This window comes from Heptranchias perlo, chromosome 18, assembly GCF_035084215.1.
Source record: "Heptranchias perlo isolate sHepPer1 chromosome 18, sHepPer1.hap1, whole genome shotgun sequence".
NCBI lineage: Eukaryota > Metazoa > Chordata > Chondrichthyes > Hexanchiformes > Hexanchidae > Heptranchias > Heptranchias perlo.
Window position 1 is genome coordinate 21,316,696 of NC_090342.1, and position 288,358 is coordinate 21,605,053.

General features: G+C 41.7%; 3 protein-coding genes and 2 long non-coding RNA genes across 9 annotated transcripts; 4 read left to right on the forward strand and 1 right to left on the reverse strand.

Annotated features, from left to right (window-relative positions):
* The first annotated feature begins 18,654 nt into the window (after positions 1-18,654).
* Positions 18,655-48,835, forward strand: cand1 (cullin-associated and neddylation-dissociated 1). The gene is made up of 15 exons (XM_067999491.1): positions 18,655-18,994; positions 28,653-28,796; positions 31,193-31,347; positions 37,064-37,187; positions 38,548-38,804; positions 38,914-39,019; positions 39,319-39,464; positions 39,973-40,265; positions 41,043-41,184; positions 42,436-43,929; positions 44,570-44,665; positions 45,422-45,591; positions 45,694-45,858; positions 46,397-46,504; positions 48,058-48,835. The coding sequence occupies exons 1-15, from the start codon at positions 18,927-18,929 to the stop codon at positions 48,280-48,282; spliced, it is 3,693 nt and encodes a 1,230-aa protein (XP_067855592.1). The 5' UTR covers positions 18,655-18,926; the 3' UTR covers positions 48,283-48,835.
* Positions 48,836-53,760: 4,925 nt separating this feature from the next.
* LOC137334653 (uncharacterized) lies at positions 53,761-82,145 on the forward strand. 4 transcript variants are annotated; one of them, XM_067999493.1, is made up of 9 exons: positions 53,761-54,131; positions 57,005-57,095; positions 57,841-57,901; positions 67,046-67,298; positions 69,241-69,342; positions 69,526-69,646; positions 72,686-72,903; positions 75,329-75,457; positions 77,329-82,145. In XM_067999493.1, exons 2-9 carry the CDS (start codon positions 57,030-57,032, stop codon positions 78,575-78,577), a joined length of 2,199 nt encoding a protein of 732 aa, XP_067855594.1. In that variant the 5' UTR covers positions 53,761-54,131; positions 57,005-57,029; the 3' UTR covers positions 78,578-82,145. The 4 variants fall into 4 exon arrangements, with proteins under 4 accessions (XP_067855594.1, XP_067855595.1, XP_067855593.1 ...); XM_067999494.1 differs by having other exon boundaries at positions 57,010-57,095; XM_067999492.1 differs by lacking the exon at positions 53,761-54,131 and adding an exon at positions 54,139-54,247.
* Positions 55,159-114,016, reverse strand: LOC137334656 (uncharacterized). Its single transcript, XR_010966198.1, has 3 exons — positions 113,854-114,016; positions 78,611-78,835; positions 55,159-58,128 (listed from the first exon to the last, which is right to left on the reverse strand). It is a non-coding gene; the product is annotated as an uncharacterized lncRNA (long non-coding RNA).
* On the forward strand, positions 112,941-114,653 carry LOC137334655 (uncharacterized). Its single transcript, XR_010966197.1, has 2 exons — positions 112,941-113,052; positions 113,705-114,653. It is a non-coding gene; the product is annotated as an uncharacterized lncRNA (long non-coding RNA).
* Positions 114,654-155,590: 40,937 nt separating this feature from the next.
* Positions 155,591-168,254, forward strand: dyrk2 (dual-specificity tyrosine-(Y)-phosphorylation regulated kinase 2). Of its 2 annotated transcripts, none has more exons than XM_067999497.1 (3): positions 155,591-156,031; positions 156,633-156,772; positions 161,800-168,254. In XM_067999497.1, the coding sequence occupies exons 1-3, from the start codon at positions 155,989-155,991 to the stop codon at positions 163,399-163,401; spliced, it is 1,785 nt and encodes a 594-aa protein (XP_067855598.1). In that variant the 5' UTR covers positions 155,591-155,988; the 3' UTR covers positions 163,402-168,254. The 2 variants fall into 2 exon arrangements, with proteins under 2 accessions (XP_067855598.1, XP_067855599.1); XM_067999498.1 differs by lacking the exon at positions 155,591-156,031 and adding an exon at positions 156,367-156,435.
* Positions 168,255-288,358: the final 120,104 nt, after the last annotated feature.

A 288,358-nucleotide genomic window follows, 5' to 3' on the forward strand; every position in this document is an offset into this window, starting at 1 on the left:
AGAATTACAAATCTACCCTTTCTTTTAAACATGATACCATGAGAACAAAAATAAGTACAACACTATTATTTTGCATTAGCCACACTGGGCAAATTCTCAAGCCAATTCTTTGATAAATAAGCGGTATTTAAGTTATGCAGCATTATTAGAGGTATATATACAGGGGTACAGTCAAATATAGAATAGTTATGGGGTCAAGAAGGAGAGAGTTGTGAAGTAGTGGAATTCACTTCCAGGGTTAATGGTTGAGGCAGACACTATCAACATTCAAGATTAGACTGGATAGGTGGATGAAGGAAAAGGGGTTGAAAGGATATGGGAACAGGGTGGGTAAATGTGATTAGAACTGTTTGCTCACATGAAGAGTAAACACAGACACAGATTGGTTGGGCCGAATGACCTGTTTCCATGTTGTAACCTCTATGTATAGTACATGGTGCAAGTAGAATAGTTACATAACTTTTATTCCCAATTGCACAGCAACTACTAAGCTTAAATTTATCGCTCATAAACAATAGTCCTTCTTACTGATGGCATAAAGAATACTGCATATGATGTTACGGAATATGATACCCAAGGAGGGTACATAAATTATGTGTGGCAAAGTTGTGAGTGAGATGTATGGGGCTGCTGCATATTAAGTTATTGCCATACTAAGTTTATTCCATAAGTGAAGGAGATCTGGATAATGCATTAATTAGTGTTTTTAACTTCCTATGTGGGGTCCTGCAGTGTTTCTTCTCCAAGCTGCCCATCTCTCTTGAAGGTGATATTTGTGCAGGTACAATTCCACAGGCATTGATAACCTTCATGTGTGAGCTTGGGCAGTGTATTTCAGCAGGCTAATTATATATTGCAATCATCATAGCTGAGCCCATTATGTCTCATCCACATGCACACATTTCCAGCAACGATCAAGAGCAGGCGGCCTATCTAAATTTTCCCCTCTCTAGTCTAGGTTGCTGGCATTCTGATTGAGATCAGCTAACTTAGCACAGGTTAGGGATTGACAGATATCTTCCTGGTTTGAATGGTTCAGTACCACACCAAACAATGACTAGTTCCACTGTGTGGATAACGCATACGTTGTATCAATTAAATGCTGCTTTCTCTCCCTTGATGGGGAATGGAGGAGGGGGGGATGCAATATTTCATTCATACAACATATTTATTGAAATCTTGTTATGTTTCTAAAGATCTGAAATAAACTTAGTAGGGACGATTTTAACCCTACCTGCTCAGCAGAAATCAGGTGGGCAGGAAGTTAAAATCAGTCAGGTGGCTTACCCACCAACGTCCTGCTGTCAAGAATTTGAACCTGCTGTCCTAAGCAGGCAGTCAGGACACCCACCTGAAGTCAGTGCGGTCCTTCTTTAAATATACAGATCAGGGTCCAATGATGTCACATGAAAAGTTTAGGCCTCCCCTGCCCCAGCTCCCCTCACTTCCCTAAGACAAAACCCTCCTGAAACCCCTTCCCTGTGATTTACCGAGTATTGGGGACTGATCCTTCAGTGCCAGATGGGGCCTCCTGCCACCCATAATTCCACTCCTGCCTATCAGGCAGCTGACCGGTGGCATGCAGATGAGGCCCAGGAGTTAAAATTGCCCAAGCCTCATGCTGCCGAGGTCAGGGGAGGTTTGGTGCCCTCCTCGACCCCTGCCTGCCATATTCCTACTCCAGAATAAAATCGGGGCTACTGTTTTATACTGCAATTTTGGTGTGTTTGCTCACAGCAGAGAATTGCAATGCCAACACAATTGTTAGGCACAAGGTACTATGGTTAAAGCTGTCACCTGATATTGGAAACAAGTCAATAGCTATTGGAATATTTTTCAGCATCTGATGGTGTTCAGTAAGGTGGTTATGGTCAATATGTTATCCTATGTATTTGAGATAGGTTCTATATTCCAGAGGGCCGATTTTAACTCTCCCTGATCAGCAGGAAAGTAGTGGGGGAACAGGTTAAAAAAAGAGTGGCTTGATTTCCTGCTCTGTTCCTGCCACTCTGCAATTTTAATGCCGCTGGTTTTGGTGGTGACGTACATGGAGCAGTGATGGAATTTTAAACCACTCCTGAGCGGGGCCCTGCCAGATGAACCTGTCAGGAAGCCGACGAGGCTCACTATGGTAAGTTAAAAATCTTTCCTTAGTGAGGTCCCAGAGGAGCAACAGTGCTTCTCCAGGCCGCACAAAGAAAGTCTGGGCCTCCGCTGCTCTGGGATCCTCCACGCCCCAGCCACACGACCCTTCACTGCACCCCTCACCCTTCTCTCGGCTCCGGCAGGGGGCCTCTAGGCTGCTCAATCTGCATCATCCCCCTGTCAGCCAGCAGCTTTCCACCCAACTTCGAGCATTGCCAGACTAACAGATTATCCACCATTTATCTTTGCTTATAAATAAAAATTCTTTGAATGGCTAAGGATATAATCTACATTCCTAGCTCAAAGTAGGAATTTATTGAAAAGTGCTATTTTTTCCAGCTCTTGATGTAAGTGAAACTTTATTTGTTTCTTACATTCCACTTCCAGCACTCCTGCTCATTCAGTTAGTAAAAGTCCATGCTGAATTAGCTGATCTCAGTTGAGGTTGCAGTAGGTACTATAATTGGCCTCAGTACCCATAAGAATCCATTCCTAATTGCTATGAATTACTACTGCAGAAAAATAAGGACAGCTGGTGAGGATGGGATCAAGTCAGCCCACTTGCACTCATGGACAATGGCCACTATCAAAATATGTAAAAAAAGAATTTGCATTTATATAGCACCTTTCATGAGCTCAGGAAGTCCCATATCGCTTTACAGCTAATGAAGTGTTTTTTTTAAGTCACTGTTGTAACATAGAAATGTAATCACTGTTGTAATGGAAGGAGGGCAACTGCTCCCTTGCAGCCATACTCTGCAAGAGTTAATGCCTTCTGGCGAGAAAGAGGGGAGAAAATTGGCAAAAAAAAAGACTTTCTTTGTTGAATCTATGCAGCTTTTACTGGATAATATATTACCGTCAAATGCTAAATGTTTCCCATAGCATACCAGAGAGTCTACTGAGCTCTTGACGGTGGAAAAGTATACTCTGAATTTATCTAACAGGATTGTAAATTCCTAGCTCACTCTCAAGGTTGGTGTTAGGCCTCCACCTTCTGGTATGAGACATTAGTATTAATAGCTCCAGCAGGATCCAAACTGGGACATTGTCCATCTGTCAATGTGTGCACTTCTCCTGTCATAGCATAACGGTGTTCATTTCCAAAAGACTGAAGAAGGTGTAATCATCAGAAAGGAAACCAAAGTTTTGCATCAGAATGGAACCACATGCCACATGGAGTTACTGTTACAGTAATTGGAAACTGTCTGCACCCAATACACACATATTACTGAGCCCAGAAAATATCTCAGTGACAACGGGTCAGAATTTGCTGTCAAAATAACGGTGAGGCTAATGGTGCTCACCATTATTTATGCGTAAATTCTATAGCAATTTTAGGTGAGGAGGGGCAGATGAGCGGATATCCAGAAGTTGCTGTCCAAGATGCACCATTCCTGCTTCACCATTGAAATACATTGAACGGCGTGAAGTCATTGTATTTGTGTGGTAGATACAAACTAAATTTGCCACAGAAAGTTATGTCTTGTCATTTCACATGTAAGTACCCTTTTAACGACATGATAAGTGTTAACTAATGCCAATCAACCTCTCTGGCCTGAAAATTAACTATGCCAAGTATGGAGTCTCATTCCTTCAGGTTTTAATTGTTGGAGATTTTAAAAATGTAAAATTTAAAAAAAAATTTTGCTTTTACTTTGTCTCTTTTTTCTCTCTCTCTTAATCCAATCTTTCTTTCCCTTTCTTTATTTCTCTTTCTGTACCTGATTTGACATTGAATTCATCCAGTCTAATCCACCCTCATTCTCAGTCCTTTTGTTCTTAATTTCACAATCCTTCAATCTGATTGGTTAAAGAGATACACAGTTGCTTGCCCTGCTCACTCAGGTTCCAGATGCATCGGTTTCCCTCGTTGCGACGTTATCAGCTCACACTTTCAGCAACTTGTCATGTAAAAACCTAAATGTGCAAGGGCAAGTCTAACTAACGGCAGAGTCGTTAATGCCCTGCCACAGCAATGATATCATCCACTGTTCCTCTAAAGCTTTGTGATACCCATAATGAAGCATATTTCTTTCCTATGTTCATTTAATTTGGATAACTACATTTAACTTTGTGTTCCTCTTAGGTTCCATACAAAATCATACTTAGTTTTAAACTGTACATTAAGTGGGCATGGAATTTTGCAACTATAACCAAGACAAATGTCTGGTGAATTTACAGCTACTAATTGCTGGGGAATACAGAACTTGTGGGGATTGTACTTAGTCTAATGCATGTTCTGATCACATTCTCTTAAATCCACAATATTTTCAACAGAGTGTAAATATTCTTTTCATTTTATACAACTGGGTACATCAGCAGGTCAAATCGAAGCCATTCCTCTCTCCTTTGATAGAGTCTAAAGTATTAGGTAATTAGTTTCAGTTCCAGCATCTGGTTTGAACATTCTTATTCCAGGTCTGTTCATTATAAATTTTTGTAATTTGCATACACTGTACAGTTATGGAATGCACACTAATTCACACATTTGGACTTTACTCTCTGCAAATATCTTTATGGTCACCGGATACTGAAGTGTGCAGTCCACTACTTTCTGTGTACCCAGTGATGTTCTGAACAATTTCTACTTTGAGGTCATTTGTGTTTGTTCATTCCATTGAAAAATATGGACATTGGGTGAGGACAGAATTGAGTCAACTATGGTGCTTGTGACTTTTTCATGACTGTTTTAGTTAGAAATAAATTTACTGCTATTGGTTCGGTAATTAATCCAAAAATGTATGCACATGAGCACACATGTGCACGCGTACACACACACACCCTCATACCAACTTCCCGTATTAATTTGTTGAACATAAGAAGGTGCAAAAAAGATAATAAAAATTTAGTAGTTCAAGCATTAAATGGTTTCATACTATATGCTTGTTGACTCCCAATGTTGAAAAATACCACTTAATTTGTCATATAGTCAAGCTTCATTCACTGTGAAGATCGTTAAAAACAACTGTTCAATCACTACATTAACAACAACTCGCATTTTTATAGCATGTTTAACGTAGTAAAACATCTCAAGGCACTTCACAGGAGTGTTTTCAAACAAAATTTGACACCAAGCTACATAAGGAGATACTAGGACACGTGACCAAAAGCTTGGTCAAAGAGGTAGGTTTTAAGGAACGTCTTAAAGGAGGAGAGAGAGGCAGAGAGGTTTGGGGGGTGGGTGGAAATTCCAGAGCTTAGGGCCTAGGCAGCTGAAGGCATCGCCACCAACGATGGAGCGAGTAAAATCGGGGATGTGCAAGAGACCAGAATTGGAGGAGTGCAGAGATTTTGGAGGTTTGTGGGGTTGGAGGAGCCAACTAGGAAGCATATCTTAGTTTTTGAATTGACATTAAAGTGATAAAATGATTATTACACATAAATAGTTTTTGATTATGCAGCAATGGTCAGTAAAACACTTATGTCCCTAAGATTTTTGCTGGCTTTTAGCAAGGAAATGGAGTCACCATTAAGAATATGGACAGTTTTCTTGATATCATAACATGCCATAATTTTACTTTTTATATTCTCCATTTCTGGTAATATCAAAGGAAAATTAGATCTTTCTGAACCTTGCAGGCAGTGTGTAATTGTCCATAATAGGTCACAATGAGCTTATTTTTAAAAAAAATTAAACTGAAGTGTCTGTTGGAAAACACCTCAAATATATTACATTGTGAACAGCCATCTTATTAGCAAAATATGTAAATTCTTATTTTGAAGAAATTAACACGGAAGACATTACAGTGTGTCAGTATTGTTAAAAAGTGGCTCATTTAAATAAAACAATGGACCCCAATACCAAAGTTGTGCTGCAGGTAAAAAAAAAAATCTAATGTAGTTTAAAATTCCTTTTCAAATGTGTATTTGACTTAATTTTATTACATATTCATTACCAGAAGTTTTACACCTGATTATGTAAGTCAGTTTATAAGAAAAGTTGTTCCTGATACAAATGTTCTTTTACAGCACTATTTTGGATACAATGCCATTGTTACTTGCACTTAGATTTATTGTGCATTTTCCACCTGGACCAGCAAGAGGGAGGTCACGGCAACGTTGAGAGTGGACGACCACAGCAATATCCTCCACCCTCCCTCCAGCTTCGCCATCGGAGGAAGTCGAGGGTACATCATGTACGTGGGGCAACCCAGAGTCTGTCGCACCTGCGGCAAATCCGGCCACGTGGCGGCCTCCTGCACTGCAACCGTCTGCAAGAACTGCAAGCAGGAAGGACACCAGACTAAGGACTGCAAGGAGAGCAAGCGCTGCAACCTGTGCGGGGAGGAAGGCCATCTCTACAGGGTCTGCCCCAAACACAGCTTCAGCTACGCCCAGGCGGCCAAGAGCAACACAGCGGAGGAGGAGGGGGCAACAAGCAAGGCTGCCCCATAGAAGGCCAAGAGTCATCGCCCGGCCGCGACCTCCTCCAAGAAGTCCCTGGCCCAGGAAGACAAGGAGCGAGGAAAGGGTCAAGCCGAAAACTGCCAGACCCCGACACCCAGCTCCGAGCCTCCCCACCAGAAGACAGAGTCCATGGACGAGGAGGCAGCAGAGGGAGAACGGCAGCTGGTGAGCAAGAAAAACAGAAAGAGGAAGCCAGAGGAAAGGAAACGAGCCCCTGCCGACACTACACCAGGGGTTAAAAGAGCACTCAAGTCGCAGTCGGACTGCAGCGACTACCCCGTGTCTGACGAGGAGGGACGACAGGAGCGAAGTGGTCAGACGTCCCATCGAAAGCGGCAAAATGTCCAAGGTGACACCGACGCGATCGGCAGCCCCCATCTCCAGAACACTGGGAGCGACAATGCCTCCAGTACCCTCCAGCTCCGGGAAGCCGGCAGCATCGTAGTGCCCAGCGTACACCAGCTCCGGGACACCGGGAGCAGCACCGCAGAGAGCGAAGAACGACTCCGGGAAACCGGGAGAAGCAACAACGAGGAGCCCCAACCGATCGAGGATTGCACGGACTCTTCACCCGACACCACGCTGCCGTTGTCACCCCGGCGGAACGACGACCCCCTCTCTGAGGCAGAACAGAACTCGTACCTCAGCTCAGGGAGCGTGGAACACTTTGCACAGATCACCGGGATGCAGGGACACGGCCAAGAGCTGGAAACAGCAAACGGACTGTCGGGTGAGACTTTAAACTGTTGTTAAAATGGGTCTGAAAGTCGCATCTATTAACGTGCGTAGCGTTAAATGCACTACGCGATGTGTGTCGACCTTGGACTACCTGGCCAAGGTCAAGAGCGACCTGCTGTTCTTACAGGAGTGCGGCCTGCCGCATCTCAGCAATTACCGGCAATGGTCGCAGCGGTGGGCCCACGGGCCGTCGATCTGGTCGGGAGGCAACGATAACCGTGCCTCCGGCCTGGGGATTCTGCTGCGGGGATGCAACTTCACCATCACCGAAGTAAAGGAGGTGGTGGGGGGTCGTCTCCTCGTAGCAGACGTAATGTACAAAAACACTCCGCTCCGGCTGATCAATGTGTGCGCCCCGGCTCTGAAGAGCGAGCGGCTGGCCGTCTTCCAGCAGCTCCGACTGCTGCTGGCGACGTCCAAGCCGGTCATTCTCGGCGGTGACTTCAACTGCATGATCGATGCGGCTGGACGATCCGGCAGAGCCGACAGCAAACTGAACTCCACGTCCAAACTCCTGATGGAAGCGGTGAAAGACGCCAAGCTGTGCGACGTCTTCAGCAACCCTGCAGACGGAGCGGCGCGTCAATACAACTGGTCCAGACCAGACGGGTCCGTCCGTTCCAGGATAGACTTCCTGTTTGTGTCCCCGAAGCTCAAGGTCAGATCCACCAAGGTCACACTGGTGTTCTTCTCTGACCACTGCCTCCTCCTGGCCGACTGTCACCTACAGGACGATCAGAGAGTGGGCAGGGGGACATGGAAGCTGAACGTGAAACTGTTGACCCCGGGAAACATTGAGGAACTGACGAGGGATTACAAAGGTTGGAGAACCGCAAAGCCCCTCTTTGATTCCCCAGTGCACTGGTGGGAAGCCATCAAGGCGAACACCAAGAGGTTATTCATCCTCAAAGGTGTTCAGAAGGCGAGAGAGAGGCAGAGGGAAACGTCCCGACTCCAGAAAAGCATGCAGAATCTTCTCCTGCTGCAGTCGATGGGGATCGATGTCGGGGAGGAACTCAGAGAGGTGAAGGACCAGCAAGCCTCGCTCTTTGCCTCCGAGGCCTCCAAGATCATCTTCCAGTCCAGAGTCCGCTCTGTGGAGCAGGACGAGACTTGCTCACGCTTCTTCTTCCAAAAGGTGCACAGAGAGAGCTCTGTGATCAGCAGCCTGAAGGAAGAGGACGGCTCGGTCACGTCCTCGCAGCCCGACATACTGAGGATCTGCAAATCCTTTTATGCCGGACTGTACGACGCGAAGCCCACAGACAGCGCGGCCTCCCAGTCCTTCTTGTCGTCTATCACGGAGGTTCTAGACGACAGCAAGCGGGAGAGTCTGGATCACCCGCTAACTCTGGACGAACTGACAAAGGCCGTCCGTTCCTTCGAGAAGAATAAGACTCCCGGAAGCGACGGCTTACCGGTGGAGTTGTACTCAGCTCTGTGGGACTGGATCGGCCCAAACCTGCTGGAAGTGTACGGGGGTATACTCCTGGCAGGCAGCATGTCAGACTCCATGAGAAAAGGCATCATCACCCTCATCTACAAGCGGAAGGGGGAGAGGGAAGAAATCAAAAATTGGCGACCCATCTCACTACTTAACATGGACTACAAAATTCTGTCCAAGGTCATCGCCAATCAGGTCAAGTCAGCCCTGGAGGTGGTGATCCACCCCGATCAGACCTGCGCCGTACCCGGCAGGAAGATCTCTGATAGCCTGGCGCTACTCAGGGATACGACTGCCTACGTACAGGACAGGGGGGTGAACACCTGCCTGATCAGCCTGGACCAGGAGAAGGCCTTTGACAGAATATCCCACACGTACATGATGGACGTGCTCTCCAAAATGGGGTTTGGGGAGGGAATCCGCAATTGGATCCAACTGCTCTACACAAACATCAGTAGCGCAGTTTCAATCAACGGGTGGGAATCAGAAAGCTTTCCGATCAAATCTGGAGTCAGGCAGGGCTGTCCTCTCTCCTCCGTCTTGTTCGTGTGTTGCATCGAACCCTTTGCCGAGTCCATCAGGAGGGATGCGGGCATAAGAGGGGTGATGATCCCAGGCAGCGGAGGTACTCAGGTCAAGGCCTCCCTGTACATGGATGATGTCGCTGTCTTTTGCTCGGATCAGCTCTCGGTCCGCAGATTGATGAGCATCTGCGACCAGTTCGAACTGGCCTCAGGGGCCAGGGTAAATCGTAGCAAGAGCGAGGCCATGTTCTTTGGGAACTGGACCGACCGATCCTTTGTCCCCTTCACCGTCAGGTCGGATTACCTGAAGGTGCTGGGGATCTGGTTCGGGGGAGCCGGGGCGTGCACCAAAAACTGGGAGGAGCGTATCTCCAAGGTTAAGCAGAAACTGGGACTGTGGGATCGACGATCCCTCTCGATCGTGGGCAAGAGCCTGGTCATCAGTTGCGAGGTGCTCTCGGTGTTGCTGTACGTGGCGCAGGTCTGGCCCATACCTCGCTCCTGCGCCGCGACAGTCACCCGAGCCATCTTCCGCTTTGTCTGGAGATCAAAAATGGACCGTGTCCGCAGGGTCACGATGTACAAATCTCCAGAGAAAGGGGGGAAAGGCGTGCCCAACGTGGCCCTCATCCTGATGGCCACCTTTGTGTGCAGCTGCATCAAGCTGTGCATAGACCCTCAGTACACAAACACAAAGTGTCACTACGTGCTGAGGTTCTACCTGTCCCCGGTGTTGAGAAGGGTGGGCCTGGCCACGCTGCCACGGAATGCTCCGTTCAGTTGGACTGTTCCGCCCCACCTGTCCTTCGTGGAAAAGTTTGTGCTGAAAAACACCTTTGACCACAAGGCGATCAGCAAGTGGTCCGCACGTAACGTCCTCGAGACCCTGCGGGAAAAGGAGATGGTGGATCCTGTCGGTTGGTTCCCCGAGCAGACTGTCAATGTCATTTGGCAGAACGCCTCATCGCCAGAGCTTTCAAACAAGCACCAAGACCTAGCTTGGCTGGTGGTGAGAAGGGCCCTTCCCGTCAGATCCTTCATGTACTCCCGGACTCTCAGCGCCACTGCGCGCTGTCCCAGAGGAGGCTGCGGTGGAGACGAGACCGTCACCCATCTCCTTCTGGAATGTGCCTTTGCAAAGGAGGTCTGGAGAGAGATGCAGTGGTATCTGTCCAGGTTTGTCCCGAGCAGTTCCGTAACACAGGATTCTGTGCTCTACGGGCTGTTCCCGGGGACGCAAACTGAGACGGATATCAACTGCTGCTGGAAGACCATCAACTCGGTGAAAGACGCCCTTTGGTCGGCCCGAAACTTGCTGGTCTTCCAGTACAAGGAGCTGTCCTCGACCGAGTGTTGCAGACTGGCACATTCCAAGGTCCAGGACTACGTGCTGAGGGACGCACTGAGGATGGGTGCGGTCGCCGCAAAGGCTCTGTGGGGAAAGGCAACCGTTTAGAGCCTTCCCGCCACTGTATACCGAGGGGCTGCAATCAGGGAAAAGCCCCCTCGGGCAGAATGTAAAATTCAAAATTGATGTAATGTACCCGCAATAAATCTGCAATGAATCTGTAATGAATCACCTGTATTGATTGTGATGCAATGAGGCACCCTAGAGTGTCATGAACTGTAATGATGTCCAATGTGTTTCATTGAACTGTACTTGATGTAACCTGCAAATTGCATAATTGATATTGTGTATGTTTGGAATGTGATATGAGAACTGTATTGTATGAACTGCTGCAAATTTTATGAATAAAGTATATTTTTTGAAAAAAAACATTTTCCACTGTTTTTCAATTTTAAAATAGTCTCCATTTTTTTTGTAGTTGATCAGTTAAAGAGATTACATCCAGCATTTCACATTCCTGAATCTGGTATTCAGTGAAGGGTTTGTTATCGATCAATTTCAATGAATGAAAAAGATCTACAAATGATAATGATTTAATAGCATCACATTAAACAGGACATTTTATTCACTGACATCAGTTGGGGTAGTGGTTGCGACACTGCAATTAACTTCAATGCCACTGGGTTACAGGGGGAAATTGGCCAGATTCCTATGCTTAACTTCTAGTTGCATCCAACTGCACCATTCCATGCCCTTTTAATGTACAGTTTAAAACTAAGTATCATTTTGTATGTGACCTAAAAGGAACTTAGTAAAGTTAAATGTAGTTATCCAAATTAAATGAACATAGGAAAGAAATATGCTTCGTTTGGGATATCACGAAGTGTTAGACGAGGTCAATATTGGGCTGGGCTGTGATGCGATGCTACTTGCAGATGAGTAGCCTTTTTTCGATGGTAACTGTCAAGGCTCACACGATTATGGCCACTTGAGCGAGTTATTGAAGTGTGACCGGCAGCCATGGTACCATATCCCAGGAAGGTGTCAATGCCTACAGGAGAGGAGACTGGGGGAGAATTTTAGAAAACAAAAATTGGGATGAAGAGAAATGAAAAAAAAATTGCAACTTTTACAGTTTAAGCATTTTATTCAATCTGTTGATCAATACCAATACAGTTAAAACTTTACAATTTGAAGATACAGTTGAACTTCCTGAGGATAAACAGAGCATTTCACACCTAGTTAAATTTGCTATTCTGTGGTGGCTCTGACTAACACAGCTGATTTACGATGTATATTTGTAGCACTAGGACAAGTTTGGTTCAGTGGTACTATTCTAATCTGTGAGTTAGAAGGTTGTGAATTCAAGACCCCCATCCCCCAGGACTTGAATGACTAATCTAGGCTAGCACATCAGTTCAGTGTAGTATTGAGTGAGAAATTGAACCAAGTCTGCCTGTTCAGATTGATGTAAAAGATCCCATGACACTATTCATTGAGTCCACAGCACAGAAACAGGCCATTTGGCCGAACTGGTCTATTCCAGTGTTTATGCTCCACATGAGCCTTCTCCCTCCCTACTTCATCTACTCCTATCAACATACCCTTCTATGCCTTTCTCCTTTGTGTGCATCCCCTTAAATGCATCTATGTTATTGGGCTCAACTACTCTTTGTTGTAGCAAATTCCACATTCTTACCATTCTTTGGGTAAAGAAGTTTCTCCTGAATTCCCTATTAGATTTATTAGTGACCATCTTATATTGACGACCTCTAGTTTTGGACTCTCCCACAAGTGACAACATTTTCTCTACGTCTACCCTATCATTATTTTAAAGACCTCGATCAGGTCATTGCTCAGCCATGTCTTTTCCAGAGAAGAGAGCCCCAGCCTGTTTGGTCTTTCCTGATAAATATATCCTCTCAGTTCTGGCATCATCCTTGTGAATCCTTTTTGCACCTTCTTTAATGCCTCTATATCATTTCTATAATATAGAAACCAGCACTGTGCACAGTACTCCAAGTATGGTCTAACCAAGGTTCTATACAAATTTAACATAACTTCCCTGTTTTTCAATTCTATCCCTCTAGAAATGAATCCCAGTGCTTGGTTTGCCTTTTTTTAAAAAATGGCCTTATTAACTTTAGCAAAGCCTTTGACAAGGTACCGCATGGTAGGTTGTAACATAAGGTTAGATCTCACGGGATCCAAGGTGAGGTAGCCAATTGGATACAAAATTGGATTGACGGCAGAAGACAGAGGGTGGTTGTAGAGGGTTGTTTTTCAAACTGGAGGCCTGTGACCAGCGGTGTGCCTCAGGGATCGGTGCTGGGTCCGCTGTTATTTGTTATTTATATTAATGATTTGGATGAGAATTTAGGAGGCATGGTTAGTAAGTTTGCAGATGACACCAAGATTGGTGGCATTGTGGACAGTGAAGAAGGTTATCTAGGATTGCAACGGGATCTTGATAAATTGGGCCAGTGGGCCGATGAATGGCAGATGGAGTTTAATTTAGATAAATGTGAGGTGATGCATTTTGGTAGATCGAATCGGGCCAGGACCTACTCCGTTAATGGTAGGGCGTTGGGGAGAGTTATAGAACAAAGAGATCTAGGAGTACAGGTTCATAGCTCCTTGAAAGTGGAGTCACAGGTGGATAGGGTGGTGAAGAAGGCATTCAGCATGCTTGGTTTCATTGGTCAGAACATTGAATACAGGAGTTGGGATGTCTTGTTGAAGTTGTACAAGACATTAGTTAGGCCACACTTGGAATACTGTGTACAGTTCTGGTCACCCTATTATAGAAAGGATATTATTAAACTAGAAAGAGTGCAGAAAAGATTTACTAGGATGCTACCGGGACTTGATGGTTTGACTTATAGGGAGAGGTTGGATAGACTGAGACTTTTTTCCCTGGAGAGTAGGAGGTTTAGGGGTGATCTTATAGAAGTCTATAAAATAATGAGGGGCATAGATAAGGTCGATAGTCAAAATCTTTTCCCAAAGGTAGGGGAGTCTATAACGAGGAGGCATAGATTTAAGGTGAGAGGGGAGAGATACAAAAGGGTCCAGAGGGGCAATTTTTTCACTCAAAGGGTGGTGAGTGTCTGGAATGAGCTGCCAGAGGCAGTAGTAGAGGCGGGTACAATTTTGTCTTTTAAAAAGAATTTGGACAGTTACATGGGTAAGATGGGTATAGAGGGATATGGGCCAAGTGCAGGCAACTGGGACTAGCTTAGTGGTATAAAATGGGCGACATGGACATGTTGGGCCGAAGGGCCTGTTTCCATGTTGTAAACTTCTATGATTCTAACCTGCGTCACTACTTTGTGATTTTTGTATCTGTACCTCTAGATCCCTTTGCTCCTCTACCCCATTTAAACTTTTATTATCCAAGCAATATGTGGCCCCTTATTCTTCTGACCAAAATGCACCACACTGATCTATATTGAAATTCATTTGCCAATTACTAACCCATTCTGCAAGTTTATTAATGTCTTCTTGCATTTTAACGCACTCTTCCCACCTTTCGCCAATCAGAGTATCTACCATTAACCCCTACTCTGTTTTCTGTTTTGCAGCCAGCTTGCTATTCAAAAAGAACAAAGTTTTCGTGGTGTCCTGTCCAACATTCATCCCTCAACCAAAGCGAGCAAACAAGCAGATCAACTGGACATTTGTCTCATTAGCTGTTTGTAGGACCTTGCTGTGCACAAATTAACTGCCATGTTTGTCTACAAAACAATGACTACACTTCAAATGTAATTCGTTGGTTGTGAAGCATGTTGGGGCATCCAGAGGATGTGAAAGTTGCTGTATAAACACAAACTCTTAACTGTTTTATATTAGCTTTCCTTAATGCAACACTTCCCTCCACACAATGCTATTTCTGCTTGGCTCTTGAGTATCACAATAGATGTGGAGAGAGCTGTAATATATATGGCTTAAAACACATTATAGAGATCTTTGTTGTGCTATAATTTAGCAATGCTGCAGTGCACTGTGCTAAGAACAGGAGTGCCAAACATTCTGTCTTTGTGGGCCACTTAGGTGTGTATTCTGGAGGCCAAATATTAGGTATAAATGGATGTTTCCATTAATTTGTGGCTTTGAGTTCTTGTTGGACACCCAGTCATAAAATAGTAAGACATGGGTTTATGGCCTTGATTCTCAACATTCTGTGTTCTGAATCTTGATCTTGATATCTTAGAGAAATCAGAGACTGGGCACTCTTCTGCAGGAGGAGAAACAAAATCAGTTAGTGAGTCACCTGTGACCACTTTAGTTCACCTCCAAGTGGTCTGCTCAAGAACAGCTGGACAGATTCTTGGGAGCAGATCAAATTTTTGCCCATTGAAAGTGCATCGTAAATACATGTAATGAATGAAATTGAGAGACTTAATAAGAGATCTGGGAATGACTGTTGGCTGATCACGATCAAGGTCTGGACAATGTGACAAAACAATTAAAAAGCAAATAGAATGATGGGATATGTAGCCCTAACAATATAGCACAGATCTCTGCTGACGCTCTACAATGCATTGATCAGATTACACTTGGAGTATCAAGTTCAGTTCTCGTTACCATGCCACAATATATGCACAGAATCTTACAACACCAGGTTATAGTCCAACAATTTTATTTGAAAATCACAAGCTTTCGGAGGCTTTCTCCTTCGTCATGTGGAAATCCTTGAACGTTTCGCATTTATATTCAGAGAACAATACCTGCTGATTACAGATCATCTTTCCAACTGCCCGTTGTCAAGGCAATCAAAGTGTTCAGACAGAGAGGTGTTACCTACAGGACCACCGAATATACAAACGGCCAGAACACAAAAGAGAGAGAGGGAGAAACATCCGAAAGGAAGAGAAAGACAGAAAATGACCCGTTGTATTAAAAACAGATAACTTTTATTCGCTGGTGGGGTTACGTGTAGCGTGACATGAACCCAAGATCCCGGTTGAGGCCGTCCTCATGGGTGCGGAACTTGGCTATCAATTTCTGCTCGACGATTTTGCGTTGTCGTGTGTCTCGAAGGCCGCCTTGGAGAACGCTTACCCGAAGATCGGTGGCTGAATGTCCTTGACTGCTGAAGTGTTCCCCGACTGGGAGGGAACCCTCCTGTCTGGCGATTGTTGCGCAGTGTCCGTTCATCTGTTGTCGCAGTGTCTGCATGGTCTCGCCAATGTACCATGCTCCGGGGCATCCTTTCCTGCAACGTATGAGGTAGACAACGTTGGCCGAGTCACAGGAGTATGAACCATGTACCTGGTGGGTGGTGTCCTCTCGTGTGATGGTGGTATCTGTGTCGATGATCTGGCATGTCTTGCAGAGGTTGCCGTGGCAGGGTTGTGTGGTGTCGTGGACGCTGTTCTCCTGAAAGCTGGGTAATTTGCTGCGAACGATGGTCTGTTTGAGGTTGGGTGGCTGTTTAAAGGCGAGTAGTGGAGGCGTGGGGATGGCCTTAGCGAGGTGTTCGTCGTCATCGATGACATGTTGAAGGCTGCGGAGAACATGGCGTAGTTTCTCCGCTCCGGGGAAGTACTGGACGACGAAGGGTACTCTGTTGGTTGCGTCCCGTGTTAGTCTTCTGAGGAGGTCTATGCGATTTTTCGCTGTGGCCTTCGAGACACACGACAACGCAAAATCGGCGAGCAGAAATTGATAGCCAAGTTCCGCACCCATGAGGACGGCCTCAACCGGGATCTTGGGTTCAAGTCACGCTACACGTAACCCCACCAGCGAATAAAAGTTATCTGTTTTTAATACAACGGGTCATTTTCTGTCTTTCTCTTCCTTTCGGATGTTTCTCCCTCTCTCTCTGTGTGTGTTTTGTGTTCTGGCCGTTTGTATATTCGGTGGTCCTGTCGGTAACACCTCTCTGTCTGAACACTTTGATTGCCTTGACAACGGGCAGTTGGAAAGATGATCTGTAATCACCAGGTATTGTTCTCTGAATATAAATGCGAAACGTTCAAGGATTTCCACATTCACCTGATGAAGGAGAAAGCCTCCGAAAGCTTGTGATTTTCAAATAAAATTGTTGGACTATAACCTGGTGTTGTAAGATTCTGTACACTTGTCAACCCCAGTCCATCACCGGCATCTCCACATCATGGCTACAATATATGCAAACATTGGAGAAGTGTAAAGCAGATCAAGAAGATTTATCCCAAGTGTAAAGAGGGTGAGTTGTGAGGAAAGATTATAGAAATTCAAGCATTAAAGTCTAAAAAGATGGCAGTTAGGAGGGACATCATTGAGGCATACAAAATATGACATGGGAAACCTAGAATATTACTTCAAATTAAGCCAGGTAATTAGGGTGAAATGAAGTTAATTTAAATTAGTGAGTAATAGTTTTGAAACAGATATTAGGAAGAAGTTCTTTGCTCAGAATGATAAAATATTTGAAACATTCTTCCAGGAGAGTGGAACAGAAAAAACATTAGGGGCATTCAGATTGAGACTAGATGCTGTAATAGGTGAGTTAGGGCTTCCCTTGACTTTTCTTCTGTTCTTATAACACAATATGAGGAGATGTGTAAAAACAATGTGAAAATGGGAAGAAGGGAGAATGAGAGACAGGATATAAATAAGTTAAAGCAACAAATTTTTACAGTTTGTTATTAGCAATGCAATTTGCTGGTTTTCATTATAAAAGGATATGAATGTTATTTCCAGTGTCAACTAAAAACCTGTTTTTTTTAAAAACAATATATACTATTTTAATTAACATTTTCAGCTTCCCGTTTCAAAATACGTGTTGTTAAATTAGCACCCTGAATTGAAAAACTTTACAGTAGATTAAACCCTAAAATAATTGCCAGTAGGTATTGAAGTGGACAATAACTATAGCCATACAGACTCCTAAAACATAAAATGTTCAATAAATAACTGCGCAAATGTAATATATTGACAGTGTAAAACATTACTAGTCTCATTGTACAAACATTATATAGAATGTTTGGCCCGAAATTCATGGCAAGGACTATATTGACGAAAGCCATAAGTTAGACTACTGTGCCGGTGGTGAATTTACACCACAATTTGCTGGAAGAATAGTTACAATGCGCCGCAGCGAGCCTGGCGGCAAATCAGGAGCGGCACAGCCAATGGCCAAAATCAAAACCCATTGTGATATGATGCTACTCAGGCCCAGAAGTGTTTATAATAGATGTTTGAAGGTTGAATTGATGGGCAGAAATAAGCACAAATTCAAATTAAATGGGGAAAAAAGCCTTAAGGACTTTAACATCTGTCTGTTTAGTTCATTGGATGGAACAGCCCCCCATGTGTTGTACAAACAACATGGAAACCAGAGGTTTTTCGTCTTCAGTCGCTCAAGCAGTCTGTAACTCCAGAACTATTTCTGATTTACTGCTTGGGGTTTAATAAGGTGTAAATGGGCAGACTGATCACCAAAGACCACACTCGTAATGAACAGGATTAACGAGCCACATTCGGATGGTAGTTGAAGGATCGGAACCGACAACCCGCTACCACCAGATATATATAATTTCTGTTGCTATGCACTTTGCACCAGTGACCCGACACTGTCAGAACTGCACCACTGAATTTTTTTTTAAAAGCACCTAATGAGAGCAACACAATTATTTCTTAAACAGTAAACTTCAATTGGTGATTGTACCAAAATATAAAAGACGCAGCTAACAATTTTGTTCTTTTTCTTACAGTAAATATATTTTAGCGCAAATTAATAATAGTCACTACTTCTGAGATACACTGCGGACAGCAAAATGCAAATAAGATAGGGATGGGCAAAAGAACAAAAAGACCCAGAGTTAATATAAAAAGAGTAAAAATAAGAATGTTGGAAATCAAAAATTAACATTAAATGTTGGAAATACACATGAAAGATAGGTTAACAATTGGGATATGATATTTCTTCCTACATTCTCCTTATCTTTTTAACTAAGCATTTGTAATCAGGAGCTTGCCACAGGGACCAATGGGCATGGATTGAGCAGACTGCCCATGTGCGGTGAACTCTGACCCGCCGTGGGATTGCCCGCAGCTCCTGAGACGCGCACGGTGGCGGCGGAGGCGGCCTCGCTCCTCTGGTTCGTACAGAGCCCGAGCCACAACTTCTTCTAGCCGGGGGAAGCAGTCCGCCGACTGTAGCGCGGGTACACGGCGTCCTTCCTCCCCCCACCCAAACCCCTGCCGCGCGCCCCGCCCCTCTTCCTCCTCCTTTCCCCCCCCCGGTTAGACAGTGAGGCGGAGCTGGGCCCGGAGCCGAGACACAGCAGCAGCAGCGGTGAGGAGGAGCGGGAGTGAAGGCCGCAACATGGCGAGCGCCTCCTACCACATCTCCAACCTGCTGGAGAAGATGACGTCCAGCGACAAGGACTTCAGGTAACGGCCCTCTTTGTCTCGGGCTACACGCCGAGTCCGTCCGATTTTTCTCGCTCCCGTTGAAGTTTGCGCGGGCCCCGCTAGGCCTGGTAGCTGGGTCCTTTTATAGTGACGCTGCTCTCGGCCCGCACTCTCGCGGCAGTCACCCTTTCCCCCGATTCGTGCCGCAATGAGAAGCTCCCCGTGTAGCCTCTGCGGTGGCACCGTGCTGCTCCCCAGGCCGCTGCACCGGTTCCCAGCCTGAGTTACTGACCTGCTGCGGTCTGCGAGCCGTGGAGTCCGTGTAACTGGGTTGTTGGAAATCATCAACCTGAGCTTTGGAAAATTGGCTTCAAGTGCGGAAAATGAAGCTTTAAAGCCGCACTGTGAGACTGAAGCTTTCAGTGTTAAATGCTTCATTTTACTTTGTCACTGATATTTAAAAATTCAGTCACATAGCTACAGCAAAGCTTTTGGTAACGTAGCAGTGACTGGTTCACCTGTGCAAAGCATTGTTCATTTTTCCCACCAGTTTTGCCCCTCGCCCTCCTTGCGAGGTATGGTTCCACAGAGATCAGTCACCTTGCAGTATCTCACCCAAAAATCTATTCTTCATGTGTAAGCTTAGCAGTGAGTGTTGCCAGGCTATTTCATTGGAGGGGTTTACATTTTAGCTCAATCTTGTCCTTAACCATGTACACACAGACTTTTTAGGAGGGGTTACTGGAAATTGCAAAGGAGTGGGAACGATATCCTAGTTGCACATTCCTAACTTGAAGATGCTGAGGTCAATTTTAGCACCCCTACTGCTGTGCTGATTGAAGCATAGGAATGTGATTAGGTTATTCAACCCCTTGAGCCTTTTTAAAAAAAAAGTAATTTGTGGGATATAGGTGTCCCTGGCAGGGGCAGTTACCCATGAGAAGGTGATTGAGGGCCTTCTTGAACTGCTGCAGTCCAAGCGGTGAAGGTTCTGGCACGATGATGTTAAGCAGCGAGTTCCAGGATTTTGACCCAGCAACGAAGGAACGGCGATATATGCCCAAGTGATGCTATTTCTCATCTACATACTGCCCCTTGGCGGCAACATCAGAAAACACAATGTCAGGTTCCACAAGTATGCTGGTGACACCCAGCTCTACCTCACCACCGCCTCTCTCGACCCTTCCATTGCCCCTGATTTGTCGTGCTGCTTGTCCAAAATCCAGGACTGGATGTGCAGAAATTTCATCCTGCTAAATATTGGGAAGACCAAAGCCATTTTCTTCGCTCCCCGCCACAAACTGCGTTCCCTAGCCATTGATTCAATTCTTCTCCCTGGCCACCATTTGAGGCTGAACCAGATTGTTTCCAACCGTAGCATCCTATTTGATCCTTAGATGAGTTTCCAACCCCATATCCGATCCATCACCAAGACCGCCTGCTTCCACCTCTAACATTGCCTGTCTCCACCCCTCCCTCAGCTTATCTGCTGCTGAAACCCTCATCCATGCCTTTGTTACCTCTAGACTTGACCATTCCAATGCTCTCCTGGCCGGCCTCCAATCTTCCACCCTCCATAAACTTGAGCTCATCCAACACTCTGCTGCTCGTATCCTAACTCGCACTAAGTCCCGTCCACCCATCACCTCTGTGCTCGCTGACCTACATTGGCTCCTGGTATGGCAACACTCCAATTTTAAAATTCTCATCCTTGTTTTCAAATCCCTGTATGGCCTCGCCCTTCCCTATCTCTGTAACTTCCTCCAGCCCTACAACTCTCCGAGATCTCTGCGCTCCTCCAATTCTGGCCTCTTGCGCGTCCTCGATTTTAATCGCTCCACCATTGGCGGCCCTGCTTCAGCTGCCTAGGCCCTAAGCTCTGGAATTCCCTCCCTAAACCTCTCCACCTCTCCATCCTTTAAGACTCTCCTTAAAATCTACCTCTTAGACCAAGCTTTTGGTCACCTGTCTTAATATCTTCTTATGTGGCTTGGATCCAAATTTTGTTTAATAATGCTCCTGTGAAGCGCCCTGGGACGTTTTACGATGTTAAAGGTGCTATATAAATACAAGTTGATGCAGTTTGGAAGGAACAATGAGGAGGTAATATAAACTAAATGGTATAATTTTAAATGGTGTGCAGGAACAGAGTGACCTGGGAGTTCGTACACACAAATCTTTGAAGGTGGCAAGACAAGTTGATAAGGTTGTTTTAAAAAAAAGCATATGGGATCTTTGACTTTATAAATACAGTATAGAAGCACGGAAGTTATGCTAAACCTTTATAAATCACTGGTTAGAACTCAGAGAACTTCTGGGCACCACACTAAGGAAGGATGTCAAGGCCTTGGGGAGGCTATACAGAGGAGATTTAGTAGAATGGTACCTGGGATGAGGGACTACAGTTATGTGGAGAGACCAGAGAAGCTGGGATTGTTCTCATTGGAGCCGAGAAGGTGATGGGGAGATTTAATAGAGATATTCAAAATTATCAGGGGTTTTGATAGAATAGATAGGGAGAAACTTTCCACTGGCAGGAAGGTCGGTAGCCAGAGGACACAGGTTTAAGATAATTGGCAAATGAACCGAGGGGTGATTAGGAGAAATGTTTTTAATCAGCAAGTTATGATCTGGACTGCACTGCCTGAAAGGACAATGGAAGCAGATACATTAGTAACTTTCAAAAGGGAATTGGATAGATAATTGAAAAGGAAAAATTTGCAGGGCTCTGGGGAAAGAGCAGCGGATTGGGACTAATTGGATAGCTCAAAGAGCCAGCACAGAATCATAGAGCACAGATGGACCGAATGGCCTCTGTCTGAGCTCTGTGATTCTACAATTGACGTCTGGGTGGTATGTGACTTGGAGGGGAACTTGGATGTGATAGTGTTCCATGCACCTGCTTCCCTTGACCTTCTATGTGTCGGACGTTGTGGGTTTGGAAGGTGCTACCGAAGAAGCCTTGGCAACTTGCTGTAGATAGTACACACTGCAGCCATGCTTTGCTGGTGGCGGATGGGCTGCTGATCAAACGGACTGCTTTGTCCTGGATGGTGTCGAGCTTCTTGAGTGTTATTGCAGCTACACCCATCCAGGCAAGTGGAGAGTACGCCTTGCACTCCTGACTTGTCTTGTAGGTGGTTAAAAGGCTTTGGGGAGCCAGGAGGTGAGCCACTCGTCACAGAATACCCAGCCTCTGACCTGCTCTAGTATCCACGGTATTTATGTGACTGGTTTAGTTGAGCTTCTGGTCAATGGTGACCCCCAGGATGTTGATGGTGGGGGATTTGGTGATGGTAATGCCATTGAATGTCAAGAGGAGGTGGTTAGGTTCTCTTGTTGGAGATGATCATTGTCTGGCACTTGTGTGGTGCGAATGTTACTTGCCACATATCAACCCAAACTTGGATATTGTCCAGATCTTGCTGCATGTGGACTGCTTCATTATCTGAGGAATTGCGAATGGATCTGAAGGCTGTTCAATCGCCACCGCACATCGCCACTTCTGACCTTATGATGGAGGGGAGGTGATTGATGAAGCAGCTGAAGATAGAAGGGCCAAGGATGCTGCCTTGAGGAACTCTTGCAGCGATGTCGTGGGGCTAAGATGATTGGCCTCCAACAACCATAACCATAACCATCTTCCTTTGTGCCACTGGATTGTTTCCTCCTGATCCTTGTTAATTTCAGTTTTATTCAGGCTCCTTGGTCAAATGTTGCCTTGATGTCACTTGATCTCTGGAATTCAGCTCTTGGGTCCATATTTGGTCAAAGGCTGTAGTGCGGTAAGGAATCATAGAATCGTTACAGCACAGAAGGAGGCCATTCGTCCCATCGAGCCTGTGCCGGCTTTTTATAAGAGCAGTTGAATTAGTTCCATTCCCCTGCTCTTTCCCTGTAGCCCTGCAAATTTTTTCGCTTCAAATATTTATCCAATTCCTTTTTGAAAGCCACGATTGAATCTGCATCCACCACCCTATCAGGCAACGCATTCCAGAAAGGGTACGGTAGCATAGTAGTTATGTTACTGGACTAGTAATCCAGAGGCCTGGACTAATAATCCGGAGTAATGAGTTCAAATCCCGCCACGGCAGCTGGGGAATTTAAATTCAATTAATGAAATTTAATTAAATAAAAATCTGGAATTAAAAACACTAGTATCAGTAATGGTGACCATGAAACTACCGGATTGTTGTAAAAACCCATCTGGTTCACTAATGTCCTTTAGGGAAGGAAACCTGCCGTCCTTACCTGGTCTAGCCTCTGCGACTCCAGACCCACACCAATGTGGTTGATTCTTAATTGCCCTCTGAAATGGCCTAGCAAGCCACTCAGTTGTAAAATCTCGCTTAAAAAAAGTCACAATAAGAATAAAACCGGACGGACCACCCGGCATCAGACCATTAGGCACCGGACACGACAAAGGCAAACCAAGCCCAGTGGACCCTGCGAAGTTCTCCTCACCAACATCTGGGGACTTGTGCCAAAATTGGGAGAGCTGTCCCACAGACTAGTCAAGCAACAGCCTGACATAGCCTTACTCTCAATCATACCTTTCAGCCAATATCACAGACTCTTCCATCACCATCCCTGGGTACGTCCTGTCCCACCGGCAGGACAGACCCACCAGAGGTGGCGGTACAGTGGTATACAGTCAGGAGGGAGTGGCCCTGGGAGTCCTCAACATTGACTCTGGACCCCATGAAATCTCATGGCATCAGGTCAAACATGGGCAAGGAAACCTCCTGCTGATTACCACCTACCGCCCTCCCTCAGCTGATGAATCAGTCCTCCTCCGTGTTGAACACCACTTGGAGGAAGCACTGAGGGTAGCAAGGGCATAGAATGTACTAAGGGTGGGGGACTTCAATGTCCATCACCAAGAGTGGCTCGTTAGCTCCACTACTGACCGAGCTGGCTGAGTCCTAAAGGACATAGCTGCCAGACTGGGCCTACGGCAGGTGGTGAGCGAACCGACACGAGGGAAAAACTTACTTGACCTCGTCCTCACCAATCTACCTGTCGCAAATGCATCTGTACATGATAGTATTGGTAGGAGTGACCACCACACAGTCCTCATGGAGACGAAGTCCCGTCTTCACACTGAGGACATCATCCAACGTGTTGTGTGGCACTACCACCGTGCTAAATGGGATAGATTCAGAACCGATCTAGCAGCTCAAAACTGGGCATCCATGAGGCGCTGTGGGCCATCAGCAGCAGCACAATTGTATTCCAGCACAATCTGTAACCTCATGGCCCAGCATATTCCTCACTCTACCATTACCAACAAGCCAGGGGATCAACCCTGGTTCAATGAGGAGTGTAGAAGAGCATGCCAGGAGCAGCACCAGGCGTACCTAAAAATGAGGTGCCAACCTGGTGAAGCTACAACTCAGGACTACATGCATGCTAAACAGCGGAAGCAACGTGCCATAGACAGAGCTAAGCGATTCCACAACCAACGGATCAGATCAAAGCTCTGCAGTCCTGCCACATCCGGTCGTGAATGGTGGTGGACAATTAAACAACTAACGGGAGGAGGAGGCTCTGTAAACATCCCCATCCTCAATGATGGCGGAGTCCAGCACGTGAGTGCAAAAGATAAGGCTGAAGCGTTTGCAGCCATCTTCAGCCAGAAGTGTGGAATGGACGATCCATCTCTGCCTCCTCCCGATATCCCCACCGTCACAGAAGCCAGTCTTCAGCCAATTTGATTCACTCGACGTGATATCAAGAAACGGCTGAGTGCACTCGATACAGGAAAGGCTATGGGCCCCGACAACATCCCGCTGTAGTGCTGAAGACTTGTGCTCCAGAACTAGCTGCACCTCTAACCAAGCTGTTCCAGTACAGCTACAACACTGGCATTTACCCGACAATGTGGAAAATTGCCCAGGTATGTCCTGTCCATAAAAAGCAGGACAAATCCAATCTGGCCAATTACCGCCCCATCAGTCCACTCTCAATCATCAGCAAAGTGATGGAAGGTGTCGTCAACAGTGCTATCAAGCGGCACTTACCAATGACCTGCTCACCGATGCTCAGTTTGGGTTCCGCCAGGACCACTCAGCGCCAGACCTCATTACAGCCTTGGTCCAAACATGGACAAAAGAGCTGAATTCCAGAGGTGAGGTGAGAGTGACTGCCCTTGACATCAAGGCAGCATTTGACCGAGTGTGGCACCAAGGAGCCCTAGTAAAATTGAAGTCAATGGGAATCAGGGAGAAAACTCTCCAGTGGCTGGAGTCATACCTAGCACAAAGGAAGATGGTAGTGGTAGTTGGAGGCCAATCATCTCAGCCCCAGGGCATTGCTGCAGGAGTTCCTCAGGGCAGTGTCCTAGGCCCAACCATCTTCAGCTGCTTCATCAATGACCTTCCCTCCATCATAAGGTCAGAAATGGGGATGTTCGCTGATGATTGGTGGCATTGTAAGCAGTGTAGATGAAAACATAAAATTACAAAGGGATATTGATAGATTAGGTGAATGGCAAATGGAATTCAATGTGGACAAATGTGAGGTCATCCACTTTGGATCAAAAAAGGATAGAACAGGGTACTTTCTAAATGGTAAAAGTTAAAAACTGTGGATGTCCAAAGGGACTTAGGGATTCAGGTACATAGATCATTGAAGTGTCATGAACAGGTGCAGAAAATAATCAAGGCGGCTAATGGAATGTTGGCCTTTATATCTCGAGGACTAGAGTACAAGGGGGCAGAAGTTATGCTGCAGCTATACAAAACCCTGGTTAGACCGCACCTGGAGTACTGTGAGCAGTTCTGGGCACCGCACCTTCGGAAGGACATATTGGCCTTGGAGGGAGTGCAGCGTAGGTTTACTAGAATGATACCCGGACTTCAAGGGTTAAGTTACGAGGAGAGATTACACAAATTGGGGTTGTATTCTCTAGAGTTTAGAAGGTTAAGGGTTGATCTGATCGAAGTGTATAAGATATTAAGGGGAACGGATAGGGTGGATAGAGAGAAACTATTTCCGCTGGTTGGGGATTCTAGGAGTAGGAGGCACAGTCTAAAAATTAGAGCCTGACCTTTCAGGAGCGAGATTAGAAAACATTTCCACACACAAAGGGTGGTAGAAGTTTGGAACTCTCTTCCGCAAATGGCAATTGATACTAGCTCAATTGCTAAATTTAAATGTGAGATAGATAGCTTTTTGGCAACCAAAGGTATTAAGGGATATGGGTCAAAGGCAGGTATATGGAGTTGAATCACAGATCAGCCATGATCTTATCAAATAGCGGAGCAGGCACGAGGGGCTGAATGGCCTACTCCTGTTCCTATTGCAGTGTTCAGTTGCATTTGCAACCCCTCAAATAATGAAGCAGTCCGAGCCCGCATGCAGCAAGACCTGGACAACATCCAGGCTTGGGCTGATAAGTGGCAAGTAACATTCGTGCCAGGCAATGACCATCTCCAACAAGAGAGAGTCTAACCACCTCCCCTTGACATTCAACGGCATTACCATCGCCGAATCCCCCACCAACATCCCGGGGGTGACCATTGACCAGAAACTTAACTGGACCAGCCATATAAATACTGTGGCTACGAGAGCAGGTCAGAAGCTGGGTATTCTGCGGCGAGTGACTCACCTCCTGACTCCCCAAAGCCTTTCCACCATCTACAAGGCACAAGTCAGGAGTGTGATGGAATACTCTCCACTTGCCTGGATGAGTGCAGCTCCAACAACACTCAAGAAGCTCGACACCATCCAGGACAAAGCAGCCCGCTTGATTGGCACCCCTTCCACCACCTTAAACGTTCACTCCCATCACCACCGGCGCACAGTGGCAGCAGTGTGTACCATCCACAGGATGCACTACAGCAACTCGCCAAGGCTGCTTCGACAGCACCTCCCAAACCCGTGACCTCTACCACCTAGAAGGACAAGAGCAGCAGGCACATGGAAACAACACCACCTGCACGTTCCCCTCCAAGTCACACACCATCCCGACTTGGAAATATATTGCCGTTCCTTCATCGTCGCTGGGTCAAAATCCTAGAACTCCCTAACAGCGCTGTGGGAGAACCTTCACCACACTGACTGCAGCGGTTCAAGAAGGTGGCTTACCACCACCTTCTCAAGGGCAATTAGGGATGGGCAATAAATGCCGGTCTCGCCAGCGACGCCCACATCCCATGAACGAATTTTAAAAAATCATAACTACTTGCTGCATAAAAAAGTTTTTCCTTATGTCGTCTTTGGTTCTTTCGCCAGTCATCTTGAATCTGTGATCTCTGGTTCTTGACCCTTCTGCCAATGGGAACCGTTTCTCTTCATTTACTTTATCTCAGCCCATCGTGATTTTAAACACTTCCGTCAAATCTCCTCTCAACTTTCTCTGCTGTAAGGAGAACAACCCCAGCTTCTCCAATCTATCCACGTAACTGAAGTCCCTCATCCCTAGCACCATTCCAGTAAATCTTTTCTGCACCCTCTCTAAGGCCTTTACGTTCTTCCTAAAGTGCGGTGCCCAGAATTGGACACAATACTCTGGTTGTGGCTGAACCAGTGTTTTATAAAGGTTCAACACAACTTCCTTGCTTTTGTACTCTATGCCTCTTTTATAAAGCCCAGGATCCCGAATGCTTTTTTTGACCACTTTCTCAACTTGTCCTGCCACCTTCAAAGATTTGTGCACATGTATCCCCAGGTCTCTCTGTTCCTGCATCCCCTATAGAACTGTACCATTTAGTTTATATTGCCTCTCCTCATTCTTCCTGCCAAAATGTATCACTTTGCACTTTTCTGCCTTAAATTTCACCTGCCATGTGTCCACCCATTCCACAAGCCTGTCTTTGTCCTCTTGAAATCTGTTACTATCCTCCTCACTGTTTAGTAAACTTCCAAGTTTTGTGTCTTTTGCAAATTTTGAAATTGTGCCCTGTGCACCCAAATCCGTGTTATTAATATATTAAAAAAAAGCAGTGGTCCTAGTACAGACCCCTGGGGAACACCACTGTATACCTTCCTCTAGTCGGAAAAACAACTGTTCACCACTACTCTCTGTTTCCTGTCACTTAGCCAATATTGTATCCATGTTCCATTGCCCCTTTTATTCCATGGGCTTCAATTTTGCTGACAAGCCTATTATGCGGCACTTTATCAAATGACTTTTGAAAGTCCATATACACAACATCAACTACATTGCCCTCATCAACCCTCTCTGTTATCTCATCAAAAAACTCAATCAAGTTAGTTAAACATGGCTTTCCTTTATTAATCTACACTTGTCCAAGTGACTATTAATTTTGTCCTGGATTATCGTTTCTAAAAGGGAGAAAACTAGAAGGGTTACATTAGTGGAAAGGGATTCTAGTTGGATTGATAGGTTAAATATATTGCTTTAATAATGTCGAGCAGTCTTGCATTTTGTTTGAGCTGTGTTAGAATTGTTCTGGTACTTTGTGTGATGTGTTTTGGGATGTCCTGAGATCGTAAAAGGTGCTATAGAAATGCAAGTTCACTCTTTTCGGCACTGAAGTAGCAGAATCATTTTGAATAAGTATTTGCTGTTGCTGTGGAGTGGAAAATGGACAATTTTCAACTATTTTCTGTGGCCTCTGTTGCCATTCACTCATTGCAAAAACAAGCATACACTATTGAGTAATAACACTATTGTTAATAAGAAACTCCTTTTTGTAACAAAACTCCATTTCATTTCTATAATTTTCAGATTCATGGCTACTAATGACTTGATGACAGAATTGCAGAAAGACTCTATTAAGTTGGATGATGACAGTGAACGAAAGGTGGTTAAGATGATCTTGAAGTTACTGGAAGACAAGAATGGTGAAGTGCAGAACCTTGCTGTTAAATGGTAAAAGTATATTTTCAATTTGCAGAATAAATTTGCTGGTTGAAGTATGGCAACACTGTCCAGAATTAATAATATTTTGTTTTCAACCACATTTGGGTGCTTAAAAGAAGCTATAGTACTACATTTTTTTTCTTTCTCTCTCTGCTGTTTTTCTCTGCCTCTCTTGAAGACATTGGCTCTTTGGGGTATGATTCCGGCAGTCAATGTCCTGGTTAAGTGGCCATATTTCCTGTGTGAGACCCAACAGAAGAGGCCTAAGCTTTCTAATTGGGTGGTATCTGCTGCTGGGTGGGATTATGGCTTGTACGGAACGGTTCCAGCACCATTATTTTTATATGCTTGCCCACATATAGCTGGGAATGTTATTCCTTGATAGAACTGGCCCTGGAAAACGGCATGGGTGCAGCAGAGTAATCTCCAAATAGTTTTCTGAGAGTTATAAAATAAAGCTCCCTAACATTAGGGAAAATGTTAAAAAATTAAATCATTCACCATATGATTTAGCTTACTTATAGAATTAATTTTTTGTGTCTAAAATGTCCATTTTTTTATTTGCATCATGTTAGAAGACTGATGTTTTATTATTTTCTCTCCTGTATTTACCTTTGTTTTCTGGGTATTTGTAGGCTGTTTTCTTTCCTTTATATCCTAACCTGTAGCTTACGTGCACTTGTCAACTGTGATCCACATAATCACTAACGGGACACTTGTACCAAACCACTACCATTCTTCAATTACATAGTAATTACAAAGAAGTGTTGAGAACACAGTCACGATGGGAGTGGCACCGTAACGACATAAAGCCCCTTTCAGGTAAATGATGGAACTACACTTGCACAACTAATGCCTTGTCTACTGGAGTGTCTGAGCAATATCTAGGCTGAGGCCCATGGATTGTCCAGAGGACACAGTGCAAGCGTAGACTTAAACCAGAAGCAGGAGCTTGCAGCAAGCTTAGACTGCAAAGCCCAGTCACTAAGTAATGGAACCCACCAACTTCAACAGAGCGAGTAACAATGCTTTTTGACACCAAGTCCCTTCTACTGTTCACTTTTTTTTCATTTCACAAATATGTTGTAAGTGAGCAGTAGGTGACCATTAACGTGCACAAAGATAAATAATATCTATGTCAGTGCCTAGTGAGTGACTGGTGTAATATACACATACAGATAGGTAATATACACCTGTGGTATTAATTTACTAATAATATGTCATTCTGCCCTGAGTAAGGGTGCACCACATTTTAGTATAAATAGATTTTAAAAGAAGTGAGCTTAATCTATTGCATCGTTATGTATATCGATGTGCTCTGACTCAGCACAACACAATGTTAATCTATAATCGTAAATATAATGCTCCATGTTTATAAGCAAGCATTTCAAGGTCATTAATTTGTAAATGTATGTTTAATATATATCACTCGGAACATAGGAACAGGAGAATGCCATTCAGTCCCTCGAGCCCGCTCCGCCATTTGATAAGATCATGGCTGATCTGTGATCTAACTCCATATACCTGCCTTTGGCCCATATCCCTTAATACCTTTGGTTGGCAAAAAGCTATCTATCTCAGATTTAAAATTAGCAATTGAGCTAGCATCAATTGCCGTTGATAAATAAAATAAATAAAACATCAGTATAACCTATTTTGATCTATTCTGCCTAACCAGAGCACGAGCATTGTGTTTACTTTCTAACAATTGCACTGTATGATCTCAAAAGGCACACTGTAGCACCTGAATAAGACATTTTGCATTGCATGTTATAATGTTCTTGGCCTTATATAAAAAAAAGTTTGAGCCAACTTACCATCAGCACCTTGCTGTGTATGAGTATATACATTTGTAATCTTTATGCAACCTATGAATTTTAGTCATAGTATTTTATAACACAGAAGGAGGCCACTTTGCCCGTCATGCCTACATTGTAAACCACACGACTAGTGTTAGCTTTACAGTGATGGCTTCCTCTGCGTGCTGAGCAACTGACCTCTGGGCATGTCGTAGGGAGGAACTTCTGGGGGGAAGGGGGACTCGATTGATTTACTGTTATGTGACCTACTGCCACCCATTTGTTTTGACAAACTTTTATAGTCATTTTCATAAATATAATTATTTTATAGGAGAAAAATAAAATTATCTGTACCATTAAAGTTCAGTAATAGCAGTAGTTATCACTGGAATCCTCACAAGGAAATGTAAGTAGTAAACCAGGTTGTGGAAGCAGCAGTCTCAGTTCATTTTTTTTTAAAAGAAAAGTTTTCACATCTAATAGATACAAAATTAAAATGTGTGTGCTCCAGATTTAAATATGCATGGAACTTGTATTAGGAACTTGCTTTTTGTGTGTGACAGTTTATGCTCATTTTAAGTTTGTAATTAAATATTTCTCCTTTAGTCTTGGCCCATTGGTCAGTAAAGTGAAAGAATATCAGGTGGAGACAATTGTGGACACCTTGTGTACCAATATGTTGTCAGACAAGGAACAATTACGAGACATTTCCAGCATTGGACTGAAAACGGTAATTGGAGAGTTACCTCCAGCTTCTAGTGGTAAGTTTATATTTGCAGTGCAGTGACAATTTTTTTTTAAGAACCCTGACAAAAATATTTATCAAGGGCACCAGACAAATCCTTAACCCTTCACCGTAACTCCTCGTCAAGGAACCTTCTGGGTTTATCATCCTGCCAAGGAGTGAATGATGCTCAAATTGGCTTTATCAACCAGTTTGGATTAAATTAGTATTTACATCACCAAACTCCCATCAGGATCCGCTTAAGCTACTGAGTGAATTCATTAATTCTTTTTGTCAATTATCAAAGAAGTCCGACAACAAAGTAATGAACTAATAATTGTTTATTAACCGTAGAATCCTGTTTAGCAGCACTTAAACTGAAGCATTGAGTATGAAAATAATTAGTAAATAGGATTAATTGACAAAATAAATAAGTTAAAGGTAATTCAGTTATGTCACAATAATTTAGCAGTAATTGCTTGCTGATTTTAAATTCATAGTTAAGATCAGGGTCTGAGATTGCTGTAAATTGGTACGTTTAATTTAGGATGAGACTCCTTAGATTGTTGACAAATTAGCAGCATTAGATCGTCTATTGAATAGATTGAAGTCTATATGCTTGTAGTTAGCAATGTTTCCAGAGTTTATATGATCTCGTCCTTATGAGCTGGGGTGGATCAGCTGGTTGCTTTGTCTTCCTCTGGGAGAATAGTAAGGAATCTTACAACACCAGGTTATAGACCAACAGTTTTATTTGAAAATCACAAGCTTTCGGAGATTATCTCCTTCGTCAGGTGAGTGAGTGAGTGAATGAGAGGTTCCAAAATCGCATATCTTATATTAGGCTGGGAATCAAAGGTGTCATTGGTGTTCAGACACGTTAGCCATGGAAAACAGTACGTCCCAGTATACTGAATACACAATGGGTCAAATTAGACAGACAAAGAGAGAAAGAGATCCAAAAGGCAGAGAGAGAGAGAGAATGTCCAGTTGTATTAAAAACAGATAACTTTTTTTTCCCCTGCTGGTGGGGTTACGTGTAGCGTGACATGAACCCAAGATCCTGGTTGAGGCCATCCTCATGGGTGCGGAACTTGGCGATCAATTTCTGCTCGACGATTTTGCGTTGTCGTGTGTCTCGAAGGCCGCCTTGGAGAATGCTTACCTGAAGATCGGTGGCTGAATGTCCTTGACTGCTAAAGTGTTCCCCGACTGGGAGGGAACCCTCCTGTCTGGCAATTGTTGGGCGGTGTCCGTTCATCCGTTGTCGCAGTGTCTGCATGGTCTCGCCAATGTACCATGCTCCGGGGCATCCTTTCCTGCAACGTATGAGGTCGACAACGTTGGCTGAGTCACAGGAGTATGAACCATGCACCTGGTGGGTGGTGTCCTCCCATGTGATGGTGGTATCTGTGTCGATGATCTGGCATGTCTTGCAGAGGTTGCCGTGGCAGGGTTGTGTGGTGTCGTGGACGCTGTTCTCCTGAAAGCTGGGTAATTTGCTGCGAACAATGGTCTGTTTGAGGTTGGGTGGCTGTTTGAAGGCGAGTAGTGGAGGCGTGGGGATGGCCTTAGCGAGGTGTTCGTCGTCATCGATGACATGTTGAAGGCTGCGGAGAACATGGCGTAGTTTCTCCGCTCCGGGGAAGTACTGGACGACGAAGGGTACTTTGTTGGTTGCGTCCCGTGTTTGTCTTCTGAGGAGGTCTATGCGATTCTTCGCTGTGGCCCGTCGGAACTGTCGATCGACAAGTCGAGCGTCATATCCCGTTCTTACGAGGGCGTCTTTCAGCGTCTGTAGATGTCCATCGCGTTCCTCCTCGTCTGAGCAGATCCTGTGTATTCGCAGGGCCTGTCCATGGGGGATGGCCTCTTTGACGTGGTTAGGGTGGAAGCTGGAAAAGTGGAGCATGGTGTGGTTGTCGGTGGGCTTGCGGTAGAGTGAGGTGCTGAGGTGCCCGTCTTTGATGGAGATTCGTGTGTCCAAGAAAGAAACCGATTCTGAGGAGTAGTCCATGGTGAGTTTGATGGTGGGATGGAACTTGTTGATGTTATCGTGTAGTCTCTTCAGTGATTCTTCGCCGTGGGTCCATAGGAAGAAAATGTCGTCGATGTATCTGGTGTATAGCGTTGGTTGGAGGTCCTGTGCAGTGAAGAAGTCGTGCTCGAACTTGTGCATGAAAATGTTGGCGTATTGGGGTGCGAATTTGGTCCCCATGGCTGTTCCGTGTGTTTGGGTAAAGAACTGGTTATCGAAGGTGAAGACATTGTGATCCAGGATGAAGCGGATGAGTTGTAGGATGGCGTCGAGAGATTGGCTGTTGTTGGTGTTGAGTACTGAGGCTGTTGCAGCGATGCCGTCATCGTGGGGATACTGGTATAGAGTGCCGAGACGTCCATCGTGGTGAGAAGTGTTCCTGGTTCAACTGGTCCGTGGGTGCTGAGTTTTTGTAGGAAGTCTGTAGTGTCGCGACAGGAGCTGGGGGTTCCCTGTACGATGGGTTTCAGGATGCCCTCGAAGTATCCAGAGAGGTTCTCACACAGGGTTCCGTTGCCTGATACGATAGGACGTCCGGGTGTGTTGGCTTTGTGTATCTTTGGGAGGCAGTAGAAGTCTCCCACGCGGGGATTACGTGGGATGAGAGCACGTAGGATGCTTTGAAGGTCTGGATCGAAGGTCTTGATCAGTTTGTTGAGCTGGTGGGTGTGTTCTTTGGTCGGATCTGCGGGTAACCGTCTGTAGTGTTCCTGGTTGTCCAGTTGTCGGTATGCTTCTTTGCAATAGTCCGTTCTGTTCTGTATGACGATGGCTCCTCCTTTGTCCACTGGTTTGATGACGATGTTGCGGTTGGTCTCGAGAGCGTCGATGGCGTTGCGTTGTGCTCGGGTGACATTCTGGACTGTCTTGTGAGTGCGGCTGATGAATCTGGCGTTGATGCATCTCCTGACAGCTTGAGCATACATGTCAAGCTTAGGGCAGCGACCCTCCGGAGGAGTCCAGTTTGACTTTTTTTTCTTCGGTTGCTGTACCGCGGATCCCTCTGACTGCTATTCCGGATCGTTGATTGTCTCATTGGGTTCGCTGCTGAAATCTTGGGATTTGTGGAAGAATTCCCGGAGTCTCATTCTCCTGATGAATTCCTCTGTTGCAAAGAAGCATACCGACAACCGGACAACCAGGAACACTACAGACGGTTACCCGCAGATCCGACCAAAGAACACACCCACCAGCTCAACAAACTGATCAAGACCTTCGATCCAGACCTTCAAAGCCATCCTACGTGCTCTCATTCTACGTACTCCCCGCGTGGGAGACTTCTACTGCCTCCCAAAGATACACAAAGCCAACACACCCGGACGTCCTATCGTATCGGGCAACGGAACCCTGTGTGAGAACCTCTCTGGATACTTCAAGGGCATCCTGAAACCCATCGTACAGGGAACCCCCAGCTTCTGTCATGACACTACAGACTTCCTACAAAAACTCAGCACCCACGGACCAGTTGAACCAGGAACACTTCTCACCACGATGGACGTCTTGGCACTCTACACCAGTATCCCCCACGATGACGGCATCGCTGCAACAGCCTCAGTACTCAACACCAACAACAGCCAATCTCCAGACACCATCCTACAACTCATCCGCTTCATCCTGGATCACAATGTCTTCACCTTCGATAACCAGTTCTTTACCCAAACAGAGGGAACAGCCATGGGGACCAAATTCGCACCCCAATATGCCAACATTTTCATGCACAAGTTCGAGCACGACTTCTTCACAGCACAGGACCTCCCACCAACGCTATACACCAGATACGTTGACAACATTTTCTTCCTATGGACCCACGGCGAAGAATCACTGAAGAGACTACACGATAACATCAACAAGCTCCATCCCACCATCAAGCTCACCATGGACTACTCCTCAGAATCGGTTTCTTTCTTGGACACACGAATCTCCATCAAAGACGGGCACCTCAGCACCTCACTCTACCGCAAGCCCACCGACAACCACACCATGCTCCACTTTTCCAGCATTCACCCTAACCACGTCAAAGAGGCCATCCCCCATGGACAGGCCCTGCAAATACACAGGATCTGCTCAGACGAGGAGGAACGCGATGGACACCTACAGACGCTGAAAGACGCCCTCGTAAGAACGGGATATGACGCTCGACTTGTCGATCGACAGTTCCGACGGGCCACAGCGAAGAATCGCATCGACCTCCTCAGAAGACAAACACGGGACGCGACAAACACGGGACGCAACCAACAGAGTACCCTTCGTCGTCCAGTACTTCCCTGGAGCGGAGAAACTACGCCATGTTCTCCGCAGCCTTCAACATGTCATCGATGACGACGAACACCTCGCTAAGGCCATCCCCACGCCTCCACTACTCGCCTTCAAACAGCCACCCAACCTCAAACAGACCATCGTTCGCAGCAAATTACCCAGCTTTCAGGAGAACAGCGTCCACGACACCACACAACCCTGCCACGGCAACCTCTGCAAGACATGCCAGATCATCGACACAGATACCACCATCACACGAGAGGACACCACCCACCAGGTACATGGTTCATACTCCTGTGACTCAGCCAACGTTGTCTACCTCATACGTTGCAGGAAAGGATGCCCCGGAGCATGGTACATTGGCGAGACCATGCAGACACTGCGACAACGGATGAACGGACACCGCGCAACAATCGCCAGACAGGAGGGTTCCCTCCCAGTCGGGGAACACTTCAGCAGTCAAGGACATTCAGCCACCGATCTTCGGGTAAGCGTTCTCCAAGGCAGCCTTCGAGACACACGACAACGCAAAATCGTCGAGCAGAAGTTGATAGCCAAGTTCCGCACCCATGAGGACGGCCTCAACCGGGATCTTGGGTTCATGTCACGCTACACGTAACCCCACCAGCAGGGGAAAAAAAAGTTATCTGTTTTTAATACAAATGGACATTCTCTCTGTCTCTGGTCTCGGGTCTCTGTCTCGGGTCTCTCTCTGACTCTGTCTCCGTCACCTTGTCTGTGTAATTTGACCCATTGTGTATTCAGTATACTGGGACGTACTGTTTTCCATGGCTAACGAGTCTGAACACCAATGACACCTTTGATTCCCAGCCTAATATAAGAGATGCGATTTGAGAACCTCTGATTCTCTCACTCACTCACTCACCTGACGAAGGAGATAATCTCCGAAAGCTTGTGATTTTCAAATAAAATTGTTGGACTATAACCTGGTGTTGTAAGATTCCTTACATTTGTCCACCCCAGTCCATCACTGGCATCTCCACATCATGGGAGAATAGTGTTAGCCTTCTGAGATCTTAAAGTGATGAACCTCAATCTGTGGAGGTGTTCCTGGGTAAATTCTCCCTCTGTATTTGGACCAGCTGGCTTTAATCCCACCTCTAATCTCAGGGAAACTTGTACATCTAAGTGACACACTTATATCTGTATCTGGCTGGTATCGTTGTACAATGTTAATGTCTATAACCTCGCTGTCGGAGAAGAAGGTTCCAATTGTACAGAAACACCTACATAGGAACAGGAGTAGGTCATTCAGCCCCTCAAGCCTATTCTGCAATTCAATTAGATTATGGCTGATCTGTATCTCAACTCCATTTATTTGGCTTTGCTCCATATCCATTGATACCCTGACCTAACAAAAATTCATCGGTCTCAATCTTAAATAATCCTTGTTATTTATTTGAGATCTATTTGGGAGTAATGTGTTTTTCTTTTCTAGGATCTGCTTTGGCAGCTAATGTTTGTAAAAAGATCACGGGACGTCTCACAAGTGCCATTGCCAAACAGGAAGATGTCTCTGTTCAGTTGGAAGCACTGGATATCATGGCGGACATGCTAAGCAGGTAATTATGCATTTGATGTTGGTCAAGAGTCCATATCTTGTCCAGCACACATTCCATAGTAACAAGCAGAAAAAATAAACTATAAGCATGACCTTATTGATGTCTGAGTTTAAAGCAGTAACATAATTTCAGAGTTCTACTCGAGTTCATGAACTGTGCTTGAGAGGGCCTTGTCTGAATTGCAGATTGCATTTACTGCCGTGAAATTCTGTGCCACACATCAATTCTAATTACAGTAGTGCATGATGATTTGTGATATTACCAGGGTAGGGGGGACAGCGTGGAGAGAAGAAATTGTGATTTTGCTACAGATAACTGTTATAAGATTCTGCACTAAGGGAGCTTGGCTTAAACTGCAAAGATCAATAAGTGCTGCAGAAAAGTAGCCATTTGGAAGTGTAGATCAGTGAACTTAAAAGTGACTATTATATACAAGACTGATGAATAGTGATCAGAAAATAGTGAAGTGGAGGGTTTATTTGATGAAAGGGAGAAAAAATAAAGAGATGTGAAAAGATTAAAATGGGAAGTTACAGCTCAAATGCAATAATTCAGCTGAGAGAAACTGGTAATATTTTTGCTGTTTTCTTTCTGGATTTCTCCCAACACTTTTTTAACTTGTGTTCACAACAGAAAGGCAGTTTCTGTAAGCAATCCTGTGTAACCTAAAACTGGCTTTATGCATATCAAGTACTGTGGGACCAATAATTACTCCTTAGCCATGATAACTTGCACAGTCTGATAATCTACACAACTTTTAAATGAAACATACTTTTGTAGACTACTTGATTTTAACTTTCTGTTTCTGTTAACTTCACCAGTAAACTGAACTGATAATATGGAGAAGTCTTCTATGTATGTTCCAGACCAAAGGCCTCTAAAGAGCTATTGATCAACTACGTTTTTAAAAAAAACAGTGGAACGCAATGTGCATAGAATGACTAGCACATGTATATACCTTGTCCTAAGTGTCTGTTAATGCTTTGACCTTGTATAATTTGATTAGTCTCATATCTTGACTAATTGATTTAATTTACAGATCAAACACTCTAGCTTGGTCCTGGGTGAATTTGTCTTCCAGCTTCCATTTCAAAACTGGACAAAAAATGCCAGCTTCCATTTTAACTTTGTTATTTCAAAACTGTTAGGGGAAAAAAATTCTATTTTTATATGTGGTGCAGGACAAAAAAATCTGCCTTTGTTCCTATTACAATATTTTGACCAATGTTAAAAAAGAAACTTTGTTTCTGACAGAGCCTGCTGGGTCCTGTAATTTTTTTTAAAAATACTATAGATGGGTTGAACCAAAAATGGCCATTTTGAGTTGGAATTATAACTGGAAATGTGTTATTTTTTCTAGGCAAGGAGGTCTGCTGGTTAATTTCCATCCATCAATTTTGAACTGCCTTCTTCCTCAGCTTACCAGTCCCCGGCTTGCTGTTCGGAAGAGAACTATCATTGCTCTTGGTCATCTTGTTATGAGCTGTGGAAACCTGGTCTTTGTTGACCTGATTGAGCATCTGTTGACTGAGCTTGCCAAAAATGAATCTATGTCTACAACTAGGACCTACATTCAGTGTATTGCTGCTATTAGCAGACAGGCAGGGCACCGAATAGGTAACAGAAATCTGCATTTAATGCCCTTTTTGAAATGTTTTCACCAATTCATGAAGTATTTTTAAGCCATGTGAGAGAATTTCTGAATCTTTGATTATTTTCTCTTCAGGGGAATATCTGGAGAAAATCATTCCGTTAGTCGTTAAGTTCTGCAGTGTTGAGGATGATGAACTGAGAGAATACTGCATTCAAGCCTTTGAGTCGTTTGTGAGAAGGTGAGATACAATGTTAATTTGTAATTCTAAATTGAAAAGAGATTGCAGCCAAAAAGTCAGTGGTGGAAATAAACTTTTGCCTAAAAGTGTTAGCAACTTGATCCATAATTGTGATTAAAGATTGCACCTGATCTGATTCACCTTGCATACTTATGGATAGGAGATACAGGACATAATTTATACCCATGACTGGTTGACCTGATAATTTATGTGCGATTTAAGTGTTGGATCTAAATTTAATTAATTTACTAACGTTAATTTAGTTTATGGGACACGTGTTCAATGGTCATGTTTTGTAGGTGCCCCAAGGAAGTTTTTCTTCATGTCACCACCATTATTAACCTGTGCCTGAGGTACTTAACCTATGACCCCAATTATAATTATGATGATGAAGACGACGATGACACTGCAATGGAATCTGAAGGTGGAGATGATGATGATCAAGGTACAAAACTTGTCACTATTGCTCTTTCCTTTTGTATCAAGTAGCTTGTGAGATAAGCTTGTTTTGGTAACAACAAATATGTGCTGCAACCTGGAATGTTCAAGGAATGTGCTGTTGTTGAGGAAGTGTTACTACCCAAGTTAATAGAGCAGCTATATTGTTTTGTGTTACATAATTTTTTTTAAATTACTCCTTTTCTTGATGTTGATTTTTACTCAGTCCGTTAGTACCTCATCTAAGTGGCGATTTTAGAGTCTCGACAGTGGGTGTTGGTGGGCTATTTAACCACAGGGGTCATCACACCTGGGATTGATCCTGCCTTCATCTGACCTCCACACATGTGCAGTTTTCCAGCAAGTGTTACTCAATAGCGATCAGTAGTGGAAATCCCTGACTGAATTTCTCTCTGCTTCATTATGCGGGTATTTGATCTATATATCAGTTGTGCAGGAAAGGCATCCCTAGTCTTTAATAAGTTTTTATCCACCCCCCCCCTTCCTGTTACTAGGGAGTGATGATGAGTACAGTGATGATGATGATATGAGCTGGAAGGTACGACGTGCTGCTGCCAAGTGTTTAGATGGTGTGGTCAGCACTCGGCATGAAATGCTACCAGAGTTTTATAAAACGGTATCTCCTGCGCTGATTGCCAGATTCAAGGAGCGTGAAGAAAATGTTAAAGCAGATGTTTTCCATGCATATCTCTCGCTGCTCAAACAGACCAGGCCTGCTCAGAGCTGGCATCTTGACCCAGATGCAATGGAACAAGAGGAGACCCCTTTAGTCATGCTTCAGAACCAAGTAAGTTTGATGGCGGTATTGACTGTTACGGCTGACAACAGTATTTGTGATAAAGCCACAAATAAAAATATGAATCTATATTCATGTGTTTCTCTCATTCTTTTTGAAATACAGCGCTCTGCACAACATTCTTTTTTAAAAACATCTTCCAGTTCGAAATTAAGCTTGTTGCTATCATTCTGTCATAGAAAAGGGTGTCTTAATTTTAACTTAGGCAGTTACATAGAACAGTGCATTATTTCATCCAGCCGCCTATTTTATCCAATCTGTCCTCCATTAATGGCCCCTTTGTCTTTTTTAGTTTGTTTTCGTCTCCAGCTAGATTGAAGATCTGCTTAAACATCAGTTTTGGTTTTGTTGCCAAGTTGTATGAGTCGTGCTGTTGGTGTGTTACATGCAAAAAGTGTGTTTTCCTCATTTAGGTGAAAAATTGAAAGATAAAGTATGGGTACTGGTTTAAAAAAAAATCTATAGATTGTATTTCATCCTTGAAAAGCATCAAATAATGTTTGTGAACAGGTTGTGACCCGAAACAAGGAGTATTCCTGTTCCTTAAACAATGAATTTCTTTTTGAAATTTTGAAAGACTTGGATTTTTTCCTCCAAAAATTCCATTGTATATTGAAGTTAGGTACTTCATTGAGCATTTGATTTACTTATAGAACTCCATTTGAGTATTCTTTCTCACTCTGTTATATAGTATTAACATCTTTAAGAGTGAGACATGGAAACAAAGAATACAGAAATCTGACCCTGCTTAAATCCCTTTCTTTAAAGGTTCCCAACATTGTTAAAGCTTTACACAAGCAGATGAAAGAGAAAAGTGTGAAGACCCGCCAGTGTTGCTTTCACATGCTGACCGAGCTGGTGAATGTGTTGCCTGGTGCTTTGACGCAGCATGTACCAGTACTTGTTCCAGGTAAAGTATTGATTTTTTTTTTCTTTAGTTAAGCTGCTATCTAACATTTAAAAAAATTGTTGCACTGTGCATATTTACCTGAAGCTATAGAAGAGAATTTTGAAGATTTTTATCTGACATTTTCTCTCTGAATGTGAGATTTCTAATGTCAGTTTTTTATAGTAACCAGTCAATCCTATATTTAACGAATAGTAATTTGCCCGGTTAGTACTCTACCCCTCTCTCCTTTAAGACGCTCCTGAAAACTTACCTCTTCGACCAAGTTTTTGGTCATCTGTCCTAATATCTGCTTGTGTGGCTCGTTGTCAAATTTTGTCTGATAATGCTCCTGAGAAGTGCCTTGAGAGGTTTTACTACGTTAAAGGCGCTATGTAAATCCAAGTTGTAATATGTGGTAATTCAGAAAATGCAGAAATAGCATTTGTCCCTACTCGTTGTTTCATATTCATTTCATTGCTGTTTATTCACTTCACTTCATTTATTTTTTTATATTGCTTTTACTAGAACTCCATATTTAAATTAGGACTTATACCATCAGAATGGGGCAGACAGGGAAGTTAGCAAGGAAAGGAAAATTATCACAAAGCAGAATTAGGACAGGGTCAGCAAAGGAAGGGAAAAGGAGATTTTACTACTGAGGGAATCCAATAATGACAAAGAAAGTGTAAATGAGGTGAGGAAAAGGGTTAGTTTAATAGAAGAGATGCTGGGAAAGCTTATTTAAAATCAGGTGGCCCAAAAAGTAGTTGTGTGGAGAAGAAATTTGAAATCAGACATTGTATGACAGCTGAAGGGACAGGAAATTTAAAATTGAAGAAATAAATCTTGTTTAATATTCTTCCCCCTGAATATTCAACCTAGCATAATGCACGTTGGTGTTGGATCCAGTAAAGTATAAAAGATTTACAAAATTGTTCTAAACTAAAACATTAGTTTGCTTTATGTGTACAGTATTTGTTTTTACACTGCATGCAATTTGTGACATTTGAATTTGTTATTATCGGCATGGTATTGAAGCAGGATTGACTGCAAAAAAATCTTTTGGCCAGTAAATCTACCAACTCCTAAAATAACAAATGCCCATTCCTTTTCAAAATTATGAAATTTATGTTTGTTTCCTAGCATGGCCTTTTCTGTACTTTTGTGGATAGTTGCTTGAGATACTGCTCATAGAAAATGTAATGTAGGTTGCTTTTTTAAAAAATGGAACAAATTTACTCCACATCGTTATGATTGTGTTCTTTTTTGCAGGAATAATCTTTTCCTTGAATGATAAATCCAGCTCGTCCAATCTAAAAATTGATGCGCTCTCATGTTTGTATGTTATCCTTTGTAACCACTCGCCTCAGGTCTTCCATCCTCATGTAGAAGCCTTAGTTCCACCCGTTGTGGCTTGTGTGGGTGATCCTTTCTACAAGATCACTTCAGAAGCCCTTCTTGTAACTCAGCAGCTTGTAAAAGTAATAAGGCCTGTAGATCATCTGTATTCATTTGATGCTGCTCCATACATTAATGACTTATTCACTTGTACTGTCAAACGTTTGAAAGCTGCTGACATTGATCAGGAGGTGAAGGAGAGAGCTATCTCCTGTATGGGACAGATCATTTGTAATCTTGGGGACCATTTAGGCAGTGACTTACCTAGCACACTGCAGATTTTCTTGGAGAGGCTGAAGAATGAAATTACTAGACTGACAACAGTGAAAGCCTTGACATTAATTGCTGGATCTTCTCTCAAGATTGACCTGCGACCCGTGCTGGGTGAGGGAGTACCAATTTTAGCCTCGTTCTTGAGGAAAAACCAGCGAGCACTGAAGCTGAGTACCCTATCTGCTTTGGACATCTTGATCAAGAACTATAGCGACAGCCTGACGCCTGCCATGATTGAAGCGGTCCTAGTGGAACTTCCACCTCTAATTAGTGAAAGTGACATGCACGTGTCACAGATGGCCATAAGCTTTCTTACAACCTTGGCCAAGGTGCACCCATCTTCCCTTTCAAAAGTCAGTGGTTCTATTCTTACTGAGCTTATTGGACTGGTGCGGTCCCCGCTACTTCAAGGAGGAGCTCTCAGTGCAATGTTGTACTTCTTCCAAGCTCTAGTTGGGACTGGAACTGCAAACCTAGGTTATATGGAGTTGTTACGAATGCTGACTGGTCCAGTTTATTCTCAAAGCACTGCATTGACCCACAAGCAGTCCTATTACTCAATCGCCAAGTGTGTAGCAGCACTTACTCGAGCCTGCCCCAAAGAAGGACCAGCTGTGGTTGGGCAGTTTATCCAGGATGTGAAGAATTCTAGATCTACTGATTCTATCCGGCTCTTGGCTTTGCTGTCTCTTGGAGAGGTTGGTCATCATATAGACTTAAGTGGGCAAACTGAGCTTAAATCTGTAATCTTAGAAGCTTTCTCTTCCTCTAGTGAGGAGGTTAAATCTGCAGCATCTTATGCCCTTGGAAGCATTAGTGTGGGAAACCTTCCTGAGTACCTGCCTTTTGTTCTGCAAGAAATAACGAGTCAACCCAAAAGGCAATACCTCCTCCTACATTCTCTGAAAGAGATTATTAGCTCCTCTTCAGTTGGAGGTCTGAAACCATATGTAGAAAACATTTGGAATTTACTGCTGAAACACTGTGAATGTGCAGAAGAAGGAACTCGAAATGTTGTTGCAGAATGCCTGGGCAAACTTACTCTGATAGATCCAGAAACGTTACTACCACGACTTAAAGGGTACTTGGAGTCAGGTGGGTTATTTATACATAACATATTTAGAAAATTTGTTTAGTTAGTATGGAATTCTAAGTATGTAATGTTCAAATAATTACTTTTATCAAGTAGCTACTTCAAGAAGAAAACCTAGAATTTCACATAATCTGTAATTATTGTTGTATAACATTGTAGTAACCAACTACTGCCACTGTGTGGTGATGGAGAAAACCATCAATACCACCTCAGTGTATAATGCTCTCAATTCTGGTACTATGGGGAAAATGTGTGGCCAGTGATTGAAGAAATAACTGTTTGAAAAGAAAGTGAGAGAAAAAAGAGTAACAAATGAAAGGGGGAAATAATGGAGATTGGAAGTTAGTCGTGATACTGTATTAACTGGAAAATGACTTCCCTGCCACTGCATCAAGGACTTCAAAACTGGGGCCAGTATCCTTCAGTACAAATGTGACTAGAGTAAGAATCCAAGTGGGTGAATTTACATATAAAACCATTTTCATATATATAATCATATCTAGTGTGAAGTGGGAGTTGACTTTTTCAAAACAAAATCATTGATCACAAATGTAGAAACCTTACAGGGAATGAATTCTAATCAGTATTCTGTCGAGTATTATTCAGTCTGTGGTGTGCTTTAATCTTGTTATTCTTCTATAGGGTCTTCCTATGCTCGAAGCTCTGTGGTTACAGCTGTGAAGTTTACGATTTCTGATCATCCACAGCCAATAGATCCTCTATTAAAGAACTGCATAGGTAAATTTGTTTCTTTTCAGTCACCATTTTGGTACTAAAACCTTTTAACAGTTTTGAAATATTTGAATGTATAGAGGTAGATATTGGAATTTTTAAGAGCCACTGTACTGACCTCACTTCCCCATAGAACTGCGCCTGAAGTTGGGATGCTGAGCGGGTGTGGGGATAATTGGTACAAACTATTACTGCTCTGTCCAACCTCTACCTGTGTACCATCAACTGGGGAATGGTGCATTGTACTCTGGGGATTTACAAGGAAATAGAGCTCCCTTAGAAGCCTAATGGATAAAGGCACTGTCTGGTTTAGCCAGGGTAATTAAGCTATGCAGATCAGAAGACCGCAGATTTCTTCCAGATCTGTGTTGAGCTTAGTGATGTTGGCTGGGCAGCAGTTAGGATGCTACTGTTGGCCTTAGTACCCTGAGGAAGGAAGGGAAAAAGCCAGCTTTGTTTCTCACTGCTGATCTCTATGGAGTAATGCCTGTTGGCAAATGTGCGTGCATAAATATTGGATGAGGACGGGATTGGTCTCTGCTGTAATATCCCCACTGATGAATAGTCTACTGACATTTACTGCCTAAGTTTGGAAATAAAGAATGGCCATTTGGGTGAGGTGTCAGAGGACTATGAGCACCTGTGGAATATATCTCAACAAGAGTTAAGGTTTCAGGCTATTGCATGGTTTGATTTAGAAGATGCAAAATAGAGATGCATAAATGATGTATTAATTTTTATCTATCTAAATTACTGTTTCAGGTGATTTCCTGAAAACATTGGAGGATCCGGATCTCAATGTGAGAAGAGTAGCTTTAGTTACTTTCAATTCAGCTGCACATAATAAACCGTCACTAATCAGGGACCTCTTGGATACTGTTCTTCCTCATCTTTACAATGAAACAAAAGTTAGGAAGGAATTAATAAGAGAGGTTTGTATGCAAAGTACCTTGTTTTGAAAATATTCTGTACTCTGATTTGTAAAATCTGCATTTTTAATGACGTTCCATCATTTTGTTTCTCTCCTTTGTTAGGTGGAAATGGGACCATTCAAGCATACTGTGGATGATGGTCTAGATATTAGGAAAGCAGCTTTTGAATGCATGTATACTCTTCTGGATAGCTGTCTTGACAGATTAGACATTTTTGAATTCCTGAACCATGTTGAAGATGGACTGAAGGACCATTATGACATCAAGGTAAATAACTTAAATGTGGATTATATTACCCAGTAATTAATAAAAAGATTTTTTTTTCTTAAACTGACACTCCAGTGAGATATTTTTCATGTGTGAGCCTACACGGTTAGTGTTGGCTATTTTAACTTGGAGAAATCACTACTGTTACACTCTTCTTCCTGTCTTTGTGAATCAGTAAACATTTGGCAATTTCCAGCAGGGGATAGTGAGCAGTGATGATGAGCCCAAACTCTGGTTGTTTTACCCCCCCCCCCCCCACCTCCCTCAATCCTTAACGCAGGGACATTGGGACTAATTGAAATTCAACTAACTTGGTGCATTATCATGGACCAAACCTAGATTCTGACATGGCTCAGGATCACATCATGCAGTGGATTTACCCAGTCTAGACTTTATTTTTGTGTGCTACATATAGGTATTTTTAGCCCAAAGATATGTTGAAGGCTGTTTTATTATATTTGAACAAAATGAAAGTTTGCAACTAGTATAACATTGTAGAAAACTAGTTTATTGTCCAAGCTTTTTTTTAATCTAACAGATGCTGACCTTCTTAATGTTGGTGCGATTATCGACTCTTTGTCCAAGTGCAGTTCTACAGAGATTGGACAGGCTGGTGGAACCTTTACGTGCTACCTGTACAACTAAGGTATAGCAATGTCTATTTATATATAATTTTGTTGGACGATCGGGAAATTTTGTGGCTGTACAAGAGCTATTGTATACTTGTTGCCAGACTTCTTTTAGAGCCTTGAATGATCTGCTGTTGTACTTAAATGTAATCTGATTCTCACCTGGTTTATGTATATACCTCCTTGCTGCACTGAAAGTAATGAGTTGCACTGTACTGAAAATAGTTTGACAATGCTCAAATTAACTATTGGTGTTTGGAGCTAATGACTTGATTTCTGCTGTGTTGACACAAGGGGACACCTTCAATAACTCAAATATTCTGCTTGGTTTTAGAAATTATGTAATAGATTTACTTGGTACAAAACTATTTTTCTGGCTTATAGCACAAGGTCACCTTGGCGTGCACGTTCTGTTTTTTTTTTCAAACTCTAAAAGAATTCAATCTGAAGGCAGTTATTGTAGAAAATAATATTTGTTCAAAATTTATATCCAGCAAATGCTAGAATAGAAAATTTAGACACATCTCATTTAGTATTTCTTTTGAAAATTTTATTTCCAGTCATTTTGAACTCTAGCAATATAACTGGGTTATATTCATATCTTGTTCACATGTTTTGTAGGTTAAGTCACTGGATTAGAAATTGGTGCTAAAATGTTAATATTTTTAATGTTGGTAAAAAACAAAGCTGGCAGGACTGTTTGTTTTATAATTTTAAAAAGTTAAATCAGTGCAATAGACTTTTAACGTTTTAAAAGGCTGGCTTCATTATGACTGCAGGCAATGTGAATACAAGCTCATACCCAAGGCTGAAACCTGAACAAGCACTGATTTGACATGAGTTGTACTGCACACTTTACAGCAATGCAAAATGTGCACTGTTACTGTCTTAAAAATTACCTCCTATTTCCTTTGATTACAATAGTATCATGCCATATTATGAGGTCTTTATTTGCAGCACAGCTGTGTACTTTGGGATAGAAAGTTGGGACACTTCATGCAAATATAGATCTGATTCATTTATTTTTTAATTCGTAAATAAAGATTTTGTTTCTATTTTTAAAAAAAATCTGTATCTAACAGTGAAAGCAGAATAGAACTGTAGCTAACAAACCTTTAAAGGGATGTTTAAACATTGGCTAACACTGCAGATGCTTGATCTTTGCAAAAATTGGGATAGCTACACTAATAGTTTTCTGGTCTGGATTTAGATATCCAGTGTTAGTGTGACACTATACAGAAAAAGGATTTATTTATGGAAGGTTGGAAGTTTATCAATTCATCTGTAAAAAGTTGACAGATTTGTTACAGTTGATGATGTTCAGAGTTAATTAATTGATCAAGCATGCTTCATCTAAAACATCTGAACATTGAAACTTTATTACCTGTTTTTTTTCCCCTCTACCCCTTGTTCCTCCTCTTCTCCCCAACCCACAAAAAATTGTGGAATTCTTTCGGTTTGTAGCCTATAAATTTTTAGGAAAAAAAGCTAAAGATTAACTTTCTAAACATAAAGAATTGATTTCCCTGAAAAGTTTTAGAAGATTTACTGTAATGGTTTGCTTTATTAGGTAAAAGCTAACTCGGTCAAACAAGAGTTTGAGAAGCAAGATGAACTGAAACGCTCCGCCATGAGGGCAGTTGCCGCACTACTGACCATTCCAGAAGCGGAGAAAAGTCCGCTTATGAGTGAGTTTCAATCTCAAATAAGCTCCAACCCTGAGTTGGCAGCCATCTTTGAGAGCATCCAAAAGGACTCGTCTTCTACTAGCTTGGAGTCAATGGACACTACCTAAATCTTTTCTTCCAAAGAAGGAATCTTTAATTCTTGTATTGATGTAATGCACTGGAATTTCAGTCAGTACGCAAGCAAAAAAAATCTGTACTTTGAGCTTTAAGCTTATGAATTCATTTTTACTTTAATGGAAATTACTAGTTTTTGTTTATTGTTGCTTTTTCAGTGTTTAACCCAGAAAGTCCTTGTAGTTAAAGTGGAAAAATTAGTGTAAATTACACAGAACATTTCATTGTTATACCACATCCAATTCAGCAGTATTTAAAAAGGCGATGCAATTGTAGAAGTAGATTGTGTATAGGTATGCAATAAGGATATTGGTGTGCTGAATGAACTTGGATTATAAATGTTACACTTTATTCCCAGGATTTTTTTCTTTCAGGAAACTTCATGCCATTCACCTTATTATGTGATTTTTGTAAGGAAAAAAAGAGAGAAAAAAATGTCTGTTCATCTGTCTACTGTTTTTGTTTCAGCTTGCTAAACAATAGTTAAAGAACTCTGCTTTGTGAGATTTATTATATTAAAATGGTTGGCACAGTTCTTAAATCATAGCTTGGTACTTCCAATTTCTTGGAATGACAAATTATTTCCATGATAAATGCACTGATACTGCATGGGACATTCCAATATATATGTTCTGTAAAATATGTGTTTTTGTTTGGAATACAAAGTTTGAATTCAAAAGATTTTTATCCTGTGCACCACTAATGCTGGTTTTATTTTATTGAGCTTATTATAATTTACATTCAAAAACTGTTTTTCAAGTAAAGTTAGAATAAACCTGCATTGCAAACCATACTAGATTGGGTCCAACTCAAATTAATAGGAATGTACTGGACTGAAAAAGTTCATTTTCGCCTGTCTGGCTTGTCCCAAAGTTGGAAAAAATATCCCACTTGTATGCTAATTTATATATCCTTCAAAAACCTATTTTGCAAAAAAAAATGAAGCTCACTTGAATTTTTGGATAGTGGAGCCACTATCTACCTTAACTGTTTGCCTTGGAATGGAATGGGTTCCTTTTATTGGAGACATGCTGTTTGGGGAACACTACAATAAACTGGTTTTGATTTGGTGATCGCAGGAACCGTAAAATAGTCAAAAAGTTACTTAATGCTGTGCTTGAAAATTGATGCAAATAACAGTTTGCACTTGTTTTCTTACACGAAAAGTTCTATACATCTCAAGGCTTTCCAAGGGATTGAAAGACATTGAACAGGAATTGGGGAAATTAGGGAAGGTCAAAGAAGCTGATGCTGTTTTTGAATGGTACTAGTTAGGGACCTGGAAGTACACATGCTGCATAAATTTTGTTTTATTTGGGTGGGGGAGAATCATGGTGTGTGAAGGAAGATCTCACAAATATCAGCTGCTCTTATTTCTGACCTGTGGTATTCAAAACTATGTATGCTGGGCTTTCCTATGTAATTTTGGAAGCTATTTGATTCAAATTTCAGTATATAATTCATCTACATTTTAGAAAAAATGTGATTACAGTGCAAAAAGAATTGGTAAATTTGCATTTCAAATTTCCCTCTATGGCCACTACATGTCCCATAGTTTTCACTTCAGTGTTAACATTGGAACAGCAGGGCTTATTCTATTATATGCTTGATTAAAACATTTAATTTAAATGACAAATATTCTGTCAGATAATGGCCAACTTAAATTATTGAACTCTGATTTGCCATCAAACAAACTGATTTCTGCATGCTTCAAATAGTCTCTGGCTTTTTTATGGATTCTTCAATAATGGCTGAATTTCCATCTTGTTTGACTTTTCTCTGCTGATAAACTGATGGCATTTCAATCAGTTAATTGCTTTTTTTTAACCTATGACAGTTATACGAAGTTTGATCTGTGGGATAGATAACTATTTTGCTCTCAAAATCACAATTGTTGAAAGCTGCATTGAAAGTAACCTTGCACTACAGCTGCATAATTAGTTCTCTAACAATTCCTGGATTGGGATTGATAATTTTGGTATTTCCTGTCCATTTTTAATAATTGAACAGCTTAACTTGGTAGGGGAGCAGAGTGTATTTTATGTAAACCTAAAGAAATTTAAAGGTCCTGAAATTTGGCTACGTATTAGTTTAAGAACATAAGAAATAGGAGCAGGAGTAGGCCATACGCCCCCTCGTGCCTGCTCTGCCATTCAATCAGATCACTGCTGATCTTTGACCTCAACTCCACTTTCCCGCCCGATCCCCATATCCCTTGATTCCCCTAGAGTCCAAAAATCTATCCATCTCAGCCTTGAATATATCCTCAGCATCCACAGCCCTCAGTCTTCCAAAGATTCACAGCCCTCTGCGTAAAGAAATTCCTCCTCATCTCAGTCCTGCGATTATGTCCCCTTGTTCTAGACTCTCTAGCCAGGGGAAACAATCTCTCGGCATCTACCCTGTCAAGCCCCTCATAATCTTATGTTTCAATGAGATCACCTCTCATTCTTCTAAACTCCAGAGAGAGTAAGTCTATTCTACTCACCCTCTTCATAGGACAACCCTCTCATCCCAGGAATGAATCTAGTGAATCTTCTGAGTTTGTAGAATATCTAAAATGTTAAACATAAAATTCCAATCTGATCAAAAAATGATTAAGGGTTTTGCTTAAATGTGTACCCAAGACTGGTATTTTTTGGTTATTTGAGTATATGTGTATCACAGACTGATACTTGAAGCTCATTTATTATATCTGTACTACAGATTGGTACTTCATGTTTGGTCATGTGTACATGGACTGGTACTTTCTGCTCATTGATTATACGTGTACCCCAGACTGGTGCTTTGTGCTTTCTGCAAGCAGCCATTTGAAATATTTTTGGTCTGTTAGTGATGCACAGTAATGCTGAAGGTGACCTAAGACACCAAAGGCTATGGCAGAGATCAGTAGTCTGAAATGTCAATTTTGTTTTGGTCAGTGGACCTCATTGATGCCTAAGGCACTCATGAATTATGCATTAATGCCTTTGGTTTATTTTCTGTAATTATATGTCCTCAGATTAACAATTCTGCATAATGGGAACTGGTTTAGTACATTGGAATTTTCATATACATTTATTAGGAGCTTATTTAATGGTTATTTTCTACATTTTTAACACTGATAAGCTTTGGAAATTAGGAATGATCAATTTCGGTTCATATCTTTGTTCCGTTATTGCATAAAGCAAGACAAACAGCTGAGGAAATAAAGATCTGCCTTCCACTGTAGTGTACTTCGGCAAAAAAACTGCTAAATAGAATGAACAATAGACTTTTTTTTGTTTGGGTTGTAGTTGATGCCCAGTGCATGTTTTGTTCATTCTAAAATGTGCAGTGAAACGATGTGTATAAAAACTACATAGCCACTTCTAACAGAAGATAATTTCAAACAATAAAATTGTATACTTTTGTTTAAAAATCCAAAACAAAAGGAAAGAACTTGCATTTCAAAATTCCTGTCACAGCTGCAGCCTGTGCTAAAATACTCCACAACCATTGACTTAATTTTGAAATATAATCATTTATTATTGTGGCCAATTCTGTGCACAGCAAGGTCTCAACCAAAAAATTAGACAAATAACTCGTTGATTTGTTTTTAGTGATGGTGCTTGAAGGAAGGAGTGAGGGCACAGGGAAAACTCCTTACTGCTACTCGCAGTATCATGGCATCTTTTACATACACCTGGCCGGGTGCTGTGGACTAAGTTTATTATCTCCTCTGAGAGATGGCACTTCAGGCATTGCAGCACTCGGGCATTGACACCTCATCCACTACATCTACCTCATCTACCGCCAATACCAGGGCCATAGTGTGTACTATCTGTAAGGTGCACGCAGCAATTTGTCACTGCTTCTGTGGCAGCACCTCCCAAAGCTATGACCTCCACCACCTAGAAGGACAAGGGCAGCAGGTTCATGCAAATGTAATGACCGCCAAGTTTCCCTCCAAGTCATACACCCTCCTTTGCTGAAAATATATTGTCGCTGGTAAAAGCTGCCTACCCAACAGCATTGTGGGAGCACCTTCACCATACAAACTTCAGCGGTTCAAGAAGACCCACCATCACCTTCTCAGGGCAACTAGGAATGGGCAATAAATGCTGGCCTTGCCAGTGACTCCTACATCCTAAGAATGAATATTTTAAAAATCTGCTTCTTTTGTGGGTGAAATATGGGTAATATTTGCCATACAATGAAAGCATCATGACAACTGCCTGGAAAGTGACCATTTGAATTGTATAATGCAGTACTGATAGTCATAGGCGAGCTGCATCTTAAAGTGGAATTCTTTCCAATTTATTTAGTGATACTGTGCAAAGGAACATGGGGGGGGGGGGTGGGGGGCACGTGGATGTCAACTATAACTCCCTGGACCTTGAGGAAATCTGTCGGGCAGGAAAGGTGAGGTTGAAGATCAGCTATGATCTGATTGAATGGCGAAGCAGGCTCGAGGGGTCGTATGGCCTACTCCAGCTCTAATTTCTTATGTTCTTATGAAATGCAGTGCCCTCTTATGCTGCTGGTAGTTTTCCATGGAAAAGGAGATAAAATTGCTTGCCCAAGTAAACAAAGCATAGGTGATGTTTAAAAAATCTATAGCCAGCTGATTGGCTTATGTTGCTGATGCTCCCTGGAATGCCCCGATGCATAAAATTTAACAGCAGTCGTGTTCTTGACAGTCATCGGCGGTGCTGTACCGCTGGGGGATTTTGGCCTTAGATCATCTTGCAACATTGAACACATTTCTGTCAGGGTGTTCCTAATGAATTCCTGACATGTTGCAGCAATGATGGTATCTGCAGATGGGTGCAAAAGTGCCAGTGGTGCAGCTATATCCTCTTCCTCCAAAACGAGCAAGTACGGGAGGATTCCACTGGGGAAATGTATTGTGACACTGTTATGGTAGTAGATTTTTAAAAAAATGATTGTTTAAACAATTGCTCCAAAGGTTACTGAACAATATTCTTATGTTTTAATCAAACTTCAAAAGTGACTTTATCTCATTAAAGACTGAATTTTGTAAATGTTCATTGAACTCAGTAAGTGATTGTACAAGAGAGGCTGGGTTGCCAGTGGAGGTCAATTAAATATGAGACAGTTATCAGTGTAATCCAGTGAATGTGTATAAGATGCATGTTATTGGGGCATAGTAAATGATCATGGAGTGCTTTTGGGGAGTTGCCAGTGGAGCCTTGTTAATGCTTGTTATTGTATGATGCTGGGAATGTTCATGCAGCCACTTAAAATCATAGGGTGAGTTAGATTAGCTACCAGCAGACCCAGTGAATAATTGTAGTGTGAGTGGCTGGAGATGCCAGAGAAGTCCAGTAGATGATTACAGAGTATGTTAGTGGAACTCAATGAATGATTGTAGAGTGCGTTAGTGGTGCTCATGGAATGATTGTAGTGGTAGTGGAGCTCTGAATGATTGTAGGGTGTATGTTAATAGAGTTGTTTGAACTATTGTAGTTATGTGAACTGCCGCGTGTTTCTCGGCGGGAGGGCGACTGTGACAGCTACCCCCTTCCACCCCCACCAAGGATCTCAGTGGGGGGTGGCTGCGGCTTTTTTCACCTCCCGGGGCCAGCGCCATAATCCCACATTAATTCACAATGGATTCTCGCGATAGTCTAGACTTTTTTTTAAGGGGAAAAACAATCTGCCGGGAGAGTTGACATTCTTTTCCCGACTCTGCACATGAACTTCAGCGGTGAAGTTGAGGCGCCTTTTGCCATTATTTTCTTGTGTGGAACTGTCAAAAGTGTTGGAAAGGATCATTGCATGAGATGACATAAGGCCGGATTCGAGCGGAAGATCCCTAAACAAGCTCCAGTTCTGGAATCGGGAAAGTGTTGGCGAAGTAAGGGGAGTCTAGTGTGCTGAAAAGGAATGGGCTGTGCAGCCTTGTGTGCAATGCTTACCCGGGCGAAGGAAGCGGCCCCGGGGGGAGAGCTGAATGGAAGGAACGGTTGCTGTGTAAGGCTGGAGTGGATCAGTGTTAAATCATGCTGCTAAATAATCTTCGTTTCATTGCCCATAAAATTACTATATTTCATTCCGACAAAATGCTGAATGACAAATTCATCGTTCATATGAATGTACTCGAGACATAAACGTCTCATAAATGTGGTTAGCTTTTAACAAATGCTTTGTGTACCGGGCTTTTAAGCAGCATGGAAAATCAGCTTGGTTGTACCGACCACTGCTGAGATTCCATGGGAACTGGAAGATTTGGGCTTATTGGAGATCGTTTACAGACAAAAGTAACTTTCGTTTGCTACACCAAAGGCATCATCTCTCTCTGCTTTGAATGTTTTTTTAAACTTACCAGTGATTAACGCTAAATTATACCATAGAAAAGGGGTTATCGAGGATGGTGCTGGGTTTTAAAATTATTACAATCTTATTCGATTAGCCTTTTTTATTAAAAATATATATATTAGTGACACTTGCATCTTGTTTTACCTGCTGCTGCAATGAGCGTTACTATTTTCACTTAGAGTGAAGTCTCAGCTCTGCTGAGTTGAATGCTTAAATAACATTATAAAATTATACCTTAATTTTCGTGTTGGAGGTAAAGCTGCTGACCAATCACCATTCTGAAATCTACTTTCAATAAATACCTTCATAGAACTTAAGGAAGCTATTTTAGTACTTCTCTAGAGATTGGGGCATTTGTTTTCACGGGTGTACAAAATGTTTTACACTTAAAGCATTATTAGCAAAATATTATCTCTAATATTCACAATTAGCAGAAATTTCCTCCTTTTTGTATCTGCACTAATAAGTGTTAGTAACACTATAAGGTTCACATTGATTGGCCTGTACATAATTAATTGTATGGTATTAGGTTTTTATTAAGTATTCACAAAGGATATAAAGTGCCACAGCGCCAGTGATATCGCAAATATTCATATATAATCATTCTAAATGGACTTTTTCTCTTTCTCTGTATATCATGTTCTTTTATCTAACCAGGATAAATATTTTGCGTTTATATGTCTATAATTTGTGATTGATGCTTCTCTGGTGTTTGCATTTTTTCAAGAAGTGCAAATAATAGATATATGTATTTATTTCAATCTTTTCAGTTACTTTTCTAATAATGCTTTTGTAAAGTTACAATTCTTGGAAACTTCATTGCAGCAAGTTTACAAAAAAAATGCTTTTTGAATTTGTAATAGGAGTGCTTTTTTGGCCCTTAGATTTCTGTCTCTTCTCTCCTGAAGGTGCTGAGTCATACTGGAGAGGATGGACAATTAAGGTTCCATGATTGGTGGCCCCTATTCTGTTCTTCACCCACATAGGGCCATACGTGAGCTGAGATTAAATGACACCAGGCTATTGCACTATGAGAACACCAAAGTTGAGCCAGATCCTATCAACATTCACCAAAGTGCATTTTTGCAGCAGGGATCATTGGATAGCAAACAGAGGCAGGAAATCTGGCTGATTTTCTCCTCTTTTTTAGCTCAGGGGCACTGAAGTGAATTGTAGACGTTGAGAACTGAGGCCAGTTGTAGAGCTCTTACCTCTACCTCAGCTAACTCTAGACCAGCAATCAAATCTGGCTCCTTTGTGGCCCAAGTGGCTCAGTTACAAACTGGGCAGCGAATTTACCAAATGAGCCCACAACACCAACAATCTATCTTTTTGTTTTTCTAAAATATTTCATACAAATGCATTTATTATGTAATATATTCTAAAAAGCATATCAGATAATGGTAATACTGCTGTTTCCCAGGGATTGGTGTTGGGACTCTGCCGTTTATAATTTACATTAGTGACTTCGACTTGCCATTTGTGCTTTGGAGGGTTGGAGTTCGATAGTATTGAAAAAATGTTAAGCTTTCAAGAGATGGATGGTATTTATCCTAGGGCACCAAGAAAGTCAAGGGATGAATTTTGTGAGACTAGCTGTGGACATCCTGCTAGATTTAAAACAAACTAACGAGGTACATTTTTTTTTTGAAAAGGCGACAGAACAGACTCAGACAAATACAGCTTCCCCTGCCTCATGCCAATATCAAGTAAAATATTGGAATTGATGATCAGGAGTAAACTTGAGGATAACCTATTTGATAGTTTAGTAACTAACAACAAACATAGATTAAAGGAGACTGACCAATCACTCTCACCTTTTTATGCCCCTATGACTATTCTCACAGGTTGCTCACAGCAGTGCCCAGGAGGTTAATCTTTGATTTGTGGAGACTCTAGGACAACCCAGGAGGGTTGGCAAACCTAGTAGGCGCTTGTTAGAGGAGTGATGTGGAAATGCTGAATGATGTTCCCCAGTGTTCAGTGTTGGGACTGCCATTAATGATTGGATTCAGAAGCTCAGCACCATAAAGTCACCAAAATGTTCTTTTCCCTCCTTATGGTTGCATGCCTTTAAATGACTGCAGCAGCACAGGAAATCCTGCTTTCTTATGAGCAAACAACCAGAAGCAGCCCATTAATTGGAGGGGACTCTATGAATATATAATGAGGACTAAACCTATAATTTCAGATGGGAATGATTATGCAAAGTACGTCGGGCAGATATTCCACTACACATTGTTCTCACCCAGGTGGACATATTATGGAACATATAATCTTGTATTTCTGAATTTTGCTGATGTTAATAAACCACTGAATTATTGTGGGATATTTTGTTACTCACTGCTAGTATTTTTTCTATTTGTTTCTTAATCAATCGGATTTTCAATGTATTTGTTTGACTATTTCAAGAAAAGGTGAAAAGAGAGCTGGCACCATGGGGACACTGTACAAGACCAAATTAATAACGACCAATGAACAAAGGCTTCAGAGGGAGTTGTCTGTAAGTGCTTCTATATTAATTTTAAAAGAGAAAAAATAAAAGCATAACTTTAGCATTTGTCCATATTGAATGGATATTGAGGATAGTAATTTCAGAAAGAATCAATTATTTTTTGTTAATTTGGGTAGAATAAATATCTTTTTCTAACAATCTAAATATGATACATATTTCTCCCACTGACATGCATTAAAATAATTTTGATGAGAAATGCTGTGAAGGAAGGTCTAGTTTACCATCAGTATCTTCTTGTATTGCTGTGCTGTCTGTCACAGTAAAATAGTGGCTCCATGAAAAGTGGAAAAGGTACTACAATAATTCTCCCATGCAGAATTATCCTGTACTGAACTCATTGGCTTAAGTGGAGGTCTGTTGCTGAACTCAGCCTCATTCAGCAATCAATTTTGAGATCTAAACTACAACTTCAGAACAGACTAGTTCTGGAGAATAATCATAAGAGTACGTCAGGTCACCCAGATAGTGAGCTTTTTATGCTGCAACTGATCTAAAGTGAGACAATATGTAGATTATTGCCTACGCTACATTTTAGAGTAATCTTTACAATACATCCATCAAAATTATACAGAATGTCAGAGTGGGACAATGTTAAAGTATTATATTTGACAGTGTAAATATATTTACCTGACTTATTGAGCTTGTTGATTGTATGATTCAAAATCTTTAAAGATGTCATTTTATATTTTGAATGGTACGAACAGTTTCAAAATTTAACATTATATATTCACAGAAACATGTCACATTGCACAAAAGACCATCAATTAAATCACAGGAAATATTGAGAATAACAGGTAAGATTAAAAATTTATGAAAATACAGAATAGCAGATGGATGAATTACAGATCTAATGAACATGGCTCTATTTTGGTTTACAACCAGTGTACACACACATGCTGAAGCCAGTCTTGCACGGAGAAGGGAGTTCAGAATTATCTTCAACCGGCTACTTATATTTTTCTTGCATTTTGTAAGAGGGTGTCAGAGTCAGGACACTTACAATTGATGGGGAAGATTTCCTCTGTGTGACAAAATAAAAAAACAGCTTTATAATTTCATTCTGCACAATGACACACAAACAGACAGCTGATGTCAGTGTTTTTATTAAAAAAGTGCAGGCGGAATAACTTGCATTATCCCTATTTAAAAACATGCAGATTACAGGGATGTAATTTTCAGAAAATATGGAGTTAAACAGGGACAATTTTCAAATGTTTTGTTACTGTTTAAACATCATTTGATCTATTTGAAATGTTGTTCTCCTTGGAACTGAAATGGTTGCGAGGAGATTTGATAGAGGTATTCAAAATCATAAAGGGTCTGGACAGAGTAGATAGAGAGAAACTGTTCCCATTGGTGAGACCATGGTGATTGGCAAAAGAACTAAAGGTGACGTGAGGAAAAACCTTTTCACACAGCAAGTGATTAGGATCTGGAATGCACTGCCCGTGGGGGTGTTGGAAGCCGATTCAATTATGGCTTTCAAAAGGGAACTGGATAAGTACTTACATAAGAACATAAGAACATAAGAAATTGGAGCAGGAGTAGGCCAATCGGCCCCTCGAGCCTGCTCCGCCATTCAATAAGATCATGGCTGATCTGATCCCAACCACAAATCTAAAGAACACAAGAAGTCGGAGCAGGACCCGGCCACATAGCCCCTGGGCCCTCTCCGCCACCCACAGGGCATTGACCGATCCGAACTCAGCTTCATGTCCAATTTCCTGCCCGCTCCCCATAACCCCTAATTCCCTTTACTTCTAGGAAACTGTCTATTTCTGTTTTAAATTTATCTAATGATGTAGCTTCCACAGCTTCCTGGGGCAGCAAATTCCACAGACCTACCACCCTCTGAGTGAAGAAGTTTCTCCTCATCTCAGTTTTGAAAGAGCAGCCCCTTATTCTAAGATTATGCCCCCTAGTTCTAGTTTCACCCATCTTTGGGAACATCCTTACTGCATCCACCCGATCAAGACCCTTCACAATCTTATATGTTTCAATAAGATCGCCTCTCATTCTTCTGAACTCCAATGAGTAGAGTCCCAATCTACTCAACCTCTCCTCATATGTCCACCCCCTCATCCCCGGGATTAACCGAGTGAACCTTCTTTGTACTGCCTCGAGAGCAAGTATGTCTTTTCTTAAGTATGGAGACCAAAACTGTATGCAGTATTCCAGGTGCGGTCTCACCAATACCTTATATAACTGCAGCAATACCTCCTTGTTTTTATATTCTATCCCCCTAGCAATAAAAGCCAACATTCCGTTGGCTTTCTTGATCACCTGCTGCACCTGCATACCAACTTTTTGATTTTCTTGCACTCGGACCCCCAGATCCCTTTGTACTGCAGTACTTTCCAGTCTCTCGCCATTAAGAAAATAACTTGCTCTCTGATTTTTCCTGCCAAAGTGCATAACCTCACATTTTCCAATATTATATTGCATCTGCCAAATCTCCGCCCACTCACCCAGCCTGTCTATATCCCCTTGCAGGTTTTTTATGTCCTCCTCACTCTCTACTTTCCCTCCCATCTTTGTATCATCTGCAAATTTTGATATGTTGCACTCGGTCCCCTCCTCCAAATCGTTAATATAGATTGTAAAGAGTTGGGGACCCAGCACCGACCCCTGTGGAACACCACTGGTTACTGGTTGCCAGTCCGAAAATGAACCATTTATCCCAACTCTCTGCTTCCTGTTCGATAACCAATCCTCCACCCATGCCAGAATATTACCCCCAATCCCGTGATTTTTTATCTTAAGTAATAATCTTTTATGTGGCACCTTGTCGAATGCCTTCTGGAAGTCTAAATACACTATGTCCACTGGTTCCCCTTTATCCACCCTATACGTTATATCCTCGAAGAACTCAAGCAAATTTGTCAGACATGACTTCCCCTTCATAAAGCCATGCTGACTTTGTCCTATTAAATTATGCTTATCTAAATGTTCCGTTACTGTCTCCTTAATAATAGACTCCAAAATTTTACCCACCACAGATGTTAAGCTAACTGGCCTATAATTTCCAGCCTTCTGCCTACGACCCTTTTTAAATAACGGTGTTACATTAGCAGTTTTCCAATCTGCCGGGACCTCTCCTGAGTCCAGGGAATTTTGGAAAACTATCACCAAAGCATCCACAATCCCTACTGCCACTTCCCTCAAGACCCTAGGATGGAAGCCATCAGGTCCAGGGGATTTATCCGCCTTGAGTCCCATTATTTTACTGAGTACCATCTCCTGAGTGATTTTAATCGTATTTAGCTCCTCCCCCTCCCGAGAGTCCCCTGTTTGTCCAGTGTTGGGATATTCTTAGTGTCCTCTACTGTAAAGACTGAAACAAAATATTTGTTCAGCATTTTTGCCATCTCCATGTTTCCCACCATTAATTTCCCGGTCTCATCCTCTAAGGGACCTATGTTTGCCTTAGCCACCCTTTTTCTTTTTATATAACTATAAAAACTCTTGCTATCTGTTTTTATATTTTTTGCTAATTTCTTTTCATAATCTAACTTCCCTTTCTTAATCAATCCATTAGTTACTTTTTGCTGTCTTTTGAAGAATTCCCAATCTTCTATCCTCCCACTAAGTTTGGCTACCTTATATGTCCTTGTTTTTAGTCGGATACTATCCTTGATTTCTTTACTTAGCCACGGATGGCTGTCATTTCTTTTACACCCTTTTTTCCTCAGTGGAATATATTTATTTTGAAAGTTGTAAAATAACTCCCTAAATGAACACCACTGCTCATGTACCGTCTTACCCTTTAATCTATTTTCCCAGTCCACTTTAATCAATTCCGCTCTCATACCATCATAGTCTCCTTTATTCAAGCTCAGTACGCTTGTTTGAGAATCAACCTTCTCACCCTCTAATTGGATATGGAATTCAACCATGTTGTGGTCGCTCGTTCCAAGGGGATCCTTAACTAGGACATTATTAATTAATCCTGACTCATTACACAGGACCAGGTCCAAGGTTGCCTGCCCCCTTATAGGATCAGTTACATACTGCTCGAGAAATCCATCCCTGATGCACTCAATGAACTCGTCCTCAAGGCTGCTCTGCCCAATTTGATTTGTCCAGTTAATACGATAATTAAAATCCCCCATAATTATGGCTGTTCCCTTATTACATGCCCCGACTATCTCCTGATTAATACTTCTTCCAGCAGAGTTGCAACTATTAGGAGGCCTATATACTACGCCCACTAATGTTTTTTTTCCCTTATTATTCCTTATCTCCACCCAAACTGTTTCATTATCTTGATGCTTTGTCCCAATATCATTTCTCTGTATTACAGTGATTCCTTCCTTTATTAACATAGCCACCCCACCTCCCCTTCCTTCCTGCCTGTCCTTCCTGATTGTTAAATACCCTGGCATATTTAATTCCCAGTCGTTGTCACCCTGCAGCCATGTTTCTGTAATGGCCACAAGATCATACCCATACGTAGTTATTTGTGCCGTTAACTCGTCCATTTTATTACGAATGCTACGTGCATTCAGATAAAGAACTTTCAAATCTGTTTTGTGACGCTTAGTTCCTGCTTTTTCCTTTTTTAACACTTTACCTATTACTCCATACCTTCTGTCCCTTCCTGTTACGCTTTCCTCTCTCTCCCTGCTCAGGTTCCCAACCCCCTGCCACTTTAGTTTAAACCCTCCCCAACAGCACTAGCAAACACTCCTCCTAGGACAGCGGTCCCGGCCCTGCCCAGGTGCAGACCATCCGGTTTGTACTGGTCCCACCTCCCCCAGAACCGTTTCCAGTGTCCCAGGAATTTGAATCCCTCCCCCTTGCACCATTCCTCTAGCCACGTATTCATTTGAAATATCCTCCTATTTCTACTCTGACTAGCACGTGGCACTGGCAGCAATCCTGAGATTACTACCTTTGAGGTCCTATTTTTTAATTTACCTCCTAACTCCCTATATTCTGCTTTTAGGACCTCATCCCCTTTTTTACCTATATCGTTGGTGCTTATGTGCACCACGACAGCTGGCTGTTCGCCCTCCCCCTCCAAAATGTTCTGTAGCCGCTCCGAGACATCCTTGATCCTTGCACCAGGGAGGCAACACACCATCCTGGAGTCTCGGTTGCGGCCGCAGAAACGCCTGTCTATTCCCCTTACAATTGAGTCCCCTATCACTATAGCTCTGCCACTCTTTTTCCTCCCAGCCTGTGCAGCAGAGCTACCTGTGGTGCCAGGAAGTTGGCTGCTGCTGCCTTCCCCTGATAAGTCATCCCCCCCAACAGCATCCAAAGTGGCATATCTGTTTGAGAGGGGGATGGCCACAGGGGACCCCTGCACTACCTGCCTGCATCTCTTACTCTTCCTGGTGGTCACCCATTCACTTCCTGCCTGTATACCCTTTACCTGCGGTGTGACCAACTCGCTAAACGTGCTATCCACGAGTTTCTCTGCATCGCGGATGCTCCACAGTGAGTCCACCCGCAGCTCCAGCTCCGAGATACGATCGGTCAGTAGCTGCAGGTGGACACACTTCCCGCACACATGGTCGGCAGGGAAAGGAAAGGAAAAAATTTGCAGGGCTACGAGGATAGGGTGGGGGAGTGAGACTAGCTAGATTGCTTTTGAATAGTGCCAGCACGGACTCAATGGGCCAAATGGCCTCCTTCCGTGCTGTAACCTTTCTATGATTCTATGAAACTTTCATGCTTGTCAGAAATTTCATGTGATGGATTTTGACTGCTGTTTTCATTTTGTGACATTTTCCAAGCTTTCCATCAAAATGGTAATCTAATATTTCTGTCACTTCTCTTGAGGGATTTCCTCCAATTCCGTTGCATCCCCACTCTGATGCTATTTTCAGAATTTCTTTTATTATTAATTATGCACTTAAGATATAACTTTTGACTAATTTAATCTGAAATAGTCACAGTGGAGGATAGGTTGATAGTTGAGAGAAATGCATAGAACCATATGCCAACTGTGAATTTATTTACACTATAACCAAGTGCACATTTTAAACCCTAAAAGATCTTGACTTTGGGTGATAGTGTAAAACGGGTGATAGCGAGTTAGCAGCTCTTTTTACATCTCTCCCGATTTATTAGTTCCATTGAAGTCGTGAGATCCACCTCTATCACTATCCCTATCCCTCCTTGTCCCTCTTGACCTCTCTACAGCCTTTGACAGGGTTGACATCCCCATCCTCCTCCATTGGCCAGCTCAGTGGGACTACACTCGCTTGGTTCCACCCTCACCTATTGAATCATAGTCGGAGCATTTCCAGCAACAACAACTTGTATTGATATAGTGCTTTTAACGTAGCAAAACGACCCAAAGTGCTTTACAGGAGGGTATTCAGACAAAAATTGACACTGAGCCAAAGAAGGAGACTTAGTAGAGACAGTCGTGTAGGTGACCAAAAAGCTTGCTCATAGACGTAGGTTTTAAGGAGCATCTTAAAGGAGGAGAGAGAGGTGGAGAGGCTGCCCCTTGGCGGCAGCATCCAAGGATATGTGGTCAGGTTCTACTGTATGCTGGTGACCCAGTTCTACCTCTACACCAGCTCTCTTGACAACTTCACAGCCTCTGTATTGTCGGGCTGCTTGTCTGAAATCCAGTCCTGGATGAGCTGTAACTTAGAGTTATACAGCACGGATAGAGGCCCTTCGGCCCATCGTGTCCGCGCCGGCCATCAAGCCCTGTCGACTCTAATCCCATATTCCAGCATTTGGTCCGTAGCCTTGTATGCTACTTCCTCTATTTAAACACTGGAAAGACAGTCATTGTGTTTGTTTTCTGCCACAAACTCCATTCCCAGCCACCGACTCCATCCCTCTCCCTGGTCATTGTCTGTCTGAGGCTGAAACAGTCTGTTCGCAACCTTGGCGTCCTATTTAACCCCAAGATGAGTTACCAACCCCATATCCTCTCCATCACAAAGACGGCCAACTTCCACCTCTAACATTTCCTGTCTCCGGCCCTGCCTAAGCTCATCTGCTGCTGAAACCTTCATCTATGCCTTTGTCACCTCCAGACTTGACTATTCAATGCTCTCCTGGTTGGCAACCCATCCTCCACCATCCAAAAACTTCAGCTCTTCCAAAACTCTGCTGTCCATATCCTATCCTGCACCAAGTCCCACTTACCCATCAATCCTTTGGTTGCTGACCGACATTGGCTTCCAGTTCCCAATAGCTCAAATTTAAAATTCTACTCCTCATGTTTAAATCCCTATATGGCCTTGGTGCTCCCTAATCTTCCTGTCCTCCACTATTCTAACACATGGCTGGAAAGGAAATCCTGAGATTACCATTCATGAAGTCCTGCTCCTGAGCTTGTTTCCTAATCACCTAAATTAATTTGCATGACTTCAGGCCTTTCTTTACCTACATTATTGGTTCCCACATGGACCATGATAACTGGTTGCTCTCCTTGTAATCTTTTCCAGTCTATGCAATATGTCGCTCGCCTTAGCAACTGGGAGGCAACAAAGCATCCGGGATTGCAAAAGATCAGCCTCTCTTACTATGGAATCCCCTATCACGACTGCATTTCTAACTCCGTTGTTAATCTCCCCCTCCTTGAGCCATCTCTTGTTTGATGGTGCCATTGATGTTTAGTTGATGGCCCTACCCAGAGTCCTCATTTTCCCCACAGGAAGGTAAAGCTTTAAATCTGTTTGAGAGCATAAATTGCTCTGGGCACTCCTGTTGTAACCTTTCCTCCCTACCTTTTCCTATTCTCAGATATTCACTGATCTTCCTACTTCCACTAAATCAAAAGCAAAATACTGCAGATGCTGGAAATCTGTAATAAAAACAGAAAATGCTGGAAAAGCTCAGCAAGTGAGGCAGCATCTGTGGAGAAAGAAACAGAGTTAATGTTTCAGGTCAAAGACCTTTCGTCAGAACTGGAAGATGTTAAAGTTTTTAAGCAAGTACAGAGCCAGGGAAAGGGGGGATGGAGGGGGAGGCAAGAATAACATTTAATCATTCCTGCCTTCCACCCTATCACAGACCTTCCCTTTTGTTTTTTCCTCCCCTCCCCTCCCCCGCCCTTTCCCTGGCTCTGTACTTGCTCAAAAACTTTAACTCTTTAACATCTTACAGTTCTAACGAAAGGTCTTCGACCTGAAACGTTAACTTTTTTTCTCCACCGATGCTGCCTCACTTGCTGAGCTTTTCTAGCATTTTCTGTTTTTATTCCTGCTTCCACTGCCTGCTCTCGATCTCTAATCAATGTGATTATTCTCTTAAACTCTCACTTCAAAAACTAGTCTCCCTCACTGGTTGTGCTAGTTTGTCTCCGTCTTCTCAAGTTCTGAGATTTTGAGCTTGATCAATGTGAATTGGTGATGCTTCCAACAGACGTGTATTCCTGAATCAATACCTATTGCTCAAAATTCCATATCTTGCAGGATTGACACATCGTTGTCCCTTCCTGTGCAGACGTTTTTAGGTTTATTTAGTTTATTCTACTTTAAAGTTTATATTACTTGTGTATAATATCAGCTAGTCCACTTAGCACCTCCTTTCTCCTCTGCATCTAATTCCTATCCTCACTAAAATCTGAGATCGATAGATTTTTGCTAGCCAAGGGTATTAAGAGATATGGAGCCAAGGCGGATGGATGGAGTTAGGATGCAGATCAGCCATGATCTCATTGAATGGTGGAACAGGCTCAAGGGGCTAAATGGCCTACTTCTGTTTCTTTATTCACTAAATTCCTGTTTTTAAAGTCCTTACTCTCACTCTATTATTCACTTCACTCCATTACCAGCTCACTCTGTGATGTTCTGTCCATTCAATCCAGTCTTGGACGAGCCTCAATTTCCTTCAGTTAAACATTGAGAAGACCAAACCCGTCGTCTTTGGCCCCGTGACAAACTCTGTACCCTTGCTACCAATTCCATCCCCCTCCCTAGCCATTATCTCAGGCTGAACAAGACTGATGGCAACCTTGGCATCCTATCTGACCTTGAGCTGAGCTTCCGACCCCATATCCTCTTCATTGCAAAGACCGCCTACTTCCACCTCTGTAACATCGGCCATATCCTCCACTGCCTCAGCCCATCTGCTATTGAAACCCTCATCCAAGAATTTGTTACCTCCAGACGTGACTGTTCCAATGCTCTCCAGGCAAGCCTCCCATCCTCCACCTTCCCTAAATTTCAGCACATCCAAATACACTGCTGCCCCTATCCTATCCCACACCAAATCCTGCTTACCCATCACCCCTGTCCTCGCTAACCTACATTGGCATTGTTGGACCACGAGACAATGTAAAATTCTCATCTATGTGTTTAAATCCTTTCATGGCCTTGCCTCACCATATCTCTGTGACCTCCTTCAGCCCAATTTGAGATTGGTCAAAGTCACTGTGATGAAAATGGCTGGTAGCATTGAGAAAGGGGTTGGGCAACAGCAAGACCTCGGCAATGCAAAAGTGAGTAACTGCTGAGTGTAATGGTGCATTTTGATGGAGTTCATCGTGCCAAAATCTCCTGACATTATTTACCTTGCTCAGATGCTTTATATTGATGATACTGGTTTGGATACCCGAGCAGGGAACAAAACCTACATGCACTTCACTGGCAGCATTGACAATCAACCACTTTCTCCAAAGTGTTCCGAGACAGTTTTTAAACTACTGATCGGGGGCACACATTGGGAGTTGTAGATTATATACACTACAAACTCAATATTAAATATAAAGTAAAACATTTTTTAAAATGTTCAGTGGGAAATAAGGGCATTCACAAAGGAAACAATATACTTTTAGTCCTTTACTGAGTACTTATTGCCTGAAAAATACTTCAGATGGAATTTTCAATTCATTGGTAAGGTAATGAGCAAATTTCCACTAGTTTTGAATACCTTTGGAAGTTAAGGAAAAAGCATGTTTTCAAGCAGGAATAATAAGCTCAGAATTGGCATCTCACTTCTTGAAAACAATATTTTAGATGGCTTATTGGTCACATCAAAGCAGCATCTCAGTGGTGTTACAGAAACAAGGACATGTCTGCAAACGTCAGTTCCACATCTTCCAAAAATCAACTATACAGTCGTTCAAGAGAATGGTGTGAAAGAAAGTGAAGTGCCATTTTCTAGTATTGTTGACTTCTTTATGGAAAGGAAGAAAACTCTTAAATGGAATGGATTTCAATGGCAGCGGACCAATATCTCTGTGCCCAGCAATCTCCCTTTGGTAATAAGGTAGGAGAATTCCATTGCTACATTCACTAATCTGAAAATATATCACAGTTTTCAACATTTTATTTCCCTATTTGGAGTGTTTAAATATATGGGGTGATTACCCTTTTTCCGTTAAGCAGGAAACTTCAAGATGAGGCCAATAAGGCTCTTCCTGGAGTATTCCTTTAACATCAAAATTCATTATTTTCTCTGATTAAATTGGAATAATTTTGACTTCACCATGACAATAATGCACACTGCCTTGGCTCAACTTAAACTACACACAATCATAAACTAAAATTCAGTAACTTAAAAAGATTAGAAGATTTTGTTTATCATTGTTTAACATCACTGCCATTAGTACAGACCCTTCAACTTCAGGTTGATTAACAGATGAATAAAAGTTGTTCACTGGACTTTTTATGAAAAATACTTTAATTCATGACTGAAAAAAGTTCAATTATTGAGGTTAAGGTTTTGATAAATCAACCTAGCAACAGTCTAATAGCTGAAGCCCTAGTAAAATTGAAGTCAATGGGTATCAAGGGGAAAACTCTCCAGTGGCTGGAGTCATACCTAGCACAATGGAAGATGGTAGTGGTTGTTGGAGGCCAATCATCTCAGCCCCAGGACATTGCTGCAGGAGTTCCTCAGGGCAGTGTCCTAGGCCCAACCATCTTCAGCTGCTTCATCAATGACCTTCCCTCTATCATAAGGTCAGAAATGGGGATGTTCGCTGATGATTGCACAGTGTTCAGTCCCATTCGTAACCCCTCAGATAATGAAGCAGTCCCTGTCCACATGCAGCAAGACCTGGACAACACCCAGGCTTGGGCTGATAAGTGGCAAGTAACATTCGCACCAGACAAGTGCCAGGCAATGACCATTTCCAACGAGAGAGAGTCTAACCACCTCTCCTTGACATTCAACGGCATTACCATCGCTGAATCCCCCACCATCAACATCCTGGGGGTCACCATTGACCAGAAACTTAACTGGACTAGCCATATAAATACTGTGGCTACAGAAGCAGGTCAGAGGCTGGGTATTCTGCGATGAGTGACTCATCTCCTGACTCCCCAAAGCCTTTCCACCATCTACAAGGCACAAGTCAGGAGTGTGATGGAATACTCTCCACTTGCCTGGATGAGTGCAGCTCCAACAACACTCAAGAAGCTCGACACCATCCAGGACAAAGCAGCCTGCTTGATTGGCACCCCATCCACCACCCTAAACATTCACTCCCTTCACCACCGGATGCACTGCAGCAACTCGCCAAGGCTTCTTTGACAGCACCTCCCAAACCCGCGACCTCTACGACCTAGAAGGACAAGGGCAGCAGGCACATGGGAACAACACCACCTGCACATTCCCCTACAAGTCACACACCATCCCGACTTGGAAATATATCGCCGTTCCTTCATCGTCGCTGGGTCAAAATCCTGGAACTCCCTTCCTAACAGCACTGTGGGAGAACCTTCACCATATGGACTGCAGCGGTTCAAGAAGGCGGCTTACCACCACCTTCTCAAGGGGAATTAGGGATGGGCAATAAATGCCGGTCTTGCCAACGCGCCCACATCCCATGAATGAATAAAGAAAAATAAATCAAAATTGAGGATATAAAAACCATAGATGTTTTGGTAAAATAATAAGAGATGCACATAGCTTGACAGTGAACTAAAAAAGCATTCATTTGCATGAAGTGTATATTTTAATTAAAATTAAATTTTCAATTTTTTGAATTTACTGCAGAGTTCATATGAAATCTAATATTTTCTAAGGAACTCTACAAATAAATGTGTTACATGAACTACCTTAAGTGGTACATTTTTTTCAAAATGTGAAAGAAGAAAATTATTGCATATACACACTGGTTGATTTTAGTTTGATAGGAATTGTCAAAAGTGCAATGTATAGTAATTAGAGTTGTCGACTTTCTGTTACACTGTACTCATTTCAGGGGCTACAGGAGTAGGAACAGTGGTAATATGGAAGATATCGAAAAGTGTATAGGAAATAGAAAAGGAAGAAAAAGTTGTGTATTGGAATCCAGCCCCATCAGGTTTGCACTTTTCAGCTTTGCTCATTTCTTGACAAGACTTTGCATATTACAGCACAACATACTAAGAACTCAACTTCATATGTAAATGGAAGCAAAATAATAGTTTCACTTTTAAAATATTGGAAACAAAACAATTGAGTGGAAGACTACAAAAAGGTCTATGTTTATTTATATACTTCACAGGAAAATTCTGCAAAATTCAACATATACAAATCCAAATTGTACTGGCTTAGGAGATAATGATGAAGGGGACAGTTCATCTTTGCAACAATACCGTGGACCATTATCAACCAAATACCAGAAGGTAAGTTCATTTTATTGAAAATTCTACTTGTTTTATTATTCATCAAGTAAGTGTTATATTTTCTACTAGTATTGCTGTTTATCCCAATTGCATGCTTTTACTAATTAGTAAAAAATGTTACAATTAAGGCTTTTTCCAGCCCCTTCTACCTCAGGTCAGTGGCCTAACGCCATTTCCCATTAGCAGACCAGGTTGCTTATGAATTAAAACCTATGCCTATTGCTGCTGTGTTGGGCGAATACTGCCCAAGACTAACAATTATAGTAAATTGATTATGGAGAACAAGTCGGATGTCAATACATTTTTTGACAATTTGGAAGTTGGAAAACGTTCACAGTACTCGACCACTTGGCACAGAACCTATTGACCAAATTTATTTACAAATAAAAATGATTCACACATGCAATCTACTGTACAGCACAATTGGAAATTTGCAGTGCATGCAACTGAGGTGGTGGTTTGAAACAAACTGTTGTTTATCCCAGATGCTCTTGGCAAACTCTTAAAAAGATTCGGACTGATTTTAGCTTGGTCCACCAGTTGGGGATGGGATGGTAGCGACCCTAAAATCGGAGTGCTGCACATACTGTCTCATTTCTGTTCCAATCCTAACCACCGTCATTTTGCCCACGGAAAAGGGGGGCCTAGGTGCCTGCCTGAATCAGGCAGGAGCCTCATTGAGTTTACAAATCGGGGTCTTAAATTGTACATAGCACATACTCCAATTTCTCCACTGGTACTGGGAACAGGATTCTGGCTACCAGCGATCAGTGAGAGAACAGACCTCATGGAACCAGAAAGATCGTTAAGTCCCTGAGAGTGAACCAAATATCCTTTAGTCCCTCTGAGATGCTGTCCTGTATACTTTGCAATGCAGTTGACATTGATCTGTCCAGACGGTCCCCCAATACCTGCAGCCCTTCATTCAGTGCCTCCACATTAAGTTGACTGACTTGACTGGATCTCTCATGAAGTGGGGGAGGTCTGTAGATGCTCCTGCAGCTGCTACTTTCTCCAGGAAGGATGTATGGTAAATTGATTAGAGAGAGGGCAAGAAATTGCCATGAACTGGAAATGACTGTTGCCGATAATAGTGAAACAATGGATAACGTGTTCACATGACATTCTTCTGTTCATTCCTCTGGAATATCATATGAATGCATCAAGTGTTCATTCATTTCTATCATCAACAGCCTTATATTTCCATATATTCACAGATTAACACATTCTGTGTTGTATCAGAATGGACTGTTGAAATGATGTTGAGACATGTTCTACCATGGTTTGTGAATAGGTCAAGTGATTTGTTGCAGCTTGAGAAGCCACGACAAATCCCATTATTTTCTGGCCTTAACCAGTGATGCTGTGATTTTCTTTCCAACAACTGCAACTTTTACACCAAGTTATGAGAATGAATAAAAATCCCCATTTCTGTGTTGTGTTACCACTTGGGCTATTCCCACTCAGCACACAGCCTTGCAAATGGAACGGTTAGCTGCTTCTTTAATACTCGATTTTTCATGAAGTCCATTATACACACAGTTGCCAACTATCTGCATTTCACATGAACCACCAGGGTTTCTGGCCCATTCTTGCACTCCTCAAGATGCAATCCAAATGTCCATTTATTGTGGGATAGTCTAACTGACCTGATGAAGTATCAGAGGGGTGAAATTCAACTTCGGCAGGTGTACAAAATGAGCGGTAACAGATTGGCTGCCTGTTCTGCAGTGAATGGTAGTTTGGGGTGGAGTGAATGAAAAGCAACATTTCACATGAAAATAAACTGAATTGCGCAGTGTGATCCTAAAACATTAATAAAAATTGTGAAATCCATTGTAATAAATTTGGAGGGCTGTGGGAAAAGAGCAGGGGAATGGGACTAATTGGCTGTTTCAGGGAGCCAGCACAGGCACGATGGGCTGAATGGTCTCCTGTACTGTTTGATTCCGTGAATAAAAGGAATTTAACCTATTCAATCACCTTGAAGCAGTGGCCTTGGTCATAGGCCTTTATTCTGAGTTGCTTTTCAGTTGTACATTGTTTTCGAGTTGTCAACTTTCTTGGGGCTGTGTGAACTGTTCGAGTTTTGTAAGTTGTCAGGTACATGTACAAGTATATGCGCTGGGAATTTCCTTGGGATTCTCCCACTCTGCTGCTGTAACTTTGGAAGTTCAGCAGACATCCTGTTTATGTGTCAAGCCCCAAGGAAATTCCTGGTACTGGACTTCACTTCAGAGGAACTTAGGAACAGGGAGTAGGCCATTCAGCCCCTCGAGCTTATTCTGCCATTCAGTTAGATCCTGGCTGATCTGTATCTTAGCTCCATTTACTCGCCTTGGTTCCATATCCCTTAATACACTTGCTTAACAAAAATCTATCAATCTCAGTTTTGAAATTTTCAATTGACCTCGCCTCAACAGCTTTTTAGGGGATAAAAACAGAAAATGCTGGAACTACTCAGCAGGTCAGGCAGCATCTATGGAGAGAGAAACAGAGTTAACATTTCAAGTCGATAACCTTTCATCAGCTTTTTGGAGGAAGAGAGTTCCAGATTTCCACTACCTTTTGTGTGAAGAAGTGCTTCCTGACACAACCCCTGTACGGCCTAGCTCTAATTTTAAGGCTATGCCCCTTGTTCTGGACTCCCTCACTGGAGGAAATAGTTTCTCTCTCTATCTACCCTATCAAATCCTTTAATCATCTTAAACACCACAATTAGATCACCCCTTAATCTTCTATAATCAGAGGCTGCTGAGGTCCATCGTAATGTGAATTAGGTCTGAACTAGGACTCGTATAACAGGTATATTACAAATACCTGTTATACTCATTTCCAAGATGGGGAAATTCCTTGCACCTGTTGATATGAATTTCTGGATTGCTGCTTCAACTGTCCTGGAATTTTTACCATATCTTGCTGGACCAAATCACTGGCCTTATTTATGATTTTATCGTAATCTCTTCTGCTATTACAGAATTGTGTTGTACTCCAGATTGTGTATTGTCTTATATTTATGTTTTATTTCTTGTAAACCAGATGGGAACAAAGGTGGCAGACAAGATCCAGGTAGAACATGGGTACACAGTGGATGATGATGACATCAAAAGTGTGAAGAGTGTAAAAAGTGTGAAGAGTGTAAATAGCTCATCAGACTCTGTTGCAAGTATGAAATGGTCAAAGGGCTTTGTGAGGAAACCTGTTCATAATCAGCAACGACTTTCAGAAACTTCTTTTTCAGTAACAGGAAATACCAGGTGAATTGAAACTCCTGTTGGAATGTATTTCCATTTTAACGAATTACCGAGGGCTCCGCTGCAGCTTTTAAGCAGACCTCTAATGCAAGTGTGGTGTTCCACTCAATAACTTATTAATACTATGTCACATCGTCATGTTTTATTGGCAGTGCTTTTTCTTTGTTATCCTCTAGATGAAAGATAAGAGTACTTGGAAATGTAGAGCTATCTTTTTATGTTCTACACTGCTTGATGTTAGCAATTTGGTTTGTGACCAAGAGAAGAAAAAACTAAATTGGAAATATAATGCATCTTTTCAGTACAGAGGTGTAACTGGCCATGGATGTATTTAGAAAATTATCTATACAGTTTGCACAAACATATAATTATAAAATGTATCTTTTTTAACTTTGTACTTAGTTTCTCAGGACACGGTTTGGTTCAGGGTACATGTGAAATATATATTATAATAATACTTGCAGGTTCATATAGTTGCGCAGTTCTCTGCTGGCACATCACTGTTAATATCCGCTGCTGCCTCTACCTAATGCAACACCTCATCCCCATTCCCCAAAGTCCCGAGCCACCAACTAGGAACGATCCCAGCCCTGTCACTGAGCACCCCTCAACTAATGTATAGAACTTTGTGTTTTTTGTACCCAAGATAATGCTAAGGAATGGAACTCTTGCCATTTCAGAGCTCCCGCTATTCTGTCCCAACAACATGCCTCAGCTCCAACCTCACAACAGCACCCCTGCTATACCAGTGTGACACTTTTTCAATTTCCCACACCAGCCATCCTGTGGCTTTGCTGAGTATGATTGACAATTTGTGCCAAATTGGGGATATTTTGTGCTGTAAGTCCATGCCCACTACGATTGAGGTTGTCCAAGCTCATTTCATATAGGACCCATATAGCCAAAAGACAGAGGAGACTTTCACCCCATCAGTTAGGTCCCAGAGGTGAAATGCCATTGTCTAACCCACAGTTCTGCCTTGTCTCTTCCAAACTATATCTACTTGTATTTTTTTTTAAAACTGGTTTGAGAAAGGAGCTCAGACTCCAATCACAGCTCAAACTTTGAACATGGAAGGAGGATTTCTGTGCCAAAAGTAGTAATATTTTAAAAAGTTGAGAATTTTAAGTGAAGACATATTTTACGTTGTGCATATTTGAAATTTACATCAAAATGTTTGGGTACTGAATTAAAGTGTGATTTGGATGGCATAAATTCTTTTAATCTCAGAACTGCCTTCAAACTGTAGATGCAGTATGAGAGCTCAGTAGTTCCCAGGCATCATACTGCCCCACAGACCAGAACAGAACAAACCAAGTACAGTAAACATTAACTACAAAGTAAACACTTCAAAACCCATTGGGAAATGAAGTAAAAGCCTGTAAAATTTTAGTTTATTTTAGATTTCTATCTGTTTCTTGTCCTTTGCCAGTTTACATTTTCTGTCTCCAAGACTACTTCTCCTTCTTTCAATGATAACTTTCTGTCTCTGGCATTATTTCTTTTGCTTCTTCCATTTCCTCCTCTCTACAACACACATTTTTAAAATTGCAAAACCAAGGTGAAAGGCCAAGATCTATCATAGAGGAGATTTTGCCTTCTTATAAAAATTTAGGGAAGTCCAGAGTGAGAAGGCCATTCAGTCCGTTAAACCCCCTTATTTAGCTCCCTTTTTTTCTTTCCTGTTTTGAACTTGGTTCAAACATCAGTGGTGCCCAGCAGCAGCTCAGACTCCACAACGACAGTGTCTATACAGGGCCAAAAGATTTACAGGGACAGGGGTATGGTAGTGTAGTGGTTATGTCACTGGAGTAGTAATCCAGAGGCGGGACTAATAATCCCACTTTGGCAGTTTGAGAATTTGAATTCAGTTTTAAAAATCTGGAACTATAAAAGCTGGTATCAGTAAAAGTGACCATGAAGCTGTTGGATTGTCGTAAAAACTCAACTGGTTCACTAATGTCCTTTAGGAAAGGAAACCTGCCGTCCTGACCTCATCTGGCCTATATGTGACTCTAGTCCCACACCAATGTGATTGACTCTTAACTAGCAAGCCACTCAGTTATAGAAAACTGCTATCAGTGGCCCACCACCACCTTCTCAGGGGTGGGCAATAAATGCTGGCCTTGCCAGCGATGCTCACGTCGGTAATAAAAAAGAAGGTCCCTAGTTGCTTTTCCCTCCTACAGATGACAGAATATTCTGCTTGCATGTGAAGAATACACTGTATTTAAAGAATAAGGACGACACCTCATTGTGAGTAATCTAAAATTGACCATATCTTTTATTAGTAGCTAGAATGAAAAATAGCTTTTTTGTACAGTGCTTCTGTGCACCTTGTTCCAGCACTGATTGGAAGCCTATGAGAATGAGAGAGTTCACATAAAACATGGAAAAGTTTCTAAACTATTGTGTTTTGTTGGCCTAGGCTGTGCAGATCAGATCTAAATGTAAATGGTGCCAGTTGCCCCAAGTACTCCATTGTTCCTTCAGTACGAAAATTGAAGTCTATCTCAAGTAAAAGATGTGATCAGCCGATTATAGACGACAGCTGCCGGTACATATTTAGATTTTGTGACAATTTATAAGGCTGTGGTAATTTAATTGTTGTTCAACCATTTAGTCGTTCTTTCTTAGAAAGGAAATTTAGTTTTACCTGTTTTGTCAGACTGATCTGAAAATCCGCCTCCAAAAATAATTTTTTAAAAATTCGTTCATGGGATGTGGACGTCGCTGGGGAGGCTGGCATTTATTGCCCATCCCTAATTGCCCTTGAGAAGGTGTGACTATTTCAGTTATGTGTTACAGGTAAAATGGTATACCCTGCTCCCTATTGATGTACATGTACATTATCAGTGCCATATAAGCTGTGATTTAAACATTCTCCTGCTTAATTAACCCTCCCTCCCTTGCTCCCTTCTCCAAGTTGCTCCTGAACTCCTACGGTCCTCATTCTGAAGGGTAGGGAGCCAGCAAACATCTCCATGGATACTGTCAAGACTCTGTGTGCCAGGAGACACTTGAATAGTATTGGAAGGGAAATATCACTCCCTGCTGACTGCCCTTACTTTCGAACATGACCCATCTTCTGAGGGAATCTGAGATTGCAACACCATTTCCTTAGTGTGGAGTCATAGTTCAGGCATTGTAACTGCTGGTCTGTCCTTGACTTCCCCTATTTATGTGTAGTCCATTAAGACCAATTGCAGTGTGTAAGCTGTGGCTAAAATCTGTTGCTGTACTGTTACATAGTTCCTTATGATGCACAGAACAGGGAGAAAAGTTCTGGGGAAAAGTTAATCCGGTGAAGAGCCAAGTGAGGGAAATGGAAAGATGGAGATACAAAGAAGGGTGAAAAATACATAGAAAAGCAGAAAAAGGAAAGGCTAACTTTTTTTTGGATTCCAATAATATTTTTTTGTATCTTGTATGATTTTCCCAACTATGCTAGAAATAGACCCATGATCCACATAAAAAGGCCAATTTTAACCCTGCCCGCATGGCGGAAACCAGCTCATGGAACTTGCCTACCGAGGCCTGCAGTCTTCCCGCAGGTTCAGTTTTGACTTGCTCTTCTGAGCATGTGAGAGGTGCTCCAGCTAGAAGCCAGCGAGATCCTTCTTTAAATATGCAGATCAAGCTCTGATGACGTCATTGGGGCCTGACTGAAATTTTAACTGGAGGCCTACCAAGGAGCTGTGGCTTCCCTGCCAGGTCAACCTAGTGGGGAGAGAAGTGGGGTCCAGAACAGGCCCAGAAAGGCAAGTGGTTTTACTTTTTTTTTTACTTTCCTCGTGGGACCAGGAGCAGCAGAAGTGCTCCTCAGGAGCTCCGCGAGGAAAGTTTAGGCCTCCCTGGCCTAGGCTTTTCCCCACTTCCCCCCCCCCCCCCCCCCCCCGATTGCAAGACCATTCCGAAACATCTCCCTACCACTTACCTGAAGGCTGGGGAGTGTTCCTTCGTTCCCTGGTGGCGGCCTCCTGTCACCCAACATTCTATTCCTGCCCGTCAGCCAGATAAGGGTGGGAAAATGATGGGGCCCATGCGTATGAGACCCAGGAGGTAATATTTTCTTTGCTTCATGCTGCTGAGGTCAGGATGGTTTGTAGTCAGCCTCAGCCCCCGCCTGCCCAACTCCCGCCCCGAGTTAAAATCGGGACTCGAGTCTTTTCATTTTGCTTCAGAGCACAACAATTATTTCACAGTAACGAAAATAGCTATTTGGTTCAAATTATTAAAGAGAGATACCAAAAGAATAGAATGGTGTTCAAAGTAGAATTTAAGAAAAAAGTTAACGGTGCGCACTATTTCTCACTGGGAAAGAAAAATCTAAAATCATCTCAAGTATAATTACCATTTTCACATCAGTGATTTAAAATGTTAATTTTTTGTTTCTAAAAAAAACCGTGTTATTTTTGCATTTTGAAGGACTGAACTGGAACAAATCTGCAGCCTGTCCTATCTGAATGGAATTAGTCTGGACATGGAGATTGAGCACAGATCTGTGAGTCAGGCTGCAAACTGTACAGCGGATACTGGCTCTGACAAGTTGTGCTTTGATGATAACTGTGCTCGAAATGTGGAAAATGCCAGTGGTGAGAAAGGAGCTGATCCAGAACTTGCTCCACAAGTGGTAACTAAAATTACTTTCCAAAGTCCAGTTGTACAAGACATTTTTCCTGTGACACCAAATTGCGAGAAACCTGAAGGAAAGACGAACAAAATAACGAAGCAACCTGGCAGAAAACTTCAACGGACTAAATCCAACTCCTCTGTAGCAACCAGTTTAAGCAAAACATCTGTGAAGTCTTACACTAGCAAAATGTCAGAAAGAACAGTTTGTTGCAGCACAATGAGCAAATGCTCCGATAAAGAATCGAAAGTTAGTTCTACTGTGAGTGAAGATGATGCAGAAGAAGACTATATTTTTGACTTTAATCACGTTTTGCACGAGAAGGGAAAGATCTTAACTGCAGACATTGGAATTTCTCTTCCCAAGGTGAAGTGTGAAGTGAGATGCCACAATCAGAAGCAGCCTATGAAGTCCTCCCTGAAAAAATCATTTGACTGGCGTACGCATTCTCAAATGATGATTGTAGAAGTACCCAAGATTAGAGAGGAACAGAAGAATGACCGTGTAAAGAAGACTTTGGACAGAAATATGGAAAGCTGCTTACAAAATAAACATCTTGTGCCCCTCTATCAATCATTAAACCAAAAAGTGCAGAATTACACATGCTCAATGCCTGAGGAATCTACAGAGTTTTACACCAATTGCAATTATGGCCAAAAGCAATACTGGAAGTTCAGACAGCCTTACCACCAACCTTCCCATCCCCATCATCATCAAAATTTGCGCAGTCTAGGATTACTGAATGCAATGCAGCAGAGATTGGAGAAACTGTATTGCTATGGCACAACAGAACAAAAACTGACCATGAATATTGAAATGGCTGTGAATACAAATGAGTCTTCCAATTTTTACTGTAGAGAGAACTACAATTTTCAAGCTGATGTTGAGCAGAATTGTTTACAACTCCCGCAGTCACTGGACTTAATATGGTGTAAAACTCCCTCACCTGAACGTACTGTTGAATTGTCCAGTTCTCATGGAGGTAAAGTTCCTAAAATAACAATGACTTGTCCTACCCCAGTTCCACATAGAACACGTTTATAATGAGATGAACTCCAGATCGCCCGGGAGACTCACCAATGTGCCGCTTTCTTCCCGCAGGCTGTTAAAATCGCCCGGGAGACTCACCAATGTGCCACTCTCTTCCCGCAGGCTACGATTTTAACCCCCTCTGAACAGGCTAGAAGGACACTTGCCGAAAACCGGTGGGATCCTTCTTTAAATATGCAGATTAAGCTCGGTTGACGCCATCAGGGACCAACTTCTATTTTAACCATGGGACTGAGCAGGGAAGCCGTCAACCTAACGAGAAGAGAAGCAGGGGTTAGAAGAGGCTCAAAGAGGCATGTTTTTTTAAAACCTTTTTGACTTTCCTTGTGGCAGCAGGAGATGTACTCCTCCAGACCCCACAAGGAAAGTTTAGGTTTCACCTGCCCGGGCTCCTCCTAGACCAGGAGTTGCTCCCGAAACTCCAACTCCATGATACACCTGAGTGCCGGGGACCGTTCCTTCGATGCTCGATGGCAGTCTCCTGCCGCCTGACGTGCTCTGACCACCAGCCAGCTGCTGCTTCCTACCAGTTTCAGACGGGAAGCTGACTAAGCGCCTGCAGATGAGGCGCGGGAGATAAAATCTCCAAGCCTCACTCTGCCAAGGGCAGGATGGTTTGCCACCTGCCTCAACCCCCGTCCACCCGACTCCTGCCCCGAGTTAAAAGCCTTCATAAAATATTGCAAAAATAAATTTGGAGTTGAACCTGCGAGATCCATTCATGAGATGTGTAACTTTCCTGCTTTCTGTGAAATTAAGCCAATGTAATCTTATTATTCTTTTCTGCTCCCCAGTACCAGACATTGCACAAGGTCTCTAAGTGCACTCTGATATCACGTTATATTCCGTATCTAGCCATTGAACATTAGTGATACTATATTATATCAGTGCAGATTTTCTTTTGTATAATGTAATAGTTCAGCCAGGCAGATCAGCAGTACTCCAGGGCACTATTAATGATTGACTGGTCAGCCTGGTTCATAATGTGACCGGGGGGAGTAGACCTGCCAGTGGGAGCTGGGTTTCTTCTCACTTGGCTCCAGATAGCCCAGTAATGCCTTAAAAGGTTGATGGTCCTGGCTGGACAAGCAGCAGAAAGTTTACTAGTGTTCTGTTCACAAGATAAATACAGATGAAGAAAGCCATTAAGCTCGTCTTAGTCCATCCATCTAGCAAGTCTCCCCAGGGACACTGTTTGCCTTACGGGAACTCGTGCAAACCAAGGTTTGGTTTGAGACCCCCACATTTTACTAGACACTGATAACAAATACTACCTACTTAATCAAATCCGCAAATGTACAATCGTGAAAAGGCATGTTTGCAATATGTATTATTAAAAAATGTTGACAAAATGATAAGCTACAGATAACATAAATGAATGACGTCGCATGATTAGAGAGGTCTTGAAACACCGGTGTTATTTCAGTATATGAGCGGTATGAAAACTCAGAAACTAACTTTTCACGCTTTAACTGCACTGTCGGAGGTGCTGTCTTTCAGATGAGATGTTAAACCGAGGCCTTGTCTGTCCTCTCGGGTAGATGTAAATGATCCCATGGCACTATTCGCCAAAGAGCTCGGGAGGTTTCTTGGCCAATATTTATCCTTCAACCACCAGAAACAGATTGTGCCCACACCTCTTTGATTGCTGATCCATTTCTTTTATTGGTAGATTTGTGCTATGGTCTAACACTGGTACAACCATCACTCAGGATGGTTTAGACGTGCCCGGCCAACATTTCCATCAGTTTTGGTGATGGTTTTTAGAAACATTGTGACTGCTGGAAATATGAAAAAACTTGCAGTACTCTGTGGAACCACCCCATCGATGGAGTCAGTACCACACCACACCACATGGTCCCTGCCTTTGGCATGATGGGATTAGAACTCAGCAGTAAAAACAGGAATGAGCATTGTGGTCTCATACTTCATTTCCTTACAAATGGCCATTTTAGCCTGGGTTTCTTTATGCAAAGGCAAGTTTTGTCATAATGCTACAGACTGGATTTATGTTATGTGCCTTGACTCATTTTTTGTGTGAATCTTTCAGACTGAGATTATACACTTTGAAAAGCAACAGGCAAACATTTGCATGTTGAAGCAAAAAAGTCCCAAAAAGAATATTGCAAAAAAAGAAAACAATATTTTGTGTTTCATATGTGCTTTGTAGTTTATATCTGATTTTGTATTATATTGAAAGATTTTGATGCAAATATATCTACATATTTAGCTTAGAAATGTACAGTCCAATAGTCATGTTCTGTTGGTCAATTATATAAAAAACTAACAGATCAATACTTGTACTGCTTTACCATTGAACACAGCAGCCCTGAAGTTCCTGGAGCCCAAAAATGCTACAATCTGCCTGGTTGGGGTTGAATTTGGGGCAGGACTCACTTAGGCCATGCCCTCGCCCCTTTTATCAGCCATGAAAAATTCCACCGGAAGGAGGGGTGGACTCATAACATGTTCACCCACATGTGGTCAGGTGTATTATGATATGCAAATCTGGGAAATATGTTATACAAAATTTCCATTCTAGCAATGCTGGGTACAAGACAGACCTGTGCATCCTTGGTACCCAGCATTGCTAAGGTCCTTGATGGGGGTTGGAGGTGTTATAGATACTGGCTGAATGGGAAACCAGCCAATGTTTTATACTTCATCCTACTGCTCCCAGAGAACCGCAGGCCCCCTTATGTGAGAAGGCACCACAAGAAGTTCCCTCCCACCTCTCTGGGAATATCTGGGCTTGCTTATTTTTGACTAATTAAATAATGTTAACGAATGAACAATGCTTCATTTAGCTAAATGCATTGTAATTCGTAAATTAAAATTTTATGGAATGATTAAAGATTTGTGAAAGATGCAAGATTTCATTAAAAATTTCTAATAAGTCGCAATTGAACTTGAATTAGGTGCAATATTGGCACTGGTTTCAAGCAGGACATCCACTTTTCATCTTTGCATGACAGATCTTCTGTTTTGTAAGTGTCCTGTACATCGCCCTAAATTCTATACAACTGGAACACTGGCATGCAAATCCCATCCTGGAATGTTTTTAACCTTCCCCTGAAGAAGTTAACCAGCACCTCTGGAATGAAAATCACAATGATTCAATATTTTATATTGCAATGTGTCATATTTTTGGATGAAATCGCTATTAATATGTTGTGTGGACAATTAGTTCTTTGCTGATCTAAGCATAAAACTTACTTAGACATGAGAATACTTTTTCTGTAATAAAGCCATCATGTAAATATTGTGTGCCATATTTGTATGCTAACATTTTAACCCCTACATCGTTAACATTTATTATGAACATCTAAAGCAAATTTTACAAGTAAAAATGCTTTAGCAAGTTAAGAACCATGAAGTATTATGTACAAATTTTGACATGTGCTAACTGAGCAAACTGCCAATGGTTTGTATTCTGCATGTATTGGGACAACCTGAAATTTTGAAAGTCATATCTGTGTTTTAAAGCTTCTGTATCAGTTTCCAGGCTCTTTAACAACCCTGTAAAAAAAAATTTAAAAATACATTGTCAAGTCTTTACCTATTTCAGCATGATCGCTTATCATTTTAAACGATTTGTAATTTTATTTATGTTACCTTGCTATGACCCTACTTCCATTATGATTTTGCAGATGGCATAACTGCTCCAACACTCATAGGGTTAAATTTTTATCGTCAGTGCTTCTGGTAATGTTTCTGATCAGTCGATGGAAAATCGGGGCCATGCATTCAATAACGTTCCACATGAGAGACCGTGAGCTAAAATAAAAGCTTGTGGAATTGAAGGCAAATAACCTGGTACGGAAATTGGTTAGACGGTAAAAGACAAAGTGGGAATAATGGGTATGTACTCGAATTGGAAGGAAGTGACTAGTGGTGTCCCACAAGGATCTGTGCTGGGACCTCAACTAGTCATTATTTATTAATGACTTAGATAACACAATACAGAGCCATATATCTAAGTTTGCCAATAACATCAAGATTGGTGGCATAGTAAGTAGTGTGGATGGGAGCATAAAATTACAAAAAGACATTGATAAAGTGAGCGTGCAAAACAGGTAGATGGATTTCAACGTAGATAAGTGTGAGGTCATCCATTTTGGACCAAAAATGGATAGATCAAAATATTTTTTTAAATGGTGAAAAGCTAGGAACAGTGGAGGTCCAAAGAGATTTGGGGGTCCATGTACACAGATCACTAAAATGTAGTGGTTAGGTACAAAAAATAATCAAAAAGGCTAATGGAATTATAAGCCTTTGTAACTAGAGGGCTAGAATATAAAGGGGATGATGTTTTGCTACAGCTATACAGGCCTGGTTAGACCACATCTGAGAGAGGATATAATGGCCTTGGAAAGAATGCAGTGCAGATTCACCAGAATGTTACCAGGTCTCCAAGGGTTAGACTATGAGGAGAGATTACATAAACTAGGTTTGTATTCCCTGGAATATAGAAGGTTAAGGGGTGATTCGATTGAGGTTTTTAGGATTTTGAAAGGAATTGATAGGGCAGATAGAAACTTTTTCAGCTGGTGGGGGAGACTAGGGTAAGGGAATATAGCCTTAAAATCTGAGCCAGGCCATTCAGGAGAGAAGTTAAAAAAACACTTCTTCCCGCAAAGGGTGGTAGAAGTGTGGAACCCTGTTCCACAAAAAGCAGTAGATGCTAGTTCAATTAATCATTTTAAATCTGAAATTGATAAGATTTTTGCTAGCCAAGGGTATTAAGGTACATGGAGCGAAGGCAGCTGGATGGAGTTAGGAAACTTATCAGCCATGATCTCATTGAATGGCAGAAGAGGCTTGAGGGGCTGAATGGCCTACTCTTGTTCCTATGCACTTGAAGTCCCAAATGCACTTTTAGTCTGTGAAGTTCTGCATCTTGAAGCACAGATGATTAACATGTATCCCTCGCACACTGGCAGTTAGTCCATGTAAAATGGATACCATATAAATAGAAACTAAATTTGACAGCTTTGCATTAGTAGTAGCCAATCATAATGCACCACTGTTTAGCCAGGAATTAAAGCCTGTAACACTCGCATTAAAAACATGTTCCTGCAAATACCACATGAACAAAACGTACAAGGACTATATAAAACTCGAGGAAAAGCATTGTGCACACCCTCGCCCCCGTCCCCCTCCCAAAATACATTCTAGTCCAAACATAATTTAATGCTTTTAAATATGACTGTGATTAGAATGTTCTGAGAGAACACTTTACCATTCAAGGTAAGAATTGCTACTTTCCCAATGACTCCCTAAAGCCTTTCCACCATCTACAAGGCACAAGGCAGCAGTGTGATGGAATACTCTTCACTTGCCTGGATGAGTGCAGCTCCCAACAACACTCTAGAAGCTCGACACCATCCAGAACCAAGCAACCCACTTGATTGGTACCCCATCCACCACCCTAAACATTCACTCCCTTCACCGGCGCACCGTGGTTGCAGTGTGTACCAACTACAGGATGCAACTTGCCAAGGCTTCTTCGACAACACCTCCCAAACCCGCAACCTCTACCACCTAGAAGAACAAGGGCAGCAGTCACATGGGAGGAACAACACCTGCATGTTCCTCTCCAAGTCACACACCATCCCGACTTGGAAATATATCGCCGTTCTTTCATCGTCGCTGAGTCAAAATCCTGGAACTCCCTGCCTAACAGCGCTGTGGGAGAATCCACCACACGGACTGCAGCGGTTCAAGAAGGCGGCTCACCACCACCTTCTCGAGGGCAATTAGGGATGGGCAATAAATGCTGGCCTTGCCAGCGACACCCACATCCCATGAACGAATAAAAAAAGAAGCATTCGATGTATCACTGTACCATTCTTTACACACGTCAATACTTGAAACTATACTTCTGTTTCATTGTAAGATAGGATGCTGCCTAGTACGAGGACATAAAAATGAGAGGAAAGACTTGAAAAATTGGGGTTTTTTTTGTTAGAATAACTCAGATTACAGGCGACATAATAGAAGTGTTTCAAATTATGAAAGGAGTGGGACAGGATAAATAGAAGCAGACTGCTGCCTGTAGTTGAGGGGTCCATAATAAGTGGCCATAGATACAAGATTAAATGTAAGAGATTTAGAACAGAGGGCAGGAGAAACCTCTACATACAGAGTTGTGAGTCTGTCAAATTCACTTCCAGGGTTAGTGGTTGAGACAGAAACTGTCAACATTCAGAATTAGATTGAATAGGTGGATGAAGGGAAAAGGGTAGGTACATTAGAACTATTTGCTCGCGTGGAGGGTGAATGCCAACACAGACTGGTTGAGCTGAATGGTCTGTTTCTGTATTGCAACTTCTATGTATTTCTATGTAAGATGTAGACCCTGATTTTAACTGGGGGTCAGTTTTCGGTGGGTGAGTTTTGATATCAGTTCAAAACTCTCCTGCTCCAGGAAAAAAAGATGCTCAGGGTATTTTAATTCATTTAACTGTCGCTGGCAGACTTCCCATTCGTTCCGGACAGGAAGTCGGCGGGAAGCAGCGAAAAGTCGCCACCCACTGAGCATTCCTTTACCGATGGGGTTCACCATGATTGGGAAGGAGGAGGGTGAGATCGCAGCAGGGGAAGCCTTGGATTTCCTCCTGACCCCACAAGGAAATTTTTTTTAAAAATCAAACTTACTTTTATGAGCCTCTTCTGGCCCAAATCCACTCCCGTGTTAGGTTGACCTGGTGGAAAACTGACTGCTGTTACTCACTCAGGCCTCTCAGTAAATATTGCAGTCGGGGCTTGATGCCGCCATCGGGACCCAGCATGCATATGTTACAAAGGACCCCGCCGGCATTGGGTGGCTGTCCTTGCCGCCTGCTCAGTGAAGCAGGTGAAAATCCCGACAGGTCAGCTCCCGGCGGCTCCAAGTGACCTGGGGGGATTTTAACTACCCACCCGCTCAATTTCCGATGTGCGGATTGGGTTAAAATCACTCCTTTCGGGTTTGTCATATTGATATGAGTCACATCAATTTGGGTGTTTTGGCTGTGATTCATGAGTTGTTCTGACTATTTTTATTTGTTCATGGGATGTGGGCGTTGCTGGCGAGGCCGGCATTTATTGCCCATCCCTAACTGCCCTTGAGAAGGTGGTGGTGAGCCGCCTTCTTGAACCGCTGCAGTCCATATGGTGAAGGTTCTCTCAGTGCTGTTAGAAAGGGAGTTCCAGGATTTTGACCCAGTGACGATATATTTCCAAGTCGGGATGGTGTGTGGCGTGGAGGGGAAGGTACAAGTGGTGTTGTTCCCATGTGCCTGCTGCCCTTGTCCTTCTAGGTGGTAGAGGTCGCGGGTTTGGGAGGTGCTGTCGAAGAAGCCTTGGTGAGTTGCTGCAGTGCATCCTGTGGATGGTACACACTGCAGCCACTGTGCGCCGGTGGTGAAGGGAGTGAACGTTTAGGGTGGTGGATGGGGTGCCAATCAAGCGGGCTGCTTTGTTCTGGATGGTGTTGAGCTTCTTGAGTGTTGTTGGAGCTGCACTCATCCAGGCAAGTGGAGAGTATTCCATCACACTCCTGACTTGCGCCTTGTAGATGGTGGAAAGGCTTTGGAGAGTCAGGAGGTGAGTCACTCGCCACAGAATACCTAGCCTCTGACCTGCTCTTGTAGCCACAGTATTTATAGAATCATAGAATCATAGAAGTTTACAACACGGAAACACGCCCTTCGGCCCAACATGTCCATGTCGCCCAGTTTATACCACTAAGCTAGTCACAATTGCCTGCACTTGGCCCATATCCCTCTATACCCATCTTACCCATGTAACTGTCCAAATGCTTTTTAAAAGACAAAATTGTACCCGCCTCCACTACTGCCTCTGGCAGCTCGTTCCAGACACTCACCACCCTTTGAGTGAAAAAATTGCCCCTCTCCCCTCTCACCTTAAATCTATGCCCCCTCGTTATAGACTCCCCTACCTTTGGGAAAAGATTTTGACTATCTACCTTATCTATGCCCCTCATTATTTTATAGACTTCTATAAGATCACCCCTAAACCTCCTACTCTCCAGGGAAAAAAGTCTCAGTCTATCCAACCGCTCCCTATAAGTCAAACCATCAAGTCCCGGTAGCATCCTAGTAAATCTTTTCTGCACTCTTTCTAGTTTAATAATATCCTTTCTATAATAGGGTGACCAGAACTGTACACAGTATTCCAAGTGTGGCCTAACTAATGTCTTGTACAACTTCAACAAGACATCCCAACTCCTGTATTCAATGTTCTGACCAATGAAACCAAGCATGCCGAATGCCTTCTTCACCACCCTATCCAGCTGTGACTCCACTTTCAAGGAGCTATGAACCTGTACTCCTAGATCTCTTTGTTCTATAACTCTCCCCAACGCCCTACCATTAACGGAGTAGGTCCTGGCCCGATTCGATCTACCAAAATGCATCACCTCACATTTATCTAAATTAAACTCCATCTGCCATTCATCGGCCCACTGGCCCAATTTATCAAGATCCCGTTGCAATCCTAGATAACCTTCTTCACTGTCCACAATGCCACCAATCTTGGTGTCATCTGCAAACTTACTAACCATGCCTCCTAAATTCTCATTCAAATCATTAATATAAATAACAAATAACAGCGGACCCAGCACCGATCCCTGAGGCACACCGCTGGACACAGGCCTCCAGTTTGAAAAACAACCCTCTACAACCACCCTCTGTCTTCTGTCGTCAATCCAATTTTGTATCCAATTGGCTACCTCACCTTGGATCCCGTGAGATTTAACCTTATGTAACAACCTACCATGCGGTACCTTGTCAAAGGCTTTGCTAAAGTCCATGTAGACCACGTCTACTGCACAGCCCTCATCTATCTTCTTGGTTACCCCTTCAAAAAACTCAATCAAATTCGTGAGACATGATTTTCCTCTCACAAAACCATGCTGACTGTTCCTAATCAGTCCCTGCCTCTCCAAATGCCTGTAGATCCTGTCTCTCAGAATACCCTCTAACAACTTACCCACTACAGATGTCAGGCTCACCGGTCTGTAGTTCCCAGGCTTTTCCCTGCCGCCCTCCTTAAACAAAGGCACAACATTTGCTACCCTCCAATCTTCAGGCACCTCACCTGTAGCTGTCGATGATTCAAATATCTCTGCTAGGGGACCCGCAATTTCCTCCCTAACCTCCCATAACGTCCTGGGATACATTTCATCAGGTCCTGGAGATTTATCTACCTTGATGCGCGTTAAGACTTCCAGCACCTCCCTCTCTGTAATATGTACACTCCTCAAGACATCACTATTTATTTCCCCAAGTTCCCTAACATCCATGACTTTCTCAACCGTAAATACCGATATGAAATATTCATTTAGGATCTCACCCATCTCTTGTGGTTCCGCACATAGATGACCTTGTTGATCCTTAAGAGGCCCTACTCTCTCCCTAGTTACTCTTTTGCCCTTTATGTATTTGTAGAAGCTCTTTGGATTCTCCTTTGCCTTATCTGCCAAAGCAATCTCATGTCCCCTTTTTGCCCTCCTGATTTCTCTCTTAACTCTACTCCGGCAATCTCTATACTCTTCAAGGGATCCACTTGATCCCAGCTGCCTATGCATGTCATATGCCTCCTTCTTCTTATGTGGCTGGTCCAGTTAAGTTTCCGGTCAATGGTGACCCCCAGGATGTTGATGCTGACTTGCTCTGCATTTGCAGCATTTTTTTTCATGTGTCCAATTCCCAGCATTCACAGTTTTTCTTTTAATCTCTGTTTGCGTGTGCTCAATACTGATTGAATTCAATGCCAGATGTAAACAGGGCCGTAGTGACACTTGTGATGACATGGTAACATTTAAGCAAACTGTAAATCAATTTGATGCATATTAGCACAATCACTCAGGTTGCAGTGAAATCCCAGGGAAGAATTTAGTCGCAACACCAAAGTCATAATAAAAGCTTCACAGTCAAGAAAAGTTTAAAGAAAGTAACAGTACTTTCGTATAACGACTTGTACACAGCATGTAGGTTGCCTGTCTGTGAAGATTTTCAATTTTGGCAGTATTACACACTGGTAAATATTTAATCAGTTCACAGTTTAAGATTTCTGTCAGCAAAACCACTCGTAGAATATTGTGAGGCGATGCCTCGTTGAGAAGGTTAATGAGTGTTTGATGAATGGAACATTTGTTATTAACCCTGGGGGACGGGGAGAAGTATCTGCTTCCTATAATGGAACTCTCTGTGCGTAATGTATCCTAATTATCAGCATTTTGAACATATTTTTCACCTGATTGCTTTGTTCAACAAAACCTAGGAAGAATATATGAGTGAGTATTAATTTTCCTTTAATCGACTGTCTCAGCTGAGACTAGAATTTTTCTATTATTTCCTCATAAAATTTGTCCCTCTCTCCCCCTTTTCTCTTCCACGCCCCCACCCGAAGGCATTGATTCCTTGCTAGGGTACAGTTCCACAAACTCTGGTGCCCTCCAATACCACACTTAAATAACCACCGTGTTGAAAGCGAATGATTCAACTACTTTATTTCTTTTCTGAAGAATCCTGCTAGTTATGTAGGCCAGAGTTTTAAAATCTTTTTTTCTATTAATAAGCTCTGTAATTCCCTCCCCAAACCCCTCCGCTTCCCTACCTCTCTCTCCTCCTTTAAGATGCTCCTTAACACCTACCTCTTTGACTAAGCTTTTGGTCACCTGTCCTAATATCTCCTTATGTGACTCAGTGTCAAATTTTGTTTGAAAATCCCTCCTCTGTGAAGTGCCTTGGGATGTTTTACTATATTAAAGGTGCTCTATAAATGCAAGTTTTAGTTGTACTGCAGTAATGTTTCATATTAATCTTTGATACAGTCACATAACTCTGATTTTTTTTATGGCAGAATGTATGTGTGAGTATTTATTTTCCTTTAATTGACTATCTCAGCTGAGACTAGAATTTTTCTATTATTTCCTCATAAAATTTGTCCCTTTCTCCCCCTTTTCTCTTCCCCACCCCCACCCCCCCCCAACCCGAAGGCATGGATTCCTTGCTCGGGTATGGTTCAACAAACTCTGATGTCCACCAACACCACACTTAAATAACCACTAATTATTTATGAGCCTTGCCAGTGAATGTTGTCATACTCTTCAACTGTAGCGGGCATCGTAGGTGAACCTGCTCTTATCCTCACTTGATGCCCAAATGTGCTTCCTTCTAGTGGTGGTTGATTTTCCCTCTGTAATCCAGGGTGCTAAGGCCAATTGTGGCATCTCTACCATCTCCACGACTTAGATCAGCTAACTCAGCAGCCTGGAACTTTGTGGATTGTACAGCTCACCTGTTGCTTGGATAAACTTGCTGAGCTATTAGGAGAGCCAACATTTTTAAAATTTAATTCACTTACTGATGCTTCATGGCAAAGATTTCAAGGTTAGATCCTGTTTCTAAAATCTGTAAATTCTGTAAATGAAAGTGCTTTAAAAGTTAACTCCATAGTATGTTATACAAGGTCAAGTGATTTGGTGTGGAGTGACATCCCATGACAAATCTATCAAATTTCTCCATTTACTGCATGTAGCACAATTTGTTACCCAAGTACCACAATTTTCATCATAAGTCCCAGAGGCAGTAAAAATGATGGTTTCTGGGTGATAACAAATCACTTGCTGCAATCAATCACTTGCCCAAATAAAGTATTCATACCAAGAGAGCTCAAAAGTATCCTGCCCATGAAAAATATTTTACTGACTTCTAAAGGTATTGTCAATCAGACAATAGGCAATTCCACTGGAATTTCAATCTTTGAACGTTGCAGCTTAAAAAAAACTGTCCAAAGTAGAGCTGGAATACATGGAAATGGCATATTGTTGGATTTGCATTGGTGAGAATTAAGGGTGCCATTCTTCTACATTTTACTATTACTGTTGCCCAATACATCAGTTCCGGAAGGATCATAATGATACATGCTATTGGAACCATATGACACTTGAGCAACCTGATTAACCATAAAAATAGAACTTTGAAAAAGCTTGCAGTAATTAAGTAGGTCATTCTCTTTAAATCTTTCTCTGTGGGAGATATCTGGTTATTCATTCTAGTTGTAATCTCTGTTGCCATATGTTTTTGCTTCTTTACAAGAACATGCTGTCCCGATCGCTGCCAATGGCTGCCAGAAAACTAGATGCTGAATAAATTTGATGTATGTACTCAGTACTAAAAAGCACAGTTGGACAGAAAATGCATTTTGTACTGCACAGTTAAGTCAATTCAATTCAACAGTACAGCTGAGACCTACTATGTTCCATTTGAAATAAATGCTCTGAAGACTGGATGGACAGATTTGCACTTTACTAGTATATAATTCTTATCTCTTTGTATTCTTGTACATCAATACTAAGGATAAACTTTAACTTCAAAAGGGAAAATGTACAGGAGGACAGTTTCCTAGACACAGAAATCTACTTGGTGAAATACTTATAATGACTGACAAGAATTGGAAGGCTGTACTTTCTATATTTTCATGTTTTCTCAACCACGTATTGCAGGCAAAGTAGCTTAAAAAAAAAATCACAATTTTCAAATCAAATTCTGCAATACAATACTGCATCTAATTTTTCTGTTTGGCAGTTTAGAATGAATTCAACAGATACATTGATCATCTTTGATATTAAGAAAAAAAATGTTTTTTTGGAAACATTTACTAAGACTAATGTTCGGCAGTGACGCAGGAAGTTGTGATCCTGTGTTACGGTCTTTGCATTTGCAAGCATCAGTGGTAACATTGGCCTCCTGCAGTCCTACTTGGACCCCCACCTGTGGTGGCACATTCCTTAAATGCTTTTAAAACATAGGGGCCAGATCCAAAAAGGACTCTGGGCCATAACACGTTTTAAGTAAGCCACTGAAAGTGACAGATGGAATTGAGGTTGAAGGAGCAGTAAAAGAATTTAAAATTAATTCTGAACAAATTAAATATAAACATGAAGGTGGAGAAGTTCAACTCACGGCCGAGAACTTTTCTGGCATAAAATCGGCATTAGACTTCCAAATTTTGCATTGTGATCTGCTGCACCCAAGCTGTGCCGGAAGTGGACTGAATGCAATGTTGGCTCAGGCGACTTTTAGTTGCCCAGGGCACCCACCTGAAACAGGCGTTGGGCTCCTTAAATATCCCAATCTGGGGTATATGTTCGTTGTAGGACCCTGAAAGCGAAATTCATTTACAAATGGACAGAGGTTGCGCCATGCATACTCTGCCTAATTGTACCAGGCATTGAGTAGCCTAACCAAGTTCCTTGAAGGGGCCACTGAAGGCCGTTCAAAAAAAAACGCAGGAAATTTTCAGTTTTTATTTTTGCGTGCTCCTGAGGTTTAAGGAACAGTAAAAGAATTTAAAATTAATTCTGAAATTAAATATTACAAACATAAAGGGTTGAAGTTCAACTCACGGCCGAGAATTTTTCTGGTGCAGATGTGCTCCTCCTGGTCCCACAAAATAATTCCGGTCAACTGCCGATGGGTTTTAGCCCCTTCCTCCAGATTGCCTCCCCCCTCCCCTCCCTCCCACGTCCAACCTGCCTATACAGCCTCACTAAAATGACTTGTAGTGAACTGTGATGGGGGAAAATGGGTAACGCGAGTAAAACATGTACATGCCAAAACAAAACCTTCTGTTTGTTAATAATTGTGTTCCCACAGCAGTGATTCAAAGAACGGTGCATGGCCAGACTTGAAGGGTCCTCAATCACTTGCTGTCAGAAGACCTTTTAGACAAAATATACAGTAAAAAAAAACTGTACTTGTGATTATGCATTTACAAACAAGTTCCACTATTCTGAGGCAACCCACCTATTGATGTACCATGCATGTATACATACAAACCAAATGGTTCACTATTATGAAGCAGTCCAACTTCTGATCCATCCACACATATAAGAAGTGCTTGTGAGGAACTCCATCTTGTGATACATGTAAATGTAGACACTGGTGCTCAGGGCTGGCTTTTCCGATTCGGCTGTATCGTTGGCTATTGCACTGTACCGTCAAAGGGGATAAAATCTTTTTTTATTATTCATTGTCAGGATATGAGCATCGTTGGCAAGGCCAGCATTTACTGCCCATCCCTAGTTGAGTTTCTGGTCAATGGTGACCCCCAGTATGTTGATGGTGGGGAACTTGGTGATGGTAATGCCATTGAATGTCAAGGGGAAGTGATTAGGCACTCACTTGTTGGAGATGGTCATTGCCTGGCATTTTTGTAGCATGAATGTTACTTGCCACTTATCAGCCCAAGCCTGGATGTTGTCCCAGTCTTGCTGTATGTGAGCATGGACTGCTTCATTATCTGGGGAACTGCAAATGGAGCTGAATACTGTGTGCAATCATCAGCGAATAGCGTCACTTCTGTCCTTATAATGGAGGGAAGGTCATTGATGAAGGTAGCTGGGCCTAGGACGCTGCCTTGAGGAATTCCTGCAGCCATGTCCTGGGGCTGAGATGATTGGCCTCCAACAATCATAGCCATCTTCCTTTGTGTCAGGGATGACTCCAGCCATTGGACAGTTTTCTTCCTGATCTCCATTGATCTCAGTTTTACCTGGGCTCCTTGGTGCCATACCAGGTCAAATGCTGCCTTGATTGTCGAGGACAGTCACTCTTACCTCACCTCTGGAATTCAGCTACCCATGTCCATGTTTGGACCAAGGCTGTAATGAGGTCTGGAGCAGAGTGGTCCCGGCAGAACCCAAACTGAGCATTGATGAGCAGGTTATTGGTGAGTAAATGCTGCTTGATAGTACTGTCGACAACGCCTTCCATCACTTTGCTGATAATTGAGAGTAGGCTGATAGGGCGGTAATTGGCCAGGTTGGATTTCTCCTGCTTTTTGTGGACTGCACTCTATCATTCTGTACCATCTGTCGCTTAATAAAAATCTTGCGTATGTGTGCACTTGCTGTCTACTAACCTTACTTTCTATTGTTAACAATTTTGTTCTCACTTTTATGTCAACACTTAACATTCACACCCATTGTAAACATTTCTAATGGGAGTTTCCTATATAAACAATTGCCTGTAATTCTTTGCTGATGAACCAATTGAATCATTCAATATGCTTTTTCAAAAATAATTCAATGACACTTTTTTCTCAGTAACTGAAATTTATAATATTTAAAATAAAAAAAACTCAAATTACATACTTCACAATAACATGATTCCATTTATCCATTGAATTTTCTCTAGTAGCTTTTAATGTCTTCGTTCTAATTTTTACTTCATGGTCTCCATCTGTCTCAAAAGCTTGGGCTTCAATTGGAAATTTAGCACAGTTGCACAGAATTTCTAAATATCCCAGCATGCGAACTGTGCCTCAATAGGAGTTGATCGGGTATGTCTCCTCATTCTTTGAGGAGTTGAAAGTTTCTTTGCTTTTTACCAAAAATCTTTGAAGGAAACTGGAGATTGAATTGTCAAAGCTTTACTTCAGGCAAGTATTTAAATTAATGAGAAACCAACAAGAAAGCAGCAGCAGGACTTGTGTAGAACAACACATAATTGTGATTTGTTTGTTAATGATTAGAAAAGAAAACCAGGATTTTTTTTATATAGAGAATGGGCTGCTGTTTATTGCTGTTGAAAATTCAGTTAAAAGAGATCATTCGTTTTAAATATTTTTGAGGCTTAAGGAAATTTTTTTTAAAAATTGGAAACTGCGTAAATGGTAGAACTTTTGAGAATTTTGAGCTAAATCTTGCTTGTGGAAATTTATGTTTATTGAAGACTGTATAAGTTGGCAGACTCAGTAATAGTGCACTCAAATTTCTGTTTCTGCACTCCTGGTAGGGCCTATCAGGAAATTGCACACCCCCAGCTGATGATTTTTCATCTATTAATTGTAAGAAGCAGAAAATTTCTGCTCAGATGCTGTATGATATGAAAATAAAAGCAAGAACTGGCTGACTTGGAGAAAGTGGTTATGGCCTACTTGTGGGTGTAAAAGGGGCTGGATTGTGGAGATGGCTGATCTGAGGGAGGACAGTAGGGGCTGGTGCAAAATGGTTTGAAAGGAGCCAATGGCAGTTTGGGTCCAATTTTTTGGGTGGTATTCCTCACCAACGACTCCTCCTCCCCCTCTCCAACTCTTCCTCCTCCCCCTCTCCAACTCTTCCTCCTCCCCCTCTCCAACTCCTCCTCCTCCTCCCCTATACTCCTTCCCTCTCCCCCCCTCACTTTTATGTCCACCCAAGAGGGTAGACAGGACCTCGTTTAACGTCTCATCCAAAGATGGCATCTTCGACAGTGCAGCAGTCCCTCAGTACTGAACTGGATTGTCAGCCCAATCTGGTAATGCTGCTTGGCGTATGTAAGGAAATATAGGTTTAGAAGGTATTTAGGGGAAATATAGGTATGTAAGGAAATATAGGTTTAGAAGGTATTTAGGGGAACCAGGCTCGAAAGGGTTAAATAGCTTCAGGGCTTTAGCTGAAACTACTGTACCATAACAGACTGCTTTTAAATTAACTTGCTGCAGGCACTACCAGCCATGAGAATCTTGTTATTGCAAACTAAGGAGGGACATAATGGTACCCCTGCTCCTTCAGACATGCTGGAATACTGAAACTAGCTAGAATTACCTTCAAGGCCTATAGGATGATTCATCAACTGCAGGGACAGAGAAACATTGTGCTAAGAATGAGAGATAAGGGGGGCATAAGGCATGGTCTCTTCTGGACAAGTATGATTTGTCTGTATGATTGGGTAAATTAGAGGGAATATTTGGGAAAATATCTGATTGGATATATTTTGCCGCAGTTCCATTTTTTGGGGTATAACTGGGGGGGGTGGGTCTGAGGCTTTAAGTGTAGAGGGCAGAAAAGAAAGTACCAGGCGGGTAAATGAAGGAACGGGGAACGAGGCCACAGCTTCTAGCCAAAGGACAACAGGGTAATATAATTCTCAATTGTGCTTTGTAAACTACCGCTTAAACACTGTAATGTATTGATTCTTGCTTGTGCTAAATAAAGTCATATGGCTATTAACCATTATGGTATCAGTCTTGAACAATTGAACAGAGTCAAATTGACTACATATAATACCCCTGCTCTTATAAAACCTCTGACTAACCATGAGCAACACCACAGACTACAGGAAATCTACTTGTTCGTACTAATTATATAGCTTAACAATAGGTTGTTAAATTGTAGAACGTGCTATGTACAAAGAAGTGAAGCATTATGACTCCCTTGGCAATAGCTATTAAATTCTAAGGGAACCTCATCCATCACATACCTCCTAACAAAGTTATGACTTTCTGGCAGTGTCTATAGTTGTCATATTGAATTATTAGTTCACAACACTCCATAGGCTTGCATCAGACAGGATCTTTCAGGAGACAGAAAGGTTATAATTGATCTTTAGTTACAAGTTGTGCAACACATTTACACTGACAGCATCACCAGTTGTAGAATTGACTCTTTTGATGTAAGTTTTGGAATATGTGCTGTCTTGATCACAGACGTGAAATGTATGGGCCATATAGATGAAGTCATGCCTGCAATAAACTAATCACTGTGCTGCAGCTGAAGCATGTGGTCTTCATTGTGTGTTTTGAAATTGGAAAGTGACCCACTATTTTAATTAGATTTTATGAGCCTAACTTTGGCTGCATATTGAAATGGAACTTTAAAAAAAATTCATTCATGGGATGTGGGCGTCGCTGGTGAGGCCAGCATTTATTGCCCATTCCTAATTGCCTTTGAGAAGGTGGTGGTGAGCCGCCTTCTTGAACCGCTGCAGTCCGTGTAGTTCACTGAGTGACAAAATATAAATTAGAAACTCACAAAAAAACTTTAAGGGCACTATTTTGATAAGAACTGAACAACAAGCATCTATTTGTAATGGGCCCTGCACTGGCGACACACATTGTTCTAATTCTCTCTGCCATATGGTTTTGGAATGTGAGTTCTCCGTTGTGATGCCTGAGTTCTAGTTGTGCCATTGAAGTTGCTACAGAGTGGGGCCAGCTGCTTTTCTACAAGGAAAGAAAATCAGCAGTTGATTCAGCCCCAGAGCGATCTCAAAGACCTGCCAGCAACACAGGAGTGGAAAACAAGTCACCGACTGCACTTTCCTACCTGAGGAATGATATGTTTCATGGGGGGCAACTGAAGGAGGGGAGAGAATAAATTGAAGAGGAGAATTTCAAAACGGGTTTTCACCTTCCAGTACTGTTTTCAACATATTCTCCTTTCAGCTGTGGTTTGAGCCTGCTTTGCAGAAAGTACTTCATTGTTGAAACTGCCACTGAAGTGGTTTAAAAATGTTCTGGATTTACTTTCACGCTGGTACACCAGAAGAGTATCATCAAGTAGAAAATGTGCAGGAGTATAAATGATATTAAGATCTCTTAACAATTAACAATTTATAGGGGGAACTTCAAAGCCACTGCATTAGGAATGAAGATGCAAGGATCAAGTAGATGTGAAAACGTGGTAATATGTTTGTTAACTGACATTCCTCTAACTGAACCATTCCATTAGCAGTTCCATCTGACTCTGTAGGAAGGGAAAACAAGCAATTCACTGAACTGTTGTTGTGGCTGGTTTCACAGTGGCATAACCTTAAACCTATAGTCTTAATATTTATATTAAAAGAATCGTCTTTACCTTTCTCTACTTCCCCTCCGCCAACACTGTTCCTGAGCACAAGTCTCAGTCTGAACACTTCCAATCATAAACTGCAACTCCCAGTATTCAATGAAAGTACTCCCATATATTCAGTCATTCAAAGGTTTGTTCCACAAGAGAAATGGAGACCGAAATTACTTGGGAATGCATCTCGATAGTTAGGCCAGGATAATAGTCCAAGATGATCTAACCACTGACCATGCTGAATTATATGAGGCTTTTGGGAGGTCACTCATTCCTGCTTGACTCCCCCCTCTGCTGCCACCTTAACCGGGCCCTTTGTTTTAGGTGGCCGAGGCTTCTGCCTGACTCGGGCGGGAGCCTTATTGATACATGCAAATTGGAGTTCTATGAAGGAATTAGGATCCTAATGCACTTTAACAGCCGACTGGGCAGGGAAGAAGAGGAGGTTCCCTAAGATAGTGGGGCCAAGAGCACGAGTGTCCCAATCTCTCAGTTGGCAGAATGGGATTAAGAAAAGGAATAAGACCATCTCCCCTCAGGCTTTGATTCCTAACTCAGATGGAGAATTTATAGGGGGAACTTCAAAGCCACTGCATTAGGAATGAAGATGTAAGGATCAAGTAGATGTGAAAATGTGGTAATATGTTTGTCATTCTGTATTTAGCATGACAAGCAAATTATGGAACTGTGGAGGTATGAGTGTTTCAAGCCTTTTTGCTGATTACTTCGAAGTGTACCTCCTACTTTGACATTTAGAAATACAGATGTCCTTGAAAAGATATTTGGGGTAGAAATTGGTTGGCAAAATTGGCATCTCACAACCGATTTTGCGGTGAGACATCTCATGCTGGAAGTACGCATCAAATGCTGCCGCCGCCATACTGGTTTAGGCCTCCCTGGCAGCCACCTGAAATGAATATTAGGTTCATTAAAATATTTAAATAGGCATCCTGCGCTTTGTAAATAGGTGCTTGGGAGTGCTTGGTTCGATAATTCTTAAGACCGCCCAGAAAAACATGGCGTGAACACTCAGGAAGCAGCCTGAAGCAGTGATATTTAAAGGCATCCCCACTTCCATTAAGGTAAATCTCTCAATAGTCATTTTTGGCTGCTGGGGATTTTTGGAGCCATTTTTTGGCTGCTTTGACTGAGTTTGGAAAGTCTTTAATACTAATAGTTTTTGGTCACGTATCCTTTGGCTGCGGCTATACTCTGTCGCTTCACTGACTGCAGGAGTACTGGGAAAGATGAGAATGTCGCTGGGATTGCCATTGAGGTTGCCACATCAGGGGGAACAGCAACAACATGACAGCACAGACCTGCAGAGGGCCAAAGAAGAGAGAGCAGGAGGCAAAGACAAACAAGGCCTAACAGCATGCAGGTGTATCGCAACAGGATGTCTCACCTCAACATAACAGAGGAGCAGTGTATGAGGAGGCTGAGCTTCAGCAGGCAGGCAGTCACTGACCTGTGTTATCTGTTGCAGCAGGAATTGGAGCCAAACACCGAGCACACACAGCACTGCCTGTGGCTGTGAAGACTACAGTGGCCCTCAACATCTATGCCACAGGCTCATTCCAGGTGGGAACAGGTGACATGGTTGGTGGAGGAGGATTCAATCGTGGCTTTCAAAAGGGAATTGGATAAGTACTTGAAGGAAAAAATTTGCAGGGCTACAGGGAAATGATGGGGGATTGGGACTAGCTGGATTGCTCTTGCAGACAGCTGGCACGGGCTCGATGGGCCGAATGGCCTCCTTCTGTGCTGTAACCATTCTATGATTCTATGATAAGCAACATCAGTCAGTTTGCTTTCCATGCATCTAGCAGGTGATGGATGCCCTCTTTGCAAGGAAACAACAATACATCACCTTCCCAATGCAGGCTGCTGATCAGGCAGACAGAGCTGATCTGTTCACATCGCTGGCTGCAATTCCCCAGGTGCAAGGCCTCATTGACTTCACACTTGTTGCCCTGCATTGTCCACATCAAGAACCAGCCATGTTTTATAACGGAAAGGAGTTCCACTCCCTGAATGTTCAGCTGGTCTATGACCACAGGTAGCAAATAATGGAGGTCGGTGTCCAATTTTTTGTCAGTAGTCATGATGCCTTCATACTGCGCCAGTCCTCAATTTCTTCCCCCCCCCTCCGCCCCCCCCCCCCCACCGTCTTCCACCCAGATCAGTGGGTGTCAGGCTGGCTCTTTGGAAAAAGGGGTATTCTCACGACACCTGGCTTATGACTCCTGGCAGGAACCTGGGCACAGACACTGAGCACTGATACAATAAGAACCATATACAAACCATAGGTGTCCTCAAGCAAAAGTGCCTAGACTGATCCAGACAAGTCCTGCAATATAGCCCTGAGTGGGTCTCCAGATTTGTTATGGTTTGCTGCAAGTTATATAATTATACAACTCAGAGGGGCCAAGTCTTGCAGCTGCCATTAGAGGATAAGTTGGAGGAGGCAGATGAAGAAGAGAAAGACTAAGGCCAAGCAATGCTACCAGCTGCCACAGCTGTAAGATAACAAACTATTGAGAAAAGATTCTTTTAAGCAAACCCTTCCCCCAGCACATCAACAGTCCCACCTACCGTCTGACCCACTTTAGCCGCCTTCTGAATGCCCTCAAACACTACTCCTCATGGGTCTTCCTCTTACAGAATGAAGAAAATGAAGACCAACATCAATGCAAAAAAAAACCCTCTTTTCTTCACATATTGTACAGTCTAGATTTAACAAATTTTCCTGCTCTTAATGTTGAAATAAAATTACTCGAGTGCAATCCCTCTGTGCTCTTTTACCTATTCTAGTGCTCCTACAACGTGCTCCCTAGGATGATCCTGGAGCAGTAGGCGGTTTTGGATGAAGAGTACAAGACACAGAAATATTTAACCTTATAGTCTCCTGTTCTTAACCATATAAAAATGTTAAAAACCATGTTAAAAATATATTCACAGAATCCCAAATTTTCTTTGCAATTTTTTGAATTTGGCATTGGAGGTAAAATTTGCACATTGCTGAATCCGAAGATTTTATTATTACCTCAATTGTCAACGTGTGAGATCCCAAGACTGCCAGAGACCATTTAGATTTTTGCCTGGGCAATAATCTGGTGGGGTAGATCGCCTGTCTTTTATAGAACCCTCCTGATTTCAATTGAATGAAAATCAGGCCAGCTTTTTAAAGAAAATGGGACCCACCTTGCCAGACTACCTCCCAGGTGGTGAAGATGAAAATGTGCCCCATTTTTTTTAAAGGAAATGGTCAATCCAAATCTGAAATGAACCAAGTTGGACAAAATTCAGGTATAGATTTATGAACCTATATTGGCCCAATTGGGTTCAGAAAGATCTCGCACCTTGTCCGTTGCATCTAATGAGAGAAGACATATCTGAGAAACTGAATGTTAACAATGTGAAACTTTTTAAATGGCCAATGTTGTTCAAGCTCACAAATACTGGTTTATAGTAAAGAAGCAGAATGCATTACTTCAGCCTGTGGAATAACTTCAAATAAAAGACCAATTTATAACCTGCTGATCTGCTGTAAATATTTTACAGGCAACCTCAATAACTGAATTATTTTAAAACCCTCATAAATATTGTCAAAGTAGAACAGTGATACTAATAAAGGAACGAGCTGCTTGCTGTGCAGAAAAAAGCGATCTAAATGTAGAAAGGAGGTTAAGTTCTCAATTGACTTTCATGGTTACTAAGTAGGGTCTTATTACCCATTGGGAATGTCTCAAATGAAAAAGCTTGCAAGCATCTGTAACCGATCAGTGTCAAGTATGGTAAATGCTACTTACAAAAATGTTCTAAAGGATTTAAATAGGTATTGCTACCACAAGGAGTAGTTGAGGCAACTAGCAAAGATGCATTTAAGGTTAAGCTAGATAAACATGAGGGAGAAAGGAATAGAATGGCATGCTGATAGAGTTAGATGAAGTAGGGAGGGAGGAGGCTCGTGTGGAGCATAAACACCGGCATGGACCTGTTGGGCCGAATGGCCTGTTTCTGTGCTGTACATTCTATGTAATTCTATGTATAATTTTGTTCTGTGCTATGAACACAACAATTTTGCACAGCAATCAATTGCAGATAGAGAATAACATAAATCCATAGTAACCAATCCAGTAGCATATTCAGAATTAAAAACGGAAATTGATGGAAAACAGTCAGCAAGTCAGGCAGCATCTGTTGACAGAGAAACAGATTTCTTTCTCCACAGATACTGCTCATATTTCCAGCATCCACAGTATTTTGCTTTTGTTTTAGCATGTTCAGAGTGTTAGGTGTTCATTCACCTGGGCTTCCATTGGTGTATAAAGCTTATTACCATTTTTGATTAACAATTTGTGGGAAAACTCTGAAGCAAATTTAGTGAAATGTCATGATAAAAAAACAATTCCAGTCTCTTGTTATTGTGAATTTTTTCCCAGGTCCTGGCTGAAACTCCATTAAAGTTAGCAGGGGAGTGAGAAAAACCATTAAGATGAAACCTTGATAAGAACTGTTCTGTTGGTTCACAAAAATTTGTAAAGCTGAGGTTGTCCTACGTTTATTCCTTATCTATATGAAATGTAAACCCCAGTGATAATTGAAAGATACACTGGTAGCAATGAAATATAAAGATAATTTTACAAATAGGAATGGCAGCTTAAGAAAGCAACAAATGGATGAATTATTGTATAAAACTTTCTCACAATTGAATTAACTTTTGAATCTTCCACCGTAATACCATATTTTTTGATTCTATAACTCCTATTGTAGTGTTATTACCTCATGCTTGCAGTGTGTTCGGATATTGTCTACCTGACAACACACAGTGCCTATGACACACATACTATTTGTCAAGCAATCAGAGAGAAGTGCTGATGCTAGTTTTGTAGAGTTCATTTTCCAATTGAAGATCTAAGAATCTGGGGGCAGTGTGGGGTGTCTCTGGGGAAAAATAACAGAAAAATACAAACATATGAAAAAGGACAGGAAAAGACCAACTGGTCCATCAAGCCTGTCCCATTCTACATGGTGCAACCTATCTATGTGCTCCATCAATCCCATCCCACCAACCACTCCACAGTCACGCAGTCTCCCGGGAGAGGCAAGAATCCAGAGACAAAAAACCTTACCCAACTTAGCAAAGAAATTCTGGGAAATTCCTCTCTGACACCTAAAGGCAAGCTCCAGGAGACCATGGTGATTGGTATCACTAATCCCCATTAAATCTTCTATAAATCAAGATGTCTTCTACTTACAGGAACTTGCCCTGTTCTCTTTTGAATGCTTGCAGCAAATCCACACTCACAAAATGCAAATATACAGCCCAATACATGTGCACTCATATATTAGATATCCAAACACTATCAATTATTTTTTGTTTCAACACACGTTATAAACACCAGGTGGTGCTACAACACCTTTGAAACCAGAATAGTTTGTCTTGGTATCTCTGTAAGGATCTTAAAGAAATATTTCAAATATTTTCAATAACAGCATGATTATATTTTAATGACATTAAAATTTGACTAATCAATCGCCTGAAGTAGTGTTCTCAGGGTAAAGTACCAATTCAGTGAGACAGTGAAAGGTAGCACTTATGATTCCCTACAAATTAAACTTCCAATGCTGGCATAGCGATCGGGGCAGGGTGTATGGGATTTAGGAGTTTTGAGGAAGGGGATCCATGGGCCTTCACGTGCTGAGGAAATCTGCAAAGATGCCTCCTGGACTTAGATGACTATTATAAAAGTTGGCTGAAGGAGATAGGTTACTATCACTGAAAAAAGATGGTAAGGACATGTTCTAAAATAAAGAACTGAATAGTTGAAGATCAAACTAGTGGATCCTTTAAGTTGAACTAAAAACATATGATGTAAAAGTGAGGAAGCAGTGAAGGAAATAATAGGTAAGTGGAAACTATAATGCTTATCATACATCTGTGTATTAATTGGCTGTCTCATTTCCATACATAAATCTGAATTTTGCTAATCTCTTTCCTGTTGACTTAAAATATTGATTTGGTGCATTATATTTATCCTGCATTATAAATCGAGATATGGGAGCTTTGCATGCTAAAAACTAACTTTTGAAAACTTTCCCAATGGAAATTGGATGCCTGTACTATTGGTATCAAGGCAGGAACAAGCGTAATGTGCCAAACTGACTGTCTGGCTTGAATTTTTCACTCGCTCTCCCTGATGTTTTAGAGGTTCTGGAAAATTGCTCAGGTGTGTGTCCTCACTTCCTATTGCGCTCCACATATCCCACTCCCTGGGCTGAACGGCAGACATTGCCTTTTAAATCTAATGAAATTGTGCAAATGAGCTCGCCAATGTATTTCCCACAATTCATATAATTTAAATGCTGATAGGCTCAGGCATCCAGCATTCTATGGTTGGCAGAGTGCTGGCCCAATAATTTTTTCCTGCAGCCAGCATCTGTACAAGCACTCACAGAGCAATGCCTTGCACAGGCTGAAGAGGGCAACAAAAACTGAAAATAAAATTACACTTTAACCTGCAACACAGAGACATTCAAATGCTGCAGCTGGTCTCCAAGACCATTCTCCAGAGATCAGATAATTCAGTATAGAGCAGATATCAAATCTGGGATCATCCTCGTCTGTTTGGCTCAGCTACTCTTTGCCTTAATCCGCTGAGCTATCAATGGATGGAATTTTTTCCATGACTTTTTATGCACTTATATTCAACATTTTTTCTTGAATACTTGCAAAAGTTACAGTCTCATTATCCACATTATGTAAGATCCTGTAACATTTTTACCCTATTAAAGCCTTGTTTTAAATGTCAGTTTATGAACAGTGAAGCTAAGTAGTCACTTAGACAGTGAAATATCTGTTTTAGTAGCAGTCAGTGCCAGAAGTAACCATAAGTGATAGCTTCTGGAAAGTCCAAATGGTCTCTTTATTTTTAGATGATTTGCGAAGAAAAAGTTATACTTTTAGAACACTGTTCTTAAACCATTACCAAAGAAAGAACTCTCCAGTTAGCAAGAGGAAATCTGTACATCTGATAGGTGAACTTATGATTCCCATTTGGAATACAGATTTTTTTCTTCTTCCTGTCTGTTAATGGAACTGCTGAGCATGACTTTCTGCGAATTGGTCCTTAGCTGCGGGTAGGCTGACAGACATAGTGACTGATATTGCTGATTCAGTACAGTATGGCACAGTTAACCTTGTTGCTATAAAAGAGGTCAGCACAACATGCCAAGGTGCATAGCACTGGCTATGGAAACCTGACCCTCAGTGCTAAAATTAGTTTAGCCAAGGCAACAGAACATAATAAACTTTAATCTGGCCATATGTTGCTAGCAACTGTAGAGAATTACAGGGTTTTCTTTTAGATTTTATTTCTTTTTTTGATAGTTAAATAATTCTAATTAGGAATATTTACAAACTAATCCATAAAAGTAATTTATTTTGAATACAATAGTCTTGTTTTTACTTTTCATGTTCATTGCTTTAAAAAGAAATCCTCCAATTTTTCCCCATCTCTTTCGTCTTCTCTTAAAGATCCTAACATCCATATTGGAGTGCAGAGCAGTGACTAATGGCAACGCATCAAGTGGCCATTCTTCATTTGTAACCTTGTCATTTAATTTTGGCAGGATATTCACCCATAACAGAATTTATTCTCTGTATGCCTCAATACCACACTGGATAATGTATTTACTCACTGACGGGGAGATAAAGTAATATTTCAGGAACATAATGATAAAGCAGAATTGTCCACTGTTGTTTAAGGGAAGTTGCAAAATCTTACAATAGGGAGAGCCTTATTTTGTATGGTGCTGCATGAAAGAAGGCATGACAAAATAATGATCAATAGTTAACTTAGCCTGATTGGCCCCCACGTGCCAAGATACCACAAACTTTATCTATAGACAATGTTGCATCAAGCTGGGAATGACCATGGGGAACTTCCTTCACACCAAGTACCAAACAGGGCTATCCTCCTCAAAACCATCTCAGGCAGCACTTCAACAGTCATTAAACATGGGGTCAGGTGCTGGGCTGCATTGTCTCTTGCACGCAAACTCATGTTTGCACCTTGGATTTTCTTTCACTTAATTTTTGCCTGTCACTACTTATTCATCTCCTCCTTCAGCCTTGGAAAAGGTTGCTATGCCTTTTGAGCCTTTCCAGAGGCTATCAGAATTTTTGTCACCCCATTTTGATCCTTTCCTTTAATTGTCTTGATCCCCCTTTAAGTTAACTTAGATGTGGAGATGCCAGTGATGGACTGGGGTGTACAAATGTAAGGAATCTTACAACACCAGGTTATAGTCCAACAGTTTTATTTGAAAATCACAAGCTTGTGATTTTCAAATAAAACTGTTGGACTATAACCTGGTGTTGTAAGATTCCTTACATAAGTTAACTTACACACAGTTTCCCACTCCTGCCACTAGTCACATCAAAATTCACACCTGGAGCTATGTTAATGAGCTAACCTCAGAAAGTAGAGTGTAATCATCACACCTCAATTTGGGTCTGTCTGACCGTCTGGGTCTGAACTGCACCCATATTCAAAAACCTAGACTTCCAAATAAGATTTTTATGAGTTAGCTATTCAACACTGGGACCAGATGGACAGCAATGGCCTTTTCTGCTTCTGTACATTCCTAAGTTCCGCGTTTAGAAATAGCTGTGTTAAATTGCATGTCTTGCTTCTACTGAGTAATACCCACCACATTTAGCTACTGTCACATAGCCAGTCACTGGGCACTGAATCGAGATGTAACAGCTGATCTGTGAATGACAGTGCCACTGAATCTAAAACTAATCTTGAGTTAATCAGCAGAAGCTGAAAGTACAGAACAGACTGGAACGATTTCATTCTTAAGAAACAGCTGCCAACTGCAAACCATAGAAGGAGGGAGGAATTGGGCTCTAGCATGATTGCAAAATCAATTAAAAAGTCCACTTGTCTTCAAACCTAGAGGTGTTGGGTTTGGCTAATGTCATGTGAGTAATGTGCCTTAAAAAATATTCAGTACCAAACTTTATTTCATCAGATCATTTTAAGCCTAAAATTAATGTATTCTTTACTTTAAACTAATTCCAGCAGACCATCTTATTTCTAATTTCCAATAAATAATATAGAAAGCACAGCATTTACAGTATATTGCAGTGCAAAACTGTTGCATAATGTATTTATTCAATTATCATTGTATAAAAAAACTTCCACCATCTGGCTTATTTAATGCCTGTTACCAGTATTTACTTATAGAAAGGAAAGAAATTATTAACTGTCTTGATATATATCACTATAGTGATGAAGCAATGTAATGTGGGGGAAATATCGGAAGAAGAGTAGAAGATTTTTTCCATGCCTGTGTGTTTATACAGCTCCTATAACTCTGATTTGATAGCAATTAGGTGAGCTAGAAGTTAGTTACTTGTTGTTTTAAACATATTTTTTAAACCTTTAGACATCACAGTTCGGTTTATTTTAACTAGTACTATATATTTTATTAAACTAAAATGTCTCCACTGTTTGATGAATTTTTAAAAATCTGAGGCAGATTTTCCCGTTCTTGCACATGGGGCAATTGAACGCACTGAATACAGGAAGATCAGTTGGCTCCTTTACAGGTATGTGCCCTCCACTCCTAATTTTCCTGTATTCTCTGTGCCCCGGTGATCTGATAGCACCAGCTGCAGAAACAGTTCTCCAGTTCTGTTACCATCAAGACACATGGCAAATTCAGTAACTTGAGCAAAGGATTGGGTTCTCAACCTAGACGTTTGCCAGTCTGAAGTATATCCTTCCACTGTGATTTGAACGTGCCTGCCCTTTATTGGAGAAATTTTGCCAGGTCTTGCCTCAGTTACAATGAGTTGTGGATGACAGCTGAGCATTCAACCGCCAGACTTGGTGAAGGGCGCACAAGGAAAAACTCTCCTGTTTTGTTCAAGCACACCTCTGTCAGATGATCATAAAGCAGCACTGCCAAAGGCAATGGCCCAGAATATCCTCCCCTTTTGACTGGAGGAGAAAAACATAACAGCTAGAGGTACAATGGCAAGCTAAAGGGGAATTATTCATTCACCTATATTTAGAGGGCATCAAAATATGCATAAAGATGCAGATTATAAACATTGGGTTTTACAGTACTACCGGTGCATTTGACACGAAAGAAATTTACAATTTTAATCATTATTACACTGTTGGTCCAGGACATGGCAGCAATCCAAGAGTTAAAAATATTTGATTCTAGAACAGGGCAGAAGTCAAGCATAGCGGCAGCAGAGGAACCCGTCTCTGCTGGGTTTCTACCCTGGAAATAGCCATGGCAAATTTTGTCTTGACTTAAGTGTGGGGGCATGTCTGGGGGCATTCCTGAGCTCCCCCAGAAATCCCACCTGATATATGCTGTAAGGCCCAGCGATACTCACTGGGATGGACCCCTGCCTCTAAATATGTTAACCACCCCGGGATATGTTCAGCCAGAATTTCTACTCTTAGTGATCGCATTTATGAATTCATTCAGAATTGTATTTTCACCTGGATGAGCTATAAGTGTGTCTTGAGGCCTTTTTGGCGATGTTCAGACTAGAAAAGACCAGTATTGGCAGTAAATAGAGGTTGAGATGTTTGACCAGGTGGCTAAATGGAGCTTAAAAATTATGCTGTTTACCTGTTCACCCTATTATGTGACCATATCAACCTTTATGCTTCTAGGTCCTGATTGGCTGAAAACCAGCATTTAGAGGTGGTTTTCAGTCAATGAATGGCATGAATTTTAGAATTAGTACAAAATAGACCGTTTGTATCCAGGAATTAACCATTTTAATCTTGAAAGTGGAAAAATGGTTATAGAAATTAGGTGCAAATGAAGTTAAAACAATCAATATTAAGAGCAAGAAATGGGAAAGCAAAGTGAGAAATGAAGGGTTGATTTTAACTTTCAGTGGTGCTGGAAAACAGGCAGGAGCAATCGGCCACGTGTATACACCCACCCTGATTTCCCTTTCCATTGACTTCAATTACCATACAATCAGTCACCAGGGTGAAGTTTGAATGGAAGGTGTCACTCATAAAGAAGCTGGTTGGAGAGGTGGACAATCAGACAAGGACCTGAGTTGAATAGAAACCATTGCAGATGGAGGAGGAAAAAGAACAGGAACTAAAGGAAAATCGCAAAGGGAGACGAAAGGTGAGTCGTCAGGAAGGGCCTTGTGCAGATGGTCATGGTTGTGAAAGCTCCCTTGTCAGTACAAGGACTCTGTGATGATTGAGTGAAACAAAAGAAGGGAGGGATGTGTAATATTGCATAGTACTGAACATGTGCTGGTAGTGTGAGGAGTTCTGGGAAAGGAAGTGATGACGTAAAAAGGTCAAAGGGGTTCCACCACTTTGCTTGTGCCATGTGGTTGCTGTGTGTGTGTTGAACTACCAAATAAAGTGTTTGTTCCTTTTATAAGAAGTGTCTAATTACTCCTGCAGTACCAACACACTATAGTCATAAAAAGGGAAATCTCTTCATTGCAGCCCAACCTGTTATTTGAACATATGGATGGAGTCCTGCTCCTCAGCAGATAGTATTTCATATGTATCCACAGCTGCGGTTATAGTGTACTACTGGTAGATGCAGAGTGCCAAGCACAACTGGCAAGACCCAAGTTATACTGCTGGCTTACATGCATGCACGGAGCTCCACTTCACATCAGTAGATTTTTAATAGTTTGAGAATGTGGGTAGGAGCATCTGCTTTCTGAAAACTTCAAAATAGACCCTGCAATAATTCTATTAGGTGCCCAGAAGCTCCAACAGACCATTTGAGCACTTTTCAAACCTGGCTTTGCACCTCACTGGAGTTATACTCCACATGGTGTCATGCCCAAGTGGTGTGAAACGGCTTCTTGGAGGCCCATCTTATTCCACTTGGCTTTAGCTTGTTCTAGTGTCATCAATTCCAGAGTAATGCTGCACTTTGGCATCGATGTACAGCTGAAACCACTTTGCATCAACGCAAAAGTGGCAATATAACTGTATCCAAGAAGGCCATTTTTGTAAAGGGGGGGGGGGGTGGAGAGGAGTACTGCAGAGTTATGGTCAATTAGATTTTTTTTGGTGCTATTTGAAAAATGGTAAATTAGAATCTGTTGTCAATTATTGGCTTACGGCAGTAATTGGTCACCGCAGTATTACATTAACTGATTACCATGAGCAGAAAATACGCTTTAGTTATTTGCAAGTAAATATAATGCCACTCTGGGGCGCCAACAAGTGACACCACTTACCATCCTATGCTCACCACTTCACACAAAATTTATGACCCTGAGTAGTGCAATATACATTAATACTTTGATGCTGTAGCATGTTTGCAATAACTTACTAACATTACAATATTTTAATTTGCTCCAAGAAAATACAAATTCAGAAGTGTCCTGTGGTTTTCTGTACATTTTCCCTATTCTTTATAACATGCTTCTATCGGGAAACAATGTTTTTAAACATTGAGAGCTCTTCTGTACTGGAACAGTTAATCTCCCAGTTGATTTTTCAAGCCACTTCAATTAGTTTTGCTTGATTTCTCTTACTATTCAGGATCACTTTCACTGACATTACATTATTACAGAGAGATCAGGTTTGCAAAACAAGGTTGCCATCTGTACCTCGTTATTAAGGCATTCTTCAAAACTGGGGTGCAATCCAGACTCTGCTTTATTTAAGTAACATCATCAGGCATAATATCCCTGGACAACACATGGTGCCAGCTGGCATGCAGCTGTGAAAGGTGATGCAGCTGATTTGAATTCCAGCCCATTTTCTCAATGTCCTTTGCTACGTGTGGATATTGGGTGCTAATTCCACAGGAATACAATGATGTAGTTCAATTTAATGAAAATATTACAAAAATTTCATCTATTGCTTGTTATTCCTAATAAATTATTTCTGTGTGCCAAAGGAGGAGATTGCGGGGGCTCTAACACATATATTCAGAACCTCTCTGGCCACAGGGGATGTGCCAGAGGACTGGAGAACCGCTAATGTAGTACCATTATTCAAGAAGGGGAGTAGGGAAAAACCGGGGAACCACAGGCCAGTGAGCCTAACATCAGTGGTAGGAAAATTATTGGAAAAAATTCTGAAGGACAAAATTAGTCTCCACTTGGAGAAGCAAGGATTAATCAGGGATAGTCAACATGGCTTTGTCAAGGGAAGATCATGTCTGACTAATTTGATTGAATTTTTTGAGGGGGTGACTAGGCGTGTGGATGAGGGTAACGCAGTGGATGTGGTATACATGGATTTCAGTAAGGCCTTCGATAAAGTCCCGCACAGGAGACTGGTCAAGAAGGTACGAGCCCATGGAGTCCAGGGTGCCTTGGCACTTTGGATACAAAACTGGCTTAGTGGCAGAAGGCAGAGGGTGATGGTCGAAGGTTGTTTTTGTGACTGGAAGCCTGTGGCCAGTGGGGTACCACAGGGATCTGTGCTGGGCCCTTGCTGTTTGTGGTCTACATTAACGACTTGGATATGAATGTAAAAGGTATGATCAGTAAGTTCGCTGACGATACAAAAATTGGTAGGGTGGTAAATAGCGAGGAGGATAGCCTCAGTCTGCAGGACGATATAGATGGGTTGGTCAGATGGGCGGAACAGTGGCAAATGGAATTTAACCCGGAAAAGTGCGAGGTGATGCACTTTGGAGGGACTAACAAGGCAAGGGAATACACAATGAATGGGAGGACCCTAGGCAAGACAGAGGGTCAGAGGGATCTTGGTGTGCAAGTTCACAGATCCCTGAAGGCGGCAGAACAGGTAGATAAGGTGGTAAAGAAGGCATATGGGATACTTGCCTTTATTAGCCGAGGCATAGAATATAAGAGCAAGGAGGTTATGATGGAGCTGTATAAAACACTGGTTAGGCCACAGCTGGAGTACTGTGTGCAGTTCTGGTCGCCGCACTACAGGAAGGATGTGATCGCTTTGGAGAGGGTGCAGAGGAGATTCACCAGGATGTTACCAGGGCTGGAGCGCTTCAGCTATGAAGAGAGACTGGGAAGATTGGGTTTGTTTTCCTTGGAGCAGAGGAGGCTGAGGGGGGACATGATTGAGGTGTACAAAATTATGAGGGGCATAGATAGGATGGATACTCAGGAGCTTTTTCCCTTCGTTGAGGGTTCTATAACAAGGGGGCATAGATTCAAGGTAAAAGGCGGGAGGTTTAGAGGGGATTTGAGAAAGAACTTTTTCACCCAGAGGGTGGTTGGAGTCTGGAACTCACTGCCTGAGAGGGTTGTGGAGGCAGGAACCCTCACAACATTCAAGAAGCATTTGGATGAGCACTTGAAATGCCATAGCATACAAGGCTACGGACCAAATGCTGGAATATGGGATTAGATTAGACTGGGCTTGATGGCCGGCGCGGACACGATGGGCCGAAGGGCCTCTATCCGTACTGTATAACTCTATGACCTTTTCTCATTCTTACTTATAATACTGTGATACATGGTATAAGAAGTGCTATTAGGTTTCCAAGTAGCCACATTATTTAGTTTTTTATTTTATGCAAAGCATGCCAACTAACTTAGCCAATCCTGTAATTAAAGTTTGAGTGTCACTGGAAATGTAATAATTAAGCTGTTAAATGTGCCTAATTTGTTAACTAGAATGATCTAATCAGCAAAATCAGATTTTTTGCTTATCTGGCCCATTTACATGTGTAAAAAAAGACAATGATAAATGATGACTAATTTGAATTACCACATAATTTGTCATTTTCAGACATCATGGATGAAGATTTTTGCTGTTCACAGTGAAATCGTAAACACAGCTAAACATAGCAAACAGTGGAGTTCTTTCCCTCTCCAAGCATATACGTGAAGCATGATATTAGTAATGGCATAAAACTGACAGGATGTTAACTCCATCTGAAGATTCAATTGCACCTTTTATTGTTTCAACGATTCCCCATTCTCTATGTGGAACACATGGTCAGGGTTGAATTATGTCATTTGTAATGTTAGGTTAATTGCCTTGAATTTTCACTCGAATATCTTTGGGGTATGGGGAGAAATCTCAGCTATTTCTCGTCTTAAGAAGTTGCTTATTCACCTCTCGAGAGATTAAATTAGGGACAGTGCAAATTGTGCACAATCCGTCAGGAGGAATGGACTTGATGGATTGAAAGGAGTTTCTTGTTACATACCTGCTTATGTATATATATATATATATACAGAAGAACTTCTCCTGCTCTGCCACCATATCTTCACCGGAAGTGAGGTGGAATTCCAGTATTTTGTTCATTAATCCTTTTGGCTCTTATAAGTTTTACCACTACGTTGATTAAAGTTATAATCTTTGGGGTTTGTTAGCAAATAAATCTAAATGCTCTATCACATCATAAAATTTAGTGCAGTTAACATGCAGATATTGCCCAAAGTGCCCTCATAACTGCAAGTCTGAACATAGGACCCGAGTTTCTTGCTTCTTGTCATCAGCTGCCAGCACCCCACTGGTCATCACGTTCAATAAACAGGAGACGTTAGAGACCAACGTTTAGCAACAAAATATAGTGGCCTCGATATTAACCCCCACCACGATTGGCGGGAGACGGTCGGGGGTTAAAAAGTTAAATACGGGGAACATGACCCCAACCCGCCGTGCATGCACCCGCCATCTTTTTTAAGCCGGCGGATATTGGGGTGTTTGAGTGTCCAGCTGTGGAGAGGCGGGACACTTAATTACCATATGTAAATCAGGCTCCCACAGTGCAATTGGAAGCCTGATTTATCTGTTGCTGCACGGGTTTCCCAGAGGTTGAGAAACTCGGCAGTGAGAGAGACGGGAGCTACCGGCTCCACAAGGTAAATGCCTCTTTCAGCACTATCTCCAACCTCCCAATTGCTGGCCTCTCCCCCCACCTGATTATGGGCCTCTCCACCCTTCCCCCCCCCAGCTCCGATCACGGGTCTCTATGACCTCCCGATTGCTGGCATCTCCCTCCTCCCGATTGTGGGCCTCCCCACTCTCCGCCCCCCCCCCCCCCGGCAGCCCGATCGCGGGCCTCTCCCTCCAGCCCCGAACACGGGCCTCTATGGCCTCCCAATTGCCGAGGATCAACCCCAAGGTTTCAGCCTCCTGCCACTGGTGTTCCATCCCATCTGCCGGCCAGGCTGTAAATTTGGCCGGGTGGGAAATGGAACTAAAAAATGTCAGTGAGGTCCTGCCGTTAAGTTCGGTAGGACCGCCGCATTCCCGGCCTTGCCTTGATCTTTGGCCTCAACCACACACTCCCTGCCTACCCGTAAATATCGGGGTCAATGTTTCTGCAACTAGCCTTGGAAACATCATACCGTTGAGAATTCTTTTAATGACTGTACTTATCTCACTCACGCAGTCATCTTAGTGATGTCAATAGCACTCACAATTTAAACAAAAAATATTAAAATAAAAAGAAATAGCTAGAAGGAAAACAAAAAGGAAATTAAAGTTGATTAATTATTTAATTTTCAACAGGGATACTGATGCCTACACCACCTCTTTAAAGAGATAGCTGCTAAAATATGGTGCTGCGATAGGGCATGGAGAAAATAAATACATTTACAGCAAACACCAAGAGGTCCTGACATCTGAATTTTGGAAAAAGAAAACAAACAACTACTTACACCAAGATCAGCTACCGACTGCACAAGACACCCGTCAAGATTTAAATGAGTGGAATGTGAACAGTTTTGAAGCTGTAACTTTGTGTGGCACATGTTTCTATTAAAAATGACATGCACCAATGTTGCTACAGCTGGACTGCCATCCCACTTCTTCATCCACAATTTTTTCCTTGTAAATATTTATTTCTGCAGACAGGAAATTACGTCTGGCTACTGGCAACCTGTAATGAAGATCTTGCCAACACTGCATTTTGAAGTTTCTCTTGCTTTATTATACTCAAGTATTTATGGGACAGTACATTTTGTGCAAGTGCCCCTCCTTAGTACATTAAACAACACTTTGCTTTTACTTCCTTTGCTTTAAATGTGACAAAATATGCAAGTGAAATTCAGGCTAGATTGCTTGATCTTTTGTGTAATGAATACAAGACAAACCATATTAAGAATCTACTAATGGCAGAGAACCACAATGTAGATAGAACTGCAATTACTGGCCCTCAATGCAGTGCATTTGGCCAATAGAAATATGTAATAAACGTTTATTTTTGAAACTTGCAGCGTTTCAGTCCTGTGGAAAAGTTCTGATGATTACAAGCTTCTGCACTAATTCAAAACTGTTTTCACATTTATTTTGATCCAAGGCATACTCCAGTACCACTACCTAATCATTTGAACACAGAAGTTTGGCCAAGGTAGGCAGGATTGTAAAAATGTTATTTATTCACTGAAAATATGTAAAACAAAGATATGATTTAGCAAAAATATTGCTTTAATGCAAATTAAATCAGGGTGTATCATAATTCATTTTGTGCTAGTTAATGGGTGTTTATTTGTGGGCCTATATTTAATTAACTTTTTGCCATCTTCACACTCTGAATTGAGCATTTTACACCACAATATCATAGAAACAGATGAGGGAAGCCGTTTGGTCCAATTTATACTCATCCATCCAGAATAAAGAAAACTCACTTCTCCCCAACATGCCATGTAAATGTCTCCACTGAAAAACCGTTCCATATGTTGATCACTATTTGGATGAAGTGCTTCCTGATACCTGTTGTGAATTTTCCTTTCACCAGTTTTAACCTATGCCCTCTTGTTCTATTATCCTGGCATTTATTGAAGTAATGTTTCAGTTAAACCATATCTATGCTTATATACTTTCATAAAGTCACCTGTCAGCTGATTCTTTCAAGGCTCAGGAGCCCCACTTTCTCTAGTCTCCATGATTCAAATGTTTCTTCTTCAATATCTTGGTGACGGCAACTGAACACATTATTCAAGGTGAATCTGACCAGGACACTGTTCAGTTTTAGCATGATAGCTTCTGACTTGTACACAATTGACTTAGTAATATAATTAAGCATTCTGTTTGCTTCGTTTATTGTTGTTCCACAATTATTTGACCTGTTAAGTGCCAAAACTCCGATCACACACAGATATCTTCCCATTTCACTTTTACCTGTTTCTACACCACCCACAGTGTATTTGTGGCATCTATTTTTCCTTCCAATGTGTAATACCTTGTAATTGTCTGTATTGAATTTCATCTATCTCTAATCTGTCCATTTTCAGATTTTATCCAATTCCCTTTCTATGTCCCTGGCCTCTGCCTTTGACTCAACTGCCCATCTCTAGCATTGTTTGCAAATTTGACCAGTTTGCATTGGGTTTCTGAATCCAAATCATTAATGTAGATTAGGAACAATCGAACTCTCAGTGCCGATCCCTGAACATTCCACTCAGTCCTTCCCCCCCGGCCTCCCATCCTATCAAGTACTTATTAATTTATTTGCTTTAGCCAATCCCTTACCCACACCTACGTTTAATCTTGAATTCCCATTGCTTTCAGTTTCAGTAGCAGCCTTTCACGAAGAACTTTATCAAAGGCTTTTTGGAGATCGAAGTACACCATGTTATATGGCTTTCCACTGCCATTTGTGATGTCACTTCCTCCATAAAATCAAGGAGGTTTGTTAGACAGAATCTTGCTGTTCTAAAGCCATGTTGGCTGCTTTTTACAAAATTATTCTCATACAGGTAGCCCTCAAATTTGCTCCTGAAAATTGAAGTCCATGGGATTAAAGGGACAGTGGCAACGTAGATACGAAATTGGCTAAGGGACAGAAAGCAGACAGTTGTGGTGAATGGCTGTTTTACAGACTGGAGGGAGGTAGACAGTGGTGTTCCCCAGGGGTCACTATTAGGACCACTGCTCTTTTTTGATATATATTAATTTTGTATAATATTGGGTATACAGGATATAATTTCCAAGTTTGCAGATGACACAAAACTTGGAAATGTAGTAAACAATGAGGAGGATGGTGATAGACTTCTGGAGGTTGTAGACAGATTGGTGAAATGCGCAGGCACACGGCAGATGAAATTTAACACAGAGAAGTGTGAAGTGATACATTTTGGTAGGAAGAATGAGGAGAGGCAATTTAAGCTAAATGGTACAATTTTAAAGGGGGTGCAGGAACAGAGGGACCTGGGGGTGTATGTACTTAAATCTTTGAAGGTGGCAGGACAAGTTGAGAAGGCTGTTAAAAAAGCACACGGGACCCTTGGCTTTATAAATAGAGGCATAAGAGTGCAAAAGTAAGGAAGTTACGCTAAACCTTTATAAAACACTGGTTAGGCCCAGCTGGGGTATTGTGTCCAATTCTGGGCACCACACTTTAGGAAGGATGTCAAAGTCTCGGAGAGGGTGCAGAAGACATTTACTAGAATGGTACCAGGGTTGAGGGACTTCAGTTATGTGGAGAGACTGGAGAAGCTGGGGTTGTTCTCTTTAGAGCATAGGAGGTTAAGAGGAGAATTGATAGAGGTGTTCAAAATCATGAATGGTATTGATAGAGTAAATAAGGAGAAACTGTTTCCAATGGCAGAAGGGTCGGTAACCAGAGGACACAGATTTAAGGTAATTGGCAAAAGAACCAGAGGTGACATGGAAAAAAAAATTTACGCAGCGAGTTGTTATGATCTGGAATGCACTGCCTGAAAGGGTGGTGGAAGCAGATTCAATAGTAACTTTCAAAATGGAATTGGATAAATACTTGAAGGCCAAGGGGAAAGAGCAGGGGAGTGGGACTAATTGGATAGCTCTTCCAAAGAGCCAGCACAATGGGCCAAACGGCCTCCTTCTGTGCTGTATCATTCTATGATTCTATGATTCCATTATTTTCCCAGATATTGCTGTTGGACTCATGTGCCTGCCGTAACGTGAATCAGAATTGTCTCCTTTCTTTAATGCAGATATTATATTAACTTGTTTCCAGTCTAGTGGTACCTCCAAACATTCAGGGACTCCATTGTGATGATTATTCGCATTTGACAAATTTCAGCCCTAATCTCTCTTAGTGCCCTGGAATAGATACCATGCATCCCCGGATGCCAATTATTGTTGTTGTTGCTCCAGGCTGGTTCATGCCCTGGCACAATCCAATACTGAAGCTATGGCCCTAGTCAAATTGGCCCTCTGGCGAGCTCAGGCACCTTGTCACATAGTTACAGTGGTGAAATGGGATCATGGATTTTTGGCTCCAATCTCCCTTTGAGGATGACTGCCCACTGAGAGCATGGAATTTACCCACTGTTTTCAGCTTTGATGGACTTGGGTCAATTTGGATTAAATCAAAGTGCAGCATAGACTGAGGTTGCTTTGCATCCCTTCACAACCTATATCGTGTTTTTATTTAAATAATATAAAGCTCGCTGATTGATAGAAATATTAAAATAATGAATAGGGTGGTGCAGTGAGTTAGCATCGTCTTCCCATCTCTGTGCTATGAGTTAGAATCCAGCTATGACTGATGGGATTAAAGTTTCCCTTTCCTGCTGGTTTTAAAGGGTAGGAAATTTGAGGCTCCACTGCCAACATGGAGCCTCACTGGACACAAGCATGGGTTGAAGATAGAGCTATGTTATTGTAGCCCTGATTCCAAGTCCTGCACTTGGACCAGTGAGGTTGCATACAGGCAGTGGCGCCTTACAATTCCTACACCTGAAGGTCATATAGCATAAGTCCATAATGTAAAGCTGCATATAATTCAAGAGAATTAACACTAAATTGGCAACCTTATGAGAGTATGGTAGCTTGTTATAGACTCCTGGCTATTACATCCCCACCCCCAACTTCAATAAAAAAATTGGCATTAAGTCTGCTGGATAAGAGCAATATAAAATATGGTATGGATTTGTGTGAGGCCATGTAGTTTTCAGTGGCAGGAAGCTTGTGGCAGGATGTTACCTTTACACATCTAAAACATAAGCATATCCATGCTGCTGGTTTCACAGCACTGCAAAGATTCCTCAGGTTAAAGGATTGTGTTCAGTCCTCTGCCCTGTAAACATAGATTTCTAGTCATTGTCGGCCCTTGACAAGTCTGCTAAATTTAAAGCTGTATATTGAGCCGTAAGCATATGATGAAATAAACACCTCCCTCCACCCCCTCCCCGACAACAATATGTGCTTCTGTACAAAATACACTCGTGCTGTTTCTGTCAGTGTAAGCATTCTCTCAGTGGTGCGTGGTATGTCATCTATTTTAGTCCTGCAGTGGCTCCACACAAAAAGAAACATGATATTCCTGCATTAAATTACTGAAACCATGTATGGAAAGAAAGCACCTGCTTTGCTCTAACCTTGGTAAAACACAACAGTTCGCTAAACACACAGAGGCAAAATTACAGTGCTCAAAGTAGAGCATAAAGATAAATTTATACTAGTGGATCTCCAGCAGCATTACTCATGGGTAGTCTTCGGTCTGAACATGTGATGATTAGCTGCTAACCTGGCTTGTGCCTTTAAGATCACTGCTCTAAGTAAGTAGGTAATTCAAGGTAATTGTAGCTGAGGTCGATCAAAGGGCAGTTGTAACAGCTTATAAATTTCAGACTCCAAGATCAGTAGCTGACTATCTTTTTTTTAAAGATTTTTTAGCATCTGTAACAACATGTGACATCTAGTGTGTGGGTTGATGGATGTGTGCTAGGTGCAAGAAAAATGAAGGGCCCAAAATTCCATGGGCCTTTGATACCGGTGTAATGGTCGGGATCTGCTCACAGGTGACCTAATTTAAATGTTCCTGGTGGGCACCTGTGCCACGAGGGGTCCCTCTCGAAGGCCCGTCTGCCCCAAGAGGCTGCAAAGTGTGGCAGAGTGCACTGGTGCTGAGGGGAAGCCAAGTTCTCTTCCCCCCTCCCACCTCCCGAAATATGTTGCACTATAAGGGGGCTGAGAAAAACTTTTAAATTACAAAAATTCTGAGGGTTCAGGCCATGTCCTAGACTGTGTCCCCCAAAATGGTCCCACTTCTCCTGATCGACAGGCCAGTACACCAACTTTATCTTGATGTAACGACCCGCAGATGTCCCACCATGCCAGGAATAAGCAGTCCCTGCCTCCGGCCTTGCACCCTCCTACATTACGGGCCTTGTTTGGGGCAAGTGAGGTTGCTGCCTTGAGTCAGCCTCTGTGGAAACTGCTGGAGAAGGCTGGGACCTGGCAAACCAGAGTCTCGGCCTAATTCACGGCTCTTCTGGCAAAGTTACAGCTGGAGTGTGGCAGAAGGGCTGCAGATATTTAGTCCCCTATATACTAGTCAATCTCCCATGGCGATACAAGACCAAGTGTAGTGTTCAGGTGAAGGGGGGGTTAGAGGACTGGAGATAATTGGAACAGAGGGTGCAGACATAATGCAGAACCCATTTTAAAGTCATACATTCTGTCCTTATTTTTATGTAATCCTTTGATTTATATTACTACTTATAGTCAAATGGCAAAACTTAGCACAATTTGAGAAGTAGAGCTGGTTGGAGTGTAGGAGTTTATCTGCAGTTCAGGCTGAGGAGCTGGAAAATGCAAAACTGAGGCATTACTGTGCCACCACTGGTGGGAGGATGTAATTACAGTGTGACAGGTTTACATAGGCAGTTTTCATTACAAATGTGGACATAGGAATTTAAAACAGGAAAAGTTGATTCAAAAGTGTAACAAAAATGTGACATGTAGAAGTAAGATTTTATTCTCAGGAAGTGCCTGCAGATATAAGATGTTTTAATATATTACAGATATATAATCTGTAGACTGTTCTTGCTAATATGATCTAAAAACAGAAAATGCTGGAAAAGCTCAGCAAGTCAGGCAGCATCTGTGGAGAAAGAAACAGAGTTAACGTTTCAGGTCAAAGACCTGTTGTCAGAACTGGAAGATGTTAAAATTTTTAAGCAAGTACAGAGCCAGGGAAAGGGGCAGGGAGGGAGGGGAGGGGAGGAAAGAACTAAAGGGAAGGTCTGTGATAGGGTAGAGGGCAAGAGTGATTAAATGACAAAAGGGATGATTGTGCAAGGCAAGGAGGGTGGTAATGGGACAAGTTAAGAAACAAAAGATCGGCCTAGAGTAGCTGTAAATGGCAACAGCAGAACCATTACCAGCACCTGCTGTCAGAAAAAATGGGAGCAGTGGTTATGATTTGAAGTTATTGAAATCAATGTTGAGTCCAGAAGGTTGTAAAGTGCCTAAACGAAAGATGAGGTGCTGTTCTTCGAGCTTCATTGGAACAGTGTAAGAGGCCGAGGGCAGAGGGGTCAGAGTGGGAGTGGGATGGGGAATTAAAATGGCAAGCGACCGACAAGTCAGGGTCACGCTTGCGGACAGAGAGGAGGTGTTCAGCAAAGCGATCCCCAATGTAGAGGAGACTGCATTGTGAGCAGTGAATACAGTATACTAAATTGAAAGAAGTACAAGTAAACCACTGTTTCACCTGGAAGGAGTGTTTGGGGCCCTGGATGGTGGGGAGGAGGTGAAGGGGCAGGTGTTGCATCTCCTGCGCTCGCGTAGGAAGGTGCCGTGGGGAGGAGAGTGGGTGTCGGGGGTGATGGAACAGTGGACCAGGGTGTCGCGGAGGGAGCAGTCCCTTCGGAATGCTGAAAGGGGAGGGGAGGGGAAGGTGTGTTTGAAAGATCTTCAACCTGAAATGTTAACTCTGTTTCTTTCTCCACAGATGATGCCTGACTTGCTGAGCTTTTCCAGCATTTTCTGTTTTTATTTCAGATCTCCAGCACCCGCAGTATTTTGCTCTTGCTAATATGTTGATTGTTACTGTGGGCAAAATGCCACAATTTTGACTCATGCTCTTAGGTTAGGGAGGACAAATATTACCCAGGGTTCTCTTTCCTGACTGCTGTTGAAAGATTTCTCTGAGAAAATGCATGTATATGAATGTCAAGTGAAGACAGGACTCAGCTGTAATGCTCCCTTTGTGAGAATAATCTGCCAACAGTCACTGGGTTAGATTTCTCTCCTAGGTTTCTCTCCCCTTTACTGATGGTTGTTCCAGATGGTTTTATTCCAGAAGTGACGGTGAACATTGAATACACCCAGCTATTCTTGGGCAGGTGTATTCACATACACCTTTCATAAAAAATTATGCTTCCAAGGTATTTTCCTTCATTCATGCCTTAGCAACACTGGAAGGAATTTTAACCCCCCAGGACGGGTGAGAGAGGGGCAAGGAGGGTTAAAATTTCAAAAATTGGAAACCCGACCCCAACCCGCCTCCAACTTTTGGTTTTAACAGACGGTTTGGGGATGGGCGACTAACCTGCTCTCCAGAGGCAGGACCATCATTTAAATATTTTAATGAGGCTGCGTGCCTCAGATTTTTACAGACTTTCAGATTTAACTGCTGCGGGCTGGGTTTTCCCAGGGCTCGGAAAACCCGGCAGAAGGGAGGTGAGAAAGGCCGGTTCCATCAGGTAGTGCCTTTACAGCGCTGCTTGTGGGCTAGGAGGAGCGATCTTCTCCACTTCCCCCCATCCCCACGTTCCTCACGGCCAGCGATCTTCTCTGGCCCCCCACCCCCATCCCCTCCCCCTCCTCTGATGTCCCTCACAGTCAGCGATCTTCTCCAGCCCAACACCCTCCTCCCCTCAGTGCCACCGTTCCTCATGGCCTGCTATCTTCTCTGGCCCCTCACACACCCCCATCTCATGTCCCTTATGGCCCGTGATCTCCCTCCCCCCGCTCCCTCCCCGCCTCCCCGTAAATATCGGGGCCACTGTTTTGTTGCAGTCTCCAGCATTGCTAAGAAGGTGAAAAGGGTTTTAAATTTTAAATGACCTACAAGCATGCCAAGTTAAAAGTTTTAAAAGATTTTGCACACTTCTTCAGCTGCCCCAGAGGTAGCTGGCCATGTTGTGTTGCTGCAGGTGCCTGGAGCCTACCCAATGACAGGGGAGAGCTCTCTAGTGCTGCCGAGCCTACTCAGAGCCTGCTCTACAATATTTAAACTGGCCACCTCAGGAAAATACTCCAGGGTGAGCACTAGGAGTAACTTGTGAGCAAAGCCTGCCCCACCCGAGTTCCAGCAGGAAATAACACTGAAAAGCAAAATCTAGGGCTTTCAGCTTGCCATGAAGAATGACCACTTAAATGAGGTATGAAAGGGTGCCAGATACCAGCGGATCTGCAGCCTTGCAAGGATAAGCATGCTCAGAAGGGGAGGGCAGAAACTTGGGGCGAAATCTCTATCCACTCAGAAACAAGTTCTATTGTTGAGGAATTTTAACTGAGTTTGATGGACAGATCATTGGACTTTTAAGATGGAAAAATACTCATTGAACAAGAATGTAACTGTGTTCACATAGATGAGAACGTATACTGTTAAATGGGTATTGTTAGCATGTTGGGGCGTTTCTGCTGCAAACTGAGGCTCCCTCAATGCCTGGAGCAGCCACTAACCAACTCATTGAAATAAGGTATGTTCGTCACAGTGGCAAATTCCTGCTACAGCAAACATTAGCTACTGGGCACAAACTCTTGCCATGCAAAATGATTGTGGTTATGTTCATTTTTACTTAACATTTTCAGATTTATGGCTGGAAAGATGATGAGATATCTATGTTACTCATGTCATTAGGGATTCCTCTTATTACGGGTCTGGTAATATGTCTTGAAAGTCACTTCTAGGAGACATTCCCCATTAAACTGTTGCTAACTTTACAATTCTACTCTGATGAAAAATTGGAGTTAAAATGTTTAGAAAAGACTGATTATTCGTTGCGCTTTTTGTACACAGGGCTTTATGTAAATGAAAGCTTTCTATTTTAGTGCACAAGAAAACCCTTTTTATTCCAAGAGTTCAAAGAAAATTTATTTGAGCTTTTCCTTTTCCTTAATTTACAAAAATCTTCATTACAAAGAGTTCATTTTACAAAGCAAAGAACAAAATAACATTGACTAATAAAACATAGCACTGCTCTGAAAACTGACAAACATGATTACAATCATATGAATTAAACTAAAAATAGTGTCCCTTTGCATTAATACACTGCTTAACATGTCTCCTCTCATGTTACAAAGTACATAAATGAGATGATTTTACATTAATAAATGGAGCAACCCTACATTAAAAATGAAAATATCTGGCAGAGTTAATTATCCTAAGGGATCTGCCTGATTAAATTAATGCCCTTTTGTAATGTATAAAAGATACTAAACAGCACACTTATTGTTTCTTTTTCAAAAAGCACATTTGCCATCAGGCACCTGAGATGGGTCATTGCAAATTCATCATCTGTGTTAATTAATTATCCAGCACAATGATAATTGAGTTTGAAGACAATACATGTAAGTACCTTTGAGTTATTTTTGTAAAATTCTCAGCACCATTTGAGATGTGTCCAATACCCTATTATTAAACTGTATCTGAAAACAATCTTTGAAATTTTACAAATATAATTAAAGTCATTAAATGTAGTTTTCACTATAATACAGCACTTGGTCTCCATAGAAAATTTGTGTAATTTGCTGCTTAGAGTGGAGTATTTTCTGCCTGCTTTTCAGGGAACATGGCTCTCTACAGAGAACTTAACTCACAGAGAAGGCGAGCAATAAGGAACGATTAAAGAGCCTGGGCTGATAAAATCACAGTCAAGGCTGAGGGTGCTCTCTGAAGTAACAGAATCAGAGATGCATTTGTAGCATTTAAAAGAGTGAGACATCAAGGCCCCTCACATTTCTGCCCCTATCAAAGCCTTAGATTGATTCCTGTGGCGGATCAGAATGCGCAGCTGGAGTGATGGAGAGAATACTTCAGCACCCTACTTAATTGTCCACCCGCCCTCCTTGTGAAGTGCTGTCCCAGGTGGCATCCATGGCAGTACATGACCCAAGAATTTCAGTGTCTGTTTCATCATGGGAGGAAGTCACAAAGCCCATTATAAGTATGAAGCAGGGCAAGGCTCCAGGCTGCTGTAATATACCACTAGAACTTCTTAGAGCTGGTGAGGATGCTGTGATTGACTACCTCCGCCTCTTTGGGTATGGGAATTTGAAATTATTCCTAAGAATTGGCTTCATGGGGTTATCTTGCTGATCTATAAGGGCAAAGGAAGCAGAGCTGAGTGCAGTGACTATCAGGGCATCATCCTTCTTTCTGGCACAGGGAAGATGTTTGCTCATTTACTTCTCAGTAGATTAGGACCTCTTCATAAGAAGAGAAGACAAGAGCAAAGTAGCTTCAAACCTGGCAAATCGATGGTCGATTGGATACTTATGCTCAACCTGTTTGCACTGACCAGGTGAGAATATCATCGCCCGCTATATCTCGTGTCAGTGTTTGACCTTGTGTATAGATCTGCCCTTTAGCAAATATTCTCCATCCCTGGAGTCCCTGAGAAGCTCATATGATTGGTTTCTGCCTTATACTCAGACACGAGCGGATTAGAGGGGATGAGAGTCTGCCTTTTCCAAACAACTCTGGCATTAGACAAGAGTGCCTCATTGCTCCAGATTCCTTTGATACAGTCATGGATTGGGTTCTAGAAAGGAGCAGTCATTGCTCGATGAATGACACCTCTATCGGCACCTCTAGCGGTGGCAATTTCTTCATGCCCTAGATTTTTCAGATGACATTGTCCTATTGGCAGAAATAATTCCTGTTCTTGTCTCGGCCCTTGAAATCTTTGCAGAGGAAGCCGGCCCCATAGGCTTGCAAGACAACCGGAAGGAAACAAAAGTCTAGTCACTCAGTAGCTTTTCCTGCATCTGCTTCATTTCAAGATTGTGGGTGGGACTGTGGAATGCATAGAGCAAGTTACATATCTGGGATCAATGATTCATAGGTCATGTCGAAGCATCCCAGAAAGACAACGCAGAATTTTGTTGATGCACCAAGCAATGATGGACTTGGACAAGAACATATGGTCACCGCATCCCCCACTCCAAATTAAACTTTGCCAGTAAAATACCTGCATCGCTCCAATTCTCCTGAATGCATTGAAGACCTGGGCTGTCTCGCAAGCAGATCTTCGCTGCTTCTGCCACTTTCATTGGTGTAACCATATCACCAATAGTCGGGTCAGAAAGATGGCCGCCCTACCTCCCCTAAGTTATTTACTGCTATTTGGGCATGGGTATGACACCTCCAGGGCACTCAGATCCTGTCCCCCGAAGACCGGGAAACGCCTCCCTGGAAGGCCAAAAAACACCTGGCTCTCAACCATTGCAGCTGATCTATCAAGCAATGTTCTGAAGGAGCATGCTATAACAATGATGATGAATTTATAGCTCATTTAATAACTTCACTGTAACGTGCGACTCATCCTATAGAACATTGCTGTATTTAATACATAGGTCATCCTGTAGAATTCCATTGTATAAATGTACTGTTCATTCTGTGAGCATTGCAATGTACAATACTGTTCATCCTAAGGATCACCACTGTGTAAATAAGAACATAAGAACATAAAAAATAGAGTAGGAGTTGGCCATACGGCCCCTCGAGCCTGCTCTGCCATTCAATAAGATCATGGCTGTTCTTTGACCTCAACTCCACTTTCCCGCCCGATCCCCATATCCCTTGATTCCCTTAGAGTCCAAAAATCTATCTATCTCATTCTTGAATATATTCAACGACCGAGCATTCACAGCTGTCCGGGGTAGAGATTTCCAAAGATTCACAACCCTCTGAATGAAGAAATTCCTCCTCATCTCAGTCCTAAATGTCTGACCCCTTATCCTAAGACTATATCCCCTAGTTCTAGACTCTCCAGCCAGGGGAAACATCCTCTCAGCATCTACCCTGTCAAGCCCTCTTAGAATCTTATATTTCAATGAGATCACCTCTCATTCTTCTAAACTCCAGAGAGTATGGACCCAATCTACTCAATCTCTCCTCATAGGACAACCCTCTCAACCCAGGAATCAATCTAGTGAACCTTCGTTCATGGTGAAACTTTATAAAACACTGGTTCGGCCGCAACAGGAGTACTGTGTCCAGTTCTGGGCACCGCACTTCAGGAAAGATGTGAAGGCCTTAGAAAGGGTGCAGAAGAGACTTAGTAGAATGCATCCAGGGATGAGGGACTTTAGTTACATGGATAGACTGGAGAAGCTGGGGTTGTTCTCCTTGGAACAGAGATGGTTGCGAGGAGATTTGATAGAGGTATTCAAAATCATGAAGGGTCTAGACAGAATAGATAGAGAGGAACTGTTCCCATTGGCGGAAAGGTCAAGGACCAGAGGACATAGATTTAAGGTGATTGGCAAAAGAACCATAGGTGACATGAGGAAAAACATTTTTATACAGCGAGTGTTTAGGATCTGGAATGCACTGCCCGAAGGGGTGGCAGAGGCAGATTCAAACATGGCCTTCAAAAGGGAACTGGATAAGTACTTCAAAAGAAAAAATTTGCAGGGCTATGGGGAAAGGGCGGGGGAGTGGGACTAACTGGATTGCTCTTGCATAGAGCCGACACGGACTCGATGGGCTGAATGGCCTCCTTCCATGCTGTAATCTTTCTATGATTCTATGATTTGTTGCACCGCCTCTAAGGCAAGTATATCCTTCCTTAGTTAAAGAGAACAAAACTGTACACAGTACTCTAGGTGTGGTCTCACCAAAGCTCTTAACAATTACAGCAAGACTTCCTTACTCTTGTTCTCCAACCCCCTAGCAGTAAAGACCAACATGACATTTGCCTTCCTAATTGCTTGCTGTACCTGCATGTTAACTTTCTGTGTTTCTTATACCAGGACACCCAAATCCCTCTGAACACCAACATTTAATAGTTTCTCACCATTTAAAAAATATTCCGTTTTTCTATTCTTCCTTCCAAAGTGAATAGCCTCACATTTCCCCACATTATACTCCAACTGCCATCTTCTTGCCCACTAACTTAACCTGTCTATATCCCTTTGCAGACTCTTTGTGTCCTCCTCACAGCTTACTTTCCCACCTAGCTTTGTATCGTTAGCAAACTTACACTCCGTCCCTTCGTTTAAGTCTTTAATATAGATTGTAAATATCTGAGGCCCGAGCACTGATCCTTGCGGCACCCCATTAGTTACAGCCTGCCAATCTGAAAATGACCCGTTTATTCCTACTCTCTGTTTTCTGTCTGTTAACCAATCCTCTATCCATGCTAATATATTACCCCCAACCCCATGAGTCCTTATCTTGTGTAACAACCTTTTGTATGGCACCTTATCGAATGCCTTTTGAAAATCCAAATATACTACATCCACTGGGTCCCTTTTATCTACCTTGCGAGTTACATCCTTAAAAAACTTCAGTAGCTTTGTCAAACACGATTTCCCTTTCATAAAACCCATGTTGACTCTGCCTAATCATATTATGATTTCCTAAGTGCCTCGTTACTACATCCTTAATAATAGATTCCAGCATTTTCCCGATGACTGACGTCAGGCTAACTGGCCTGTAGTTCCCTGTGTTTTCTCTCCCTCCTTTCTTGAATAGTGGTGTTGCATTTGCTATCTTCCAATCCACTGGGACCATTCTAGAATCTAGGGAATTTTGGAAGATCACAACCAATGCATCCACCACCTCTGCAGCCACCTCTTTTAGAACCCTAGGATGTAGGCCATCTGGTCCAGGGGATTTGTCGGCTTTTAGTCCCATTAATTTCTCCAGTACTTTTTCTTTACTAATATTAACTACTTTATGTTCCTCACTCTCATTAGCCCCTTGGTTCCCCACTATTTTTGATATGCTTTTTGTGTCTTCTGCTGTGAAGACAGATACAAAATATCTGTTTGACGTCTCTGCCATTTCCTTATTCCCCATTATAATTTCTCCTGTCTCAGCCTCTAAAGGACCATTGTTTACTTTCGCTACTCTCTTGCTTTTTACAAGCTTGTAGAAGCTCTCACAATCTGTTTTCATATTTCTTGCTAGTTTATTCTATTTTCTCCCTCTCTATCAATTTTTTGGTGGTTTCTAAAACTCTCCCAATCCTCAGGCTTACTATTCCTCTTGGCAACATTATAAGCCTCTTCTTTTAATCTAATCATATCCTTAACTTCTTTAGTTAGCCGTGGGGTTTTTATTCCTCAAGGGAATGTATATTCATTGAGAATTATGAAATATTTCTTTAAATGTTCACCATTGCTTATCTACCATTGTATATTTTAATCGAATTTCCCAATCAACCTTCACCAACTTGCCCCTCATACCTATGTAATTGGCTTTGTTTAAGTTTAAGACTCTAGTTTCAGGCTTAAATACGTCACTCTCAAACTCAATATGAAATTCTATCATATTATGATCACTCTTCCCCTGAGGATCCCTTACTATGAGATTACTAATTAATCCTGTCTCATTACACAAGACAAGATCTGAAATGGCCAGTTCCCTGGTTGGTTCCATGACATACTGTTCCAGAAAACTGTCTCGAATGCAATGAACTCGTCCTCCAAACTACTTTTGCCAATTTGATTTGCCCAGTCTATATGAAGATTAAAGTCCCCCATGATTATTGCATTACCTTTGTTACAAGCTCCTCTTATTTCTTGATTAATACGCTGTCCAACAGTATAATTATTGTTAGGGAACCTATAAACTACTCCCATCAGTATTTTCTGCCCCTTGTTATTTCTTATCTCCACCCATACTGATTCTATTTCCTGATCTTCCGAGACAAGATCCTTTCTCCCTAGTGTAACATAGTTTCATCATCTAATATACTTAAGTATATAGAATCCGATTGTATAGTGAACTGTTCAGACAGTCCTCTATATAATGCACTGTATGTTTTTCAGAACTACATGGCATAATAAGCTACTCATCCTATGGAACTTCAATATGCAATGTACTGCACATCCTGTAGAATTCAACTGTGCACCACATCTCCTGAAATCTACTGTGTAACAATCTTTTTGGTCTTTACATTGTGCTACAGATATGTTGGCATAGAACTGAAACCCTGCATAGACTTATTTAACTTTTCAAACCCTATGTTGTGTAGAATTCCAGAACATAAAGATTAGGATTGTGAAAATGCAGCTGATTGCAGAATGTGAGAATGCAGTCAATTACACAACATTAAAAGAAGTATCAGATGGACTGAATTTGTTACAATTTTTATATTATACATAGTTTTGGACCATTCTGGTTCTCACATAAACATATTTTGACGATCCCACTCTTCAGATTATTCAAAACTCGGTTTGATATAAAAATATGCTTTTGGGTATATATACAGTTGCATAACAGCAATAAAGTTGAAGGCAACTAACAAATATATATGCCTCATGAATTTGATTGAACAGAAAGACATTGCGAAATGATACTGGTATGTGAGTGGGTGATCCATATATTCTTTATAACCTAATGCATTCTCCAATAACCTTAGTTCAGTAAGTGCTGGTTAACCATTTTTGGAATCTGGATATAAGGGTACAGAGTTTCAGACAATAATTCTAATCGGGATTCAATTTCACAGGCAGAAGAAGCTGTGTGGAGCTTCTTTGATGCTATTCTGTGCAGACCTTTTTGATTGATGCAGAATGTTGATGTGTAGCTGCAGAAGCCCTTGTGTTCCTGGCATAAACAAACATTATCTGACACTGAACATCTGTAACATCTGCAGATCAGAAGAACTAAAAGTGTCGACAGGTTCTAGTTTGGCTTTTCAATAAATGTAATATATTTGGATTTTCAAAAGGCCTTCAATAAGGTACCGCTTAGTAGACTCATGACTAAGGTCAGCGCATGTGGAGTCAGGGGACAAGTAGCAGAATGGATAGCAAGCTGGCTACAAAACAGAATGTAAAGAATCTTACAACCCCAGGTTATAGTCCAACAATTTTATTTGAAAATCACAAGCTTTCGGAGATTACCTCCTTCGTCAGGTGAGTGAGTGTGGAACTCCTTGAACGTTTTGCATTTATAGTCAGAGAACAATACCTGGTGATTACAGATAATCTTTCCTACTGCCCGTTGTCAAGGCAATCAAAGTGTTCAGACAGAGAGGTGTTACCGACTGGACCACCGAATACACAAACGGCCAGAACACAAGACAGAGAGAGAGAGGGAGAAACATCCGAAAGGAAGAGAAAGACAGAGAATGACCCGTTGTATTAAAAACAGATAACCTTTATTCGCTGGTGGGGTTACGTGTAGCGTGACATGAACCCAAGATCCCGGTTGAGGCCGTCCTCATGGGTGCGGAACTTGGCTATCAATTTCTGCTCGACGATTTTGCATTGTCGTGTGTCTCGAAGGCCGCCTTGGAGAACGCTTACCCGAAGATCGGTGGCTGAATGTCCTTGACTGCTGAAGTGTTCCCCGACTGGGAGGGAACCTTCCTGTCTGGCGATTGTTGCGCAGTGTCCGTTCATCCGTTGTCGCAGTGTCTGCATGGTCTCGCCAATGTACCATGCTCCGGGGCATCCTTTCCTGCAACGTATGAGGTAGACAACGTTGGCCGAGTCACAGGAGTATGAACCATGTACCTGGTGGGTGGTGTCCTCTCGTGTGATGGTGGTATCTGTGTCGATGATCTGGCATGTCTTGCAGAGGTTGCCGTGGCAGGGTTGTGTGGTGTCATTGTTCTCTGACTATAAATGCGAGACGTTCAAGGAGTCCCACACTCACTCACCTGACGAAGGAGGTAATCTCCGAAAGCTTGTGATTTTCAAATAAAATTGTTGGACTATAACCTGGTGTTGTAAGATTCTTTACATTTGTCAACCCCAGTCCATCACCGGCATCTCCACATCATTACAAAACAGAAAACAGAGAGTAGGAGTTAAAGGTAGTTACTCAGACTGGCAAAAGGTGGGAAGTGGTGTTCCACAAGGATCGGTGCTGGGACCATTGTTGTTCACCATTTGTATAAACGATTTGGACTCAGAAGTACAATTTCAAAATTTGTGGACGACACCAAATTGGGGGGTATAGTTAATACGTAGGAGGACTGCAACAAAATACAAGAAGACATTAATAAACTTGCAGAATGGGCGTGTAATTGGCAAATGAATTTCAATATAGATAAGTGTGAGGTGGTACGTTTTAGTAGGAAGAATAAGGAGGCCAAATATTCCTTGGAAAATAAGAGTCTAAATGGGGTAGAGGAGCAGAGGGATCTGGGGGTACAGATACACAAATCATTAAAAGTAGCGATGCAGGTTAATAAGGCCATAAAAAAGCAAACAAAGCACTGGGATTCATTTCTAGAGGGATAGAATTGAAAAGCAGGGAAGTTATGTTAAACTTGTATAGAACCTTGGTTTGACCACACTTGGAGTACTGTGAACAGTTTTGGTCTCCAGATTATAAAAAGGATAAAGAGGCACTAGAGGAGGCAAAAAAAAGTTTACTAGGATGATACCAGAACTGACAGTTTATACCCATCAGGAAAGATTGAACAGGCTGGGGCTCTTTTCTCTAGAAAAGAGAAGACTGAGGGGTGACCTGATAGACGTATTTAAAATTATGAAAGGGTTTAATAGGGTAGACATAGAGAAGATGTTTCCATTTGTGGGGGAGACCAGAACTAGGGGTCATAAATATAAGACAGTCACTAATACATCCAATAGAGAATTCAGGAGAAACTTCTTTATCAAGAGAGTGGTTAGAATGTGGAACTTGCTATCACAAGGAGTAGTTGAGGCGACTAACATAGATCCATTTAAGGGGAAGCTACATAAACACACGAGGGAGAAAGGAATAGAAGGATATCTGATGGAGTTAGATGAAGAAGGGTAGGAGGAGGCTAATGTGGAGCATAAGCACTGGCATTGACCAGTTGGGCCGAATGGCCTGCTTCTGTGCTGTACATTCTATGTAATCCTATGTAAATATTTAAACACCATGAAATTCATATGCTTCAATATTCATTTACCATCATATCGTTATTAGGTTAAATACATCAGCATTTCATGTTAATGATCATCTGACTTTTTTTAAATGTAGTTACATTTAGCTTGCCTTATTTTATTTCAAACAGAAGTACATTAGTGAGGCCCTCCACCGATACGGGTCTCACTAATGGTGGGCAGAGGCGGCAAAGTTGGGTGTACAACCTCACGTGCCCAATTCTTGGCATGCTGTATTTAGTGGCAGCCAATGTGGGAGGATAAAAAAGATCCGTCCCAGAGATGAAAAGACAATATTTTAACATATGGCACCAGGCACCTACAAACATTTAGTCGCACAAGTGTTATTTGATGATATTGATATTGAAAACAGCCCATTTTGTTTTACTTATACTGTCTTTGTCTTCCAATTTGTATAAATGCCTCTTGCAGTAACATTCTGCATAGAGACAGCTTCTGAAATATTTATGAGACTGAAAATAAGAACTGTTACCTGTTTTTGTTCACATTTCATAAAGACGTGTTGATCATATATATTTTAGCTTTCAGTGTTTCAAGTGATGTGGTTTGAAATTTTAGTTTTGTTATGTAATAGTTTGAAACAACAATGCTGAATCAGCAATTAAACCCTTGGCACAGTAAGCGCGCAAGGACAGGACGCCACAGAGCACCAATGGCTTTTAGAAAGTAACTTAGAAATAATTTTAACAATTGTTCTGATGGAGAGAGCTCCCATGTTGAGCTATAAACATTAAATTTTTTATTGCTAAATTGCAAATGGACTTCTTCAGGTTAAATAACAAAAGTATTACAATAAAGAGATTAGTAAAGTCTTTTCCAAGTCGTTGCCTGAAACAACACTCTTAATAAAAAAAATGCCAATCTAAGTAATAATTAGGCATAGCTGTCTTTAGGCATAGATGCCTTTAGGTATAGTTGGCTTTCTCTGTCTGACAAGGAAGTACATGGCTGGGTCTGCAGCCTGCAGCATAACTGAATCCATTGTAACTGTTTAGATCTATTATTACAATCTTATCAGCATGAATAGCCTTGACAATGTTATTTGGCATGATTGGAATGCAAATGTTTCCAAAAAGAGTTCTGGTTTGTTATTGCTAAGTCTCTTAGGTAGCCTTAGAACTATATCGTTTTATGTAAAATAATACAAAAGTATAGTATTATTTAGGGTATTCAGATCTTTCAATTAATGAAGTAAGCCAACTAGGAAATACATTGCCTGTTATAATATAATACATCATAAAACATTGTACAGAACTAGCATATAGAACCAAAAGTCAAACAAGAATATATAAACTATACTCAGATATTAAAGCTACCCTAGTAACAAGCTACACTGTAGAGCAAAGAGCCATGGAATATCACTATGGCAACAGCACAATATGGCTGCTCTCTCAAGAATGATTCAGGTGCATTTGAATTATGTAAATTTTTCTGAGTGAACGATCGATCATAGTGTACTTTGACTGGTGTGATAGTCTAATTACTCAATGGGGCATTGTTCGGGTCAAGTCTTAGACTGTTCTGAAGTGAGATGTGTGGTAAGTTTTAGTCAATGAAGGAATCTTCCATTGGATTGTTTCAGATTTTTTTAACTCGTGTAATTTTGCGTGGACAGTTAAAATAACCCTTTACACTTGTCCCATACACAACATAATATAAATTCGTTGCCAGAAAATGAACACTAATAGATATTGCTCCAATGGTGGCAATTCACTGGATTATTTTACTATTGTGAAAGGTTCATAATCCATAAGCACTGCAGACACGAGTGAAACAGAAGTTTTTTTCTCATGATTAAAATCAACCTCGTGATGTACTGCTCCGAGTCTAAATACCAGTTTGGTTTAACCCTTTGATTGCTGACTTCAGATTATATGCATGCCAGATAATCTGAGTGACAATCATTGCCTCTCTCAATGTGATGTTATTTTATGACTATTCTGCTGTTGACTACTTTTGTCAACTAATTTTAGTAATTATCCTAATGCCCACATTTGTTACATAATAATACTAGCTGGTTTAATTGATAATGAATCATTAAAACTACAACTTTGGTCAACAAAAAGCAACTTAACAGTAAAACTTGATGACAAACTAGGTGACAAGATCAGTCAACAATAAGGTTTTTGTTGCTGTTACTGTTATGGATATTCATGGAAATGACAACAGCTGCCATTTGAGGCTTCAACTGGTGATAACATCCTGTCAGCTTGTTTTCCATAAAGTTAGTTGCTACTCATCTCATCTTTCATGTGTATATATATGTCTTGATGTTAAAAAATTTCCAAATTGCTATCTAACTCAAGATTAATGGACAAATGTATTGTGTTTACAAGTTTATTATCAACTTTATTATCCATTTGATAAGCTAGTTAATATTCATGTAACTCAACTAGAAAAACACAAACCAATTTTTAAAAAATTGGAGCCTGTCTAGTTGACAAGTTAGCCACCTTGTGCAGTGCCCCATTGTCTCAGGAGTGGTTTGGATAAACATGCGTGTATTATTTTATCACCCAATACACTGGAAGGTGTGCTGTGAGGATGGTGTTTGGGTTACATTCTTGCAATAGTGCTGAGTCTGATACTGTGGATTATTTACATCCCGTGCAGAGATTGCTAAGTGACCTGTAGTTTGAGGATCAGTTTCTCATTTCACTTTTAAAACCCATAGTCCCTCAAAACCATACAACCCTGATCTGAAACGGTATAGCAGAGATCCAAGAAAACTATTACTTGTGCTGTCTCACAATGTCATGTCACACAGAAAGCAAAAAATCATTTTTTGTTTTTATTTTGTAAGAGTTTTAATTTTGAGTGACTAATTCACAATATTTTCTTCTGGGGATGAGGAAATGATTTGACCTTTAAGACCATGTCAGAAGGTTGGCATCAATGCAGATTCCTGAACACTGTCACCAAATGTAACACTGAAAATATATTCTAATTGTCTTCACTGCTGACTGGCCTTCCCTCCTGAGGCTTCAAGATACTGAATCAAAATGGCAACATGTCAAAATTTATCAGTCTTTACTTGGAAGAAAAAAACATTTGAAATAAAACTTAATCCTGGGCAGTCAAAAGCGACATTTTTGCATGCCAAATTTTCAGGTTAATTTGTCTTTGTGTTTTTGGAAATTGTTATTGCTACTTTTTCTCTATTGTTATGCATCTTTGTAAAAAATAAAACTCGAATGGTATAACTGCTATGATTAAACAAAGTGCATCAGAATAAAGATTCCTTGTGTCAAATCAAATGTGATCTTTTTTTCTTGGCTAGTACCAGGCTAAATTATGATAGATCACAAACACAGGAAAAGGCTTTGGAGGGATCCTGGCAGTTATCTTGTTTGAGACCAGCACAAACACAAGCAAAAAAAAATTAATTCAATAGGAAAGAACTTGCATTTATACAACACCTTCCACATCCTCAGGACATCCCAAGGCAATCCAGAGCCAGTGAAATACTTTTGAGGTGTAATCCGTGTTACAATGTGGGCAAACATGGCATGCAATTTGGGCATAACAAGGTCCATGGCAGATAAATGACCAGCAAATTTGTTTCTGATGATGTTGGTTGAAGGATAAATGTCGGCCAGGACACCAGGAGAACTCCCTGCTCTTCTTTGAATAGTACCATGGGATCTTTTACGCCCACCTGAGTGGTCAGTTTAACAGCTCATTTGAGACATAGCACCTCTGACAGTGCAGCACACGCTCAGTATTGCACCAGTGTCAGCCTAGGTTATATGCTTAAGTCGCTACAGTGAGACTTGAACGCACAATCTTCTGACTCAGATACGAGCCAAGGCTGACACCACAGTCATTAATTTCCTTTGCAATTCCCAGCTTGTGAATGAGTATTCTCTCTTTCCATTGTCATTATCATCATCATGAGTAAATATCTCAGACGGGGTGTAAGTATTCTCTGCTGTCATACAAATGCTGCAGTAAATTGGCATTATTACTCATAAGAACAAAATTGCCTCAGACAGCCCAAAATGTGAACTGTAAATAAGATGATTCATTAGATTTACCTGCCAAGTTCTGAAATAAGATTTATCAATGGGGTATGTGATGCTGACAATTGAAGGGAGAAATTCAATTGGACACAAAGTCAGCGGAGGGACCACTCCACACACCAGTCTGTACTGGCCTGAGGCCCGAGCCAGATTTGGATTCGGGCCTCATTTAAATGCAACCGATGAGCTGTGGGTGCCAAATTGGCACTCTGCTGCAGCTCACCAGCTGGGGAGGGAGGGAAATTGGCCGGCAGTCATGCGGAGCCAGCCGGCAGGTCAGGTTTCGGGGGGGGGGGGGGGGGGGGGAGGCGATTCCGGGGGCGTGACCAAACGTACCGGCAGCGGGCTGGAGTTTTTTTTGTGGCCCCATGAACAGCATTCCTGCTTCACCTGGGCTCAGAGAAATGAAAACTGAAAATTTATTGGGCCTTATTTTGAGTGGTTCCTTTAAGCACTGCTGGTTAGGCCACTCAAAATGTAGACTGAGCATGTGTGGCATAAACTCTGCCCATTTGTACCTGAATTTTGCTACAACAACCTCAATTTGCATATTTAAGGAGCCTAATACCTGTTTCAGGCAGGCACTCTGGACGACTAACGGTCGCCCAAGCCAATATGGCATCTGACTCTCTATCTGTCCAGATCAGTTGCGACAGATGCAATAAATTGGACTCCTTTCATTATCTTGTTCAATTTTGAAAGCCAAAAACGGACGAGTAGAATTTGCCAAAAAAAACTAAATGCTTTCCATTTCTACAGGAGAGTGTTTTCCAAAGTGAGGCACACCAGTAGCAGCTGTTTAACAAATAGTTATAAAAGTATTAGATTATTGTGAACGATTTTAACCCTACCCACCTGGGATGGGCAGTCAAAATCACCACCGTTACATACCAGAATCCTGCTGTCCACGATTTTAACCTGCTTCCTGAGCCAACGGCAAGGACACCTGCCCAAAGTCGACGGGGTTCTTCATTACATATGCATGGTGACATCATTGAGACCCGACTGCAATTTGAACTCAGGCCTGAGCGGGAAAGAGAATCAGAGACAGAAAAATGTAAGCTTTTTCTTTCCTTTGTGGGGCTAGGAGCAGCACGAGTGCTCCTGCGGGCCCCACAAGGATAGCTTAGGCCTCCCATGCCTCGGATTCCTCCGCCTTCCCGAACACGAGATCCTCGCGAGACGCTTCCAGAACCCAAACCTGCCATTTCCCTCTATGCCATGTGATTTTCTGCTGCTTCCTGATGACTTCCTGTCTGGAACAGCTGAAAAATCAATAGCGGAATTTAAATGAGACCCGGCGGTTAAAATAGCCCAGTCCTCATTTTTGCATCAGCGGATGAGTTTTGCACTCACCTCACTACCCACTCACCCAAAACACGCTCGGAGTTAAAATCGGGGCCACTGTGATTTGCAGTAGTACTTACATGAAACTGTATGAGCAATCATAAAATAAATAAATCCTTCCTGTATCTTTTTTTTAAATTGAAGCCTGGCTACAATTAGAAGAATATGTAAAGGGCCCTCACGATGGCTCAGCCGGTAAACTCGGAGAATCCTGGGCTCAGTCCCTAATCTGTGCTGAGTTAGCTGATCTCAGCACTGGAGGTGCTACAACTGTCTTCAGTTCCCTCAGCCTGGGAGAGGAAAAATCATTGAAGCAGTGACCCTGGACATCAGATGAGCACTGGATTGAGCTTGTCTCATCGATGAATAGCAAGACGACATTCACTGTTCAGGTGCAAGCATGAAGAATGGCCAGAGGTTGTCAGCACTCATGAAGCATGTCACCACCTTCAGGAGGTGAGGGGAGAAAAATTGAGAATGGAGGAAAGTGAACAATCTAGCATGAAGATAGTGTAACAGACTGCCTGTGTTAAGGAATGGATCTTACAAAAATTATTTTCCAAGCTCATGATGCAATTGACATTAATATCCTAATTTATACCAAACTGGCCAATATAGTACAAACCATACACTGCGACTGGGGCGGGGGTGGGAGAGGAGGGGGCGGTTGGGGGGAGGGGATGACTATAGGTCTTTAGAGCTCAGTGCAAGTATGCTCCAATCCAAACAGGCATGCACATGTAATTGATGCTGTCTCTTACACTGCTACTCTATTTTCTTATCATTAAAAACAGCTGATGGAGCAAGTCAAGCTTTTTCAATTAGAATGCCAAGTCAGTAAGTAGTGTGAGTTTCTACATCAGGTAACTGAATATGTGGTTATGGCTCCACCAATGGCTCAGCTAATTAATTCAATGTATGACAGAGCCTAGTTTTGATCCCCAGTCTGTGCTGAGTTGGCCAATAGGATGGTGGTAAGGGTGCTACAATTGGCCTCAGCTCTTCTGGCCTCACTCTTCTGAATGAACATAAGTTGGGCTCCAATTACCGCTTACTATTCAGTTACCCTGCTGGAAGTATGTGCTTGTGGACATCAGAGCCTAGAAATTCGATCGCGCCTGAAAACTGGCGTGCGGTGGCAGGAGGCACTGCACACATCTGTTCAGGTGGTTGCAGGAACCATGCTAAATTGGTGCGACCAGCTCATTGTCATGACTCAGGCGTGCAGCCAGTGCTATCCGTGCTATTCATTGGCTGCATGCCTGTTTGGGGCAGGAAATCGGGCTAGACTGACACCACTTAAAGGCAGCCAGCACCTCTTAAAGGAGACGTTCACTCTAGCTGCTGTTGAGATAGGGTTCCCGTTTTGTGGGCAATCAGCCATATGTTACCCTTCCAATAATTCACTTGGCAGTCCCAATTGGGTATAACAAGGCTTTACTATAACATTAGCAGAATCATCAATACACACAGCATTTAAGCGACAACAACAGAATACCATATTGGTATTACCTGGTTCCAAGTCCTCTGGACAGCAGCGCAGCAGAGTAGATCTTGTTGTCTGCTGTGTTTAGATTTTTTTTGCTTTTTTTTTTAATACCTTTCCTTATACTCTTGTGGATACGCCTACTTTTTGCATTAGCTGAAACTCATCCAATAGGCACAGAGTGAGCGTCTTTGCTCAATTTGGCTTCAAACGGTTGAGAAAGGCATGGAGGTTAGGGAACTTGGGGAAATAAATAGTGATGTCTTGAGGAGTGTACATATTACAGAGAGGGAGGTGCTGGAAGTCTTAACGCGCATCAAGGTAGATAAATCTCCGGGACCTGATGAAATGTATCCCAGGACGTTATGGGAGGTTAGGGAGGAAATTGCGGGTCCCCTAGCAGAGATATTTGAATCATCGACAGCTACAGGTGAGGTGCCTGAAGATTGGAGGGTAGCAAATGTTGTGCCTTTGTTTAAGGAGGGCGGCAGGGAAAAGCCTGGGAACTACAGACCGGTGAGCCTGACATCTGTAGTGGGTAAGTTGTTAGAGGGTATTCTGAGGGATAGGATCTACAGACATTTGGAGAGGCAGGGACTGATTAGGAACAGTCAGCATGGTTTTGTGAGAGGAAAATCATGTCTCACGAATTTGATTGAGTTTTTTGAAGGGGTAACCAAGAAGATAGATGAGGGCTGTGCAGTAGACGTGGTCTACATGGACTTTAGCAAAGCCTTTGACAAGGTACCGCATGGTAGGTTGTTACATAAGATTAAATCTCACGGAATCCAAGGTGAGGTAGCCAATTGGATACAAAATTGGCTTGACGACAGAAGACAGAGGGTGGTTGTAGAGGGTTGTTTTTCAAACTGGAGGCCTGTGTCCAGCGGTGTGCCTCAGGGATCGGTGCTGGGTCCGCTGTTATTTGTTATTTATATTAATGATTTGAATGAGAATTTAGGAGGCATGGTTAGTAAGTTTGCAGATGACACCAAGATTGGTGGCATTGTGGACAGTGAAGAAGGTTATCTAGGATTGCAACGGGATCTTGATAAATTGGGCCAGTGGGCCGATGAATGGCAGATGGAGTTTAATTTAGATAAATGTGAGGTGATGCATTTTGGTAGATCGAATCGGGCCAGGACCTACTCCGTTAATGGTAGGGCGTTGGGGAGAGTTATAGAACAAAGAGATCTAGGAGTACAGGTTCATAGCTCCTTGAAAGTGGAGTCACAGGTGGATAGGGTGGTGAAGAAGGCATTCGGCATGCTTGGTTTCATTGGTCAGAACATTGAATACAGGAGTTGGGATGTCTTGTTGAAGTTGTACAAGACATTAGTTAGGCCACACTTGGAATACTGTGTACAGTTCTGGTCACCCTATTATAGAAAGGATATTATTAAACTAGAAAGAGTGCAGAAAAGATTTACTAGGATGCTACCGGGACTTGATGGTTTGACTTATAGGGAGCGGTTGGATAGACTGAGACTTTTTTCCCTGGAGAGTAGGAGGTTTAGGGGTGATCTTATAGAAGTCTATAAAATAATGAGGGGCATAGATAAGGTAGATAGTCAAAATCTTTTCCCAAAGGTAGGGGAGTCTATAACGAGGGGGCATAGATTTAAGGTGAGAGGGGAGAGGGGCAATTTTTTCACTCAAAGGGTGGTGAGTGTCTGGAACGAGCTGCCAGAGGCAGTAGTAGAGGCGGGTACAATTTTGTCTTTTAAAAAGTAATTGGACAGTTACATGGGTAAGATGGGTATGGAGGGATATGGGCCAAGTGCAGGCAATTGGGACTAGCTTAGTGGTATAAAATGGGCGACATGGACATGTTGGGCCGAAGGGCCTGTTTCCATGTTGTAACTTCTATGATTCTATAACGCCTTGTTTCTTACAAAGATTGCTGTGTCATTGTTTGCCTCAATTAGGTGTGAATTTCCTTACATCCTTATGCAGATTACTGTGTCCTTATTTAGAGCGAAGTGTGACTTCCCTGTACTTGATTGATCTTTCCCAGACTGATTGTGTTTGTTTGTTGTTTATCAAGTAACACAGGTAAAGGCCCCTAAAGTAATTTAACAGATTATCTTTGTTCCCTTTGTTTGATAAGATGGAGCTGATCAAACTTCTTATCTTATACTTTTTCCTGGGCAAACATGTGGTCTCGAGTGAAACCATTTGCATCTACATCATAGAAAGTCAATTGCTAGACATGGATACGATTTGACTTCTTTGATTTGACAATTACCTTGTACAGGACATACATTGCTGACAATTGCTTTGTACAGACTGACCATCTCAGCGACATCTGTTTCCTGATCAAAAGAGATCTCTTATCAGCAGAACTGCCAGTTCTTGTTTTTTACATTCCATTCTTCTATTTGACCCTTTGTGCACTGGGCACTTTTTAGTATAAGCTAGCTAACTTTTATTCTTTTACATTTTTATCTTACACTGCAGAGAAACTTCACAAGTGGAAAAATGGCTGGTAGAGGTCCAGAGACGGCCCCCAGGTTCTCAGCATACTATCAACATACTTTTATCCCCTTTCTGTTCCTTATTCTTGATTTACCATCAGTTTTCCTGCATGCTCACTGTGAGATACAGAGATCTGGTCAATATTCTCTGCTGTGATATAAACCATCCTCATTTGCATTGATCAATTGGCTCAGTTCTAGCTTCTGTATCTTTACTCCATACTGTTTGACTTTGTTAAGCACTGCTGCTTGTGGATGGCTGCTGCACATGTGTGGGTGGTTGTGGGGGGAAATGAACTTTAAGCATGTATATAGTGAATGGGAACTCCTAGTTTGCTGGTGTATTCTTGTTTGTTTTTCTAATATGAATGGAGCTGAAGCAAGATATCAGACTGCTGCTCAGATCATGATACTCCATTGTTTTCAGTTAGAGAACTTTGGACTACATTTACACAATTTAACATGGGTTGGGCAACCATTTTGGGATTCACTATCGCCCATTTTGCGCTACAGCCCAAGGCGCATTTATACTCTATTACATCTTGTGAGCAGCTTCTGATGCATATTATTCAAGTTAAATGGTATTTGTTAAGTGTTATTTGTTCTGTCTTAAACCATGTTAACACATTATTTTCTGTACTGTTAATTCAGATTGGAATGCATACTTCCATTCTCCTTTGTCAATTTTTTATATTAATGTTATTAAGATATGGTACATCATTGGTTAGGAATGGAATAATTTTCCACTTTTTGTACCCAGTTTTAGCATTAAATGCTCCTAAGTTAGGTACAACTCACTTTACATCAGGTATAGATGTGGAACTCTCGACACCAGCCTCAGACATTACTCTCCTTGTGGCCTTCTTTCAGTCCAGATTGCCATTTTTAGTGTTGCTACGTGTTGAAGAATGAGCAGTTTTATACTGTGTGCCTGGCTGTGGGTCAGCATGTACTCTGCATTGCACTTGACATATTTGAACTGCTTTCTGTAGCTTTTCAAGGTCTTTGTGACTGTGGGCGTTGTATTAGTTCTCTGGTTTAAGAAGGTAGGTTTTGTTGATGGGAACATTTGTTCCAGGCATTATGGTCTTCTGGAGCTTGCTTGATTGCCTAAGGGGATTGAGGAGGAATTAGGTTTTTTCCCTAAATAGGTCAAAGATTTTTCTCTTTTGTGGCTCTCCCAGGAGATTGTGTGGCCGCAGGGGAAGGGGTGGATGGGATGGGCATAAGGGTGAGCAGGTTGCACCATGTGGGACGGGACAGTTTTGATGGGCCAGCTGATCTTTTCCTGTCTTTTTTTGTATGTTTCAGATGTAACTTCTTCCAGGCTTTTTGAGTCTCTGCTTTATTAGTTGGGTATCTAGTTTCAAATCACCAATTATCCTTTTGCAGTGCCCAAGGATCTCGTTGAGGAGAAGGTCCACCCTGCTTTTGTAAAAAACACTTTTATGAAACTACATAAAATGAGAATTTATTGTGTTACCATGACATCCATATCTTAATAACATTAATTTTTAAAACTGCAATTTTGTTCAGAGCAGGAGCCCCGCATTTTAATTATCATACAATTTGTGTATCATTTGCTATCATGAATAAATTGGCTGACACTTTTTTGCATTTTGTGAGTACACATAGAAGAGAAGAAATAAGAAAGAACATGTATTTATATAGTGCCTTTCATGACCTCAGGACATCCCAAAGCCCTTCACAGCCAATGAAGTGCTTTTGAAGTGTAATCCCTGTTGTAATGTTGGGAAACGTGGCAGCCAATTTGTGCACAGCAAGGTCCAATAAACAGCAATGAAATAAATGACCACATAATCGGGAAGGCAACATTTTTTTAACTGCCTGGGAATACTTAAGAAATTGCAGTTCTACTTGTCACCATCAGAAACTTCAATGTCCTACAAAGGTTATATTTGCTTAGTGATTAAATACTGTAGCACTATTTGGCAGCCTATATAGAAAACTTATCTCTTGGTCCTTCAATCAGTTCAAAGGCATGCAGGTCAGGGATTGGATTTGCATAGCCTATCCAATGCCAGAGTCTACACCCCAGACCCATGAAGGGATGTGGCTAGACTATCAGAATGTTATTACATTGTAACTACGCTGTGAGGAAAGCAGCCAGTTCAACAGTCTGTCAGTCCTCTCCAGTATCACTGTAGTGTCATAACGGTAGTTGTTAGCACTAAGCCAGGCCTCCATGTTTATGCCAGGGACAGTAGAACTGCTGCAGACACACCTCAATATTCTGTGTCAATCCAAAAAGTCTGCCTGGAAAACCACCAGCAAAGCTTCACACCTTGCTTTTATTGCCTGAGGAGCTCTTTCACAGACAGTGTCATCATCTGAAACTCTTACTTATTATACGCAGAATTCACATATAGATTTAACCATCACTTACCAGGGCTGTTTCCTCATGTATTAGGTGATGGGAAATCTCTGATTCAACAGGTGATGCCCCAGTACAATTTCTCCAAACCTTTCTGTGTACACAACATCCAACAGGATCAAACTCACAGGATACCTGTTAATATTACAGTTGCTTCTGGCCTCCACTATTGTTATACCATCTGATATATATATAAATATCAATTCCCTATTACTCAATATTTCACCATCTTTCTTCCTTTTAAAAGCAGTTTCTGTTCTGGGTTGGTGAGCCTGTAAATACTGGTCTGGTGCATAGTATATTATAATGGTTGTGAGATTATGATACAAATGATATAGTCTGATTGCACCCTAATCATTTTTGTGGAAGTGATGAGCAATTGAGCATGTGACACATATGTTTTAAACAAAGCCAAGCAACCAACTTATCCTTTCAATAATTAATGTGGTGACATTTTATCTTGGTAATGTTGTACACTTCAAACGGGTTGTTTTATCATGTTACATAGAAGAAACTAAATACAATAGAGCAATCACAATGAAAAGCTGCAAACAGATTCACCCTGAACTTACTGGAACCCTTCTATTTCCTTTCAACACTGGGAAATAATCTCATGTAGCAAAGTTAATTACAAAGTGGATGAAAGATTATGTCATATTTTATTATACATTGTGAAGCAGAGTTTCAATCTGAATCCTCCTGACCATGTATTCAGCTAAAGGTGAAATCATTACAAACCAATAAATGGAATATGGGATCTATAGGTAATTTTACATTGTTATTATTTACTTAACTATTAGCTGAAATATGGAAGGCACATCCTTTACCCAACTTATACTGTCATTGATAAAGCTAGGGTAGACTTATCTGATCATGTAACGTTGGCAACTATTGCAGGGCTTCTATTTCACAACTTGAATAACACAAATTCCCACCTTGCTGTGCCTGCATTAAAACGACTACACTTCACAAGTACTTAATTGGTTATGAAATCCTTTGGGACATCCTGAGGTTGTGAAAGGCACTTTATAAACATAAATTCTTTCTAACCTTTTCCAGCGCTGCAACCTCCCAAACCCTCAGTACCTCTGACTCTGGTCTCTTGTATATTCCCACCTCTCTTTGGCCGTGCCTTAAGCTGCCTAGGTCCCATGTTCTGGAATTCCCTTGCTAAACCCCTCCATTGCTCCACCCCCCTCTCCTCCTTTAAGACTCTCCTTAAAACTCACTTCCAGCTATTAATCACCCCATCTTATATGTCCTTCTTTGGCTGGGTGTCCATTTTTTTGATTACATCTCTGTGAAGCACCGTGGGAAGTTTTTCTACACTAAAGGCAAGTTGTTGTTGTTGATAAGCATGGATTTCTCTTTAGGTGGACACCAGGCAGAGGAACTCCTTCTGAGCAGTATAGTGAAGAGCATAATTCACCATAACATGTGTGAGTGCAAAGTTACCATCCTCTTGACCACAGCACAGAAACACACAACATCCCATCAAACAGTGATTCCACCAGTTGGAGATGTGGAGCTTTAGCAACAGCTGTTTGCGTCTCTGTATCCAAATCATGGTAGGCACCGCACCCCAGTTGTATAAGAAGGTATTTTCATATGTGGCTTCCAGGTATTGTCTTCCAACAGCTGTCATTCCGAGCCTCAGTTTTGTCATCAGCTATTGTCATGGGGGAGAAGACACTTCTAATTTCTGCATTGTGTTTCTGCAGTTGTTTTATTGTCTTTCTTTTTAGTGCACTGGCACCTCTGGCTTTGTTTCAGTTTTGTAAATTTGCAAACAGTGAACAAAAAAGGGCCTCTAATGAGGCGTGATTAAAAATGACAACCCAGAAATTCTGTCCTGTTTTGGGTGTGGAATTAGCTCAATCTGGGCAGGTGGGGGGAGGAATTTGGGGTGGAACCCATTTCTGCCAGACTTCTGCATCTCCCTGGCTACTTTCAAGAAAATTCAATGGGTGGGGGAGGGGTGGACCGTCTGGACCCCTTTGTCATGATATCTTAGCTACATTGACAGTGCCTGGTACTGGTACAGTACCTGGGAATCCTCAGACTACTCAAAGTTTTTTAATATAAGAACATAAGAACATAAGAAATAGGAGCAGGAGTAGGCCAATCGGCCCCTCGAGCCTGCTCCGCCATTCAATAAGATCATGGCTGATCTGATCCTAACCTCAAATCTAAATTCATGTCCAATTTCCTGCCCGCTCCCCGTAACCCCTAATTCCCTTTACTTCTAGGAAACTGTCTATTTCTGTTTTTAATTTATTTAATGATGTAGCTTCCACAGCTTCCTGGGGCAGCAAATTCCACAGACCTACCACCCTCTGAGTGAAGAAGTTTCTCCTCATCTCAGTTTTGAAAGAGCAGCCCCTTATTCTAAGATTACGCCCCCTAGTTCTAGTTTCACCCATCCTTGGGAACATCCTTACCGCATCCACCCGATCAAGCCCCTTCACAATCTTATATGTTTCAATAAGATCGCCTCTCATTCTTCTGAACTCCAATGAGTAGAGTCCCAATCTACTCAACCTCTCCTCATATGTCCACCCCTCATCCCCGGGATTAACCGTGTGAACCTTCTTTGTACTGCCTCGAGAGCAAGTATGTACAATAGATGTTGCATGCAGGGACTGAGAATATCTCTATTTAATCTTTAAATGGCCCCGTGAACATCCAAATGCTTCTAAATTCAATGGTGGGAATACCATTGTAGTGAATAAAATATTTATAATTATCTTAACTACCACTCTACGATGCTGTAGTGTATTGGTACGTGCAAGTGAACAGTTTGGCCCATGGCCTCACAGCCCTATTACATAGCCCCTGCTTGTGGAAACACTCAACAATGTGAAGTGCTGATTATGATATTCATAGATGTATAATGACAGCTATAGAGCAAAAGCAACTCTTTGTAACTGACCTTGTTTTAAAAGAATAATTTGAGGACCACATGCAATTTTCAATTTTCTCTTGCAAATAATTTGTCTATGCTAATAAACCACGATTCCAAAGATGAGAGTTGTTTTGGGCATATTGACGTAGTGAGTGTGATAAATGTGCTTTGACAGATCGTATTTTTAAAAAATTCTCCTCTTGCTGCATTGCACAAAAGATAGTAGTTTTGATTTAATTTGTTGATGATTCCAGTCTTGAATATTAGTAAGTAATAAATGTTTGATAAAATGATTTTCTGTCAGTACGTAGCTGAATAAAATCTGTGGTTTTTGATTACCTAGCCAGCAGTCATTAATTCCTGTTAAAGGCATTTGAATTGGAGAATAAATTCTAAATTTGTAAACAGTGAACAATGAGAGGGTCTCTAATGGTCCACTGGATAATAGGTGTGGTACAGAAGGGCCACAGATTTTCAGGCTCAGTGCTTTCTGGAGAAGAGAAGAGAAAAACTGGGATAAAGAGCAACCAGAAAAGAGCAGAATGACAATAAGTAATAATGTGAGAACACATTTGAAAGTTATATCTATCAGAATAAAAAAAAACAAAAATGTTACCTTAAATTAAGTGTAAATATAGCTCATCCTGAGACATGTTTCATTCTGCAAGGGAGGATCTCAGATTAAATAAAGTACTTGGGTCTTGTCTGATGATCTAATTAGCTGTCTGTCCATAGCCCAGGATTACGAATATAAGAACAATGACGGACCCTCTGGTCCATCTGGCCTGATTAGATTTGGTGGATTATGCACTATAACTGAATATATAGAATAGTGGATAACAAAGAGTGGTTACAAGCCTGCAATCCAATCAAGGGGTTCAGGTGACATCACAAGTGTCAGAGCAAAGTTCAAACAGCTTTTGAATTTTATTCAAATCCCCAAATTAAATGATTACCTTGAAATTAATTATTATTTAGATAATAAATGGCAGCAATTTTGTTTCTACATTATGTATTTTAAGCTCACCATTTTCAGCTATATCTGTCTTCCTGGAAGCTCAGTGAGGTAAGGGAGCTGTGAACATGTTTCATGTCTGTAGTTGCCAATCTTTTTTAATGTGTTGCAATTTTCATATTAAATGATAAAGATAACTCTTCTTAATAACAGCGCTAAGAAGGTCAAGAAAGTGGAAATAATTTGTTTTCTAGTTCTATCATTTTTGACAGTGCTTTTTGAGTACACTGTGAACCTCAGTAATTTGACAGCTTAGAATTATGTAATATAACAATCACAGGAGGATACTAAAGTTGTTTAATATCATTTGTACAGGTTTAGGCAAATAATCTGAAGTTGATTTCACGGAAAATGTGCCAAACAAAATAACTAAAGAATATTCCGGGGTACAGAATCTTCAGGCGAGACAGAGGGGGAGGTATAAGAGGAGGGGGGGTCGCAATATTAATTAAAGAATCAATTACTGCCATAAGGAGGGATGATATATTAGCAGGTTCCTCTAATGAGGCCATATGGGTGGAGCTTAAAAACAAAAAGGGGGCAAGCACTTTGATGGGAGTGTACTATAGGCCCCCAAACAGTCAGGGGGAGATAGAGGAACAGATATGTAGGCAAATCTCAGAAAATTGTGCAAATAATAGGGTAATAATAGTGGGGGATTTCAACTTCCCCAATATTAACTGGGATACTCAGAGTGTAAAAGGCTTAGAGGGTACAAAATTCTTAACGTGCATCCAGGAGAGCTTTTTGAGCCAGCATGTAGAAAGTCCTACAAGAGAGGGGGCGGTACTGGACCTAATTCTAGGGAATGTGGCCGGCCAAGTGGAAGAAGTGCTAGTAGGTGAGCACTTTGGTGACAGTGACCATAATTCGGTGAGATTTAAGGTGGTCATGGAAAAGGACAGGGAGGGGCCGGAAATAAAGGTTCTAAATTGGGGGAAGGCCGATTTTAATAGGATAAGGCAGGATCTGGCCAAAATGGACTGGGATCAGCTGCTTGTAGGAAAATCCACATCGGAGCAATGGGAGTCTTTCAGAAGGGAGATTGAGACCATACAATGGCAACATGTTCCCGTAAAGGTCAAGGGTGGTTCCAAGAACTCCAGGGAACCTTGGATGTCAGGGGATATACGAGAATGGATTAGGAAAAAAAGGAGGGCTTTTGGCAGATACAAAAGGCTAAAGATGGAGGAAGCCCTAGAGGAGTACAAAAAGTGCAAGGGGATACTTAAAAAAGAAATTAGGAGATCAAGGAGGGGCCATGAAATAACACTGGCGAGCAAAATAAAGGAAAATCCTAAGATGTTTTATAAGTATATTAAGGGTAAGAGGATGACTAGGGAAAAAATAGGGCCCATTAGGGACAAAAATGGCAATCTGTGTGTGGAGCCGGCAGATGTAGGAAGGGTTCTAAATTAATTTTTTGCATCTGTTTTCACTATGGAGAAGGACGATGTAGACATAGAAATACGGCAGGGGGACTGTGATATACTCGAACATATTAACATCGAGCGGGAGGAGGTATTGGCGGTTTTAGCAGGCCTAAAAATGGATAAATCCCCAGGCCCGGAAGAAATGTATCCCAGGCTACTGTGTGAGGCAAAGGAGGAGATTGCGGGGGCTCTGACACATATATTCAGAACCTCTCTGGCCACAGGGGATGTGCCAGAGGACTGGAGAACCGCTAATGTAATACCATTATTCAAGAAGGGAAGTAGGGAAAAACCGGGGAACTACAGGCCAGTGAGCCTAACATCAGTGGTAGGAAAATTATTGGAAAAAATTCTGAAGGACAAAATTAGTCTCCACTTGGAGAAGCAAGGATTAATCAGGGATAGTCAACATGGCTTTGTCAAGGGAAGATCATGTCTGACTAATTTGATTGAATTTTTTGAGGGGGTGACTAGGCGTGTGGATGAGGGTAACGCAGTGGATGTGGTATACATGGATTTCAGTAAGGCCTTCGATAAAGTCCCCCACAGGAGACTGGTCAAGAAGGTACGAGCCCATGGAATCCAGGGTGCCTTGGCACTTTGGATACAAAACTGGCTTAGTGGCAGAAGGCAGAGGGTGATGGTCGAAGGTTGTTTTTGTGACTGGAAGCCTGTGGCCAGTGGGGTACCACAGGGATCGATGCTGGGTCCCTTGCTGTTTGTGGTCTACATTAATGACTTGGATATGAATGTAAAAGGTATGATCAGTAAGTTCGCTGATGATACAAAAATTGATAGGGTGGTAAATAGCGAGGAGGATAGCCTCAGTCTGCAGGACGATATAGATGGGTTGGTCAGATGGGCGGAACAGTGGCAAATGGAATTTAACCCGGAAAAGTGCGAGGTGATGCACTTTGGAGGGACTAACAAGGCAAGGGAATACACAATGAATGGGAGGACCCTAGGCAAGACAGAGGGTCAGAGGGATCTTGGTGTGCAAGTTCACAGATCCCTGAAGGCGGCGGAACAGGTAGATAAGGTGGTAAAGAAGGCATATGGGATACTTGCCTTTATTAGCCGAGGCATAGAATATAAGAGCAAGGAGGTTATGATGGAGCTGTACAAAACACTGGTTAGGCCACAGCTGGAGTACTGTGTGCAGTTCTGGTCGCCGCACTACAGGAAGGATGTGATCGCTTTGGAGAGGGTGCAGAGGAGATTCACCAGGATGTTACCAGGGCTGGAGCACTTCAGCTATGAAGAGAGACTGGGAAGATTGGGTTTGTTTTCCTTGGAGCAGAGGAGGCTGAGGGGGAACATGATTGAGGTGTACAAAATTATGAGGGGCACAGATAGGATGGATACTAAGGAGCTTTTTCCCTTCGTTGAGGGTTCTATAACAAGGGGACATAGATTCAAGGTAAAAGGCGGGAGGTTTAGAGGGGATTTGAGAAGGAACTTTTTCACCCAGAGGGTGGTTGGAGTCTGGAACTCACTGCCTGAAAGGGTTGTGGAGGCAGGAACCCTCACAACATTCAAGAAGCATTTGGATGAGCACTTGAAATGCCATAGCATACAAGGCTACGGACCAAATGCTGGAATATGGGATTAGAGTAGACAGGGCTTGATGGCCGGTGCGGACACGATGGGCCGAAGGGCCTCTATCCGTGCTGTATAACTCTATGACTCTATGACTCTAATGGCTGATCAAATTTCCATATTCGAACATAAATTCACATTACATGCATTTTAATATGTGATAAAGTAATGTGAGAGACAATTATGTATACTATGGTGCACGTCACAGGGGTAATCCTGTCATTTGGTGCTTGCAGCAGGTGTGACGCTTGTAGGGCTCCTGCACATTTTGGGAAATCACACTCGGGCTGCCCCACTATAATCCCTCGGTCTATGATTTTAGTTTCTGGCTTAGCACCTGTGTAGATTGCTCTTGAACATTTTGTGTAAGAACTTAATTTAATTTTTAAATCAGTCCTTAATATATGTAAATAGCAATGCACATTTAAAATGGGATCCTGCTGTGTTCTCAGCCTGCCCATCTGCAGAGGATGTAAAGAGAAGCTTCATGCATAGGACAGCTTTTAAAGGGCCAGAGATATTTCTATTAAATACTTTTTCCCATTGACTTTTTTACTGCCTAGTCTCAGGATTTCTTTGGGCCTTGTAAGGGGTGGAGCTTCTGTCTATCCCTTCCAAGATCAGTGGACTAGCAGAGGGTGTGGCAGAGGACTCCCTACACTAGGAGTTTCTGTGTCCCCAAACTAGGAGCAGATTGAGGCAGGATTGGTGGTTGGTATGCCCAGTGCATGCGAGCGTACAGGCCGCCCGTGGCAGAAGTAGGGAGATCTAGGCTGGGATCATGGCCTGGACATTCAAAGGCAAAGGATCATTTTTTTTTTAAATGCTGTGCGCTTACAAAAGGGCCTGCTGGAGACACCTGACAATTTGTTGATCACCACTGTATTACTCTAACTTGTGGCCTCTTTGGTGGTGAATGCCCCAGATGCACCCATAGTGGAGCTGGCCCCCACCATTCCCATTCAAATTGAGGGACCTTCCTCTGACCCCACAAACTTCGGCAAGGTCAGTAACAGAGGTCCTGGGTGGGCGCACCCTGCCATTTAACCCCCACCCCCACAACCCCATCGATTTTCAGCCCCTCTGTATGGGTGAGGTGGAGTATATTCTTGGTGCTTTTCTTGCAGCTTATGTAGGAGCTGCCATGTGCCTGCCAGTGGGCAAGGAACAGAGACCAGATTTTGTGATGCAGCCTCAGGAAGTACATGATTTTTTTTTAGATGGGTCTATCTTCAACGGTGCCTCAATCCACTGGTGCCAGCTCAGTGAGATTTACTGACTGGCCTAATTTAGAAGAAACCGCAAGAACTTGCTTAAACCAAGGTTTTGGAGGGGAGTGGCAATGGGTGAGGCCCAGGGACAGAGTATTATGTCTGGTTTAGCAATGTACATGTGATTTTATTGATTTCATTCAGCACCTTCTACAAGTAAATCTGGATATTTGGGCACGACCTGAGAACATGAAGGATTGTGCTTTCTTCACCACAGCCTCTCCAAACTATGTCTGGCATTAATTTACCACTAGTCATATACTATCCTTGTCCCATATTTATACTTGTGTTTGTAAAAGCCACTATTTAGGTTCTCATTCAGTTATAGGATGTACTTTTGTTATCAAAGTTGAATGGAAAATCACAGAAATCTATTAACAATTAATTGCATTGTTATATGCATTCATTATTAGTGCTGAATACAATTTACAGACTGTGCTATATTCAAAGTGGTACTAACTTTTAAATTTCAAACTTTGATCTTACCTGCAGTGGAACAGGCTGTTTTCTCAATCAGCTCGTTAGGATTCTATGCTGTTTACTACCTTTAGTTGGAGTGCCTCATTTCTCAAACTGGGTTGCAAATTCCATGTACTGATTTCATGCAGGAATTGCCACTGAGCAGTGTTTGAACCGATCACTTTGCATCTAGCTAACAAAAATATTATAATGCATGTAAGCTGGAAATAAATACCATTGATAGATATCGATCGTTGGAACACTACCATGGTATATCCTGGGGTAGAGCTTGCACTCAGCTGCACCGACACAGAATGGGTCCAGGGGGAATCAGAAATTGGACAAGCGTGTTTTGTGCTCAGTTTCTCCTACCTGTAACTTTCCAGCCAGTTGCGTTTCCTGTCCTAGCGAGTGTGCTTACATTTCAGGCCACAGTCTCATTAAAACCCGAAGATTCAAGTGAACCATTTATAACACTTCAGCAGAACAGGAACAGATTTTTAAAAAGAGGGCATGTGAAAAGAAGTTTATCCAATGCCAACTTTTACAAGAGTTCAGGGAGTTACAAGGCATCTATGTGTAAGCATCAGAGCCTGCCTGTGAAGAGTAGTTCACTTCCGATGAAGCCAGGAATTAATGGCTTCATCAGAGAAAGAAAGTGAAGAAAATTGGGGGAAATAAAAGTTAAATATATATATTTTAAAATTCAATTTGTGAAGCTTTCTAAAATGTAGACAATTAAAATAGGCTTAAATAGTTTTTAAGGGGCACCCTTGCGAGCTCAGTGGGTTAATGCATCATGAGTTGGACTGAACCATGTATGTCCCACGTTCAATCCCTGGTCTATGCTGAGTTAGGGAAGAAAACTGAAAACAGGATAGTGGGAAGCTCTTTTTTGTTGGAGTCATTTGCTGTAAAATTTATTGTATGAGGTAGACCTTTGTACATCTCTTCATGTCCAATAAATTTAACTAAATTCTTACTCAACAAATATATTATCACAATGACGTAAAATTTTATCAAGATGACATGTGTAAAATATAAGGAGTAGCTTATACACATATTGATCTTGCCCTATGTTCCATCCCTGTATGCATCCTCTGCTCCCCTAACAATGGGTTACTCCTTGTCCCTTGCTCGTTACATCCAATCATTGGTGGTTGCACATTCAGCCGCTATGCTCTTACCTTCTGTACCTTGCCAAATCCTAGGGTCGGGAATATTTGCATGGGAGGCAGGCAAATATGCTATTTGCAGCATTAATGGGGATGGGGTCAGAAATTTTGGAGCAGCACCTTGCAGCAACATTAAAGGGGCTAGCCATTTTGGCTGAAGGTGGCCACAGATGGGAAGAAAGTTTCCAGAATTCAAAGTTGCTGTTGGGAATGTGACATTTGAATTTGCAGTGGGCTCCAGTTCTGCCAGGACTTTGACCCAAGATTAATATTTTTAGTGAACAGTGATTTCCCATTGCATTTGTTCACCGAGTCATAATTTTAATGTAATTTTGTTTGTCTTGTTAGAAATGAATAAAATTGGTTGATTCTTGATTTTAGAATTTCACACATTTCCTTAAAGTATTTTACTTTTGTACCTAAGCTAGATTTAATAATATTTGAACATAACACTGCACAGAAACATACTTGTTAAAGGACCATTGAATCAATGTTAGGCTCATAACCTACAACAATGCTATGTAGATCTGATCTCCATTGGTTGTGCATACATGTGTAGAGCTTTAAAAACAACAACTTGCATTTAAATAATGACTTTAGAAAAACGTTCCAACATGCTTCATGGAGACATAAGACAGCAACGGGACATTGATTTTTTTTCAGTTTATGCTGTTTTATCCTTCAGCTTTATATGACAAGTTGCTGCCTGGGAACTATCACTGCTGGGAATGCAGTCTCAGGATCCACTTCACAATAGAACTTTGAATTATCAGCCTCAGAGTTCTATAGCGTGTGGTAGAGATCGGAATGAAACTGCTGACAATCAGAGAATATTCGTTAACTGCTATTATAAAGTTTGTATAAATAATTAATTTCTTAAAACTATCCCTCCTCCCTAAACCCTATCTCTTAATACCACTCAGATACCTCACCCATCCCCAGATTTGCTTACAATTTTCTTCTTGGATTACTCTCACCCTGGTCCAGCATGCTATTTGTTGTCGCTTGAGCTCTCTTTCTCTCTAGTGTCTTTGTACTTGCTGGGGGTAATTTTCACTTCAATTGCTTGGCAATAATTTGAGACTGTCATCTTGCCTTGAATGTTGCTCCAAACTGCTCAGAAGTGATGCACCAATTTATATGAGCATTACAGATAATTCTAAAATCTGTAATTGTGATAATTAACTTTGGTGAAAATAAAATTGATAGCTTAAATGCAGTCAATTATGCTTAATTGTCCATATTTATACTATGTTTTAGAATATGTTAAAAAGCAAACCCAGAATAAACCGAACATTGCACCACTTGATGTGTTACAGATGTCCTTTCATTACAGTACTTTTAAAATGAATTTATAATTTCAAAACTTGAAAATACTGTCATAAATATCTACAATTTTAGATGGGGCTCTCCATTGTAGCTAAATTAACTTCATATTTATTGTGTTAATTAATTTGTACCTGTTAATGAAATGTATGACTTAAACAGTATTTCCATTTTGGTTGAACATTTTAAATACCATAGTTGAAAAATTACACAGATAATTTATCTTTGGACTGTAGGATATTTCTATTTATTCAGCATTTTAAAATAACAGATTAAGTCTTAGTTAAGTACAGAAACAAATAAAGTAAATATATAAGGTGATGCCTTACATTGGACTAGCACTTGGATCCCCATATTCGGTGAGGACACTTTTGCCAGTTCCTATCTGATGAACTCAGGGTCATCTATGTGACCCTAAAGTTTTCTGTTTTGCCTCCTATGTCTGGGTGGGTTCAATGAAAGCTCTGTCACTATCGTGCTAATCAACTGCATCCATTTATGAGTGGTGTTTTTGCACCGACTTTTAACACAAGAGGTTGCTATCTCGCTACAGAACAATTTGCCAAGAACTCTCTCCCATTCCTCTCAGATCTTGTATATAATATTGTTTCACTGTTTCGTTAAGAACCAGTTACCGTTGCCTTTGCTGTGCCCTAGTCCCCGAGGCTTTGCGAATGACGTCGACGTGTTGCACCGGCTTGGCTTCAGGGGTGTCGGCTGCTTTAAGTGACTCTTTCCGAGTATCTCTCTTTCTCTAATGTGTACGTATGGAGTTTCACTTAGCAACCGGACAGACAGTTTTTACCACAATCAATCAGCATTACACAGCCACCATCTACTGCACCATTCCAGTGCCCAACACAAAGCCGCTCCCATACGGCGGTGTGATTTTTTTTTTTGTTTGGAGCTTAATGGAATATTTTTTTTAAAGTTGTGCATTATGTTGCCGGGTTGGCAGTGGTTGAGTTGGGAGCAGTTTGCTGTGTCTCCGGATGTAGGTGACTCTCCTCCTGCAGCTTGGAGTTGAGAGAAGGAGCAGCTGGAGATTTTTTTTTCCTTCTCTCTGTCTGAGCGGCCATGTTAACGAGGAAACCGTGCACTGCAACTGCCTATCCGACGGGTAAGGAGCACCAAAGGGAGAGGGACAACACCCCGCTGGATTGAACAAAACCCACACTCCAATTTTCGCTCCGATTAATTTTCAAAACGGCGCATTGTACCTGGCTTCTTTAGTGTTGAAGGGGGGGGAGAGGAGCTTGTTTTTACCCCTAGTACTTCTACATGGGGGGGGGGGGAGGAAAGGAACTTCCGACTAGTCGAAAGTGTGCTTATCTTCGAGGAATGAGGATAGGGTTTCGAGAATTACCAACTCACTTTAGTAGCTTTTAGAAGTCATTAATTTATAATGGGGAGGAGGGGGGGGGGACTTCCAGCTGTCCTTGAGGCTAGGGTAGGCATTGAGAGGAAATTAAATGTTGTAACACGTTTTGACTTCCAAAGTCGTGCTTATGAACGTTTGATGAGGTGAGGTTTGTGTGTTTTGCTTTCGTTAACAAATGGCGTTTTTGTATTGTGTGGTGAAAGGTGCTTGTGGTGTCGGTCGTTCCCTGGAGTCTGTGGGGTGAGGGTTTTCCTCTGGTTGGTATGGACGCTCGGTGTTTCTGTTTACTTTTAATATCGAGCGGTGTTTAATATTATTTGAATGTATTTTTTTGTGACAGGTAGGGCCGCTGACAGCTCGGTGTTGCAGCCGGATTACAGGACGGGGACTGATTGCTCGGAGACCCGAGGAGGCGGAGGAGGATCCCGGCTGGGAGACCCGCCATCGCCCCTTGGATTACCGCCACTGAAGAGTCACACGGTAAAATACAAAACCCACTAGATATTGTATTATAATGTGCAAATTACCAGAGCAACCGCTTCTGGATTAACTAAACCCGCACATTGACAAAAAATAATCTACCATGGAAACCGCGGCGTGTAACATATTAAAGTACAGACTCAACATTAGTTGCAACAATTAAGATTAAAGAGATAAACATTTTTCTTAAATTCAGACATCCCTATTCGGGCTTTTTTAAAGCCAATGGAGAGACATTGTGAATTAAGGTCTATTTCACCCTCCCCCCTTTGTTTTCCCATGACTTTAATTTAAAAAGTAGACCTTTTGGGGGTTTACTAGTCCACAATGTGCATGTTACTTATTATGTAACTAAGATTCTTTTCAATGGAGGTTTTGCACAGATTAAAATCTTAATTTTATAACTGCAGGTTCTTGTATACGTCCTCGGTTTTCATGGATATTAGATTTTACAGTAAGAGTAAGGGACAAAAAATAAACCTTCAAACCTACATATTCGACAAAGCAAATCTTCATTACCAGATTAGTACACTGACCAGCAATCGACATGTTAAGCAGCTTAGACGAAGTTTTAGTTTGGTGGGGAGATAATAAACTAATTACTCTTCCCACTCCCTCAAAAATACTGCATTGTAATATATGATCGGGTTGTAACCCGGTAGGTTCAGTTTCCAACCGATCTGTTTTATGTTTTTGATACCGATCAGTTTGTATGTGGTATACGTGTTGTGTTATGATCCCAGCCCAGTGAGGCCTCGGCTTCAGTCTCTCGTCTGACAGATCGCAGACGTGCCGGATGGGGGTGGGGAGCAGCTTGTTTGGGACTTTGTTCAAATACTGCTTTGTTTAACTGATTGAAAGACGTTCTCGCCTATTTCAAAACATCAAGGTGTCATCATTTTACGAATGACTGGTGCGAGGAAACGTGAATATTTCGCGAGTTTACGGACGTTTCTGTTTTCGAAACTGTGTGTTTTGTTCATGCTTACATAAAACTCGTCCATATCCGCTAAGTAATTCTGTGCAATCGATGTAAACGTTACGGGGTTTATTTTTGGAGGGGAGGGGAGAGCCGGTGAAGGATGCTGACACGAGTTTTGCAGTGATTGTGTTGCAATGTAAGTTTTAACTACACAAGTTAACAAGAAATAAAGTATCCTCTTGAATAATAAGGAAGTCTGATACAGTATCTTCCGCTTCGGTGCTTGTAAATGAGACAGTCACTGTAAAGTACACACCGTTTGGAATCGAGCGAATGAAAACAAAAAATAAAAGAAACGATATTGGTACTGGGTTATACGCTAGGACTATAGGATTGAAATGAATTGGGTGAAATAGATGACTTGGGACCAAGGGAAATGTTGTTACAAATATGTTTTTTGTACAATATTGTACAGGCGTGATAAATAATTAATTGCCTCCAGGATTTACGTTTCACATGTGAAGTAGCACTTGATCCACGGGGTGGGCGCAAGTGAGGAGAGACACAATTTATCGAAGTACATGCTTAAAACATTATTATCCCACAATTTTAATATTTTTGAAGTACACATTTCAGAAAAATGTCCTGCTGATCTTTCTTTAAATTGCCAAATTAATGCATTAGTTTTATTAATGCCACTTGAAGGTATTAAAGACTTGCCATAGAGACACATTTGGGCTTTCTTCTCTGTTCCCCACCCTCACTCTTGCCCCATTGTCAGCATACACAGTGACAGCCCACAGTAAGTTTGCATTGGTGTATGTGTTTTTTAATATATTTTGTGTATATTGTATTTTAATCGTGACACAAATAATTCTCATAAGCAGTGTTGTGGAAAAATGTAGGGTACCAGTTAAGCAGCAAGGCCAGCTGATTCAGCTTTGAGGGAGGGAAGACCAGTCTCCTATGAGTTGGGTACTGTTTCTCTGCCACTGAAGTTGGAGAATGTCAGAGCTTGGGTCACAGGAAGAAAGAAAACTATAATTAACAGTCAAATGTGTAAAATGTTGCTGTCAACGGTATGAGCAAAAATGTGGTGAGTATGGGTTGGGGAAGGTTGACCTGATTTCTGAACCTGAAAGAGCAACCAGTGTTGTTATGCATGTCATATAATGGGTTGTGCATGCATGGAATTAGAGACAAGAGGAGACTCTTCATTTTTAGTTCAGTATAACCGAGATAGGTAAGCATGCTTACCTATATCATTTTTTTTTTAATGACTGCTATGGGGTACTATAGTTCTATTAGGAGCCATGCACCCTAGAACAAACAGACTCCCACAATTGACTCATGTTGCTGGGATGGTTTCATGCATGAGGATTAAAAAGTCATACCACTTGTGTGAGATCCTATCTATAGTGGCAGTAGGTTTCCAACTTACATAAAATGTTAATGCCTGTGAAAATGTAGTCCTGGGGACATCAAACTTGTGTATTATGACTATACATATAATCCATTTTTTATATATATATATTAGTGCCACATGTCCACCCTATCTTGGCTGCATGTGTAGTATGAGATTGCATTGTTTTATAGTGGCTTCCCATCACATGAGCAGTGTGTTACAGAATACATATGTATGTGTTTGCCAGTTTGGATAGTGTGTGCTTGTCAGCTGACACTTAAAAGTGCCTGGGTCTAAAAATGTTGAAGCAGTTAAAATGCTGAACCAGTTGTTTTTTTTTAGGAGCTCCTAAAATATTTTTAGAAGTAAAATTAAATCTTTCATGCATCTATCCTGCTTGCAGGCAGTAAATTGACTTTCCAAAAATGAGTCTTGTAGTTGTTTCTAATAACTGTTCAAGAAGCATCTATTTAATGGTCTTTTTTAAATATCAAGAATCAAGTGCTGAGACCTCAATGTCTAGGTTTAGCACAAGTTCTAAGTGGCCAAATTTGCTGCCATAAATTTTCTCCTTAGCAACCAAATTGAAAAGTCAGCATTTCTCTATTGCTAAATGTGTTTGCCACACACTTTAAGCTAAGAATGTGTCAAAATAGATTATTGCCACAAATAGAAGTGCAGTGCTATGTATTCTTCTTTTCTGGAGTATGGTATTTAATCTTCTGCCATTTCTATGGAAAGGCATTCACAGTACTTAATTTTAGGTGCAATTGCAGTAATTAAAATTTGTGCTCATTTTAACTGATGGGGTTTATGGTCGGCTTGTATATTTGAACTGTATTATTTTGGAGTAAACTTTTACTGTAGGCACTCTAGAAAGGTAACCTTCATAAGTAGATTGCTCATGTATTCTGCCAATTAGTGTACATTTTAGTCAAATTGATATTAGGCAGTCCTTGTTTCCAGGGCATTAATGTAACTTTGTTCTTTGAATAAAAGCACCTATATTACCTACATCATATTGTGGAAAATATTCGCTTTACTCCCTTTGGAGTAAACTATTGTGCAGATTTATATCCAGTATTTAATGAAGTAATTTTCCAGTAATGTTAAAGTTCCATTATCACTTGGTGTTGGCTTGAATTATTAATAATTTCATGGGAACATGTTTTGGGAAATCTTTTCAAGGCAAACACAATTGCTGTGGAGTTTCATTCAAACTGATATGACTGAAAATGTGCATTTGTTGTAGTCCTAAAAAGTTTCCTTTAACTTAGAATTAAAACATTAGATCTGAATAACATAGCTTTTTAAAATTTAGATGTTATTATAGGCTGGTGGTATAACCCATTATGTTATACTTGGCCAGAGTGAATGATGCCATCTCATGCCTGATGGCCAGGTTACTCCTGCATGTGATGAGTGCTCCACTGCATCCAAAACAAAGAGTATGCCTCTGGTTTCAAAGTGGTGCTCTGAAATTGAAAGGAAACAAACTGACTGCATATATTAAATCTACTTACTCGTCTGAAGGGTCAGGCTAGTACAGGTAACTAGATATGGAACCATTTCAAGGCATATATTTTGGGTTGTGGTAATGGCTTTGGTTATTAGACTGGAATAACTTTGACTAAACTGCTTATTTGGTGACTCTTTGTGGCCATGCAACTGCATTAAAATGAGATTCATTTACAGTGTATTAGGATGTTCATGCCAAATTTATACTGTAATTAGTGTAAATTTGATAAAATGATATTGGCATGCTGCTCCACAAATGGGACAGTTCTGGGTTAATTTCTCTTTGCCTAACATTTGTAGTTGGGTGCCTCTCTGGCTCTGCATTGTCTACTTTGACCGTTATTGACTGCAGTATGGATCAAAAGTGATATTTCGGCATTGAGTGGAAGTCAGATAGGACAGTGGTGACTGGGTTCCACTTCAGCTCCTGTTTAGCACCCCTATAAATTTCCTATAGTGTGGTGTTGTCAAAGCTGTAGAGATGTCTCAATGGATAGGAGTCCTTGGTGAGCTTGACGTGAGATGATATGAAGGGAAAGAATATGACAAATTTGTAATTCATTGCTTTTTAACGCTTTCTCTTTGCAAATATTTTATGCAATAAATGAAATAGAATATATGGCCTTTAACCCTCTACTTTTTGGTCAGAAGAATTTGTCTGAAATATTCAAATGTCAGTTTATGTAACCTGACCATTAAAGTTTGATTCTCCTAAATGTGTATATTTATAATAAGTCCAATAAATCCCAGGTAGTATTCATGTTCAGGTCAGCTTGCTGGTGTATCATTTTGGTGTACTTTGAATTGGAGAACATGGGTTTGTAGTTGTGTTTGGGACTGCTTCTTTGGGGTAATCTCTGCTGGGCATCAAGGAAAAATGGAATAGTTCTCTAATGGGCTGTCCTTGTATAGCTTCTAATTGGTTACAGAGCAGGTTGTCTATCTTGTCTACAACTGGAAAATGGCCTTAAGGAGGGAGGGGGAAGAAAGAGGAGGGTACCTAAAAGGTTGAAATGAAAAGAATAGCATATTGAAACATAATGCATCCAATTAGGCAAGTGTGTTTAAACCAAAAAACATAGTTTGAATTTTCTGTTTATAGCTTCCATTTTATTTTATACATATTGGTGATTAAATATATTTTCATTTTTCCCCAACCAAATCTCCTGTGGCTCTTTTTAGGTTGGAGGTAGTAAACAAACAATGAATGACCACCTACATATTGGCAGCCATGGACAGATCCAGGTTCATCAACTTTTTGAAGACAACAGCAACAAAAGGACTATTTTGACCACACAACCGAATGGACTTACTACAGTTGGTAAAACATCATTACCTGTGGTTCAGGACAAGCAGTTGGAGAGTTCACATAGGCGGCAGGGAAGCTCTGCTTCTGTAAAGTCAACAGATGGTTCTTCAAAACCGAAATCCACTGTCATGACACCAGAGCAAGCCATAAAGCAGCATATGCATAAACTGTCAGCATTTGAGCACCATGAGATATTCAGCTATCCTGAAATCTACTTTGTTGGTTCAAATGCAAAGAAACGGCAAGGTGTAGTTGGTGGCTCAAATAATGGTGGTTATGATGATGACCAGGGCTCCTATATCCATGTACCTCATGATCACATTGCTTACAGATATGAAGTTTTGAAAGTAATTGGAAAAGGGAGCTTTGGGCAGGTTGTGAAAGCCTATGATCACAAGCAACACCAGCATATAGCACTGAAAATGGTGAGGAATGAGAAACGGTTCCACCGGCAGGCTGCAGAAGAGATACGAATTCTGGAGCACCTGAAAAAACAAGACAAAGATAATACCATGAATGTCATTCACATGCTGGAAAACTTCACATTCCGCAATCACATTTGCATGACATTTGAATTGCTGAGCATGAATCTTTATGAGTTGATCAAGAAGAATAAATTTCAAGGGTTCAGTCTGCCATTGGTTCGCAAGTTTGCTCACTCAATTTTGCTGTGCTTGGATTCTTTACATAAGAACAGAATTATTCATTGTGACCTGAAACCTGAGAATATTCTGCTGAAACAGCAGGGGCGAAGTGGGATTAAAGTGATAGATTTTGGTTCTAGCTGTTATGAACATCAACGTGTATACACTTACATACAGTCACGATTTTACCGTGCACCTGAGGTGATCCTTGGAGCTCGCTATGGGATGCCTATAGACATGTGGAGTTTGGGTTGCATTCTGGCTGAACTATTGACGGGCTACCCTCTGTTGCCTGGAGAAGATGAAGGGGACCAGCTTGCTTGTATGATTGAGTTGCTGGGTATGGCACCACAAAAGTTTTTAGATCAGTCAAAACGAGCCAAAAATTTTGTGAGCTCCAAAGGTTATCCCCGTTATTGTACTGTTACTGCTCTGCCAGATGGCTCGGTAGTTCTTAATGGAGGACGGTCACGGAGAGGAAAGCTTCGTGGCCCACCTGGGAGCAAGGACTGGGTCGCAGCATTGAAAGGGTGTGATGATCCTCTCTTTCTTGACTTTCTGAAACAGTGTTTGGAATGGGATCCTACATTGCGTATGACACCCAGCCAGGCATTGCGACATCCCTGGCTACGGAGACGCTTACCAAAGCCTCCAACCGGAGAGAAAGCTTCAACAAAGAGAGCAACAGAAAGCAGTGGTGCTATTACATCAATTTCTAAATTGCCTCCAACTTCAGGCTCATCATCAAAACTAAGAACTAATTTGGCACAAATGACTGATGCCAATGGGAATATTCAACAACGAACAGTGTTGCCGAAGTTGGTTAGCTGAGTTTGAATAGGTGTATGCCAGGAATGCGAGGGAAATTTACTACCGCATCACTGAGCCTTATTCGGTTGAAATTTTGTATTTTTTAGAACTTTGTAATTATTCAGCATTGAAATTTTAAGCACCATTCTGTTCTTAACAACTAGGAACAGTTTTGTTTTAGTGATTACTGGGGACCGTGCATTACTGAAAGTTGGTTTTTCATATATTGTGACTGAAATTTATCTCCTATTCATTCTGTTGCCATATGAATAATGCGTTCTGTTGGCATATGAATAATCCATTTTGTTGGCATATGAATAATCCATTTTGTTGGCATATGAATAGTGTATGTCAAGTTATATATGTTTGACAGCTTTAAATATTATGTCACTATTAACTTAGTATGATAAAACAATGACAGATGGGTGATTAGCCACTATTGGGCATGTTGGAATTTTTGTTCTTGTGGACAGTGGCTTTTACTAGTCAGTAACAATGAATTGTAGATCTTGCATTTACTTTTAAAGCAACACTTTTATAAATCTATGACAAAACCCTTCTATTTGGAGTGCAATGGGATCTAGTTTTCAATGCATCATTATTCCTATTGGAAATGTTCTCCCTTGTGCTATCATTGTGTCTGTTCATCAGTTTTTCAAACTAGACTGACAAACCAGATCACTTGTATCACTTTACAATTGAGCAGAATTTCTGTTTCATTTTATCTTGATATATTGATTGCTCAATTTTACATGGCAAACCTGTTACTTATTTTAAACAGGTTTTAAAGTTAGTTGAATTATGTCAGATCATTTTGGAAAATTGAAGGATTTCATATGTCTTGTCTCTCCCTCAGCTGATTGAAAGTAGTCTTATTCAGGCACCGGCAATTGAAAACGGAAGGAATGGAAGTCAATTGTATGACATAGGAATTTGTTCTAGGGAAAGTATTGATGAGTTATAATAGAGATGCGTGAAGGAAAAATGAAGTTTGTTATACAAAAGCTGGAATGTATTGAAGTAATTAAATATATTGACTGCATTATCTGAAGGAACCTGGATTGTTCGTAAATATGTGAAATATTTGTAATCTAAGCAAAATGTAAACTTTTTTACTGGAAAAACTAAAATTCTAAGCATGGTCCCCAGGTAGGCTGGTACAAAACAACATACAATTTTTGCCAAGTATCTTCAAAGAAAAAATAACATTTGGAATTTAGACCCTGCCCACCCCACACAATTAAATTGAAGAATTCAGATCTTCAGATGTTTTTGACAACATTACTATTTCTGTGAAGATTTTATATGTTTTTAGAGAAAAATGAAAACTAGTGATACAAAATTGAATCTTTGCAGCACTCCGATTGGGTTTAAGCCAATAAACCTATTACGCTGTTACAGAAATGAAATCTGATTTTGTGTATTTAAAATGTGTATGTTGCATTGTCTTCTTAGTGCAATATTTCAAATAGCAGAATATCCTTTTGTAGTACTTTTATGCTTTGTAATAAATTTTTAATTGAATGTTTAAGTTGTAATTGTACAGTGTCACTGAAATACCACTACAGAGATTGTTTCTATGTATTGGGTTTATAAAATGTTACCAGAAAGATATTTTTGTACTTGAATTGGCCTGAAAGCTATTCTGAGCATTCTATTTATGCTTACTGGTGGAGAAACATCTCCAATCAAAGCTTTACTTCTATTGCACATTTTGTAATTAACCATTGCTAGTTATTGGAGCCCATTTGTTTATTTAAGGGAGTGGTAAGCTTTGGCTCCACATGGCGTGGATTGATCAGCACTGTGTAGTAATGGCTCAGATGACTATATTACAAGTAGCTAATTTTAGAAACCAATTCAGTCTTATAGGTGGCTCATCTGAAGATACCTATGGTACATGTTCTGACTTGATAACAATTCAGTGTCATGCGGTCTCAGGTTATAATATGAACAGAAGTTCAATGACTCAGTTCTGCACATCATCATTGGTGTTCAGGACCATTAGATGCATCACTACAACAAAAAGAATCAACAGTACAATGTAAGATTTTATAGGCATATGAAACTTCTTTTCTCACAGCAGGCAAATTGTGCCCTTAGTGTTAACAGTGTGCCTTTTGTTATCAGTGCCATGTTGTAGGGTTCACATGCAGTTGATTAATTCTTTGATGCCGAGCACAGTAGTGATGTAGCACCTTGAATAGCTATATTGGCTCCATTCTTAAGGAGATGGGCTGGAAAGGGAATTAATGCACACTTCAAAAAAAAATTAATAAAATTCATGCAATCCTAAAATGTATAACATTAAAACACTAAAGGAAGATCTAAGCTATAGGTTCACTTCTTTAGCTGCTTAAGAAAAGCTGTAACCAAAATAGAAGTACAACTACAAATTTATAGAAGGATGTAAATGATCCAGTGATCTTTTGTTTTGCAAGCTATCCTTTTCCAGCATTTTATTTGATTTATTTATATGAAAGATATTTTAGTTCTAAATTAAAATCTGAAGGGCAGAAAAAAACATTTGGGAGCAATGGTGGGGATGCTTTAATTGACCTCTGCTCTGGATTATAGAGGGGGTAAATCAGTTAAGGTTCTCTCTGCTAATTTGTTATCTAGTGACCCCTGGATGATGTATGAGCTCAGTTGTGATTGAGCCTGTGGTCGAATAGTATCAAATTAAGTCAAATGAAGCTTGACTATTGGACAGGGTTCCAAAGTACACCTGGTGCTCATGGAACCATTCTCCAAGAAGTCAGTGCTTTCAGGAGAACAGGGAAGGAAATTGGTAAAAAATAATGGGGAAAAAAATGACACTTCAGGTTGGGGTGGGGGGGGGGGGGGCGGGGAAGTAATTTCAAAATTGCTACTCTAGGCTTCAACAATTAAAACAAACAAAATTTGGAAATCAAAAACAAAAAATGTTGGTCATCAGAGTTGTATGCAAAAATAGATAATCAATGTGCTCCTCTCCATATGTTTTAATATGAGGGAGTTATTTCATGTTTTGTGTCTAAACCAGTAGCCCAAAGTAACATGAACTAAACTGATATTATATACACTAATATTTTAAACACAATTTGTGGCTGTCCACATTCCCAAATTGAAAATCTACTTTCTGGGTAGATAACTAGATTGATGAAGCTGAAATGGTCTATTGTATCTAAAGGGGAAATTTAATCTACTGAATTGCACAATAATCCAAAATGTTATAAAGGAAGATGCTTATCTGCTCTCTGTTTTCTAATCACTCTTGCTACTCTGGATTTTATATTCCAGAACCTCTGCCTAGAGGCAGTCTGGGGCCAGACATTTTATGTAGCACTCTGTGCTCTGACATCATGAGTGGGAATAGTGATGTCACTGGAGCTAAAATTTACGATTCTGCCCCCTAACCAGCAATTCCGCAATATAAAATAGAGGAATGAGAGATGGCTGTGAGAAATCAATAGGAGCATTGATTTTAAGTGTAGCGATAGCTCCCTTTCTGATAGTTTGGATCATGAAGCATTTCAGCAGATTACAGGCCCCTAAAGTATTTGCTCTTCTTCGTCTAAACCCTCCCCCTCCCCACCCCAAATGTATAGATATTATTGTGTTAAATGTTTGTTATGCATATGAATGTATAGCTTTGCAGCCATTGTACACAATTGTAAAGATTAATGGCTGCAATTAGTTCTCCTTTTGCAATTGCTTGTGTTAATTGCTTATCTAAACAGGTCATATTAAAACTATTCATTTTTAGATTCTAGCCAGTGTAGGTGCCATATTTAGATTCCCTTAAGCTGCCCTAATATTGGACATATAGTTCTTTACCTCTGCTCCCTCCCTGCCATTATAGCTTAGGTACCATAGCATGTTTCGTGCCCTCCTTAAGTATACATCAAGGAGAAGTTTTTGGTTTAATTTTAAAGTGGAAATTCGCTTACACACTTTAGTGCATTCTTGAGGGTTAAAGATGGCCCAGCTAGTTCTTCAATTTTGTCTTCAATAATGTCAAACAGCTTCCAAGGAAATATGGTTAATCTAATGCATGAGGGCAAAAACAAAGTTTTTTACATTTACCTCAAAAGGTTTTTTAAAAAAAAGAAAAACCTAGGTATTTGGTATGTACCAAAGTGCATTCCTTTTCACATTTCTAACTATATGTGTGGCCAGACAATTGGTGCCTTGAGGCATCTGGAAGAGGCCTGTTCACTTGACCTATGGTATAGCGCCATGACCAACTTCATGTGAAATCTTGAAGCCACCATTGTTAATTTCTAGTTTTGGATGAAACTAAAACTTTAAAAAATAATTTTGTAAACATTGTGGCATGTTTCAAATGAAGTCTGTATCATACAACTTCTCAAAATTGCTGTATTCCACAAAGATGAATTATATGACTGCAACGCAGAAGTCTGGTGACTTTTTTTGGTTGGGTTAGTTAATATCTGTATCTGATTACAGTATCATCCAACCTGATACTTGTAGCAATTTTTGTTGATAGCATATGAGCACAGTTCTGCTAAAGGGCATTTAGTGTTCTGGTTATTTTGCCCAGCTATAATTGCTCTAACTGAACAATGACAGAGATTAGTTTTAAGATGAGCACCAAACTAGATGTGTGTTTGTAATATGCTGCAGTTGTGTACTGTACATAAGTGAAATTTTGAATGAATGTTGACTTTGTATATATGTATGTAAAATTCTTGTGAAATGCTGTCGCCACTTGATGTGTTTTTAGTGGATCCTAGTGGCCAGTTTTATGATACTGTATGTATTGTACAGCTGATGACAGAAGTATGACTTTTTTAGTGAATGTTTGGTTTAAAATTATTGTGGCCCAAAATTCATTTCAAAATAAATTTTATGTCAGAGTTTATAAGAAACCTTGCATGTTGCATTTTTATTTTGGATGTAAGTTTTGTACAGTATAAATTTTGCTGTAAAGAATTTAGATTGAAAACAAGATTATATTTAGAAATTGCTTTGTAATCTTTTCCCTGCCAATGAAATAGTGTGCAAAAGTATGCTTGCTACTTTTGTTTTGAGCCATTAACTATAGCATTATTTTAAGTAAAGTAAATTGGTCCAAATAACCTAATCTTCAGAAGTGCCATTTTACATTAATACAAATAGTTCCACTGCATCGCTTATCATACCTGACCTGATTTGGTTCCTGACCAGGTGAGCAGAAATTAACTGGAAACACTATTATAATAAGAACATGCTGAGATGGCAAATAACATGCTAACTCAGCTGCTAGCATTTGCAGTCATTCTGATGGCGTATGTCCCCACAGACTATATCATGGGATAGCCTGCAGTGATTACTGAGTCTGGGCCCACTCTAAGGAGAAGTTACTAGCGAGAGAGCATAGTTTTGAGTGGAATTAACCTGAAGCTTGAAGGGTGAGGGGAGCATGTGATGGAATACAAAATGACTAGCTGGGTGAAATTTGATTTGTATGATTTAATGGTGTAGAAATGGTGCCCTGTCTTATGTGAAGGAAGCTCAATCACGCAGGGTCAAAATGTGAGATAATTGTCAAACATCACTTTTTCTGGTAACCTCAATAATATAAAGCACAACACGGTGAAAAGTTTGCATCCCAAGGCTTAGATGTGGACTGTGTCATGGTGTTGCAATGCTTGACAAATTTTGACTCTGCTGCTTTAAAAATATAAATTATAGAAAGTCCAAGATAAATCAGACTCTGAATTGAGGTGCAGAATGGGATGCCATATTTGTGAAAGCATTTTTCCCCTGTATTGATTTATCATTGAATTGGTTGTGCATATGATGTCTTCGAAATGGTGTAGGGCTTCTAATGAAACAAGGTTTGCTGAGCACTTTTGCATGGAAAATAACCTTTTTAAAATATCCAAAACAAAAAAATGAAAAATCCTTCAGATTGGCTATAACTTCATTGACAGTGATGACTCTAGATCTAATGCTCAAATAGTTGAATTCGCACTGATGGATTTGTAGCCTTGTAACTGCATTAACGTCATACTTAGGCATTTAACTGGGTTGTAAATGCACTGAGACTCAACATTAAGATGCTGCAAATATTAAAAGACTTTAATGAGGACAACTTTAAGTCTTGGCTCTGCTGCACAGATGTCTGGGCATCTATTAACTCTTTACTTGGGAACACCCACTGATACTGCATATTAAACAAAATATTAGTGTCCAAGTCTGTGTAAAATAATGAGCCTTTGTTTTACTTTTCACAATTAAATATGTAACATGTTCCCCTTTGACCTGAGTGGCAGCTTGTGCAAATATGGGAAAGTCTTGTAAGTAAAAGTCTGTTGGAATTCCAGAACTATTGCCACAAACATCAGGAGAAATTGGTAGGTGGAAATGGCTTAATCTTTTATGGGCTAATTGATATTTTTTGAAAGAATGCAAGTATTCATGTGATTCCACTTGCTGAGTTGTTTTGGAATCTCCTGCACAGTCCCATATTTATTAAATGTTTTATTGGTAGAGGCTGTTTTCTTTGTTGTAAGGGAGCGCAATAATATTCACTCAGCAAATTTAAACTGATCAGGGCCATATTTGTAGCAAAACAATGGTTTAGGGGAAGGGTAGAAAAACCATGTGGTTAACAGGCTTTCTTTTTACTTGTAAAAGTTCTGGGTTTTATTTTTTATTTTTACAATCAATCACAAGGTTCTAGTTATCCTTGTTTATAGAAACTAAATTAAATCAATGCAGCTGTAAATGATTAGATTCTTCCTGTACAATGTAGGCTTTGAGTTGCTGTCTTATGACTTCGATAGTTATGGTATCTGGTTAGAGAAACTATTGAAATGTTTGTTTAGATTCACCTGCTATGCAATCCACAGGCTTTATAGTATAAGAGCGATTAAAAGACTGTAACGGCTTTGTTTTAGAACTGTAATATTTAGGGAATTAATTTATTTGTATTTTTAAAAATGTAACCGTGCAATGGTTTCCCAGAGAACACTCATCATAAGAGGTTTAACTTTTAAATATTAATAACTAAAGTTTAAAGTGCTGCAGTTACATATTTACCTGATGTTGAATAAGCCATTTGGTATTGTGAGATTATGTGCTGCAATGTAAGAGGATATTGATCCCATCCTGGATGCAGCCTTCCTTTAGTCCCTTAATGAAGCCACTTTGACTTGGCTAGGTGGACAATTTTTCTTTACCTCCTTTTATGTGGCAGAATACTGTTGCTTGGTAGACTCTTTAATAGCTGGTGAGCTATTGCAATCTGCAGCACATTGTGCCCAAACATAGCATGACAAGATTCATCCTGTACCTAATTTATGCATCTGTCTAGAGACATACTAGGCTGGATTCTTCTGTTAGGAAGGCTTGGCATTTGCATGCTTTGATGGTCATTCCTGTGGTCTATAGTCTCCAGATGCCCTTGGGTACACAGTTGAGTTTCAGCCAAAAGTAGTGCTATAAACAGCATCCTCTGTATCTGTAGTTGCTCAGACTCAGATTTTGATTAGGAGCTACTTAAAGTTGCAAGAAGCCAATCTGAGAGAAATTTTCGGAATGTAGATTTAATACTTCTAGGTGTGGTGGTTCTTATAGCTGACATCTAGAGTTTAAGCCCCAATGCATGAAATCTAAGGATATCGTTCCCTATGTTACAACAATGACTACACTTCAGAAGTACTTCATTGATTGTAAAGTACTTTGGGATGTCCTGAGGTTGTGAAGGGCGCTTTATAAATGCAAGTCTTTATTCTTTCTTCTCCATTTTGACCTTTGTTCACCAAATTGCTTTTCTTTTATCAACATATGATTTGTCTGGACTTGTCATGTATGGTAAAATGGAAATTACAAAATACTTTGCAAATTATTAATGGCAGTTGTGGAAATTCTTTGTGGCTTTAATGTACTCCTCTCCTCAAGTCAGAGTAAATAATTAGATGTCTGGTACCCATTTCTACCTTCGAGATCGAAGGATATTTTAAAATTAAGCGTGAATAATAATAATCAGTAGTTGGTGGTAGAAATTCAAAACCAAAAATCCAAATGAAGGCATTATTATTATGGCTATGATATAGAAGGTAATAGTGCCCAATATATATAGTTAAATATGTAATCTGAAGAAAAAGGTATTTTAGCACAATTGAACAGCTACCCTATTCAGTCATTAAGAGTTAATATAATGATTGAAGACGAAAAATGGATTGAGATTTTTCATTTCCTTTCAATGGAAGTCGTTCTGTTCATATTTGGGTGTGTTCTTTTTGTGCAATTAACTGAATGTAAATGCAGTGTAGCATCCGGTGAAATTTAAAAATGGGGATGGGGAAACCATAAATGACTAATTTTATTGTGGGTAACCTGGGCTATTCTAGATATTTCAAACAGTGATCCAAATGATCTGTAGGATCGCACAGGGATCCAAGGCCTTTATTAACAACCATTTGAAATATTTAAATCAAAATAAAATTCAAACATAACTTTTGGCAAAATTTCTCACTAACATGAGTTATTTGAAAAGAGGATTATAAAGATATGGGTGGGGGGGGGGAGGGGTGGCAAGAATACTTTACCCACTTTGCTGATTTCATAGAAGACACAAAGGAAACTAAAGAAAATTAATTCTGAAATAAATCTTTAGACCAAATATACCAAGCTATATTTGTAAATGTCTGAGATGTTTTAAACTGCTGCAAAACAGATTACAGAGCTTAAGTGATGCTTTCTTTTATGTAATAATGTTCAGGTAGAACTTAATTTCAGCTTGATGTGAACAAAATAAAGTTCCCAAGAAAGCCACAGAGTAATCACTTTTTCGAACATAATATCATGTTCAAAGCATTTTTTTCTCAAAAATTAAATGGAGTTTCAGGACTATATATTGAGTTATAGAAAATGTCTACTGCCTATAGGGCCTCTTTTTTTTAAAAAAACAACAAAAATCAGTGTGGTCTTGGCAAAAGATATGAAGAAAAAATGAAATACATTATACCCTAGGTTTTATTCATAAAGTATTTTTCATTCCTATGTTTGCATCACTCAGCTAAATCTGCAGTTCATTTAACTCGGGACTGTAGTATATCTGCACCATATCTATAATTTTTTTTTAAAGTTGAAATTTAGTATTTTTCTTAGCCTGCATAATAATTAGATGTATAAACGGCCATAACAGTCTAGTATTTCGAAAAAGTAATGAAAAGCAACTTGTTTAATAGAAACTTTAAAGACCTGACATTACTATAGTTAACCTATTGTAACTCCAGCATTTTGCTTTTCACCCCTTGTAATTGTGGTGATTTAAAAAATAAAATAAAAATTTTTATTTGCAAGATTGATTTTCCACTGTAACTATATTTTTAGCTGTTTCCCTTAGTCTCCTGGTTATTCTGTGGCATTATTGGTCTTAATTATAGTCATTCTTGTGCAACATTGACCTCCAATTTACTTCCACGGGGTAAAAATTCTAGACTTAATGCATTATAAACATAACAATTCATCAGCCGCACTCACAAGACAGTCCAGAATGTCACCCAAGCACAACGCAACGCCATCAACGCTCTCAAGACCAACCGCAACATAGTCATCAAACTAGCAGACAAAGGAGGAGCCATCGTCATACAGAACAGAACGGACTATTGCAAAGAAGCATATCGACAACTGGACAACCAGGAACACGACAGACGGTTACCCGCAGATCCGACCAAAGAACACACCCACCAGCTCAACAAACTGATCAAGACCTTCGATCCAGACCTTCAAAGCATCCTTCGTGCTCTCATCCCACGTACTCCCCACGTGGGAGACTTCTACTGCCTCCCAAAGATACACAAAGCCAACACACCCGGACGTCCTATCGTATCAGGCAACGGAACCCTGTGTGAGAACCTCTGAATACGTCGAGGGCATCCTGAAACCCATCGTACAGGGAACCCCCAGCTTCTGTCGCGACACTACAGACTTCCTACAAAAACTCAGTACCCACGGACCAGTTGAACCAGGAACACTTCTCACCACGATGGACGTCTCGGCACTCCACACCAGTATCCCCCACGATGACTGCATCGCCGCAACAGCATCAATACTCAACACCAACAACAGCCAATCTCCAGACGCCATCCTACAACTCATCCGCTTCATCCTGGATCACAATGTCTTCACCTTCGATAACCAGTTCTTTACCCAAACACACGGAACAGCCACGGGGACCAAATTTGCACCCCAATACGCCAACATTTTCATGCACAAGTTCGAGCACGACTTCTTCACTGCACAGGACCTCCAACCAACGCTATACACCAGATACATCGACGACATTTTCTTTCTATGGACACACGGCGAAGAATCACTAAAGAGACTACACGATAACATCAACAAGTTCCATCCCACCATCAAACTCACCATGGACTACTCCTCAGAATCAGTTTCTTTCTTGGACACACGAATCTCCATCAAAGACAGGCACCTCAGCACCTCACTCTACCGCAAGCCCACGGAAAACCTCACGATGCTCCACTTTTCCAGCTTCCACCCTAACCACGTCAAAGAGGCCATCCCCTATGGACAGGCCCTGCGAATACACAGGATCTGCTCAGACGAGGAGGAACGCGATGGACATCTACAGACGCTGAAAGACGCCCTCGTAAGAACGGGATATGAAGCTCGACTCGTTGATCGACAGTTCCGACGGGCCACCGCGAAAAATCGCATAGACCTCCTCAGAAGGCTAACACGGGACGCAACCAACAGAGTACCCTTCGTCGTCCAGTACTTCCCCGGAGCGGAGAAACTACGCCATGTTCTCCGCAGCCTTCAACATGTCATCGATGACGACGAACGCCTCGCTAAGGCCATCCCCACACCTCCACTACTCGCCTTCAAACAGCCACCCAACCTCAAACAGACCATCGTTCGCAGCAAATTACCCAGCTTTCAGGAGAACAGCGTCCACGACACCACACAACCCTGGCACGGCAACCTCTGCAAGATATGCCAGATCATCGACACAGATACCAACATCAGACGAGAGCTCACCACCCACCAGGTGCATGGTTCATACTCTTGTGACTCGGCCAACGTTGTCTACCTCATACGTTGCAGGAAAGGATGCCCCAGAGCATGGTACATTGGCGAGACCATGCAGAAACTGCGACAACGGATGAACGGACACCGCGCAACAATCGCCAGACAGGAGGGTTCCCTCCCAGTCGGGGTACACTTCAGCAGTTAAGGACATTCAGCCACCGATCTTCGGGTAAGCGTTCTCCAAGGCGGCCTTCGAGACACATGACAACACAAAATCGTCGAGTAGAAATTGATCGCCAAGTTCCGCACCCATGAGGATGGCCTCAACCGGGATCTTGGGTTCATGTCACGCTACACGTAACCCCACCAGCGAATAAAGGTTATCTGTTTTTAATACAACGGGTCATTTTCTGTCTTTCCCTTCCTTTTGGATGTTTCTCCCTCTCTCTGTTTTGTGTTCTGGCCGTTTGTATATTCGGTGGTCCTGTTGGTAACACCTCTCTGTCTGAACACTTTGATTGCCTTGACAACGGGCAGTTGGAAAGATTATCTGTAATCACCAGGTATTGTTCTCTGAATATAAATGCGAAACGTTCAAGGATTTCCACATTCACCTGACGAAGGAGAAAGCCTCCGAAAGCTTGTGATTTTCAAATAAAATTGTTGGACTATAACCTGGTGTTGTAAGATTCTTTACATTTGGGGACCCAAAGGCATCATAGGCCAACGTGAAATATGAGTGCCGCAAATGTGAACCTCAGATTAAGTGAGCCGGTCTTTTGCTTTGACTGATACAGCGATTGGATTTTCACATTACATAGAAGAGCTTAGCACAACCACTACCTGACTGTAAAAGGGGGAGAGGGACACATGGAGGTCAGTCTCCCCAGGCAGATTTTAAATGGGTAAAGCAACAGTACTTTAAGGTGCTCATAATATTTACACTTGTTGCTATAGTTTACATAATCTTAAATGTGCTACAAACTTGAGTTCTGCATATATTAAAAACAAATTTAATGGCATTCAGAACTTACTCTGCTTTATAGAACTGTAAAAGTTTGCAGCACAATCGGAAGCCATGCGACCCATCATTTATCTTCCTGCTCTTTGCTAGAGCAATCCAAAACTAATCCACTGCCTTGCACTCTCCCCATGGTCCTGTATGTTCCTTTGCTTCATACATTAAATTTTTCTATGAAAGATTCATTGGTTTCTGACTTAACCACTCCCTGTAACAAAGCATTAAATGCTCCAGCAAACCTCTGTAAAGAAATTTTGCTGAACCCCTCTGCTCACTCTGTCAATATTAAATTGATACCTCATCATTGACTCCTCAATCAGAGGAAATAGTCTTTCCCTACTGTATATCAAAAGTCTTGATAATTTTTTTAAAATTCCATTAAATCTTGGCCTTCTCTGCTCCAATGGAAACAGTCTCAGTATCCCAAGTCATTCTCCATAACCATAGGTTCCCATCCCTGGCATCATCCTGGTGAGTCGATGCAGCATGTTCTCTTTGGCTTTAATAGTTGTATAGTTCTATAGTTGCACCCAAAATGGCGCACAGTACTCTAACTGTGGCCTAATTAATGTTTTGCTTCCTCACCCTTGTGCTTTTCGCCCCCATTTTAAAACCCCAAATTCTATTGACTTTATTTGCCTGCACTTTCACTTTCAGGGAATTTTGCATTTGAACTCCTAAGTGGCTCTGTTCACTCATAACTTTCGGTGTCTTTCCCTTGTGTATAGTTCCTTGTTTTTTTTTCTCCCAAAATGTATTACTTTGCACTCGTCCACACTAAATTGCATCTGCCACTTATCTGTGTCATCCTGAAGTCTTTTATAGTCCTCCTTTTGTGTAGTCAACAGATTTTGAGATTTTATTCCCTATACCCAATCCAAGTGATCTATATACAGAGATTAAAAGCAGGCCCTGACATCTGGTGTGCACCACATACAACTCTTTTGTTTTCTTTGTTTCCTTGCCATCAAAAAATTTTCTGACCATGCCACTACATTTCTTTTTATACCAAATGCCTGAGTTTTTTAAACAATCCTCTTGTGAGACACCTGAATCAAATGTGTTCTGAAAATCCACATATCCTACATCTACTGGCATTCCCTTTATCTATCTGGTCACTTTTTCAAAAAACTATTAGTCAAACACTACTTGCCTTTAACAAATTGGAACTGACTGTCCTTGATTAACCCCAGTATTTTTATTTCCTCACTAATTTTATCTTGAATTATGGATTTGAAGAGTTAGACTAACCGGTTTATAGTTACCTGGTTTATCTTGCTCTCCCTTTTTGAACAAAGGCGTTACCTTGGGTACTCTCCAGTTTGCATATTTGAGGATTGAAAAATTGTGGTCCATGCCTCTGCTATCTCCTTTCTGGCTTATTTCAACAGTTTAGGGTGCATGCCATCACAACTCTTATTGATCTTGAGCTCTGCTATTTTTTTCAGAACCGATTCCTTTTCTACAGATATCTCATCAATTGAATATAAGTCAATGGACACCATTCTGTCCTTGTGCAAGTCCTTGGTTAGACCGCATCTGGAGTACTGCATCCAGTTTTTAGTCCCCTCATATGGTGAATGATATAGTGGCCTTGGAAAAGATTCAGAGGGGAGCCACAAGAATGATTCTCAGCTTAAAGAACCTTAGCTACTCTGGCTTGCACAGCTGGGTCTATTTACTTTAGAACAGTGTAGACTTAGTGGTGACCTGACACAGGTATATAAAATAATGAAAGGGCTGGGTTGTGTACCCACTGATAGATTAATTCAATTTGACAGATTGGCGAGGACCAGGGGTTGTGCATTTAAGATATGCAAGAGTAGGAATAGGCTAGATGTTAGGCGGTTCTTTTCTTAGCGAGTAGTGTGGGGTAGGAAGTGCCTAGTTACGATGCTCCAGGCATCCTGAATATGGGGTGGGCTTGATGGACTGATTTTTGTGCCTTCAAGTTGAAAATTACCCCCATACCGTCCTAATTTACACAGTACCACAGGAAAAAAACAGCCAATCACAACAGCGAATCACACCTATTTTGTAACCAACCAGTTACCTATTACCACCTGAAAACAGTTCACAGCTCCTGGGATTGAGCAGCTACAATTGAGTGATTTAAAGTAAATTTAAACTCAAAATACAGTAAAATATGTGTGAAAATCTCAATACCTATAAGCATCATTCCATAAGGTTCACTTCATTACAAAACCCTGCCTGTGAGCCACAGCTAGAGCCAGAACTACTTGCACAACAAAATGGGGCATACAATTTTTATAACTCTATCATATGTTAAATCTTAGTAATCTACCATGAAAAGCAATGAAGAATATCAGACGCCGGGGAGTAATTGCATGATAGTAACTCATATCAGATGCCATCCCAAACTATTATGTGTAGCAACCTCCCTGCCCCCCCTCCCCCGCCAAGATATGATAACAGACTTGAAATGACTCCAGGGTATTTAGAACATAATATTCATTGGGCTGTTTTTATTTTGTTTGGGATCAGTGGATATCAGTAGCCAGTTGGCTTTAAAGAAAAACGTGGATGCAGTTGCAGCCAGCGAGCCCAAGGCTTCAATCTAATATTAGAGTGCAGGCAATGGTTATTGTTCACTCAGATCGCGCACTAGTGGTTTATGATGTCATCTGAGACTTTCAGTTACATGACAGCTTCGTAACTCGTTCCCAGGCATGTTCTTCTAAAAATTGACCAAGCTTGTTGAATCGTTGCATTACAGTTGTGAATTAAAATCAACTCAATTTTATAATTGCATTTATATGTGCTGTCTCAAAGCACTTCATACAATTAATAATTTTTGGAGTGCATTAATTGTTAGGTAGGCAAATGCTGCAGCCATTCTACACTATGCCACAAAAGTGAAAAGGTTAATCACTGGTTTGGTGGTTTTGGTTATAGGAGGAATGTTTGGGACATGGAGAACTGCCTGTTCTTTAATGGTGCCATAGGATCTTTAACATCCACCTGAAAAGCCAAATAGACCTCAGTTTAACATTCCACCTGAGAACGTGGTACTCCTTCAGTGCTGCACTGGAGTGTCAGCACAGATTACACGCTCAAGTCTTGGTGTGGGACATGAACCTATAACTGAGGAGGCGGCAGGTGGAACCTGCCCACATCAGACAGTGTGGGTCAAGATGGTATGGGGAATAGCCCAGTCCAAGTGTAATAGAGTCATAGAGTCATAGAGTTATACAGCACGGATAGAGGCCCTTCGGCCCATCGTGTCCGCGCCGGCCATCAGCCCTGTCTACTCTAATCCCATATTCCAGCATTTGGTCCGTAGCCTTGTATGCTATGGCATTTCAAGTGCTCATCCAAATGCTTCTTGAATGTTGTGAGGGTTCCTGCCTCCACAACCCTTTCAGGCAGTGAGTTCCAGACTCCAACCACCCTCTGGGTGAAAAAGTTCTTTCTCAAATCCCCTCCCGCCTTTTACCTTGAATCTATGCCCCCTTGTTATAGAACCCTCAACGAAGGGAAAAAGCTCCTTAGTATCCATCCTATCTGTGCCCCTCATAATTTTGTACACCTCAATCATGTCCCCCCTCAGCCTCCTCTGCTCCAAGGAAAACAAACCCAATCTTCCCAGTCTCTTTTCATAGCTGAAGCGCTCCAGCCCTGGTAACATCCTGGTGAATCTCCTCTGCACCCTCTCCAAAGCGATCACATCCTTCCTGTAGTGTGGCGACCAGAACTGCACACAGTACTCCAGCTGTGGCCTAACCAGTGTTTTATACAGCTCCATCATAACCTCCTTGCTCTTATATTCTATGCCTCGGCTAATAAAGGCAAGTATACCATATGCCTTCTTTACTTGCTGAGGCTGAACCAGGAGAAACTGTTTGAAATCCTGATTTCTGGTCTGCCAGTATATTGACAAATTCTTCATATAACCCAGGCACTGTGTGAAAGGAATGTGACACTAACTCAGCTACCTGTGAAAGGCCATAAATCTATAGTAACAGAACCAAAAAGATCCAATGACCATTCACTTCACTAACAAAGTTGAAAACCAATATCCTTCATTAGAACCAACCGCTGGATCATTAATAAACATCTACAGGAGGTAAGCGCACCATCACTCTGTATCACGTACCCTGATCCACACTATACTAACAACGTATAACGTTTCATGTATTGTAGCCAAGCGCAATTACAATAAAGAGTAAGTTGGGAGTGGGATGAATACAACAATAGAATTGCAGTTCTCAGGACTATGTGCGAGCACTACACGATTTAAACTTTTGATTGTCATCATGTGGCCAGCAGACCTTTTGGCAAGAGGCGAGGCCATTAATGTACTGCAAAAAAACCGCATGATAAACTTTATAACAATTAAACTCTTAAACAAACAAATGGTCTTCATTATAGTTCAAGGACAGTGCCTCAAAGCAACTGAGAACAATGCTCACTCATTCTCAGCATTGTTTGTTTTTATGCATGCATGGGGAGGACTTAGAGAATGAAATTACTGGCTGATACAGCAACTATAGTACCTTTGTTTCAGCATGTATGGGAATTTGTGTGTTCCCTTGGTTTGCTATGTTTAAACAGTTTTGACACAACTTGCTCTACTTAAGTCAATTAATTTCAGTTAATTTAAAAAAATGTCATTTATTATGCTTCTCCAATAGCTTGGAGGCTGAATGCATCAGGTGGTGTAATATGGAGCCGTACAAAAAATCCGATTCCCATCTGTGCTGAGTTAGCTGAATTCAGCTGGGACAGCAGTTGACTTCAGTACTCTGAACTAGTTTAAGTCGGCCAGGATGACTCCCCTTGATTGCTATCCAATGACACCTGCTGGAAGGTGCACGTGTGGCTCTGATGTGATGCCTTATGTGGTTGAATAGCCTGCTGCCAGTTACCTAGGCTTACAAGTGAAGAAAACCAATTAGCTTGAGAACTGAGAGTCACTTTTGCTCAAGAAGGGGCGTAAATTAGAGAGGAATATCTCATTACTGTATAAAATATGCTGGCCTTGGTATTTCATAGTAATCAATGCAATGCATGTCTCAATAAACTTGTAGTAATGATGGTCCAAGTTTGAGCATCATTATGTGTCAGAGGCACAGGCTGTCACATCAGCGTCAGCACAAAATCGGACCATGAATAGAATATTAGAGCCATCCCATTCAGGGCTGAAATCTAATCCTGGGGTTCATTAATTAGTTAATTTGGCCTTGAAGCTATCTATGTCTTCTAAATTCCTCAATTATATTTTTGCTTCATGCTCATTTGCAAATATCCAATATCTGCACTACATGTATGATATTCTGTATCACTGCCTTGGGTGAAGTTTTAATGTAATTATTTTTTAGTCTTCTAAAAAATAATCAGGTTAACAAACAAATGAATTCAATTTCCTTTATCACCTCCACCGTTTGTCAGAAAGTATGTTGTATAAACTAGTGCGATACTTTATATGGTGAGCACAAGAAATGATGTGGCTCCAGCTTTAAGTGTTTAAATATTTCAGAGAAGAAAACATGCTCGCTGAGCAAATTTGCCAGGGAGATGATTGTGTGGACTTAAACACCTTATTAGGAGTGTTTTCAGCTAATGCTTTCCCTTGCTTGTAGGGCCCTAAGGTTAGGAACTCAGTGACTGGATCCTAGCACAAGGATATTACTGGCTGTGTTAAGTTATGTGCCTATATCTAGTGACATGCATATGGAAACACAGCAGCTTCGAAAGAGGTGAGTAGTGCTGAATGATATAAACTATCATGAACATCATTAATTTAGAGAATGCAGACCCTATTTTTTGATATAGTTTATTAAAAGCTTTGTAGCATGAGAACATACTGACTTTTTTGTTTCATAGATTTGAAGTATGATGAAGAATATACATTTTCCTTTCTAACTTTATTGAATCAGAGGAAACTGTGTTTGAAGCATTGCTACATCGAAAATAATCTTCTCCTGCAATGGTAATCACTAAAGAATTAAAACACAGAAATTAAATAGAGAAAAAGAAATATCATGTTGAAATGTCACAATGTGCTTCACACAGCAAGTTGCTTTAGGTATGCAGTGACTGTTGTGTAGGCCAAAAGGAGTTCTGATTCCACCTGAAACTTTAACCTGCTGTTTATGTCCAGCGTTTTCTGTTTTTTATTTCATGAAGTTAAATAAGACTGTTTAAAATGGTTCGACTTACATATATCATCAGGAGTTGGTATTAGCTTTAACAAAAAAAATTCAAATAGGCAAACCCTTAAAAGTCTGTTGTCTCTTTGGGCTATTACCCCATGAAACGATTCCTCCTCATGGACTGAAAATGAATAGCCACGAGGGAAATGGCAGACACAATCAAACTACTTGCATTTTCTCTTTCCACCTCTGAGATCCTAGTGTGCTAGGCTCTGACTGGCTAACATTTATTTTAAAATGCTATAGTTAACCTGAGGGAGCACAGCTTAATGTGACATATCTGGCACTTGAAACAAACTGACTTAACTGACTTTTCACAGGCATTTTAAGCTAACAATGGACAGTTTTTTAAGTAAATCATATAAAAATCATACTGTCAACACTTAATGAAAGATACATTTTTATAAAACAAAGTAGATTTAAAGGGGAATTGAACTGTACCATAATCTGTTATTTATATACTTGCTGCTGTCTTTCAGTTGTTCCCTGTTACCATGTTAAACTGCCAAATAGAGGCAGTCTAGGGGCAGGAATTTTGTGTAGAACTCCTTATATATGATGCTATAAAGTTCCAATGACCACATGATTGCTTCCCTCAGCCTGATGATGTTCATGATGTCATTAGAGTGGAATGTCAAGATGTCACATGGGAGAAGTTCTATACAAATTCCTACGAATAGGTAGCCTCTGCAGATGCCCTCCCAGGTACAAAATACCGCAACAATGGCAGTTAGTAATAGTTCTCATTTTTATTGAATTCTTCAACAATATATTCACATGTATATATTATGAAGCCATTGTACACTCTAATTGTGTGGTGCTTGCAGTAATGCATGGATACATTCAGGTTACTTGAGAGGTTTGTGGCAACTTGTTTAATCTTGGTTCTGGGGTTAGTTAGGGTTCTGGGGACAAGGAGCAATTTGTGGTGGGTGAGCCTCCAAGAACAAGCCTGCAGACTGGTATTTCTCCAGTTCTTGGAACATAGGAACAGGAGTCGGCCGTCCAGCTCCTCGAGACTGTTCTGCCATTCAATTAGATCTTGGCTGATCTGTATCTTAACTCCATCTACCCACCTTGGTTCTGTAACCCTTATTACACTTGTCTAACAAAAAATCTATCAATCTCAGTTTTGAAATTTTCAACTGCTTTTTGGGGAGAGTGTTCCAGGTTTCCACTACCCTCCATGTGAAGAAGTGCTTTCTGACATCACCCCTGAACGGCCCAGCACTAATTTTAAGGTTATGTCACCTTGTTCTGGACTTCCTCACCAGAGGAAATAGTTTCTCTCTCTCTCTCTCTACCCTATCACCTCCTTTACTCATCTTAAACACCTCAATTAGATCACCCCTTAATCTTCTATACTTGAGGGAATACAAGCCTCGTCTATGTGACCAGTCCTCATAATTTAACCCTTTTAGCCCCAGTATCATACTGGTGAATCTGCACTGCACTCTTCCGAGCCCAATATATCCTTCCTGAGTTGTCGTGCCCTGAACTGAATGCAGTGCTTTAAATGGAGTCTAACCAGAGCTTTATATAACTGTAACATGACTTCCACCCTTTTATATTCCAGCCCCATTGAGATAAAGACCAACATTCCATTAGTCTTTTAAATTATTTTTTTTGCCTGTCCACTAGCATTTAGCTTTTCGATGGAGACCCAACATCACTTGTTTCAACTGATATATTTCCCACATGTTTGTTGTGGGGAGGGCTGCACTTTGCCATAGAGTGGGATGCACCTTCTTGCAGCTAATAGCCAGAGTTGCACTTGTTGTGGGAGCCCTCGCTCTCCAGTGGGCATGGTCAGCAAGCTCTGAGCAGGGTCCTCTGGGATTGCAAGATTGGTGGAAGTCCTAGTCTGCTATTGGAGAATGCCTGTATGTGGAGCATGATCAGGATATGTGTCACGGGGTGCTCTCTGGCCACAGCCACTCCATCAGTCATCCGATTTGGAGGGATGAAATTAGTAGAGCTTCTGTGGGTTTGTGTGTTGAGTGATTTCGGCCGCCTTGCATTTTGCTGCAGATTGTACTTTCGAATACTATTACTGGGCAGCCTAAATCCAAGTGATTGGGGAAGGCTGCCTCCCAGCAAAACCCATGGCTGGAAATGGAGGCCAGGACCTCCCTCTCAACCTGCCTGCCACACCTTATCAATCAACCATCCTCTGAGACCATCAGAGAGCCAGAAGCACCTCATTGTTGCTGCAATCCTCTCAGTCTATAGAGAGAACTGTGCCTCCCTGAAGACCCTAACACATCTATCATTCCTCTCCCCAACCTGGCACATTGGTGAGCCCCCAGAAGGACTCATCTCTGGTGGATTCAGAGCCTAGAACAAGAAAGGGATCACATGACCAGGCCATCTTCTCTAGCAGGGTCAGGTTTTGCCCTTCCACCAGTTAGCTGACACATTTCACCTCTCCCAGCATGACCAATACTGCTATCTCCAGGTGAGGCATTACCTCCAGGACCCGGCAATACTTTGCAGACATCAGCATGAGTCATGACTTCCCCTTGGAAATCCTCTTCTACTTCCAACAGCCTTCTGTGGAAGCATCACTACCCTGTGCACCAAGCTTACCTCTAAGGTCAGAGATGGGACAGAATGCCCGAGGAAAGTCTGCGAACAAAAGAAGGGAGAAGAAACAGGGAGAGTTATAGAGACGGATCCTCAATGCCACCACCTCGAGCAAAATAGTTCATCTTTTGTAACATTTCAAATTATGGTACAACTCAGTAAATAATACTTCCCTTTCAAAGAATTTAACCCAAATATGATGTTTCAAAGGTGTAATTTTCACAGGAAATCTGTTTCCATACTGATGACCGTACAAGGTCATAAGAGTTTTCCCATTCCAAGTGTGTTCCCTATGAACATTTCCTATGTGAAACATTGGCAGTCTATTACAAGGCAAAATATATTAAAAAGAGAGTCTTGGCATCAATACTTTTTAAAAGTCAATCTTGTGCAAAGAATTATGATTAGTATTCTTTGTGTCTGTTTCTACTCATTTGTTTATGAACATTTTTCTTTGTGTGTGCGTAGGTGAAATCAGTGGGAGAGTTGGCTTGGAGGAGTTGGTGAACTGTTCAGAATTGGCAGATGCTATCATTGTCGGACTCTGGGATTCTATCTCTATTGATGGTAATTCTGCCCCTGCACACTGTTAAATTCAGAAACTGCTCCCAGCCAGTTCTCCTGATGATGTCACTAGCAATCGGCATTTAACAGAGAAAGGCAGCAAATAAATGGGTTTTCATCTAAAACATAGAGCTTTACAAATGAAGAAACTTGCATTGATATAGTGCCTTTCACAACCTCATGCCATTCCAAACTACTTCACAGCCAATGAAGTAGTTTTTGAAGTGTGGTCACTGTTGAAATGGAGAGAAATGCCAATTTATGCACAGCAAGATCCAACAAACAGTTGTGAGATAAATGGCTAAATAATCTGTTTGGGTTTTTTAAGGTGGTGCTGGCTGAGGGATAAATGTTAGCCAGGGCACTCAGAGAAATCCCTTGCTCACCTTCAAATAGTGCCATGGGATCTTTTACATCACCTTAGAGCCTCAGTTTAACATCTCATCCGAAAGGCTCCCTCAATACTGCACTGAAATGTGTTTAGATTTCATGCTGAAGTCTCTGGAGTGAGGCTTGAACTCACAACTTGTTGACTCAGAGGTGAGTGTGCTAACACTGAGCCAAAACTGACACCAAATTGTTTGAAGCTGTTTGATTTTTAAAATGAATTCTACTGGTAAGCCTTCCTCTAACTTACTTCGTAATAAATTTAAACCCACAGCAAGCACAACTACTGCAGAGCCTTTCTACTGTTCAGCAGGAAGGAACAATAAACGGCTTCACTCAGAAAATGAATTTCTTCCCAAGAAACACTGAAGATTGGCAACTGTGTATAAAGATAAAAAGCCAAGTTGTTATTTTTGCAATGTCTGCTGCTGCAATTTAGCCGAGATTTTGTTTGTACTGCCTATTTAGAGAGAGATACAACCACTTGCATTCAACTGGAGTGACAAGGAAATTATGAAATTTACATGTGCATTAAAATAATATTTCAAATGTGATCAAAAATGACAGCAATTTAATGGAAAAAAAACATGCAAGAGTTTTGAGGAGTTTTAAAAAGACTGCAAACAATGCAAAGATCAGGTTTATTCATTAATTATTGATTTGCAATAATTGAGAGCAAACATTTGTGGCAAGTATACAAATTTAGCTGAGATTATTGTAACAGGTGGGATTTAAATGTTATATATTACTCTTGATACCATCAGCATATGTTATCTCTACTGTGTGAGCGAGGAGGTATTTAATTACATTGAGAGTAGCCAGGTTTAACTGCCTTAAAGCATGACTTATACTGTTGTTGATGTGTAGGATGAATAGAAAAGTGACTGGTCAGTTGAAACAGGATAACTGGCTTTCAACCAACTGATAGTTCATAAAATGAGACTTTAATATGCAAGAATGATGGAAATTTTAAACATATTGTTACAATTTTGCAGCATTTAGAACTATCTTCCATCACAATGGATCCCATAAGCAGATCTTGTATCTAGGATCCAGAAGCTGTATCTGCCATACACTGGGTTCTCAGAGTTGTGCGTACTCCATGGCTTACAGTTTCCCCAGTTGCAGTAATCCGTTTACTGGATTTAATATAGACTCCTGCTGTCCTGTCACATTCTCTTTGAAATAGTGGATGTTATCATAGATCAGAGGCTTACAAATCAAAGGAACTAATGTCTTAATTTACAATTAGTAATATGAATCACAATAATTATATATAATAAACTTGCATTTATACAGCACCTTTAATGTGCCTTGGGATGTTTTCCTAAAACACAGGTGCGTAATCAGACAAAAATTGACACCGAGCCGAAGGAGGGGATATTAGGATAACTGACTAAAAGCTTGGTCAAAGAGATGGGTTTTAAGGAGCATCTTAAAGGAGGAGAGAGAGGCGGAGAGGTTTAGGGAGAGAATTCCAGAGCTTAGGGCCTAGACAGCTGAAGGCGTGGCCGCCAGTAGTGTGACGAAGGGAATGAGGCCAGAGTTGGAGGAACGCAGAATTCCTGGAGGGTTGTAGGAATGGAGAAGGTTACAGAGATGGGGAGGGGTGAGGCCATGGAGGAATTTGAACATGACAATGAGAATTTTAAAATCAGGAGCACATGGATGATGGTTGAACAGGACTTGGGACAGGTTAGGATACAGGCAGTAGAGTTATGGAGAGTGGAGGATGGGAGACCAGCCAGGAGAGCATTGGAATGTACATATAATGAGGAAGTCAATGAATTATTTACCGGCTTCAAATTGAGGTAGAGGCTGGAATTTCCTGGAAAGTTTCAGTGTACGAGTGGAGTTGCGCTGTTCTTTCCAAACAAACTCGCGTCTAACTGATTTACGCCGAGACATTGAATTTCCTTGATCATTTTGAGTTACATCCGCTGAAACCCCAGTTGGCTCATCGACATAGCTTCGTCCCCCTTCCCCTTTTTTCCAGACCCCTCCCTCCCCCCAACCCCATGCGAAAGGGCAGAGACAAGTAGTTTCCTTCATTTATACCAATTCTGAAGGTATTGATTTACACACATAACTTTAGGCGCAGTAGGACTTAAAGTGAGTTTTATAGTGATTTGTTTTTAGCAATTTTTCTGTATCTTTGAATGCTTTTTTTTAATGGCATCAGAATTTGTTACCTTAAAAAAATGAAAAGCTTCCACAATTGTCTTTTCTTAAACATGCTGTGCTTAATGATGGCTTCAAACTTCAGTTTTCATAACATCAGTAAGATAATGAGGGACTTAAAGAAGGAAGATGGTATATGTTCTGAGCTTTCTCAGGCACCAGTTATTGCTGCTGCTTTCTGCTTGTTTTATGCTGTTTTTTACGTTCTCAGGAAATTTGGGCCTAAGTTTCCGTTGACAAGATCAGCATAGAAAACGGCATAAATTTCAGCATAATTTCTGTCCAAGTGCGAACCAATAAATTCCGGGTCATAGTCTTTACCTTTACTGAACAGGTCTGGTTTCTGCCTGGTGAATTTAGCAGTTATTTTATCTATCAAGCCTTTTGTATGGAGCACAGACTGCGAACTGAGCCCCTTGTCCTTCCACTTGGAAGAACTGTTCTGTTTCAAACTCCTGCTTTTCACTCCATTGGATGTTAAAACAAACACTCCTTGATGAGATGGTTCCCAAACAAATGTTACAAATATCAGATATTTTGAATTAAAGTAGACTCTGAATTGTTGTGTTGAACCATATAAGTTTACAGTCAAATTATTTTCTTGCACTAGAAATAAAAACCATTACATACTTTTTAAAATTCATTCATGGGATGTGGTTGTCACTGGCAAAGCCAGCATTTATTGCCCAGCCCTAATTGTGCACACATTGTGGTTTGCAGGAACAGGATCTGAAAGTTTTGCTCTTAGTGCACCTGACTCCAGTCTGGGATTTACAAGCTATTAAACTCTTAATGATTATTAATATAATTCCTCACATTTCCCTGGGTATGTTGACCCCTCTATTACAGATGGTAGGGATCTCCCAGGTAACAATGGGACCTCAACCATGCGTGTGTAAACAAACTAGAAACCACTTTCTAAGTTACAGCACATAACTGGGTTTTGTAATATTCTGTACTCTGGTACACTGTAGTTAAACCCAAGTATAGAAATCAGTGTAATTTTTTTTTTAAAAGTAAAACTCAACTTCATTCCAACCCCAGTCCCTATTTTATCTCCAATGTTTGGCAATTCTGCAAGTGCAGTGGCACAATCTTTCAAGAGAAGCCAGTTAATGCATTCACATCAGGGAAAATCCTCCTTATCTCAAAAAATTGCTTTAACTAAGCGCTCTCCCCACTATGGCACAACCATAACCTACAAGGAGATCAGTGTAGAATCAACACCAACAACTGGAATTTATATAGCGCCTTTAACGTAGCAAAAGGCTCTTCACAGGAGCATTATCAAACAAAATTTGACACCGAGCCACATAAGGAGGGATTAGGACAGGTGACCAAAAGCTTGGTCAAAGAGGTAGATTTTAATGAGCATCTTAAAGGAGGAGAGAGAGGCGGAGAGGTTTAGGGAGGGAATTCCAGAGCTTAAGGCCTAGGCAGTTGAAGGCACAGCTGCCAATGGTGGAGTGTTAAAATGAGGGATGTGCAAGAGGCAAGAATTGAAGGAGTGCAGAGATCTAGGAGGTATGTAGGGGTGGAGGAGGTTACGAAGATAGGGAGGGGTGAGGGCATGGAAGGATTTGAAAACAAGGATGAGAATTTTAAAATCGAGGCATTGCCGGACTAGGAGCCAATGTAGGTCAGCGAGTACAGGGGTAATGGTTGAACGGGACTTGGTGTGAGTTAGGTTACGGGCAGCAGAGTTATAGATGAGCTCAAGTTTATGGAGGGTGGAAGATGGAGGCCGACCAGGAGAGCATTGGAATAGTCAAGTCTAGAGGTAACAAAGGCATGGATGAGGGTTTCAGCAGCAGATTAGCTGAGGCGGGGCGGAGGTGGGCAATGTTTTGGAGGTAAAAGCAGTGGCTTTAAGGTGTGACATTAGAGGAGCATCACCAGGTTGGGCAAACTGCTCCACCAGGGCTAGATTATGTCCTTCCCGCCCAACAAATTTCACATCGCCCACTTTGACTATTTCTGCCAGCTTCAGATCTGCTACTTCATGCAGCACCTCACCGTGCTCTGTAAAATCCACTCAAACCAGTCTTATTAAAGCTAGCCATCTACAACCTACAGCCACCCCAGTAGCACACCTGTGCCCTCTGCTCAATGCTATATGGCTTCTGGGAGCATGACTTGGGGTCTCCGCTCAGGGGAAGATTGGAAGGAGGCATTGACACTCTCAATCTCCACCTGTAGCAGAAAGAGAGGGCCAATCCTCCAGCATACATACCTCACCCTGTGCAAACTTAGAAAATTCCACTTGACCCAAAAAGATGAGTGTTAGCAGAGCACAGTCCTGCACGCATTCTGTTCCTGCCCCATCCGTTGGCCTTTCTGGACAGAGATGCTGGAGGCCACTCAAGTGATGACGCATCTAACCATTCTCTTGGCCCCGAGCCCATGCACGCTTGGCCTCTGACCAGAGGGGTAAGGAATCCCTACCACTCAGCAAGTTCACAAGGAACTTACTCCTGACAGCAAGAAGGTGCATCCCCCATTGTAGTGCAGTCCATCACCTACCTACAACAAACATGATCTAAGCGCATTTGAGATACCTGCTCGTCATAACAAGTGATGCATGGTCTGTGCATGAAGCTGGAGAAACACCAGGTGATATGAGGCCCGCTTCCTGCAAGCTAGCTTCTCATCCCCCAAGTTCCTAGAACCAGACCAGCTTCAGGGCTACCTGCTGAGGAGGCAGGCCTCACAGTGCCCAATGCTGACAAGGACCTGTTGCAGCACCTCAATTTCTCCCTCCTCCTCCTCCACCTCTGCCCCCCGGAAAGCCCCAAGACTGTCACTGAGCACCCTTCATCCTAATGTATAGAACTGTGGAACCGTGTTTGACTCTTACTGCAATTACCTGCAAATATTGTGAAATGTGTACTCTTAAGAAACCATGTCCAAAGCATGTGTAAACTTCTTGTATAAAATATTATTGCAAATAAAAAAAAAGCCAGTTCAATTTTTTGCACATATCTACAATAATCTGAACGCACAAACACATTCAAAACAAACTGCCTGGTTCATTTTCTAATCTATGCTTACCATCTTGAGAAGAGGATTAAAATGTTGCAAATCTGTCTGCCTAGTTTCAATTCCACAAAAGAAAAAAAATCACATCTGTCCACATGGGTTTTAAAATGTCAGCATTACAAAGCTATCAAAGCCAATAATAGTTGTTAGTTTGGAGATTATTTCAGATGCAGTCATAACTGTGAAATTGTCATAGCCACGCCAAGTCTTTTTCTTTAAGTAAGTTGTTTTATGAATTTTAATACCGACAACATATCAAAAGGCTTTGTGACGGATATGCATTGCTGAGCTATGCATTAAGCAGTGTGTAGCCTTAGTTTTGCAGCCTCTGTAATCCACTCTAATTTTCCAGTGAACGTGTGTGCACATATTGTAGTAGGATCCAGACCAAATTAGAAGAGACAGGTCTAATTGTGACACAGCCATTCTGATTTATTTGGAAACATAGATAAATCAAGTGACGTGTCACATTCCAGTGCTAGAGATTGACCCCCTTAGCAATATACCAGCTGCCACTGAACAATGATGGGAAATGTCCACACTGTATTTTACTCTGTTTTACATATAGGTTAGCTTTTAATTAAAAAAATAGCAATTTCACATGAATAAATTGACTGGCATGCAGCCTAAAGGTATTCCTTTGATCCTTTTCATACAAGTTAAATTGCCTTGATAGCACCAGCATAAGGAATCCAGAGAGCAAATAATGAGTTGGGCTTGTTTCCAATTATACTTTGTTAACTCAAAATAAAAGTCTGAACTCTTTAGGCATTTAACTGGTTGTCATCTGGTTTTGATGACCTAGATTTCCATATTTCTGCATGTGAAAGTAGAATATTTATTCAGGGCATAAGATAGAAAAGTCAAGGATGAGAGAAAGTGATTTGCCCATTGCAGCTTGCCCCTCTGAACCATAACACTCCCAGCCTGGTATCCAACTGCTTGTTCTTCTTCAAAAATCTCTGCCTGGGGATTATTCCCGACAGTCAGTCCTTTTAACTTGTCCAGTACCTTTGTCATGTAATCTCAAAATCCACTAGGATTTCTGATCTGTAACAACTGGATGCCATATTTTTGTTATCCCTCGTTAGTAAATACTTATAAGAATGTATTAATTCAGTATTTAGTCCCACTCTAGAGACTTGAGGACAAAATCTAGATTGACAGTCCAGTGCAGAACTGAGGGAGTGTTGCACTGTTGGAGGTGCCTCCTTCAGATGAACCATTAAATCGAGGCCCCATCTGCCCTCTAAGGTGGACTTAGAGATCCAATGGCACTATTTTGAAGAGGAGCTGGAGAATTCTCCCCGGTGTCCTGGCCAATATTTATCCCTCAACCAACATCACTAAAACAGATTATTTGGTCATTATCATATTGCTGTTTGTGGGTCCTAGCTGTGCGCAAATTGGCCACCACATTTCCTACATTTGAATGCACTTCAAAAGTATTTCATTGGCTGTAATGTGCTTTGGGATGTCCTGAGGTCGTGAAAGGCGCTACATAAATGCAAGCTATTTCTTTATTTCAGCCTATCTTGTGATTATTAAAATCACCCAATATTACTGCTGTATTGTTCCTACATCTATCTCTGAACAATTTGCAGATCTCCAAAAATTCTATAATTTTATAGAACAATGTAATATCACATCATAATGGCCCAGAAATTGCTCATAAAATAACAGCGAGGTTAACAGGGCTCAACCATGATTTCAGGGCAAATGGAAGAGCAGATTCTGACGAGCGCACATGAGCAGTCAAACTTGGAAATCCGGAAATTGCTCTACCATTTGCCCTGCTTGTTTGCAAGCTGTGTGGGAAGGAGAGCTCACCAGCTGAATGAATGGACCAGTGCAAACTTGCTTTCCTGCCCAGCTGGAAAGGAACTAATCTCTACATAAAAATAGTATGCTGGATTTTTTAGGTCTAAATTAATTTTTAATGGCATGGTAAGTCTTAATGACTACCAAACAACCTCTCAGGAACTGAAAATTAACTTTAAAAAACGTGGAGTCTCATTACTTCCAACTTTAATTGTTGGACATTTATTAAAAAAAAATAAAACTTTTTCTGTCTGCCTCTTTTATCTCTGCCTTTTAATTTGATATTTATTATCCTCTCTTTATTTCACTTTCTCTAACCGACTTTATATTGAATTTACTGTTGTAGCTTTCACTTCCTGGTTCTGACTCTGCGGGGCTTGTCAAGGATGTTTCAAGCTGATTGGTTGAGGGGAGGAAATGATCCTTTCCCCACTCTCGCAGCTCAAAGAAGCCGTGGAAAGGACATTGCACTTTTTGCAGCTCGCCTTTAGAGGAAGTTCCTGCACTAAAGCCTGCGAGTAATTTGTGGGTGAGTTTATAACTAACGAGTGGTGGGCGACGTTCGTTTGCCGCTCAGTGTAATTTCTCGGCCAAGGTCTGTATGTTAGTCTTCTGAAAACATAATTGTAGGTTTTAGCGCCCGATTGATTGCACTGGAGAAGGAATATAAATGCACTAGTGGAATGTATCTGTATGTAAAAAAAGTAGAGTACTTAAAAATCATGAAGTCGTGCAATCTAGGATCTCTCAAATAAACAATGAATGAAATCTTAATTGTAGGAGAGTGAATTTTTGATGTCTAAGTTGTCAAACTCTTCCAGGGAAGCACATCCCTTCATGTCTGTGTCCTACTCTCTGCAATTCCTTTCCCAAATCCTTTTGTCTCCCGACATCTCTTTCTGTCTTTTAAAAGCCTTCCTAAAAACATGTCTTTTTGACCAAGCGTTCAGTCACTTCCCCCACTTTAACTTCCCCCATTCTTCCCTTCCTCTGTGAACCACTTTTTACGTTAAAGGCACTACGCAAATGCAAGTTTTATTTTCCTCCTGCAAGTGTATCTAGATGGGTTAAGACCTGTGCTGCCTTTCCTCACACCTAAATGTAGCCTCCAAAGAGTATTACATTCTAATAGTTTCAAACACATCCACAGCACAATATATTGTCTAAAACAGCTTACTATTGATCAATAGGTGGTTTCACAGTCTTAATTACATTGTAGGAATTCTGTGGTATGTGGCCTCCAGTATGAACTCTTGTGTAGGAAGAAAGCTTATAATGCAAGGATTATTATCCACTAAGTTACTTTGTTCAAGGCAGCCATTAGTGCACCAAACATTAAATAAAAGCAGGTTTTTCTGATGCACTGTATATATTGGATCAGCAGAAAATTTGTTTTGTTTTTTAACGTGGCTTCTCACCTGTTGTGATAAGACCCAAAAGAAAAGTCAGAGAATGGTTCAAGATTTCAAGTGCTGAATTGTTAAATCAACTTTAGCAGTGTTGTGTGAATTGCTTTTCCAAAGAGTCAAATGTATCGTTTCTTTGGTGACCTTTAGAAATTGCACTTGTGTGACAGCACTTAAAGAAAGACTATTGCCAATATAAATAAAGAAGTTCTACAACACTGCTTTCATACTGTTGGATCTTCTTGATTCCATATATAAATGCAAGTTCTTTCTTTGTATCATAATTTAGAGAAAGTTGTTGCTGATACTTTGTTACAGCCATATCTGTTTTTAAGGTGGTGGTTGTTGAGGAACGCAAAATCGGGAATGCGCATGCGATAGGCCAGATTTGGAGGAGCTCAGAGATCTCTGAGGGTTGTAGGGCTGGAGAAGCTTCTTAGAGCAATCCGAAACTAATCCCACTGCCCTGCTTTCTTCCCATAGCCCCAGGTCTTTCACTGCTGCACATATTTATTCAGTTTTCCCTTAAGGATGCAGTGGTCTCTGCCTTGACCACTCCATGTTCCAACAATCTTCTAGGTAAAGAGATTTCTTCTAACCTTTGTCTTCATTCTCTTAGTAATGACTTTAAATCGATGACTCCCTTGTCATTGATTCCTGAACTTGATTCTTTCAATATTCACCTCTCAGAACCATTCATAATTTTAAAAACCTCTATTAAATCTCCTCAGCTTTCTCTGATCCAGTGGAATAGACTTTTTTCTCAAGTTTCTCCCCAGCACTACAATTTCCCATCCTGGTGAAAATGGAAAAAACTCTACTCTTTTTCAAGTAATTCTGTGGATTTTCTTATGCCCACTTGAACAGTCAGAGGGGGCCTCAGTTTAACATCTCATCCAAAGGACAACATCCCCAACAATGCAGCAGTCTTTCACCAGAGTGTCTGCTTAGACTGTGAAGTCCTGGAGTGGGGCTTAAACCCAGAACCTTTGAATGCAGAAACAAAAGTGCTACCAATTCAACTAAGCATTCACATTTACATAGATTACTAGTCATAAATGATAATGGAAACATGAAACAGAATGGGACCAAGCACACTTACCTGAGATCTGTTGTGATATGACAAATGTTTATTTATAATGACTGTGTTTTGCATTCTGTGAGGAAGTGACATTTCCTATTTAGCACTTCACCAGATATATAGCTTCTCGATACTTTAAAGAGATGCCAGAGACCAGCTGCTTCCCCACCGAGCAGAAGAATCGGAGAGAGAATCATCCCCATGCCACTCTCTCACCCGTCCAAGTAGCCAGCTCAGATCAGCATTGGAGGTGGCAGGCAGGTATTCCTCTTGGCCATAGTACATGGCCTTGGATGACCAAAGAGATCTAGGAAGAAAATGGAAGGATTTTGTACCTTGAGAGCAGGAGCTCTCCCTTTTCTTTTGCTATTCAGCACTTGTGTTCATATCTGGATCAAAGCTGTGATGAGGTCTGGAGCTGAGTGGTTCTGATAAAATCCCAACTGAGCTTCAGGGAGCAGTTATTAGTGAGTAATTATTGTTCAATAGCATTACTGATGAATAGGAGGAGGCTAATAGGGTGGTAATTGGCCAGGTTTAATTTATCCTGTGTTTTGTAAATAGAATGTAGCTGGGTAATCTTCCACATTTTCAAGTAGACACCAGTGTCATAGTTGTACTGGAGCAAATAGACTGGGGAGGTGACGAGCTCTAGCGCACAGGACTTCAGCCAGGATGCTGTCAAGGCCTGTTGTCTTCATTGTCACATGCACTCGGCCACTTCTTAATATTACGTGGAGTGAACCAAATTTGCCAGACAATGATATCTTGATGATAGGAATCTCAGAAGGAGGATCGCCCGCACGGTACCTTTGGCTGAAGGCACTTTCAAATGCTTCAGCTTCATCTCTTGTAATCATGTGCTGGGCTTTCACCATGTTAAAGAAGTCTCCTCCTCCCATTTGTTCCCTGATTGTCCACTACTATTTTCAACTGGGTGTGGTAGAGCGAGGGAGCATTGCTCTTATCCATTAATTTTTAGGACAGTTTACCTCTATCTGTTGTACTGCTTTTGGGGTTTAGCAAGTAGGTGACCCTGTGTTGTAGTTTCAGTAGGTTCAGACAGCTGAGCGGAGCAGAGGGAGCTTCCGATAAAAGGCAGGATTTCAGAGCGCTGAGTACAGCTGAGAGGAGCCGAGCGGAGGGAGCTTCCGATAAAAGGCGGGATTTCAGAGCGCTGAGAACAGCTGAGAGGAGCCGAGCGGAGGGAGCGTCCGATAAAAGGCGGGATTTCAGAGCGCTGAGAGGAGCCGAGCCGAGCGGAGGGAGCGTCCGATAAAAGGCGGGATTTCAGAGCGCTGAGAACAGCTGAGAGGAGCCGAGCCGAGCGGAGGGAGCGTCCGATAATAGGCGGGATTTCAGAGCGCTGAGAACAGCTGAGAGGAGCCGAGCCGAGCGGAGGGAGCGTCCGATAAAAGGCGGGATTTCAGAGCGCTGAGAACAGCTGAGAGGAGCCGAGCCGAGCGGAGGGAGCGTCCGATAATAGGCGGGATTTCAGAGCGCTGAGAACAGCTGAGAGGAGCCGAGCCGAGCGGAGGGAGCGTCCGATAATAGGCGGGATTTCAGAGCGGTGAGAACAGCTGAGAGGAGCCGAGCCGAGCGGAGGGAGGGTCCGATAATAGGCGGGATTTCAGAGCGCTGAGAACAGCTGAGAGGAGCCGAGCCGAGCGGAGGGAGCGTCCGATAATAGGCGGGATTTCAGAGCGCTGAGAGGAGCCGAGCGGAGCGGAGGGAGCGTCCGATAAAAGGCGGGATTTCAGAGCGCTGAGAACAGCTGAGAGGAGCCGAGCGGAGCTGCGACCGAGTTCGAAGTGACGTCAGGAATCAGATCGGGACGCGACACAGGGGAGGCACCTGATTGGTGAGTAGGTTCAGGTGAGTATTTCTACTTATCGACAGTAACTGAAGTGAAAGGGAAGGTCTGCAGGTCTTATAGGAAGTAGCGTTTATTTTTTAGTGAATCAAGGTCCCTAGTGTAGTTAACATTCTCTAAATTGAGAACAATTTAAAGGAGTAAACTCCTTAAAGGGAGTGGTAAGTAGTTTTTCTTTCCTTTTTTTTTCTCTTGACATTGTAGTTGTTCTTAAGCTAATTTAAGGGTTAAGTCATGGCAGGAGATCCCAGGGCCGTGTCATGTTCCTCTTGTGGGATGTGGGAATTCAGGGCTCCTTCCTGTATCCCTGATTCCTTCACCTGCGGGAAGTGTGTCCAGCTGCAGCTATTGTTTGACCGCTTGACGGCTCTGGAGCTGCGGATGGACTCACTTTGGAGCATCCGCGATGCTGAGAAAGTCGTGGATAGCACGTTCAGTGAGTTGGTCACACCGCAGATAAAAATTACTGAGGGAGATAGTGAATGGGTGACCAACAGACAGAGGAAGAGTAGGAAGGCAGTGCAGGGGTCACCTGCGGTCATCTCCCTCCAAAACAGGTATACCGTTTTGGATACTGTTGGGGGAGATGGCTCACCAGGGGAAGGTGGCAGTGGCCAGGTTCATGGCACCGTGGCTGGCTCTGCTGCACAGGAGGGCAGGAAAAAGAGTGGCAGAGCTATAGTGATAGGGGACTCGATTGTAAGGGGAATAGACAGGCGTTTCTGCGGACGCAACCGAGACTCCAGGATGGTATGTTGCCTCCCTGGTGCAAGGGTCAAGGATGTCTCGGAGCGGCTGCAGGACATTTTGGAGGGGGAGGGTGAACAGCCAGTTGTCGTGGTGCATATAGGCACCAACGATATAGGTAAAAAACAGGATGAGGTCCTACAAGCTGAATTTAGGGAGTTAGGAGTTAAACTAAAGAGTAGGACCTCAAAGGTAGTAATCTCAGGATTGCTACCAGTGCCACGGGCTAGTCAGAGTAGGAATGACAGGATAGCTAAGATGAATACGTGGCTTGAGAGATGGTGCAAGAGGGAGGGATTCAAATTCCTGGGCCATTGGAACCGGTTCTGGGGGAGGTGGGACCAGTACAAATTGGACAGTCTGCATCTGGGCAGGACTGGAACCAATGTCCTAGGGGGAGTGTTTGCCAGTGCTGTTGGGGAGGGTTTAAACTAATGTGGCAGGGGGATGGGACCCGATGCAGGAAGTCAGTGGGAAATAAAGTGGTGACAGAAACAAAAGGCAGTAAGGGAGAGTGTACAGAATATGACCGGACAGATGGTCTGAGAAAGCAGGGCAAAGACCAAGGGAAGTCTAGATTAAACTGCATTTATTTCAATGCAAGAAGTCTGATGGGCAAGGCAGATGAACTCAGGGCATGGATGGGTACATGGGACTGGGATGTTATAGCTATTACTGAAACATGGCTAAGGGAGGGGCAGGACTGGCAGCTCAATGTTCCAGGGTACAGATGCTATAGGAAAGATAGAGCAGGAGGTAAGAGAGGAGGAGGAGTTGCGTTCTTGATTAGGGAGAACATCACGGCAGTAGTGAGAGGGGATATATCCGAGGGTTCGCCCACTGAGTCTATATGGGTAGAACTGAAAAATAAGAAGGGAGAGATCACTTTGATAGGATTGTACTACAGACCCCCAAATAGTCAACGGGAAATTGAGGAGCAAATATGTAAGGAGATTACAGACAGCTGCAAGAAAAATAGGGTGGTAATAGTAGGGGACTTTAACTTTCCCAACATTGACTGGGACAGCCATAGCATTAGGGGCTTGGATGGAGAGAAATTTGTTGAGTGTATTCAGGAGGAATTTTTCATTCAGTATGTGGATGGCCCGACCAGAGAGGGGGCAAAACTTGACCTCCTCTTGGGAAATAAGGAAGGGCAGGTGACAGAAGTGTTAGTGAGGGATCACTTTGGGACCAGTGATCATAATTCCATTAGTTTTAAGATAGCTATGGAGAAGGATAGGTCTGGCCCAAAAGTTAAAATTCTAAATTGGGGAAAGGCCAATTTTCATGGTATTAGACAGGAACTTTCAGAAGTTGATTGGGAGAGTCTGTTGGCAGGCAAAGGGACGTCTGGTAAGTGGGAGGCTTTCAAAAGTGTGTTAACCAGGGTTCAGGGTAAGCACATTCCTTATAAAGTGAAGGGCAAGGCTGGTAGAAGTAGGGAACCTTGGATGACTCGGGAGATTGAGGCACTAGTCAAAAAGAAGAAGGAGGCATATGACATGCATAGGCAGCTGGGATCAAGTGGATCCCTTGAAGAGTATAGAGATTGCCGGAGTAGAGTTAAGAGAGAAATCAGGAGGGCAAAAAGGGGATATGAGATTGCTTTGGCAGATCAGGCAAAGGTGAATCCAAAGAGCTTCTACAAATACATAAAGGGCAAAAGGGTAACTAGGGAGAGAGTAGGGCCTCTTAAGGATCAACAAGGTCATCTATGTGCGGAACCACAAGAGATGGGTGAGATCCTGAATGAATATTTCACATCGGTATTTACGGTTGAGAAAGGCATGGATGTTAGGGAACTTGGGGAAATAAATAGTGATGTCTTGAGGAGTGTACATATTACAGAGAGGGAGGTGCTGGAAGTCTTAACGCGCATCAAGGTAGATAAATCTCCGGGACCTGATGAAATGTATCCCAGGACGTTATGGGAGGTTAGGGAGGAAATTGCGGGTCCCCTAGCAGAGATATTTGAATCATCGACAGCTACAGGTGAGGTGCCTGAAGATTGGAGGGTAGCAAATGTTGTGCCTTTGTTTAAGAAGGGCGGCAAGGAAAAGCCTGGGAATTACAGACCAGTGAGCCTGACACCTGTAGTGGGTAAGTTGTTAGAGGGTATTCTGAGGGACAGGATCTACAGGCATTTGGAGAGGCAGGGACTAATTAGGAACAGTCAGCATGGTTTTGTGAGAGGAAAATCATGTCTCACGAATTTGATTGAGTTTTTTGAAGGGGTAACCAAGAAGATAGATGAGGGCTGTGCAGTAGACGTGGTCTACATGGACTTCAGCAAAGCATTTGACAAGGTACCGCATGGTAGGTTGTTACATAAGGTTAAATCTCATGGGATCCAAGGTGAGGTAGCCAATTGGATACAAAATTGGCTTGACGACAGAAGACAGAGGGTGGTTGTGGAGGGTTGTTTTTCAAACTGGATGCCTGTGTCCAGCGGTGTGCCTCAGGGATCGGTGCTGGGTCCGCTGTTATTTGTTATTTATATTAATGATTTGGATGAGAATTTAGGAGGCATGGTTAGTAAGTTTGCAGATGACACCAAGATTGGTAGCATTGTGGACAGTGAAGAAGGTTATCTAGGATTGCAACGGGATCTTGATAAATTGGGCCAGTGGGCCGATGAATGGCAGATGGAGTTTAATTTAGATAAATGTGAGGTGATGCATTTTGGTAGATCGAATCGGGCCAGGACATACTCTGTTAATGGTAGGGCGTTGGGGAGAGTTATAGAACAAAGAGATCTGGGAGTACAGATTCATAGCTCCTTGAAAGTGGAGTCACAGGTGGATAGGGTAGTGAAGAAGGCATTCAGCATGCTTGGTTTCATTGGTCAGAACATTGAATGCAGGAGTTGGGATGTCTTGTTGAAGTTGTACAGGGCATTGGTGAGGCCACACTTGGAGTACTGTGTACAGTTCTGGTCACCCTATTACAGAAAGGATATTATTAAACTAGAAAGAGTGCAGAAAAGATTTACTAGGATGCTACCGGGACTTGATGGTTTGACTTACAGGGAGAGGTTAGACAGACTGGGACTTTTTTCCCTGGAGAGCAGGAGGTTAAGGGGTGATCTTATCGAAGTCTATAAAATAATGAGGGGCATAGATAAGGTCGATAGTCAAAATCTTTTCCCAAAGGTAGGGGAGTCTATAACGAGGGGGCATAGATTTAAGGTGAGAGGGGAGAGATACAAAAGGGTCCAGAGGGGCAATTTTTTCACTCAAAGGGTGGTGAGTGTCTGGAACGAGCTGCCAGAGGCAGTAGTAGAGGCGGGTACAATTTTGTCTTTTAAAAAGCATTTGGACAGTTACATGGGTAAGATGGGTATGGAGGGATATGGGCCAAGTGCAGGCAATTGGGACTAGCTTAGTGGTATAAACTGGGCGACATGGACATGTTGGGCCGAAGGGCCTGTTTCCATGTTGTAACTTCTATGATTCTATGATTCTATGATTCTAGGTTGGTGACTCATTCTGATGCTGCTCCTGACACACCTTTTCACACTCCCAATGAACCATGGTTGGTCTCCTAACTTGATAGCGATAGAGCAAGGAGGGATGTGTCAAGCCATGAGGTTACAGATTGTGGTGGTATACAACTCTTTTGCTGCTGTTGATGGTTTGCAGCACCTCATGATGCCCAACTTTGGGCTGTTAGATCTGTACTTAATCCACCCCACTTAGCTTGGTGATAATATGTCATTACTGTGGAGGTGAGACTTTGTTTTCACAAATCCATTCCTACCAATGCTATTGTGGACAGATGTGCCTGCAACATGGGTTGGTGAGGATAAGGTCAAGTAAGTTACTCCAATGTGGTGTTTTATTTACCACCTGACTTAGGCCCAGTCTCACAGCTACATCCTTCAGGACCATGCCAGCTCAGTGGTGGTACTACCAAGCCACTCTTGGTGGTGGACACTGAAGTTCCACCATCCAGAGTAGATTTTGTGCTCTTGATTCTCTGAGTGCTTCCTTCATGAGATGTTCGACAGGGAAGAGTACTGAATCAGCATCAACAACTTGCATTTCTATGGAACCTTAAATGTGGAAAAACATAATTTATAGCAGCTGACAGAAGTGCTCACCCAAGCTGTAAGAACTACTGTTGCTAGCACCCACTATAGGGTTGGCACAGCCAGTGACAGAATCAGTCAGCTGCATCTTCAAGCCTACACATTGGATTTCTTTTCCCTCAATTTTGTCTCATTTCTTAATCCTTCTTTCAGTCCTGGCAAAAAACTGCTAATGGGTTGAGATGCCTTTTGAGACTCTGAAGGCTTTCAGAATTTTGTCCCCAACCCAATAAATTTCACTTAGACACAATAATCCTCTCCAACACTAAATATGTTTCTTACTATTTCCCCATGATCTGTAAATAATGATGCAAATGATCTGACCCCAGGAAATTTGAGAGTTATTACGCACATTACCAATCTAGTATGATTAGCACCAGTTCTTAACCTTTTAGATGTAACTTGTAGAGGAAAATTGGCCCCAAGGTGCTCAGCAAGCAGAATTGAGTTGCATTGAAACAAAAACAGAAAATGTTGGAAATACTCAGAAGCTCGGGCAGTATCTGTGGAGAGAAGAGAGGAATTAATGTTTTGGCTGCGAACCTTTAGTTTTAGTTTTCAGCATTTGCAGTAGTTTGCTTATTGTTCATATTGAATTCAGTTAAGTTGAATCAGTGGAACTTAAGCATTTGGCCAGTTTAGTTCCCACAGTTGATCAGACTGTAGGAAAAAAGTATTGAATATACAAATGTTAATTAAAAAATAAGAGCTTAGCATACAGATTTTCATGCAAGGAGTTTTTATCATATTAGTGTTATATAACTCCCTTCCTCCTTCCCTCCCTTCCTTCCTTCTCCGGGAAAGTCTGCCCAGTGCACTACCTGATAATTCCAATGGAACCTATATCTGCAGAAAGCAGGTGTAGGTTTTGTTTTTGTCATTTCAAAGGCCCCAAAGTACCTGAGGCAAAAAGCAATTAATCCCAGAGAGCATTGACTACCTCGCCGTGATGGTCCAGTAGCTTCTTTGGGTGCTGAAGACTTGTGCTGCTCTTTCTGCTAGGGCCTTCCTGGACCTCCTCAGCTGTGTTGGAACCTCCAGCAGGGAAGGCATTGCTGATACATCCACTCTAAACATGCTAATGACTTCGCCCCTGCAACTTGAGATAGGGCTGGTGACCCTTGTAGTTGGCAGACTTGGGCCCGACTCCACTACAGTTCCACCGGTGGAGTGGAACCATCGGAATTTCTGCCCCATATGGAGAAAGACGTGTTACTGGTCACTTTTTTTATTTTCCTCAATGCTACATGTAGCCCTGGTATTTATAGTATGGGAACACCATCCCAATTTCATTTACTTTACCCATTTATTCTCAGCCCATCTTGTTGACTTTTTGACTTTGATAAGCCTCCTCTAACCTTAAACTTGCTATCATTTGTCCAAGATTTTATACCTTTAATTTCTCCCTGGATTCTGTTCCAACACATTTTCTTTACCTGATTCAGTTTTCACTTGTTGCCAGATGGCAGTGTTGGTGTTACTGTCAAAGCTGGGAAATTGCTTTTGTTTTCAGTTTGCCAAAGCTGAGAAATTCTCACCTCGGCCAAGTTTCCCTGCATTGTTTCAACTGCCAGTGAATCTGAAATATTCCAGCCAAACCAAACAATAATGAGAGCAATGAGGAGGAATAAATAGAATTCTGTGCTGCAAGATGCTTTCCATTCCCTTGAATGTTGCTACTGGCGAACAGCCCAGCATTGATAGGCCATCCACCATGACCATTAACTTTATCAGAATGTTGCCAAATTGTTTCCCTGCAAGGATGGATTGTTACTGTAATTGGATTAATACAGGGCACATTTGATGAAAATGATTACTGATATATATATATATATATCTCAAATAAATTTTCCTAACAATTTTTTTTAAATGTGCAAAAACTCTAGTTTCTACCTTTGAACCAACAATAATAGTCACCAATGCAGGTGTCAAACATTGGTTTTGAATAAGTAGGTTCAGTTCAAAAACTTCTAACAAATAAAATCACAATGGAAATCAAGAGTAAAAGTAAATCTAACTAACTTGGAACTGCAAAAGAATTGACTAAAACTGAAAGGAATTGAAGCTCGAGGGTACATTCACAACACTGTTGTTACGTAGATGCAAAATGGTTTTGCTTTCACACCGATGCTGCAGTTATACTATAAATGCACCCTGACTCCTGAGTCAAGGCCCAGCCTAACACTTTGGTGACAGAGTGAGACTCCCTGGAGGAGACAGTTTCACTGCATTTCAGTTCGGGCCTTGACAACCAATTTACAGTTCACAAGTTTGTTGTTGGTAGAAGCTGAAACTGCTTTGCACCAATGTAAGCATGTAGTATGAATGAACCACTAGATTCCTGCCAGCATGTAGTATGAATGAACCACTAGATTCCTGCCTTTAAATTTGTGCTCTTGAATCAGGATCATTTTTGCTTTAAGCCTGTTCTTGCTGATTTTGTTCTATGCTGTTTGCAAACATTCCAAGAATAAACATCTCCAAAGTTTCTGGAAAAATTCTCACTCATTCAAATGCATGCACAAAAAAAATCCAAAATAACATTGAAAACAACAATTTGTATTTTTTTATTATTATTCGTTCATGGGATGTGGGCGTTGCTGGCAAGGCCACCACTTATTGCCCATCCCTAATTGCACTTGAGAAGGTGGTGGTGAGCCATCTTCTTGAACTGCTGCCGTCTGTGTGGTGAAGGTTCTCCCACAGTGCTGCTACGTAGGGAGTTTCAGGATTTTGACCCAGCGACGATGAAGGAACGGCGATATATTTCCAAGTCAGGATGGTGTGTGACTTCGAGGGGAACGTGCAGATGGTGTTGTTCCCATGTGCTTGCTGCCCTTGTCCTTCTAGGTGGTAGAGGTCGCGGGTTTGGGAGGTGCTGTCGAAGAAGCCTTGGCGAGTTGCTGCAGTGCATCCTGAGGATGGTACACACTGCAGCCATGGTGCGCCGATGGTGAAGAGAGTGAATGTTTAGGGCAGTGGATGGGGTGCCAATCAAGCAGACTACTTTGTCCTTGATGGTGTGGAGCTTCTTTCGTGTTGTTGGAGCTGCACTCATCCAGGCAAGTGGAGAATATTCCATCACGCTCCTGACTTGTGCCTTGTAGACGGTGGAAAGGATTTGGGGAGTCAGGAGGTGAGTTACTCGCCACAGAATACCCAGCCTCTGACCTGCTCTTATAGCCACAGTATTCATGTGGCTGGTCCAGTTAAGTTTCTGTCAATGGTGACCCCCAGGATGTTGATGAGGTATTCGGCGATGGTAATGCCGTTGAATGTCAAGGGGAGGTGGTCAGACTCTCTCTTGTTGGAGATGGTCATTGCCATTATGTCTCTTGTTGGAGATGGTCATTGCCATTATGTCTCTTGTTGGAGATGGTCATTGCCATTATATCTCTTGTTGGAGATGGTCATTGCCATTATATCTCTTGTTGGAGATGGTCATTGCCATTATATAGTGCTTTAATGCAGAAAAATATCCCAGTATGCATCAAAAAGGTGTAATATATAAATGGATGCCAAGCCAGAGAAGGATATTAGGAGAGGTGATCAGAATCTTGGTCAAAGAGGTGGTTTTTAAGGAGGGTCTTAAAGGAAGAGAAAGAAGTTTAGGCAGGGAATTTCAAAGAATGGGGCCCAAGAGGGTGAAGGCACGGCCGCCAATGGTAGGACAAAGACAGGGCGGAAGCGCACAAGAGACCAGAGTCAGAGAAAATTTGGGACGGGGGGACTTGTGGAGCTGGAGGAGGTTACAGAGTTGGGAGGGTGAGGCCATGAAGGGATTTAAACATGAGGATGAGAATTTTAAATTTGATGTGTTGGGGGTTTTGGAGCCATGGCACGTTAGTGAGGACAACGGTGATGGGTAAACAGGATTTGATGCAGCAGAGTTTTGGATCAGCTGAAGTTTAGAGAAGGTGGAGGATGGGAGGCCGGCCAGGAGAATATTGGAATAGTCAAATCGGGAGATGCAGAGAAAGCGGTATTTCCTGCACAGGTCCCATTTCATATGCCAAGTCTCATACTCTGTTTTATGCAGTAACCTCATTAAGTTTTCAGAATTTATGCAAATATGCATATAAAGTATCTGTTGCTGCCAATGCCCAGACTTGGGAATACATTGAATTTGTTGAGTGTCCGTTTAAATTGGGTGTGACATTGAAGGCATGTTCAGTCATTTTGGAGATTACACTCTTAAAGATGAGTGCCATTAATAGCTTTGACTATTCCCTCCTGGAAACACTTCTTCACTCTTCTGCCACTCTATTTACAGCAGCTCTTTCCCAGGCACTTTTTCATGCAACCGCAACAAATGCAATGCTTGTCCATTCATCTCTTCTTACAACACTATCCAGGGCCCCAAACATTCCTTCCATCTGACACCACAATTTATGTGTACTTCCTCCAATCTAGTATATTGTATTTGCTGCTGTGAGTAAGCTATTCTCTACAGTGGGGAGACCAAATGTAGATTAGGTGATTGCTTTGCAGAACACCTTTGTCTGGAAGTGTGACCTTGTAGCTCACCACTTTAACGACCCCTCCCATTCTCATTCTGATCTCATCACTTCTGGTGGAATTTCTCTATCTAAGAAAAGGGTGGGGATCCAATGGAACTTGGTCCTACCCCAAATTCTGGCCTGCCTGCCCAGTTTACACTGCTACAGCGCATCCCCAGGCCCAGGTATTTCTGGGCTACAAATTCCAGCCACATACTGCATTTTGCTTCATTGCAATTGTTAACCTCTCTTCACCAAGATGAATAATGTTGTGTGCAAGGAGTAAAAAGCAAGAGAGTGGCACTAGGACATGAGATCTCGAAGTTTCAACAGTTTAATTAATGTTCGTGCTACTATGTACATAAAAAAACATTCAATATATTTTTTACAGTTTAAAAATTACATTGTTTCTGATTTATTTTGCACATAATACAAAAAGATGAATAATACATATAATTGTGAACAATTTGAAATTAATCAAATTGTATATTACTTGAGTGGTTCAAACAAGTCACAGACAAAAACCAAATAATGTAGAAGTGGCATAAAAATCTAGGGATTAAGTTACAGCATTACAGTCATTCTCCACTGTCTTGGTAAAATGAAAGTAATTGTTTTGACAGTTAAAAGTAGAGCTTAAGTGACACTGAAGACTGCAAGAGATAATTGTAATGTCATCCTAGCAGAATGTGTTTACAAATGATTCTTGGGAAGGGACATTGATGGCATTTTTTGCTGTTCTAAAACAGAATTACAAGGGATTTAACATAATACTACATCAGAAGCAGTGCTTTATAGGTATATTTCACTTGTGAGAAAGTGCCCACAGCACTGTGTATTGTGTGTCTGCACACTTGTAAAACAAACCAAGTACAACACTGTGTGACTTCCACCAGAAACGTTAACCTATCCTCTTTCAGATGCTGTATATTTCCAGCATTTGTTGGTATTATTCCAAAACTACAGATACGATATCCTATACTTATAGTTATCAAATTAATGTTTATTTAATATTTTTTATACAATGGATCTATGCGTTTAGCATTTTTTGCTGAAATAGTTCATCCTTTAGATATATTTTCAATACAAGTTGTTCCCATTTCTTTTTACAGTGAATGAGAAAAAGGGGAGGTCATATGGAGAAAAGAATGAAATGGTATTCACCTTAAAAGCTCTTTGTGCAAATTAATACAAGAAAATTCTTTGTGTGACAAAAGGCCCAAGCCTGTGCTTATGTACAAGTCAAAGAACTATTCACATGCAGGGAATAAGGTGTTCGTCCGACCTTCTGGTAACATGTCTTGAAACTAGTAGAGCAACTACTAGCACTGATACATCATTACCACACCTGCCATTGGTATTTTGTTTATCTCTGTTGGCTTGATAAATGCGAAGATACATTGCTGTATGAGCCTGCAGTTGCATGGGTGTAACTGTGATAATAGCTGATGATGCTTGATACATACGCCCATGATGGGCAAGTGACAGCATCTCAATGATATGCTTAGGCAAGATAAATAGTGCAACAAGTGCTTCTCATTTTCCTGGACTACCAGCTTCACCAGACAGACTGGGACCGTCAACAGGGGTAAGAAGTATTGTCACTAACATGTCAGCAGACCCACTTTTGTGTCAGAAGCAGTCCCATTGAAAATGAGAGAGTGCATCAGTGGACCTGGTAGGTGGTGGCACAATGGGTCAGTGCACTGTACTTTCACTCCTGGGACCTGTATTTGAAACCTGCCCAGACCGATGGGATGAAGGTCCTCTCTTTGCTGGCTGTAAGAAAAAAAGCCTTATCACGCTTCTCAGAAAATACTTGACATATAATGAATTAAGCTGCTTTTGTAGTGCTGGTCTGCTGTGACAGTCCCACTGCCTTGGTGCACAATTTAGCACAGTCAGCTAGCAAGTCTCTTTTTTTTTTATAATGGCTGGCCTTAGAAAATCTGGCATGTTTTCTATGGGTTGCTGCCAGCTGTATGAGACCACTGCGTTGGGAGCCAGCAGCATAATATCAGCTTTACTTTGAAGTGCAGTGACTGTTCCTATGTAGACAAATGGAACAGCCAATGTGTGCACAGTATGATCCTTCAAACAGCAGTGAGCTGAATGTCTTTTTTGCTTTGAGATGTTTCTGAAAGACATGATAAAGTGCCATGGAAGTGCACCTTTAGGTAACCCATCAAAAAGGCATTGCTGCATTGGAGAAAGTTAAGAGAAAGCAGACAAAGATAATTCTAAGACTTATGAGGAGTTGCAGAATTGAACTTGTTTTTATCAGAGAAAAGGTAGTTGAGAGAGGACACAATCGAACTGCTGAAAGGTACAATAATGTACATGTGAACAAGTCTTTTAATTAAAGTCTTGGTAGGAGTACAATATGACATAGTTATTATTCCGATAGATTTGATATGGCTCATGTGTTTCAGGACATCCTCCAATCATAGGGGTAGTCCTACGCATACGGGGCATTATCCAGTTCCATATTATCTATTTTAGCTTCTGCTTTACCTTATATTATTCCCTTACATTGGCAGGATGACTGATGGGCCCTTTTGACGCTTTTGCTGTTGCTTTGTTTCTTGAGAGAATTATTGATATTTCAGTACTAAAAATCTTACATGATGGGGAGGGGGGGTGGGGGAGGAGGGGAATCGCATCCTGGTGACCTCACCAAAGTTCACGGGGGCAGAGGAAGAGGCCATGAGGAGAGCAGGCTTTGGCAGCCATGCCAGAAAGGCCAGAAAAGCTGAATCCCAGTCAATTTTGCAGGCATTCCGGAAAACTTTGGCCAACGTTACGGTAGGAGTCCGTTGGAATGACACCAATATTCAGCCCTAAGTGTTTATTGACTACTTGAGCTAGAAGGAGATAAAATTAGATCTTAATCTTAATCACTGCCACTAATCAGTCTGTTTATTGTCAGGGCTCCTTCATTCCTTGTAAAAATCAAAATAGTGCAGACGTAGGAATTGTGAAACAAAACCAGAAACTGCTGGAAACACTGAGCAGGTCAGTCAGCATCTGTGGAGAGGATAAGTTTCAATTTTGGGTAGGACTTTTCTTCAGAACTCCTTCATTTGAGTAATACAGTCTTCAGGTTGTGCTAATGTTTGACGAAGGAATGTCTCTGCCTGATTGTTTAATGCAAGAAGGTTCTTTTGTCTTTCGTACCATCAGATACTGTAACATTGCTGTCTACTATCATAAGGCAGTTTACAGCATGATTCTGCCATTACATTTCAAAAGGCCAGATGAGTCCCCAGTTAACTGCCGTTAGCCCTAATTATTTTAACTAATTCCTCAATTATATTCTGTACCCAGTCCCTGTTCATATTGCATGCATCTTGAGCACATGCAGTTGATCCAGAGTTACAAGTGGTCTTTGAATTCACCCCACAATGTTAATAGGACAAAGTCATCACAGCGAGAGCAGGATTACATTACTGAACCTGCTTATCTAGAATGCTGCAAATTAAGCTGCTTTTATATAGGTTCTTTACACTATAATCAACTTTAGAACTTGCACCGATATTCCTGTCAACCTGTTTGCCCTTTAGCCAATTGAATAGATTACATTTTTGGGCAAAGTCTGTTTGAAGAAATAGTGTGGTTAATGCTCAATAATCCAGAGTAAACAGGTTTATTTCAAAGGTATTTATAGAACCTATGTAAGTGATCGTGCAAAACGACTAAATTTTTGCAGTTTATAAATCAAGCATATTACATTGGTTGTGGATAGTAAGTAAGCAAAGGATAATAGATAATCGGAAGAGTAGTAACAATTAATAACAGAAAATACTGGCAATACATAGCAGGTCCAACAGCATCTGTCAGAACTGGTTTAGGGAGCGGGACGGCCCCTATATTGGAGAGATCGAAACATTTTGTGAAAGAACAAGAGAGTGAACCCAAAGGTCAAGAGTGCAGCTAACTACTGTTGCAAAGAGTCAGCAAAAGGGTTTAATAGCTTGTAAACATGTTTTAAAATCCTGGAAAGCGGTGAAAAATGCTGGATAATATACAAAGGTTATCTCAGTCAGGTTGCAGAAAGATAGAAAGAAAAAGGGTGGGAAAACCAGCTCCAGGATGGAAGGGAAAGTTATAAATAATAATAAAAAAGTGATCTTAGTGATCTCTTACAGCACTCTGAGGAGATGTGGAACACTGCCATTGTGTGTGTGTGTAAATTCATACAGGCAAGATGGTTATTATTAGAAATGAAAAATCTCTCCAAAGGCAGACCAAGTTCACACAATGTGCAGTGATGTCTGGTTCATAGCATAAACTGCTTTATTCCAAAGTAGGTAAAGCATAAAAGACAATGATGTTGATAAGAGGCTCTTGGCACAAATGGTACAACTTCCATATTTGTGATGTTACAAAAATAAAGAAAATGCGAGCGTTAGCCCACTCTGGTTTTTTTCAACTTAAAACAATTTCTCTCTGGAACCCTGTCCTGCTGCCCAGGAGAGAGGTCTTCCCCCTGCACAGCTTTCTGCTGCTTGACTGCCTTTTTGGTGTGTTGTATCCTGATTTTTTTTGACCAACAGAAATCAAAAGAGTTCTCCAACATCAAGGTGTTAGTGTCTTTTCTGAATAACCAGACACATGAGCAAATTGGCCATTGTTTGGACTTTAAGAGGAACAATTAGGCCCTATCTTGCATTTTAATCACTCTCATCTGCCACTGGCTTCACAATCCTACATGACTGTCTTGAGAAGCTAACCCCTTTTAGGCATGATTTTGTTCAAAATGCATTTTAAGAGCCAAAGTCCAAGTCCTTTCCATTGAAAAATGGCCAAAGAATCCCGAACTGTGACAAGAGGATACAACAGTGAGTAATTTCTGGACTGTGATTTTTATAAAATTGGTGAAGAGCCCAAGATCCATCATGCAGGACACCACCCTGTGGAGAAAAATGGGGTAAGTTAGAGAGAAGTGTTCAGGTGATGTCAAGTTTAGCTTTAAAAGCCTAAATGTTGTAAAAGAAAAGAAAGATGGGGAGGTATAGAGTTCCACATTTTTGAAATCCTGGGAAAGAATGAGTTAGACTCGGAAAATTGGGCGGGGTGTAAAACAGCCGACCGACCCATTGCTGTCCATTTCCTGCCCGGGAATCAACCCCTGAGTTTTGTATTCAATATGATGAGGATAGAGAAGAGAAAATATTAGTACCTCTAGCACTGAGATCTGCTAACTCAGCAGAGATTAGGAATGCAAGGAATTTAAATGTCTAAGATTATTGTATAACATTAGTTGATCTTCTGTGGTATTTGTGGGCAAAGTTAAAATAAAGTTGCATCTTGTGTTCTTTAACACTGTCCCTCCCTGTCTTACATTCTCCAATTCTTTCTTCCACACCTCCTCCTCTCATTGTATCTGATTGTTTTCTCTCCCTCTTTCTGTGAGAAAAATAAGTAAATGTTTCCTTTAAAATATGGATATATGAACTTGCTCTGATGCAGTTACGGTTACCATGACAATAGATGTAAGTATTTTTTTTTGGCAAATATGTGTGCATATCCAGAAATGTTACTCTACCTGATCTGTGTGACATTTCTGTGACATGTTCTGTCACATTTCAAATCATAAAATAGTCTCTCTCTATATATTTATTATCTATTTATGAGATATGGCTGTTCATTTTAAATTTCATTACTGCCTGCTGAGAGAGAATCCCCCAGCAATCTGTGTCTCTTTCCCAATGTTTTCCACATGACACAGAGGATACACATCGCTATCTGGTATGCAAAATGTCACTTCAAAGGCATTATTCCTATGCAAAAATATTTTGATTGTAAAGCAAGTAGAAACCATTTAATGTCGACTGCTCATTTTATCCTCAAATCAGTCAATATAAAGTGCTGGGAAACGCAAGCAAGTGGACTGGGGTCACACATCTGTGAGGAGTTCAAGAAATCATCACTTTAATTTGATAAGCTTGGTTGAACTATGGAAGAGACCTTTGTTTTCCTCTATCTCAAATGGTAGGAGAGGTACACCCTAAGTATTGCACTCCAAAATCAGCAGCATTTATCGAGATGGAGACTCTGTGATGGTTAGACTAAACCTCGTGTATTAGTTTATGTTCTAGGCACTGATCCAGGTTTAGTGTCAAATCTGTTGTATCAATTTTCTGCTACTTTCTAATTAATATTATTAAACCTAATTTACAATTTATAGCCTAAGTCACTTGATATAATAGTGTTTGTTCTTCTGCTATCATAGGATTAAGAGAGCACAAGGGATTTGTATTAATGCAGTAACTATTACATTAACAAGAATGCCTGTTCAACCCCTAGGCAATACTACATTACTAGATATTATGCATATAAAATCACATTACAGTTTGTAGGGAGATGGGGCTCGCTTATCAGAGCCTTCATTGACACTGAGCATGGGAGAAATATATGAGCAAAGACTAAAAATGTAACAATTTTATTTTGGGATACTTTCCCTTCTATTCACACTGGGAAATGTAGTACCAACTGAGCCATTGGGTGAGATCACCTGTCTAAACAACTACAATTTTCCCAATCCTTTGTCACTTGCAAGAATACTGACCATTCTTGAGAGGTTAACAACTTGCATGTTTCTTTTCCTGATTGCAGCCTGCATTTGCCACTTTATATCAAGATATTAAAAATTATTTCAAGTGACTATAAAAACCAATTATACCTTCTCTTTTCGTTCACGAAACTACCTCTCAACTTGTTATTGTGCCCAGGATACCACACATATGATGTAATATGCTGCCATGATGTCATAATGGATGAGGAGCAGTGGAAAGTGCTGGTCAACTATATCCTATAATACAGATTTTAAAAATGTAATTACAAATGGGAATCTTTTCTAGACTGAGAAAATCAGATGTTTGTAATCGTTTAATTAGTTTTATATATATATCTCTTTACCAAATGGTACTTGTTGAAAACCTCCCTGGGAATTGAGTGACATCCAGGAGATGACACATGACCTGATCATTTATTTCATATCCAATGATCAATCAGCTCCCTCGGTGACACTCCAGATGCTTAATATTTTTAGTGGATGTCCCATGCTCACAACTTTTAAACTTAAAAAATGTAAAAGAAAAAAGACTTGCATTTATATAGCACCTTTCATGACCTCAGGACACCCCAGAGTGCTTCACAGCCAATTAAGTACTTTTAAAGTCTAGTCACTGATGTAATGTAAGAAATGCGGCAGCCAATTTGTGCACAGCAAGGCCCCAAAAAAAGTAAAGTAACCAGATAATCTGCTTTTGTGATCTTGGTTAAAAAATGTACATAAATAAGTAATGTTGTCTTACTCACTGTAGGTAGATAAATGAAGAAATAAATTTACGCCATTTACATACCAGTTATATAAATAAATAATCTTTGGACGTAACATGGTATAGTTATGTAAATACATAAACAAATCTGCCTCAGCTGCATCTGATATTCGTTATATAAAAAAATTAGAAAAATAATGGATAAACATAATATACACCACATATGTAATTGTATAAATACATATATTTGTATATACTATCCTTGCACCCCAGAAGCTTTTAAAATCTCTCGATCATCCTTCACGTGTACTGTAGAGAGCAAGGGTGTCCAAACCATTGGTCACATACGACCCCGAAGCCCTGGCGATCTGAACCTTGGCATCTGGGCAGCTGATACTTCTTAAATTTCATGCGTCTGGAAGTTTAGAAAGAGCTGTTTTTAGCACTGTTAATTCATTGGTGGATAAATCCTAAATCTGAATACTTGGATCTGTTCGTATCCGCAGCTTGAGATAAATGTAAATTAATATGAACATGGATTTAAATTTTATATGTGACTCCCATGTTACATTCCTGTGTGGCCCATGAAGACAGAAATCTTGGACACTAAAGTTGAGCACTGACATCCCCAACTTTAATACTAACAAGCTTTACTTGAACAGCAAGTTTCTACACTGATTCATTCAAAGGCCCCACTTTTGATTAAATTGATGTATATCAAAGAGGGAGGTTTATTTCCCTGCATCTCAATACATGCTGATTTATTGAATGAAATCACTGCTTTCCTTATACAAATGACTAATAATTAAATTAAACAGAATAAACTATTACAGTGATTTATTTTAATAAAGAATTTGATTAATATCTCTATATTTCCTTGAATGTTTTTATTTGACGTTGAAGCTAAGAAGCCATATTTGCATGCTGCCAAGTGTGTACTGCCTGAGTCCATAAGCCGTTGTGCCTGTTCTCCCCTCTCCTGCAGGTACCAGCTGCGGCCATTCTTCGAGACGTGATTTTTCTTTAAGCTGTTGCTGTTGGGGTTGCAATATGTCTGTTAGAGATGATGGCACCATTTTTAGTTTAAAGGCCTGTACAATCTATTCTTTAAAAACTCTTATCAGCAGAGAATGAAATGAACTAAATGCCTTGTGATTGACCTGGCTTTGTGATTATTTTCTGATTGTTCAGATTTTGTTCTGCAGACAGCTACTGAGATACTGTTGTGATTTACCACTAAAAAACACCACTTTAAAAAAAACAGATTATCTGGTCATTATTACATTGCTGTTTGTGGGTCTTTGCTGTGCGCAAATTGGCTGCTGCGTTTCCTACATTACATCAGTGACTACACTTCAAAAAAGTACTTCATTGGCTGTAAAGCGCTATGCGATGTCCTGAGGTCATGAAAGGTGCTCTCTAAATGCAAGTCTTTCTTTTTTTTTCTTTTTTTTCTTTACAGCAATTGATCTGTGGCCGATTAGAAACAGTAAACCCAGTCAAGGTACAGTTCCTTCCTATATAAAAAAAACTACAAATGCTGGAATTCTAGGATACCATTCTGTAGAAGGGTCTGCACCTCAAATGTTAACCTGTCCTTTCTCTTCATAGATGCTGACAGTTCTGCGATGTATTTTCAACATTTTTTGTTTTTATTACAGTTTTTAAAATTATTTATATCTATGGACCAAACCCATTTTTAATGTGTGCTCAGCATCCGACAAAAATGTTATAGCATTCAACACAAATCTGGAGAAAAGGAGAAGCTAACTAAGGCAGATAGAGTACAGAATCATTGTTTAACACTAGATATTCTGTGAATTGCTAAAGGCTTTTCTATTCTTAGAGTTTAGCTTTCAACTCCTGAAAATGAGAACAAGAAAGAGAAAGCCCTCCTTAGTTTTTAGAAAAGTCCTGAAGCTGGGACGTTAGTTGATTCCTGATCTGGGGCTGGCAGTCACTCTGCACCAAATGCTCTGGGTCTGTCACTGTGAGGGAGAAGGATGAAGTGGAGGCTATTTGGTCACATAGATCATCACTAAAGTGCAACACAACACTGTAGGGCCTAAGCAACTGCTGCTATCTGGACACCCAGCTCCGAGCCTCCCCAACAGACGACAGAGTCCATGGACGAGGAGGCAGCAGAGGGAGGATGGCAGCTGGTGGTCAATAAAACCAAAAAGAAGAAGCCAGAGAAAAGGAAACAAGCCCCTGCCGACACTACACCAGGGGCCAAAAGAGCACTCGAGTCGCAGTCGGACTGCAACGACTACCCCGAGTCTGACGAGGAGGGACGACAGGAGCGAAGTGGTCAGCCGTCCCACCGAAAGCGGCAAAATACCCAAGGTGACCCCGATGCGATCGGCAGCCCCCATCTCCAGAACACTGGGAGCGACAACGCCTCCAGTGCCCTCCAGCTCTGGGAAGCTGGCAGCATTGTAGTGCCCAGCGCACACCAGCTCCGGGACACCGGGAGCAGTACCGCAGAGAGCGAAGACCAGCTCCGGGAAACCGGGAGAAGCGACAACGAGGAGCCCCAACCGATCGAGGATCGCACGGACTCTTCACCCGACACCAGGCCGCCGATGTCACCCCGGCGGAACGACGACCCCCTCTCTGAGGCAGAACAGAACTCGTACCTCAGCTCAGGGATCGTGGAACACTTTACACAGATCACCTATATGCAGAAACACGGCCAAGAGCTGGAAACAGCAAACGGACTGACGGGTGAGACTTTAAACAGTTGTTAAAATGGGTCTGAAAGTCACATCCATTAACGTGCGTAGCGTTAAAAGCACTACGCGATGTGTGTCGACCTTGGACTACCTGGCCAAGGTCAAGAGCGACCTGCTGTTCTTACAGGAGTGCGGCCTGCCGCATCTCAGCAATTACAGGCAATGGTCGCAGCGCTGGGCCCACGGGCCGTCTATCTGGTCGGGAGGCAACGATAACCGTGCCTCCGGCCTGGGGATTCTGCTGCGGGGGGGCAACTTCACCATCACCGAAGTAAAGGAGGTGGTGGGGGGCCGTCTCCTCGTAGCAGACGTAATGTACAAAAACGCTCCGCTCCGGCTGATCAACGTGTACGCCCCGGCTCTGAAGGACGAGCGGCTGGCCGTCTTCCAGCAGCTCCCACTGCTGCTGGCGACGTCCAAGCCGGTCATTCTCGGCGGTGACTTCAACTGCATCATCGATGCGGCTGGACGATCCGGCAGAGCCGACAGCAAACTGGACGCCACGTCCAAACTCCTGATGGAAGCGGTGAAAGACGCCAAGCTGTGCGACGTCTTCAGCAACCCTGCAGACGGAGCGGCGCGTCAATACACCTGGTCCAGACCAGACGGGTCCGTCCGTTCCAGGATAGACTTCCTGTTTGTATCCCCAAAGCTCAAGGTCAGATCCACCAAGGTCACACCGGTGTTCTTCTCTGACCACTGCCTCCTCCTGGCCGACTGTCACCTACAGGACGATCAGAGAGTGGGTAGGGGGACATGGAAGCTGAACGTGAAACTGTTGACCCCGGGAAACATTGAGGAACTGACGAGGGATTACAAAGGTTGGAGAACCGTAAAGCCCCTCTTTGATTCCCCAGTGCACTGGTGGGAAGCCATCAAGGCGAACATCAAGAGGTTCTCCATCCTCAAAGGCGAGAGAGAGGCAGAGGGAAACGTCCCGACTCCAGAAAAGCATGCAGAATCTCTTCCTGCTGCAGTCGATGGGGATCGATGTCGGGGAGGAACTCAGAGAGGTGAAGGACCAGCAAGCCTCGCTCTTTGCCTCCGAGGCCTCCAAGATCATCTTCCGGTCCAGAGTCCGCTCCGTGGAGCAGGACGAGACTTGCTCGCGCTTCTTCTTCCAAAAGGTGCACAGAGAGAGCTCTGTGATCAGCAGCCTGAAGGAAGAGAACGGCTCGGTCACGTCCTTGCAGCCCGACATACTGAGGATCTGCAAATCCTTTTATGCCGGACTGTACGACGCGAAGCCCACAGACAGCGCGGCCTCCCACTCCTTCTTGTCGTCTATCACGGAGGTTCTAGACGACAGCAAGCGGGAGAGTCTGGATCACCCGCTAACTCTGGACGAACTGACAAAGGCCGTCCGATCCTTCGAGAAGAGTAAGACTCCCGGAAGCGACGGCTTACCGATGGAGTTGTACTCGGCTCTGTGGGACTGGATAGGCCCAGACCTGCTGGAAGTGTACGGGGGTATGCTTCTGGCAGGCAGCATGTCAGACTCCATGAGGAAAGGCATCATCACCCTCATCTACAAACGGAAGGGGGAGAGGGAAGAAATCAAAAATTGGCGACCCATCTCACTACTTAACGTGGACTACAAAATTCTGTCCAAGGTCATCGCCAATCGGGTCAAGTCAGCCCTGGAGGTGGTGATCCACCCCGATCAGACCTGCGCCGTACCCGGCAGGAAGATCTCTGATAGCCTGGCGCTACTCAGGGATACGATTGCCTACGTACAGGACAGGGGGGTGAACACCTGCCTGATCAGCCTGGACCAGGAGAAGGCCTTTGACAGAATATCCCACACGTACATGATGGACGTGCTCTCCAAAATGGGGTTTGGGGAGGGAATCCGCAATTGGATCCAACTGCTCTACACAAACATCAGTAGCGCAGTTTCAATCAACGGGTGGGAATCAGAAAGCTTTCCGATCAAATCTGGAGTCAGGCAGGGCTGTCCTCTCTCCTCCGTCTTGACCGTGTGTTGCATCGAACCCTTTGCCGAGTCCATCAGGAGGGATGCGGGCATAAGAGCGGTGACGATCCCAGGCAGCGGAGGCACTCAGGTCAAGGCCTCCCTGTACACGGATGACGTCGCCGTCTTTTGCTCGGATCAGCAGTCGGTCCGCAGATTGATGAGCATCTGCGACCAGTTCGAACTGGCCTCGGGGGCCAGGGTAAATCGTAGCAAAAGCGAGGCCATGTTCTTTGGGAACTGGACCGACCGATCCTTTGTCCCCTTCACCGTCAGGTCGGATTACCTGAAGGTGCTGGGGATCTGGTTCGGGGGGGCCGGGGCGTGCACCAAAAACTGGGAGGAGCGTATCTCCAAGGTTAAGCAGAAACTGGGACTGTGGGATCAACGATCCCTCTCGATCGTGGGCAAGAACCTGGTCATCAGGTGCAAGGTGCTCTCGGTGTTGCTGTACGTGGCGCAGGTCTGGCCCATACCTCGCTCCTGCGCCGCGACAGTCACCCGAGCCATCTTCCACTTTGTCTGGAGATCAAAAATGGACCGTGTCCGCAGGGTCACGATGTACAAATCTCCAGAGAAAGGGGGGAAAGGCGTGCCCAACGTGGCCCTCATCCTGATGGCCACCTTTGTGTGCGGCTGCATCAAGCTGTGCATAGACCCTCAGTACGCAAACACAAAGTGTCACTACGTGCTGAGGTTCTACCTGTCCCCGGTGTTGAGAAGGATGGGCCTGGCCACGCTGCCACGGAACGCTCCGTCCAGTTGGACCGTTCCGCCCCACCTGTCCTTCGTGGAAAGGTTTGTGCAGGAAAACACCTTTGACCACAAGGCGATCAGCAAGTGGTCCGCACGTAACGTCCTCGAGACCCTGCGGGAAAAGGAGATGGTGGATCCTGTCGGTTGGTTCCCCGAGCAGACTGTCAATGTCATTTGGCAGAACGCCTCATCGCCAGAGCTTTCAAACAAGCACCAAGACCTAGCTTGGCTGGTGATGAGAAGGGCCCTTCCCGTCAGATCCTTCATGCACTCCCGGGCTCTCAGCGCCACCGCGCGCTGTCCCAGAGGAGGCTGCGGTGGAGACGAGACCGTCACCCATCTCCTTATGGAATGTGCCTTTGCAAAGAAGGTCTGGAGAGAGATGCAGTGGTATCTGTCCAGGTTCGTCCCGAGCAGTTCCGTAACACAGGTTTCTGTGCTCTACGGGCTGTTCCCGGGGACGCACACTGAGACGGACATCGGCTGCTGCTGGAAGACCATCAACTCGGTGAAAGACGCCCTTTGGTCTGCCCGAAACTTGCTGGTCTTCCAGCACAAGGAGCTGTCCTCGACCGAGTGTTGCAGACTGGCACATTCCAAGGTCCAGGACTACGTGCTGAGGGATGCACTGAGGATGGGTGCGGCCGCCGCAAAGGCCCTGTGGGGAAAGGCAACCGTTTAGAGCCTTCCCGCCATTGTAAACCGAGGGGCTGCAATCAGGGAAAAAACCCCTCGGGCAGAATGTAAAATTCAAATTGCTGTAATGTACCTGTAATGAATCTGAAATGGACCAGAAATGAATCTGTAAGCAATAATCTGTGTTGAGTATGATGCAATGAGACACCCTAGAGTGTCATGAACTGCAATGATGTCCAATGTTTTCATTGTACTGCACTTAACGTAACCTGCAAATTGTATAATCTGTATTGTGTACGTTTGGAAAGTGATATGACAACTGTTTTGTATGTACTGCTGCAAATTTTTATGAATAAAGTATATTTTTTGGAAAAAAAAACTGCTGCTATCTGGAGTAGCAGTGACACTCCAATCAGGGATGTAACAGTTCACCTCCCTCAGCCTGATCACAGCACCAGTGGCTAGGGGGAATTGTAATCTCATTTGGGGCTGTACCTGGCTTAGGTTGAACCTAGGGGTTTGGCAGGTCTCTGAATGTGAGGAGTCAGCTGGCTGCATGGGGTCATGAAATCTGGGGAGTCTAGAATGTTAAGAAGTGTTGTGCCTCATGTGGCTTGTGGAATGAGGGAGTTGTTGGAGCCATGTTCATGGGCAATTTTTGATTTTTTTTGTGGGGGGGTGGGGTTAAAATTTTAAATATTGGTTACATGATATATTTTATTTTTAGGAGTGTATAATGAGGTGACTAAAGTACTGCCATGTCAGCTTTATCTCTGAGAATGTGATTGGGAAAAGTTTAAATTGGGGACAAAGGTACTACTTAATATGATTAGTAGAAATAACAAGGTAGAATGAATTACAGAGACTTAAATACTTAACCAAGGAGGAATAAGGAAATTGACTGACTGCTTGAATGTAGCAAAGTAGGCAAAAGAACTGAGGCACACAACAGACACCGGAAATGATATTCTGTGGTATTACCATTAACTCTTATGTTGCTTCTCTTCTTGGGTTTTGTTTCTACTTCCTGCTAATATAATGGCTCTTTCTTTTATGGTTCCATTTCCTTCTCTCCTATTTCTTCATCTCACCTTTCTCTCTAGTTTTTTCCTTTGTTTCTCGCTGCTGTTCCTTTATTTTCCTGCAATCATTGGAGAAAAGAACTAACAGTGACCACCCCTTGCACATCCTCCCCCGATTGTTTTTAAAAAGACTTCATTTTTAATAATTTGATCAGTTGTGGTCACTATTTTATATTGCCGCTATAGTTTTTTTTTCAAAAATCCTTCTTCAGAAACATTCTATGGATTAGGAAATACTGTGGCATTATGCTCTTACCTGTATGTAAGCAAGGCGTTACATAAAATATGAAAATACTCATTGATGAGAGTTTTGGAAGATCCATTACAAAGTCAGACTGCATAGAAAGGTTAATGTATAACTATTGCTGAAATATTCCAGCCAATCTAACCATGATGATGCATGTTAATTACTTTTGCTAGAGCACTACTGTTTTACTAAATGTAAATGAGAATGCTGAAGAAAAGGGTGAGAACAATGATAATAAAATAGCTGACAGATGAGCATGCTGAACAAAGACCATTTGGAGCTCGTATAAGTGAAAGTGCCTGAATCAAAACTAAAGTTCAACCCTCTTAGCAGTGAGTTGGAGAAATGTTAAAATAATTGTGTCAAAGATATAATTGTACAGTGCTGATTTGCATAATATGTTTTATTATTTTAGGTCCAATAAAAAAAGTACTTGTTGCAAATTAGGTTCATATTTGTAATTTAACCTATAAAGAAAGAACCTGGATTTATATAGCACCATTCAAGATCTCAGGACGTCCCAAAACACTTCACAGCCAATGAAGTACTTTTGAACTGTTGTAATGTAGGAAATACGGCTGCCAATTTGCACACAGGATGCTCCCACAAACAGCAATGAGATAATGGCCAGATAATCTGTTTTAGTGATTTGGCTGAGGGATAAATATTGGGCAGGACACCAGTGAGAACTCCCCTGCTCTTCTTTTACATCCACCTGAGAGGGCAGACGGGACCTCGGTTTAATGTCTCATCCGAAAGACGACACCTCTGACAGTGCAGCACTCCCTCAGTACTGCACTGGAGTGTCAGCCTAGTTTATGGGTTCAGGTCCCTGGAGTGGGGCTTGAACCCACAACCTTCTGACTTAGCGGTGAGAGTCTGACTTGAAACCGTTAAACCCTGCTTGCTACTTATTGAAAAGAACCAGGCCAGTTGTTAAATTTGAAGCTCTCCTGCTCGTGAGGACATGAGTGCACAGTGGAGATGCATTACAATTGAGGTAAGGCAGAGTTTAACCTGCTGTTATATTTGAGGTTCTTCTAACCAGGTGAGTAACAGGTAGTAAATGTAGACTTGCCATTACAAAGTCTGGATTAAATAAAGCTTTTTCTCCCCTCAAATATTTGCTAACTATGTTAGTCTAAATGTTTGAAGTATATATATTAGGATTCCCTCTTTTCATATTCCAGTAACACGTTGGCATAATGCTTGAAAGCAAAGTCTTTTATGAATATTTTTGAAGCTACAAACCTGATAAAAGAACTTGAAGGTTACCCTTGCTTTACAAAATATGCTGTGATTCTTGTCTTGTTGCTTCTATTGGAGCCTGGCTAGAGGCAGTTATTTTTGCTGCTTCTTCAGACCCATTCCTTTTTGCCTCTCGTCAAAAGACTACATCAGCTTATAAAAATGTTTTGCAAGACACAAAGAATCAAATTGAGATCTCTGGTATAACAAATAGTCATTGAGCCCATCATCATTTTTGTAACAATTATGTTTTCAAGCAAATGCGTATGTGATTTGGACCACACCCCTGAAACGCTTCAAAAATTATCACTGCATAAATTATTAGGGCTATGGTGACCAGCATCATATTGAATATTCCTCCCCAGTATTATATTGAATACTTCATTTACTGGAGATTTTCTCTTGTAAGATACTTTTGGAAGCTATTGTAATGCTGTCTGCACTAAAGTTTTTCCTGCTATACCTCCTCCAGCTAAAGAAAAAGATACCTTTTAGGAGGTATTCTAATGCAACTTTAGTTGTATTTTTCTCCCAGTAAATTACCGACAGGTGTTTTAAAAAAAATTACATTGAAGTGGAAGACATAACAATGTTTGCCACTTCCAGAGAGGCATTTCTCTTTCCTTTTTCGATTACAATATGAAATCTCACTATTGTCTCCACACATTGACCCTTGGTTTTGCCAGGCCATATGCTCACTGTAGCAAAAGGGCATGTCAGAATCTGTTCCCATGCAGTCATGTTATGAAAGTACCACGTAACAAATTAAATTTCTGGACATTGCCTCATTTGCTCAGCCCTAGTAATATAGGTATTTACGGCTTTGCATACCTAACTGATAATGTAACAATTAGTCAGTCATTTGTATGTTTAGAATCAAATTTTGATGCTGATGAATCAATTGAGTCGTATTGGTTGTGGTTCTCATAGAAGTAAAATCTGCAAATACTGGAGACCAAAAGTAAAAAAGAACAGCAGGTTCGTTGCCATCTGAAAAGAAAAATGCCGGTTAACATTTTAAATCACTTAAATTTGTGTTGAACTGCATTTAATAGGGATCTGGCAGGAAAGTGGAGTTGAGGTCGAAGATCAGCCATGATCTGATTGAATGGCAGAGCAGGCTCGAGGGGCCGTGTGGCCTACCCTTGCTCCTATTTCTTATGTTCTTAGAGGAAATAGGGTGATTCCTAAACTGATACCACAACATTTCTGCAGTTACCAATCTGCTCAATCACACCTTCACCTCCACCTTTGATGCCCTTGTCCTCATTAAAACCATTGGTCTCTCTCACACTGGTCGTTCCCACAGTATGGCCCTCATCTCTGCTCCCTTAAGTCCAAGGGACGCAGACTTGAAAGTTTATGGCAGACAACTGTTATAGCCATTCATCGCCAGATCTGGCTGGACCACATAAAGTGCTATCGGGTCATGCTGTCCTCTGCCAAAACTGTTCACTATTCCAGGATCAATCTGGAATGCAAAGATAACCCCCGGCCTCTCCTCCACTACAAACCGTCTTCTTAAACCCCTCTCTCCGCCCTCTCCGCCCCCTCCGCCCTCACCTCCAACAAAAAGTGCGAGGAGCTCGTGGAATTCTTTGTCACTAAGATTGAGACCATCCGTTCAGCTGCCTCTGCTGCTTCCCTCCTTTCCCCTAACCCACCAAGCCAAACTTCCCCTAACATTCCCCCCTGCCCTAGCCCTGAACTCGCATCTTTCTCTCCTATCTCCCCTCGTGCCCACTCCGAGCTCATCTTGACCATGAGACCCACCTCTTGATTCCTTGACCCTATTCCTAACAAACTGCTGACCACCCATCTTCCCTTCCTGACCCCCATATTAGCTGATATTATTAACGGTTCCCTCTCCTCGGATACTGTCCCCCTCCCCTTCAAATCGGCCATCATCACACCCCTCCTCAAAAAACCCACCCTTGCCCCGTCTGCCCTTGCAAGCTACTGCCCCAACTCCAACCTCCCTTTCCTCTCCAAAGTCCTTGAACATCTTGTCGCCTCCCAAATCCATGCCCATCTTTCCCGCAACTCCATGTTTGAATCCCTCCAATCAGGGTTTCCACCCCTGCCACAGTACTGAAACGGCCCTTGTCAAAGTCACAAATGACATCCTATGTGATTGTGACCGTGGTAAGCTATCCCTCCTCATGCTTCTCGACCTGACTGCAACCTTTGACATGGTTGACCACACCATCCTCCTCCAACGCCTCTCCTCCATTGTCCAGCTGGGTGGGATTGTGCTCACCTGGTTCCATTCTTATCTGTCCAGTCATAGCCAGAGAATCACCTGCAATGGATTCCCTTCCTGCTCCCACACTGTTACCTCTGGAATCCCCCAAGGATCTATCCTTTGTCCCCTCCTATTTCTCATCTATATGTTGCCCCTCGGGGATAGCACGACGTCAGATTCCACATGTACGCTGACAACACCCAGCTCTACCTCACCACCACCTCTCTCGACCCTTCCACTGTTTCTAATTTGTCACATTACTTGTCTGATATCCAGTACTGGATGAGCAAAAATTTCCTTCAACTAAATATTGGGACGACCAAAGCCATTGTCTTTGATCCCCGCCATAAACTCCGTTCCCTAGCCACCGACTCCATCCCTCTCTCTGGCCACTGTCTGAAGCTGAACCAAACCATTCGCAACCTTGGCGTCCTATTTCGCCCTGAGATGAGCTTCCGACCACATATCCGCTCCATCACCAAGACCTCCTACTTCCACCTCCCTAACATCGCCCACCTCCACTCCTTCCTCAGCTCATCTGCTACTGAAACCCTCATCCATGCCTTTGTTACCTCCAGACTTGACTATTCCAATGCTCTCCTGGCCAGCCTCCCATCTTCCACCCTCCATAAACTTGAACTCATCCAAAATTCAGCTGCCCATATCCTGACTCACACCATGTCCCATTCTCCTATCACTCCCATGCTCGCTGACCTACAGTGGCTCCCGTTCCAGGAACGCCTCGATTTTAAAATTTTCATCTTTGTTTTCAAATGTCTGCATGGCCTCGCACCTCCTATCTCTGTGACCTCCTCCAGTCCTACAACCCTCCGAGATCTCTGCGCTCCTCCAACTCTTGCCTCTTGTGCATCCCCGATTTTAATCGCTCCACCATTGGCGGTCATGCCTTCAGCTGCCTAGGCCCTAAGCTCTGGAATTCCCTCCCTAAACCTCTCCACCTCTCTATCTATCTATCTCTCTCTCTCCTCCTTTAAGATGGTCCTTAAAACCTACCTCTTTGACCAAGCTTTTGGTCACCTGTCCTAATACCTCCTAACATGGCTCGGTGTCAAATTTTGTTTGATAATCGCTCCTGTGAAGTGCCTTGGGACGTTTTACTACGTTGAAGGTGCTATATAAATGCAAGTTGTTGATATCAATGGGGATGCATTTAGTCCTCTAGGGTAACTTGGGTTGAAATTGTTACAGCTGCTCCTACTTGTAACAACATGTATGCTGTACCAGAACAATATTTCACCATGTAAACTTGTTGCTGCCTTGAATGAAATTCTGCCTACTGTAAATCAGAGAATATATTGCCCATGACAGGTCACAAAGCCATGTTGTAAGAATTCAGAAGTGACACCAAAATTGGTACAATGGTTCTTTATTTCAAACACAAGTGAGTATTAATTATATTTCAGTATTTAATTTACAGAGAACTAAAATGATATCACCCTATTCCTCCTCTGGGTAGAGCACATAGTCCAGCTGGCCCCTCCTGGTGTGGCATCTCGACCTCTACCCTAACCCTTTGTTCGAGCTGTGTATTTACGCACTGTCAAGACTCTGGCCCACGCTTGTTGGCGTGACAGTAAATCATCATTTTAGCTGAGGATCATGTGGCCCGCCGACTTAACCTCCTCAGCAAGTTGATGATGTTAGGGCTGAAAACGCTGACTTAACATCATCAACTTGCTCAGCAGGCTAGGACTGATAACGGTAAATGTCAGTTTTTAATCTTTTACTATCTCCATCTTTAGATTGCGGCAGTATAGGGACCAATCTCTCACAATTATTTCTTAAGCAAAGTCGCTAATTCCAAATTCTCTTGCTTTCGATTGACTTTCTTCAGAGTACGCTTAACACATATTATCAAAATAAATAGCACAATTATCATAACACCCTGAGCAAGCGCAAAAGCGTAGGAAGCCAACCAAACGAATAGGTTTTGTCCTACATTATATGCAAATTCCCACCACTCTTGTACCCCTAATTTTTGTACCTATAAAATCGATCTGAATGTGGGTCCATTGGAGCATCTGGGGGTGGGGTGGTTTGTAAGAAAGTGCAATTAATATGCAAGGTTGAGTTATGCAGCAAGCAGACCAAACATTGTTGGACGCGCCAGGTTGTATAGTCATGGCAGTCAAGCCACCAAGCAATTTTACTTAACTTATCATGGGTGATGTCCGCGGAATAATGTCCTCTCACAGGGTGGGAGCGGAACATATCAAAGAAATCCTCGGTCAACAAGGGTGGGACGCATACGATGGTAATTATGTCGGATTGTGGTTGGTACGTTAAGAGGGGTTGTTCGGCCTTAACGAGTACAGTGTCTCCCACCCATGGGATTGGTTGGGGAAAGGGCGTATCCTCTGCATGCCATGCCATGCCATGTCCAGGACGTCTGGAGGGTAGGGCAAGTGAGGACTTACCACAGAGCACAGCGGCAATGGCCGATGCCGGGCCTTCCAAGGTCTTCGGACATGTGCTGCTGAGTTGCCCAGGGAGTGAGGATTGGTTGGGGCTTTAACCTTCTGGATGAAACAGGTGGCTTCCCTGCCTTTGAGAGCCTGCCATAATTGGTAGAAAAGATGGGCATGCACGAGGGATTTACCATCTGTGGTACTAAACTAGTTTTTTCTGATGCAGTGGGACTGACAACATGGTGTTAATAGCGTAGGCACTGTTGGACCATATGTTCATGGACCGTTGGGATTTAATCGAGACTTTGGTCAGGAAGGCTGCGAGCTCAGTATATTGGGCCGAGTGAACGTCACACTTACATTGCAGTGTCTTATCGGGAAAAACAATAGCGAACCCGGTGAAGGGGGTCCCTTGTTTATGAAAGGACGTGCCATCAATGTACACGCAGTCGCCTCTGAGATTGTGGTCTTCTGGATAGGGTGGATTTTGAACTGCAGCAGGGGAAACGGCCACTCATGAGGTTCATCTTCGTAGAGCATCAACAGTGGCAGAAGCGTCGTCTGTTTCAGAGTAATGTCCAAGGGTCATTCCATAAGTAACAAAGTCCAGTGGCTGGGGCTGCGTTGGACACCAACGCGTAACCTGGTCTTTTGAGTAAGTTCAAAGGCGTATGTGGGGAGTGGAGGACACTGATTTGGAGGCCGGTAATGAAAGTGAAATGTTTGACAGCCCAGAAGGTGGCCAACTAGTGGCACTCGCAGAGATTGTATATACGCTCCACTCCCATAAGAATCCTGGAGGCGTAGACAATGGGGAGGAGTTTCCCTTCTACTTCCTGACACAGGACGACTGCTAGACTGATCAGTCGACCCCACCTCGAGGTGGAATGGTTGAGCAGGGTCTGGTATAATATGATGTGTAGCCTGCATTGCTGTTTCGTTCAGCACCATAGTGTGTTCCTCCGTCCGATGTTCATGTCGTTCATCAATCTTCCTTTTCAGCAGTTCATACGATGGTTTTGTGAGTTCTGCAAATCAACAACAACAACAACTTGCATTTATATAGCGCCTTTAATGTAGTAAAACGTCCCAAGGCTCTATTTAATCAGGGAATAAAAACTCTTTGATAGCTGACAAGTCTGAGAAAAAAACCTCAGTGCCACCTTGGGGCCAAGGGCAATCATTGTATCATGTGCACCTTATGCTGGTTGGGGACTAAATTTTTGTCAGAGATGGAGACGCCAAGGAATGTTACCTGCGGCTGCATAAGTTATACATTCTTTGGGTTGACCTTGAGGCCCATTTGCAGCAGTTCTGTTAGTAGCACCTTATGCTCTTCATCCCGTTTAGTAGCCAGTAGTAAATCATCAACATAATTGGAGGAGACATTCGGACCGTCAAAAACACTTTGTGCCATGCGTTTGTGGAAGATGGTAGGTGCATTATGGAATCCCTGTGGTAGGCCCAGGTGTATTGTTGATCAACGAAGATAAAGGCAAACTTATACTGGTCTTATTTTCGAATGGGGACACTCCAAAAACTGTTGGAGGTGTCCAGAGTGGAGAACCACTTTGCCCCTGGCGGAATTTGAGGTGAGAGCGGGAGTCTATCTGACCACTGGGGAACAGACTGGTGTTACCGAATTAAGCTTTTGATAATCAATCATGAGTCACCAACTGCCGTCGGACTTTTTGACAGGCCATATGGGTGAATTGGTCGTAAACCTGCCTTTCCGTATAACAACCTGTTGTAGCAAGGAGTCAATGGTTCCCTGCACGTGGGAATGACTCTCAGTGGGGATGGGGTATTGTTTGGCGTGTGGGTGGGGTGGCCCATTGACCTCCTCTGCCCCTTTAAGTGTCTCACAATCATGCTTATGGGTTGAAAATTCAGATTGATGAGCAGTAACTATGCTTTTGATATTGGCGTCGAGGTGGTTGGGAACGGAATAGACCTCAGATTTCTTTACCGCGGACGCTGTGCATTGGACACGACCCTCAGGTCGGTGGATGGACATCCAAACCATAGACAGTTGTTACAACAATCAATCATTACCCCATACTTGTGCGTAGCGTCAGACCTCAATGTCCCTCTCCCATCACCATACACATCACCACCGCTGTGTTTAACTGACAAACTTGTTACCGGAAAATGTAGCGTTACCGAGATCAGCTCAATAGCATATTGAGTAGATCTGCCAAAGTCAACCCAAGGCATGCGCGTCCCTCCGGCCGTCTGATGGCTTTCGGGATGTGAGATATGTATGATCATGACTGCAGAGCCAGAGTATACCGATATTTGCTGCTGCAGGCCCCCATCTAAAGCAACAGAGACAAAGGGTTGTGCATCACAATCCTACGGAACCTCCTCAATATGTATGGATGCCTGTCTCTTCTGGCCTCAGTCTGCATCCATTGCTTAGAGGTACCTGTGAAAACATAACAACAATACCATACGGTGGCTGTAGAAGCCCCTGATGAATTTAGTCAAGAGTACCTTTTAATGCTTTTACTGTGGAGACATTTATCAGTGCCCGATGTGCCATTGTCTAATCGCACTAGATAATCTAAGAAATTCACTTTCTGTACAATCAAACATAATCCGTCCCATGTGGGTTTGTGAAAAAGGTTTCTTTTCACTTAAAAACCCAACACAGCATGTCAATGCAATTTGGCAGACAGAAGTAAGGGGTTAATTACTTAGGTATGAAACCCCCAGGGAGATGGTCATTCAATACAATAGCGGAATTCTCCAAAGCTGCTTTTTACCTTTTTTTTTAAAAAAAGCTTTGTGCTTTTACCAGTGGTATAATGTAAATTTCAGTTGAAATAAATGCACACCACACGTCTTCAATTTAAAAATCTATAAAGCCAATTTTCAAATACTTTTTTTTAATAAAAGCACAGAAGTTTTCTTCAAATCTCTCACACCTTGGAGGCACAATTTTAAATTGAAATGAACATACTCTTAACCATATTCACGCTCATGCACCTTAAAAATATTGATTCCCTTAATGGGTTATGAACTCAAAGTGCCAAATATTACATGCTAATCCCAGGTTGCAAACTAGAAACTTTTCACTTAGTTTAAATGACTAGCTGTCTGTAGTGGCCATCCACAGAAAACCAGTATTCAGAATTTGATCATTTGATCACTCAGTCTGTCAACTGAGGTCAGTTAGCATTAATTCAAACCCAAAAACAGAAGGACTCAATATCTCAAAAACAACACCCACACAGAGAAAACAACCAACAAACGTAAGACAGCATATGCTTCTAGAAAAAACAATGGTTAAAAGGCTCACATTATTCCCAATATCAAAGGCAGGACTACACAGAGTCAAACTGCTTTTAACTCTGATAAGAAATGAAGACAGCCCCAGAAAACCTAAAAGAACTTGTTTGCCTCCTTAAGAAAAGCAAATCTATTAAAACAGCAGCAGTTTCTGATAATACGAGTTGATAACATCACTGTTAATCTTTCAAGATCATGTAGCCAGCAACAAACTTTCACACATTCACACACACTTCACACAGAAAACAAACCAGCAGCCTTTCCTTTTTAAAATAAAAACAGAAAATGCCGGGAACACTCAGCAGGTCAGGATTTTGCCTTTTCCTTTCATTTCTATTTCTTTCTCACAACTACTCCAACCTCCGATGCTTGCTGTGGGCTTTTAATTTATTTCTCTTTTTATGGAACTTTTTCATGTTTGTCTGCTGTGAAAGGCCTTGTATCAACTCCGCTAATATTAACTCTGCGTCCTCCTGCACAATCTCTCTTTTAAAATCCTCAGAGACAGTAGCAGCCATTGACTGCGTCTGACCTGGTTCCAGACTATCGCATTCTCCAATGAGAATTTTCCAATATGTAACTATACCTTGGCCAGCTCATTTGCAGATCTCTCCACCCAGAGTGTGCAGCAAAGCACAACAGCTTCTCTACAGAGAACCCTTTTTACTCTCTACCAGACAGTGTATATGGTCTCTCACCATTTTAAACAGCTCGTTTCCCAACCCTTCCTCTCTTTCACACAATAATTCCACCACCTGCTTTACGCTTCTTTCTGCGCAAAAATGAGATGCATATATCTTTAATGCTTCTTCCACGTTCCCCATGACTACTATATTACTGGCGGTCTTTGTTATAAGTCCCGTACTCCTGACAAGTCGGTTTCCTCTCTTAACACCAACGGTGTTGTACTGTCCAGGCCTGTCCTAGGGACCCGTTTATATTTCAAACTACTGAACCGTTGTTTTGTCATTCCTACCTGGCTCGCCAATTGTAGGAATTCAGAAGTGACACCAAAATTGGGGCAATGGTTCTTTATTTCAAACACAAATGAGTGTTAATATATTTCAGTATTTAAGCAGTAATTTACAGAGAACTAAAATGATATCACCCTGTTCCTTCTTTGGGTAGAGTGCGTAGTGCAGCTGGCCCCTCCCGGTGCGGCATTTCAACTTCTACCTGGAACCCTTGTTTGAGCTGTATATTTATACACGGTCAAGAGTCCCGCCCGTGCTTCGCGGCGTGACAGTGAGTCATCATTTTAGTTGAGGATCATGTGGCACACTGAGTTAACATCATCAACTTGAGGAGGTTACGGCTGAAAACGGTAAAAGTCAGTTTTTAACCTTTTACAGTGCAATAATTTATAGATCACCATGTATTCCCAGGGATATTCAGAATTGTGTCCAAAAAGGTGTATGACATATTTGGAGTTATACTTTTCCTATCTTAACAGTAAAGCAGACCATTTTAGGCCCTCAGCAGCATCTTGGGTCAAAACAGTGCAAACCTTCAAGATTGAAGACAGGAAAGAACATTTTACATCTTTAGAAAATTAATAATTTATGTATCTTTCTCTGCCCTTTGAAACAATCATATAAAATTCTAATGTGTCTAAAATGAATTAATTTCCTGTTCACTAAGAACTGATTTTTTCCCAAAACTATGGCTATTGCTCTCAAAGACTTATCAATCACAACAAAATGGTCCATTTTCTAAAATGTCCAAACAAATTTTTCAAGTTGAATGGAATAAAATCACAACATATTTATTATTAATGGTAAATATTACTGAATTCTGAAGTCAAAAATAAAATATGGAAATTAATGAGTGTAAAACAAAGATTATATTGGCCTGTGAGTGGGTGTTAGGCTGCAGATTTGCTTATTTACTTGATTTTCTTTATCATTACAAATTAAATTTGTTATCTAGGAAATTGCAATCTAAAGCATATTGTACAATATATGAGGTTAGCTATCGATTGTTTCATGCTTACATTCTTATAAACATATCTGTATTAAATTATGTTGCAGTGCTTAATATAAGCAGTTAATAAAGTTTTATTTGAGATTAGTTCAAAGGAAATGGCAATCTCTAAGATTGATTTGCACAAATATTAGGAAACGTTCACTTTTTTTGTCTTAAACTTGAATCATGGACTTCAATGAATCTTAACTGAGCCTTTGTAATGCTTGCTGAAACAGTCTTTGTAAAGAACAAAGCAATAGACCACAATATTTATAGCCTTTTCAGGTCAAGAGAGCAGCCAGAAATAGATTAGTTTGGACATCTATTGACTCTGTATAAGAGCATCCAGCTGCTGACTTACTGAAACCATCCAGACAATGTGTGCTATTTAATGCAGCTCAACTCATTCTTGCAATGAGTGATAGCTTTAGTGTAAAAGTGACTGGAATACTAGTTCCAGATTCTTATAAATAATTGCAGAAACCAGGATATATTGGAAGATAGCTCTGCTTTATAAACTAAATAGAGCTGGCAAACATTTTTTTTTATCTTGGACTGCATGTACAAACACATATAAAATTAGAGTTGATAATTAAGCTGCTAATTTGAGGTGATATTTATACTCTAAATCCTTTCAATAAATAGGTTAGTGCTACTCGTTTGCTGCCCAATAAAGTGTTTTTTTCTAGTCTTAAAATAAAGATCATTTATTATTTAGGAATATATCAAAGTTGTAATGATGTACTAGTAGTAGAGAGCAAATAAAAAAAATTGAAGAAAAGAAGCAAATGTAAAATCATTTATATTCTGTTTTATTTAAATACATAGAGTAAATACAAATTTATACATGGGACAAATGTTACCTAAACCTGGCACAAGATGAGTACATTTATACGAAAAGTATCAACTTTGATCCAGCACTATCTGCTTCATAATAGTGTCACCATCTCCCCATAATTGTGGCTAAAAACATGCCAATAATGTTCAGATTTGACTTCATCACCCTCACACAAATTATTGCCTCCACTACAAAGCAAAAATAGCAGAGGAAGCTGTTGCAAGTGAACACAAGAAATGCGAAGCTGGTTTTGAAATGAACTGAAGTGAACCGCCACAAAACTAGGTTTTGAGATACAAAATGAAGCTGTTGGGGAGCAGTTACAGATGTTGGGATCTTTCATTGTAGAAGAAAGCATAGATAGAGATTGCTACAAAAATAATTTCCCTGTCCCATGTGGATTGGGCAGAAGATGAGAGTAGGATCCTCTTCAATGAGGTTCCAATGTTCGGAGTTGTACAACACCAGGTTATAGTCCAACAGTTTTATTTGAAATCACAAGCTTTCGGAGCTTTGCTCCTCCGCATCATGTTCGAATGTTGACAGACAGATTAGCTAGCTGCTTAAAATAAAACAATTGTTTTTCTGTTTACTGGTGATGGTTTACCTGACCTTCTCTCCGAGCACATGAACTTTTCCTTAAAGAATATAAAATAATGGACTTCTTCATAGAATGGATTGATGGTCTGACAATCTATAAGGACAGAGCCACAAGAAAATCAGTACTGTACCTATGTTTATCAATGGTGAAATTCTATCCCTTTTTCTCCCCTCAAATACTGAACCTATTAACTCATGATGTGGAGATGCCGGTGATGGACTGGGGTTGACAATTGTAAACAATTTTACAACACCAAGTTATAGTCCAGCAATTTTATTTGAGATTTATTTGAAATAAAATTGCTGGACTATAACTTGGTGTTGTAAAATTGTTTACTATTAACTCATAGCGGTTTAGGTTTCACATGGATTAATAGTCCTCTGATACATCATGCAAATGGATATTCCTTATATGTAAGATTGGAAAGTGAGAGTGTTAGGTTATTTTACCATAGAGAGCAGCACAGTTGAGCCTGAGCCTATTCTTATCCTCACCACATGTCTGTGTCTACAAACTTTCCCAAAGGGATCACTGGATAGCAGTCAGGAGTGTGAACCATGCCTGAGTTTTTTTTCCTTTTCTCTAGTCCAGTCCCTGGAGCTAATTGTAGCCCCTTTTCCCTAACTGAGATCAGGTAACTCAATACACATCAGGAATTCAACTGGGACTTCCTGGTAAACATGATTTAAGCACATAATCTAGCCTTACACTTCAGGCCAGGACTGAAGGAGTGCTGCATTGCCAGAAGTGCCATCTTTTGGTTGAGATATTAAACAGCATCTGCTGTATAAGATCCCTCACACTATTTGAAGAAGCATCTGTTCTCCTAGTATTCTGGCCAACATTCTTCCCTCAACCAATACCATCAAAAACAGATTATCTGGTCATTCATCTCATTTGCTGTTTATGGGAACTTGCTGTCTGCAAATAATCTGCCACATTTCCCTATATAGCAACAGTGACTTCAAAAATAATTCATTGACTGTGAAGAGTTTTGGTACTTCAAAAAGACATGAGGCACTACATAAATGCAAGTTCTTTTTCCCTTTGGTTTAGCACTATAATGGGTAGTGCATTTACCCATTGAGCCATCAGGGAGCTCTCTATTTGTTTTGTACTCAAAACATGTAGTTAGTATTAATTGAAAGGGAGCAACAACTTACATTTTTATTGCACCTTCAACATAATAAAATGGTGTAAGACTCATCACAGTTGGAGCTCAGGCCAAAACAGGAAGGAGGATTGGGGAGGTGTCCAAAAGCTGAAGAAGTAGTTTTTAAGGATGCATTTGAAGGTAGGGAATGATATAGCACAGAACAGGGATTAAGGAGGGAATGCCAGCGTTTTGGGGCAACTTGCCTGAAGTCTTTGCCACAGATGGCATGGTGGAAGTAGGGGGGAATGTGCAGTCGAGCAGAGTTGGATGTATGGAGGGCACTGGAGGAGGTCGGAGAAATAGGTGGAACAAAACCAAGAAGGGAATTGAATACAAGGATGAGGATTTTGAAATTGATGTGCTAAGGGACCGGGAGCTATGGAGTTTAGAAAGATAGGGAAAATAGGTGAACAGGTTTTAGTGTGGGATAGAATGCAACTGGCAACATTATTGATGAATTGGAGGATATGAAGCGTATACCGCAGAAGGCCAGCAAGGACACATTTGGAAAAATTAAGACTAGAGATGACAACGGTGTAAACGAGGGTTTCAGCAACAGTAGGGCTGAAGAAGGGATGGAACTGGGCAATGTATCAGAGATGAAAGTAGGCAGTATTGGTGATGGACTGGGTGTGGGGTTTAAAGCTCAGCTTGGAGTTGAGCATACCATTTAGAAGAGCTTAAGTGAACATTCAGGAAGATGGATGGAATCTGGGCTGTGACACAGAGTTTCTGGTGGAGGCCAAACAGGATGGCTTTAGTCTACAAGAAGTTCTGGTTCATCGCGAGTTGATATCAGACAGGCAGTTAGACAGCACGCGACGGTCGATTGGAAATGATTGTTCCAAATAATAATCAATCTTCAACTGAAAATATCTAAATAGGCCATCATTTAAGCGCTGAATAATATATTTCTTAACTGTAAACAAGAAGTTAAAGAAATAAATATTTGAAATCAAAGTGAAGAGGTGAGAAATTGATATCGCCAATGTAGGAGCACAGGGCTCAAGTTTTATCAGGCTCAGAGTTGTAGGCTTATTAGTTCACAACATGTGGCATTTATAGTGTGAAGCTATAAAAAGGTTTGTACTTTTCCACAAAGTGTTTGTGAAAGTTCCATAAATCAATGCTGGCATTTTCTTCTTGCCCCCATAATAAAATAAAACATTTCTAGTAACAATATGAATGGAAAGAGTAAACAATAGCACAAAAGAACTAAATGAAATAATCCATCACAGTTCTGAACCTCAAATTTGGCAGTGTACCATAAAAACCTTATTTTAGGAAAAAATGTATTAAATACATTTAGTTAATAGATTATCATAAACTTAAACCAATTGAGATAAATTTGTTCTACAAACTACTATAACATTTAGCATATAAGTCATTATCTTCTTGCACTTTTATGTCTTAAATATAAAGGTGTCACTTAGATTTATACAGAAAGAGCAGCTACAAATAGGAATATGATTTGTGCATCAGATACGCTGAGGTAACCCTGATCAAATCTCGATTTAGAACCAATAAGGACTTCAATGAGACGAGGAACAATTGAGTGCATTATTTTGAAAGATGTAAGTGACTTCTATTTATTTGAACACAAATCACTGAGTTACACTGGAGAATGAATGAATCTTATTCAGCATTGTCTGATAGTTTACAGATATATTTTCAAGAGCAGTACAAGGCACTTAACAAGAATGTAGTCAGATAATGTGAAAAAAAACATCCAAAAGTATGATTATATGAGGGGAAATATGATGAGACATGATTCAGTGGGTAAGGGAACAAATGAGATTATGGTGAGTAATGCAGGAGATTATTTGGATTAGGTACAACGTAGCAAATGTGTCATCAGGAAATCCATGAGTCTGTTTTAGGCCATTCTGAAACATTAATTTCAGAGGCATGCCGAGCATCTCTTTACTTACAGTTCATCCACATTTTTAAAAAGTTTTATCCTATTTGCTTTGCATGTATGTTTCCTTTAGTTTAAAGAGAGGCAATCCCTCTACTGTTCTTGGAGTACCGTTCCACACCGTTCACCTGAAGAAGGAGGAAGCCTCCGAAAGCTTGTGGAATTTAAAATAAATTTGTTGGACTATAACTTGGTGTTGTAAAATTGTTTACAATTGTTCTTGGAGTCAGGAGCGGAACTAATTTTATTTTGAATGCTTCAACAAACTGCATTAAATGATTGTTTTTTTCCAATTGTTAACAATTCTGAGGATAAAGAAGTTTCTTCTATTGTGGTTTTCCACAAAATATTTCTTTATTTCCGTCACTATTTTAAGACTGAGTGCATATCCATTTTAATCCTTTTTGCGATGAAAATAGATTTAGCTTCCTTATCCTCTCTACATAGCACAGTGGTCTAAAACATAGAATTACCCCTGTTGCCTTTCACTAAATCCTTTCAACTGTCTCTATATTTTATGTATGTTGACCATCCCATTAAAGAATACTATACATGGGGGATGGGATTTTAACAGCCAGCGGATTTCCGGTGGGAAATCGCTGGTTTCAGTTAGTTTCCCACCCACCTGCAGCAGTTTGAGGCCACAGCAGGGAGTAGCTGCCGGCAGTTCTTGGCCATCCTCCAGTACTTGGGTAAGTGTGGGGAAAGGAGGTCCCGGGGGAGAAGGGGAGGCTTAAATTTTGCTTGTGGGGCCCTTGCTCCACCTGGCCCCACAAAGGAAAGTAAAAAATTTACCTTGAGGGTCTCTTCAGCTTCCCGCTCTGTTCAACCCAAAGTTAAAAGTGCAGTCAGGGCTTGATTATGTCATTGGACTCCAATTAGCATATGTGAAATAGGACCTCAATGCCCTTGGGCAGAGGTTTAGCCACCTGTTCAGAAGCGCTACTTAAAAATTGGGAACAACAGGTTTGGGGGAGATTTCCAGGGGGCAAGAGAACCCGGGCTTTTTAACTGCCCACCCACCCGTTTTCTGCCGGGCGTGTAGGGAGAGCAAATATAACTCCAGGTTCATTTCTCCACTACCAACCATCTCCTTAAACCCTTCTTCCCTGCTTCCTCACCTTCAACAACGAGTGCAAGGAGCTGATGGATTTCTTTGTTACTAAGATTGAGACTATCCATTCAGCTGCCATTGCCACATCCTCCTGTTCCCTTTTCACATCAAGCCAAACTTCCCCCAAGGCTCCCCCCCACCCTAGCCCTGAACCCACGTCTTTCTCTAGTTTCTCTCCTATCTCCCATATGCCCTCTCCAAGCTCATCTTATCCACAAGACCCACCTCCCCCTTCCTTGACCCCATTCCCACTGATCATCATCTTCCCTTCCTGGCTACCATGCTAGCTGACATTGTAAATGGTACCCTTTCCTTAGGTACTGTCCCCCTCCTTTCAAAACTGCTTTCATCACCCCCTCCTCAAGAAATCCACCCTTTGTCCTTTCAAAACACCAACCCATCTCCAACATCTCAACACAACTACTTGCATTTATATAGCGCCTTTAACATAAAAATGTCCGAAGGCATTTCACAGAAGCATAATCAAAAAAAAATCGATAAGAGCCAAAAAAAGGAAATATTAGGAGGGGTGAAATGTCAATCTCCGTATAAATGAATGAACTTCTTTGATTGTACTGGTAACCTACATTAGTAAAGCCATTACAGGCAATAGTGGAGACTCAAAATCATGGGAAAGGAACTGAATCATGCAGATGGGAGAATAGTCTCATTTGGCTTTCCTTCTCCTTTATGTACTGTACATTTCTCTTTGCTAAATCCTTTCAGGTACTAAATTGTTTGATGTGATTAGTAAACATGAAAACCTTTTCTTCTCTCACCAAATTTCTTCCCTCCTCTCGCAAGGTGTTGATGCCTTGCTGGAACTATAGATACATAGGGTTGGCCACCCTCTGGTATCTTAGCCAAGAGCCTGTCATTCATGTCTGCGCATTGATTAGGAGTATTAACAGGCTTCTTGACTGGGGGGGAGGGCGTAGGACCACAGGTAACTTTGATTCTGTCTTCACACAACATCAACAAGTGTGCACTTCTGTAAAGGTCACTAGATAGTGAACAGGAGCTATAATCCTGGTTGAATTTCACCTCTCTTACGCAAGGGCACTGAGGCGAATTCTACCATCCTTACCATCATTCTAGCTAAAATCAACAAATGCACCACAGATCGGGGATTGGTCCTGGGATCTTCCAGGTCTGTGTAGTTCAGCATTTCACTGCCTAAAGAAATTGCTTATTTTGTTTTTGAGCAAATCACAAGATTTTAAAAGTATAAGACTGTGTTCCAGGAATAGCTATTTCATTTTTGGAAATCAGTTGTGGATGCTTTGATGTTTCAGATCTAAGTAGTATGAACAACTGGATCATTGTCCTCTATATGATTGGAATCACTGCTGGTATGATAACTGTATTAGAGCTTCATTCAAACCAAATCTAATACGAAATGAAAACTTTCGTAATAACCATTTGCGGATGACAATCTCACTTTGAACCTAAAATAAAAGGATATTATAATTCCAAAGCTTTGTTAACTAAAAATAGATGAGACAAATTGTGATCAAAACAATATCTGCACATATAAAACTCAATAGATCAGGATCATTTAACTTAAAAATAGATGCATTGATCTTAGAAAGATTGATTGCAGTGAACTTAATTAATTTTTCTCCAAGTGATGCAAACTAACATAATTAGTTTTGTGTTCCCTTTTTCAGTTGCACTATATCAACACCATACCACTGTTTAGTGGGATACTTTTTCAACTTGTCTTTATTGAGTACTGAGGTCACCCTATGTAGTGGAGGAATGTTCTTTATTGATTTACAGATTGAGAAGTAAAAGAATTTTTCAAAGATAGTAATAAATCATCTAAACCAAAACATACACTATGATTTGAGTGTTCCTACAGAAATGCATTTTCTGTGCTGCTCTATAGTTATCTCCAAGTAAAAGATTGTAAGCTTTAGATTGAGATCAAGTCTGAGAGATGAGAACTTTAAATAGTGTTCTCCTGAGGAAAAGTCAAAAACTACCCTTTTCAGAAAGTGCAAACCTCCATTCTTGAAATAACAAAGTCAAACTTTATCTAAGTGTTTGAAGTTTGATTCTTCCCACCCCATGATTCATGCCCTTTTCCTGAGGTAAAATGCCAAAGATGGGTCCTGATGGACTGTCAGCTAATTAAAAGTAGAAACTTTTATTTTAATGAAATAAAGTAGTAATTAGGAAAGAAAAATGGATTATTTTCAGACTAAACAGAAGTATCTTCATTAACTCTAATGTAATTACCAAATGTCAAAAGCTAATAATTATATTGATGAACTTTGTGTTAGTACTGTATACCCTGGGCTTTATAGTGTTCTCAATCATATCAGGAGAGTGTATATTAGTCAGCAAACAGAATCTTCATACAAAAAGATTTTAAGATGATGACCAGGTGGGTGTGTTAATGAAGACTAATGGAGTTTGAAGAGGATGTTGTTGGGACAGAGGGAAGTTATTTCTTAGAGGTGTATAGAGGATGAAATAAAGGCTACAGGAAAGCCAGGCTCTGTAACTTTAGAGATAATTGCCATTTTAATATGTGCCATTTTAACAGACATGTAGGAACAGAGCCTTTTCTACACTTTGGAGAAATTAGCACTGATTGCAAAATGGGACATTAAAGACAGAATAGAAGCATTCAAACAAACATTCATTTTATTCTTTAAGTTTACAGTCTGTGTGTTAGGCCTCAGCTGGTATCCATGCAGCCAAATTTTCAGTCCTCTGTTAGGAGAAAATCAGGGCCTCATCCAAAGTGACCTCCTGCATATGATAAACAGTCTCATTAAAGAAGGGGAGATGGAAATATTACCTCCACCTGTCTTGGAGTGAACTTACTGTTTGCTCGAGCACTGTGCTGCAAATATGTTAAGACTGGTAGAAGCAGCACTTGCACCATCAAAACAAATATTTTCCCTCTGGTCAGTAGATTTATAAATAATTAATTATATTTTATGAGATTGTGCCCCAAGTTATGGGGAATAAGACTTTTCCCTTTAGTATTTCCCCCAAAGTAACTGATAGTGATATGGAGGATGAAATCTAATCTCTCTTTTTCTTAACTAGTGTAGTAGTTCTATGGTGCAGTCCTTATCAAAGTCACAAATGACATCCTATGTGACTGTGACTATGGTAAACTATCCCTCATCATCCTTCTCGACCTGTCTGCAGCCTTTGACGTAGTTGACCAAATCATCCCCCAACACCGCTCCTCCGGCATCCAGCTGGGTGGGACTGCGCTCGCCTGATTCCATTCTTATCTATCCAGTCGTAGCTAGAAAATCACCTGCAATGGCGTCTCTTCCCACTCCCACACAGTTACCTCTGGGGTCCCCCAAGGGTCCATCCTTGGTCCGCTACTATTTCTCATCTAGATTCTGCCCCTCGGCATCATCATCCAAAAACACAATGTCAGGTTCCACATGTATGCTGACGACCCCAGCCTTACCTCACCATCACCTCCCTTGATCCCCTTCCACTGTCTGATTTGGCTCTCTGCTTGTCCAACATCCAGTACTGGATGAGCAAAAACTTCCTCCAACCAAATATTGGGAAGACCGAAGCCATTGTCTTCGGTCGCAGCCACAAACTCTGTTCTCTAGCCACCGACTCCATCCCTCTCCCTGGCCACTGTCTGAGGCTGAACTAGACTGTTCGCAACCTTTGTGTCCTTTTTGACCTCGAGATGAGTTTCAGACCACATATCTGCTCCATCACCAGGACCGCCTACTTCCACCTCTAACATCACCCATCTCAGCCCCTGCCTCAGCTCATCTGTTGCTGAAACCCTCATCTATGCCTTTGTTACCTCTAGACTTGACTATTCCAATGCTCTCCTGGCTGGCCTCCCATCTTCCACCCTCCATAAACTTGAGCTCATCCAAAATTCTGCCGCCCATATCCGAATTTGCACCAAGTCACGTTCATCCATCACCCCAGTGCTCACTGACCTACATTAGCTCCCAGTCTGGCAACACCTCAATTTTAAAAATTCTCATCCTTGTTTTCAAATCTCTCCACGGCCTCACCCCTCCCTATCTCTGTGACCTCCTCCAGTCCTACAACCCTCCGAGATCTCTGCACTCCTCCAAATCTTGCCTCTTGTGCATCGCCGATTTTAAATCGCTCCATCATTGGCAGCCATGCCTTCAGCTGCCTAGGCCCTGATGTTCTAAACTGGACAGCTCGGTGGTGAAGGATAGAATACCAGAGCCAGGTCTTTGTTCACAGAGCTTCACATTACACACACCACACCCTAGATAAGCTCTCTTATGTATGGATACAAGAGCGCCCCAACTGGTACACACCATCTGAATACAATTAACACTAATTGATATAAATCACATGGATACAATTAACCCCTCTGCCTCTCTACCTCTCTTTCTTCCTTTAAGACGCTTCTTAAAACTTACCTCTTTGACCAAGTTTTTGGTCACCTGTCCTAATATCTCCATATATGGATCGGTGTCAAATTTTGTTTGATAACACTCCTGTGAAGCACCTTGGGACGTTTTACTACATTAAAGGTGCTATGTAAATGCAAGTTGTTGTAGCAGTAATGAAATTAGATGTCTCATAAATTGCTCTATCTGCTGACCCTTGTCACATGTTCCCCTTCAGGAGAATATGTCATGAATTTAATAGGGGACAGCAGAGAAAACAAAGACCGGCATGCAAAAATAAATCAAAATAACTAGCACTGGTGACGTGGGGTCAACTGTAGAAAGTGCACCTTGCAGTGACCACTCAGGGACACAAGGTTCCAAGATCACTCAGTAGAGGCAGCTTGGAGAGGCAACCAAATAGAACCCTCCTAGGTGATTTGCTTTGAGGGGGAGCTTCCCTCCTTGGTTTGTGCTTTGTGTCACAATAAAACAATTTAAAAAAATCCTTGTAAAGGATCAAAGGATGAGTCTGCATTCATGTGTTTTTTCGGGAAACTGGTTGCAGAGCAGTATTGGCAGAAGGTTAGGAACAAGTTACTAGGCCACCCTGTCAGCCGGTGTTTCATGTGTGATATGAAGAAGTATAAAGATTTTAAAAAAGGGATATTTTTTACGTTAAATTCAGTTAATTTCTAACCTAAAGAAAGTGCTTCAGACCTTTTTACAATCATTTTTTTTCTGTGAAGAAATAATTCCTGGTTAATAAAAGATTAAGCTGAGAGCTAACTGTAGGATATAGCCAGCAGTCAGGCCATTTCTGGGCAAAGGATAAATATAGGCTAAGCATTTGTATGCAGCATCCCACTGCAAGATGCCAGAAATAACTCAGCAGACTGTTCATACATATGTAAAGATTGCCAGAAGCAAGTAGATGGGAAGATGGAAAGCTTCCAATTGTAACTTTGCAATTCTTGCCCCTATTTGACCCTTCAGTTTCATTTTTATATCAAAGTCAAATGTAACATAAAGGAAAATGATTAATTATCACAGCCTAAATTCATCACTACATCATTTCACTCCTATGAAATTACTTATATATTCTCATCATCCTCCAATAGGGTGAAAAACATATGGAGAGGTAGGAAATGTAACTTAATTACTCCCCAATTCCAGTGGATCAATTTGACCATGAACCTTCACCTTCTTCATATTTTTCTCCTTAAATTGAGGCATTTGGTAACTCAGGAATATAGAAAATTATGCATTCCCACTTTTACAATAATATTTAGAGAAGCAAGAAATTGAGGTTCAATCTGGCCAGTCTCTTTAGTGGGATTACAAATGGTCATTTTAGTTGAGAATTATTTTAAAGGAAACTTGAAATGCCACTAGAATATAAAAGGGTTTAGTGTTTTAATCAGACAGCCCTGATCATACAGTCCCACCATTTATATCGGGCGCGTTCGTGTTAACGCAGTATGCCAGATATAAAAGGTGGACGGTAAAACGAGTAGCACTTCTCAAAAATTAACCTGACATTTAAAATGCACCCAAATCACCAGTGAACAAAGTAAACCAGTGTGTAGGCAGTTTAAGACACTTTATTTAAGACACACTTGCTAAAAAGTAGAACAAAACATTAACTTATACATGACAGAGTATGTAATTTTACTGAACCTTACAGTTTACACCACAGCAGTCCTACTTGTCAATGCACACGTAACTTTGTTTATCAGCAGAATTGTTTTATTTGGGGACTGTTGACTAGACAGTAATGAAAACCAGTTGAATATGCTTTGCAGTTCAGTACATTTTATTACTTCTACAGAATGCTTTATGTAAGCATGAGTTTCTTATTTGGATGTTTGTATTATTTAGGAAACACAGATATTGTGGTGGGGAATTCTGAGGTGATTTTTTTTTACTGTGTTAAAACCATCTTACCTTTCATCATTTGGGATTTACTGAAGAGTAATCTTAGACACTGATAACTAACAACAACTGATTCAACTGGGCTTTCTGTGAGAAGAACCTTGCAAGATCAAACTGTGTTTCACACTGTTTTATTGCAGTATGGAAACTGCATTAACAACTGCACAATTTTAGCACTTGTAGCCATCAAAAGGCCTCAACTTCCTGATAAATGTACACATTGGTCCTACAAACATGAAGTCAACATTGTCACCTGTCATGGTGACTAGAAGCAAACTTATTCGACTTAAAACTCACTCATGTAATAACCTATCCCATTTACATGTGTTGCCTAGTTTCTTCCCAACTGTGACGATGGCTGATTTTTAAAATTACAACCTATTGATGAAAGTCATAATATCACCTAATTCAAGGAGAAAGCAATATATGCATTAAAGTCAGAAAACGTGTTTCTTGTTCAGATCCAAACCTGTGACAGTTTTGCAATCGACCCCAGAGGCCACAAATGATATTAGCAGATGATTCCATGTATTCCCAGGCTTTACAATATATCTCTTTCATAGTTCTTTTGTTCTTTATGGCACTCTGTAACACCCACGTAGAATAGACTAATTGCTCAGGAGCTGTTCTTCATGGGTGTTAAGAACTTCAAAGATCATGAGATCTAACAAAAAAGCAATTGTGGAAAATCAAATTCCACTGCAGATGCATCCCATCATTGTTTGGTGACTCCCTGGCTACAGGAATGCCTGTTTAGTCGCAATTTAATCTTTCATCTGACACCTAGTTTTAACAAGGTGTCACCCAATTTTTTAAGGCGATCGTTTACTTAGGAAATCATCTTGTCTATGCTACCATATTAAAAATATAATAATTTAGGCACCGGTCCAGAAGAATTATGTGACAGACTCGTTGTCTGGCACTTCCACATACATATGGTCATTGAGAGGTTTTTGTTTGTAAAGTCAAAATGTAGCCTGTAAAATATGATGAAGAAATGAAGCTTTGTATAATGCAATCAGAAGGCCACTTAACTACCCCTATTCAATAAAATATATATCTAAAATGATTTAAAACACCAAAATCAAATTTCTAGGGTTTCAAACTTTCACGGTTGTGTTCTTTGCCTTTTACAGAAATAATTCCAGAAATGCATAATGTTAACATATTCTGAATACAAATAAGCTCAAAGTTAACTACCTGCCAAGATGTTTGTAATCTCAAATACAACAGTTATGATGAGAAATTAGAATGTACTGTACATGTCAGACACCATTCTACAGAGGATGGTAATAAGTTAATTAAAAGTAGGCGATGTGTGAATCACTCCACATATGTAGAAGGTTGAATTCAGATCCTTATTTTTCTTTGACTCCTGCTTGGTGGTCCTGTCTGACTTGACATAGTGTGAATGTCCCTTCTCCTGTTTTTTCTGACACTGCCATGTGTTATTTGTGGCGTTACTTGTAAGAAACCAAAGACTGCAACGTTGCTGTCGGCCAAAAAAAACCTTTTCCTGGAAAGCTGCTGTGCCTCATCCCTCTCAAAATGGTGTGCTCCTGCTGAGATATGATATGTTATGAAACAATTTAAAACCTAACTCTAGAAGATTTTACTGTAAGTGATACTATATAATAGAACTTACATATGAACATTAATTGGCTTCAAGCTTTCTGAACTCTAATGTTTTTTTCACATTAAGTTGCTGTGAAAATATGAAAGACATCTTTTTGCAAACAGACAGTTCCCAATTAAAAACTCTTTATAAATTTGAAGTACAATTTCTGTTTTGTTTTTGTTCTCAGACATGCATGCTGGTGTTCCTGATAAACCGATTGATGTAGTAGATTGCTGCCCAATGAGTAGAACTGTTTCGTTATCAGATGAAGTACAAAATTGAAGTGTTGAGGAATGTAATAATCAAAAAATGCTCAGTGCACCGTTCTTTTGTATCCACCACTCCCCCCTCCCCCCACCATGCACTTTCCTTCACGTTCTGTGACCCCCAACATTTTGGAGTTGTATTGTGGTGTGATAATGGGAAGAATTCCTGGCCTGACTGCAATGGAGCTGCACATGACTACAATAAAAAGAGTTCTGACTAAAGGCACACGTCCAAAATAAAGAAATTTAGAAATCCTGGGAGTCAGGTTTGAAAATGAAGTAGATTCAGTGGTAAAATGCAGTGGGTTCACCAGTTCCTTTCATTTCATGTTGCTCCATTTCCATCTGTCATATCTTCTGTTCAACCCATAATCAGTTTAGCAAGAAACATTTTTGCTACTCTTGTACACTGCATTCTCTGCCAGACAACTGAGAGAATTGTTAAAGCTTCAGAAGATATATTTTGTGTAAAACTTTCTGTAGATCTAATTCATTAAAAAGAACAGTTTTATCATTTTCAATATTGGGTTTGCCCTGCTTTGTATAACTGCCGAACGCTGTGTACTCAATAATCCAGACATGGTATCTTCCGAATCATCATGTGACTGTAAAATTAAGATGTTTGATCATGTATCACTGTTAATATTCACACTGCAGTGACTACTTTGTTATTGAATCGACAACTGTTGTTCAAGGAGCAAAATGAAGGAATGGTTTGGATACATCTACAGGCTAGGTTATTACATTATAGAGCCTATGGTAAGTACATCAAAACCGAGATCACATTACATGCCATACCTTAGACTTACTGTACTCCACCATCATTCTTATGTTAATGTATACTAAAATGTACAAATGCTCTCTTTAAATTGTACCAATGTAACCTACCAAGTTTTACATTGGACCATTTTCTTATAATTTTGCACCAATGACATTAGATGCCTAGTTTGCTTTTGCAGGTGTGATTTGCATTGGAAAACTGTTCTTTCACATATGTTAGAATCCTAGTTGGGCTACAGGGATAAAACTTTCCTTTCTCTGATTGCAATTAAGGGTGTTACATGAAGAGAGGCAAGGCAGTTTCAGTCCAATTTCTAGTGGACAGACATGCACAACAAAACTGTGCTCAAACTTGGTATAATTGTCATTAATTTGTAATAGGCAAATTAGAGGATGGAAAAGCTGACCTGATGAATTAGGAAGTGATCTTCCAGGGATGGGATTGAGAGTTCAGACAAATTGCTAGATTGGATGTATTTATTCCAAAGTGTTTATAGTAATCATTGGGTTCGCCCTTATTTTGATGAACCATAAAATCAGATGTTTACAGCACAGAAGGAAGCCATTCACCTCAATGTCTGTACCAGCTCTTTGCAAATGCAATCCAAAACTAATCCCACTGTCCCACTTTCTCCCCATATCTTTCTCTGCTTCAAATATCCATTAAATGTTCTCTTTTTAAAAAAAACAATGTTCTCTGCCTCAACCACTCCCTGTATCAAAGCATTCCATACTCCAGCAACCTTCTGTATAAACACATTTCTCCTAACCTCTCTCCTCACTATTAGTGATACTTTTATATGAATGACCTCTCATCACTGTCTCCTCAACCGAAGGATGAGCAAAGATTTGGAATGAAAATTGAGATTACTTTTGATTTGGGGTTTTGGCAGTGGCTTTATGGATCTCAAATGAGGGTAACCACCATTTAGAATGTGAGTCTGCTTATCTTGGCAGAAAAAAATAAACACAATCCTTTCCACAGACACACACATACACATTATACCCCAATTGAAATGGCTATGTACTCATCTCTATAGTAGGTGGCTATGCAATTATAATGAATTATTTGCTCTTGAGCACTTTCATGTAAAGAGGGCCATTCAGGGAATTTCTATTTATTAAATGAATTCACATCAACAGAAGATGAAAAAGAAGAGCTTGTATTGTAACAGTAAACCATTTGACCATGATCTGTATGATGCTCAAAGATTAGGAGAATGAATAAGGTAAGTGCTGCTTATATTGAAGGTACGTTATATTTAAATGTATTTGCAATATTAAACTCAAATGTCTGATATTTGTATTTCAGCTTATGCCTCCTAACATGAATAATTCCATGAATACAGCCATACTTTGAATACAGTCTCTGCCAAGTTTTTTGGATGCTGAATTGCAGCAGTTATGACAAGGAATTTGAGTGCATATTGTGAAGAATGTAATAAATGAATTCTGAACATAGTGTTGGACAAGAAAAGACTAATTGGTTCATCCAGCCTGTCCCATACAGTCTTAATGTTTTATGAATCACGGTTACCGACACCCGCTATCCACCTGGAGCCATGTAATCACCCAATCAAGGCTAAAAATGCAGGCTAATTAGTGGGGAAATCTGGAAAATTCCTCTCCAACCCCTTTAGGCGATCGAGATTAATCCAGGAGACTACAGCTAACTCAGCACAGTGTAGGGATCAAACCAATGATTTTTCTTTTCTGTATGGATTAGTCTCATTCCATGTGGATCATTTGCCCAATGTCAGATTTTCTTATAAGATTGTAGTATTTTGTTCTTTGTGGGGACTACTTAAAATAGTCATATAAAGTATCCTTGCTGGCCATGTCATGGTTCTACAGAGCTCGATAACTGCCCTTGCTATTCTGAAGTTATTATGAGTTAAATGAAGAAAGTAATTAAGACTGAGGTCAGTGTCATGAATCATGTCCTGAACTCAGAGTGAGTCGTCAACAATAATTAGGTTGGATTTCAACCCATTTGAGATTAAACCAATCAGTGTTCACCAGTATTGATGTCATAGTTGGGTCAATTCTGTCAATATTGAGAGCCATTATTGTTGATGTAGGACCTGAGCTCATTTGTGTTTAGATCAGAAGCAGAACACACTCATGTGTTTATCCTCTTTATCCTGCCAGTTTTTGATCCATCCTTTACTGAAAGGTGTTGACTGCTTGCAGGAGTATACCTGCTCTGATACCTCTCCTGAGTGACCTCTTCATGTGTGAGTATGAGACTGGACCATTCCAATGCTTTCCTGGCTGACCTCCCATCTTCCACCCTCCATAAACTTGAGCTCATCCAAAACTCTACTGCCTATATCCTAACTCGCACCAAGTCCCATTCCCCCATCACCCTTGTGCTCGCTGACCTACATTGGCTTCCGGTCTGGGAATGCTTCACTTTTAAAATTCTTATCCTTGTTTTCAAATCCCACCATGGCCTCACCCCTCCCTATCTCTGTAACCTCCTCCAGCCCTGCAACCCGCTGAGATCTCTGCGCTCCTCCAATTCTTGCCTCTTGTGCATCCCCAATTTTAATTGCTCCACCGTTGGTGGCCATACCTTCAGCTGCCTAGGCCCTAAGCTCTGGAATTCCCTCCCTAAATTTCTCCGCCTCTCTACCTCTCTCTCCTCCTTTTAAGACGCTCCTTAAAATCTACCTCTTTGACCTACTTATGTGGCTCGGTGTCAGATTTTGTTTGGTAACGCTCCTGTAAAGCGCCTTGGGACATTTTATTACATTAAAGGTGCTATATAAATGTAAGTTGTTGTTGAGTCTATAGAGGTGGTGTTGCCAACAGGCCACTCCAAGGTCCAGGAGTACGTGCTGCGGGATGCACTGAAGTGAGGTGCAGCCTACACAAAGGGTCTACGGGGAAAGGTCACCGTGTAAGGCCATCCCACTTTGTATTGTACAGAACGTATTAGAAGATACATACTGTATTTTGAAATGTAATGACAGTATCGGAGTGTGTACGACCCATATTGTTTTGAATTGTAGTTCCGTATTTACACTGAACAGTGTGTATCCTTAGATTTTATGAAATAAAGTATATTTTGACATTTTTAAAAAGTCTATAGAGGTGGAGAAGCGGAACCCTTTCTATCACAAGGCTGTTAGACAGTGGTTGGCATGGATCATTCTGGGGGTCCTGCAGGGAAGGGAGGGGGTGTATCTGATCGGGCAGTTCCCCAACCAGATGGTCTCATCACCAAAACTGACCAACAGGCACCACGGTGTAGCTTGGATGATGGTGAGAAGGGCCCTTCCAGTTCAGTCTTTCCTACACGCACGACATTTCGGTGCCACCATGAGCTGCCCTTGAGGCTGCAGCAGGGACAAGACCGTTGTCCACCTCCTGATGGACTGCCCCTTCGCGCAGAAGGCGTGGAGAGAAGTGCGTTGGTATCTGTCTCGGTTCATCCCCAACAGCTCGGTAACACAGGACGCTGTGCTTTACAGGCTGTTCCCCGGGACACACACCGAGACGGACATCACCTGTTGCTGGAAGACCATCAACTCGGTGAAGGAGGCCCTTTGGTCCGCCCGAAACCTGCTGGTCTTCCAGCTGAAGTAGTTGTCCACGACCGAGTGTTGTCGACTGGCACACTCCAAGGTCCAGGAGTACGTGCTGTGGGACGCACTGAAGCGAAGTGCAACCTACACAAAGGCTCTATGGGGAAAGGCCACTGTGTAAGGCCATTTCACCTTGTATTGTACACCATATATTAGAAGATATGTACTGTGTTTTAAATTGTAATAATGGAATAGTTTTGTGTATGATCGGTATTGTATTATATTGTGTTTGAATTGTAATTGTGACATCTACAGTGAACTGTGTGTATCCTTAAATTTTATGAAATAAAGTATATTTTGAAATTTTTAAAAAGTCTATCGAAATAGCAACAGCAGGCTGTTTGACTCTGGGAGACATCCTTTCATCACACACCAGCTACACATGCACACTTGGAGTAGAGGTTACAGAGTCAGGGGTAGGAACTCAGCCTGTATTTCCCTGCCTAATCCAGAGGGCTGAGCCTAATTTCAGTGCCCCAATTGTTACTTCAGCTGAGATCAACTAATTCAGCATAGATTGGAGATCAAACCTGGGACATTCCTTGTCTGTACAGCTCCACGCATTTATCAGTTTAGCCATTGGGGTGCCAGTGGCTCAGTAGTGCTGAGATGGAATTTGCATCAATTTGTGTTGAGGTCGCAGCTAAGAGACAGTTATCTTGAATAAAGTCAGGAGGGCCAATATTCCACGGGGATGCGATCCCGGCAGTTATACTGCGAATATAAGTACCAGCGACCTCCACCACTGACCCTACCGGAATATGCGTGATTAGTGGGAGGTCATCTGATTTCCATGGGGCTGGCAGGCATTCGAACCACTAGGGGCACATTTGGGCATCTGCCTACCCTTGGAGGCTGCAAGATGCAGGGTTGGTGGCCAGACCAGGGATGGTGGTGTCTCCTGCCCCTCTGTGGAAATGTCAGCCTGTGTCCTTAGTTGCCCCATTAACAAGAGAGCTGCACTATTTTTTTTAATTGCCACTGTATCAAAGGACCGGGCAGGCTTGCAACTGTTCTGGCGGACTCCCACCAGAGTTATTGTGGGAATCCACTGGAAGAGCCGAGCAATTTTGGCTTCGGGGCTTCAAATGTTAAAATAAAAACAGAGATGCTGAAACTATACAGCAGATTGGATGAGACATGACCCAACATTATCTGCTACATATTTACAGCATTTTTGTTTTTATCTCATTTAAGTATTTGATCTTTTTTTCTTTTATCACTATTGGTGTTGAGGTTGCCTCTAGGCTCATTGGTGTCGAAGGGCTAGAGCCAGATGCCAATTGGTTGGACTTAGAATCAAGGACCCAAGCGTTCAATATTGGAGTCAAATTAATTGTTGTGTTGACGCCAGAATCAGGGGCCACCCATTTTGAGGCCAGTGTCTGAGCCACTACAGCTTTATAAGATCACAAGATAGATATGATTGTGGAAGACAATCCAGTCTTCCGTAGCTCATCCGTCCAGAACAAACATAAAGTTGTACTCGCCCCCTCTCCCCCACCACCCCCCCCCCCATCACAGCATCCAGCTTTTTCTTAATTGATTCCATAGTATTTGCCTCCACTACTCTACTTGGAAGTCCATTCCAGGTGGTGTTCACTCTTTATATGAAGAGACCTTGCTAGAGTCAATTTAAAATTTTACTTTCAGTAACTTGAACCTATGCCAGCTTGTCCTATTATGATGGTTTAATTTCAAGTAGTATTCCTGATTTACCTTTTCTATACCATTTACTATTTTACATACCGTAAAAGATCACCTCCTTTCACATAGCAGAGAGGTATATTACATGGTTGCTTTGCAGTAGCGTACCAAGTTGGTTTACTATGCAGTCCACATCTCGTCATACGGGGTATAAATATAACTCCACAAAGTATGCTGTGACTGTTTGCTTTAGTTGTGCCCCTTAAAGGGGCACATTTATTTATTTAGTTTTTAGTTGATGTCACTGGGACAATGCAGTGCATCCTTATTGGTTGGATTATAAATGGCCACTGTAGCACATGGGAACAACACCACCTGTACGTTCCCCTCCAAGTCACACACCATCCCGACTTGGAAATATATCGCCGTTCCTTCATCGTCGCTGGGTCAAAATCCTGGAACTCCCTTCTTAACAGCACTGTGGGAGAACCTTCACCACACGGACTGCAGCTGTTCAAGAAGGCGGCTCACCACCACCTTCTCAAGGGCAATTAGGGATGGGCAATAAATGCTGGCCTCGCATGCCATACTGAGGCAGTACAATCAGTTTTAAAGACGGAACAGATTGACTCACTGGGTGTCTGAATACTCCGCACTTTTGGAGCATATGACAGTATTTAAAAACTGTACAATGCCCAAGCCTTTCTCAGCCAGTCAGAATGGACTCCAAATGCATTGATAGTACAATAGAAGCAGATAGATTTGTGCATGCAACTTCCTGCTGAGCACAGGCTGAATATCAAGGAGGTGCCTTTGTCTGGCCCAAACATTCGCTTAAGTGATAGTGCCTTCAAAATTGATATGCACACCCTACAGTATTTGGAATAAGTAATTCCACATAGTATAGTTTTCTGGGTAGAACCATAGTAGAAGATTTATTATAAATGCACTTTGATCTACATTAGTAATGTTCCTTATGTATAAAAAACATTAAACTTTTTTTTCAGCCAGTCTGCTCTACTTCATGGATAGGTGCTTCACCCATTGTGGTACTCAATCATACACATAAGGAACACTGCAGGTTGTATTTCTGGTTTGTGCTGTGTTTGCTGACCATGACATTTCTCCTTGTGAAGGACGGTACGAGATTCATTTGCACATATGCAGACGGGTGACGTCATCGGGCCGCCCAGCAACCAGAAGTGCCCATATCGTGTCAGTAATAACAGCGAATAGAAAAAACAGCAGCAAAAGTAGGGTTAGTTGGAGCATAGGAGTTTATTTGCTGTACAAGCTGCGGAGTTGGGAGATGCAAAACTGAGGTAGTACAGCGTCACTACTGGCCGGAGAGTGTATTTGGAACGTGACAAGTTTACATAGATTGGAGCTGATTATAACTCACCTCCTGACTCCCCAAAGCCTTTCCACCGTCGACAAGGCACAAGTCAGGAGTGTGATGGAATACTCTCCACTTGCCTGGATGAGTGCAGCTCCAACGACACCATCCAGGACAAAGCAGCCCGCTTGATTGGCACCCCATCCACCACCCTAAACATTAACTCCCTTCACCACGCACTGTGGCTGCAGTGTGTACCATCCACAGGATGCACTGCAGCAACTCGCCAAGGCTTCTTCGACAGCACCTCCCAAACCCGCAGCCTCTACCACCTAGAAGAACAAAGGCAGCAGGCACATGGGAACAACACCACCTCCACGTTCCCCTCCAAGTCACACACCATCCCGACTTGGAAATATATTGCCGTTCCTTCATCGTTGCTGGGCAGAGACAAATAGGGCAGAGACAAATTGGGGCATGATTTTGACCTCGAGCCAGGAACGGAGTTGGGGGGGTAACAGTTTTGGGTGCGAAACAGGAAGTTGGTGGGCCACGATCACAGATCGCAGACCGAGGTCAACAAATTTTACTTCCAGGCTTCGCGCCTGGGGATTGAAGGGAGGGAGGGATCATGGGCCGGGGAGACAATTGGGGTGGGGGCTGAGGAGGAGATTGGAGGGGCCGGGGAGGAAATCGAGGAGGCCGGTGAGGAGATCGGGGTGGGGAGAGGGGGCGGGGAGGAGTTGGGGGGAGGGGGGAGCCAGCAAGGATCACAGGCTGGGAGATGGAGATTTTTGGGTCAAAATCCTGGAACTCCCTTCCTAACAGCACTGTGGGAGAACCTTCACCACACGGACTGCAGCTGTTCAAGAAGGCGGCTCACCACCACCTTCTCAAGGGCAATTAGGGATGGGCAATAAATGCTGGCCTCGCCAGCGACACCCACATCCTATGAACGAATTTTAAAAAAATCGCCGAATCGGCTTTAATGGGGTAGTAATGGTGTCAGTAGATTTACTGCCCCATTAACGCCACCATTTTTACAGTGACCTACACTGACCTATTGCTGGGCGGCCAGCTGAAGAGGCCTCAAAAAGGTAAGTTTTCAATCATTTTTGTGACGCCAGGCAGAGCAGGCATGCTTTACCCGGCCCCACAAAAATAATCTGTGCTTTTTGCTACTACATTTCTGTTTAAGCGGTTCCATTTAAATAAGTCTGGGCCTCAAAACAGATCCGGCTTCTTCACTGCTGGAATGGTTGGGCAGTTGGCACAATCTGTTGGTTAGCCATCCAAAAGGTAAAAGCTACTCCATTGTTTTCATTATAAATGTGGACATAGGAATTTATAATGGGGAACAAGTTGACACGAAAGTGACAAAAACATGACAACAGAAACACCGGAGATTGAAAGTGTGGACAGATGTATGATTTTGAATGTAATAGATAGATGAATAATGGAATATATAACAAATAGGGCAGAGACAAATTGGGGCATGATTTTGACCTCGAGCCAGGAACGGAGTTGGGGGGGTAACAGTTTTGGGTGCGAAACAGGAAGTTGTGGGCCACGATCACAGATCGCAGACCGAGGTCAACAAATTTTACTTCCAGGCTTCGCGCCTGGGGATTGAAGGGAGGGAGGGATCATGGGCCGGGGAGACAATTGGGGTGGGGGCTGAGGAGGAGATTGGAGGGGCCGGGGAGGAAATCGAGGAGGCCGGCGAGGAGATCGGGGTGGGGAGAGGGGGCGGGGAGGAGTTGGGGGGAGGGGGGAGCCAGCAAGGATCACAGGCTGGGAGATGGAGATTTTTGGGGGGCTGGGGAGGCGATCGGGGGGTCTGATGACAGGACTTGGAGGTTGGAGGTTGCTGGAGATCGGGTGAAGATTTGGAGGTAGGTGAGTGGTCACCATTTGAGGGAGGGGTGTCCACCACAGTGGGGGTGGGGTGGTGGGGGGGGGTCGGCCGATTGCGGGGTTGCTGTCAGCCAGGTGAGCTTGTTGGGTCTGGATGAATCACTCCTGCTCCTCCGGGCCCACAAGCAGTATAATAAAAGCACTTACCTCCTGGATCCGGCCCTTCCTGCCTACTTTCACCTGACGTGAATCGGAAGCGATGGGAAACCTGAACAGGTAAGGTTAAATTTATTTATGTTTTCCAATACACAGAGAATTAAGTACCTCAAGTATTTCAATGAGGTACACTGCCCCTTTAAGTATCAGCCTGCCGGCTTTAAATAGGGGCGGGATTTCCTGGTGTCTGCCGTCCACACGCATCCAAGCCTGCCTGGGTTAAACCCAGAAGTGGGCGTGTTGGAGCCAGGATGCAGTCCCGCTCCAAAAAGCTGTTATTTTAACCTCCCACCTGTCCCCAACCCACCTGTTCTTGGGGGTTAAAATTATCCCCTTGGTATTATGGGTCTGCACCTCTTGATTATCTGCTACAAATTTATAGTAATCACTAAAGCTAAAGCATAAAGCCCTTTTGTCAAAAAATGTTTAACTTCATTTTTTTTGTAGTCATGCGTTTTTAGCAAACCACCAATTTTAAAAGTATAATATGAAAGTAGTCACTAAAGTGGCTGTTGTACTGGAGGCACCTGTTCTATTGGAGGCACCTGTTCTACTGGACGTGACCGTTCTACTGGGAGGCAACTCTTTACATCCGCCAGTTATTTTATGAACATTGGCAGCAGCTGTGCACTGTGGTTCTGTTTTATATTTTACGGCCAGATAAATTCAATTCACACAGAAAAAAAATAATTTTATTTTCCAAAATTTCAATATCTCCACAACCAGAGACCTATATTGAAATTGCTGGTTGAGTGATTTTGATATTATAAAATTGACCTGAAATTGACTTGGGTGCTGCAAATTTAATCACAACTATAAAGCATGCCTGTGATAAATGAAAATATACCTGGCATAGATGGTTAATTATGAGATTAAACGAGTAAATATTTAATCAGCGATACTAATTTACTATGAACCTTTACCTAGGGACTTGAATTATGTACTGATCATGGTAATGTGGAACGCAGTTGTTTTTTTATTACTAACTTAGTAATGATAAGAAATAAGGGAATTTCCAGAAAATTAGAAATTTACACTGGTCTGCATTTCGACAGTGCTGTGTTAAAATGAAATGGTACAAGCCTAAAACTACTAGAGCACGATTCCAGTTTGGAGCCTAGACTTTGGGTCTAAATGTAAAATGTTCACATTTGTTTCAAATGAAGGCTTTGTTTCTTCACCCTAATAATGTATGTATTTTCCAGTAGCAGTGGAAATCATTTCACTCCGCGTTTGAAACCCTTCACCTTCCAGTATTCTTCATGCTCACTGTTGGAAATTTAACACCAATAGGATGATGCTGTTATATTGAAATTGGAGCCAAAGTCAGACAGTGAATGCATCCTTGCTCATGTCTGTCACTATTTCACCAGACCTTTGTATTGATGAATTGTATTCCCAGCTAATAAGGTATTTCTGCTCCAACCAGCAACGCTGCACCAAGGCAAAAGCAACTATGTTCATATTCGGCACCTGACACATCCTATTATCTTTAGTGTCTGAATATGTAAAAGAAATTGCTTTTACATAAAGATAGATCACTGAACTCGGGACAACCACAACCTGCTAATGAATGACAATACCTTGAAGGTGCAATAAATGAAATCAGTTCATCTGAATAATCACAAATGGGAATTCTTAGTTCAAATACAATTTTTGTTTTTGAGTTATCAGATGCCCTTAGGCCTTTTGCCTATTGCTATCTTATCAAAACCATCCAGCTGAGTTTATTGATGCTGTAAGCAATGGGATGTGCATAATGAAAAATGTTATAAGGTTGGATAGGCTACTGAGATTGTCCCTCTTCATATGATGCGATTGATCAGTATATTGTGTAGAAAGTTAACCAAACCAATTATTAGTAGTGGTTCAGTTAGAATTTGCCATATTTTTGTTTACTCCTCTGAAGACTGAATTAACATTTCTGCACCCATGTCAAAAAATATAAGCATTCAGGATGAGCTCAATTTAAATTGCATTAGTTTAGATTTATTCCGAAAAATTACTGTTTTGCTCCAATTAAAATTATTTAGATTCTCTCTCTTTACGAGAATGTCAGTGCATTTTAATGGGATATTTTGTTATTTTTGTTCATTTTGCATGTGTGATGTCATTTTGGACTTGACACAATTTTTTAATGAATGTTTGCATTTTACTTTGGGTTACTATGTGTCTGACTTTCTGTTTCCTTGAAAGTCTAATAAATATCTCGCTAGTGCATCCAGTTCTAATAAAGCTTAGGGAGGTTATCTGCTCATTGTGGCCATTTCCTGTAACAGCATAGAGCTCTTATCCTACCTTTGACAAAAATTATGCATTTTCATCTAAGATTTAGCATACTATTGGCTCTGTTCATACAGTACACACAGGATTAAAAAATAATTTTGCCTTCGTTTATCTTTGATACAATAGTTGCAAAAATTAGTTATTGTGTCTTAGCCATGTGTCAAGCCATTCAATTCAAATACAAATGTATTGTGGTATTGACTTGAATTATGTTTGATTGGCAGCTTTTTATTGCGTTTTACAGACAAGTGCTCCGCCTTCTACTGCACCAGTGTGAATTTTTTTTCCATTTTCAACACCAGCCACTCTGTGGCCTGTCTGAGAGTGAGATTGCCGATTTAGTGTCTAGTAGTGCCAGATCACATAGTTATGATTATTTAAACTCTTTTCACTGTAAGAATTCTGCCATTCACAACAAACCTTTTCATTACAAGAAAGTTTGCTATTTATAAGGTTTTGCTAGCAATGTCTAGTGTGACACAAAATGAGTACAACATGAACTTCTTCATCCTTTTTCATAATTGTAGTCCTGTGAGAGCAAGCAATTCCCTTATCAATTCCTTTTTTGTGGAAATTACATTTGATTTTAAGCTGTGTCCCTATGAATGGAAACTGTTTGACGCAAGACCAGTTTGAACCCATAAGGTCTAAAGCATTGTAATCATCCACATTTAAATACGTACATGAAGGAGAAAGGAATAGAAGGGTTTACTAATAGGGTTAGATGAAGTAAGGTGGGAGGAGGCTCGTGTGGAGCATAAACGCCGACATAGACCAGTTGGGCCGAAAGGCCTGTTTCTGTGCTGTAGTTTCAATATAACTCGATGTACATCTACAATTGTTTAGCTATTTGGAGGAATCCAATTGGGCTATGTCTTGTGGCTGGTGCACCTGATTTTCATTCTCAATATCATTTTCTCCTCAATCGCACTCAAATAAATAATTTTACTGGATCTCTTTTAATGTGGGTGTTTCATTAAAAAATGTTGCTGTGTACTGAAAATTGCTGAATACATGAATTAATCAGAAAATGAATGAGTGGACAATTACCACAAGTAGGGTATTGCCTTACATCTGGGATTGTAGTACCCAAGTGAAGAAGCAATTTTAAAACTACATTAGTCTTTGGTGTGCACTAAAGTGAATTAACATAATTGAGTGGAGAGCAGCGGTCCAAAGCAAATCATGACTGTGGCATGTGGCTGTAATTCATTAACTGACTTCAACACAAATTAAAGCCGCTTTTATATTGAACTTTGGCCACTCACTCCTTTAACTCAATTCTACCACAGTCTGATGAAACTAAAACTGCAGTATTTGTTATCACTGGCAGCAAGGAAGACAAATTTTTCACTGAATCTTAGTGACTACCACGGTCTAACTATACACCTTTTAAAAGCCTAGCACCTGCAGCAGCATAACCTAGATCCCCCCCTCCCCCCATTTGATAGTATCATCATATGTATGCTCCCAACCCATATAAGTATTGTGCGTCATGATGTAGTCAGTGGCATTGTGATGCAGTTACACTGCTCATCCACAGTAACCAACTTGTCACAGCCACATTGTGCACTGTGCATCCACTTTGCCAGTGGTTCACAGGAAGATCGGTGGCACCATTTAAAAGTAATTTGGGAAAGTGGTACTCTTAGACTACTCTTTTTAGACCCAGCCTATAATATAAACAACCCTTTAAGATTTCCATGACTGTCACTAACCAGTTCACAGTACACTGTCCATTTAAATTCATCAATAGTTTGATGCCTGCTTATTAGAAATTCTTCAAACTTAACACCTTTACCCATCTGTTAGTTACCTGGTTTGAATGTAAACAAAAAAAAGGTCACAAATTACGAACACTGTTCTTGACTCTGTCTCTTTTACCAATGGAAATCATTTCCAAAGTCCTCAGTGGAGAAATTGGCAGGCATTAGTTTAACAGCAGTAAAATATAACTAGTAAAAGGCTGTGGGTATAATTAAAGAAATATAAGAAAAATATGTTTTAATTTTAAGAACTGATTTAAAAGTACTCTAATGTTTAAAAGTCATTATGCAATAGTGTGCTTGAACTCCCTTTGCTGATGTGATTCTTTTCAAAAGACCCATATAGCCGTATATATATTTAGTGTGATTGCCTCTCCATGAGAATTCATCATCAACTACTATTAGGAAAATGAAACCACGTATATAATTTTTATCCAAGAGAAATTAAAACGTGCTGGAGTAGTACAAAGGAAGTCCCTCATAATTTGTCCACTTTATCACCGATAGAGATATGATTGGTGTGTTTATGATCAATATTCTATAAAAATCATAACCACACAATGGTCCTATTTCTATCAGTGATTTTGAACAGACATGCTGCAATGGAGTCCCCTTTGTTTTGCATCACTGCAATGTCTCTCTATAATGCATGAACTTAGTACCCCACAATGGGACCTCTGTAACTACAATTGGAAATCATTAAATGGAAAAAAATGGCTGGGAGTTAAGAGCATCTAGAGCAGTTTTCTGACTTTGGGCTTGCAGGAGGGGGTTCAGGAGAGTTTTGCGGCTCAGAAAGGGGGGAAGCCCGGGGTAGCAGCAACTTAAACCTTCTTTGTGGGGCCCAAAGGAGTACTCCTGCTCATCCTGGCTCCATTTAGATATGTTTTAAACTTACCTGACAGGGCCTCTGCTGGATGTCCACCATGTTTCACTAAGTGGAGAGTCTTCAGCGGATGTTCATTAGCAAGTTAAAATTACATCAGGGTTCTAATGGCATCATAGGACCCCAGTTTACATTTAGTCATGAGTCAGGTGGGCACTTCAACCGCCCAAGAAAAGGGTGGCATTAAATTGGCCGCTGGGCGGGAAAAGAGCTGTAAGTCCACCACTTTGATTTGGGTGTTAAAATTCCCCCTAAAATTTCCTCACGTTGTCCATTTTGTCTTGTGTTAGATCCTATCTTCAACAGGAAAGTTTAATTACCGTATTAATTCAGATTACTTAAAGTAGGTTGAAATATATATGCCATTTGTTTTAGTGAGCCGCTAGTTCCCTGCGATTCCGATCTCTCTTGCTCTAATGGATCATGATTCTCAGAGAAAATTCTATATTATTGTTGACATTTAATAATTTTCTTTCCAACTGCATACACCTAAATATACAATCTTGGTATACCTGGATAAATGGAAATTTTCTGTTTGGTAAATTGTGCTATGGAGCCATATTAGCACACAAATATACTTCTGGAATTCTTCATTCGTTCAATCTTTGCTATTTCTGTGGTTGACAAAATATTCTGAAAATATCATTGCAGAATACCATATAATTAGATGATGTTATAAACTTGAAATTCAGAACATTTTGTAACCTTGAACTGAGAGAATTCGATGAATGTGAAAAGAGATAATTATAGCTTGGAAAATATGCAGTGATATTATAATGCAAAAGATGTGTTCCTAACAAATTCCTCTTTCCATTATTTTAACAGAGGCATTAACTCATTTATCTTAAGCGTTAAGTGTCCATACAATAATATCAAGTAGCCAAATTTCCAGACATTTAGCTGCATTTTGTTGTTGCAAATGTTGTTATAAATAAATACATATTAAATATTTACTTACTACAAGCAATCAATGTAGAATCTTGGCATAATGATCTGAGTGTGGGAAATAAACTCGGAGAATTATAGGCAATTATGTCACAGGTAGATTTAGATTTAACAGCACTAATAGAATTTGGTTGCTAACTGGGCAGGAGTGGACAATAATCCTGTCAGATTATAAGTATCTAGAGGAAGAAAAAAATAATTAGAAGCAGCCAACACATATTTCAGAAAGAAAGGTTGTGCTTAGCAAACCTGAGAGAGTTGTCTAAGGAGATGACGGATATGGTGGATGGGGGAAATACAGTGGATGTGGTGTACATGGATTTTCAGAAAGCCTTTGTCAAGGTACCACACAATGGACTATTGGAGAAGATTAAGGGGTACAGAATTAGGGGAAGAGTAGCAAATTGGATTAAAAACAGGTTAGAAGGGAGGAAACAGAGATTCATATTTAAGGGAAGTTTTTCAGAGTGGCTGGAAGGGGCTAACGGTGCCTCTCAGGGTTCTGTTCTCAGACCGCTTCTGTTCATTGTGTACATCAATGATTTGGATCTAGTGCTAGAGGGAGTGGTCCAAATTTGGAGACAATATTCATATAGGAGGCATAGCCATCTATTGCATTCTACACCTCAGGAAAGCCAGCAATTCTGTAAAACTGGATGGCCTTATCTCATTGTTGTCTTGCTGTGATGCTGTGAGGCCTCCTCTCTTGATGTTAGAGTTTGCAGTGTAGTGAGACCTCCTGCCATTCTTCATGTCTCTGTGATGCCAAACTGAATGAATTACCTAGCTCTGCTGAAAAGTGCGTCAACCACCTGATGAATCCATGCCAGATGGCATTCATAGTATACATTTTCCCCGTAGTAGTTTTGTTAGTATAATTTAGTATAATTCTTTGGTGTGTGTGTATACATATATATTAAAAAAATATTGTTGGTTTTCAATATTTACTTTGGTAACTTCAAAATTGTAGTGTGCGTAATGGAACTTTCAACCTGAGTCACACAATCAAAGGCACACCTATGTAACTATCTCTTAAAAACAAACCATTTATCTAAAGGGATGAGTTAAAAGAAATAACTTTACAACAACTAAGAAAACTTTCCCAAAAGATAGCAGTTAGTAGCAGTCATATGGTTGCATTTTCTCTGTTTTTTCATACTTCAGAGTCATAATTTCCAGTCACAGTGCTCACATGCCTCAAGAAGTATTTCAGGGGGTTTTGGCCCAGCCGGCATTGCTGTCCTTCTGATTTTACATCTATGCGGGAAGCACAAGCTAAAGTGTACTGCAAAGTTCCTCCTGGCACATCAAGGCAGCCAAAGTGCCCCTTCAAGACCCTGATGGTCCTCTCAGTGACATTGAGCAAGTGGTAGCCCTTTCTGTTCTGGGAGTTGAGGGGGTTGAAGGTAAGAGCTCTCAAGGCATCATGGGTGCCATCCATGGCATTCTGCACCTCGGGAAAGCCAGAAATTCCGTAAAACTGGATCTGTCATCTTACATCACTGACATAGAATCATGCAATTTTACAACACAAAAGGCGTCCATTCATCTGCTCTGACTCCTTGAAAGAGCTTTCCATTTAGTCCCATTCCCCTGGCTGAAATTCTCTGGCTACATAACCACCAGAAAGCACATGAAATATCATGAAAACGATGTATGAAAACAAGTAATGACAGCATTGATTTCACGACCAATTGCTGTATATTTATCTCTGTTCACAATCACAAAATTTTCAGTCATTGCTTGTCCTTTTAGCTCACCTATACAGCTTACAGCCAGTAGTACTACTGTGTTCATAATCTAGCACAAAATCACAGAATTTATTACTCAGTTCAAAACAGCAGCATGGTCATTATTTCTTGATGTGCAGCTACTTGCTCAAATGTTAAAGCAGTTAGCTTGCAACTCATTAAAATGTACAATTATAGACCAGATGCTCAATGGATTATATATAAAGGCATTACAAATTCAGGAAGCCAATGAGAGATTATTGTGATTAAAGATATGAAGAAACTATTTTTTCAGCTGCCTAGGCCCTAAGCTCTGGAATTCCTTCCTGAGACCTCTCCGCCTCTCTACCACTCTCACCTCCTTTTAAGATACTCCTTAAAACCTACCTCTTTGACCAAGCTTTTGGTCACCCGTCCTAATACCTCCTTTTGTGGCTTGGTGTCAAATTTTGTTTGATAACATTCCTATGAAGCACCTTGGGACGTTTTAGGCGCTATATAAGTGCAAGTTGTTGTTGTTAACCTGAAAGTTAACAAGAAAGAAACAAATTCAGATTGTTTGACAAAACATTTGAGCTGTAGATAAAGGGTTGAGAATGAAACCAGGTTCTTTTTATATGATCTTATTGATAGTACTAAACTGTCAGAGTTTTTATCCTACAGAGTGACATTTTCCTTTTCCCACACCAGTCATCCTGTGGTGTTGCTGAGTAAGATTGTAAATTGATACTGTGAACTGAATTGAGTCTGACCAAACACATTTCACTTGGAATACTTACAATCACAGACAGAGGAAACTACCCAATCAGCCTAGTCTGAGTTTGAACCCAGGTGAAAGGCCAGTGCCCAACTCACTACCATCCAAAACTGATAAACCATAGAGTTTAAATATCCCATCACTAAAATCTTCAGTATTAACTTCTTGATTTCCTCCTATTACACTTTTCTATTTGTTTGGTAGTTGGAATCTACTGGTCATTTAGAATTACTTAAATTGTTCCTAAATACTTAAATTGTTCCTAAATACTTAAATTGTCCAAATGTAACCCCACTATTTAAAAAAGGAGGGAGAGAAAAAACGGAATTACATACCAGTTAGCCTAACATCAGTAGTGGGGAAAATGCTCGAGTCTATCATAAAAGATGTGATAACAGAACACTTGGAAGGCATTAACGGGATTGGACAAAGTCAGCATGGGTTTATGAAAGGGAAATCATGCTTAACAAATCTACTGGAGTTTTTTGAGGATGTAACGAATAGAATAGATAGGGGAGAACCAGTGGATGTGGTGGACTTGGATTTTCAGAAGGCTTTTGATAAGGTCCCACACAAGAGGCTAGTGTGTAAAATTAAAGCACATGGGGTTGAGGGGAATATATTGGCCTGGATTGAGAATTGGTTGACAGACAGGAAACAGAGAGTAGGAATAAACGGGTGTTTTTCCGGGTGGGCAGGCAGTGACTAGTGGGGTACCGCAGGGATCAGTGCTTGGGCCCCAGCTATTCACAATATATATCAATGATTTGGATGAGGGAACGGAATGTAACATTTCCAAGTTTGCAGGCGACACAAAGCTGGGGTGGAATGTGAGCTGTGAGGAGAATGCAAAGAGGCTCCAATGCGATTTAGACAAGTTGGGTGAGTGGGCAAGAACATGGCAGATGCAGTATAACGTGGATAAATGTGAGGTTATCCACTTTGGTTGTAAAAACAGAAAGACAGATTATTATCTGAATGGTGATAGATTGGGAAAAGGGGAGGTGCAACGAGACCTGGGTGTCCTTGTACACCAGTTGCTGAAAGCGAGCATTCAGGTGCAGCAAGCAGTTAGGAAGGCGAATGATATGTTGGCCTTCATTGCAAGAGGTTTTGAGTACAGGAGCAGGGATGTCTTACTGCAGTTGTACGGGGCCTTGGTGAGACCACATCTGGAGTATTGTGTGCAGTTTTGGTCTCCTTATCTGAAGAAGGATGTCCTGCCATGGAGGGAGTGCAACAAAGGTTTACCAGACTGATTCCTGGGATGCCAGGACTGACGTATGAGGAGAGATTGGGTCGATTAGGCCTATATGCATTTGGGTTTAGAAGAATGAGAGGTGATCTCATCGAAACGTATAAAATTCTAACAGGACTAGACAGACTGGATGCAGGAAGGATGTTCCTGATAGCTGGGGAGTCCAGAACCGGGGTCACAGTCTCAGGATACGGGGTATGCCATTTAGAACCGAGATGAGGAGAAATTTCTTCACTCAGAGGGTGGTGAACCAGTGGAATTCTCCACCACAGAAGGCAGTGGAGGCCAAGTCATTAGATGTATTCAAGAATGAGATAGATATATTTCTTAATGCTAAAGGGATCAAGGGATATGGGGAAAAAGCGGGAACAGGGTACTGAGTTAGATGATCAGCCATGATCATTTTGAATGGCGGAGCGGGCCCGAAGGGCCGAATGGCCTTCTCTTGCTCCTATTTTCTATGTTTCTATGTTATATTTTATTCTATTCTATCACCTCACTATTTACCTAAACTGTTCCCATTGGCAGAAGGGTCGAGAACTAGAGGACATAGATTTAAGGTGATTGGCCAAAGGTGACATGAAGAAAAACTTTTTTACACAGCGAGTGGTTATGATCTGGAATGCACTGCCCGAGGGGGTGGTGGAGGCAGATTCAATCATGGCCTTCAAAAGGGAACTGGATAAGTACTTGAAAGTAAAAAATTTGCAGGGCTACAGGGATAGGGCAGGTGAGTGGGATTAGCAGGATTGCTCTTGCATAGAGCAGGCATGGACTCGATGGGCCGAATGGCCTCCTTCCGTGCCGTAACCTTTCTATGACTCCATGATTCTTCACTGTCTTAAGGAAACTGTGCATCTAACGTATTTTGTCAGGACAAGATGATCCATTTGGAAACAACCAGGGTTTAAAAGAGACAATCAAATTGTGATATTTTTATGGTGCTTATATTCCTAACAACTCTTGTGTAGCACACTTTCTTCAAGAGAAATAAAGGAACAAGACACTTGTTTCAGTTTATTTACAACATTCAGTAGAGAATAATACTATAATACTTGGTGTATAAACATGGTAAGGGTGAAAGAGAACAAAGAAAAAGCAGTCAAGAGAATGGTCCTGAAATACCTCAAGGGTCAAGCTGTACTTTCAGTGTAACTCTGGTGGGAGCCTGGTGGATCCCACCGGAAAAAGTCAAAGGCCTAGTTATGTCAGGTCCCTGCTGAATCCGGCATACCCTGGTCAGCCTCGTAAGAGATGAAATCTCTTCCCGTCCCTTACAAAGCCAATGACACCAAGGGAGTGGAGCTGGGAGCAGAGATTCCTACTTCGCCAGCTTGGCAGGGACTTGATGTGTTACCGGAGGCTGGTACACTGAGAAAGATGAGGCATACCAGCCTCCGGATGGGTGCAAGGGAAGCAACCAGGATCCCTGAAGAAGAGGTTGGTCATTTTTTTAAAAAATTGGATCGGCCCCCTTATACAGGTGTCGAGGAGGAGCTGGATGGGATCTGGGAAGGGGGTTGGGTGCCCTCTCCCTTCCCTGGTAAGAACATAAAACATAAGAAATAGGAGCAGGAGTAGGCAATATGGCCCCTCGAGCCTGCTGTACCATTCAATAAGATAATGGCTAATATTCGACCTCAACTCCACTTTCCTGCCCGATCCCCTCATCCCTTGAATCCCTTAGAGTCCAAAAAATGGTGGGCAGATGCCAGAGTTTCTGGCCACAGAGGGTAGGCGGATGCCAGAGATGCACCTGTAGTGGCATAGGTGCCCTCTGACTCCATACAAACAAGGTGCCCTACTGGAAACCCCAGTGCGCAGCCTGTGGATTTTTGGGGCCAGCATATTTTTCTGAAAGCGTTAAAGGAAACTGTTGAGGACATTTATTTTACATAAATTCCCTGTAATCGGCTTTTCTCCCAACAACAACTTGCATTGATACAGAACCTTTAATGTAAAGAATGTCCCAAGGTGCTTCCCAGATATAGCAAATTAGGGGAAATTGAAGCATGCCAGGAAGAGATTAGAAGGGGGGAGGGGGGTTGCTGAAGGCTTGGTTGAAAAGGTTTTGAGAAGGGGTTTTGAAGCTTGGAAAAAAGAGGTAGAAAGACAGAGGAGTTTAAGGTGAGCTTTCCGGCTCAGTGAAGGGCTGAGGTGGTTGATGACTCAACCACTAATGATATGGGGAAGGGTATGAACACAAGGCCAGAGTCAGAGGAACATAGAGCATGGGAGGGGATTAAAGAGGAAATAACAAAATTTGTAAAGTGCCGATGTATAAGTAAGAAAAGCAGAGAGGCTAAAATAAATCTCGTTAAGGATTTGGTCACTGCATGTTAATGTTGGGAATGTTTTTGTAAAACCTTTTTGGGAAAACAATTGGTGCTTACCCTGATTTAGAAGAGATATGGGCGTGAGTATTGTAACAAGATGCAAGTTAGAGAAATATGACCTCCCACGTATTTCCTGCGGTTTGTATCTTTACAACACTGGCACAGGAATGCCTGTCAGTCACAGATATCCAGTGCTGTTAGAGCAGTGAAGGAGATCCAGCATTTTAGTTTGCTGGCAAGGTCTGTGCAGCCGCTCACAGAACAATGGATTGCACAGGGTGACGAGGAGACCCAAAAGATATTTGTGGCCTTTTGCAGGTAGCATTGAGGCTGCCTGCACCCCACTGTTGCAACCTTTAAGACCACCACAGAAAATAGACGTAGAGAAAATGTTTCCACTTGTGGGGAATGGAAAACTAGGGGTCATAAATATACGATAGTCACTAATAAATCCAGTAAGGAATGCAGGAGAAACTTCTTGACCCAGAGAATGGTTAGAATGTGGAACTTGCTACCACATGGTATGGTTGAGGCGAATACCATAGATGCATTTAAGGGGTAGCTAGATTTTTTTTTTATTCGTTCATGGGATGTGGGCGTCGCTGGCAAGGCCAGCATTTATTGCCCATGCCTAAGTACATGAGCGAGAAAGGAATAGAAGGTTAGATGAAGTAGGATGGGAGGAAGCTCGTGTGGATCATAAACACTGGCACAGACCTGTTGGGCCGAATGGCCTGTTCCTGTGCTGTAATTTCTATGTAACAGCAAAACTCCATTCCCAACCCAATGCAACTCCCTGGTGGTGACCGGGGAGCCCACCTCTAATATTTAAGTTACCTGAGGCCAGAAGATAAACTGGGGTCAGGGAAGCATCTCTGTGGCAAGTGGATGTCCTGCCCATTGGAGATGCGCCTCACATAGACTAAGGTCATAAACTAAGTTGAAGTTTATTTTCCGGTTGGCACATTGGTGGTGACTTTCTTGTAGTGTGAATGTTGTTGGGAGACGTGTTTTAAATATATTAGCAGTTTATATGGGGCCTGTGACTGGTTTATTTGTTGATGGAGACATGAATGGCTAGTCTGTGATTGGTTAACTTAAGTGCCATGAAATAGTGATGAAATCAGATATAATTATGGACTATAACATACCAGCAAATCTAAGAGATTTGAGTAGCTAAGAGTTAATTCATATTAGTTTAGTTTGGTGTAGAACACATGCACTCCACATAGCATTGCCTATATTTAATCCTTCATAGTCACCTTTATATTTTTGTAGATTAATACAATTTCATACCTGTGTAGCATTCAATAAATTAAATGCTCATACATCAAATGCTTTTCAAGAGTAATTTGAGACAATTACAAAATAATTATAACCTTCTTGAATATTATATTATAATTATTCTCAGTTGAATTGACCACAGGTAGCATTGAATACTTTAGTGAAAGCTTCTGCAGCATCACAATTAATTAATGAAAAGGTACCAGAGCAGTGAAAAACAGTTTCAGTCATTAGGTTTCCAAAAGGAATAACAAAAGAACTTCCTGTGGTCAATTAGATTCTACTTTTTGATTTTTGTAACCAATTATCTAACAATTTGCTCTTTACATCATTGAAAAATAAAGTTGTTGAGGGGAATTTTACTCTGGAGAAAGTACATTCAGCATCAAGCACCCCTCCATTAAGCCTATTTTTAAAAAAAGATTGCTCACTATGACTCCCTCCTAAAAGCACAGGCACTGACTTAGGTGCAACATTGGGGAAGCTGGACTGAGCTGTTGTCAGACTCGATACCACCGATGGTCGTGTAACAAGTGTCCAATTTTCCCTATGAGCAACAAGCCTGAGTTAACAGGGTACTGGTTAGAGCAAGGGAGACATTCAGAGATTTGAATTATGATGAAAGACTGGTGAGATCTGGGTTTTTTAGCCTGGAAAATAGGCACCTCGTAGAGGTATATAAGACAGTAAATGATATGGGAAAAATTAATCCAGAATACTACTTTAAATTAAACTGTGGGGGTAGGACAAGGAGAGACCAGTTCAAATAGCAAAAGTTAACTTTGGGAATGAAATCAGGAAGTTCTTCTTCACGCAGAGAGTGGTGAACACTTGGAATGGATTTACGGGCAGAGTGGTGGAGGCAAAAGCCTTGGAATCATTTAAGAAACAACTTGATGTAGTAATGGGTGATTGCAGGATTAAATTGGATGGATGAATTAAGATGGAATAAATGGCTTCCTCATTCATAAGTATCTTGTTCAATGTTATAAACTTAACCTTTTTAATCTACCTTTTTTCTTTACAGATGTTGATGGGTGTGCTTTGCATTTCCAGAATTTTCTATTTTTGTTTTAGATTTCCAGCACTTTTTGTTCTTTTTATCTCTGTTAGCACATTTTAATTTACTTGAACATGTATTCCCCATCCTCATTATAAGACTTTCAGTTGTAACCAGATATAATTCTACTAGGCCTTGAATCTTAATTTTTTCAGGTTATCTTTTATATGTCTTTCTGTAATCCATTGTAACAGATACCTTGATAAAACACACAAAGTGCTTAGCTCTCAAGCATGTTGTTGTAATTAAAGAGGAATGTAATATGAATTAAGAAATATTCATTGAAATGGTGCATTTCTCCAATTCAACTTTGTAATATATCTGTTACAATGTCCTAACAGTATTTAGATTTAAAGACTTTTTTTGGAAGCTACCTTCCAGAATTTTTTTTTTCTTTTGAAAACAATGAAACCTTTCAGTTAATGTACTTCACCAGTGCTGGGTATCCTTGGCAGTCTGCACTGAGTAACATTGCTCCAGGGAATTGGGAACTATCCACTCACCAGCACTGAAAGTCATTGCTGTATTAACATAATGACTAATTATTTTACATGTTGAAGATCTGTATCAACATGAAAAAGAATTTCAGTCATAATGTGCCAACAAATAAACTGTAGGGTGAATTAAATTGCATTTCACATTGATCCTCAGGGTATGAATTTCTGCCCGTTAATTTGATGTATTGCAGCAACGGTGTTCTGCAGCGTTTGATGTATTCTCTTTGACTCTTTCACTAATGGAGAAACTATATAAATATACTATTCGTAACACATCTCCCACTCACATACTTTTCATACAGCTACCAGAAAGCTTTATAAGAGATCTGTTACATTATGTTAACGGAGTTCAAGTTCAGGATATAGGAGGGGATTGCCTTTTCCTTGCTGAAAAGTAACAGTCCTCAATCCGTAGAGGCAGCGGTCTGTGAGTTTATACTGCTACAGCTCTTTGTGATCTACAGCAAAATAGTTCTGTCCTGCTGTGTGGACTAAACCTTAAAACAAAGATAGACTTACTGGGTTTCTTAGCGACATAAAATCTATAATGACACAAAGGGCCACTGTGGGTAGAATGAGTGTGATGTTATTAATGTCAGAACTTTAAAAGAATGTTTTTTAAGTATTGGGGGAAGTAAATGAAGGCAAAAGAGCAGCATTGAGTAAGGGAAGAACCCTCAAAAAAAATAAATGCTATAAAGAGGGTTTAGTTGAATTAAAAAGTTATTAGGGATGCAGGAAAAAATTGTCTTAATAAGTAAAAGGGAAGGGAGAGGGAACTGGGCAGCTACACAAGATGTTAGTGGTCTGAAAAGGTAAGAATTTTTAATACATATTTTATTGCAGTTTTTCTTCTTTTCATTGGAAATTACCAGGCAATGGTTAAAATATTTTTCATTGAGGCTGCTGTCTTTACAATTCTCTTTGCAAAGAGAATTGTAAAGACAGCAGCCTCAATGAAAAATATTTTAACCATTGCCTGGTAATTTCCAATGAAAAGAAGAAAAACTGCAATAAAATATGATAAAATGAAATAATTGGAGACATGTATAAGAAACCCCTGGAGGGGATCTGTAATATTAACTAGTGCACAGGGTGAGGTGGAAAGTACACCACTGGTTGTCAGAATCCTCATATAAATGGATCTATTTCACACGCAGTAATTAATTTCCACTTTGCATTTTTATTTTGTTTGTTTTATCTTTAACAGGTACAAAATTCATGCCGTTGACATTCAACGGCATTACCATCGCCGAATCCCCCACCATCAACATCCTGGGGGTCACCATTGACCAGAAACTTAACTGGACCAGCCATATAAATACTGTGGCTACGAGAGCAGGTCAGAGGCTGGGTATTCTGCGGCGAGTGACTCACCTCCTGACTCCCCAAAGCCTTTCCACCATCTACAAGGCACAAGTCAGGAGTGTGATGGAATACTCTCCACTTGCCTGGATGAGTGCAGCTCCAACAACACTCAAGAAGCTCGACACCATCCAAGATAAAGCAGCCCGCTTGATTGGCACCCCATCCACCACCCTAAACATTCACTCCCTTCACCACCGGCGCACTGTGGCTGCAGTGTGCACCATCCACAGGATGCACTGCAGCAACTCGCCAAGGCTTCTTCGACAGCACCTCCCAAACCCGCGACCTCTACCACCTAGAAGGACAAGGGCAGCAGGCGCATGGGAACAACACCACCTGCACGTTCCCCTCCAAGTCACACACCATCCCGACTTGGAAATATATCGCCGTTCCTTCATTGTCGCTGGGTCAAAATCCTGGAACTCCCTTCCTAACAGCACTGTGGGAGAACCGTCACCACACGGACTGCAGCGGTTCAAGAAGGCGGCTCACCACCACCTTCTCAAGGGCAATTAGGGATGGGCAATAAATGCCGGCCTTTCCGCGACGCCCACATCCCGTGAACGAATAAAAAATTTTTTAAAAATACACAAACTACCAGGGTACTCAGTCACTTTACAATCCAAGAACACCACCCATTTTCAATTGGGTAGATAAGCATCGTACTAATATTTCCCGTTCTTCCGAAATAATGTCATGGTGATATGGCACGTTGGCGTTCCAACACGCTGTGCCGTGGAGTGCCAGAATGGAGGTTCCTTATTCCATGACATTTATTAGTCTAGAAATTACCATTGGCAATATTAGTGGATGAATGCATTACACATGACATTCACCTGTCTGCTATTTTAATGGAGGTGTCAACAACAATAACAACTTACATTTATATAGCATCTTTAATGTCATAAAATGTCCCAACGCGCTTTACAGGAGCGTTACCAAACAAAATTTGACATCAAGCCACATAAAGAGGTATTAAGACAGGTGATCAAAAGCTTGGTTAAAGAGATAGGTTTTAATGAGTGTCTTAAAGGAGGAGAGAAAGATAGAGAGGTGGAGAGGTTTTGGGAGGGAATTCCAGAGCTTCGGATCTAGGCAGCTGAAGGCACGGCTGCCGATGGTGGAGCAATTAAAATCGGGGATGCGCAAGAAGCCAGAATTGGAGGAGCGCAGAGATCTCGGAGGGTTGAAGGGCTGGAGGAGGTTACAGAGATAGGGAGGGCTGAGGCCATGGGAGGATTTGAAAACAAGGATGAGAACTTTAAAATCGAGGCGTTCCCGGATCGGGAACCAATGTAGGTCAGCGAGCAGTGGGGTGATGGGTGCGAGTTAAGATACAGGTAACAGTGACTACCCGACTATCGATTGAGTTAAATCATTCCAGTCAGCATCAGGTTGGTGATCCGGCTGAAGAGGATCCTGAAGGTGAGTTCTTCTACATCTTATGAGGAGGGAAAGAGCAGGAGTGCTCCTCCAGGCTCCATAAACCCAGCCTGGGCCGCTGCCAATCTAGCTCTAGCCACCAGGAATCGACTCTCCTCTGGCCTGGAGGACCTTAAAACCAAACCTTAAAACAAAAACAGACTTACTGGGTTTCTGAGTGACATAAAATCCATAAAGACACAATGGGTAGAATGCGTGTAATGTTACTAATGTCAGAACTTGAAAGAATAATTTATAAAGTAATGGGGGAAAGGAATGAAGGAAAACAAGCAGCATTGAGTAAAGGAAGAACCCTAAGAAAATGAAATGCCACAAAGAGGGTTTAGTTGAATGAAAAATGATGTTGTGATGGTGCGGAGCCAGTGAGCTGCCACGGGATGCTTGGTTTCCGGCCGCAGCTCACTGGCCTGATGCGAATGAGACCTGCTCCTCAAAATTAGTCCCAGCAGGACTAACGGGCAGCGTTCCGTCAGTCAGCTGCCTGGATTCCACTGTGGGGTAAAATCCACCCCCGTACTAACGTTAGGGAGAAAATAAGTTTAAAAACAGAGCAAGAATAAAATGTAGTGAACAATTGCACATCTCAGAAATTCTTGAGCTTCTTTGCAGCCTCAATGTATTTATCTGAACTATTGTGATATCAACACTTGGTGTTTGTTGCTCACAAGGTCTTAATTAATGTTAATCTATGGAGAGGTGAAGTGCCTTTCCTTCCATCTAGCTGACAGTTACCAAATCCCTTGAGAAATACAATGGATTGAATAAATGACCTGTTACAGATTATTCAAGCAGGATTAAAACCAGTAGGCCTGTGCATAATGTGTTACAATATGTTTTCAACCATGCTGATATCATTTCAAGGAAATTTGCAATTCAAAACTGCCATTGTGGAATTGGGCTTTTGGTTAGTGCACTATGACTGTTCAGCTGAATGGTGGACAAATGGAGTTCAATGAAAGGATATCACAAAATGAAAATAGCATTGCATAAAAGCCAATTGCTGCACTACTTTCCAAACAGTTACTTTTGCCTTAAATGTACCCAATCTTCAGAATGAATTCTCAATATAACTTGAGGCATATTTGTTATGAAAAATGCAACTATTTCATTTGAAGTCTGCTTTTTCTAGTAAGAGCAAAACATTTAATATACATTTGAAAAATGTTATATTAAATTATGGTTGTCAGCATTTTAGCTCTTCCCAGTTCCCAGTTCCTCGATAAACCAAGTTTTAGTAATAGCATAAATATGTAATATAATACATCTGCAGTTTTTTGAATCCATTTGTGACTAGAAACACAAACTCTACAAGAAATGTAAAAGTTGAAACTACAATTCTTACTTTAATGAGAATATATAAATACAATTACATAAGAAATGCATTACAACTATCACAAGATTTCTCCAACACAATCCTAGCCAGGGGTCTTCCAAACTCCACCCTACACAAACTCTTGCAGACCTCCGCTGCTCTATCTTGTTCTATGCTAATTCATCCATCACACTTGTCTTTGCTGACCACCACTGCCTCCCTGTCTCCTGGCTTTAAATTCAAAATTCTGTTTCTCATCTATAAATCCTTTCTTAGCCTTGAGCCACGCTACCTCTTGCTAGCTCCTTCAGCCCTATGTCCCACCTTACACTCTCTGTTTTTTTGATGTGTCAGCCTTGGCTCAGTGGTAGCACTCTCGCCTCAAGTCAGAAGGTTGTGGGTTCAAGTCCCACTCAAGAGACTTGAGCACATAATCTAGACTGACACTTCAGTGCAGTACAGAGTGAATGTTGCACTGTCGGAGATGCCGCCTTAAGGATGAGATGTCAATCCGAGGCACTATTCAAAAAAGAGCAGGGAAGTTCTCCCTGATGTCCTGACCAATATTTATCCTCAACCAACATCACTAAAGCAGATTATCTGGTCATTATTTCATTGCTGTTTCTGGGACCTTGCTGTGAGCAGACTGGCCACTGCATTTCCTACATCACAACAGTGATTACACTTCAAAAGTACTTTATTGACTATGTAGCTCCTTTGGATGTCCTGAAGGAGTGAAAGGTGCTATATAAATGCAAGTTCTTTCTTTCTTCTTTCTGGTATATCTATGCCCTCCCCACTTGACACTCCACCCTTCCTAAACTCATCCACCTTGTTACATGTCCCCCCATCTTCAAAAGCCTCCATAAAACCTTACTGCTTGACCACACTTTTGGTCACTTCCCCTGACCCTTCCTCCAACTACTGCTTGGTTGCCAGACTGGTCAATATGGGAAATCAGGAGATTTCCCAATTGGCCCTTGAATGGTTCCATAGCACTGTATCATTGGCGTCCCCCTTTTCAGTGAGATTCCTGACGAATCCCATGCCCTTACGGGTGAATCAGTCCGCCCCTGTTGTTGCCCAACCTTTCCTCGCCGTGAGGCACTTTGGGAGATTTCACTCTGTTACAGGGGCTACATAAGTGCAAGTCATTGTCATAGTTTGATATCTGAAGTTTGTGTAAGCATGAATTAATGAAGAACCACACACAGCAGTCAATTCAGAATTTATGGGATATGCTTGTATAAACTCAGTCTGATGTTACTGTGAAGTTAATCCAGTATGAGGTTTCCAGCTGTTGTTGCACATTGTTATGGCCCTGATATCAGTGTGGGTTTGAATTTGGATTAATATTTGAATTGCACAAATCTTTATCTTACCCCCTCACTCAGGGTGAGTACTGATCGCAAAAATAGTTGCACAGACTTGCATGCCCAGTTCATGCACACCACATAGTGCAGCAAAGAAATATATTGATGTTTTGGGAACATAGGAACAGGAGTAGGCCATTCAGCCCCTCGTGCCTGCTCCGCCATTTGATAAGATCATGGCTGATCTGTGATCTAGCTCCATATACCTGCCTTTGGCCCATATCCCTTAATACCTTTGGTTGCCAAAAAGCTATCTATCTCACATTTAAATTTAGCAATTGAGCTAGTATCAATTGCCGTTTGCGGAAGAGAGTTCCAAACTTCTACCACCCTTTGTCTGTAGAAATGTTTTCTAATCTCATTCCTGAAAGGTCTGGCTCTAATTTTTAGACTGTGCCCCCTACTCCTAGAATCCCCAACCAGCGGAAATAGTTTCTCTCTATCCACCCTATCCGTTCCCCTTAATATCTTATAAACTTCGATCAGATCACCCCTTAACCTTCTAAATTCTAGAGAATACAACCACAAATTGTGTAATCTCTCCTCGTAACTTAATCCTTGAAGTCTGGGTATCATTCTAGTAAACCTATGCTGCACTCCCTCCAAGGCCAATATGTCCTTCCGAAGGTGCGGTGCCCAGAACTGCTCACAGTACTCCAGGTGTGGTCTAACCAGGGTTTTGTATAGCGCAGCATAACTTATGCCCCCTTGTACTCTAGTCCTCAAGATATAAAGGCCAGCATTCCATTAGCCTTATTGATTATTTTCTGCACCTGTTCATGACACTTCAATGATCTATGTACCTGAACTGAAAGATACTTTGGACCTTCTAATCTTATGCAAATCATTCCAAGGCTGGATTTACTGATTTTTTTTCAATGCCTCCTCGCCAATAACACTGCTTCCCCCTTATGAAACCATCTGCAGAAGGCTTGACCTGTCGGAGCTGGCTTCTTAACAGTGACTGTTAGTTAATATTATTGGTTGTACGGTTAGAATGTTTTCCACTGTCTTATCTGCATTTTCATCAAAGCATTAATTCTTCTTGTCGCTTAGGCTTCATCTTTTGCATTGCAAGACTTATATTTCCAACTCCATTATTTACAACAGGGCTTTCTTCCAGCTGCTATTTTACTTGCAGCAACCAAAATGGGCAGGATGGGAACTCTTTTGGCATTTCCAATAGGTAGAGAAGGAGGTGCAGTCCTTGAGGGGACTAAAAATGAAAGTGTGTTAGTATTTCTTGCATACCACACACACACACACACACACACACTGTCCTTAACCCAGGACTCACATTTATTGACCAGATAGTCCCTCCTGGACATGTCAGAGGAGACGGTCTTCAGCATCTCTGCTACACAAAGGAGGCAGCCATAACCTGGACGCTGACTTGCAGAAAACTTGTACTCGGGGATGGTCTTTCGTTAGACATGAAAGTCATCACTACATTAAACTTTTACACCATTGGATCCTTCCAAGCCACCATGGGTGACATATGCCACATTAGTCAATCAGCTATCCACAGGTGATCTACAGTGCCATCCACCTGATGCCCATTCAATTCCAGTCTCTTGCCTATCCTTATTCCCTGCTGCCTCTACCACCACCCGCTTTTTCCAATCACCTCTGCTGTGCCCTCCTCACCACAACCCTGTGCCCCAGCCCCAATGTCAATGCTCCCACTGCCAGCTTCTGCACCCCAGACTAACAAAAGCCACATTACCAGCTATGACCTTTGGCAACATCATCCGAAAACACAATGTCAGGTTCCACATGTACGCTGATGACACCCAGCTCTACCTCACCAACACCTCTCTCGACCCCTCCACTGTCTCTGATTTGTCACACTACTTGTCCGACATCCAGTGCTGGATGAGCAAAAATTTCCTCCAAGTAAGCCATTGTCTTCGGTCCCCACCACAAACTCCGTTCCCTAGCCACTGACTCCATCCCTCTCCCTGGCCACTGTCTGAGGCTGAACCAAACCGTTCACAACCTTGGCGGCCTATTTGACCCTGAGCTGAGCTTCTGACCACATATCCGTTCCATCACGAAGACAACCAACTTCCACCTCTGCAATACCCCCGTCTCTGCCACTGCCTCAACTCATATGCTGTTGAAACCACCATCCATGCATTTGTTACCTCTAGAATTGACTATTCTAATGCTGTCCTGGCTGGCCTCCCATCTACCACCCTCCATAAACTTGACCTCATCCAAAACTCTGCTGCCCGTATCCTAACTTGCACCATGTCCCGTTCACCCATCACCACTGTGCTCGCTGACCTACATTGGCTCCCAGTCTGGCAAAGCCTCGATTTAAAAATTCTCGTTCTTGTTTTCAAATCCCTCCATGGCCTCGCCCCTCCTTACCTCTGTATCTTCCTCCAGCCCTACAACCCTCCGAGATCTTTGCACTCCTCCAATTCTTGCCTCTTGCACGTCCGTGATTTTAATCGCTCACCATTGGCAGCCGTGCCTTCAGCTGTCCAGGCCCTAAGCTCTGGAATGCCCTCCCTAAACTTCTCCGCCTGTCTACCTCCCTCTCCTCCTTTAAGAAGCTCCTTCAAACCTACCTCTTTGAGCTAGCTGTGGGACACCTGTCCTAATATCTCCTTATGTGGCTTGGTGTCAAATTTTGTTTGATAACCCTCCTGTGAAGCGCCTTGGGATGTTTTACTATGTTAAAGGCGCTATATAAATACAAGTTGTTGTTCTGAACAGAAAATTCATTCAGCATTTTTAAAAGCTTCTCTCTTTTTTTAATGCATCAACAGCACTTAATCAACATGAAGTGGGTTCCCAGTGACAGCTGGAGCTGCAGCTTTTCTCAGTGGGGTGAGATTCCCAAAACTGCTTCCCCAACATTCAGCTGCTTGAGTGATATACAAATTTATTCTGTCACAAGAAAACTTCACGAGCTGATTGGGTGATATGCAAATTTATGGATTGCGATTCAAATTTATTGTAATTTAGTCATTTGCCTATTTCTTAACAAGGAGAAAGCAAACTAATCAAACAAATCGAATCACAGGAACAATTTTTGCAACATGTTTCATTTGTCATTTTCCCCCTCAACCAGTGAAATACAAAATTAAAAATAAGGGAGTAGATTTTAGCAGCTCCGAGGCATAAGAGCTTAGTGGAGTAGAAGGCTTTATGGTAAAATTAAGCAAAAGTTGTTTTAGTGCAGATTTACCCCAAGGTTTCTAACATAAAAAATACACATTTCACTGTAACATCAAATTTAACGATAAAATTGTCCTTTGTGCCTTTGAGTACCTTGATTAATATTTTTACTTGAAGGCCTCAGTGTATCTCAAAAGCCTGGCACTGGAATTGATATTTTTGCCTAGAGCTACCATGAATTTTAGACTTTTATCCGAGCTAAATTATCTTTTCTGAAGTAAATTTTAGCATTTCCTATGACCGACAGCACTCTTTGGAAGCCCTGCCCCTTTGAAGTGAGTGAGAAACCTGGAAGCATGTGAGGTCATTGATTTCTTTTCCAATAAAAAGCTGAGCGCAAAGAAAAGCTGATACTAATGGAAAGAAAAGAAAATCGCACATGGTGTAAAATGGGTTGCCGATTCGCTAGGCGCCTGTTTCACACTGTTAGTGAAGACCAATTTCGCCCTTTCTATCTTTTCATGACACTCAGAAATGAACGTCCGAATAATTCAAAAATGGTCACATTCACACAAAAAGGAACAAAATCTTTCTCTATATTCCATGGAGATAACTGAACATGAGCAATGGCCATGTGTATGGAGGGCGTGTTGTCCCACTGTGTGTCTGTATTAATGTGATTTTTTTTAAAATAAGGGACATACTGATCAAATTTGAATTATTTCAGATTTCGAATTTGGTCACCTGTCATCTGAAACTCCTTCTGAAAAGTTAGTTTTAAAAAGCTTTATTATAACAATGAGTACTATATTGCATTCAAGCAACAATAAAGTTAAAGTCTTTTAGCGGGTCTGCTAGCTTGCTTTAAATGGATCTGGAATAGCATAATTTATTCCAATACTTTTAGATAGCACCTGAGCAGTATGAGCTTCTGGGTCACAGGGAAGTCCAAGGCTCATTTGTTTGAACTCCCAGCTGAAGGAGGTAAAAGCCCTGAAGGAAAAAATATGGAAAAACCTATCTACACTACATTAAAAATTTATCCTAAGTGACATTGAGCATCCTTATTGGACTGAACCTTGATGTATATTTCATGACTAAATGTACATGTTTGATAAATTGTGTACAGTAAAACATCACTTCATCACTGGAACTGGAGGGAAGATTTCCAAATACAATTGCAGTGTATAAAATATTTTATATATGTTCATTTTTCAAGCCAGTCAAGGTTGTGTTGCCTTCTATCTGTCAATAAACGTTGATAAAAGAAAATGATGATGAATGGTTTCTGTCATAGCAAAATACATCACAGCAAACTGAAGACGCTCCTCCAGTGTACTGATCGATCTCTGCACAGATTGCAGCATAGTTTGATAAAAGTGTTTGGGTTTGCAAATCAACATTCAGAAACCATGCGCCACGTTTACACATGTCACATTCAAGACATTGATTCATACAAAGTAATTATTCGTTAACGTGTAGCTATCATGTATTAGTGACACTGAGTATTGTATGAGGTAATGAAAGAAAAGTACTAGATTTGCAAAATATATTCAGTGGAAATTTTAACAAGTACGTTTCTATGAAACAAAAGACTTGTAGATCGTTCATAAATTCCCGATGAATTGTTTAATCATCTCATTTTGTTTCATGTTTATGAATGTTCTTCCCGACAGTGAAATATAGAAGATAAGGCAAATGCTCAGTGAAATATATTTCATTCGTTGGTTGATGATTTGTAAAACCCACAGAGCAAAATGGATTGCTAGCTAGTCTCTTTATAGGTCTATAGGCAGATGAGTTGGCAAAATAGCTTACGAATTTTTTTTTATTCGTTCATGGAATGTGGGCGTCGCTGGCAGGGCCAGCATTTATGGCCTATCCCTAATTGCCCTTGCAAAGGTGGTGGTAAGCCACCTTCTTGAACCGCTGCAGTCCGTGTGGTGAAGGTTCTCCCACAATGCTGTTAGGTAGGGAGTTCCAGGATTTTGACCCAGCGACGATAAAGGAACGGCGATATATTTCCAAGTCGGGATGGTGCGTGACATGGAGGGGAACTCCAAGGTGGTGGTGTTCCCATGTGCCAGCTGCCCTTGTCCTTCTAGGTGGTAGAGGTCGCGGGTTTGGGAGGTGCTGTCAAAGAACCCTTGGCAAGTTGCTGCAGTGCATCCTGTGGATGGTACACACTGCAGCCACGGTGCGCCAGTGGTGAAGGGAGTGAATGTTTAGGGTGGTGGACGGGATGCCAATTAAGTGGGCTGCTTTGTCCTGGATGGTGTTGAGCTTCTTGAGTGTTGTTGGAGCTACACTAATCCAGGCAAGTGGAGAGTATTCCATCACACTCCTGACTTGTGCTTTGTAGATGGTGGAAAGGCTTTGGGGAGTCAGGAGGTGAATCACTCGCCGCAGAATACCCAGCCTCTGACCTGCTCTTGTAGCCACAGTATTTATGTGGCTGGTCCAGTTAAGTTTCTGGTCAATGGTGACCCCCCAGGATGTTGATGGTGGGGGATTTGGCGATGGTAATGCTGTTGAATGTCAAGGGGAGGTGGTTAGACTCTCTCTTGTTGGAGATGGTCAATGCTTGGCACTTGTCTGGCGCGAATGTTACTTGCCACTTATGAGCCCAAGCCTGGATGTTGTCCAGGTCTTGCTGCATGCGGGCAAGGACTGCTTCATTATTGAGGAGTTGCGAATGTGAATGCGAATGAACACTGTGCAATCATCAACGAACATCCCCATTTCTGCCCTTATGATGGAGGGAAGGTCATTGATGAAACAGCTGAAGATGGTTGGGCCTAGGACACTGCCCTGAGGAACTCCTGCAGCAATGTCCTGGAGCTGAGATGATTGGCCTCCAACAACCACTACCATCTTCCTTTGTGCTAGGTATGACTCCAGCCATTGGAAAGTTCTCACCCTGATTCCCATTGACTTCAATTTTACTAGGGTCCCTCGGTGCCATACTCGGTCAAATGCTGCCTTGGTGTCAAGGGAAGTCACTCTCCCCTCACCTTTGAAGTTCAGTTCTTTTGTCCATGTTTGGACCAAGGCTGTAGTGAGGTCTGGAGCTGAGTGGTCCTGCCAGAACCCAAACTGAGCATCGGTGAGCAGGTTATTGGTGAGTAAGTGCCACTTGATAGCACTGTCAACGACACCTTCCATCACTTTGCTGATGATTGAGAGTAGACTGATGGGGTGGTAATTGGCCAGATTGGATTTGTCCTGCTTTTTGTGGACATGACATACCTGGGCAATTTTCCACATTGTCAGGTAAATGCCAATGTTGTAGCTGTACTGGAACAGTTTAGCTAGAGGCACGGCTGGTTCTGGAGCACAAGACTTCAGCACTACAGCCGGATGTTGTCGGGGCCCATAGCCTTTGTTGCATCCAGTGCACTCAGCCGTTTCTTGATATCACATGGAGTGAATCGAATTGGCTGAAGACTGGCTTCTGTGATGGTGAGGATATCGGGAGAAGGCCGAGATGGATCATCACTTCTGGCTGAAGATGGTTGCAAATGCTTCTGCCTTGTCTTTTGCATTCACGTGCTGGACTCTGCCATCACTGAGGATGGGGATGTTTACAAAGTGGTGTATATATGTAGTAATCATCATGATTATTGGAACAAGTGGTTTGGAGCAGTGTGCTATCCCATGAATTTCTGCACTTACCATATGTGTGATTTGCTGCCCATATACTGCAATTTTGCAGAAGAAGTCATGGAGGGAGTGAAAAATGTTGGTTTCTGAGCAGAAACAATGAATCACTTGGCTCAATAACTCAGTTTTCCATAAATCACCTTAACTACCCTATCACAGGAAAATGTGCTGGCAAGTAAGTTTGATTTATTCCCTTGTGTTTCTTAGCTCTACTATTTTCACATATGTAAACCAACATATATGCCCTGTACAATCAGAGTGAGGTTCTGATGACTGGCTTAGCTCATAAAAGTTTTTTTGAAAGCAGAGTTCTTGTTTCACCGTGATCGCTGGCAGTTTGGAGGTAGTATTCTGTCAATAAACATTCTTTTCTGTTTATGTTCTTCTGTACCAAATCCTGCTGTGCACTAGACACTTCTGATAGTGTGTGGCGAGGTGTGTTGGGTGGAATTGAAATGAATTACTTTTGTTGGCAACCAGCCAGACTACCGTATGAACATTAGAAACAGGAGTAGGCCATTCAGCCCCTTGACCCTGTTCCACCATTCAATTAGATCATGGATGATCTGAACCTCAACCCCATTTATCCACCTTTGCTCCATATCCCTTGATACACATACTTACAAAAATCTATCAATTTCAGCCTTGAAAGCTCCAATTGACCCATCATCCACAGCCTTTTGGGGGAGAGAGTTCCAAATTTCCACTACTTTCTGTGTGAAGAAATGCTACCTGATTTCACTCCTGAATGGCCTGGATCTAATTTTAAGATTATGCGACCTTGTTCTGGATTCCCCTACGAGGAAATAGTTTCTCTCTACCCTATCAAATCCCTTTATTATTTTAAACATATCAATTAGATCACCCGTCAATCGAAGGGAATACAAGCCAAGAATATGGAACCTGTCTTCATATTAACCCTTTTCAGCCCCGATATCATTCTGGTGAATCTGCACTGCACCCCTTCCAAGTTCAAAATATCCTTCCTGAGATGCGATGCCCAGAACTGAACTCCATACTCCAGATGGGGTCTGACCAAGGCTCTTTAAAATTAAAGTATAACTTTCTCCCCTTTATATTCCAGCTCCCTTGAGATAAGGGTCAACATTCTGTTAGCTTTTTTGATTGCCATTTGTACCTGTCCATTAGCTTTTAATGATTTGTGTACATGGACATCCAAATCTCTTTGCTCCTCCACAGTTCCTAGTTTCTCACCATTTAGAAAACATTCCGATTTTCTTTCTTGGATCCAAAGTTGATAACCTCACACTTCCCCACATTGAACTCCATTTGCCACAGTTTTGCCGACTCACTTAATCTATCTATGTCCCTTTGTAACTTCCTGCTCCCACCTGCACTAATTACTATGCCTCCCAACTTAGTATCATCTGCAAACTACAACTCTCTATTCGTCCATCCAAGTCATTGATAAATTCAGAAAATGTGATTATTCATTCCAAACCCCTCTAACAATAATCAAACAGCAAGCATTTCTTGACAGAATCAATAAAAGCAAAAGCTGGTCTCTCTTACAAACACTTAACGGTATTATCATTGAAGTTAGAAACGAGGATGTTTAAAATGGCTGGACATTATTAACACCAAAAAAAAATGAGGCTGTACTATGACTCACATAGTTAAAATGTATTATTTACCATTTGGAGGTTGGAGCAGTTCTTCAATCTTACACATTGCTAAAGCAACCGTACTACCAAACTGCCATCAGTGGGTATGGTAGCAGAGTGGTTATGTTACTGGACTAGTAATCTAGAGGCCTGGACTAATAATATGGAGTTATGAGTTCAAATCCTGCCATAGCAGCTGGGGAATTTAAATTCAATTAATTAAATAAAAAAATCTGGAATTAAAATACTAGTATCAGTAATGGTGGCTATGAAACTACCGGATTGTTGTAAAAACCCATCTGGTTCACTAATGTCCTTTTAGGGAAGGAAACCTGCCGTCCTTACCCGGTCTGGCCTATATGTGACTTCAGACCCACAGAAATGTGGTTGATTCTTATTGCCCTCTGAAATGGCCTAGTAAGCCACTCAGTTGTAAAATCTCGCTAAAAAAAGTCATAATAAGAATAAAACTGGACGGACCACTAGGCACCGGACATGACAACAGCAAACCAAGCCCAGTCGACCCTGCAAAGTCCTCCTCACTAACATCTGGGGATTGTGGCAAAATTGGGAGAGCTGTCCCACAGACTAGTCAAGCAACAGCCTGACATAGCCATACTCAGAGAATCATACCTTTCAACCAACATCCCAGACTCTTCCATCATCATCCCTGGGTATGTCCTGTCTAACCGGCAGGACAGACCCACCAGAGGTAGTGGTACAGTCAGGAGGGAGTGGCCCTGGGAGTCCTCAACATTGACTCTGGACCCCATGAAATCTCATGGCATCAGGTCAAACATGGGAAAGGAAACCTCCTGCTGATTACCACCTACTGTCCTCCCTCAGCTGATGAATTAGTCCTCCTCCGTGTTGAGAAGCACTGAGGGTAGCAAGGACACAAAATGTACTCTGGGTGGGGGACTTCAATGTCCATCACCAAGAGTGGCTCGGTAGCACCATGACTGGCCGAGTCCAGACTGGGCCTGCGGCAGGTGGTGAGGGAAAAACTTACTTGACCTCGTCCTCACCAATCTACCTGTCGCAAATGCATCTATCCATGAGAGTATTGGTAGGAGTGACCAACACACAGTCCTCATGGAGACGAAGTCCCATCTTCGCACTGAGGACACCATCCAACGTGTTGAGTGGCACTACCACTGTGCTAAATGGGATAGATTCAGTAACAGATCTAGCAGCTCGAAACTGGGCATCCATGAGGCACTGTGGGCCATCAGCAGCAGCAGAATTGTATTCCAGCACAATCTGTAACCTCATGACCCGGCATATTCCTCTAATAGGGGGTTCAACCCTGGTTCAATGAGGAGTGTAGAAGAGCATGCCAGGAGCAGCACCAGGCGTACCTAAAAATGAGGTGCCAACCTGGTGAAGCTGCAACTCAGGACTACATGCACGCTAAACGGCAGAAGCAACATGCGATCTAAGCGATTCCACAACCAACGGATCAGATCAAAGCTCTGCAGTCCTGCCACATCCAGTCGTAAATGGTGGTGGACAATTAAACAACTAACGGGAGGAGGAGGCTCTGCAAACATCCCCATCCTCAATGATGGTGGAGTCCAGCACGTGAGTGCAAAAGATAAGGCTGAAGCGTTTGCAACCATCTTCAGCCAGAAGTGCCGAGTGGATGATCCATCTCAGCCTCCTCCCGATATCCCTATCATCACAAAAGCCAGTCTTCAGCCGATTCGATTCACTCTACGTGCTATCAAGAAACGGCTGAGTGCACTGGATACATCAAAGGCTATGGGCCCCAACAACATCCCAGCTGTGGTGCTGAAGACTTGTGCTCCAGAATTAGCTGCGCCTCTAGCCAAGCTGTTCCAGTACAGCTACAACACTGGCATCTACCCGACAATGTGGAAAATTGCCCAGGTATGTCCTGTCCACAAAAAGCAGGACAAATCCAATCTGGCCAATTACCGCCCCATCAGTCGACTCTCAATCATCAGCACAGTGATGGAAGGTGTCGTCGACAGTGCTATCAAGCGGAACCTGCTCACCGATGCTCAGTTTGGGTTCCGCCAGGACCACTCAGCTCCAGACCTCATTACAGCCTTGGTTCAAACATGGACAAAAGAGCTGAATTCCAGAGGTGAGGTGAGAGTGACTGCCCTTGACATCAAGGCAGCATTTGACCGAGTGTGGCACCAAGGAGCCCTAGTAAAATTGAAGTCAATGGGAATCAGGGGGAAAACTCTTCAGTGGCTGGAGTCATACCTAGCACAAAGGAAGATGGTAGTGGTTGTTGGAGGCCAATCATCTCAGCCCCAGGGCATTGCTGCAGGAGTTCCTTAGGGCAGTGTCCTAGGCCCAACCATCTTCAGCTGCTTCATCAATGATCTTCCCTCCATCATAAGGGCAGAAATGGGGATGTTCGTTGATGATTGCACAGTGTTCAGTTCCATTCGCAACCCGTCAAATGATGGAGCAGTCCGAGCCCGCATGCAGCAAGACCTGGACAACATCCAGGCTTGGGCTCATAAGTGGCAAGTAACATTCGCGCCAGACAAGTGCCAGGCAATGACCATCTCCAACAAGAGAGAGTCTAACCACCTCCCCTTCACATTCAACGGCATTACCATCGCCGAATCCCCCACCATCAACATCCTGGGGGTCACCATTGACCAGAAACTTGACTGGACCAGCCATATAAATACTGTGGCTAAAAAAGCAGGTCAGAGGCTGGGTATTCTGCGGCGAGTGATTCACCTCCTGACTCCCCAAAGCCTTTCCACCATCTACAAAGCACAAGTCAGGAGTGTGATGGAATACTCTCCACTTGCTTGGATGAGTGCAGCTCCAACAACACTCAAGAAGCTCAACACCATCCAGGACAAAGCAGCCCGTTTAATTGGCACCCCATCCACCACCCTAAACATTCACTCCCTTCACCACCGGCGCACAGTGGCTGCAGTGTGTACCATCCACAGGATGCACTGCAGCAACTCGCCAAGGCTTCTTCGACAGCACCTCCCAAACCCACGACCTCTACCACCTAGAAGGACAAGAGCAGCAGGCACATGGGAACAACACCACCTGCACGTTCCCCTCCAAGTCACACACCATCCCGACTTGGAAATATATCGCCGTTCCTTCATTGTCGCTGGGTCAAAATCCTGGAACTCCCTTCCTAACAGCACTGTGGGAGAACTGTCACCACACGGACTGCAGCAGTTCAAGAAGGCGGCTCACCACCACCTTCTCAAGGGCAATTAGGGATGGGCAATAAATGCCAGCCTCGCCAGCGACGCCCACATGCCATGAACGAATAAAAAAAAAGTTTCAGGCGTATTTTCAACAGTGCTTAAATGTCTCTTTATTTGCATGGTGGTATGTGCTATTGAATTTTGGTAAAGTACAATCTTGTTTGTTAAGCAAAGTATTCAGTAATGAAAAATGAAACACTATCATTCTAATTGGATTGAATGGATATTGTTCTCTGATGCTTGTACAATATGTAACATTAAGGAGGCCGAAATGTACATTTCATTTATATAATAACAATCTTATGTTAGATCACACTTTATATAATAAATTCAGCATTGTCTGTGTCAGTAATGAGTTTTTGACATTTTGGTTCTTGATACCATGGCTAGGCAGTTATGTAACTAAATTTATTTTTAAAGACCTGAGAACTGATAGCGATCATAGGATATCTAATATTTTAATATGAATTAATGAACATAAGAAATAGAAGCAGGAATAGGCCATATGTCCCCTCAAGCCTGCTCCACCATTCAATAAGATCATGGCTGATCTTCTACCTCAACTCCACTTTACTGCCATGTCCCCATATCCCTTGATTCCCTTGGTGTCCAAAAATCTGTCGATCTCAATCTTGAATACACTCAACGACTGAGCATCCACAGTCCTCTGGAGTAGAGAATTCCAAAGATTCACAATCCTCTAAGTGAAGAAATTTTTCCTCATCTCGTTCCTAAATGGCCAACCTCTTATGTTGAGACTATGACTCCTAGTTCTAGACTCTCCAATCAGGTGAAACAATCTCTCAGCATCTACCCTGTCAATCCCTCTAAGAATTTTGTACGTTTCAATGAGATCAACTCTCATTCTTCTAAACTCCAGAGAGTATAGACCCATTCTTCTCAATCTCTCCTCATAGGACAACCCTCTCATCCCAGGAATCAATCTAGTGAACCTTCGTTGCACCCCCTCTAAGTCAAGTATATCCTTCCTTAGGTAAGAAGACGAAAACTGTACACAGTACTCCAGGTGTGGTCTCACCAGAGACCTATATAATTGCAGCAAGACATCCTTACTCTTATATTCCAACCCTCTTGCAATAAAGGCTAACATATCATTTGCCTTCCTAATTGTTTGATGTACCTGCATGTTAACTTTCTGTGATTCGTGTACAAGGACACCCAAATCCCTCTGAATACCAATAGTTCTTAGTCTCTAAGAAAAAATATTCTGCTTTTCTATTCTTCCTACCAAAGTGGATAATTTCACATTTCCGCACATTATTCTCCATCTGCCACCTTCTCACCCACTCACTTAACCTGTCTATATCCCTTACAGCCTCCTCACAGCTTACTTTCCCACCTAGCTTTGTATTGTCAGCAAAGTTGGATACATTACATTTGGTCCCCTCATC

What these genes read in the sequence shown, in the direction of transcription:
- cand1 (XM_067999491.1), top strand. Translation starts at nt 18,927, where the DNA reads ATGGCGAGCGCCTCCTACCACATCTCCAACCTGCTGGAGAAGATGACG. An exon ending in TAGTCATGCTTCAGAACCAA is followed by an intron (nt 40,266 to 41,042) that starts GTAAGTTTGATG and finishes CTTTCTTTAAAG; the next exon opens with GTTCCCAACATTGTTAAAGC. An exon ending in AGGACCATTATGACATCAAG is followed by an intron (nt 45,859 to 46,396) that starts GTAAATAACTTA and finishes TTAATCTAACAG; the next exon opens with ATGCTGACCTTCTTAATGTT.
- LOC137334653 (XM_067999492.1), top strand. Translation starts at nt 54,228, where the DNA reads ATGGAAGGAACGGTTGCTGT. An exon ending in ATGGAAGGAACGGTTGCTGT is followed by an intron (nt 54,248 to 57,004) that starts GTAAGGCTGGAG and finishes GACTATTTCAAG; the next exon opens with AAAAGGTGAAAAGAGAGCTG. An exon ending in TTGGAATCCAGCCCCATCAG is followed by an intron (nt 69,343 to 69,525) that starts GTTTGCACTTTT and finishes TATACTTCACAG; the next exon opens with GAAAATTCTGCAAAATTCAA.
- dyrk2 (XM_067999497.1), top strand. Translation starts at nt 155,989, where the DNA reads ATGTTAACGAGGAAACCGTGCACTGCAACTGCCTATCCGACGG. An exon ending in TGCAACTGCCTATCCGACGG is followed by an intron (nt 156,032 to 156,632) that starts GTAAGGAGCACC and finishes TTTTTGTGACAG; the next exon opens with GTAGGGCCGCTGACAGCTCG. An exon ending in CGCCACTGAAGAGTCACACG is followed by an intron (nt 156,773 to 161,799) that starts GTAAAATACAAA and finishes GGCTCTTTTTAG; the next exon opens with GTTGGAGGTAGTAAACAAAC.